The following is a 288,358-nucleotide window of genomic DNA, read 5'->3' as shown; positions in this document are numbered from 1 at the left end:
TTTTATTTTGTAATCGATAAGTTTTAGAAGTAACTTTAACCGGCAAACAGCGCGGACAGCTATGTTTGGGGTCCGATGTGCGTGACGTAAGCTGCCAGACGAATGAATGGACTCAATCAATTTGATTTAGATAGTTGTTTACATACACATTAAACTGTGCAGGAGGTTACAGTTATTAAAAATCACAAAAAACACACTACAAATTACATACTGTGAGTACAGAAATTATTTCAAGCAGCGGTGTTGTATGTAACTTTATTGCTAGCGGAACCATTAGCAGGAGGCTATCAGGTCCGTCCCTAATAACAGCCCCACTTCCGTTGTGTTGTGACTTTTTATTTGCATCTGCTGCACCAAGTTGTTGTATTTTTGTGCTGTTGTGGAATCTGTTTGCCTCCGCGCTGTGCTGAGTTTGTGCATCCATGCGCGGCGCCGAGTGTTTGTATTCATGCGCTGCAGCAAGTTTTTGTATTTGTGTTGTGAACTTTTGTTTATGTGTTTTTCACAAATGTCGTCATGGTTTTTTCTTTTTGCAAAGCGTTTTGAACCGTGAGACTTCTCGGCCACCGTAGAAATCTAATACTGGAGTGTTTATTCTGCAGCCTGTATGATCTATTTACTATCAACAACCAGCCCAGCCTCCAGATTAGCCCCTCCAGGCCTGAGTTCAGACAACTTAAGGTGATAGCAGAGACTTTCATTCAACATCTACCGTGGAAATGAAAAAACTGACAATCGTAGTTTGCATCAGTCAACTCAGCAAGACGTACTAAAACAGATTTTTCTGTGTCTCATCCACAGTGAACACGCTTGGCTGGAACATCCACACCTACGGCTGTGCATCTGCAAACGTGTGTGGACATCATCCTGACTGGGAAGACGATTCTATCTTTCGTAGATTTTATCTTGGTAAGGCTACATCTAACTGTTTGAACACCGCCCTGCGTGATTCAGCTCTGACCACCAGACTGAGTTTGTCTCTGTTCCTGCTCGCTCTCTTTACACTTTTCATCAGTTAAACCCAAGAACCACACTTCCTGGATGTGGATGCTGAACTTTACAGCATGCTAGGTCCATCACAGTTCTATGAGACCAATGCAATGTTTTTGTTTGTTTTAGAAAAATAGCTGAAGGCTTTAATGTGCATTTGTCTGTAAAAGTCAGCTGTCCTCAATCATTTTCCTTTATTGAATGTCTGCTATTTTAATTTTTCTCCAAATGTGCTTTTGATTTTATAACCCACCAGTTTTATTCTTACCTTCTTGTAAAACACTCTAAGTTTAATTTTGAAATGAGTGCTGAAAATAAAGATTTTTTTTGTTACTGTTGTTATTATTATTATAATTTACACATTAACAAAAGTATGAACAGAGTTAGCAGGGCCTCTTTAACAGCTTTTCTCCCTCATGTTGTCATAAATATGCTTTTATAGGTGATATACTATCAGGCAAATAAAGTTGTGAGGGAGTCATGATGTTTTATTTGTAGATGGGCCGCTTCTAAGAGCAGGTTTCCGTTTTCCTGTTTTGTTGTGCATTTAAATAACTTAAAAAGCCAAATTGTACAGTGGCCAGGAAGGGCAAACAGCCTCTAACAACCAATTGAAACAAAACGTCTGCAGAAAGAGGAATACTTTAACAAAGCGACAACCTCCAGTCCTGAAAAATGAAGCCAATGCGGAAGTGCAAAAAATTGCAATACAGTCTCATCAACACCTGTTTAAAAAGCTGTTGTTTACTCTAGAAATAAACTGTTTTACAGCCTGGTTCAGAAAACCAAATGTGTCTTAATGTCTTCATGTGCTCTCACTGTACAGGGGGTGAATTTTTGTACCACAATGGTTTAGATTATATTTAGGGAAAACCTCACTGTGCACTGATTGGTGTGTCTCATTTGATTAACAGATACATAGTGGCTGCCTCTATTTGTTGCTGCAACACAGACGACTGCAATAGTGGCACTTTAACCTGTGAGTATTTCTGCTGACAAAGTCTTAGTAAACAGGAAATTCTTTATTCCTTTGCTCCTAAATACACTCACAGGTTACAATCACAATCAAATGTGTGAACGGCAAACGCACTTCAAATACAGAAACGTTCCCAACGTCCCTAAAACGATCCTAATCCAGAAACTTTAAAAAGCTCCCGTCCTGTAGGGGGCTCTCTAGCAGGAACAGGGCGAGGAAGCAGCAGATGGATGGGAGAGAGCCAGTTAGAGAGTTAAAAAAATAAAATAAATACACGTTATTATACAATTAATACAGTTGTGCTGCAAATTATTTGGGAAATATTCATGCTACAACACATGAAACACTTAATAATATCTTTGAGGTGTATACAGATAAATATTCTCAGAAAGTCATGCTCAGGTATTGCGATAATTGCCACATGGATGAAGCTGTGGAATACAGGCAACAGCGTGTCTCCAGCCACTTTCACGAAGAACCTCATTCACAGTCACGACATACAGAATAGCTGTGTCAAATCCTATAGTAGCCACAAGGTGGTGGAGGTGATGGAGAAAGAGGAGATGGAGCTGATGGAGAAAGAGGAGATGGAGGTGGTGGAGTCAGAGGAGATGGAGGTGGTGGAGCCAGAGGAGATGGAGGTGGTGGAGCCAGAGGAGGTAGAGGTGATGGAGCCAGAGGAGATAGAGGTGGTGGTAGCCAGAGGAGATGGAGGTGATTGAGCCAGAGGAAATGGAGGTGGTGGAGCCAGAGGAGGTAGAGGAAGTGGAGCCAGAGGAGATGGAGGTGGTGGAGCCAGAGGAGATGGAGGTGGTGGAGCCAGAGGAGATGGAGGTAGTGGAGCCAGAGGAGATAGAGGTGGTGGAGCCAGAGGAGATGGAGGTGATTGAGCCAGAGGAAATGGAGGTGGTGGAGCCAGAGGAGATAGAGGTAATGGAGCCAGAGGAAATGGAGGTGGTGGAGCCAGAGGAGATGGAGGTGGTGGAGCCAGAGGAGATAGAGGTAATGGAGCCAGAGGAGATGGAGGTAGTGGAGCCAGAGGAGATGGAGGTAGTGGAGCCAGAGGAAATGGAGGTAGTGGAGCCAGAGGAGATGGAGGTAGTGGAGCCAGAGGAGATGGAGGTAGTGGAGCCAGAGGAGATAGAGGTAATGGTAGCCAGAGGAGATGGATGTGGTGGAGCCAGAGGAGATGGATGTGGTGGAGCCAGAGGAGACGGAGGTAGTGGATTGGAGGTGCAGGGACCATGTACAAATTACCATACTGGATGGGATAAATCATCCATTACTCTTATATTACACATTATAGTGACAATAAACTTTGTTCACACATTAATCATCTCCTCTAGTTTGTACTACAAGACCTATTTTGGAAATACAGTCTTTGCTGTAATTTGTATGTTTTTTTTTATACAAACTGGAGTTACTGAAGATTAAGTACAGAATTTTACATGACATAAGTAATTACATATGAATTTGTACATGTAGTTGTAAATGTACCTAATTACATATGTACATAATTTGGTTAGTAAGGAATGTGCGACATGACAAGTGAAATTTAAATACAAAGGACAAGACTGCATTATCATTTTATTTATAATTCATAAAATGAGAGCACGTTTTGAAAATAAAAAAGCATTTCTGTTATTGCCTTTAAATATGATAAAGAGCCATTTCTTTTTTAATAATAAGGGCAATTATGCAGTGCATTTCCACAGCCGGCCCTCCAGACTGGCAGTGGCGCATCCCTGGAGCCCCACTTCGCTCCGCTTTATGTGAGATACGCTGCAGGTCTATTTTCATCACCAGCCACAGCCAAACCACGTCAATACCTGTTGATCAGAAAGCTCCAGAAGAGGAAATGACAAGCATAGAATATCCAGTTCTTTCAAAATTCATGGAATCACAAATCATCACTATATCAACATCACATCTCATCCTGCAGTGAGCGCAAAGGGTCACTGAGAGGTCAGTGGATCACAGAGCTATAACAGCGCCACTGACAAGGAAAAGTTAACTTTGAGGACATTTAGCCAAATAATTTTACATAAAACCACAGATTCTTAAAGCAAACATGAACCTTTTAACTTCCTAATGTACTCACCCAATGATGTGAGCAAAATTATCATGTACTGATACCGGAAAGGAAGATAAATTAACCCCAAAAGGTAAAATAGTCTGCTGTTGGTATACTATTTCTGCGTGAACTTGCAGTTCTCCCGTGATCTCTGCCTGCTGATCAGACTCGCTTCCAGTGGGTGAGGTCACTCGCCTTCGGTCGGACCAAACCCGCAGCGCTTTGGTGTGTGGCGCAGTCGTCCTATGTGGAACTTGCGGGTTAGTTTGGTTTCTTTGTGTGGTTCCTTTAAGGTATTCTGCTCTGAAAATTCAACTATTTTACCTGTTAAGATTGTGCAAGGCTCATACAACAGAAAGTTGTTGTCATGATCCAGGTTCTGATTTGTTAGGTTATGAGTTTTTCTAGTGTATTTCCTGTGTTTAGTTTTGATCCCTCGTGTTTTCCTTGTTCTGTGATTTCCATGTTTTTAGTTTTACTTTGTATTTAGGTGTCCTAGTTTGTATATTTCTGGTGTTTAGTTAGTCTTAGGTGTTTCTTGTAGTCCTTGTGTTTCTGTGTATTTTGTGCTTCATGTTTAGGTTATTCCCTGTGTTTTATGTTGAGTTACTCCTTGTATTTCATGTCTAGTTTATTCCTTGTTTCATGTTAAGTTTTTGCTCCTTGTGTTTTATGTTTAGTTAATTCCCTGTTTCATGTTGAGTTTCCCTGTGCTTCTGGTTTAGTTATTCCATGTTTTAGATTTACTCCCTGTGTTTTATGTTCAGTTTTCCTCCCTGTGTTGTTGTTTCCCTCCTTGTGTTTGGTTCTTTGTATCCTCCTGTGTTTCCTTTGTTCAGCTTCTAGGGTTTAGTTTTGTCATTCAGTCCTCGTGTGCTTCTTGTGTTAGGTTCCATGTTTCCTGTTTTATTATGTATTTGCCTTCCCTTGTGTGTGATTCCAGTTTTGCTTCCTGCCTGAGTTTCCCTCCACTTTGATTATCTTCACCAGTTTCACCTGTGTCTCGTTATCCACACCTGTCTTCCGTTGTTAATCACTCCCTGTGCATTTAAGCTCTCTGTCTCCCTGTGTCTGTCAGTTCATTAGATGTCATTCCCCATGTTACTCCTCGTGCTTTCCTCGTGCTTCTGTGGATTTTTTTTTGTTTCATAGATTTTGATTCCAGTGTTTTAGTTTGTAGTAAGTTTGTTTGTTTCATTAAATCATTTCTTTGTTTTATCTGCATTTGGGTCCTCCGTTTTGAGTTTTTTTGCCTGAACCTGACAGTTGTCATTCTATTCACTTTATTCTGTGAAGAACTCACATTTAGTGTTGTTTCTGGTGGTATAAAGTCATTGTTACTGTGCCCCCTTGCAATTTGGGGATTTTTTTTTTTCTTTTTCTTTTTTTTTTTTTGGTAGGTAGATGATGCTGAGCTAATCATTTCAAAGTAGCTCACAAGCCAAAAAAGTTTGGGCAGCCCTGTTGTTTATTATACAGAGCCACTATAATTAATATGCAGTGTTTGCCAGTGTGCCCAGAGGCTGCTGCCATGTTGTTAATTAGCAACATTTATGCAGAGCGCATAAATGCAGAGTTATGTAGAGTTACCTGTTCTTGTTGGAGCATGAGGAGTACGGTGGGCCCCACCTTAATCTGCCTGCAGGTGGAGACTAATGCTTCTTTTGGTTCTCAGTTTCAGTATGGAAGGGGAAGTTATACCCATGAAACCAGGACTCTGTTCATGAACTCATCATGATGAAGCTGACTCTGTGTGCCGCTCTCATTTGGATGATCTTCAGCTCTGGTAATGTTACTCTTTCCTGTCAGAGTTTATCTATTTGAGGTAGATCGGAAATGGGGGAGAGACATGCGGTAAAAGGCCTCAGGCCGAATTCGAACCCGGGTCATCTGCATATATGGGGCGCGCCTTAACCACTCGGCAGCCTGCATCCCAAACTATTTTGAGCCTCAGAGGGGAAATTCTGGCATAGCAGCAACACAAGAGAAGATCACAATAAGAATGGAAACATGCAGTAACTTCAGCTCTGTGCATGAAAGTTTGTATGTCTGTCAGTCAGCAGTAGACTCAACTGTGAATGTTTAAGAAGGTGTTAACACTATATATGAGATATATGACTCAGACGAAACGTTTATCTTGTAGATGATTGTAGATGATTTTTTCATTTGAAGGAAAAAGGAGCACAGTGCAGGATTTTGACTTCTTAAGGTGCACAACAACAAAAAAAGACTGAAGAGCAACAAACATGTTTTGGCTCAGGAAGACATCACGTTGAAACACATTTGCTGTGTTCTTTCTTTCCATGTAAAGTAATTTAAAACCCTAAATGACATACCTCAGAGTCGACTCTTCAGGTTTATGTGTAGGATTCATTCTCACACATCTCTTTTTTCGTCCTGACTGCAGCTGAAGCTCTTCGGTGTCTACAATACAACTCTGTACACGGCACTATATCAAAACCATGCAACTCTTCTGAGCTGTGTGCAACAGTTGGTGCTAACGGTAAGACTGTGACAGAAAAGATAAAGTTGTCCTTAAGTCTTTTACTGAGTCAATTTGAGATCATATTTTGTTTTAATTGCTCTTTGTTTGTTTTTACCCTTTAAAATCTGTGTTCAGGTTTTTTCTGCTGGTTACAGATTTAATTACACAATGAGGATCTGTGTTCCACCATCAGTCTGTGCTGCACAGGATCAGATATTCTCAGCCAGTTATAAATAATTCATAGTGGCTGTATTCATTCATTGCTGCAACACAGACAACTGCAACAGTGACACTTTAGCCTGTGAGTATTTCTGCTGACAAGGTTTCAGTAAACAGGAAATTCTTTACTCCTTTGTTCCTGAATACACTTTAATCTACCCTTCAATGATGTTGACTGATAAAATGAACTTTTAGATACCATAGTACAACCCCCAATTCCACAAAAGTTGGGGCACTTTGTAAAATCTTTATAAAAATATAATACAGTAGTTTGCAAATTAGGGATATGAGGAATTGTTGATATTATTAGCATATTTCAGCACTGATGGATTTTATTCTATATAATTCAGTGTGTTTCCATGCTGTGCATGCATTCCATTGTTTTCCTTTGCATGATGAGGGCTGAGCCATCTCACATCTTTGGTATCTTTGCTCTGAGTTTTGTGCAAATCACTGTGGTGCTAACCCGACATGTCAGATGGATGTGTTTCACACATCCATCTGGAAAACTTTCCATAGAAGGCGTTTGGGAAAGGGCAGAGCCTTTAAAAAAAAACCTCTGAGGGTGATTGGGTGAACGCTCTGTCCGTCACATCTTTACGGGCCAATCAGAGCAACAAAACACAAGACATAGCTGCTACTGAGGAGTAAACTCCATAGAGAACTGCATAACGTGAACCATGGCGACTGTAGACATGTCAGTACACGACTTTAGTCGTTTTTGAAAAGAAAACAACTCACTGCTGGTCTTTGTTTTTCTTTATTGACAAAATCTCTTCAAGTTCTGATAAAACTGGTGCTTTATCGGCATCCACGCTAATGTCTTCTGCCATAATTGCATCTGCCTCTTGTTGCTGCTTGCTTACGTCACGACTCTGCCGCGCCTGAAAGTACCGGCCCTCTCAACGCTGATTGGTCCTGTCACTTTCTAACCGGGCCCAAATGGTTCAGATGGGAGCGTTGCAAGATGGATTCACCAGTGAGAAACAAGGAAACAGGCGTATCCACCTGCTTTGCGAGGTTAGGGATGCAGGGTGCTGTAGTGAAAGCAATGCAAAAGTTACTAATAGTGTTGGTTTAATGGGATGGGAAGAATGACGAGGTACAGAGTGAACAGCAGGTTGGCAGGGTAGAAGGGCATCAAACAAAATGCCCAAAACCAAACTCCGAACCTATGGAGACAGTTCAGTGCTGCAGCTCCCACCCTCTGGAACACTCTTCCTGCAGACGTTCGTAGCGCTCCATCTCTGGACATTTTCAAAAAAACGTCTCAAGCACCACCTGTTCACCACAGCCTACAGTCTTCACTAAACCACCCCTCACACTCATCCTACCCCTCACATAGTTTGTCCATGTATATATGTTCCTGTAAAGCGTCCTTGGGTTTCTTGAAAGGCGCTATATAAATTCAAGGTATTATTATTATTAAACAAAATAGGGCAGTGGTCAGATAAAACAGGCTCTTCATAAGTAAAAGAGCTGAAAATAAAACCCAAAGTAAAAACAAGATCCAGAGTGTGGCCGTGTTTATGAGTTCGCCTGCCACATGTTGAACAGGATTAAACAAATCTACTAGATTAAGAAATTCAATTGCAAATCTGTTTGAGGGATCATCAACATGGATATTAAAATCACCTGCTAGAATCACTTTGTCATAGCTCAGAACAATAAATGACATAAAATCAGAGAATTCAGGTAAAAAGTCAGCATTTAGGTGAGGGGGGCGATAAATAACTACACAGAAAAACGGCTCTGGGCAGCAAATGAAAAACAAGAGTCTCAAAAGAAGAGAGAGGTTTAAAACAAAAATAGTGACATTTAAAAGTGTTCTTGTAAATGACTGCTGGTCCTCCACCACGACCAGTGGTTCTTGGGGAGCTGAAGTCCTCAGCTGTCCCTCAGCTGAAGTCTGAGGGACAGATTTCTAGTAGCTGGGCCTGATCACCAGGTTTCAGTGATGAGTAAAAAGTCCAAGTGGGCAGTGGTGATAAAATATTCTAAAATTAAAAGTCTTGCTTGAAATTGATCTTATGTTAAAAAGTGCCAATTTAACATGGATATCAGGTGTGGAGGAGGTGATGGGAGGGGTGAGAGCGATTTGCCTGAGATTACTGAGGTTTGAGTAGGTGGGGGCTTTAGAGACTTTGTTTGATCCATCTGGGATTCTCAGAGGAATATGACAGTGTGTTTGGGGATCCAGTTTCTATTCCTGACCAGAGGGGGGAGCTAGAGTTCTGTATGGATGGGGCGGGGCAGACTTGCTGTGGTAGCTAGCTCTTTTTACTGGTTAACTTTTTTTCAGACTTTCAGTTAACTTTATGTTCCATTTTTTGTTTCAGTTCCTGATATTGAGCCAAATGGCCTGAACTGTTCCACCTGCTATCAAAACTTCTGCAATACGCTGAAGTGTGTTGGCACACAGGACCGCTGCTTCCATGGAACTGGTGAGCTCTTCTACAGAAACTCATTGTGCAATTTATGTTGACTAAACAGTAGTTCCCCAACTTTTCTATGCTGGGCTCTTCCTTAGCTGATGAGAATGTTTCAAAGCCCCCAACTTATGATTGTTATCTTGTTAAAGTTGCAGTCTTTTGTATTAATTTTCCACATAAGGCTCTCTGAGAGAGCAGTTTCCCTCCTCTGAGAATCTTCCACAGACTTTTTTCCTGCACGTGTTTTTGGCCAATCACAACACAGCATATTAGCATCAAACTCAGTGATAGACATCAAGAGAACTCCAGAAATATGTAGCTAAAATATCTCAATCGCCCCCTTGTGGCTGGCTGCAGTACAGGTGGTAGGGACTGATCTCATTGTTAAAGGCTTAACGTTCCACTGAATTTGGAAAGAAATATTTTTATAAGAATCTTTTAATTAGAACAAAATATAGATTTTATTTCAATTTACTTCAATGTCCCGCCCCCACAGCGTCAGTCAAAAAAAGCTGGCCCTTATGAAAATGGAGTTGATGACTCGGCACGAAATGGTGGTAACAGACAGGCTTTATTGTACATCAGCCATGTGAACAAGAAAACTAGCGTGCTGATTGGCTGGCAGACACAGAACATTACTGTTGGCAGATGCAGCAAGAGAGAAGGAAATGTTATGAGGGGAAAAGCTACTCAAACACTGAGTGACTGTATGATCTATTTACCATCAAAAACCAGCCCAGCCTCCAGATTAGCCACTCCAGGCCTGAGTTCAGACAACTTAAGGTGATAACAGAGACTTTCATTCAACATTTGTGTGGAAGTAACAAAACTGACAATCAGAGTTTGCTTCAGTCCACACAGCATGGTGTACTAAAAAAGATTTTTCTTTGTTCCATACACAGATACCTTTCAATTCCACGGCTGTGTGTCTGCAAACGTGTGCGAACAACGATATGAACGGCCAGACGGTTATTTGTTGTCGAATTTTCCTTTAGGTGTCGATGCATTAAAGTGTTGGAAAGCTTCCCTGCGTGATTCAGCTCTGACCACCAGACTGAGTTTGTTTCTGTTCCTGCTCGCTCTTTTTACACTTTTCATCAGTTAAACCCAAGAACCGCACTTCCTGGATGTGATGCTGAACTTTAAGGTTCATGTTATTGTCCATCACAGTTCTATAAGAGCAATGCAATGCTCTTGTTTGTTTTGTTCTCAAAATGTGCTTTTGGTTTAATAATCTGCCAGTTTTAAATTTTATATTCTCGTAAATCACTCTGTCACTGAAAATAAAGGCTTTTTGTTAGTTTTAAAATTATTATTATTATTATTTACACATTTACACAAGTATGAAAAGAGTAAGTGGTGCCTCTTTAACAGCTTTTCTCCCTCATGTCATAAATTCTGCTTTTATAGATGATATACCGTTAAGCAAATAAATCTCATGGTTAGGATGAAATGACAACTCAATTCAGGATGAGAGGTTATGAGGAAGTCATGATGAGTGGTTTCTTTTTGTTGTGGTTTTAAATAAACTAAAAAGCCCAAATGGTACCAGATGATGAGCTTTATAGGAAACGTGATGGGAACTTACAGAGCATTCAGAAATATTTCAGACCCCCATCACTTTTTCAGTTTTGTGAAAAAAAAAACAAAAAAACATTTTAATTCTCATTAATCTACATTCAATACCCAATCATTACAAAATCAAACAGAATTTAAGATTTTCCTTTTTGTTTTTCAAAATTTCAAAAGGAAACTTCACGTTTACGGAAGAATTAAGACCATTTACAACAACACTTTAAATGTAGTTAGGTGTCTTAATTTTCCTTGGAGCCCCCCCAACATTAACCTAAGAAAGGCTGAACCTCCCTACATCTACCTAAGAAAAGCTGAGCCCCCCCTACATGTACCTTAGAAAAGCAGAGCCCCCCCAAATGTACCTAAGAAAGGCTGAGCCCCCCCTACATGTACCTAAGAAAAGCTGAGCCCCCCTACATGTACCTAAGAAAAGCAGAGCCCCGCCAAATGTACCTAAGAAAGGCTGTTCCCCTACATGTACCTAAGAAAAGCTGAGCCCCCCTACATGTACCTTAGAAAAGCAGAGCCCCCCCAAATGTACCTAAGAAAGGCTGAGTTCCCCTACATGTACTTAAGAAAGGCTGAGCCCCCCCTACATGTACCTAAGAAAAGCTGAGCCCCCCTACATGTACCTAAGAAAAGCAGAGCCCCCCCAAATGTACCTAAGAAAGGCTGAGCCCCCCCTACATGTACCTAAGAAAAGCTGAGCCCCCCTACATGTACCTAAGAAAAGCAGAGCCCCCCCAAATGTACCTAAGAAAGGCTGAGCACCCCCCTACATGTACCTAAGAAAGGCGGAGCACCCCCCTACATGTATCTAAGAAAGGCTGAGCACCCCCCTGCATGTACCTAAGAAAGGCTGAGCACCCCCCTACATGTACCTTAGAAAGGCAGAGCCGCCCTACATGTATCGAGAAAGGCAGGGTCCCCCTCTGTGTCATTGGCTGCTATGGGCATAAAAGGAGAGAAACTCATGCTGTGGCCCCCATCCTCCCCTGACCTCAACCCTATTGAGAAGCTAAAGATGTTTTTGATTGAAATAGCTTTGATTTCAGTCAATCATACCTTCTAATGCTGAAAATTCAACAAATGACCATTTTCAGTTCTTTACACCTAAAAATGTTTTGAAACAATGTCGTGCATAATAATTTGGAACGGTGCATTTTGAGGTTTTTATGTTTGCACAAAAAAATAGTTATTATTGGGAGGTTTGTTCAATAAAATTTGATTTATGCTCTAGTTGATGAATTGAAAATTATACTGACTGTCATTTGCATCAATTATTTGGGAAAATCAGAGAAAAACACCATTTGCATAATAATTTGGAAGGCGGTGTACTTGTCAGATGAATGAGGCCTAAAGTAAATGTTCAGAGGTATTTCTGACTTGAAATAAGATGGACTGATGTCCGGATTTTTTTAAGTGTCTGACACATAAGGCACTTGAAAAGATTTCCAAGAAGGCAGAATCAGTCAGTGAGCCAACAATTGCTGTTTTAAGACAAATTACAACATTAACTAATCAGGAAAATGTCAAAATGAAAATGACATCCAATGCCCAGCATGAAGAAAATTCAGTAAGAAAATACTCAAAAACCCAAGTTCACCACCATGAGTAAAACAAACACAGGTTTGGTCGCTAAAGACCACCAAACATATCCTCAAAGGTCCCATTTCATTTCATGGGAAATGAAGATTTAAAGAAGAGCTTGGTTGCATTTAAGAAACGTAAGAGACTGTGGCATTTTGTGACTGTAATGCCGAGCCGGCCCAAGGCATAAGCGACATAAGCAGCTGCTTAGAGCCCCGTTGCAACCAGGGGGCCTCCAAGAGCCAGGCTGTGAAGGGGAATGAGGTGCTGAGAGTAGAAGTCAGGAAGAAACAGGGCTCCACTTACCTTACCAAGATTTAATAGTTCAAGTCGATGTTTTACATCGGGGGATTCATATAACGCTCTTTTAGGCTGTTTCTCAAGTCTGTTTATTAAAATGAATGTAATGTACTGTTCTTGAACGCACCACACAACAGTCAAACAGCGTCTCTGCACCTCAGCAGTGTTACAGGCATGCTAAACACCAGCTAGAGTCCCGTCAAACTCGTGGTTTTCTTAAGTTTCTGTTACACACACACAGTAACATAATTATAGAGTAATGACTGGAGTGATAGGAGTAGTTAATATGCTAAGCCACTAGGCGGCGCCAAGGTAATGTTTAGACCTGTGAGCTACAGTACATATATTGTCAATACTAGATAATACAAGTGAGTTGTAGAAGAAGAAAAAGATAATGGCTGTATGTGGTACTTACCTACTGCACAGAGACATTAAAATATAATGTTCAACAGACCCATGTATCTTTCATGTGTTAAAGAAAAACAACAATGATGGGACTTTATTGATCCGTGCCCTATTACTTTTGTGTTTTATGAGGAAAACCAAGCTTGAATCAAGTCAGAAGTCTATGTGTAATATCTGACTATAGGGGGGGATTTCATGTTAATACTGATCATTAACAGAGCTGTAAAGTAAATGATTATTATATAAAACAAGCTGACTGTTGTGTGTTTTTAAAGGGAGGGTGTGGGACATCAGCAGGTTTATTTCTGACAGAGGTGCAAAAAAGTAGTAGACTATTGTACTCAAGTAAAAGCAAAGTTAGTTTGGATAAAATATACTTTAGTAGAAGTAAAAGTAGTAATCTGTAAATCTACTCAAGTAAAAGTAAAGAGTAAGTAATTTAAAATTTACTCAAAGTACTGAGTAGCTATTTTTGATACCTGAGGTGGTTATACAGTAAAATATGATCTTTTCTTAATGTGAAATAATTTCAAGAGAATATGAATCTATAACCAGGTTGTTTATTATAAGGTGAGACTTAACCTAAAGTCAAATGCATCAGCTGTTTTAGGATGGAATGTGGAATCATTCTCTCTCTTGTCATGTGCTGTGAAAGTCAAACTTTTGTTCATTTCTTGTTAGCAGAAAGCTAGAATCGCCTCATTTTGATTTTGAGTGTTTTTTTTTTACTTGGTACCTAATGCTTTTTAAAATGTAGTGAAGTACAACACTTCCCTCAAAATGCACTTAAGTAAAAGTAAAAGTAGTGATTTTGAAAAGTACTCAAAAAAGTACAAGTAGCCTACACAAAAAGCTACTCAATTACAATTACTTGAGTAAATGTAGTTAGTTACTTTTAACCCCTGATTTCTGTGTGTTTTGTACATAAATGTAAGTTATTACCATTTACAAGTTAAAAAGATTAATCTTATTGTTTTAGTTTGGATGCATGACGACGAGGTTGGTCTCTAAAAGAATGACTGACAGATAAGAAAAAGAGGAAGAAGTCCATCTCCTTCACAAGTGTCCACTCCTGCAGACTTCAGGAATATCTGTGTGCATAAAGGTAAAACCCAGAACATCCCAGCAGAGACAGAGGAGTGAAGGACTTCCTGGTCTCCCAGAGACAATCACAGTCCTCTCCAGAACCACAACAGTCCAGCTCACACCTCAGTTTACTGCATGCATGCCAGTGGGCCCAGAGTGTGGATCTAATAGTCACTACCATTATCAATAGGGATGTCCATCAGCAGACTAAAAAGACACACTGGACAAATACATGAGTCTAGTTTAACATTTGAAGAACCAACTGAAATAAAACACTTCAGCTTTAACTAAAGTAATGTATGCAGCGTTATATGTTGAATTTCTCTCAATATCTATAATGTGGTTTGAAATGAAATGAAATGAACAAAATCTCAAGTTCTGTTACTCCTTTTTTTCTCCACTGGGGTTTAGATTAACTGTATATGTACAGGTTATTCAGCATTGACTGCATCAGTAAAAGTGATCGGCAGTTGGGGACCCCCAATCAAAGTCTGCTTAGGTCCCCAAGTAAGCTTGGGCCGGCCCTGCCTTAATGTGCATGGTGGGGTCTATTGCTCCCTCTACTAGAAACCCTCTCAACTGGTGCAGAAGAGGAAGGAACTGACAGCACTTTCAGTGCCAACTTGTGGAGTTGTGGGAATCTGTCATGGCTTTTGTCCCAGAAGACAAGTGCATTGTCAGTGTCAGAATCCTGGATGGCATCAAAGTATTTCCTTATCTGAGTTCTAATTCTTTGTGTTGCTAATGTATAATGGTCATGACATATTAACTGCCTTCTTGTATTTCTATATTGCTGCTGCTGTATCTTGGTCATTTTATGATAATGCAGTGCACTTTATATACACTATATTGCCAAAAGTATTCACTCACGCATCCAAATGACCTCACAAATGTGCTTCTGGAAGAATGGTCAAAAATTCCCATAAACAAACTCCTAAACCTTGTGAAAAGCCTTCCCAGAAGAGCTGAAGCTGTTATAGCTACAGAGGGTGGACCCACGTCAGATTAAACCCTATGGATTAAGAATGGGATGTCACTGAAGTTCATATGCGAGTCAAGGCAGGTGAGCAAATACTTTAGGAAATATAGTATATCTCATAGAATTGGGTCTATTTATGGTTTTATTTATCTAGTGTGTTCGGCCCTTTAAAATACATATGTGAAAATTACTTTTCTTACCTTTATACAATTTTACATAGTAGGACTAGTGATAGTTTAGTATTTAACAAGTTATTAAAAAAAAAAAAAACAACAATTAAAAGCTCATGAATTCCACTGTCAGACTAGTTATACCTTTTAAAGGCCTATCAAATATAAAATTGGATGCTTCTTTTCAAGATTCACAGGTATAAATATGGCAAATAATTTTCTCTGAGTGCTAAATGTGTGCTAACCTGTCAGTGTCTTCTTCAGTTCATCTCTGAACTTTTTCAGTGATGTTGCATTTTCTCTATTTGTAAGATCCAGATCCACCCAGCTAAGTGGTGAGAGTCCAACGCAGTGATGGTGGCTCCAGTTTTCCTCCGTATTCGTCTATAATAAACGTGCAGCGTTTGCTAGTGTGCCCAGAGACTATGAATGATTTCTGCACAGTTACCTGTTCTTGTTGGAGCATGATGAGTACGGTGGGCCCAACCTTAATCTGCCTGCAGGGGGAAACGTCTTCATCTGTTGAACCTCAGCTTCAGTATAAAAAGGGAAGCCAGGACTCTGTTCATGAACTCATCATGATGAAGCTGACTCTATGTGCCACTCTCGTCTGGATGATCTTCAGCTCTGGTAACGTTACTCTTTCCGGTCAGAGTTTATTTATTTGAGGTAGATAAAAAATGCATTTAATGAAAGCTGTCAGGATACGATGAGCTAAAACTCTTTTGAGCCTCAGAGGGGAAATTCTGGCATTGCAGCAACACAAGAGAAGATCACAATAAGAATGGAAACATGCAGTAACTTCAGCTCTGAGCATTGAAGTTTGTATGTCTGTCAGTCAGCAGTAGACTCAGCTGTGCATGTTTAAGAAGGTGTTAACACTATATATGAGATATATGACTCAGACAAAACGTTTATCTTGTAGATGATTGTAGATGATTTTTTCATTTGAAGGAAAAAGGAGCACAGTGCAGCATTTTGACTTCTTAAGGTGCACAATAACAAAAAAAAGACTGAATAGTCATCTCTCAGATCTGTGCTTTTGGGTTTTTATTACTTGGCATGGCAGCGTACCAACAACAACAAACATGTTTAGGCTGAGGAAGACAGCATGTTGAAACACATTTTCTTTGGTTTGTCTATGACCATGCAAAGTAATAAAAACCCCTAAAGACACACCTGAGAGTCGACTCTTCAGGTATTTATATGTGATTCATTCTCACACATCTCCTTTCCCTCCTGACTACAGCTGAAGCTCTTCAGTGTCTGAACTACGATCTAATACAGGACACTATATCATCACCATGCGACTCTTCTGCTGAGCTGTGTGCAACAGCTGGCGTTAACCGTAAGACTGTGACAGAAAAGAAACAGTTGTCCTTGAGTCTTTTACTGAGTCAATTTGAGATCATTAATTGCTCTTTGTTTGTTTTTACCCTTTAAAATCTGTTTTCAGTGTTACCTGGGGATGACAGATATAATGGAACCATGAGGATGTGTGTTCCACCATCAGTCTGCGCTGCACAGGATGAGATATTCTCAGTCAGTTATAAAGAATTGATACTGGCTGCATCTATTCGTTGCTGCAACACAGACAACTGCAACAGTGGTATTTTAACCTGTGAGTATTTCTGCTGACAAGGTTTTAATGAACAGGAATTTCTTTATTCCTTTGCTCCTGAATACACTCTAATCTACCCTTCAATGATGTTGACTGATAAAATGAACTTTTAGATGCTATAGTACAATCCCCAATTCAGGGGCAGAGCTAGACCTTGCCAACATTAGGGGCTAATGTTGGCAAGGCAAATAGCATAACAGAATTTAAAAACTGGCCTCATCTATAGGTACTATGTGATCTATTCCTTTCAGACTCGCTCTGTTTTCTGCCCTCTCTTCCTCTTCTAATCTTCTTTCATTCTCTCCCTTTCTCCCTCTGCTCCACTCTTTTACTCCTGGATGGAAGTTTGCTCCACTGAAAGCAGAAAATAGAAAAACAAGGAGTTTTAGATTCATGACCATGATATCACCGTTAAAAGATGAAGTTTTACATGTGTCTTAGTCACATCAACTCTTGGCTCCTCTGCTATCTTTTCTCCGACTGCCTCTCTTTCACTTCCTCTTCTCTACCTCCCAATTCTCCTCTGTGTTTTTTACATTTTCTTTCACTTCATGTTTTGTGATTCCTCAAATCTGAATGCAGCCTCAGCCTTTCTTAATATTTCTCCTCACCACACATTTCCTTCCCTTTTTTCCTGACATCTGTTGTTTCTCTCCCTCCTCTTCATCAGCACTCCTCTTCTGTAGAGTCTTCTTCTTCAGCTGCTTCTTACTCATCTTTTTTTTACAACTTTCCCTCACTTAGCACCTTTATTTATTTTTATCCTTCCATTAACTAAAAACTACTAAAAAGCATCCACACCCATAGGCACCAGCCGGGCATGTAGGATTTTCTTCAGACTTGTTTGGGGCATCTTCCTCCTGAAATCTTTGAGCTTTATAAGATTTATTTCCTATATTGTGGTGTGTTTTACACTTTTTTTTTCTTTTTTAACTAAAATGAAGTCGCTAAATTAAATCAATAAGGTCAGACTAAAGTCTAAGTCTAAAAGCCACATAATATTTTCTATGTATAAGATCCAAGATAAAGTAGAAACCAAATCCTGAGAGAGGTTCATGATTGCCAATATTTTAATGAGTGGATAAGGTTATTATTTTCTATCTAAAAAGAGTTGAAAAGATCATAAAATACTCCAGCCTATACTTCAGCAAAAACATGGTTTCTTTTAAATCATCTTTTATTCTACATGAATTGTGTCTGAACCATGTAAGTGTGTGCACAAGAGTTTGTTGAAAATGATAAAAGAGTTATCTCTTTTTCCAAAACGAGTGAGACTTTGTTCATATTTAACATCTCTGTTGTGCTGAGTGTGTGTGTGTGTGTGTGTGTGACAGACTGACCCAGGATCAGCAGCACCACTGAGCAGACCCACAGGATCAGATCACTGTTTATCAAACATGGTCAGAACTCAGAGGAAAACTTAAAGGAGTGTTGTCTGAAACATGGAGGATGCAGATTTATTTTCTCAGCTAAAGCTCAGTCATCCTGATTGATCAGGCGGACGTGTGTGTTTTAGCTTTAATCAGAGCAGAGAGTCCCTGACTCAAAACGACACAGACACAAGCAGACACACGACACTAACGAGCTGTGAGCTCAGGCTGAATGAACGTGCTGAATGTTGGCTGTCTACTAAATCAGACTTTAGAAACTTTACCTGTATTGTACTGAACACCCACTCTCCTCTTTGCACTTTCCTTCAACTCCACAGCCTCAGCGTCTACCAAAGATTCCATATTAACAACAAGAGCACTCACTTCATCCCTAATTCAAGCACAATTAATAACTTAATGGAGGAGCAAGTCTCTCTGAGACTAAATAGGTTCGGGGCGTTTATGAAAACATCCGGGGCTTAAGCCCATGTAGCCACCCCCTAACTCTGCTGCTGCCCCAAATCCATGAAAGTCGGGGCACTTCGTAAAATCTTTATTAAAAAATAGAATACAGTTATTTACAAATTAGGGATAAGGAATTGTCCAAGGAATTGTCCATGTCATTAACATAATTCTGCACTGATGGATTTAATTCTAAATGATTCAGTGTGTTTCCATGCTGTGCATGCATTCCATTGTTTTCCTTTGCAGAGATGATGAGGGCTGAGCCATCTCACATCCTTGGTATTTGTGCAAATCACTGTGGTGCCTCATGGAAACAAAACATAGAATAACGGCGGGGCCGATGCATCATCATCATGTGCTAAAGTGTCTAAAGTCATGAGCATTTACCCTCGATGCTGCAGACAACAGTGTTTAAATTCCTGCTGCAGAGTGGGTCTGGTGGACCTGCTGCTGTATAAGATTTTTTTTTTTTTTTTTTTTTTAATCAAGACGGCCAAAATAGTTTTGTTAAATTTCTTATCAGGGATTTTCTTCAACACATTTACGAGACATATAGGTAGTATTTTATGATATTTGCCCTTGGCCCCTTTTAAAACTGATTTGATGAATACTGAAATCACCCCAGACACTTGTGTCAGGCTCACACTCAATTGAACAGACATGGGAGGGACCCAAACCAGGGAAACAGCACACCAGAAGGGGTACACCACCACCCAGGACACCAACTCCTCCACCCGTGGCTCTCAGCTCTGAGAGGACAAAAATGAACAATTAGATCGGCCAAATTAACAGAATGCACAGAAACAATTGCCAAACAATTCCTCAAAGGTTAATTCAAATACCTTAATGCAAATAAGTAAATTCATAATTTCCCAAACAAATCAAGTAATTAATCAAAGAAAATACCAACCCCCAAAATTAACCCAAAATAAACCTCAAAAAGAAGATACAAATAAATCCAAGGTAGTCAACATCAGCTGCTCTCCTCTCATCCTCGTCTGCTTTTATGCTGCATTAGAGTGACACACACAAACGTGACGCTAACGCACACACCTACACTGAAACACACACTAACATGTTGGTAGTGTAGACTTCAGGCTTCTATCTGTTGAGGGCAAAAGTCTGAGAATACTGGAGGATAAACAGCAGAACTTTCTCCTCTTAAAGCTTCTCTCTGACCACGGAGGGTCAGCGCTGTGTGTGCACTCCAGCTCTGTGTCTCCGTGTCACCCGCGTGAGTCAGGGGTGTGCGCTATGGTAAAAAAGAAAATTGGTAAATATTCCCATAATAATATATGTTTATGGGAACAAATAAATGTTAAAATCTCTGCATTTGCATTGTTAAAAGAAACTACTTAAACGTTTAGCAAGTCTTTATTTGCAGGGAATAAATGTGCTGTTTATTGATAATTAACAGATATAAAAGACAACAGGAACACTAAAGTAGACATTCAACTTAATTTTACACATAAAGACCCTGACACACCTGTCTGAGGAGAATTAGAAATGTTCATGAAACCTGCTGCAGTTTTTTTTATTTTATTGTACAATAAACAGTTCATTAACAGTGTTTTATTGTTAGTAGAAACTTATTACCGTTAAAGACTTATATCTGACAAAACCCATTTAATCTCCAGTGACTCTGTCTCTATCAGTGAAGTCTGACTCATGTCTCTGTAGAGTTTCATATGTACACAGAGAAGAGCTTTATTAAGAGGAGAGACAGAGAGAGAGAGGACAAGATGTAGCTATGTTCATTTAAGTTTCCACAATAAATGTGGCTCACAAAAAAATAACAAAAAAAAAAAATCCCTCCGCCAGTCAGGCATTTCAGCAGGCATCCCAGATAGTTGCAGTCAGCCATATACTAGGTTTTTACCTAGTCTTGTTACCCCACTGTTTGTTACAGATGCTGACAGCTAAAAATAGCAAAGATAACTACCTTCCAATCCTCAAACAGCGTCGAGTGTGGATGAAAGTATGTCTGGATATTTTGCATAGGTGATTATTAAAGCCTACAACCTGTTGTATCATACTGTATTTGATACATACTTTTATGATACCTATATCACATCAATATGATCAATAAATTACTAAAAGAAACCTCTGAAGAAAATCTGAGGGCCAGTACTTTCAGGCACGGCGGAGTCGTGACGTAAACAAGCAGCAACAAGAGACCGGTGCAATTATGGCGGAAGAGCTTAGCGTGGATGCTGCTAAAGCGCCAGTTTTATCAGAACTTGACGACATTCCTTCATTAAAAGAAGAACAAAGAACAGCAGTGAGTTGTTTTCTTTTCAAAACAACAAAAGTCGAGTACTGACATGTCTACAGTCGCCATGGTTCACCTTATTCCTCGGTAGCTGTGCACGCGCACCTTGGTCGCAGTTGCATCACATGTTTTGTTGCTCTGATTGGCCCGTAAAGATGTGACGGACAGAACGTCCATCCAATCACACTCTGAGTTTTTTTCAAAGGCTCTGCCCTTTCCCAAACGCTTAGTATTGAAGGTTTTCCAGAAGTCATGTTACTGGTGCGACCATAGCAGTTGTTTTCTGAGTTTCAGTTTGGTTGAAAAGGATTTTCAGATCACGTTACTGTTTCTGAATTCTAAAGCTAGCTCTTTTCACTATCTAACATGTTTTCAGACTTTCAGTTAACTTAATGTCTCATTTTTTTTTTTTTTTATGTTTCAGATCCTGAGCTTAAACCAAACGGCCTGGAGTGTTCCACCTGCACTGATCAAACTGTCTGCAACACGACAGTGGAGTGTTTAGGCACTCAGGACAGCTGCTTCAGTGGAACAGGTGAGCTCTTATAGAGAAAGACGTCTTTGCAAATTACACCGCGTTCTAAATTATTATGCAAATTGGTTTTTAGTGTCATAAACATTCAATTTTTTGTTTTTTAATGGAACTCATGGATGGTGTTGTGTCTCAGGGCTCTCTGGATCACTGAAATCAATCTCAGACACCTGTGATCATTAGTTTTCCAGGTGAGCCCAATTAAAGGAAAACTACTTAAGAAGGATGTTCCACATTATTAAGCAGGCCACAGGTTTCAGCAATATGGGAAAGAAAAAGAATCTCTGCTGCTGAAAAGTGTCAAATAGTGCAATGCCTTGGACAAGGAATGAAAACATTAGATATTTCATGATATATTAGGCGTGATCATCATAGCACAGACAGGTTCGTGCAGATAAAAGCATAATGAGGAAGGTTTCTGACAGACAAATTCATCAGATTAAGAGAGCAGCTGCTAAAATGCCATTACAAAGCAGCAAACAGGTATTTGAAGCTGCTGGAGCCTCTGGAGTCCCACCTGGAGTCTTGTTTACTGATGAGTGCTGTGCAACCCTGGATGGTCCAGATGGAGGAGTAGTGGATGGTTGGTGGGTGGCCACCATGTCCCAACAGGGCTGCAGTGTCAGCAAGGAGGGGGCGGAGTCATGTTCTGGGCGAATCATGAGGAGAGAGCTGGTAGGCCCCTAGGGTCCCTGAAGGTGTGAAAATGACCTCGGCAAAGTATAAAGAGTTGCACTGACCACTTTCTGCCATGGAACAAAAAGAAGAGCCATGCCTTCTGTAGCAAAATGATTTTCATGCATGACAAGGCACCATCTCATGCTGCAAAGAATCCCTCTGTGTCATTGGCTGCTATGGGCACAAAAGGACAGAAACTCATGGTGTGGCCCCCATCCTCCCATGACCTTTAACCCTGTTGAGAACCTTTGGAGCATCCTCAAACTAAAGATCTATGAGGGAGGGAGGCAGTTCACATGAAAACAGCAGTTCTGGGAGGATATTCTGACATCTTGCAAAGAAATTCAAGCAGAAACTCTCCAAAAACTCATAAGTTCAATGGATGCAAGAATTGTGAAGGTGATATTAAAGTAGGGCTCCTATATTAACATGGAACTTGGCCTGTTAAGATGTTTTTGATTGAAATAGCTTTGATTTCAGTAAATATGACCTCCTAATGCTGCAAATTCACAAATGACCATTTTCAGTTCTTTAAACCTATAAAATCTTTTGAAACTCTACCGTCCTTAATAATGTGGAACAGTACATTTTAATAATTGTTATCATTATGAATTTTGTTCAAAAACCTTTGAATTATGCTCTAACAGCTGATGACTTCAAAAGTATTCTGTCATTTGCATTTATGCTTAGGAAAATAAGAGAAAAATATCATTTGCATAATAATTTGGAATGCAGTTTATGTTGATTAAACAGTGGTTCCCCAGCTTTTTCTGCTGGCCCCTCTTCTAGCAGATGAAAATATTTAATCCCCCCATCATGAACACATACTGTACGAAAATATTCAACAATAAACTCATTGTACACTGGGAAGATTGTGTTTTCAAAAGGCTCTGCCCTTTCCCAAACGCTATGTATTAGTGGGTTCCCAGATGGATGTGTGAAACAAATCCTTCTGGCATGCCAGGTTAAGACATTTTAGTGTTTTATGAATTAAAGTCAGGACACAATGCCTGAAAACAGGACTGTCCCGGGTAAAATGAGTTGCATGGTCCCCCTAGATGGTGATACAGGCTTTTATTGCAGGTTAGCCATGGGAACAAGAAAACTAGCGTACTGATTGGCTGATGGACACAGAACAATACTGTTGGGAGATCCAGAAAGAGAGAACATTTGTGTGGAAATAAGAAAACTGACAATCGTAGTTTGCATCAGTCAACACAGCAAGACGTACTAAAACAGATTTTTTTGTGTCTCATCCACAGTGAAGAGGTTTCGCCGGATCATCCAGATCCACGGCTGTGCATCTTCAAACCTGTGTGGAGATCATCCTGACTGGGAAGGCCATTTTTTCTTTGATCATTTTTATCTTGGTACCGGTGCATCTAACTGTTGGAACGCCACCCTGCGTGATTCAGCTCTGACCACCTGACTGAGTTTGTCTCTGTTTTAAAAGCTAGCTCTTTTCACTAGCTAACTTGTTTTCATACTTTCAGTTAACTTCATGTTCCATTCTTTTTTCTTTTGTTTCAGATCCTGATCTTGAACCAAATGTTGTTTACTCTACAAATAAACTGTTTTACAGCCTGGTTCAGAAAACCAAACGTGTCTCATTAGCTAATGTCTTCATGTGCTCTCACTGTACGGAGGTTGAATTTTTTTGTACCATAGGGTAGTGCATAGTGAGCAGAGGTCATCAACTTTCTGCAGAGTCAATCGCTACAGACCTCCAAACTTCATGTGGCCTTCAGATTAGCTCAAGAACAGTGGTAGAGAGCTTTATGGAATGGGTTTCCATGGCTGAGCATCTGCATCCAAGCCAGACATCACCAAGTGCAATGCAAAGTGTCGGATGCAGTGGTGTAAAGAACAACTGGACTCTACAGCAGAGAAGGAGTGTCCTCTGGAGTGACGAATCGCGCTTCTCCATCTGGCAATCTGATGGATGAGTCTGGGTTTGGCCGTTTCCAGGAGAATGGTACTTGTCTGACTGCATTGTGTCAAGTGTAAAGTTTGGTGGAGGGGGGGTTATGGTGTGGGCTTGTTTTCAGGAGCTGGGCTTGGCCCCTTAGTTCCAGTCAAAGGAACTCTGAATGCTTCAGCATACCAAGAGATTTTGGACAATTCCATGCTCCCAACTTTGTGGGAACAGTTTGGGGATGGCCCCTTCCTGTTCCAAAATGACTGTGCACCAGTGCACAAAGCAAGGTCCATAAAGACATGGATGAGAGAGTTTGGTGTGGATCAACTTGACTGGCCTGCACAGAGTCCTGACCTCAACCCCATAGAACACCTTTGGGATGAATTTAGAGCGGAGCCTGAGAGCCAGGCCTTCTGGTCCAACATCAGTGTGTGACCTCACAAATGTGCTTCTGGAAGAATGGTCAAAAATTCCCATAAACACACTCCTAAACCTTGTGGAAAGCCTTCCCAGAAGAGTTGAAGCTGTTATAGCTGCAAAGGGTGGACCCACGTCATATTAAACCCTATGGATTAAGAATGGGATGTCACTTAGGTTTATACACCAGTCAAGGCAGGTGAGTGAATACTTTTGGCAATATAGTGTATGTAATATACAGCATCGAGTATTATTTATGCACAGTTGCCTGTTCTTGTTAGAGCATGAGGAGTACAGTGGACCCCTCCTTAATCTGCCTGCAGGGGGAAACATCTTTTCATCTTTTGGAACAAAAAGAAGAACAGTGCTGTCCGGCACCATCTCATGCTGCAAAGAATCCCTCTGTGTCATTGGCTGCTATGGGCACAAAAGGACAGAAACTCATGGTGTGGCCCCCATCCTCCCATGACCTCAACCCTGTTGAGAACCTTTGGAGCATCCTCAAGCTAAAGATCTATGAGGGTGGGAGGCAGTTCACATCAAAACAGCAGCTCTGGGAGGATATTCTGACATCCTGCAAAGAAATTCAAGCAGAAACTCTCCAAAAACTCATAAGTTCAATGGATGCAAGAATAGTGAAGGAGATATCAAAGAAGGGCTCCTATGTTAACATGGAACTTGGCCTGTTAAGATGTTTTTGATTGAAATAGCTTTGATTTCAGTAAATATAACCTCCTAATGCTGCAAATTCAACAAATGACCATTTTCAGTTTTTTTCAACCTATAAAATCTTTTAAAACTCTAAAACTGTGCTTAATAATGTGGAACAGTGCACTTTGAGGTTTATATTTTTGAAAAAATAATTATCATCATGAATTTTGTTCAAAAACCTTTGAATTATGCTCTAACAGCTGATGACTTCAAAAATACTCTGTCATTTGCATTAATATTTAGGAAAATAGAAAAGTATCATTTGCATGACAATGTGGAATGCGGTGTATGTTGATTAAACAGTGGTTCCCCAGCTTTTTCTGCTGGCCCCTCTTCTAGCAGATGAAAAGCCAGACCTTCTCGTCCAACATCAGTGTGTGACCTCACAAATGCGCTTCTGGAAGAATGGTCAAAAATTCCCATAAACACACTCCTAAACCTTGTGGAAAGCCTTCTCAGAAGAGTTGAAGCTGTTATAGCTGCAAAGGGTGGACCCACGTCATATTAAACCCTATTGATTAAGAATGGGATGTCACTTAAGTTCATATGTGAGTCAAGGCAGGTGAGCGAATAAATAGACTAGGGTCTATTTATGGCTTTATTTATCAAGTGTGTTCAGCCTCAGCCTGTAAAATACATATGTGGAAATTTTTTTGTTTTGTTCATGTGCAAGGAATTGCTTATTCTTTCATTTCTTTATGCAGGCATTTGTTTATTGTCTCCATAGGTTACACATTGTATTACTTCTTTTGGTTTCTGTTTTATTGTCAACCTGTCTTACAGTCAACTTTAAAGCCACTCAGTCATTACAGAAATGTTAGACTACCTTCTTACCTTTTTACAATTTCTACATAGTAGGATTAGTGATAGTTTAGTATTTAAAAAGTTATATAAAAAAAAATTAAAAGCTCATGAATCCACTGTCAGACTAGTTATATGTTTTTAAGGCCTTTCAAATATAGAATTGGATGCATTTTCTAAGATTCACAGATATAAAAATGGCAAAATAAATTTCTCTGAATGCTAAATGTGTGCTAACCTATCAGTGTCTTCTTCAGTCCATCTCTGAACTTTTCCAGTGATGTTGCATTTTCTCAGTTCATAAGATCCAGATCCACCCAGCTAAGTGGTGAGAGTCCACCGCAGTGATGGTGGCTAGTCAACCTCCGGTTTTCCTTCATATTTGTCTATAATAAATGTGCAGTGTTTGCTAGTATGCCTATTGACTATGTAATATACAGCATCTATTATGATTTAAGCACAGTTACCTGTTGTTGTTGGAGCATGATGAGTAAAATGGGCCCCACCTTAATTTGCCTGCAGGGGGTAATGTCTTCATCTTTTGAATCTTAGCTTCAGTACAAAGGGTGAAGTTACGCCCGTGAAACCAGGACTCTGTTCCTGAACTCATCATGATGAAGCTGACTCTATGTGCCACTCTCGTCTGGATGATCTTCAGCTCTGGTAACGTTACTCTTTCCGGTCAGAGTTTATTTATTTGAGGTAGATAAAAAATGCATTTAATGAAAGCTGTCAGGATATGATGAGCTAAAACTCTTTTAAACCTCAGAGGCTAAATTCTGGCATCACAGCAACACAAGAGAAGATCACAATAAGAATGGAAATGTGCAGTAACTTCAGCTCTGAGCATGAAAGTTTGTATGTCTGTTAGCAGTAGACGCAACTGTGCAAAGCATCAATATATGCCTCACTTAGACTAAAGGTTTAACTTGTTTTATTTCTCGTTTTACCTGCAGCAGAGTGACAATCCTGCATACATTGTAGATTATTTTTTCATTTGAAGGAAAACAAAGGAGCACAGTGCAGCATTTTGACTTCTCAAGGTGCATAATAACAAAAAAAAGGCTGAAGAGTCATCTCTCAGATCTGTGCTTTTTGGTTTGTAATACTTGGCATGGCAGCGTACCAACAACACAACAAACATTTTCCAGCTGAGGAAGACAGCATGTTGAAACACATTTTCTTTGGTTTGTTCATGACCATGCAAAGAAATAAAAAACACTTAACCCTTTACCTACTTAGTCTAAAAATGTCGGTTTGGACACGTTTTGTTATTATGGCTGTAAAATAGTCAGGAAATGCCCTAAGTGTGAGAGCTTTGCTTTCTTTTCCCAGGAGTACTTGAACTTGACTTTTCAACATCTGGTTAATGATTATTGCACATTATATGGTATTGTCAGCAGTTTAAAAGAAGGAAAAACATAAAAACAGATTTGTTTTTCATGGCTTTTATGAGAAGATATTTTTGTGACTCCTCATGAAGTTTTGATTTAACATTTCAAATGTGAACCTATACATGTTTAGAACAATCACCAGTCATTTTTTGAGTCTAGGACTCTGGGTGTGCAAAACACAGTGCAAAAGTACATAGGCGACAATTAGTGCAAATAAAGGTGAAAAAAAGGCATTCTCAACATTCTCAGTAACATATTGTTATTGCACATGACAGACAGACAAATGCCACTATCTAACGCTATTTGTTGAAAACAAAACACCACTCTTGCTCGCTCTCCTTTTACTCTCTTCCTTCACTCTCCTTTCTCACTCGTCTTCTGCCAAAGCTGCCGTTTTCGCAGTGCCGTTCGACATTACCGTAATGTATATACCACACATCATAAATTGCCGGAAAGCACAGATTCTCAGCTCTCCGTCAGCGTTGGAATTTTATAGATTGAGTAATTTTTTTGAGGTGTTACAGTGTTGAGAATCCGTGTAGCAGTCTCGCGATACTTCTGGTGTTCTGCTATGAATGCCCACGTCATATGGTTGCAAGTACCATAATGAACCATCTATGTGCGCATATCCACAATTCTCAGCTTTCCAACACTGTTGGAATTTTTCTGATCGGACAAACTTTGACAGAGTTACGGTAATAATACTCTGCACATATGAAACACAGCACTGGCACTGGCTCAGTAGGTAAAGGGTTAAAGACATACCTGAGAGTCAACTCTTCAGATTTATTCGTACGATTTAGTCACACATATCCCTCCCTCCTGGCTGCAGCTGAAGCTCTTCAGTTGCAGCCAAGTTGTCCTCAAGTCTTTTACTGAGTCAGTTTGAGATCATTTTTTTTTGTTTGTTTTAATTGCTCTTTGTTTGTTTTTACCCTTTAAAATCTGTTGTCAGTTATACCTCAGGGTGACAGATATAATTACACCAGGAGGATGTGTGTTCCGCCATCAGTCTGCGCTGCACAGGATCAGATATTCTCAGTCATTTATGATAAAATACCTCTGGCTGCATCTATTCGTTGTTGCAACACAGACGACTGCAACAATGACACTTTAGCCTGTGAGTATTTCTGCTGACAAGGTTTTAGTAAACAGGAAATTCTTCATTCCTTTGTTCCTGAATACACTCTAATCTACTCTTCAATGATGTTGACTGATAAAATCAACTTTTAGATACCATAGTACAATCCCCAATATCACAAAAGTTGGGACACTTTGTAAAATCTTTATTAAAACAAATAATACAGTTATTTACAACTTAGGGATACGAGGAATTGTCAATGTTATCAGTGTAATTCTGTGCTGATGGATTTAATTCTAAATGATTCAGTGTGTTTCCATGCTGTGCATGCATTCCATTGTTTTCCTTTGCAGAGATGATGAGGGCTTAGCGATCTCACATCTTTGGTATATTTGCTCAGAGTTTTGTGCAAATCACTGTGGTGCATCATGGAAACAAAAGATAGAATAACGGCGGGGCCGATGCATCATCATCATGTGCTAAAATGTATAAAGTCATGAGCATTTACCCTCAATGCTGCAGACAACAGTGTTAAACTTCCTGCTGGAGAGTGGGTCTGGTGGACCTGCTGCTTTATTTGTTTTTGGTTTTTTTTTTATATCAAGGTGGCCAAAACAGTTATGTTAAATTTATTAACAGGGATTTTCTTTAACTCATTTACAAGCTATATAGGTATTACTTTATGATATTTGCCCTTGACCCCTTTTAAAACTGATTTAATGAATGCTTAAATCACCCCAGATGCTTGTGTCAGGCTCACACTCAATTGCACAAACGTGGAAGGGACCCAAACCAGGGAAACACAGCACACCAGGAGAGGTGGACACCACCACCCAGGACACAGACTCCTCCACCCGTGGCTCTCAGCTCTGAAAGGACAAAAACAAAAAATTAGATGGGCCAAATTAACAGAATTCACAAAACAATTGCCAAAACCCAAATTGGTTAAAGGTTAATTCAAATACCTTAATGCAAATAAGTAAATTCACAATTTCCCAAACAAATCGAGTAATAAATCAAAGAAACTACCAACCCCCAAAATAAACCTCAAAAAGAAGAAACAACAAATAAATCCAAAGTAGTCAGCGTCAGCTGCTCTCCTCTCATCCTCATCTGCTTTCATGCTGCATAAGAGTGACACACACAAACATGATGCTCACACACACACACCTACACTGAAACTCACTCTAACATGTTGGTAGTGTAGACTTCAGGCTTCTATCTGTTGAGGGCAAAAGTTTGTGAATACTGGAGGATAAACAGCAGAACTCTCTCCTCTTAAAGCTTCTCTCTGACCATGGAGGGTCAGCGCTGTGTGTGCACTCCAGCTGTGTGTGTCTGTGTCGCCCATGTGAGCCAGGGGTGTGCGCTATGTAAAAAAAGAAAAAAAAAAATTGGTAAATATTCCCTTAATACTATATGTTTATCGGGAAAAAAATAAATGCTAAAATCTCTGCTTTTGCATTGCTAGGAAATGCTACTTAAATGTTTAGCACGCCTTTATACATCTTAGGGAATATGATAGATGTGCTGTTTATAGATAATTAAGGGATATAAAAAACAATAAGAACACTAAAGTAGACATTCAGCTTAATGTTACACATAAAGGCCCTTACACACCTGCCTGAGGAGAATTAGAAATGTTCATGAAACCTGCTGCAGTTTTTATATTTATTTTAGATTAAACAGTTCATTAACAGTGTTTTATTGTTAGTAGAAACTTACTACCATTAAAGACATAAATCTGACAAAAAACATTTAATCTCCAGTGACTCTGTCTGTAGAGTTTCATATGTACACAGAGAAGAGCTTTATTAAGAGGAGAGACAAAGAGAGAGAGGACAGCATGCAGCTATGTACATTTAAGTTTCCACAATAAATGTGGCTCACAGAAATTAGCAATAATGACAAAATCCCTCTGCCAGTCAGGCATTTCAACAGATAGTTGTGGTCAGCCATATACTAGGTTTTTACCTAGTCTTGTTACCCCACTGTTTATTACAGATGCTAACGGCTAAAAGTAGAAAGGATAACTACCTTCAATCCTCAAACAGTGTCGAGTGTGGATAAAAACATGACTGGATATTTTGCATGTGTGATTATTAAAGCCTACAGCCTAATTTTGCCAGTGAAATCCTCAACTCCTCATAATCCTCTGGGCAATCCCGTCTCTCAGAGCCATCACTATGACAACCGTATTCTCTGGAGAAATTTGAAACAATATTCAACATTAAACTCATCGTACACTGGGAAGATTGGATAAAAAAGAAAGAGAGTGGCTCTCTCTTGCAGGGCTGTGGAAAACCTTCCTCGTTTCTTCTCTTTTTGCATATTTGTCACACTTCAGTGCTGAGATGGACACAAGTCATTTTCGAAGTCTAAGTCAAGTCTCAAGTCTTTGGTCATGAGTCCAAGTCAAATCTCAAGTCTTTGTTCCCAAGTCCAAGTCAAGTCTCATGTCTCCGATGGTTGTAATGAGCGTTCTATGATCTGCCTCTGACGTCCTGTCTGCTTAGACCACTGCATCGTTCTGAGGAATTTAAATCCTGTACTGTATCAGCAGCCAGAAAACGGGATACTGTGTATACATGGCACAGTATCCCGTTTTCTTTTGGAGTTCTTCAGGTAGCAAAACCAAGTTTCTCAAAACCAGGATACTGTAATATCCCAGTTTCTGCAGGCGTATACATGAACAAACAGAAACTGACATACTCAAAAAAACAAACAGAAAATGGGATACTCAAGTACATGTAAACACAGTCAATGTGGCTCTTGGGTAGAATAAGGTTGAGTACCACTGCCCTAGATGATGATAACAGACAGGCTGTTATTGCACATCAGCCATGGGCACAAGAAACTAGCAAACTGATTGGCTGACGGACACAGAACATTACTGTTGAGAGATGCAGAAAGAGAGAAGGAAATGTTGCGAGGGGAAACACTACTCAAACAATCAGTGCTGGTCCCCTGTAGCCTGTATGATCTATTTACCATCAAAAACCAGTCCAGCCTCCAGATTAGCCACTCCAGGCCTGAGTTCAGACAACTTAAGGTGACAGCAGAGACCTTCATTCAACATTTACCATGGAAATAAGAAAACTGACAATCGTAGTTTGCATCAGTCAACACAGCAAGACGTACTAAAACAGATTTTTCTGTGTCTCATCTAGAACTTTTCAGGTTTATCTGCAACACCCAGATCCATGGCTGTGCATCTGCAAACCTGTGTGGAGATCATTCTGACTGGAAAGACCTTAATGTCTTTGATCCTTTTGATCTCGGTACTGGTGCATCTAACTGTTGGAAAGCCGCCCTGCATGATTCATCTCTGACCACCAGACTGAGTTTGTCTCTGTTCCTGCTCGCTCTCTTTACACTTTTCATCAGTTAAACCCAAGAACCGCACTTCCTGGATGTGGATGCTGAACTTCACGGCATGCTAGGTCCATCACAGTTCTATGAGACCAATGCAATGTTTTTATTTGTTTTAGAAAAATAGCTGAAGGCTTTAATGTGCATTTGTCTGTAAAAGTCAGCTGTCCTCAATCATTTTCCTTTATTGAATGTTTGCTTTTTTCATTTTTCTCCAAATGTGCTTTTGATTTTATAACCCACCAGTTTTATTTTTACCTTCTTGTAAAACACTCTAAGTTTAATTTTGAAATGAGTGCTGAAAATGAAGATTTTTTGTTACTATTGTTATTATTATTGTTATTTACACATAAACATAAGTATGAACAGAGTTAGCAGTGTCTCTTTAACAGCTTTTCTCCCTCATGTTGTCATAAATATGCTTTTATAGGTGATATACTGTCAGGCAAATAAAGTTACGAGGGAGTCATGATGTTTCATTTGTAGATGGACAGCTTCGAAGAGCCGGTTTCCGTTTTCCTGTTTTGTTGTGCTTTTAAATAAATTTAAAAGTCAAAATGTACGGTGGCCAGGAAGGGCAAACAGCCTCTAACAGCCAGACGCATTCCCATTGAAACAAAATGTCTGCAGAAAGAGGAACACTTCAACCAAGCAGCAACCTCCGGTCCCAAAAAAATGAAGCCAATGTTGACGTGCAAAAAATTGCAATACAGGCTGCAGGAACACCTGAAGTTCCATCAACACCTGTTAAAAAGCTGTTGTTTACTCTAGAAATAAACTGTTTTATAGCCTGGTTCAGAAAACCAAATGTCTCATTTGCTAATGTCTTCATGTGCTCTCACTGTATGGGGGTTGAATTTTTTTGTACCACAAACGTTGAGATTACATTTAGGAAAAACCTCACTGTGCACTGATTGGTGTGTCTCATTTGATTGAAAGATACACTATATTACAAAAAGTATTCACTCACCCATCCAAATAATTGAAATCAGGTGTTCCAGTCACTTCCATGGCCACAGGTGGATAAAATCAAGCACCTAGGCATGCAGACTGTTTCTACAAACATTTGTGAAAGAATGGCTCGCTCTCAGGAGCTCAGTTCTGTGATTGGATACCACCTGTGCAACAAGTCCAGTGGTGAAATTTCCTCGCTCCTAGATAGTCCACGGTCAACTGTCAGTGCTATATGGTGGCTGGGAGGTGCAAAACAACATTATAAAATGAGAAACACTTTTACAATCCTTGAGACAAATTTACATTTTAGAAAGCATTTTTACATGTAAAACAAAATTACATTACCATAACACATTTACAAGTCCCGAAACAAATTTACATTTAAGAAAAACAAATTAACAAGACGCAAAACACTTTTAAAAATGCAGAAAAAAATTTACAATTGGCAAAACACTTTTACAAGTCCCAACACAAGTTTTCAAACATCAACCGTCAACTGGAAAGGGAATGTACCAGTTGAACCAGAAGTGATAACAGGGAGCGGCCAATACGAGTTGCTGTCATTGATGGCGTTCATGGTGACCCAAGGTGGACAGCGATCAAGTGATGTTTTGCCCGTTTTGTGGACAACATATGAGGCGCCTAAAGCGGTTTTGTTTTTGTTGTCAGTCTTTAGAGTTTTTAAGTGGCATGGATCAGAGGGAAGGACCAGATATGCTGCAGCAGTGCATAAGATATCTTAATGAGGGACACTCATACGCTGTAATCGTGGACATGATGTCATGTTTACACGGTGTTCACATCAGCTTGAGGTCTCTGAAAAGCAAACTGAATGAATCCGGGTTATTTCGCAAAAAGTGTTACTCTTCTACAACCGTCATAATTATGGCCATCCAACTGGAACTTCATGGACCTGGACATCTGTTTGGCTACCGCATGATGTGGCAGGTACTCAAACAAAAGTACAATCTGCGAGTGAAAAGGGATCATGTGATGAGTTTGCTCCGGGAGATCAATCCTCGAGGGTGCGAGAGGAGAGCACACAGAAGAACCTACCACTCCATGGGACCGATCTATATGTGGCACACAGATGGTTATGATAAACTTAAGACATTCGGTTTGGCTCTTTCAGGCTGTATTGATGGATTTTCACATAAAGTGCTGTGGCTTACATGTGGATCGACAAATAATGACCCAAGTGTGATTGCCCACTATTTTCTGTCATGTGTGGACAACTGGACCATGGCTGCAATTCAGTACACCTTACGCCACCACCACAGTGACTACTACGCTGGAGCGTCCAGGCACATGTATGGCTCATCCACAAACAACCAGAGGATTGAGTTCTGGTGGTCCATATTCAGACAGGGAAGGTAGGTGGCCTTCATTAAGTCATTTTATTATGTGTAACCTTTAAGTTCATTCATTCATTCAAACCTATGTGTATGCTGAAAATGATAACTTATTATCATTTTATCAATTTCTATAGGTGTCAGTTCTGCATGGAGCTGTTTGCAGACCTTAGAGGTGCTGGATACTTCAACAGCAGTCATGAGCATCAGTGTCTACTGAGATATTGCTTTGGTGATGTTATTCAGAAGGACCTGGATGAGTGTGTGAGATTGTAGAACAGACACAGTATTCGCCCCTCCAGAACAGCATCATGTCTAGGAAGAGTGCCCAATGAGCTCTACTGCTTACCACACAGGTAATACTTTGGTGATAGATTGATGTTTGTATTTGTTTTGCTTTTATCTTAAATTTAAATAAATGTAGTTCTGTCTTTTGTTTAACATAGGTTTGGCTCCAGAGACTGTGGATTTAAAGCTGAACTGGGTGCCTTTCCTGAGGCTCGCCTGACAAGAGCTCCATGTGGGGACGCAAACTGATCAAATCTCTTGAAATCCTTGTTTGTTTATTCTAAATCTAAAACTGTGATTCATAAACAGACCACAGTTTGAGAATCATGGATCTGAAACAAGTGACTGAGAAAAAAAAACATGCTCACATACTTATCATTATAAAAAACCTCTTTAACAAAAGCAACTGCACCTTTGGGTGCACTACTGACACTACAGTCATATGGATTATGTACAGCCAAATCCTGGACTCATTTCAATTCCAAGGTCCATTTGTGACTTAAACACACCGTATTAATCTTGGCGTGGTAATTTCAACAAGTTTGAACATGTATATTTGCCATTGAGAATAGAGAGTAATCCAGGAACTCTATTTGTGGCAGTGGTTCCAAACCAGAAGGGGGAAGTGATGTCAGTCAGTCCAGCTGCAAACACCAAAACATCCTCCACAGACACAGCAGCCTCACCTTCTGCAAAGAAAAAAAAGTTAAATGCTCAGATACACAATGGTAATGTGGTTTTCCAAGTAGTTACAAAAACATACAAACCTTCACAATCAAGAAGATAGTCTGCCCAGTAGGCTAAGGTTTGACTTTCTTTTAGTCTCCTGTAACTCCCTGAAGGGCTGAGGTCAGGTTTGAAGAGTCTCTCAAGCTCAAAGCTAGTGAGTCGCTTTTCAGAGTGGCACAGGTCAGGGGTCAGCAAAGAAGGGTGTTGCTGTAGTGCAGTTAGAAACTGAAGGGCTGAAAGACCATCTTTGACTCTCCAAAGTGAACACAAACACTGTTTGACTGTTGTGTGCCAACTACATTTAAATTATCTAAAGAAAACTGTTAGAGGTTCTCTTCCAGACAGTTACAATCCACCTAAACATTACCTTGAACACCTTTTTACCAACTTTTAGCAAATAAATATGACCTGTAATGGTGATATGACGATCAAATGACACTGAGAATCCATCATTCACCAGCAGCGGATTTGCGCGCTGGGGGAGCAGCTCCATATTTCGTTTTTTGGTGCGACACAGAGCAGTGCAACTGCATACGCAAGCTCAGCTACGAGCACAAGTATTGCGTGTTGGTAGTAAAAAATATTGTAGAGGTAGTAAAAAAGGTAGTAAATTCAACTCTAGGATTCCTGTGCAAACCCTGGAGGTGTTCAATAATATTCTTAGGTGAATATTAATCTAAAAGGTGTTAAGGTTTGTTTAAGATAAACATTTAGAGTTAAGGTAATTCACACTCTGAGAAAAATGGAAAACTTTACAAAGGCTAAAGGAACCTTACACTGATTTCATAAAAAGTTGATTTAGCAAAGCATCTCGTCTTGCACGAGAGCTGCTGTTATCCTGCCCAGAGTGCTATATGCTCTAAAATCTACGCACAGATGCCTTTGTCAAAGATATTAGTATTTCTTTTTAACTTAATTCAATCTGTACAATATATCTAACATGATACAGATGCACTTCTGAGTCACTTCGAGTCAGACAGTCAAGTATTGATAAGCTAAGACAGTTAGTACAACCTACCTGGACGATGTCTTCCTCTCAGTCCATGGTTAGAAGACTGGCGCTCTTTTGACTTGGAGCTTCTGTACTTCAGGAACTGCCTCTAAGATGGGCAAGGTTTTTCTGCTGAAATGAACAAAGCTTTGTTTCAAAATAGAAAGTTAGTAGCCACTAACCAATAATGCTATTCATGTTCAGTCACATACTTCATAGCGACTGCTATGCTACACTTACTTTGTTTAAGATTATCTGGCTGTTAAGATGTCCCCTGTGCATTTGGTCTTTCTGTTTGATCCATGCCATTTAAAAAGTCTAAAGATTGACCACACAAAAAAAACAAAACCACACTAAGCGGCTCATGTCTGGACTCTAGAGCAGGGGAGACGCGTTCTCTTGAGTGACCAATTGCACTTCTCCATCTGGCAATCTGATGGAACAGTCTGAGTTTGGCGGTTGCCAGGAGAACGGTACTTGTCTGACTGTATTGTGCCAAGTGTAAAGTTTGGTGGAGGGGGATTATGGTGTGGGCTTGTTTTTCAGGAGCTGGGCTTGGCCCCTTAGTTCCAGTCAAAGGAACTCTGAATGCTTCAGCATACCAAGAGATTTTGGACAATTCCATGCTCCCAACTTTGTGGGAACAGTTTGGGGATGACCCCTTCCTGTTCCAACATGACTGTGCACAAAGCAAGGTCCATAAAGACATGGATGAGAGAGTTTGGTGTGGATGAACTTGACTGGCCTGCACAGAGTCCTGACCTCAACCCAACAGAACACCTTTGGGATGAATTAGAGTGGAGACTGAGAGCCAGGCCTTCTGGTCCAACATCAGTGTGTGACCTCACAAATGCACGTCTGGAAGAATGGTCGAAAATTCCCATAAACACACTCCTAAACCTTGTGGAAAGCCTTCCCAGAAAAGTTGACGCTGTTATAGCTGCAAAGGGTGGACCCACAACATATTAAACACTATGGATTAAGGATGGGATGTCATTTAAGTTCATGTGCGAGTCAAGGCAGGTGAGCGAATTCTTTTGGCAATAAAGTGTATGTAATATACAGCATCTAGGATGATTTATGCACAGTTTCCTGTTCTTGTTAGAGCATGATAAGTACGGTGGGCCCCTCCTTAATGTGACTGCAGGGGGAAATGTCTTCATCTTTTGGGTCTCAGCTTCAGTATAAAAGGGGAAGTTCCTTCCGTGAAACCAGGACTCTGTTCATGAACTCATGATGAAGCTGACTCTGTGTGCTGCTCTCGTCTGGATGATCTTCAGCTCTGGTAACATTACTCTTTCCTGTCAGAGTTTATTTATTTGAGGTAGATAAAAAAAAAAAAAAGAATTTAATCAAAGCTGTCAGGATACGATGAGCTACAACTATTTTGAGAGGGGTGCATATGACCTAGTGGTTTAAGGCGTGCCCCATATACGCAGGCAGCCCAGGTTGGATTCTGACCTGTGGCCCTTTTTTCAGCATGTCTCTCCCCACTTTCATCTCTTCTTCTGACTCTATCCACTGTCCTCCTCTGTCAAATACAGGCACAAAGTACACCTTTAAAAAAGTAACTCTTTTAAGCCTCAGAGGGGAAATTATGGAATTGCAGCATTTCCATAAGAATAGAAACATGCAGTAACTTCAGCTCTGAGCATGAAAGTTTGTATGTCCGTCACTCAGCAGTAGACTCAGCTGTGCATGTTTAAGAAGGTGTTAAGACTATATATGAGATATATGCCTCACTTAGACTAAAGGTTTAACTCGTTTTATTTCTTGTTTTACCTGCAGCAGAGTGACAATCCTGCATACACTGTAGATTATTTTTTTTCCTTTGAAGGAAAAAAGAATGCAGCATTTTGACTTGTTAAGGTGCACAACAACAATAAAAAGAGTTACAAAACTGAAGAGTCATCTCTCAGATCTGTGCTTTTGGGTTTTTATGACTTGGCCTGGCAGGGTTCCAACAACAGCAAACATGTTTCAGCTGAGGAAGACAGCATGTTGAAACACATTTTCTTTGGTATGTCTATGCAAAGAAATTAAAAACCCTAAAAGAAATACCTGAGAGTCCACTCTTCAGGTATTTATTATGTATGATTCATTCTTACACATCTCTTTTTCCTTTTTCCCTCCTGACTGCAGCTGAAGCTCTTCAGTGTGTGGACTACATACTAGAAAACTCCACTGTATCATCACCATGCCGCTCTCCTGCTGAACAGTGTGCAACAGTTGCCATTAGCAGTAAGACTGTGACAGAAAAGAAAAAGTTGTCCTGAAGTCTTTTACTTAGTCAATTTGAGATCATATTTTGTTGTAATTGCTCTTTGTTTGTTTTTACCTTTTAAAATCTGTGTTCAGTTTTAGCTGGGGGTGACAGATTTAATCAGACCGTAAGGATGTGTGTGCCGCCATCATTCTGCGCTGCACAGGATCAGATATTTTCAGCCACTTATGATGTATTCACACGGGCTGCATCTATTCGTTGCTGCAACACAGACAACTGCAACAATGACACTTTAACCTGTGAGTATTTCTGCTGACAAGGTTTTAATAAACAGGAAATGCTTTATTCCTTTGTTCCTGAATTCACTCTAATCTACCCTTCAATGACGTTGACTGATAAAATCAACTTTTAGATACCATAGTACACTGATCATCAGCTGGCAGCCCAGGGACCATATCAGGCCCTCCAAAGCTTCCTGTCTGGCCCCCATAAGATTATTAAATTCAGAAAAGGAGGAAAAGAAGATGCTGTGGTTTTCAGAGTATCCCTTGGCTTTAAATGTCTGCAGCTGTTAAATCAATCCCACAAACAATTAATATTGAAATAACTTTAGAATGACTCAATTTGATCTGTTTTTACTAAAATTGACTGTCATAATTAGTGGATATTTAAAAAGAAAAGGGGGTTAAGGTTGGCAGGGGTGCAGCAAAAATGACCAGATTAAATGGTGAAAAGGTGTTAGAGCAGGGGTTCCCGAAGTTTTGATGCTGAGGGCCATTTTAGGAACCCAATATTGGACTGAGGACCGCCGAAGGAAAACAATTTGAAAAAAAAAAAACAGAAAAAACATCCCATTTATAACCATTTCGATGACCAGGTTGCATCTCTACAGTTTACATTTATTGGTCTGCATCCAGTAATGTGCAATAAACAAGTGGTCCAAGGTGATTTTTGAGTTTTTACATATTATGAAAGTGTAGATTCTAAGCTTTCTAATGGTGTATCACACACCTTAATCTGAGCATATTTTACAAAGATATGCTCATTTGAATGTTAACTTCTAGTTTCTGTTTGTTCTGAGGAAACCAGGCTCAAAGTTTCAGGACTTCTCCTACCTTCAGGCAGGCCAGGTAATGGGCGTGAACAATAGAGCCACATTTACATAAAGGCCACCCAAACCAAGCTTCTGAATCGGACTGGTGACGCTCATCAAAATATTCCTATAGGGAATCCGCCTTCATCAAACTTTCACTGTCGAGTGGTCCTGAAGTCATCCCAAGTCTGTTGATAATTTTTGCTGCTTCTTCATGTCTCTTCTACTTTCCTTCGCTGCAGGGTACATCTTGAGGCTTGTTGGTAAAGGTGATAACTAGAAACAGCTGTATACGTGCCGGGTGAGGGGTGGCATTTGAGCCATGCTGCATTTGTTATTGTCCATCTAAATGGGCGAAACTGGGAACAATGGCAGTCTGAGTGGCCAATTATCACCCCGCAGTTTCACTTTCCCCTCCCCTCAATCTCCCCGCAGAATCTACGAAAAGAGGGCATTTTTAAACACAAAATTAATGCTTTTAAATATCATGTGTTTTACTTTTTTCATCGAATGAGTAGTTTAAATGTTGGACTTGCATAAAAACTAGAAAAAAATGAAAAATGATCATTTTGAAGAAAACGACTTTGTATCCATTTTGCTGCCGGAAATGTTTCTGCGGGCCACCACTGGCTCATGGGCCGCACTTTGAGAACCTATGTGTTAGAGAATAGCAAAGTAGGTGATAAGTGGCAAAATGGGACAAAAATTGGCAGAAAAAGTGGTGAAAAGAGGTTAAAATGTGGCAAAAATTGGTAAAAGAGATAAAAGGGGGAAAGAGTATCAAAAATGGTTTACAAATTACAAAAAATAGTTTTAAAAAAGTAATGAAAAGGGTTTAAAAAGTGGCAAAAAATAGAAGAAAAGTGGCAAAATGGATAAAAGAGTGGCAAAAAAAAAGAAAAATGTGAAAAATGGTTTAAATGGGTTAAGAATGGCAAAAATGTGTTATAGAGGCAAAAAGTAGCAAAAATGTGTTAAAAGGGGCAAAAATTGGTTTTAAAGTTGCAAAAATTGTTGAAAAACATGTCATGAAAACAAGTTCAAAAGTGGCAAAAATGGAAGAAAAGTAGCAAAAATGGATAAAATTGGCACCAAGGGGACAAAACATGCAAGAAAATTGGTTTCAAAAGGGGTTAAAATCTTGCAAAATTGTGGTTAAAGAGGCAAAACGGCATCAAAAGTTTTAAAAATGAGTTAATACTAAATCACAATTGTGGAGGGCCCATTCTCTGGGATTTTCAGGGGTCTAGCCAGTTCTGTTGTCAGTTCTGTCTCCTTGTGGCCTGCTGCATTATAGATAATAGTGATAGATCTCACTGGTAATTCCTAAAAATGTCCTGCTTTTTAAAGAAAATACAAAGACTACTACAATAATACTTAAAAAGAACCCAAAATATTGATTTAATTTTCATGTATTTGAAAGTCCAGCCCCAGAGTTTCTGTCGGGACTAAATCTGGCCCCTGTGCAAATGTTCTTGATGACCCCTGCTGGAGTACAATCCCCAATTCCACAAAAGTTTGTACACTTGATAAAAACTTTATTAAATCTTTATTTAAAAAAAATAATACAGTAGTTTGCAAATTAAGGATACGAGGAACTGTCGATGTTATTAGCATAATTCTGTGCTGATGGATTTGATTCTAAATGATTCAGTGTGTTTCCATGCTGTGCATGGATTCCATTGTTTTCCTTTGCACAGATGATGAGGGCTGAGCCATCTCACATCCTTCAAGAGGGTCTGGCTGCAGCCCTCGAGCAAACCTTTTAACAGGAAAACCTCTTCACTGGGGCGTGACGTACATTGCCCACACCTACGCTGGGGCGAGCAGCATGTTAGCTGTTGTTAGCATGACCTAGCTGTTGTAAGAATGACTACACCGCTGTGCTTATGACACCTTAGCATAGCCACGTATGCGTCCCCTCCGCTTGGTCTACGCTATTAAAACCAGAGGCATTTAAATCCGACTGGTTAGATTTAGGCATTAAAACCCGACTGGATAGATATAAGGTCAGCCTGTCAGCAAGCGGATAGAGCTGAAATTTCGTTGTGGGTGCTACTTCTTGTTTATAAATCACTCAATGGTTTGGCATCCCAGTACATTTCTGACATGCTCACTCACCCAACCAGGTCACTCAGATCTTCATGTATGGGTCTCCTAAATGTGCCTAAAGTTAAATGCAAATCAGGTGAAGGTGCATTTAGCCACTATGGTGCTGTTCTGTGGAATAAGCTGCCAATTGACCTGAGGTCAGTAGACACTTTCAGTTCTTGTAAGAGTGGTCTGAAAACACTGCTTTTCTCTTATGCCTTTGACTGTTAGATAATGTACAATATATTAGCATTTTGCCTGCATACTCTAAGGAGTACACATGACTTGCACTGTACATATATGTGTGTGTTTGTGTGTATAGTGGGTGGGTGGGTGGGGGTGGGGAGTTTGCTTGAATTGCGGACTGCTTTCTGTTTGTTTTTAATCTTCTGTAAAGCACATTGAGTTTACAACTGTATGAAATGTGATATACAAATTAAGTTGAATTGAATTGAATTGAATTGAATTGAATTGCAGAGGTGGGGGCTTTAGAGACTTTGTTTGATCCTTCTGTGATTCTCAGAGGAATATGACAGAGTGTTTGGAGATACAATTTCTATTTCTGACCAGAGGGAGGAGCTAGAGTTCTGTATGGATGGGCCGGGGCAGACTTGCTGTGGTAGCTAGCTCTTTTTACTGGTTAACTTGTTTTCAGACTTTCAGTTAACTTTATGTCCCATTTTTTTTTTGTTTCAGTTCCTGATATTGAGCCAAATGGCCTGAGCTGTTTCACCTGCTATCAAAATTTCTGCAATACGCTGAAGTGTGTTGGCACACAGGACCGCTGCTTCCATGGAACTGGTGAGCTCTTCTACAGAAACTCATTGTGCAATTTATGTTGACTAAACAGTAGTTCCCCAACTTTTCTTTGCTGGGCTCTTCCTTGGCTGATGAGAATATTTTAAACCCCCCTCTACTTATGATTGTTATCTTATTAAGGTAGCACTTTTTTGCATTAATTTTCCACATAAGGCTCTTTGAGAGTGCATTTCCTCTCCTCTGAGAATCTTTCAGACTTGTTTCCTGCACGTGTTTTTGGCCAATCACAACACAGCATATTAGCATCAAACTCAGTGATAGACATCAAGAGAGCTCCAGAAATATGTAGCTAAAATACTCAATCGCCCCCTTGTGGCTGGCTGCAGTACAGGTGGTAAGGACTGATCTCATTGTTAAAGGCTTAATGTTCCATTGATTTTGGAAAGAAATACTTTTATAAGAATCTTTTAATTAGAACAAAATATAGATTTTATTTCAATTTACTTCAATGTCCCGCCCCCACAGCGTCAGTCAAAAAAAGCTGGCCCTTATGAAAATGGAGTTGATGACTCCGCACTAGATGGTGGTAACAGACAGGCTTTATTGCACATCAGCCATAGGAACAAGAAAACTAGCGTGCTGATTGGCTGGCAGACACCGAACATTACTGTTGGCAGATGCAGCAAGAGAGAAGGAAATGTTATGAGGGGAAACACTACTCAAACTCAAAAGTGACTGATGATCTATTTGCCATCAAACACCAGCCCAGCCTCCAGATAAGCCACTCCAGGCCTGAGTTCAGACAACTAAAGGTGATAGCAGAGACTTTTATTCAACATTTTTGTGGAAATAAGAAAACTGATTTCCTGAGTTTCAGTCCACATGGCATTGCGTAGCTACTAAAACAGATTTTTCTTTGTTCCATACACAGGTACCTTCCAATACCACGGCTGTGTGTCTGCAAACCTGTGTGAACATCGATATGAACGGCCAGACAGTAGTAGTACGTTGGCACTTTTTCCTTTCGGTATCGATGCATTAAACTGTTGGAACGCCACCCTGCGTGATTCAGCTCTGACCACCAGACTGAGTTTGTCTCTGTTCCTGCTCGCTCTCTTTACACTTTTCATCAGTTAAACCCAAAAAAAACGCACTTCCTGGATGTGGATGCTGAACTTTAAGGTTCATGTTATTGTCCATCACAGTTCTATGAGACCAATGCAATGTTTTTGTTTGTTTTAGAAAAATAGCTGAAGGCTTTAATGTGCATTTGCCTGTAAAAGTCAGCTGTCCTCAATCTTTTTCCTTTATTGAATGTTTGCTATTTGAATGTTTATTTTTAACTGCACTTTTGAAATTAGCGCTGAAAATAAAGGCTTTATGGTTATTTTATTATTGTTGTTGTTACTATTATTATTACTATTAGTAGTATCATTGTTTTTGTTGTTTTTATTATTATCATTGTTATCATTTTCAGGAGGATGACTATTATTATTATTCATTTGATTATTAGTGTTTTCATTATTATTATTGTTAAGTATTACTAATAGTTTTATTATTACTATTTTTATCACTTGTATTATTATTAGTTTTATTATTAGCATTGTCATTATTATTATTATTAGAAGCATTATTGTTAGAAGAAGTAGTAGTAATAGTAGTATTGTTATTTTTATTAGTTTCATTATTATAGGCATTATTGTTATTATTTGTTATTATTACTATTATTAGTAATAATTAATAATTAATTAATCAATATTATTATTATTTACACATTTACACAAGTATGAGTTAGCGGGGCCTTTTTAACAGCTTTTCTCCCTCATGTCATACATTTTTCTTTTATAGGTGGTATACTATTAAGAAGCTAGATCTTGTGGTCAGAATGAAATGACAACTCAATTCAGGGCGGCAGGTTATGAGGGAGTCACGATGAGTGGTTCCTTTGTTGCAGCCAGAGGTGTCAAGTAACTAAATACAAATACTTCATTACCTCACTTAAGTAGAAATTTTGGGTATCTATACTTTACTGGAGTAATTATCTTTCAGCCTACTTTTTACTTCTACTCCTTACAATTTCAAGTAATTATCTGTACTTTCTACTCCTTACATTTGAACAAAAGCCTTGTATTTGCAATCACCGATATGTGGGAATAGTTGGGTGTTAGCAAACCAAGGCAGTGTGCTTCAGCATGGCAAAAATGTAGATTATCCTAGGAATGCATTAAGTGAGAAAAGTGGCACAGAACTGTTTGTGTATAAGTTAATACTGCCCTCTAACAGCAGGTGGCAGGATGACAAAGGACTATATTCATATGTGGAAGCTATCGGGGCAGAACTTTTCATCGTGTAAAATTCACAAAAAAGGAGACATTATACAAGAGGTGCTACTAGACACTGAATGTGGGGGGTGCTACAGCAACACCATAAAGCAACCATTTAAATATGTAAAGTGGCAGACCCTGATCATAAATCTGAAATTTGAACCATATCATTTGTCTGAAATAACACATCAGTCTTTGAAACATAAAGAAATTATTAACATTCATCCTCCCGGCCCTAACCCTTAGGAGTCAATGACGGGTCAGTGTACTGTAACCAACTTAGTTTGTATTAAAGGGGACATATTATCATTATTTATCATTTTGGTTGCTAGCATGTCGACATGACTGAAACTATCTGGATGTGAACATAAAAAAGAAAAGTACTTAAGAAGCAAGGGCTATAGAAACAATGCGGCAGATTTGAATGCTGGTTGAAGTATTTGTATCATTACAAGATGGCAGCATAGTTTTAATTCTGGTTCTATTAAGAGAAGAGGGAGCTTTGAAACTTTTAACAAGGAGAAATACATAAAAAACTTAGTCTTGGTTTTAAAATGTGGGCCCAAGAGAGCTTTCTGTAGGTCCTGAGATGGTGGATATGCTCAAGAATTTGTAAACGCCTCAGTAATATGTGCTGATTTTTTGAAATATTGTAGGGGGCGCCACTAAGGCGAAAAAGCCACACCAACAACACAAAGAGAGATCATCTCAGATTCCTACTGAGCGTTTTTGTGCCAGGTTCCAGGGCTCTGCAAGTTTTCTAAGCCATGGATAATTCTACATCCTTTTTATGGCAAAGAAAAAACGTCATGACCACGCCCTTTTGAGTAATTTCAATGAAATTTTTGACTTTGATATGTCTGCTTTCTATACACTTAACATGAAGGTGTTTGGATGAATGCCTGAAGAGGAATTTTTAAAAATGTGAAGAATATGCTGCTTTTAAAACACAGAAACCAAACTGGCAGACTTCCTGTTTGTTATACGGCATGGGTCCAAGAGGCTTTTTTGTAGATCTTTCAATGATGTAGAAGCTATACAATTTTCAAAACCCTAGGTTAAACCTGCTGCAGGGGCTGAATTTCTGAAATATTGCAGAGGGCGCTAATAATTACATGGCAAATGAAAATTGTCATTGCCACATTGTTTTAGGTAAGGACTCTTGACCTTCAAATTTGAGTAAAGTCAACATTGTATGATGTGCCTGGTGTAATTTCAGCAGCATTTGGCCAATCTTGTAATAAATGGAAATTTTTTGTAGTGAGCACCAGCCACTTTCATCACATTTTGAAGCATTTAAATTTAAGGGGCCTCCATGGCCACACCTTTAAACTAATGAGAAAGTTGTGAGTAACTTTTGACCTAAGACATACCTTCTTGTTCTACACCAGAGATCAAGTTGTTTGGATGAACGCCATCGGATTGGTTGGTTCAAATATGACCCCTAAAATATGCCTCGTTTTACAAAAACAATCAAAATGGCTGACTTCTTGTTTGATTTACAACATGGGTCCAAGAGGCTTTTTTTTTTTAACGTTGGGGGGGTTGCCATTGAGCCAATAGGCCACGCCCACCAACAAAAGTGATATAGATCAACTCTGCCATTTAAATTAAAATTTTTGTGATTAAGTTTCATTGCTCTACATATACCATAAAGCCTGAAAATGTCTACTTCTTGTTGCATGGCGAACAAAAAATTGCCATGACCACGCCTTTTGATCTAGACTCTTGACCATCAAGTATGTGTAAGGTCAACTCCTTGGGTACAGCCTGAACAAATTTCAGCATGGTTTCACCAATCATGAAGGTATCGCAATTTAAAATTCAGGAGAAATGACTTTCTGTTACCAGAGGGTGGCGCTGCACAATTTTTCAGAATTTCAATTATGGATGTGTTGTGGCCTGGACTGCCATTGAACACAAGAATTTTTGAAGATTTGTCAATGTATACAAGAGGTATGACCGCTCAAAAATTTAGGCCGAGACTTTATTGTTTGCTGCCCCGCCGAGGCCACACCCTCAAAAAGTCACAAATTTTTCCACAGACATGAATCCACTTCCTGACACAAATTTGGAGTATATATCTTTAAGGACATGTCACAGTTGCTTCTGATATCAGCCTTGATACTCCCTGTCACCACTTTGGCAACCCAGATTTGGCTTCAGAATGAAAATGCATTTGTTTGTATTGTATTTGTTTTTGTCTGCTTTTCTGTCTTGAAAACTCAAGGTTTATGTTTCAAAACTTTTCAAGATTTTTAAGGCCTGCATCCAAATCAAAGACTGAAAAAACTTCAAGCTTCTCCCTCCTTAGCTCAACAAGTTGGAATTTCATCTCTAAATCTGGAGACTGTGGGTTTAAATCTTACAGAAGGGAGTTTTTAGGAGCTTGTGTACAAAGAAAAGTGATAACCATGGAAATGTTGCAAAGCTAGTTGTCTCTATGGGTCAGTGAGAAAGAAAAGTTACTGGGAAGCTCAAGGTTTAGGGTTCAAGCCTAGTCTGAACTTGGTAATCTCAACTTGAGCTCCAAAAGTAGAGAATATCAGTATATAGTTCAAAGATCGATAGATCAGTCCTAAACATAAGTTTGGGAATCCAAAGGAAAAAGTAATGTCATAACGAAGGTTGTGCACATGAGACAGACATAGAACTCAATGAAAAAGATTCACTCATGTAGATGTGCCACTCAAGATGTGAAAACGCTCTTCAGCAGCAAAGATTATCACTTATGGAGATGTGCAACTCATGTTTGAAAATGGTTGCCAGCAGCAAAGATTGTCGATAGTAAAGATGAGCTCCTCAAGATGTGAAGTCTGAGAGAAACTGCAGATAGATCTAGTCTGTGTGTTAGCTCAGTTGGGCAGGTAGCTGTCCTGCAATCATGAGGTTGTTAGTTCAAATCTAATCTTAGTTAAATCTTAAATCGCTGACTCAGGAGTAAAGAGGACTACCGTAGAGTTCAAAGGTTGTGGGTTTGATTCTTGGTGCATTTTTAAGTCCTGTCCCCAAAAGCAGAGATCAGATCCTCTGAGAAACATGAACAGGTGTGTGTCTCAGTGGATTAGTGGAAAAGCCAAGTGACTGAGAATCAGGAGTTCACAGGTTCAAATCTTACCATGGGTTCATCTATTTTTAAAAGTCTGAGTCCAAATGTAGACTTTAGAAGACCTGGACAGGAGTTGGCCTTTCAAATCCAACCATCTTTAAGTTTTCAAGATTTGAGTCCAAATAAAGAAGGAAAAGCCCCTCTGAGGCTCTGCTGCATGTCTGCCTCTGTAGCCTAAAGAGATAGTGGACTGACTCAGAGTCTGGAGGTTCCAGGTTCGATTCCCATCTTGGTCTCAGTGAATTTTAAAGCCACCTCCTGAACAAAGAAGATAAATGCGCCAGGAGAAGAGATGGTAGTGTGAAAGGTATGGCGGCAGTGGCACAGAGGACTGGACTAGACCAGTTCTGCAGGGGGATGCTGGGGTTCAAACCCCACTGTGGCCGGTACCTGGATCAAGGCATGCCTGATGGAGAAAGGGGGACGTGGTGCGGCGCCCCCCTGGGGAGCCATCAGAGATGTAAGTAGGGGGTTATGCAACAAAAATGCAGACACAGCTGGAGTTTTACAGGATGGAGTCTTTATTTACATGCATGGATGATCATTGAGTCCCTCATGGGGACTTCATCTCCTCCGCTGTAGAAACAGGAAATACTTACCACGCTCTCCTCCAGGGTCAGGGTACCAAAGTATCATTTATTTTGAAAGGGCATTTGAACGTACGGAGCTCAAGAAAACAGACAATTCCCTCGTTTTTCGATTCTGGACACAAATCAAAAAATGAGTGAAGTTGTCTGTTTTCTTGATTTCCGTACATTCAAATGCCCTTTCAAAATAAATGATACTTTGGTACCCTGACCCTCCAGGCCCTTCAGGTCCTCTCTGGCCTGCTCCCTCTGCTCATTCAGCAGCCTGCAAACAAAAACCACAGGAACTCACATTCAACATGCATAAATGTACGGATGAGTCCTTTACTCACACAAGTTTCTGCAGCTTGGCGTCCTTCTCCTGCTCTTCAGTCTTCAGTTTGTCGTAGTCTGACATCAGCCTCTCCTGCTCCAGCAGCAGACCCTGGTTCAGACTGAGAGGAGATGCTCGCTAAGCTCTGATTGTGCACCTTTTAACGGCAGAGTAACTGTCTGGAGAAATGTCAACAAACCACATCAATATGCAGTGCTTAACTAATGTATTAGACCACCCTAACCCTAACTAAAGTAAGGCTTATGCCACAGCTGCCCTAAATTAACAGCATTGGTAATTACCAAAATCATTTTTACCCACGCCGATGAAATCGGCGGGGGGTTATGTAAAGGGTTCCATATCTTTCTTTCTTTCTTTCTTTCTTTGTATGTGTACAAGATAGCCCGAGAATGGAAAGTTGGATCTTCACCAAACTTTCAGGGAATATTGGGATCGTCACAGGGAAGATTAGATTTTGGTGATGATCCGCGCACCCGTTCAGCTTTTGTTGGACGTCAAAATTTTGAACACCATAGTAATAAATGAAAGCATAAGTTCCTCGGTGGCGCTGCTTAGGCGTAGGTCTGCCGCCTCAGACAGCCATTCTAGTTTACCACTTTTTTTTGCCGCATTTTGCCCATTTAAGTCACTTTTTGCTAGTTTTTACCACATTTTTGCTGCTTTCTGACTATTTTTATCATCCATTACTCCTTTTTAATTTCACTTCTCACCCATTTTTGCTACTTGTCACCTAGTTTTTGCCATTTAATGGCTCATTTTTGCCTTTTCACCAATTCTGTTTCTGCTTTTTGGCCATTAAAGTCACTTTTCACTATTTTTAGCACATTTTTTGCTGCTTTCTGACCATTTTTGTTATCTGTAACTCCTTTGTTGACCCTTTTCACCCAGTTTTTTCCATTTTCTTTCAATTTTGAACCTTTTCATCAATTTTTTTCTGCTTTTTGACCATTTATGCCTCTTTTAATCCATTTTTTCCACTTTCACCACTTAAAATCTGGCTATCGCAAAGGTATTTTTCAACAATTTGGCTCTTTGGTTGAGCAGTTTTCAGTAACACTGGTCTAAATAATTAGTGTACTTATTTTACTGCAGACTTTGATTCAAATATCTCATGCCATGTGTTTCTTTTTAAGCCTGTGGTCTCTAGGGTCTTTAAAAATGTAGTTGGATTTAAAACAGTCAGACTTACTCTGTGAGCTCGTCCAGCATCCTCTGCTTGTCTTCCATCTTGTCTCTCAGTCGGCTCAGCTGTTTGTGGTGAGCCTCTCTGTGGTTCTCCAGCTACTCCTCCAGAGTTTTCTGTGCCACACAGACACAAAAAAAATCCAGCTATTTCACATTTCTGTAACAGAGATTCTCAGTGACATGTTTCCTTCTCACCTTTATGTCCCCGTCCCAATCATGTCTGCTGATGTTCTCCTTCTCCCTCTCCTCTCCTGACATCTCATCTTTCCTCTGATGAAAAACAAAGAGGAAAATTCCATCAGGTTAACCTGTTTTTACTCATGCTAAGATGTTTTAATGGTTAATATAAATGTGCGAACCGTGAGCCTGCAGCTTAGCGAGCTCCTCAGTCAGAGCGTCCTGGCTCTCCTCCAGCTGTCTCTTCTTCTGCTCCATGTTCTGCATGTAGTCCTTCAGAGACTTGATCTTGGCCTGGTGCTGCACAGACCACACAAAAATGTGCTGTTTGTTTGTGCTGCTCACTTCCTGCCAACATTTATATGTTCCCATTTTTTAAATATCTATCTGTTTTGTTGCTGACTGTCACTAGGAAGCAACCTGACTTCATCTGTCCACACAAACATTTGTGTGTCAGCCATGTTTGTCTGCTGACACCACCAGGAGGAAGGAAAGGTGTGCATGCATGGGTTTCATTGTCAGTCACACTGCCAACTACTGGGCTGGCATGCATACTACAGCAGTTTCAGGCACATTAGTGGATCTGATTGACATTGAAACACTAAACCTTGAAAAAAAAAAAAAAAGAGGGATAGTTTTTTGTGTAAAAATGGCTGCAGTGATAATTACCTGAGAGATGAGCAGCTGACATGAGGCCAGCTCCTTCTCATTGGCCTGGATCTTGCGGTGGGCGTCGGCCTGCGTGCTCTCCAGCTGTTTGCTGTGGTTTACTGGAGACTTCACCTCAGACTTCATCTTACTGATATAGAGCCGGGCCACAGCGAACTTCTCCTCCACCACTAAGCCGTTCCCCTTTGACTCTGGAGACTGAGAGAAGGAGGTTAAAGGTGAAATAGTGTGAAAGATGAGGAGACTGTATACTCTTCCTGTTTTTTTTTCCACCCCTCTTTGTAAGATGTCTTAAGATCACTTCAGTTATGAATTGGCACTATACACACTAGACTGATTGATCAACTGGTGTGTCTATTCTCACCAGGGCTGTCTGGATGTCGCTGGTGCAGATGATGGCTCCAATGTCTCTGAGGTTTCTCAGCAGCAGGTTGAGCACCTCTGCAGCTCTCTTCCTCTGCAGACCATTCAGCTCCTGCAGCTGACTCAGCTCACTCTGCATGGCCGACTACAACGCCTGTCCACAAAACAAGCATCAAACAATCTGCAGAATTCAGGATTCATGCTTTATCTTGACAGGGTTCCTTCTCACCATCTCGTGCTGCAGCTCCTCCGTCAGCTGCAGGTTGGCCTGGTCTCTCTCCTCCACTTCTTGGCTCTTCTGTTCACAGCCAGCTCCTCCAGCGCCTGCAGCTCTCTTCCTTTGTGGTTTGTAAATGAATATGCAAAAACTGCCATAAATTACACCATAAATATCATGAATTGCCCCATCACTGAGTAAATAAATAAAAAAGAAAAATAATGATGCCATCTAGTCAGAGACGTTCTGTTTAAATGTTGAACATGTTGAACCAATGTGTTTGTTTTTGCTTCTAAATTGATTTTTACATAATTTTTTTCATCTGTGGAATCATTCAAAAATGTTCATGTCATCCATTTTTGTTGGTGATGAATTTATTTTTACATGTAATATGTTAAAACTGACAATTTGATTATTAATCTGGCTTTTTAAATGATTTGGTACATTTTGACTGAGCTGCAAATAAAATTAAAAGGTTTTAAAACCATATCTTTGACTCTGGTGGGACTTCATCACGAAAACTGCTGGGGTAATCTTACACACTTTTGAGGATTTGAATTGTCCTTTTTCTTGTGGGATTATTGAGGACGCATTGTCAGGAAGGTTTTTTTTCTTGGGACCACACAAGACCCCCCGTAGGTGAGTCTGAGTTGACATGGCACAGTCCTGACCTCAACCCCATAGAACACCTTTGGGATGAATTAGATCTGTGAAGTTTCACAGATATAAAAAACACAAATAATTTTCTCTGAATGTGTGCTAACCTGTCAGTGTCTTCTTCAGTTCATCTCTGAACTTTTCAGTGATGTTGCATTTTCTCCATTTGTAAGATCCAGATCCAAACAGTGGATGGTGAGAGTCCACTGCAGTGATGGTGGCTAGTCAACCTCTGGTTTTCCTCCGTATTCATCTATAATAAATGATTAGTGTTTTCCAGTGTGTCTAGAGACGACACAATAAACAGCATCTAGCATGATTTCTGCACAGTTGCCTGTTCTTGTCAGAGCATGATGAGTACGATGGGCCCCACCTTAATCTGCCTGCAGGGGGAAACGTCTTCATCTTTTGGATCTCAGCTTCAGTATAAAAGGGGAAGTTCCTTCCGTGAAACCAGGACTCTGTTCATGAACTCATCATGATGAAGCTGACTCTGTGTGCCGCTCTGGTCTGGATGATCTTCAGCTCCGGTAACGTTACTCTTTCCTGTCAGCGTTTATTTATTTGAGGTAGATAAAAAATGCATTTAGCGAAGCTGTCAGGATACGATGAGCTAAAACACTTTTGAGAGGGGTGCATATGGTCTAGTGGTTTAAGGCGTGCCCCATATACGCAGGCGGCCCAAGTTCGATTCTGACCTGTGGCCCTTTTTTCCGCATGTCTCTCCCCACTCTTGTCTCCTTTCCTGACTCTATCCACTGTCCTCCTCTGTCAACTACAGACACAAAAAGCCCAAAAATGCACCTTTAAAAAAAATAACTCTTTCGAGCCTCAGAGGGGAAATTCTGGCATTGCAGCAACACAAGAGAAGATCACAATAAGAATGGAAACATGCAGTAACTTCAGCTCTGAGGATGAAAGTTTTTGTCTGTCAGTCAGCAGTAGACTCAACTGTGCATGTTTAAGAAGGTGTTAACACTATATATGAGATATATGCCTCACTTAGACTAAAGGTTTAACTTATTTTATTTTTTGTTTTACTTGCAGCAGAGTGAAAGTCTTGCATAAACTGTAGATTATTATTTAATTTGAAGGAAAACAGGAGCACAGTGCAGCATTTTGACATCTTAAGGTGCACAACAACAAAAAAAGACTGAATAGTCATCTCTCAGATCTGTGCTTTTGGGTTTTTATTTCTTGGCATGGCAGCGTACCAAAAACAACAAACATGTTTCGGCTGAGGAAGACAGCATGTTGAAACACATTTTCTTTGGTTTGTCTATGACCATTTAAAGTAATAAAAAAAACCCTAATAGACATACCTGAGAGTCGACTCTTCAGAATGTATTTGTATGATTCATTATCACACATTTCTTTTCCCTCCTGACCTCAGTTGGAGCTCTTAAGTGTGTGAACCAGGATTTCAGCAGCCTCCCTTTTTCAAAACCATGCGGCCTTCCTGCTGAGCTGTGTGCAACAGTTGCCATACACAGTAAGACTGTGACAGAAAAGTAAAAGTTGTCCTTGAGTCAGTTTGAGATCATATTTTGTTTTAATTGCTCTTTGTTTGGTTTTACCCTTTAAAATCTGTGTTCAGATACAGAAAATGATCGCAGATTAAAACAAACCATAAGGATGTGTGTTCCACCATCAGTCTGCGCTGCACAGGATGAGATACTCTCAGTCAGTTATGGCGCATTCACAGCTGCTACATCTATTCGTTGCTGCAACACAGATGACTGCAATAATGACACTTTAACCTGTGAGTATTTCTGCTGACAAGGTTTTAGTAAACAGGAAATTCTTCATTCCTTTGTTCCTGAATACACTTTAATCTATGCTTCAATGATGTTGACTGATAAAATCAATTTTTAGATACCATAGTACAATCCCTAATTCCATGAAAGTTGGGGCACTTTATAAAATCTTTATAAAAACATATAATACAATAATATATATATATATATATATATATATATATATATATATATATATATATATATATAATGTAATATATTTACAAATTAGAGATACGAGGAATTGTCGATGTTATGAGCATAATTCTGCACTGATGGATTTAATTCCAAATGATTCAGTGTGTTTCCATGCTGTGCATGCATTCCATTGTTTTCCTTTGCAGAGATGATGAGGGCTGAGCCATCTCACATCTTTGGTATCTTTGCTTGGAGTTTTTGCAGACAACAGTGTTAAACTTCCTGCTGCACAGTGGGTCTGATGGACCTGCTGCTTTATAAGATTTTTTTTTTTTTTTTTTTTAATCAAGGTGGCCAAAACAGTCATGTTAAATTTCTTAACAGGGATTTTCTTCAACTCATTTACAAGCTATATAGGTATTACTTTATGATATTTGCCTTTGACCCCTTTTAAACTGATTTTATGAATACTTAAATCACCCCAGACGCTTGTGTCAGGCTCACACTCAATTGCACTAACGTGGGAGGGACCCAAACCAGGGAAACAGCACACCAGGAGGGGGACACCACCACCCAGGACACCAACTCCTCCAACCGTGGCTCTCAGCTCTGAAAGGACAAAAACAAAAAATTAGTTTTATTTGGAAAGCATGAACAGCCTGAAAGAAGAAAGAGAGGGGTTATGAAACCAAACATTTATAAATATTACACACTGCAATTATATTTTACTAAATGCATTAGTGGATATGTTTTCTAACATCTTTTCCATGAACTCATTCCAGCATATAGACCTTTAACTAGTTACCAACTCATAAACTCACATATGACTTAGGCCATTGTTACTATCTGAAGCTGGTGCAACACCTGAAATGTTACTAGAGTAAACTCTGTTATAAGTAAGAACATAACGTTCAAACCAGACCACACTGGTGCAACCATAGCAGGTGTTTTCTGAGTTTCTGTTTGGTTGAAAAGGATTTTTAGATCATGTTACTCTTTCTGGATTTCAAAAGCTAGCTCTTTTCACTAGCTAACATGTTTTCAGACTTTCAGTTAACTTCATGTCCAATTCTTTTTTTTTTTTTGTTTCAGATCCTGATCTTAAACTAAACGGCCTGAACTGTTCCACCTGTGCTGATCAAACTGTCTGCAACACAACAGTGGAGTGTTACGGCAATCAGGACCACTGCTTCAAAAGAACAGGTGAGCTCTCATAGAGAAAGACATCTGTGCAAATTATGTTGATTAAACAGTGGTTCCCCAACTTCTTCTGCTGGCCCCTCTTCTAACAGATTAAATTTAAGCCCCCCATGATAAACACATACTGTACAACAATATTCAACATTAAACTCATTGTACACTGGGAAGACTGGATTAAAAGAAAGAGAGTGGCTCTCTCTTGCAGGGCTGCTAAAACCTTCCTGGTTTTTTCTCTTTTTGCATATTTGTCACACTTCAGTGCTGAGATGCACACAAGTCATTTTTGCAAGTCCAAGTCAAGTCACAAGTCTTTGGTCATGAGTCCAAGTCAAATCTGAAGTCTTAGGTCACGAGTCCAAGTCAAATCTGAAGTCTTTGGTCATGAGTCCAGGTAAGTCTCAAGTCTCCGATGGTTGTAATAAGGGTTCTATGATCTGCCTCTGACGTCCTGTCTGCTTAGACCACTGCATCGTTCTATCTGAGGAATTTAGATCCTCTACTGTATTATCTCCATCAGCAGGGTGGGGTAAATCCTCTACTGTATTATCTCCATCAGTAGGGTGGGGTAAATCCTCTACTGTATTATATTCCATCAGTAGGGTGGAGTATTGTCTGTGGTCAGCTTGCTGTGGTGTGCGCATGTCAGCCACTGTGACTAATGGCTACTAGCCACTCAGTGTTTCAGCTAGCCACAGTTCTGTTGTTAGGAATATATTTGCTGTATATCATTTGTACATCTGCTGTAAGATCCCTCATCAGCATGATCAGTATCAGCTCTCCTCTCAATAAAGCTCCTCTCTGTCTACATATGAAACACTACAGACACATGAGTCAGACTTCACTGATAGAGACAGACACTGACACACTGGAGATTAAATGTTCTTGTTATTTGTCAGATATATTTCTTTAATGGTAGTCATTTTATAATAACACAGCAACACCAACTGTTAATGAATGGTTTATTCTGAAATAAAATAAAAACTCAGTGAGCATTTCTAATTCTCACTCAGATCTTCAACAGAGGATGCTGAATATTTCTCCCTCCATTCTCCTTAAGAATCTTCTGTCATCATTTATGGTGTCAATTTCTTTATATGGGCAAAATCAAACTAAATTTGACTTTATTCAGCTGAAATCTGCTGGACTCCTTAGTTACTGATTTATCTGTAACAGCCTCTTATCCATCTGTCTCTGTTTTTCACTGCCTGCATGAGCCGTATTTAAAGTTTTAATGTTCCTATCATCTTTTATGTCCATTCATTATCAATAAGCAGCAATGCAGAGATTCTAACATTCATCAAAAGAAGACTTGTTTATTATTTCTGTCTGATGCGTGCTAGACACAGGAACATGCGTGAAAGAGAGCAGAGGAAGTCCACTGATAGCGCGTCTCTTCAGTAAGTTCGTTCATTGAGGTGTGCTGTCTTGTGTTCAAATTGAAGCTTCTAATGCCCTCGTTTTAACAGATTTGTTCAGTCCCTTCCTGTCAGTGCTCTCCCATACTCGTATTTGATGATGATTTTTGAGATGAGCATCATCATCAATGAGCCAAACACACACAGATCACATTGTTAAATAATGAACAATTGCATAAAACTTGCCAAAAAGTGGGTGTTTTATTTGATCTTAAATGTACTATTAACAAATACTGTCAAAAGGGCAGAAACAGAAAAATGAAAGCAACAAACTGGCAGAGCAGAACGATTTTTGAGGGAGAGCTGCAGGTGTGAGGCAGGGCAGTCGGCACATTCTGATATTTTAAAAAGACTTTAGTCCAGGTGGAACTTACATAAATAAGAAAACTGCTTATTATCATTGAAATATACTTTCTTTTGACACTATACAGACATTTTCATGTAGCCTATTTCATCCCATTAACAACACAATAATCCATCAATTCACTGTTTCATTTCAACTGTGGATAGATTGATTATCAAATTTTGGAATGTGGCTCTCGCAGAAGTATTTTTAAGACAAAGTGGCTCTTGGGTAGAATAAGGTTGAGTACCACTGCCCTAGATGGTGGTAACAGGCTGTTATTGCAAATCAGCCATAGGAACAAGAAACTAGCAAACTGATTGGCTGACGGACACAGAACATTACTGTTGAGAGATGCAGAAAGAGAGAAGGAAATGTTGCAAGGGAAACACTACTCAAACATTCAGTGCTGGTCCCCTGTAGCCTGTATGATCTATTTACCATCAAAAACCAGTTCAGCCTCCAGATTAGCCACTCCAGGCCTGAGTTCAGACAACTTAAGGTGACAGCAGAGACCTTCATTCAACATTTACCATGGAAATAAGAAAACTGACAATCGTAGTTTGCATCAGTCAACACAGCAAGACGTGCTAAAACAGATTTTTCTGTGTCTCATCCACAGTGACTGAGCGTGGCCAGATCATCCAGATCCACGGCTGTGCATCTGCAAACGTGTGTGGACATCATCCTGACTGGGAAAGAAAGTTTTTTTTTCAAATTTTTTATCTAGGTAACGCTTCATCGAACTGCTGGAAAGCCGCCCTGCGTGATTCAGCTCTGACCACCAGACTGAGTTTGTCTCTGTTCCTGCTCGCTCTCTTCACACTTTTCATCAGTTAAACCCAAGAACCACACTTCCTGAATGTGGATGCTGAGCTTCACAGCATGCTAGGTCCATCACAGTTCTATGAGACCAATGCAATGTTTTTGTTTGTTTTAGAAAAATAGCTGAAGGCTTTAATGTGCATTTGTCTGTAAAGGTCAGCTGTCCTCAGTCATTTTCCTTTATTGAATGTTTGCTGTTTTCATTTTTCTCCAAATGTGCTTTTGATTTTATAACCCACCAGTTTTATTTTTACCTTCTTGTAAATCACTCTAAGTTTAATTTTGAAATGAGTGCTGAAAATAAAGACTTTTTTGTTACTATTGTTATTGTTATTGTTATTTACACATTAACAAAAGTATGAACAGAGTTAGCAGGGCCTCTTTAACAGCTTTTCTCCCTTATGTTGTCATAAATATGCTTTTATTGGTGATATACTATCAGGCACATAAAGTTATGAGGGAGTCATGATGTTTCATTTGTAGATTGGCTGCTTCTAAGAGCCGGTTTCCTTTGTCCTTTGTGTTGTGCTTTTAAATAAATTAAAAAACCAAACTGTACGGTGGCCAGGAAGGGCAAACAGCCTCTAACAGCCAGATTCCAATTGAAATGTCTGCATAAAGAGGAACACTTCAACCAAGCGGCAACTTGAACCTGAACCTGAAAAATGAAGCCAATGTGGAAGTGCAAAAAATTGCAATACAGGCTGCAGGAACACCAGAAGTCCCAACTGATCACTTGTTAAAAAGACATTGTTTACTCTAGAATTAAACTGTTTTACAGCCTGGTTCAAAAAATCAAACATGTCTCATTAGCTAATGTCTTCATGTGCTCTCACTGTATGGGGGATGAATGTTTTTGTATCACAATCATTCTGATTATATTTAGGAAAAACCTCACTGTGCACTGATTGGTGTGTCTCATTTGATTGACAGATACACTATATTGCCAAAAGTATTCACTCATCCATTCAAATAATGTAAATCAGGTGTTCCAATCACTTCCATGGCCACAGGTGTGTAAAATCAAGCACCTAGGCATGCAGACTGTTTCTACAAACATTTGTGAAAGAATGGCTCGCTCGCTAGAGAGCTTCATGGAATGGGTTACCATGGCCGAGCAGCTGCGTCCAAGCCATACATCACCAAGTCCAATGCAAAGCGTGGGATGCAGTGGTGTAAAGCACGCCGCCACTGGACTCTAGAGCACGGGAGACACGTTCTCTGGAGTGACCAGTCGTGCATCTCCAACTGGCAATCTGATGGACGAGTCTGGGTTTGGCAGTTGCCAGGAGAACGGGCTTGGCCCCTTAGTTCCAGTGAAAGGAACTCTCAATGCTTCAGCATACCAAGAGATTTTGGACAATTCCATGCTCCCAACTTTGTGGGAACAGTTTGGGGATGGACCCTTCCTGTTCCAACATGACTGTGCACCAGTGCACAAAGCAAGATCCACAAAGACATGGATGAGAGAGTTTGGTGTGGATCAACTTGACTGGACTGCACAGAGTCCTGACCTCAACCCCACAGAACACCTTTGGGGTGAATTAGAGCGGAGACTGAGAGCCAGGCCTTCTGGTCCAACATCAGTGTGTGACCTCACAAATGTTCTTCTGGAAGAATGGTCAAAATTCCCATAAACACACTCCTAAACCTTGTGGAAAGCCTTCCCAGAAGAGTTGAAGCTGTTATAGCTGAAAAGGGTGGATCCACGTCATATTAAACCCTATGATTAAGAATAGGATGTCACTTAAGTTCATATGCGAGTCAAGGCAGGTTAGTGAACACTTTGGGCAATATAGTGTATCTCAAAAAATAAGTTCTATTCATGGTTTTATTCATCTAGTTTGTTCGGCGTTAGCCTGTAAAATACATGTGTGAAAATGTTAGACTACTTTCTTACCTTCTAAACCAACTTCAGGTTTTTCTCTGTATTCGTCTATAATAAATGTGCAGTGTTTGCTAGTGCTACAGCATCTGGCATGATTTCTGCAGGTACCTGTTCTTGTTGGAACATGATGAGTACGGTGGGCCCCTCCTTAATCTGCCCGCAGGGAGAAATTTCTTCATCTTTTGAATCTCAGCTTCAGTATAAAAGGGGAAGTTACGCCCGTGAAGCCAGGACTCTGTTCATGAACTCATCATGATGAAGCTGACTCTGTGTGCCGCTCTGGTCTGGATGATCTTCAGCTCTGGTAACGTTACTCTTTCCTCTCAGAGTTTATTTATTTCAGGTAGATAAAAAACACATTTAAACAAAGCTATCAGGATACGATGAGCTAAAACTCTTTTGAGTCTCAGAGGGGAAATTCTGGCATTGCAGCAACACAAGAGAAGGTCACAATAAGAATGGAAACATGCAGTAAGTTCAGCTCTGAGCATGAAAGTTTGTATGTCTGTCAGTCAGCAGTAGACTCAACTGTGCATGTTTAAGAAGGTGTTAACACTTTATATGAGATATATGCCTCACTTAGACTAAAAGGTTTAACTCGTTTTATTTCTTGTTTGACCTGCAGTAGAGTGACAGTCCTGCATACATTTTTAATTATTTATTCATTTGAAGGAAAAAGGAGCACAGTGCAGCATTTTGACTTCTTCAGTTGCACAATAACAAAAAAGACTGAATAGTCATCTCTCAGATCTGTGCTTTCCGGGGTTTTATTACTTGGCATGGCAGCGTACCAACAACAACAAACATGTTTCAGCTGAGGAAGACAGCATGTTGAAACACATTTTCTTTGGTTTGTCTATGACCATGCTGTAGTAAATAAGATGGCTGATAATAAATTAATATTATCAAGTAAACCTTGTAATGAATAGGGCACCACTGCTTGCGCGGATTGGTTATTAATTAACCAATAAAATATTGTAATTATTAATTAATCAAAACTTTTAATTAATCAACCAGAACATTAACTGTAAATCAATCTAATTTCTAAAGTAGGAAATCCTCATAACATTGACTCATTCTCAGCTTAATCGAAGGAATTCCTGTGCAACGACTGTATTTTTGAAGATTTATTATAAAATCACAAAATAACAGACATAAATCACAGGTTATATGAATAGATCATGTAAATGAATAAACAGACATGACTAAATATGGTGAAGAGAAAGGATGCTATCTTAGTTGGTGAGGGTGGATTATTTTAATAATCCTAACAGAAAAATTTAACTGACGGTGTAGAATTTGGAGTGTGAATTTGGAAGAAAAATAGCCTGTCCGGAAGGGCCTGGTGGAAGGAGCCTGGCAAGTTCTGAACACCCGAAGCTACCGCGTGCCAACTCTGGTCTGACCTGGATGGGTTCAGCTGGGCTGCTGCGGTGCCGATGGGTCGCTCAGACTGTAGGGACGGCTGTACAGACTCTAATCCACAGACTCTGGGAAGGATTGTCTCTCGTTCCAAAGAAAACAGCTCTTGATTGTTCAATTAAAAAATTAGATAAAGTCAAACGCATCAAGACTACGTGACTGCTGGCTCACAGTGAAGTCGATCGGGTGATAAAAGAAAAACAAAAACTCTGCGTTACAAAAAGTTAGCGCAAAGCGACAAAAAGGTTAGGAAAAATCTTGTACTGGATAAGAAAATTCTAAGTCTGATTGTTTATCAGACTTGGCACAACGCTTGGATCAAGAATGGGCCTAAGAGGCCCAAGGAGACTCAGCAGAACTCTCCTCAGTGGGGCATCTTGGACTGGCCAGACCTGACCGCTTTCTGGTCTGCTCGGCACTCTTCTGGACACTGAACTGTCCAGACCAGACTCTCTCTTGGACTGCTCTCCACATGCTGTATGGCTTCTCTTCTAAGAAAGAAAGAGGAGGGGTCATTATCCTAGATGAATCCACCATCACCAAGTTCGTAACTTAATGAAATAATGCATAACATAAATGGTTATAAGATTCTAGGATAACATAAAAAAAACTATCACACAGTAAACATGAGAAACGTGGTTAATTGGTTAGAAACACAATTAAACACACAGAATATCTCATTTCAACTGTATTAGGTGACTGCATTTAGAGTTCGATGGAACTTGACCACTAGGTGGCAATGTTGATCCATGGAAGATTTTTGACTTAGAAATCAGAGATTATAGATTAAAGTCAATAAACGATAATTCAGTAAGGGAGAATGCCAGAAATGAAAGAAAAACATCATTAGATCGCTTGTGAAGAGATTCACAATAATATCACGGTTTCCAGTTACCAAACATGAATTTTAAGACAGTTTCGAAGCTTTTTGACTATTGCAGTTTCCTGTGTGTCAGAGGAATTTTAATGGTGTGGAAGGGTCAGCCAGAGTCTCTGCAGGAAGATAGTTTTATGGTCTGAGAGGCTGGAAGGGTCATTTGTGTCCCACATTGGCATAATCCAAAGCCAAACATTGGTCTGAAGTGAGTTATCTAAAACTAAACAATTGTAGAATCCCAACCACTTAGAGAAGTCCGTTAATGTTAGTTTTAGTCTGTCTTTTCTCCAGAATGTCAGTTTAGGAGTCTTACTGCCTCGGAAACTCCAAAGCCAGGGAGAAGGAATAAACATAGGTAGATTAAGAAAGGAGAAAGGATCTCTCCCCCCTCATAGCCAGGTTTTGACCCCACTTTGGTTGTCTTTCTCTCCAAAGCGGGTGTGATATTAGCAGCCTTAGATTGTGATCATTGTTCTGGGTAGACTCTTACTACAATGCTAATAAAAAACCCTAGAAGACATACAGTGCTTAACAAATTTATTAGACCACCACTAGGTGGTGGTGGCTAAGGTTTATGCCACAGGTGCCCTAAATTAACAGCATTGGTAAAAATTGGTAAAACCAAAATCATTTTTTATCTTTCTGCTATGGTTAATACACCAAGAGTCTGCATTAAAGCACTTCATGATGCTGGATGGTCTTTAGACAAATATGACAGGTGGTCTAATACATTTCTTAAGCACTGTAGCTGAGAGTCGACTCTTCAGGTTTATTCGTACGATTCATTCACAAATATCTCTTTTCCCTCCTGACTGCAGCTGAAGCTCTTCAGTGTCAGCACAAGGAAGCAATAGGTGACACTACATCAAAACCATGCAACTCTTCTGCTGAGCTGTGTGCAACAATTGTCTTTCAAGGTAAGACTGTGACAGAAAAGTAAAAGTTGTCCTTAAGACTTTTACTGAGTCAGTTTGAGATTAGATTTTGTTTAATTGCTCTTTGTTTGTTTTTACCCTTTAAAATCTGTGTTCAGTTTCAGAAGGCAGTCGCACATACGATAGCATCGTAAGGATGTGTGTTCCACCATCATTCTGCGCTGCACAGGATCAGATATTCTCATTCAGTCATGCGGGTTACATAGTGGCTGGATCTTTTCGTTGCTGCAACACAGACGACTGCAACAGTGGCAATTTAACCTGTGAGTATTTCTGCTGACAAGGTTTTAGTAAACAGGAACTTCGTCATTCCTTTGTTCCTGAATACACTCTAATCTACCCTTCAATGATGTTGACTGATAAAATCAACTTTTAGATACCATAGTACAATCCCCAATTCCACAAAAGTTGGGACACTTTATAAAATTTTATGACAAAATAGAATACAGTTATTTACGAATTAGGGATACGAGGAATTGTCGATGTTATTAGCGTAATTCTGCGCTGATGGATTTAATTCCAAATGATTCAGTGTTTCCATGCTGTGCATGCATTCCATTGTTTTCCTTTGCAGAGATGATGAGGGCTGAGCCATTTCACATCTTTGGTATCTTTGCTTGGAGTTTTGTGCAAATCACTGGGGTGCTAAAATGTGGTGTGTTAAAATGTATAAAGTCATGAGCATTTACCCTCGATGCTGCAGACAACAGCGTTAAACTTCCTGCTGCAGAGTGGGTCTGGTGGACCTGCTGCTTTATAAGGTGATTTTTTTTTTTTTTAATCAAGACGGCCAAAACAGGTATGTTAAATTAACAAGCAATATAGATAGTACTTTATGATATTCTCCCTTGACCCCTTTTAAAACTGATTTGATAAATACTTAAATCACCCCAGACGCTTGTGTCAGGCTCACACTCAATTGGACGGACGTGGAAGGGACCCAAACCAGGGAAACAGCACACCAGGAGGGGGACACCACCACCCAGGACACCAACTCCTCCACCCGTGGCTCTCAGCTCTGAAAGGACAAAAACTAAAAATTAGACCAATTAGGCCAAATTAACAGAATGCACAGAAACAATTGCAAGAACCCAAAAATCCTCAAAGGGGGATAAGAATAACTAAATAAGGAGAAATGAACAAAATAGTATTAATTAAGGAGAATAACTAATCCCTCGAGTGATGCAGAAAACAACAACAAAACCAAAGTAAATCAAAATATTCCCAAAAAAGACATGAAGGTTAATTCAAAAAAATATAGGCTACCTTCATGCAAATAACTAAATTCACAATTTCCCAAACAAATCGAGAAATTACTCAAAGAAACTACCAACCCCCAAAATGAATCTGAAATAAACCTCAAAAAGAAGAAACAACAAATAAATCCAAAGTAGTCGGTGTCAGCTGCTCTCCTCTCATCTTCATCTGCTTTCATGCTGCATAAGAGTGACACACACAAACGTGACACTCACACACTTACACACACCTACACTGAAACACACACTAACATGTTGGTAGTGTAGACTTCAGGCTTCTATCTGTTTAGGGCAAAAGTTTGAGAATACTGGAGGATAAACAGCAGAACTTTCTCCTCTTAAAGCTCCTCTCTGACCACAGAGGACCAGCACATCAGCGCTGTGTGTGTGTGTGTTGCCCGTGTAAGTCAGGGGTGTGCGCTGTGGTAAAAAAATAATTGGTAAATATTCCCTTAATACTATATGATTGTGGGGAACAAATAAATGTTAAAATATCTGCATTTGCATTGTTAAGAGAACACTGCTTAAATGTTTAGCATGTCTTTATTTGCAGGGAATATAATAAATGTGCTGTTTATAGATAATTAAGGGATATAAAAAAAACAACAGGAACACTAAAGTAGACATTCAACTTAATGTTACACACATAAAGGCCCTTACACACTTGTCTGAGGAGAATTAGAAATGTTCATGAAACCTGCTGCAGTTTTAATCTAATTTCAGAATAAACAGTTCATTAACAGTGTTTTATTGTTAGTAGAAACTTAGATAGAAGACTTCTATCTGACAATAAAACATTTAATCTCCAGTGACTCTGTCTCTATCAGTAAAGTCTGACTCATGTCTCTGTAGAGTTTCATATGTACACAGAGAGGAACTTTATTAAAGGGAGAGACAGAGAGAGAGAGGACAGCATGCAGCTATGTACATTTAAGTTTCCACAATAAATTTGGCTCACAGAAAATAACAATAATGACAAAATCCCTCTGCCAGTCAGGCATTTCAACAGGTTTCCCAGATAGTTGTGGTCTGCCATATACTAGGTTTATATTAGGTTTTTATATAGTCTTGTTACCCCACTGTTTGTTACAGATGCTGATGGCTAAAAAAAGAAAGGATAACTACCTTCTAGTCCTCAAACAGTGTCGAGTGTGGATAAAAACATGACTGGATATTTTGCATGTGTGATTATTAAAGCCTACAGCCTAATTTTGCCAGTGAAATCCTCAACTCCTCATAATTCTCTGGGTTATCCCATCTCTCAGAGCCATCGCTATGACAACCGTATTCTATGGAGAAATTTACACCTGTAAGGAGGCAGGTGTAAGATTTAAGTTGTAACTTAGGCCATTGTTACTATCTGAAGCTGGTGCAACACCTGAAATGTTACTAGAGTAAACTCTGTTACAAGTAAGAACATACGTTCAAACCAGACCACACTGGTGCAACCATAGCAGGTGTTTTCTGAGTTTCAGTTTGGTTGAAAAGGATTTTTAGATCACATTACTGTTTATGAATTTCAAAAGCTAGCTCTTTTCACTATCTAACATGTTTTCAGACTTTCAGTTAACTTCATGTCCCATTCTTTTTTCTTTTGTTTCAGATCCTGATCTTAAACCAAACGGCCTGAACTGTTCCACCTGCACTGATCAAACTGTCTGCAACAACACAGTGGAGTGTTACGGCAATCAGGACCACTGCTTCAAAAGAACAGGTGAGCTCTTATAGAAAAAGATGTCTGTGCAAATTATGTTGATCAAACAGCAGCTCCCAAACTTCTTCTGCTGGCCCCTCTTCTAACAGATGAACACATTTAAGCCCCCCATGATAAACACATAGTGTACAACAATATTCAACATAAAACTCATCGTACACTGGGAAGATTGGATAAAAAAGAAGGAGAGTGGCTCTCTCTTGCAGGGCTGTGAAAAACCTTCCTGTTTTTTTTCTCTGAGATGCACACAAGTCATTTTTGCAAGTCCAAGTCAAGTCACAAGTCTTTGGTCATGAGTCTAGGTAAGTCTCAAGTCTCCGATGGGTGTAATGAGCGTTCTATGACTGCCTCTGACGTCAGTCTGCTTAGACTACTGCATCGTTCTATCTGAGGAATTTAAATCCTCTACTGTGTTATCTCCATCAGTAGGGTGGGGTAAATCCTCTACTGTATTATCTCCATCAGTAGGGTGGGGTAAATCCTCTACTGTATTATCTCCATCAGTAGGGTGGGGTAAATCCTCTACTGTATTATCTCCATCAGTAGGGTGGGGTAAATCCTCTACTGTATTATCTCCATCAGTAGGGTGGGGTAAATCCTCTACTGTGTTATCTCCATCAGTAGGGTGGGGTAAATCCTCTACTGTGTTATCTCCATCAGTAGGGTGGGGTAAATCCTCTACTGTGTTATCTCCATCAGTAGGGTGGGGTAAATCCTCTACTGTGTTATCTCCATCAGTAGGGTGGGGTAAATCCTCTACTGTATTATCTCCATCAGTAGGGTGGGGTAAATCCTCTACTGTGTTATCTCCATCAGTAGGGTGGGGTAAATCCTCTACTGTGTTATCTCCATCAGTAGGGTGGAGTATTGTCTGTGGTCAGCTTGCTGTGGTGTGTGCATGTGTACACTTACATATGAACAGGGCTTGACTTTCACTTTTTTCACACAAGCCACTGTGACTAATGGCTACTAGCCACTCAGTGTTTCAGCTAGCCACAGTTCTGTTGTTAGGAATATATTTGCTATATATCATATGTACCTCTGCTGTAAGATCCCTCATCAGCATGATCAGTATCAGCTCTCCTCTCAATAAAGCTCCTCTCTGTCTACATATGAAACACTACAGACACATGAGTCAGACTTCACTGATAGAGACAGACACTGACACACTGGGGATTAAATGTTCTTGTTATTTGTCAGATATATTTCTTTAATGGTAGTAAATTAATCATAACACAAAAACACTAACTGTTAATGAATGGTTTATTCTGAAATAAAATAAAAACTCAGTGAGCATTTCTAATTCTCACTCAGATCTTCAACAGAGGATGCTGAATATTTCTCCCTCCATTCTCCTTAAGAATCTTCTGTCATCATTTATGGTGTCAATTTCTTTATATGGGCAAAATCAAACTAAATTTGACTTTATTCAGCTGAAATCTGCTGGACTCCTTAGTTACTGATTTATCTGTAACAGCCTCTTATCCATCTGTCTCTGTTTTTCACTGCCTGCATGAGCCGTATTTAAAGTTTTAATGTTCCTATCACCTTTTATGTCCATTCATTATCAATAAGCAGCAATGCAGAGATTCTAACATTCATCAAAAGAAGACTTGTTTATTATTTCTGTCTGATGCGTGCTAGACACAGGAACATGCGTGAAAGAGAGCAGAGGAAGTCCACTGATAGCGTCTCTTCAGTAAGTTCGTTCAGGTGTGCTGTCTTGTGTTCAAATTGAAGCTTCTAATGCCCTCGTTTTAACAGATTTGTTCAGTCCCTTCCTGTCAGTGCTCTCCCATACTCGTATTTGATGATGATTTTTGAGATGAGCATCATCATCAATGAGCCAAACACACACAGATCACATTGTTAAATAATGAACAATTGCATAAAACTTGCCAAAAAGTGGGTGTTTGATTTGATATTAAACTTACTATTAATAAATACTGTCAAAAGGGCAGAAACAGAAAAATGAAAGCAACAAACTGGCAGAACAGAACGATTTTTGAGGGAGAGCTGCAGGTGTGAGGCAGGGCAGTCGGCACATTCTGATATTTTAAAAAGACTTTAGTCCAGGTGGAACTTACATAAATAAGAAAACTGCTTATTATCAGTGAAATATATTTTCTTTTGACACTATACAGACATTTTCATGTAGCCTATTTCATCCCATTAACAACACAATAATCCATCAATTCACTGTTTCATTTCAACTGTGGATAGATTGATTATCAAATTTTTGAATGTGGCTCTCGCAGAAGTATTTTTAAGACAAAGTGGCTCTTGGGTAGAATAAGGTTGAGTACCACTGCCCTAGATGGTGGTAACAGGCTGTTATTGCACATCAGCCATGGGAACAAGAAACTAGCAAACTGATTGGCTGATGGACACATAACATTACTGTTGAGAAATGCAGAAAGAGAGAAGGAAATGTTGCGAGGGGAAACACTACTCAAACATTCAGTGCTCATCCCCTGTAGCCTGTATGATCTATTTACCATCAAAAACCAGTTCAGCCTCCAGATTAGCCACTCCAGGCCTGAGTTCAGACAACTTAAGGTGACAGCAGAGACCTTCATTCAACATTTACCATGGAAATAAGAAAACTGACAATCGTAGTTTGCATCAGTCAACACAGCAAGACGTACTAAAACAGATTTTTCTGTGTCTCATCCACAGAGACTGAGCGTGGCCAGATCATCCAGATTCCGGGCTGTGCATCTGCAAACGTGTGTGGACATCATCCTGACTGGGAAAGCATATTTTTCTATCAGGAGTTTTATCTAGTTAATGCTACATCTAACTGTTGGAAAGCCGCCCTGCGTGATCAGCTCTGACCACCAGACTGAGTTTGTCTCTGTTCCTGCTCGCTCTCTTCACACTTTTCATCAGTTAAACCCAAGAACCACACTTCCTGAATGTGGATGCTGAGCTTCACAGCATGCTAGGTCCATCACAGTTCTATGAGACCAATGCAATGTTTTTGTTTGTTTTAGAAAAATAGCTGAAGGCTTTAATGTGCATTTGTCTGTAAAAGTCAGCTTTCCTCAATCATTTTCCTTTATTGAATATTTGCTGTTTTCATTTTTCTCCAAATGTGCTTTTGATTTTATAACCCACCAGTTTTATTTTTACCTTCTTGTAAATCACTCTAAGTTTAATTTTGAAATGAGTGCTGAAAATAAAGACTTTTTGTTACTATTGTTATTGTTATTGTTATTTACACATTAACAAAAGTATGAACAGAGTTAGCAGGGCCTCTTTAACAGCTTTTCTCCCTCATGTTGTCATAAATATGCTTTTATAGGTGATATACTGTCAGGCACATAAAGTTATGAGGGAGTCATGTTGTTTCCTCTCTAGATTGGCCGCTTCCAAGAGCCGGTTTCCTTTTTCCTTTTTCTTTGTGCTTTTAAATAAATTAAAAAACCAAAATGTACGGTGGCCAGGAGGGGCAAACGGCCTCTAACAGCCAGATTCCAATTGAAACGTTTGCAGAAAGAGGAACACTTCAACCAAGCGGCAACTTGAACCTGAACCTGAAAAATGAAGCCAATGTGGAAGTGCAAAAAAATTGCAATACAGGCTGCAGGAACACCAGAAGTCCCAACTGATCACTTGTTAAAAAGACGTTGTTTACTCTAGAATTAAACTGTTTTACAGCCTGTTTCAAAAAACCAAACATGTCTCATTAGCTAATGTCTTCATGTGCTCTCACTGTATGGGGGCATGAATTAACCCCCCATACAGCTTTCCCAGATGGAAAGCTTCAATAGGAAACGTTTGAGAAAAGGCAGAGGATTTTAAAAAAAAACTGGGAGTGTGATTGGATGAACGTTCTGTCTGTCACATCTCTATGGGCCAAACAGAGCAACAAAACATTTGACATAGCAGCTATCTAGCGGCTGGCGCTGGTACCAAGGATTAATGCGAAACATGGCGACTATAGACATGTTAGTACTTGACTTTTGTCGTTTTTGAAAAGAAAACAACTCACTGCTGATCTTTTTTCTTCTTTTCATGAAGACATGTGTGACCTATCCTATTTTGGTCTGTTGCTGGTGTGATACAGTGGACAGGAGGCAGGATGAATGAAGCACTTGGTCTGGTTTATTCTCTCTGTAAACATGGGACAGCACACACAACCACAGTGTGAAGAATTAACAGCAAGTCGCTCAGACGTCTGTTCCCGCTCAGACCACAGCATAAGATCGTTTGCTACTGACACAGTAATCGTATAGTGGTATAATTTTTCAGTTAAAGGTAAATGTTACATAAATAAAATCCACAAAAGCTAACAAAAATGTCTCTTACAAAATAAAATACCTTGCATATTTTATAAGAGTGGGATGTATTCAAAATAAATACAAAATTGTTAAAGTAACAATATTTTCACAGTATCTTGTATCACATTACCAGTTTCCAGACCTAAAAGCTCAATGTTCACAGGCCAGAGCTCATTTTAGCATTGTAGAACCAAAATTAAACCAATAGCACCATCTAGCGGTGAAAATATGCCACAGCAAACATGTTCCAGAAACACATTAAATTCTGTCATTTTAAGCAGCAAATACAGTAAAACACAGCTTAAACTGAACATACCTGTAAACATGGGACAGCACACACAACCACAGTGTGAAGAATTAACAGCAAGTCGCTCAGACGTCTGTTCCCGCTCAGACTACAAAGGAAAGTTCCATATTAAAAGACGTAGAGCCAGCAGCGGCTAGCTAACATTATTAGCTCTTACAAACTGAACCAAAAGTCACTAGCAGAGCAATAAAACTACAGTTTATTCCAGCGTTCTGTTAGATATTCATGTAAACAACAATACTGATGGATTTTATGCTTTATATCCTCAGAATTTACATGTAAAGCAGAATTTACATCTGAGCCAACAGAGAAGCAACTTACCCACAGCATAAGATCGTTTGCTACTGAGGGATAGCTAAAGTGCACCACATTTAGCGCAGGGCAAACTTCCGCTGTGGATTTTCAAAATAAAATTCAAAACTGTAAAACCATAGTTGGAGTCCCAGTTTAACAGGAATTTAACAATACTTACAAGTAAACTTTTTTTTTGTTTGTTTACACTGTTACACATGTCAAGTTCTGATAAAACTGGTGCTTTAGTAGCATCCACACTAATCTCTTCCTCCATAACTGCACCAGCCTCTTGCTGCTGCTTGTTTGTGTAACAACACTGCTGAAAGTACTGCCCCTCGTCGCTGATTGGTCCTGTCACTGGCTAACCGGGCCCAAATGGTTCAGACAGGTGCTTAACAAGATGGATTCGCCAGTGAAAAACAAGGAAACGTGCGTATCCATCTGCTTTGCAGGGTTAGGGGTGAATGTTTTTGGACCACAATCATGTTGATTATATTTAGGAAAAACCTCACTGTGCACTGATTGGTGTGTCTCATTTGATTGACAGATACACTATATTGCCAAAAGTATTCACTCACCCATTCAAATAATGTAAATCAGGTGTTCCAATCACTTCCATGGCCACAGGTGTGTAAAATCAAGCACCTAGGCATGCAGACTGTTTCTACAAACATTTGTGAAAGACTCTCTGTCAGAGTTTATTTATTTGAGGTAGACAAAAAATGCATTTAATCAAAGCTGTCAGGATAAAAGCTAAAACTCTTTTGAGTGGGGTACATATGGTCTAGTGGTTTAAGGCGTGCCCCATATACGCAGGGAGCCCAGGTTCGATTCTGACCTGTGGCCCTTTTTTTCCACATGTCTCTCCCCACTCTCATCTCTGCTTCTGACTCTATCCACTGTCCTCCTCTGTCAAGTACAGGCACAAAAAGCCCAAAAATGCACCTTTAAAAAAATGACTCTTTTGAGTCTCAGAAGGGAAATTCTGGCATTGCAGCAACACGAGAAGATCACAATAAGAATGGAAACATGCAGTAACTTCAGCTCTGAGCATGAAAGTTTTTGTCTGTCAGTCAGCAGTAGACTCAACTGTGCATGTTTAAGAAGGTGTTAACACTATATATGAGACATATGCCTCACTTAGACTAAAGGTTTAACTTATTTTATTTCTTGTTTTGCCTGCAGCATAGTGACAATTCTGCATACACTGTAGATTATTTTTTCATTTGAAGAAAAAAGGAATGCATCATTTTGACTTCTTAAGGTGCACAACAACAACAACAAAAAAAGGACTTACAACACTGAAGAGTCAGCTCTCAGATCTGTGCTTTTGGGTTTTTATTACTTGGCATGGCAGCGTTCCAACAACAACAAACATGTTTCGGCTGAGGAAGACAGCATGTTGAAACACATTTTCAAATGCAACGCAATTAAAAACCCTAAAACACATACCTGAGAGTCGGCTCTTCAGGTATTTATATGTATGATTCATTCTTACACATCTCTTTTCCCCTCCTGACTGCAGCTGAAGCTCTTCGGTGTCTGCACTACGAACAAATAGGCGACACTATATCAAAACCTTGCAACTCTTCTGCTGAGCTGTGCGCAACCGTTGTCGTTAACGGTAAGACTGTGACAAAAAAGAAAAAGTTGTCCTTGAGTCAGTTTGAGATCATATTTTGTTTAATTGCTCTTTGTTTGCTTTTACCTTTTAAAATCTGCTTTCAGCTTTATATGAGGCTCACAGATTTAATCACACCAAGAGGATCTGTGTTCCGCCATCAGTCTGCGCTGCACAGGATCAGATACTCTCAGTCAGTAAGGAAAATTACAATGTGGCTGCATCTATTCGTTGCTGCAACACAGACAACTGCAACAGTGACACTTTAACCTGTGAGTATTTCTGCTGACAAGGTTTTAGTAAACAGGAAATTCGTCATTCCTTTGTTCCTGAATACACTTTAATCTACCCTTCAATGATGTTGACTGATAAAATCAACTTTTAGATACCATAGTACAATCCCCAATTCCATGAAAGTTGTGACACTTTATAAAATCTTTTTAAAGAAAATACAGAACAGTTATTTACAAATTAGGGATACAAGGAATTGTCAATATTATTAGCATATTTCAGGACTGATGGATTTAATTCTAAATGATTCAGTGTGTTTCCATGCTGTGCATGCATTCCATAGTTTTCCTTTGCAGAGATGATGAGGGCTGAGCCATCTCACATCTTTGGTATCTTTGCTTGGAGTTTTGTGCAAATCACTGTGGTGCATCACGGAAACAAAACATAGAATAACAGCGGGGCCGATGCATCATCATCATGTGCTAAAATGTATAAAGTCATGAGCATTTACCCTCGATGCTGCAGACAACAGTGTTAAACTTCCTGCTGCAGAGTGGGTCTGGTGGACCTGCTGCTTTGTAAGATTTTTTTTTCTTTGTTTAATCAAGATGGCCAAAACAGTTATGTTAAATTTCTTAACAGGAATTGTCTTCAACACATTTACAAGACATATAGGTAGTACTTTATGATATTTGCCCTTGGCCCCTTTTAAAACTGATTTGATGAATACTGAAATCACCCCAGACGCTTGTGTCAGGCTCACACTCAATTGCACCAATGTGGAAGGGAACCAAACCAGGGAAACAGCAGGAGGGGGACACCACCACCCAGGACACCAACTCCTCCACCCGTGGCTCTCAGCTCTGAAAGGACAAAAACTAAAAATTAGACGGGCCAAACTAACAGAATGCACAGAAACAATTGCCAAAAGCCAAATTCCTCAAAGGGGGATAAGAAAAAGTAAAATAAGCAGAAATGAACAAAATAATTTTAATTAAGGAGAATAACTAATCCCTCAACTAATACAGAAAACAACAAAACCAAAGTAAATCAAAATATTCCCAGAATAAAGATTAAGGTTAATTCAAAGAAGTATAGGCTACCTTCATGCAAATAACTAAATTCACAATTTCCCAAACAATCGAGAAATTACTCAAAGAAACTACCAAACCCCCAAAATGAATCTGAAATAAACCTCAAAAAGAAGAAACAACAAATAAATCAAAAGTCAGTGTCAGCTGCTCTCCTCTCATCCTTGTCTGCATAAGAGTGAGACACACAAACGTTACGCTCACACACACACCTACACTGAAACACACGCTATCATGTTGGTAGTGTAGACTTCAGGCTTCTATCTGTTGAGGCCAAAAGTTTGAGAATACTGGAGGATAAACAGCAGAACTTTCTCCTCTTAAAGCTCCTCTCTGACCAAGTAGGATCAATGCATCAGTGCTGTGTGTGTCACGGCCTACAAAAGGCTGAGAAAAAGAAAAAGAAATGAGGATACTCGGACACGATGTCTCCATTCAGTCAGCTTCTGCCAGAATTTAATTAAAGATAACAATTATTTAAATAGTTACAAATTTTCTAAATAAAATTACACTTAACCATTTTTAACCTTACATGAATTTAACAGTTGTTTTTATGACCCTTTAACAATGAAAACAAATCTCTATGTCACTACAACTGTTTTTAATCACTATTGGTCAATTTTTAGCTGACTGCATTTTTAAAATAAAATTCAACCTGTCACATGTGTCTCTATGTCGCCCGCATGAGCCAGGGGTGTGTGCTATGGTAAAAAAAATTGGTAACTATTCCCTTAATACTATATAGAAACAAATAAATGTTAAATCTCTGCATTTGCGTTGTTAAGAGAACGCCTCTTAAACATTTAGCACATCTTGATTTAATTTGTTATATTAACAGATCTAAAAAAAAAAACATTAGGAGCACTAAAGTAGACATTCAGCCTAATTTTACACATAAGGACCCTTACACACCTGTCTGAGGAGAATTAGAAATGTTCATAAAACCTGCTGCAGTTTTTATATTTATTTTAGAATAAACAGTTCATTAACAGTGTTTTATTGTTAGTATAAACTTAAATAAATCTGACAAAAAACAACATTTAATCTCCAGTGACTCTGTCTGTCTCTATCGGTAAAGTCTGACTCATGTCTGTAGAGTTTCATATGTACACAGAGAAGAGCTTTATTAAGAGGAGAGACAAAGAGAGAGAGGACAGGATGTAGCTATGTACATTTAAGTTTCCATTATAAATATGTCTCACAAAAAATAACAATAATGACAAAATCCCTCTGCCAGTCAGGCATTTCAACAGGCATCCCAGATAGTTGCAGTCAGCCATATACTAGGTTTTTACCTAGTCTTGTTACCCCACTGACTGTTACAGATGCTAACAGCTAAAAATAGCGAAGATAACTACCTTCCAATCCTCAAACAGTGTCGAGTATGGATGAAAATACGACTGGATATTTTGCATAGGTGATTATTAAAGCCTACAGCCTGTTGTATCATATTTGATACATACTTTAATGATACCTCTGTCTAATCAATATGATCAATAAATTACTAAAAAAAAAACAACTTCCAAATAAAATCTGATGATAAAAATGCCCTCAAGTTGATTATCAGTCACCATAAACACCTAATGTATCAAATGAGATAAAAGAAATATATAAGTTAAAGAGGTAGTGAACACTTTAACATTTTTTTCATGTGTACACTGAGGTATCTGACTGAACTATAATAAAACATCACTGTTGGTGTTATAGCTGAAATTTGCACCAAACTGATAAAAATCTGCATTTTACGTCTTTTAATTAGCTCAAACGGACATCTGCCTTGAAAAATCTTTTCTGAAATGGTGGGGCTTATGTGACGTAGAATCCTACCATCGGTAGGTTTCTACGTCACAAACTCTATATAAAATGTAGAGCGTTAGCGCCTCTAACTGACTTTCCCATTCAGAGACCACTCCCATCCTCTCCTGCCTGCACCTGCACTGCTTCGGCTCCGAGAGCTCTGGCTTTAGTAACGCCGCTGCTGGAGCCAATGGACCAAACAGGTAGTGCTCAGAACTACCACAGTCCGCCACCACACTATAGTCCACTTCAGGGGACTCTGAAGGGAAAAATCCCTCCACCTCAAAGGTCCCTATGGAGCAGTAGGGCTGTGGGACTTTGTCCGTGTCTCTCTCTGACAAGGGGACAACACTGTCTCTCCCGCCTCATCCGGAAAACCCCATCCTTTTCCCCTCCCTCCTCTCAGTACCAAACTGCTCACTTTCTGTGTATTTTTTTGAATTACGGAGGTGGGCGGAGTTAGCCCTGAGCCGGGGGTTCACTTACACTTTAACTTTTATGGAAATGTAACCTTGCAAAGCAGATGGATACACCCATTACCATGTTTCTCACTGGCAAATCCATCTTGCAAAGCTCCCGTCTAAACTGTTAGGGCCCAGTTAGAAAGTGACAGGACCAATCAGCAACAAGGGGCAGTGCTTTCAGGCATGACGGAGTCGTGACGTAAGCTAGCAGCGACAAGAGGCCGGTGCAATTATGGCGGAGGAGCTTAGCGTGGATGCTGCTAAAGCGCAAGTTTTATCAGAACTTGACGACATTTCTTTGTTAAAAGAAGAACAAATAACAGCAGTGAGTTGTTTTCTTTTCAAAAGCAACAAAAGTCGTGTACTGACATGTCTATAGTCGCCATTGTTCGCGTTATTCCTCGGTAGCTGCGCACGCGCACCTTGGTGGCAGCTACATCATGTATTTTGTTGCTCTGATTGGCCCGTAAAGATGTGACAGACAGAACATTCATCCAGTCACACTCTGAGTTTTTTTCAAAGGCTCTGCCCATTCCCAGACGCTATGTATTGAAGGTTTTCCAGATGTCATGTTACTGGTGCGACCATAGCAGGTGTTTTCTGAGTTTCAGTTTGGTTGAAAAGGATTTTTAGATCACGTTACTGTTTCTGAATTCTAAAGCTAGCTCTTTTCACTAGCTAACATGTTTTCAGACTTTCAGTTCACTTCATGTCCGATTCTATTTTCTTTTGTTTCAGATCCTGATCTTAAACCAAACAGCCTGAACTGTTCCACCTGCGCTGATCAAACTGCCTGCAACACAGCAATGGAGTGTTCCAGCACTCAGGACCACTGCTTCAATGGAACAGGTGAGCTCTGAAGCCAGTACACACCGCTCCACTCATTTTAATGAGGAAAGGGCGGCAGACAGGAAGAGGTTTTTACTGCGGCGGTAGGACCTAGAAGCGGTTTTGTTTTTTTTTTTGGTGGGGGGATGTGATGGACTTGTGGGTGGGCTCTGCTGTGACGTTCACTAAAGCACCTCTATGTCTTTGATGCCTCGTACCGCGGCGGCAGCAGCAACTTTAAAAAAGGCTCAGCATTTTGGGGGGCTCCTCTGGTAGGGAGGTGGTTTTCAGGGTAGTTATCGCGCGGCGGTGTGTAACTGGCTTAACAGAGAAAGACGTCTGTGCAAATTACACCGTGTTCCAAATTATTATGCAAATTGGGTTTTAGTGTCATGAACATTCAAGTTTTTTTTGTTTTTCAATTAAACTCATGGATGGTGTTGTGTCTCAGGGCTCTCTGGATCACTGAAATCAATCTCAGACACCTGTGATCATTAGTTTGCCAGGTGAGCCCAGTTAAAGGAAAACTACTTAAAAAGGACGTTCCACATTATTAAGCAGGTCACAGGTTTCAGCAATATGGGAGAGAAAAAGGATCTCTGCTGCTGAAAAGCATCAAATAGTGCAATGCCTTGGACAAGGTATGAAAACATTAGCTATTTCAGGAAAACGTTGGTGTGATCATTGTACTGTGAGGAAATGTGTGGCTGATCCAGAGCACAGATAGCTTCATACAGATAAAGGCATAATGAGGAAGGTTTCTGAAGACAAATTCATCAGATTAAGAGAGCAGCTGCAAAACAGCAAACAGGTATTTGAAGCTGCTGGTGACTCTGGAGTCCCACCAACCTCAAGGTGTAAGATCCTCCAGAGGCTTGCAGTTGTGCATAAACCTACTATTCAGCACCCCCTAACCAATGCTCACAAGCAGAAATGGTTGCAGTGGGCCCAGAAATACATGAAGACTCATTTTCAAACAGTCTTGTTTACTGATGAGTGCCGTGCAACTAGGCCTGGGTTCAAAAGATCGATTCTCCGATTTAGATCGATTCTTTTTTTTTAAAATCTGATATCGATCCTTAAAATCCAAAGATTGATCTTTTAATATATGCCTTTTCTCTCTCCGGCTCCTCGCGCTGCCACTCTCAGACTTGCGTCACTCATGCAGCCTGAAAGTTGTCCAGCACTCGCTTTTAAAAGCGTTTAGACTGATACAAGGTTTAAATCTCACGCCCAATCATCTATTTTTGGATATCTGGGCACATTATTAATACAAGCAGAATATCTCTACCTAAAACGTAAACTTGTGCTGGTGCAACGGAGCTCTACAGGTGGAGGGTGCTTAAGCCGCTGCTGCTACAGCCTGGGCAGACATACACACACAATAGTGATCGTCTGCGATGTTATGTTTAAGAGGAGCAAACCCTGACTCTTTTTTGAACTCCGTATATGCCACTCCGTACAGTGTGCTTAATTTAATGACCTCCTACTCCTCTGTTTCACACGCAAATCATGCACGGCCCCGCCTTTACAGCAATGACGGAGCGCTCAGTTATTTAGAGAGATATGAGTAAGAAACTCGCATCTCATGTAGATTTTCTATCAAGTCAGCATAATATAACATTCACAACAACATACAATGTACATAGTATGACAGATAACATGATGCATGTTCCTTTTTATAAGTGCTGTGGATCTTTTAATCAAAGGGCATAGGTGTGTGTCTGTAGTACACACCTCACAGACAGCAGAAGACAGATAAACATTAAAGCACCACACTGTATGCACTATATCTGAAAATGTGACTATTACTACTACTACCACATTATAAGCTTAAGTGTAATTATATATCATGGACTTAATCAGATTTAGTTAAAAATAATGAATCAAGTTTCCTTTTTTATTTTTTTAACAACAACAGTTTCAACTTGGACATGCAATAAGTGACTTATCTCTGTAAACACAAACATGATGGAGCCTGGCTGCTCTGCACCACTGAAGGAACCTCCAAACTTGACTGCATTTTGGATTTAAACACGACAAAGACAGAGGCAAACTGGACAAAAAAAGACCATATCCAGGATGTGCCACATGGAGGTAAAATAGTGATGTAAATACTACTAGTTTAGGGTCAATTTTTGATGCAAATCCTGAAATTTTTAAGAATGTGCCTAGTTGGTACATTCTTTGTACTATTTCCAGTTTAAGTTCTCTGAGAATCCCTTAAATGTACAAGCAACATAGGATGTTTTACTAAAATATCTCTATATGAATTGATATTGAATCGAATCCAATCAATTCAGGAAATCAGTGGCAATACCTAGCCCTATGTGCAACCCTGGATGGTCCAGATGGATGGAGTAGTGGATGGTTGGTGGATAACCACCATGTCCCAACAAGTCTGCGACATCAGTAAGGAGGGGGCGGAGTCAAGTTCTGGGCCAGAATTATGAGGAGAGAGCTGGTAGGCCCCTTGAAGGTCCCTGAAGGTGTGATAATGACCTCGGCAAAGCATATAGAGTTTCTGACTGACCACTTTCTTACATGATTCAAAAAGAAGAACTGTGCCTTCTGTAGCAAAATTATCTTCATACATAACAATTCACCATCTCATGCTGCAAAGAATCCCTCTGTGTCATTGGCTGCTATGGGCATAAAAGGAGAGAAACTCATGGAGTGGCCCCCATCCTCCCCTGACCTCAACCCTACTGAGAACCTTTGGAGCATCCTCAAGCTAAAGATCTATGAGGGTGGGGGGCAGTTCACATCAAAACAGCAGCTCTGGGAGGATATTCTGACATCTTGCAAAGAAATTCAAGCAGAAACTCTCCAAAAACTCACAAGTTCAATGGATACGAGAATAGTGAAGGTGATATCAAAGAAGGGCATCTTTGATAACATGGAACTTGGCCTGTTAAGATGTTTTTGAATTAAATAGCTTTGATTTCAGTAAATATGACCTCCTAATGCTGCAAATTCAACAAATTACCATTTTCAGTTCTTTACAACCTATAAAATGTCTTAAAACTCTGTTGTGCTTAATAATGTGGAACAGTGCATTTTGAGGTTTTTATTTTTTAAAAATGCGGCACGGCGGCGCAGGAGTTAGCTCTGTTGCCTCACAGCAAGAAGGTTGCTAGTTCGCTTCCCGGCCAGGGCCTTTCTGTGTGGAGTTTGCATGTTCTCCCTGGGCACACGTGGGTTCTCTCTGGGCACTCCGGCTTCCTCCCACCACCAAAAACATGCTCATTAGGTTAATTGGTGACTCTAAATTGCCCGTAGGTGTGAATGTGAGTGTGCCTGCTTGTCTGTCTCTATATGTCAGCTCTGTAATTGACTGGCGACCAGTCCAGGGTGTACCCTGCCTCTCGCCCGATAGGCTCCAGCCCCCCCACAACCCAGAATGGAATCAGCAGTATAGAAAATGGATGGATGGAAATTTTTTTTAAATAATGGTTATCATTATGAAGTTTGTTCAAAAACATTTGAATTATGCTCTAACGGCTGATGACTTGAATATATTCTGTTATTTGCATTAATATTTCAGAAAATCAGAGAAAAATATAATTTGCAAAATAATGTGGAGCACGGTGTGTGTTCATTAAACAGTGGTTCCCCAGCTTTTTCTGCTGACCCCTCTTCTAGCACCTTGGTTCCCAACCTGGGGTCCGGGACCCCCCAGGGGGGGCGCCAGAGATCTTAGGGGGGGCACGAGGCTTTGTCTGCTCTGAGGCTGCCAAAAATAGGTTTCCAAATATTGACTAAAACCATGATAAAGCAGTTATAAAGAAGTTCATACAAAGGTCTTTTGTTAAGAAAAGTATGCATGGACCTTTTTTAGGGTTTTATCAGTGGAACAATTAAAATCTATGTTGATTTTTGGCAGCAATGTGTCACTTTTTCTTCTCTCTTGGGTCCTAGGGGGGGCTCCGCTTTTCTGATTTTCCTGAGGAGCGTGTGTGTGTGTGTGTGTGTGTGTGTGTGTGTGTGTGGGGTGTCCCAAGGAAAAATGGTTGGGAAACACTGTTCTAGCAGATGAAAATATTTAAGCCCCCCATCATGAACACATACTGTACAACAATATTCATCAAAAAACTCATTTTACACTGGGAAGATGGGATAAAAAGAAGGAGAGTGGCTCTGTCTTGCAGGGCTGTGAAAACCCTTCCTGTCTACAGTCGCCGTAATTCTAATGGAGTTTACTCCTTCGGTAGGGGGGCAGCTCGCTGGTGACTACGTCACGTGTTTGTCGCTCTGATTGGCCCGTAAAGATGTGACAGACAGAACGTTCATCCAATCACTGTCCGAGTTTTTTTTTTTTTTTTTTCAAAGGCTCTGCCCTTTCCCAAACGCTATGTATTAGTAATTTCCCAAGGACATTTTCCCATAAGACATTTTAGCATTTTATTAATTATAGTCAGGACACAATGCCTGAAAACAGGACTGTCCCAGGTAAAATGAGTTGTGTGGTCCCCCTAGATGGTGATAACAGACAGGCTTTTACTGCACGTCAACCATGGGAACAAGAAAACTAGTGTACTGATTGGCTGACGGACACAGAACATTACTGCTGGGAGATGCAGAAAGAGAGAACATTTGTGTGGAAATAAGAAAACTGGCAATCGTAGTTTGCATCAATCAACAGAGCAAGACGTACTAAAACAGATTTTTCTGTGTCTCATCCACAGTGACGAGGTCTGGACGGATGTTCCAGATCCACGGCTGTGCATCTGCAAACCTGTGTGAAGATCATTCTGACTGGGAAGGCTATTTTTTCTTTGATCATTTTCATCTCGGTACCGGTGCATCTAACTGTTGGAAAGCCGCCCTGCGTGATTCAGCTCTGACCACCAGACTGAGTTTGTTTCTGTTCCTGCTCGCTCTCTTTACACTTTTCATCAGTTAAACCCAAGAACCGCACTTCCTGGATGTGGATGCTGAGCTCCACGGCAAGCTGTAGAAAGCAGGGACCCCAGGTTTGGAAAGGTGCAGAGAACACAGCACTAGGATTTGGTACCAGATTTAGGCAAGAGAATAAATGCTTGGACTAAAAGTAAAGACTAAAATGTGAGGACTTTTTATGGACTAAAACTAGACTAAAATGTTTTGGAGTTTTCATCGACTAAAACTAAAAAGGGTAGAAATGACTAAAATGTGACTAAAACTAAAATGCATTTCATTGAAAGATTAAAAATAAGACTAAAACTAAAAATAGCTGCCAAAATTAACACTGGACAAGAGGAGAGCAGCTGTTGCTGCAAGTTGGATTGAACTGAATTGAGTTAACTTTCTGTAAGTGGCAGATGTCATTCAGCACCATGGACAGCGCCACAGTAAACAAGACAGTAAAAATCAACAATCTCCTCCTTTAAAACACAAATACTCAGTCCTACACCATACCTGACATTCATTACACGCCAAAACATTTAAATCATCATCAAATTCATTTATCCTCTGAATAATAAAGTGACATGACTGCTCCAGTATGTGCTGCAACATGAAAAGGAAAAGAGTGTCACATTTTTCTGGGGACCATCAATTTGAGTCAAAATAAAAGATGGTCATGTGACCTGGTGGACTTCTGAAGATTTTTTTCTCACAAAAAGTTAAAATAGTAAGTTTTTTGTTATTGACATTAAATCAAACATCCAGTAGAGAGTTTATTTTTTTAATCTCTTTTATTTCAACAACAGTTTTTCAAAGAAAAAAGTATCTGTATAATCCCAAAATCTTTATCAGGTCAGACCAGGAAAATTCACACACTCAAACTGGAATCAGAACACCTCTGGTTGTATTACTACAGAAGTTGTTTAAAAACAAGGTTCTCAGATATTTAGCCTCTTTATTTTTCTCCTAAAGTAAACAAGATTGATGCATTGAACATGTATGCCTGCAGAACCCCCTAGACAGGTCAGAGTCTCCCCGAACCATAATCTCCTAAACCCTGTGGAAAACAGTGCGCACACAGACACATGTACATTAAAGCCTTCAGCTATTTTTGCTAAACCATCACACTGAAGGTTTGATTCCATTATCCTGAGAGACAAATGCCATGTTTTACAGCTCGGCAGTCACCTCCAGGCAGGGGCATAGCTAGGGGATCAGGGCCCCTATTACACAGGGCTCCCCTTAGCCGGCTAGCGCAGCAACAAGTGCTTAACAACTTTATTAGACCACCCTAACCCTAACCAAAGTAAGGTTTATGCCATAGCTGCCCTAGATTAACAGCATTGGTAATTACCAAAATCATTTTTTATGTTTCTGCAGTGGTTAATACACCAATATGTAGAAGCTCTTTAACCCAAATGATATTTTTAATGCTAACATAGAATTATTATTGTTATCCATGAATTTTTTAAATTTACTGATTTACAAAAAAACTTAAAAAATAAACAAGCTCAATAATATTTCTTGATTAATATGTCAAATTATAGTTATTTACTTGCATTGCTGAACAGAAAAATGAGTTTTAGTGGTTGAATGTTATGCTTGATTCATTTTTGACTTCTCAGAGAAGCCCAGGGAGCCGGCTCAAATTTGGGTGAATTCAGTTTCAAATTCCTCATTCCTGTTCAAAATGGTAAAACGTGGAGAGCTGACTGAAAATGAAAGAGTCTGCATTAAAGCACTTTACGATGCTGGATGGTCTCTGAGACAAATATGACAGGTGGTCTAATACATTGGTTAAGCACTGTACATGCATTTTGATGTATTTCTTAACCAAACTTTCCCAACTTATGAGCTTTTATTTTTACTTTGGCTAAATTAAATGTACTTGCATTATTTTGTAGTGCTGGACCAAATTATTTGGACATTTTTAAGAGAGGGCCCCCAGAACTGTATTTTACTCTATTTGATACAAATTTCAGTCTGTTGACACTAATTATTAAGAAAAATTAAATAAAAACACACTTTTTATTATAGGCATATGGAAGCCCATTTCTGCCACTTAAAAAAGAAAAATGTGGAAGTAAGAAAATTTAAAAAAAATCCTTAGACATAATTATAAGATTAAAATGTAAAATTATGAGATAAAAATCATTATTAAAAGATTCAGAGTCAAAATTATGAGATAAATAGTTATTTAGTCCATTATAACTTTTTATGTCATTATTATTACTTGTTTCCTCTAATTATGACTTTTTAATCTCATAAGCGTGACTTTTGAACTCATAATTCTGACTTTTTATCTCAAAATTCTGTTTTTTTTTTAACCTCATAATAATGACCTTTTTTATCTTATAATTCTGACCTTTTATCTCATAATTATGACTTAGAATTTTTTTTTTACAATTGCTGTACTTTCACATTTATTTTTCTTTTTTTATTTGACCCAAGTGGGTTTCCATACAGGCATCTCAAGGACTCCTCCCTACTTTGAGCCAAGGTTATCAATACCCTTTTCCCCCCCTGTGCTACGCCCATGCCTCCAGGAAGTGCTGCTCCTGGTTTTAATTGACAGAAAAAGCAAAGAGAGTGAGCAGGAACAGAAACAGACTCAGTCTGGTGGTCGGAGCTGAATTATGCGGGCCGGCCCTCCAACACTTAGATGCACCGGTACCTAAATCAAAAGAACCCAAAAAAATTCTCAGTTGCCCACGCAGAATTATTTTTACACAGGTTTGCAGATGCACAGCCGTGGCGTGAGGAGGTCTTGCCACCAACAGTCACTGTGAATGAAACAAAGAAAAATCAATTTTAGGAGGCTGCAGTTTATCGTAGAGCCAGGGTGTGAAATGTTGAGTAAACCGTGGGGGGGGCATTTTCTAAAAACGGCTACTGGCCTTTAACCTATAGGCAGGCTTACACTGTGAGCCTTCAAGCCTTTTCTCATCTGATGATATCTGACTCTGAGATGCGTAGTTTGTAAGGACACAACGGCCAACCTCGGCTTAATAAGCTACTCATGATGTGGATGAATTTCTGACTTAAACACAAGCAGAGCAGTCAGCCTTTCAGCCTGCCTGGGGCTTTGACTCAATCTAAGTGCTGCTTTGGCTAGTCTCAGTTTGTCTAGATCCCATGCACTGCAGCTCTTCATCTTAGAACGGCTTAAACAACCGTTTAAAAGTCTTTTTTAACTTTTGACTTTCTTTTCTAAGTCCACAGTGAGTCAAAGGTCCAGGCTGCGATGTTAAATGAGGTCAGAAAAGTTGCTGTAAACTAGCTGCAAAAACTCTACGGCTACCTAAGCTAAGCTAACTCAATGCTTAACACAATACTTCCGCCAAGCCCTTCACAGTAAAAGTATGCGGCTGTTATTTTTCTGAAACACTTTTATTTTGAACGCCTTCACCAGGAAACGCGCTTGGGTCATTCGCAGCTTAACACACCTCATCAGGATTGAGAGGAAATGTGAAACTTGGAGTTAGACAGAAGTAAACCTAGAGAGACAACATTTTTTTCTGTGTTCCTATGTTTAGACATTAATTGAGTATGCCAGCAAAGGCTTGTTTTAAGGGGAAAAGGGGGTTTATAATAGGGCTGAACGATTAGGGAACATAATCTAATTGCGATTTTTTTTTTCCCCATTATTGCAATTGCAATTTAATATGCGATTACTTTCTCATCTCATGTATTTTCCAACCAAAACAAGCAATAATTAATTCTATACTATAAACAACACAATGTTAGATTAAACTAGGGCTTAACAATTTTGAAAAATATCAAATTGTGATGATTTTGACTCATTTTGCCAATTGTATATCAACTGTTGTATTAAAGGGAGTGATAATTTTAATATGGTTCTCATATTTGACAAAAAATAATAGAAAAATGTAGAAAAATAGGGTTTTTCAGTACACTGTTCTAAAAATATGCCAGTAGAATAATTGCATGATATGTAATGCATTATGTCTCTGCTTCAAAAAAAGTTTTAAACTGTTTTTTGTCACAAATTTCAGGTCAAAGAAATATTGCACCTTTCGCAGTTTTAAAATTGCAGCAGGCCATATTGCAATTTAATCTAATTTGTGATTAATTGCCCAGCCCTAGTTTATAACACTTGAATATGGATTGAAAAGCATTATCTCTTTTTAATTTTGTTATACCTTGGTATAATACTGTTACCATCAAAGGTAAGAAAAACACTGTGATATGATTTTTAGGCTATTTTGCCCAGGCCTACCTGAAGCATGCCATGCTGCCACCATTGTGTTGATAGATGCAAACCTAGCAGCACATTTCTTCATTTCCATGACTAATTTACAGTAGAAGTCTGCAGCCCAGCCACTAGGACCTTCTGTGTGCACTCTCACCTGATCCACTGAAGCAGTGGTCCTCTGTGTCCACACACTCTGTTGTGTTGCAGACATTTTGGCCAGTGCAGGTCACACACTTCAGACCGTTTAGTTTAAGAGCAGGATCTGAAACACAAGAAAAAGGAGTGGGACATGGAGTTAAACAAAAGTCTGGAAAGAAAGGGGTTAACATAGAGGATAGCTAATATAAGGACTTCAAAATCTTTTCATCTTAAATTTAACTGACAACAGCACAAAGACTAGATAAACTCATAAAGTCTATTTTATCTTTTTAAATACATATAGAAACAGAATTTGATGTCAACATCATATCCCACAAATGGGAAAGGATTAAGAAAAGGCCAAGAAAGTTGTGAAATACTCATAAAACACTGGAACATTCCACAGGTACATAGGTTGATTGGTAACAGGTGATAGTACCATGACTGGGATTTAGGAGCACTCACAATCTATGACGGAGTGAGGTTCTCCACTTTGTGATATTCCAACATGAACAATTCTTTAATGTGCAACTGCAAGGAAGTAAGAGATATCACCATCTACAGTCAAAAGATTCACAAAATCTGGAGAAATCTCTGCACCTAATGAGGAAGGTAAACAACCAACTGAATGCCTGTGACCTCTGACCCCTTAGGCAGCCCTGTATTAAAAACTGTCATCATTCTGTGATGGATATAACAACGTGGGCTCAGGAACACTTCAGAAACCCACTGCCAGTTAACACAGTACATCACTGCATCTACAAATGTAAGCTAAGACTCTACCATACAAAGCCAAAGCAATCCAGAAGCCCCGCCCACTTCTCTGGGCCTGAGCTCCTCTGAGATGGACTGGCCTAAAGTGGAAATGTGTGCTGTGGTCTGACGAGTCCACGTTTTAAGTTGTTTTTGGAAAGAACGGCTATAAAGAGGATTGTTATTAATGCAAAGTTCAAAAGCGTCTGTGATGGTATGGTGGTGTATTAGTGCCCATGGCATGGGTCACCTGCACATCTTTGAATGCAGCATTAATACTGAAAGGTGCATACAAGATTGGAGCAACATATGCTTCCATCCAGACAACGTCTTTTTCAGGAACGTCCATGCTTATTTCAGCAAGGAAATGCCAAGGCACAAAATCTATATTCTGATTTCATTAACATTTTACAAAGTGTCCCAACTTTTGTGGAATTAGAAATTATGCTGTTACATAAAGCAGCTTTAATATCATCAACTAAAACTATGATTAAAATGTTTGTCAACAGCCTTTTTTTCCATGACAAAAACAAGACTAAGAGTAACAAAAATAGATCTGTAATGACTAAAACTGACAAAAACTAAGTTTAGTTTTCGTCAAGATGACTGAAACTAGACTAAAATGTAATGCCGTTTTTGTTGGACATTCAAAATCCGTGATATTTCTCCATTGTGGGTAAATCTGTCATTTTGCAATCTGTCACTAAGCTGTAGAAAGCAGGGACCCCAGGTCTGGCAGAGTGCAGAGAACACACTACCATGATTTGGTACCAGATTTAGGCAAGAAAATAAATGCTTGGACTAAAAGTAAAGACTAAAATATGAGGACTTTTTATGGACTAAAACCAGACTCAAATGTTTTTGAGTTTTCTTCAACTAAAACTAAAAAGGGTAGAAATGACTAAAATGTAACAAACTAAAATACATTTCATTTAAAGACTAAAACTAAGACTAAAATTAAAAATAGCTGCCAAAATTAACGCTGACGTAAAGGCCCCTTATCAATCAACATTACTGAAGGTTAGATTTGAGTGTATTTAGGAAAAAGAGAATGTAGATTTTCATGTTTACTAAAGCCTTAGTAGCAGAAATACTCACGGGCTGGAGTGTCATTGTTGCAGTTGTCTGTGTTGCAGCAACGAACCGCTGTGGCTCTCCTCATCTCACCAAGACTGACTGAGAACATCTGAGCTCCCTTACTGCACATAGACATCGGCACACAGGCCATCATGGTCATCTTTACTGTAAGAACGCTGTCTGAAACCAAAACTTGGTTTTAAAAGGTAAAACATACATAGGACAATTAAAACCAAGATAGTATTTAGAAGTGACTCGGTGAATAGATCAAGGATGCATTTGTCTGATTTCTTTATAGGCTGACCAGTATTGGCAAGGGTTGCACACTGTTCCTCAGAAGACTTGCATGGCTGTGATGAAAATAGAGCTCCAAAGCCATGCAGACATTTGAGAGCTCCAACTGTAACTGATAAAGGAAGAAGAAATGTATGTGAGTGAAAAACACTTATCAAACTAAAGAGTCTACACTAAGGGGGAATGAGTAATAATATCAATCAATCAATGGACCAATCATTGTTTGTATAGCACCAATTCAACTAAAGTTATCTAAAGAAACTTTACAAGGAGGGAAGGTCTAAGCTGTACTCTCTGATGTGGCCTATTATAATAGACCAGTCTTAATCATTAATATTATAATAAAGAGTATAGGCTATTATAACAGACAAGTCTTAATCATTAATATTATAATAAAGAGTATAGGCTATTATAATAGACCAGTCTTAATCATTAATGTTATAATAAAGAGTATAGGCTATTATAATAGACCAGTCTTAATCATTAATATTAAACTAAAAACTATAGCCTATTGTAATGGACCAGTGTTAATTTATCATAGCAGTGAAGTCGTATCACTCTTGGATACGAGGAAACTGCCCTTGTCTCCTGATCCTCCTCTCTTTCTTCCAAGTGGGGAGGGCCAACCAAACCTGGGGGTGGGGCTAACTCCCCAAATGACATCATGAGGGGAAAATCTGATAACAGCTTGTTTCTGCACACATTTTCTGAAATGTGAATGGGGGGGGTGTCTTTGTGGGATTGTGGACAGGCCAGAGGCATGTTTTTTTTTTTTTACTAGAAGAGCCTGAAAAAGTGATTTTTGCATAATATGTGACTTTTAAGAAGACCACATGTAATATTGGTCATATTATTATTTGTAGTTTTAATTTTAATGAGGTTATGATCATTAGCACATCTTTTATTGCATCTTTATTTGTTGAAATAAATGGTCTGGGTCGAGGGACAGACAAGGTCTCTGTCTATTAGAATCATTACGATGAGAGAGGCGGGGACACTGGTCTAAGGAAAGCGCAGAGGAGTGTGTAAGACTGCAGCTCTACTTGCTGGTCAAGAATGGAAACAGTGCTGCAGTTAACATCACTTCTAGTGACCCTTTCATAAACGTTCTCTTTTTTAAATGAGTTTTTAAAATTTTGAAGCATTTTGTTAAAGGATTGAATGAAACGCTTCATTGACCCATACTGTACTTTCATTGAGCTTATGCAACAGGCAGATAAGACATGGTAGATACTGTATTTTTTCTTTTTCAAACCTGGGGGTAATAGTGTGGGAAGATCTGGGAAAGGTTTGGCATCATTATAAAATTGGATATCACCCAATTCTGACAGTCAGTTATTTCCTTTAGGGTTTTTATTGCTTGGCATTGCTGCACACTGTACACAACAAACACGTTTCAACACGCTGCCTTCATCAGAGAAAAGATATACGTTATAGTTAATTCTATATAATTATAACCCTAACAGGCATATCTGAGTGTTTACTTTGAGTTTTGTAATACTGTTTTTGCAGTTACACACCTAAAGAGGTCAGATTGTAGGCGTGTGCGCCATTTTTGCCTTCGTATGAAAGAAAAAGAACATGAAGTGTACCGTCTTAGGCAGTATGCACAATTCAGTCTTATTTATCACGATAATGAGACAAACTTTCATGCAGACAGACAGTCAGACAGACAGACAGACAGACAGACAGACAGACAGACAGACAGACAGACAGACAGATAGATAGATAGATAGATAGATAGATAGATAGATAGATAGATAGACAGATCGATAGACAGATAGATAGATAGATAGTCCCCAGGGAAATTCTAGGTATCCAGTAGCAGCTTAGTTATACTTAAATTGAAAACTTTAAAGTTATACTATAGCCAAAAGGTAAACAGAAAAATAAGAAACAGAAAATTTAAAAGCCTTTGCAGAAGAACACAAATTAATCTTTATAGAATTTAAAGCAAAGTGCAGCAGTAACTAATTCTCATCTTTAGAGCTCTGATTAAATTCATCTTTGCTGCTGCAAAAATAGCTCAACCTTAAAGAAAGAGGGTAACGTTACCAGAGCTGAGGATCATCCCAACAAGGGCAAGAGCCAGCTTCATCATGAACAGACTTCTTGGTTCAAAGGAGGAACGTCCCCTTTTATACTGAAGCTGAGACTCTCAGGAGGAACAGGACTCCCCTGTAGGTGTGTCTAAGAGTAAAGCTGCCATCTCAGATGACGTTTATAATCTCAGCCTGGTTAGGAAACAAGAAAATTATTATGAGGAGAGACGAGACTTTAACTTATTTTTAGTTCCTTTTAGCAAGAATTAGATTATTGTTACATTCAGATTTTAACATGAAAAATAAAAAGAGGCTGACTAATGGCCGGCTCAGACAACACGCTTTTTTTGGTCATTCACGACAGCAGCATGTCAGACTTTGCGACCAATATCTTGTTCTGTCTGGGCCGACAGCCTGGTCACACTACAAGAGTGATCCCAACCGCTCACCATATGCTGACGTCTCCACGACTGAGTGCAAGTTCACAGGTTATCGGGGGGCGGGTCTAAGAGTGTCAATCACTCTACAACAGAAGCACTCTTACAGACATCAATACAGACATCAATAATTATTAAACAGCAGGGATGCGAACCCCGGTTTCCTGAGTGATAGACATCCAAATTAGCACTGAGCTAAGACGACACCTGAAGTGGCTGGAAAAATCGATAAAGCACATATGTGTACGAAACAATACAACCTCTACTACTGCACTGACAAATAAACCTGTTTAATCAACAGTTAGATTTAATAAAGCATCAATGATTCAGTCAAACTGATGCAAAAACGATAGTCCGCTGGTTTCCTTGGAGTGACTGAGCTATCACTCAAAAACTCGCTGGCCAATAGGGACATGCCCCATAAAAGCCCACCCACGCATGAAATTTGTGTCAGAACTGAGATCAAAAACTCAAGAAACACAAACAAAGGATCAGGCAGCGCAAACGCAAAACTGAGAAGCGAGAGCAAAAGTCTGACCACTGAGAGAGAAAAACAGGAACTGTAAACAAAAAGATAGATGTTCAAAATTCAAAGATTAATAATTTGGTTGCTATTTCAAATTTGTCCTTTTGATATCAAGATTTTTTTGCTTGGATCACATTTTTTTGTTCTCAAATGCTAATTTTTGTTTGATACTGAAAAAGTTTTGTTTGAATCTTTTTGACACAAATCTCATTCCATACATAACGCGAACCATGGTGACTGTAGACATGTCAGTACTCGACTTTAGTCATTTTGAAAAGAAAACAACTCTGCTGTTCCTTGTTCTTCTTTCAATGAAGAAATGTCCTCAAGTTCTGACAAAACTGGCGCTTTAGCAGCATCCACGCAAAGCTTTTCTGCCAGAAATGCACTGGCCTCTTGCTGCTTCTTGCTTACATCACGACTGCCCGAAAGTTCTGCCCCTTGTCACTGATTGGTCCTGTCCCTTTTCTAACCGGGCCCAAACGGTTCAGGTGGGAGCTTTGCAAGATGGATTTGCCAGTGAGAAACATGGAAACGAGTGTATCCATCTGCTTTGCAAGGTTAATTAGGGTCACAAGTTTCAAAACTTGTTAATTTACAAGGAAAGCATATACATTTTTGACTTTAAAAGTTGTAACTGTAAGTGAAACAAACATATATTATTGAGTCAAAAAAATTCTAAGGGCGAAATTCTATGGGTGACACATTTTTTTTTTTTTTTAAATATGAAGGAAAATAGTAACTTTTGCCAAATTTGAGGCCTCAATCTATAAAAATGTGACTATCAACTCAAAAAAATGATGATAAAAATGATAAATGTCCTCAAAACGGACATAGTAGGATCCGAGGGGTAACCAAACAGCTGATGTCACTCAGGCTTGGTCCGATATTTTCTAAAGTCTGTGGTTGAAACAGATGACAGAAATAAAGACAATTTCTCCTGAAGAATCAAAACAGTTTATTCAATTATTCACCAGAAGAATGTTCAGTAATCCTCTTCCACAGTTTTGCAACTATTCAGTTACTTGCTAAGTGTTATTATAACATGTTACACGAGTCCACAAGCTGTTAACTATTTCAGGATAAAAACACCACAGCAGACACAAAATGCTTTTGTTAGACTGCAGACAAACAATAATAAAAGACATGGCACACCATTAGAATCTCTCCTGTTCTCTCCTGATTAGAATAGTCCAACAAAAGTAGTCCTGCTGTATCAGAAAGAGTCCACACAATCTAATGCAGTCAAATATTTAGTCCAAAAACAGGAAGGAGGGAAGGTGTTGGGTATCGGCCACTACTGAATAATGATCTGATACAAGTGTGAACTTTCTGGACTGACTGTGCAGACTAGCAAATTATCTTAGACCTATACTTGACTCAGAACATGGCTCAACAAATAGAATCATAATGTACAGCATCTCTGTGACTCTAAATGTGTTCTTCTGCTGATTATTGAGTTTTACTGTTAAACATTAAAACAAACATATACAATACAATGGTAAGCATTTAAGTAAGCATTGGACCTAGCAGTAATACATGATTGTAATTGAATTAAAATGGAAAGACGTTCAATATCAGGTTTATTTGGTGTGGAATTAATCATTAAAGTCCCAGGCTCGCTGAAAATGCTGCCGCAAGGGTTTCAAAGGCATCAATAGTGTCAGTGAGAGGGGACAGTGGCTAGCTTCAAGAGGAAAAACAAGTAAGAGGCAATGATTTATGGTTCAAAAGTTAACTTTTGATGAACTGTGTCACTTTTCCCGTGCGACAGCACTGGTCTTGAAGGCATTTTAACGATCACATTCAGAGAAAAACTATCACGCAGCCACCATGACAGCCAACGTTAGCTCATGCAGTGTTTTCTAGCGGCAAAGAAGAATTGTTTTCCAGTTTATAGTGCTAACAGTTAGCGTGGCTAGATGAAGCATAATATAAAGCTAAACCAAATGGTATTGGATTGGTGCATAAACTCGTGTACTTACTGATACCTTCATTTTAAGCAGTATCGGACATATTTTTGATGTTGGTATCGGAATTTCGACTAATCTATCAAAAATCCAAGCAATGTTTTTTTATCATCCAATTGGCAATTGTTCCAAATAATCCACCGCATTTGCCTATATTGTCTTTACAGTGTCATGAAAAAGTATTTGCCCTCTTTCTGATTCCTGATGTTTTTGCATATTTTACACACTTGAATGTTTCGGATCATTAAACCAACTTTTTCATTTCATAAAAACAACCCAAGTAAACACAAAATGCAGTTTCTGAATGACTGTTTAATTTTCTAAGGGAGAAATTCCAAACCTATCTGGCCCTGTGTGAAAAAGTAATTGCCCCCTGACGCTAATAACTGGTTGTGCCACCTTTGGCAGCAATAACTGAAATCAAGCGTTTGCAATAACTGGTAATGAGCACTGTACAGCACTGTATTCACAGACAATTACTAGCAATGTTACATAGATTTTCAGTCAGCTGATCTTCATTCAGTTAGCTGATCTTCTTCAGTCAGCTCATCTTCACTCAGTCAGCTGATTTTCAGTCAGTCAGCTGTTTTTCTCTGACTGATAAATCACACAGAGACACCGAGGAACCAAGAGCCCAGACTGCAAATCCAAACCCAGGATAGAGGGGTTCAGTGAATGTGGTCTTGAAGGTGTGGAGGTGGATCAGTGTGTCAGAGGAGACTCTGTAGAAGGACAGAGAGCCAGCAGAATGATCCATATATACTGCTACTCTACCAGAGGCTGGGGAGGAGGAGGAGGAGGAGATGAGGATAGTTCTTCTGTTATTGTGATGGACAGAGTAGCATTCCTCAGAGTAGTACAGACTCCAGGACTGATCGTTCCATCCAAACACGCATTCATTGATGTCTCCTCTCCTGCTGATTCCTCTGTAACTCACTGATACATCAACTCTTCCTTTCCACTCGACCTCCCAGTAACAGCGACCAGTCAGACCAGCCTGACACAGCAGCTGAGGACGCTCAAATCTGTCTGGATGATCAGGATATGGCAGAACCTCTTGGACGCATGTGACCGTCCTGTTGTTGTCAGACAGTTCGAGTCTTCTGTTCATTGTGTTTGTGTCCACTTCCAGCTCACAGGCGTCTGATGGAGAGAGCGAGAAAGAACTGGCGGTTATCATCTGATCATTCATAAACAACTTTACTGATGGTTTCTGAGAGTTAATCAAGCTTATATTTACTATTCAGCAGTAAATCATGTTTATCATTTAGTTTAGGGTTGGCCCCGCGCATGTCTGGTTGTGTTGCATAGGTTTGTGGGCTATGTTTGTGTGTACTACATTTCATCAGTGGGCTTTATGTGTATAAAATGTTGAAATAATCAATAAAAATTAAAGTTACAAAAAAAGGGCCAATAACAGTAATCTGATTTTTGACCACAAAATAACCCATCAATTAAATAATTAATTTGATTTGTTTAAAGAACACTGGTAACCAGTAGCTTTGTAAACTTTATGAAAAAAATTTGCTTAACATTTCATGGTCTTTAATTTTTTTAACTATGTTATTGATCTGAAAGATCAGCGCCATCTAGGAATGATCAATAAGGCAGCTGTCTTTGATCTCTAATGTCTGAACTTTAAATTTATGTATTGTCCTGTCACTGTTTGAAACTTTAACAGTCCAGATGATTAAAATGAATAACATTTAATATTTAGTTGTAAATCATTTGTTTGCATTAATTTTATTTTGTGTTATTCTTGAATTGCTGGTATATTTATTTAATTTTTAGTTTTAGTTTTCCATCTACTTATTTTTTTTTAATATTTTTGCAATGTTTATATTACTGATAATGTTCTAAAAGTCAATAAAAAGTGAATGGAAAAAAAACAAACCTTTTTTCCCTCAAACAGTTGGGACCGGCTACTCAAAGACGTTATGCACAAACTTTTTAATGCATCCAGCACTTTGGAGTGCACATTTGGACTGAAATTGTTTGTGTTGCTTAATTTTCAACTTCATTATATTTTTTATGATTTGTGAATAATTATTCTTATATCTATTCTTTTTTACAGTATGCATGATGTGGCTCAGGAGCTGCTTTGCTGTTATTTTGATTGACAGTGACAACAACATGATTTCAATCAGTTCATCTTTTACTGTCTTCATCAGCAGAATGAAAAACAACCCTAACATTTTATTCAGACAGACTGACTCAAAACACACAGGTATTGTGGATGTATAAATAAAAACATAAATAAACTCACACTTCCTCGGACCAGGTTTCAGTCTGTGCCGTCCACCGTGGTCCAACCTGGAGAGGAGACCAAATCAGAATCTACTTCACACATCTTCATTGAAATCCAGCATCACTGAAGAACCACAGTCCATCAGTGGAAACAGAGAGAGCGTCTGTCTGTACCTCAGTGTCTCCAGTCTGCAAAGTGGATCCTCCAGTCGAGCAGACAGAATCTGCCTTCCTCCTTCTCCTGGATGATTGTAGCTCAGGTCCAGCTCTCTCAGGTGGGAAGAAGCAGTTAGAGCTGAGGCCAGAGATGCACAACCTTCCTCTGAGATAAGACAGCCCGACAGACTACACAAAAACACTCAATTCAGCCAAGAAAACTCCCGTCATACATTTTTAACCATTTAACCACTTGGCAGAGAAGGCTCTGCTCTAAAGATGCTCCCTGGCTTAGACAAGCAGCATGCTTTGACTTTCTAGGAGCACATAGCCAGAAACCCCCATATAGACAAGACACATTTATGACAACGCGTATTAATTACAATTAAATTATTTCAAAAGCAATCAACCTATAGTAGCATGAATCTGAATATGATGCAAGCTTTATGCTATAAAGGAGGATGCTGAGGGGGAGGAGGTTAAGCTTTGCCAGCAGCAGCAGCAGCATGACGAAACGATTACGGCATACATACATGTAAAACCAAAACAACTATGGCAGACAGAGATGGGTTGTGCTGCAGAAACTCCTGAGCTTATTAAGGCTTTTACAGCAAAATCTGATTCTTCTTTACCACCACCTAAAAAAGCAGACACCAGATGTTCTTAAATCCACCATGGAGAACAACCAGAAGGGAAACCAGGGGAAAGTTTGGGGCAGTATTCTGTAATCGTTGTCTCTCTTTTGGTGCATTTCTGTGGCGGTGTTACAGCGCCACTTACAGGCCTGGCATATATACTACAGCGTTTTCCATCGTTTTCAGTGGTTCCATGCTTACACAGACATTTTTTACACAGATTTTTTTCTCAGATTTTCCTGAATAGTTGAGTCAGTGGCTGTATGATTTTCAGTCATCAACTGTAAGAGTATAATTCAGATTTTATTGAACAAACCTCCCAGTGATGATTTTTTTTGTTCAAAACTAAAAAAAACTCAAATGCACTGTTCCAATTTACTATGCAAAACAGAGTTTCAAAACATTTTTTAGGTTGTAAAGAAGTGAGAATGGTCATTTGTTGAATTTGCAGCATTAGGAGGTCATATTTACTGAAATCAAAGCTATTTCAATCCAAAAACATCTTAACAGGCCAAGTTCCATGTTAACATAGGAGCCTTTCTTTGATATCGCCTACACTATTCTTGCATCCATTGAACTTGTGAGCATAATGTTTGTCAACCTTTATTATCTCGGCTATTACAGATAAGTTCATGAAGCTAAGCTCCAGAAGTTAACGTTAGTTTAACTAGAGCCCTTTAGACAACAGCTAACAATGATGTACGATCACCAAAGAACAAAAACCAGAACAAAAAATGACAACGAACTCCCAATAAACAACGTGACACAATGAACAACATAGCTAGGAGTTAACGTTAGGCTAACTTAAGCTAACGTTAGAGATGTTAAAGATAACTTTATATTTCTTTCCAGCAAAGTGACAATATGCTGCCTCAAATACAATGTTGGCTTACCTTAGAACAGATGTAGATATCCGTGTTAATTTCATTCACGTTGAGTTGATGTTGTGATCTACTGCACAATTATATCCAAAGAAGACACTTTTCTCGGTTTAGATGTGGCTTAGGAAAGGGTAAAAAATACACTCCGTCATCCAGCCTCTCAGGATACCTTGTGTTGGAGTCGCATGTTAAAATCTCAAAAAAAAAAAACCTCATAAAACCAGACGACAACTGACTTTCTCCCATTCATTTCAATGGATGTCCAGGCAGCCGATGTCCGAGTGTATGGAACGGCTATACGAACTGTGACTGGCTCATCGCGTTTGAGGGCGGGACTTAGCCATAGGTCAATTGGCATGCATGAAGATCATTTTGCTACAGAAAGCACAGTTCTTCTTTTTGTACCATGGAAGAAAGTGGTCAGTCAGAAACTCTATACACTTCACCGAGGTCATTTTCACACCTTCAGGGACCCTCAAGGGACCTACCAGCTCTCTCCCCATGATTCTACAGATAGAAGCCTTCAGTCTACATTACCAACACATCAATGCGAGTGTGTATCAGTATACATATGTGTGCCATGCAGCACCAAAGCCCTTGGCGCTGCGTAAAAACACACAAATAGATTAAGAGACCAGCCTTTTCAGTAATTTTGGAGGGAAATGTGAGCCTTCATGTGCCAAATGGTCTCTCTATAACAAGCCTAAATTATAACGGCTAACAGACAAGCACGGTCAGAGTGAAGCATTAGTTGTGACACTGATAAATTCAACCCGCCATTGTGGCTAGTTAGCGTCACGCTGCTACCCACCACAGCCGAAATCCACCTGCATTTGGCTAGTTGGCGGGTATAAACGTCAAGCCCTGTTTGTCATACATGTTTGTCATACATTCACGTGTACCAGCATGTTGATTTTTACGTTGAAAGGTAGGGGGGTCTAAAAATATTTTCTGCCAATATTTTCTGGCAGGAAATGTTTGGGAACCACTGTGCTTAGGGAATGTTTCAACCAGCTGCTCACTAACCTGAGAGATTCTAGTATGCAGTCTGAACTCTTAAGTCCATCAGACAAAAGCTTCACTCCTGAATCCTGCAGGTCGTTGTTACTTAGGTCGAGCTCTCTGAGACTGGAGGACTGGGAGCTGAGGGCTGAGGACAGAGCTTCACAGCTTCTCTTTGAGAGGTTACAGCCACTCAACCTGAAAAGAACATTAGGTTAGTCAATAGAGATGTAAAGGTACTGTAAATACAGCAGTATCACTGTGATAGAAGCACTTCGGTGCCATCGTGGACATGACGATTTCAAATGGTAGGTAGTCAGGGCAAAAAGTGTAGTTTTTTAATGGTACAGAGCAAAGGGAAGAGGGAACGGCAGTTACCATCAGACCTTGTGTACCAAGGATATATGCTTACATCCCTAGTTTAAAGACTTAGTAAAGTTTTGAAATCCTGACCTTAGCATTTCCAATGTAGAAAGTCCATCAGAGAATCGTCTAATCCCCGAATCCTGCAGGTTGTTGTTACTTAGGTCCAGCTCTCTTAGCCTGGAGGAGCTGAGGACTGAAGACAGAGCTTCACAGCCTCTCTCTGAGAGGTTACAGCCACTCAACCTAAAAAGGGACCTCCAATCAGTCAAATACAAGTCAAACACATTGTCTTTGATAACACTGCTACTAGCTGCTTCTTTACTTTAGAGTTTGAAGTGCAAAGTTTGTGCTCTCTGCTCCAGCAACCAAAAGCTTCACTCCTGAATCCTCCAGGTGATTGTTACTCAGGTCCAGCTCTTTCAGACTAGATGACTGGGAGCTGAGGACTGTGGACAGAGCTTTACAGCTTTTCCCAGTGAGATTACAGCCGCTCAACCTAAAGAACAAATACAGGATATCAATGAAAGCTAAATAAAGCAAAGAAAATGTCTTATGAAGATGAACTACATCGAACCATCATTATTGTGTCTACACCCACAGAGCTTCGTTGGAGGCTTTGACCACTGGCAGCAGCCTCAGGAGAGCCTCCTCTGAAGCAGAGTACTCCCTCAGGTCAAACACGTCCAGATCTTTTTCTGATGACAGTAAGATGAAGGCCAGAGCTGACCACTGAGCAGGAGACAGTTTCTCTGTGGAGAGACGTCCTGAACACAGGGACTGTTGGATCTCGCCCACTAAAGAACAATCATTCAGTTCATTCAGACAGTGAAACAGATTGATGCTTTTCTCTGCAGACAGATCCTCATTGATCTTCTTTTTGATGTACTGGACTGTGTTTTGACTGGTTTGTGAGTTACTTCCTGTTTGTGTCAGCAGACCTCTGATTTGTTTCTGATTGGTTTCCAGAGAAAGACCAAGGAGGAAGCGAAGGAACAAGTCCAGGTGTCCGTTTGGACTGTGTAAGGTCTGGTCTATGGCTCTCTCATAGAGCTGTGTCTTTGTAGACCTACTGGAGGTTGATGTACTCTCATAGAGCTGTGTCTTCATAGACTCATCAGAGGTTGATGTACTCTCATGGAGCTGTGTCTTTGTAGACTCACTGGAGGTTGATGCACTCTCATGGAGCTGTGTTTTTGTAGACTCATCGGAGGTTGATGTACTCTCATGGAGCTGTGTCTTCATAGACTCATCAGAGGTTGATGTACTCTCATGGAGCTGTGTCTTCGTAGACTCACTGGAGGTTGATGTACTCTCATAGAGCTGTGTCTTCATAGACTCATCAGAGGTTGATGTACTCTCATGGAGCTGTGTCTTTGTAGACTCATCGGAGGTCAACGTTTCTTCTGCCATTAGATTAACTCCAGAGTTGAAGAAAGTCTGATGGACATGAAGAGCAGCCAGAAACTCCTGAACACTCAGGTGGATGAAGCAGAACACCTTGTCCTGGTACAGTCCTGTCTCCTCTCTGAAGACCTGTGTGAACACTCCTGAGTACACCGAGGCTGCTCTGATATCGATGCCACACTCCATCAGGTCTGGTTCATAGAAGATCAGGTTTCCTTTCTGCAGTTGCTCAAAAGCCAGCTTGCCCAGAGACTCAATCATCTTCCTGCTTTCTGAACTCCACCATGGATCTGTCTCAGCTCCTCCATCATACTTGATGCTTTTCATTTTAGACTGAACCACCAGGAAGTAGATGTACATCTTAGTCAGGGTCTTGGGCAGTTCTGCTTCCTCTCTGATCTTCAGCACATACTCCAGAACTGTAGCAGTGATCCAGCAGAAGACCGGGATGTGGCACATGATGTGGACGCTTCTGGTTCTCTTGATGTGGGAGATGATTCTGCCAATCTCTTTCTTCTTTCTGAATCTCTTCCTGAAGTACTCCTCCTTCTGAGGGTCAGTGAAACCTCTGACCTCTGTCACCATGTCAACACACCCAGGAGGGATCTGATTGGCTGCTGCAGGTCGTGTGGTTATCCAAAGGTGAGCAGATGGAAGCAGGTTCCCCCTGATGAGGTTTGTCAGCAGCACATCCACTGAGGTGGACTTTCTGACATCAGTTAGGATTTTAGTTTTGTTGAAGTCCAGAGGAAGTCGACACTCATCCAGACCATCAAAGATGAACACGACCTGGAACTCTTCAAACCTGCAGAGTCCTGAATCTTTGGTTTCAGGAAAAAAGTAATGAACGAGCTCTAACAAGCTGAATTTTTTCTCTTTCAGCACATTCAGCTCTCTGAAAGTAAATGGAAATGTGAACTGGATGTCCTGGTTGACTTTGCCTTCAGCCCAGTCCAGAGTAAACTTCTGGGTTAAGACTGTTTTCCCAATGCCAGCCACGCCCTTCGTCATCACTGTTCTGATTGGTTCATCTTTTCCAGGTGGAGCTTTGAAGATGTCTTCCTGTCTGATTGTTGTTTCTGGTCTATGTGGTTTCCTGGACGTTGTTTCGATCTGTCTGACCTCGTGTTCATAGTTGACCTCTCCAGTCCCTCCCTCTGTGATGTGGACCTCTGTGTAGATCTGATTCAGATGGGCTCGGTATCCTGCTTCAGCGATCCCCTCAAACACCCACTGGTACTTCTTCTTTAGGTTAGACTTTAGTTTCTCTCGGCACACTGGAGCAGCAGTCCCTGAATAAATAAACAAAGAAGGGCTGAAATAAATTGAGAGATTCTGATACACATGTTTGTGACATTAAACTATCTGAAATTGGTGTTGCTAACTTCTTTTCAGTGTTCCATCATGTTAAATCTTTGAAGCTGTGAGAGGGGTCTGGCTGCAGAGCTCCACTGTCAGGCCTCCTCCACTGTCAGGCCCAGTGACGTGACGTCTAATTTACGTGTTTGGGAACATTGGCTGACTTCGAATAAAACACCCTGTCATATCCTGCTTAATCCCTGTAAGTAATACATAATCACTGTGCCAGTTTGTACATTATTGAAATTGTTTAAATGAATTACTTAATGACTTTATCTGTTTGCAAGTCCTTATTGGTGCAGTGGGAAGTGACATACATTACCCAAGCAGGAACCAGAATGGTTCAGCAAGTGGCAATTTTTCACAACAGCAGAATTCTTTAAATAAAATTCAAAAACTTACTGAGGGGGATGGAATTAGAATTCGACACACCACAAACTAAGGAATTCCCAAGAAGGTTAGAGTAAGGATTAGGGGTGTAAAGGTATGGGCCGATTCGGTACGGGCCTCTCGGTACGGTACAGACAAGTACCGAACGAATACATGTGGATCAAAGCTCACATACAGACAGAAAACCAGAGCAAAACTCATTGCCACACTGTACTGGAACATCATTTTTATTATACCACTGGTGCGCTGGCTCTGTGAATCAAATTAATCTTACCTTAAACTCTCAGCGTCGGAGGAGGAGGGGGATAAGACTCCTTCATGTCTGCAAAAGCCTCATAGGTAAAGTTACCCTCAGAATTCATACGGTTCTAACCTCCTTATCCGCCTAGATAGGCTGTGAAAAGTTCTTCCAAACTTTGTAGCAGGTCCTATTGATAAAAAAAGTAACCTAGTGCTGAAGTCCACGTTGAAATCGGCAGGAAAGATGCTAATTTGCATACTTAACATGCTAACGCAAGGTTGTATGATGATGCATCAAGTGGAGAAGGCCCCACAGTGGAGGAAGCCCCACAGTGGAGGAAGCCTCATGCTGAAGTAGGCCCCACAGTGGAGGAAGCCCCAAATCAGAGGAATTTCCACAAGGGTGAGGGCCCCAAAGTGGAGGAAGCCTCATGCTGAAGTAGGCCTCACAGTGGAGGAAGCCCCACAGTGGAGGACGTCTGCAATGGAGAAAGCCCCACAGTGAAGAAGGCTGTACATTGAAAGAGCCCCACAGTGGAGGAAGCGCCACAGTGGAAAATGCCTCATGCTGAAGTAGGCCTGACAGTGGAGAAAGCTGTACAGTGAAGAAGGCCCCACAGTTGAGGAAGCCCCACAGTGGAGGAATATCCACAATGGAGAGGGCCCCACAGTGGAGGAAGCCTCAAGCTGAAGTAGGCCTGACAGTGGAGAAAGCCCCACAATGGAGGAAGCCCCACAGTTGAGGAAGCCCCACAGTGGAGAAAGCCTCATACTCAAGTAGGCCTGACAGTGGAGAAAGACCCACAAGGGAGAAAGCCCTACAGTGGAGAAGGCTCCAGAGTGGAGGAAGCGCCACAGTGGAGGAGGCCTCATGCTGAAGTAGGCCTGACAGTGGAGAAAGCCCCACAATGGAGGAAGCCCCACAGTGGAGGAGGCCTCATGCTGAAGTAGGGCTGACAGTGGAGAAAGCCCCACAATGGAGGAGGCCCCACAGTGGAGAAGGCTCCAGAATGGAGGAAGGGCCACAGTGGAGGAAGCCTCATGCTGAATAGGCCCCACAGTGGAGAAGACATGAAATTTGATAAGACCTGGCAATGGAAAAATGTGGAGTAAGCCCCACAGTGGAGAAGGCCTGACAATGGATGAGCCCAAACAGCGGACAAAACCTGACGATGGATGAGGTCTGGCATTGGAGGAGACCAGAGAGTGGAGGTCTGCAGCCAGGCTCTCTAAAGTAAATGCTCTTACTGCTCTGCAGACAGTCAGCTAGCTCCTCCTGCTTCATTCTCCTCAGGAAATGGAGCGTGATTTTCAGAAATGCCTCAGTGCAGCCTCCCCGCTGCTCCTTATCTTCAGTTTCACTCTCAAAGCATTGTGGGGAATCTGGACTCAGAACCCTCTGGAGTCCCTTCAGTTCGTTCTTCACAAAGGTAATGATATTTTCCTCCAGCAGCTGGAACAGAACAATATTGATTATGTTCAATGGAGCAGTAGATCTGTTGTTCTTGTGATTTTAAGTTAGTCAGTTAACACACCATAAATGTGGAGTCCAGGTCTGTCTGATTCTTCTGGGGTGACTGATCACTGTGAAGCTCTGAGCTCTGCAGCTGAAGTCTGAGAGGAAACATGAGTTTTAAGAACAGGTTATAAGCAGCTTACTAAGTGTTCTGTCATAATAACAAATGAAAATGCCTTTAATTAGTTGGTTTGTTGGCTGGACAGAGATGGCATAAAGATGCAACTGAAACCATTTCATAATTATTATTATTATCATTATTATTATTATTATTATTATCATCTTTTTATTATAATCATCACATTTTTTAATCATCGTCATTATTATTAATATCATTACAATTATTGTTATTATTATTATATCATTATTATTATTATTATTATTATTATCATTATTATTATTATTATCATTACTGTTATTATAATCATTATAATTATCATTATGATGATGATGATGATGATTATTATTTTTATTAATAATCATTATTATTATTGTTGTTGTTATTATTGTTATTATTAATGTTGTTATTGTTATCGTTATTGTTATTATTATTATTGTCATTATTATCATTTAAATTATTATTATCATCATTGTTAATTATAACTATTATGATTATCATTATTATTATTATTACTGTTATTATAAACATTATAATTATAGTTCTTCCTGGACTTTTAAGTCCGCATGTATCTGTACTCATAGTATTTGTCATAAAAACCAGGCCTGGTCAAATTTTTTATATGTTATTTGACCCAGATATCGTAGAAATAAACAGTTAAAGACTGAAGGATTAGGCTACTAAGGGGTGTAGCAGTAGTAGACAACTTGACCTCTGTTGATGAGGATTTATCTTTGTCATTGACTGTTTCTGGATTATGGGGTTTCATGTTTAAATACACACTGATATGGTCGGCATGTTGAGATTGATCACTGAATTCTGGACTGGTGACTGTTGTACAGGTGAACACTGCAATGTCAACATTTAAACAACAGACTGATAAGTCCATCAGCTCACCATAAAGCTTTGGGCCAAGATTTTAGTCTTAAATCAACAGCCAGATCATCAGATTTGATTCAGACTCTTACCTTCCATCAGCAGGTTTACCACCTTTAAAGTTAATATCAATATCTTTGGACCGGTCACTCTTCATGGACAACAAGCTGGGTCCAAGAGAGTCTGGTCTCTGCTTCTCCATCCTGTTAAAAACAAACAGCTGATTAAATACAGCTAAAGAGAAAGACTCATTTAATCAGACTGTAACAGGCAAAACTAGTAGATGGAAAATCAGAAATAAGGAGGAAGAGCTGAAGAGGAACTCAGAAAATTCTGAGGGGTTTTAAAGCTACTTCCTTTGCTGTTTTAAAGACTTTTATGATGAAAAGAAAAGGTTTTTACCCCCCTGCCTTCACTGTAATGATACCCAAACTCTGTCTCAGGTTCCTGCTTTATGAAGTTGGCAGAGGTCAAATATGAACTACATTATTAAAACATAATCCCATCCACACGCAGCATTTCAGAACATCTTTGTCCACAATGCATGTAAAAACACACCACTGTAAAGATCACACCATGGCAGCACTAGTCCAGCCTTCCCTGTGATGGTGAACCAGTTTACTCTCAGACAGAAATACTGTCTCTGACGTGAACATTCTCCCACCATTCCTCTGTAACGACCATTTTATTTTACAGATGTCCCATCAACCTGAACCAGGTCTGACCAAAACTATCAACACCAGCAGCGTTTGTATATTTGGAGTGATCAACGCACTGTAAAAATTATTATGCATATACTGTTTTCTTAGATTCTAAGTCTAAATCATTGGCAGTCAGTACGATTTTTCTTCCTCAACAGTTATAGTCTAATATGGATTTTGTTTGCCAAAATTACCATTGAAAGCAATCAAATTTTTAGCAAAATAAATTAAAATGCAGTGTTCCAAATCATTCTGAAAACAGAGTTTCAAAACACTAAATCGTTTTTAAAGGATTGGAGACAGAAATCTCGTATTTTTTGGATTGGAGGTAATTTTTCTTAATCAGAGCTATTTCAATCAACAACATCTCCACAGATCTAGTTCATATTAACAAAGGAGCCCTTCTCTGATATGACCTTAACAACTCGCTCATCCATTGAACTTGTAAGTCCATGTAGAGTTTCTGCCTGTATTTCCTTTGACGATGCCAGAATTGCCTCCCTGAGCTTCTTTTTCAGGATGCTCCACAGGTTCTCAATAGGGTTGAGGTCAGGAGATTATTGTGGCCACACCATGATTTTATCTCTGATGTTGCAGCTTTGTTAGGACATGGTGGACTTCCACCAACCATCCAGAACTCCATCCATTTAGAGCACAAAAGCAAAAAGATAGTTGAAACCTCTTTGAATTAATGTAAAAATAGTGAATTCTGAAATCTACTTAATTTAAGACCTTATTGGTTTACATTTTAGACTTTTTAATACTTTATAAAGCCTTCATTCTGGCTAAGATGTCATCGACTGCTTCTGGGTTAGGAGATTTATGTTTCGATACACACTGATATGGTCGTCATGTTGGGATTAATCACTGAATTCTGGACAGGTGACTGTTGTACAGGTGAACACTGCAATGTCAACATTTAAACAACAGACTGATAAGTCCATCAGCTCACCATAAAGCTTTGGGCCAAGATTTTAGTCTTAAATCAACAGCCAGATCATCAGATTTGATTCAGACTCTTACCTTCCATCAGCAGGTTTACCACCTTTAAAGTTAATATCAATATCTTTGGACCGGTCACTCTTCATGGACAACAAGCTGGGTCCAAGAGAGTCTGGTCTCTGCTTCTCCATCCTGTTAAAAACAAACAGCTGATTAAATACAGCTAAAGAGAAAGACTCATTTAATCAGACTGTAACAGGCCAAACTAGTAGATGGAAAATCAGAAATAAGGAGGAAGAGCTGAAGAGGAACTCAGAAAATTCTGAGGGGTTTTAAAGCTACTTCCTTTGCTGTTTTAAAGACTTTTATGATGAAAAGAAAAGGTTTTTACCCCCCTGCCTTCACTGTAATGATACCCAAACTCTGTCTCAGGTTCCTGCTTTATGAAGTTGGCAGAGGTCAAATATGAACTACATTATTAAAACATAATCCCATCCACACGCAGCATTTTACGAACATCTTTGTCCACAATGCATGTAAAAACACACCACTGTAAAGATCACACCATGGCAGCACTAGTCCAGCCTTCCCTGTGATGGTGAACCAGTTTACTCTCAGACAGAAATACTGTCTCTGACGTGAACATTCTCCCACCATTCCTCTGTAACGACCATTTTATTTTACAGATGTCCCATCAACCTGAACCAGGTCTGACCAAAACTATCAACACCAGCAGCGTTTGTATATTTGGAGTGATCAACGCACTGTAAAAATTATTATGCATATACTGTTTTCTTAGATTCTAAGTCTAAATCATTGGCAGTCAGTACGATTTTTCTTCCTCAACAGTTATAGTCTAATATGGATTTTGTTTGCCAAAATTACCATTGAAAGCAATCAAATTTTTAGCAAAATAAATTAAAATGCAGTGTTCCAAATCATTCTGAAAACAGAGTTTCAAAACACTAAATCGTTTTTAAAGGATTGGAGACAGAAATCTCGTATTTTTTGGATTGGAGGTAATTTTTCTTAATCAGAGCTATTTCAATCAACAACATCTCCACAGATCTAGTTCATATTAACAAAGGAGCCCTTCTCTGATATGACCTTAACAACTCGCTCATCCATTGAACTTGTAAGTCCATGTAGAGTTTCTGCCTGTATTTCCTTTGACGATGCCAGAATTGCCTCCCTGAGCTTCTTTTTCAGGATGCTCCACAGGTTCTCAATAGGGTTGAGGTCAGGAGATTATTGTGGCCACACCATGATTTTATCTCTGATGTTGCAGCTTTGTTAGGACATGGTGGACTTCCACCAACCATCCAGAACTCCATCCATTTAGAGCACAAAAGCAAAAAGATAGTTGAAACCTCTTTGAATTAATGTAAAAATAGTGAATTCTGAAATCTACTTAATTTAAGACCTTATTGGTTTACATTTTAGACTTTTTAATACTTTATAAAGCCTTCATTCTGGCTAAGATGTCATCGACTGCTTCTGGGTTAGGAGATTTATGTTTCGATACACACTGATATGGTCGTCATGTTGGGATTAATCACTGAATTCTGGACAGGTGACTGTTGTACAGGTGAACACTGCGATGTCACCATTTAAACAACAGACTGATAAGTCCATCAGCTCACCATGAAGCTTTGGGCCAAGATTTAAGTCTTTAATCAACAGCCAGATCATTAAATTTGATTTAGACTCTTACCTTCCATCAGCAGGACGAACATCTTTAAAGTTAATATCGATATCTTTGGACCGGTCACTCTTCATGGACACACAGCTGGGTCCAGGAGATTCTGGTCTTTGCTTCTCCATCCTGTTAAAAAACAAACAGCTGATTAGCATAGCATTAATGAACATAGGAGCCCTTCTCTGATAACAACTTTACAACTCTCTTATCCAATGAACTTGTAAGTCCATGTATAGTTTCTGCCTGTATTTATTTTGATGATGCCTGAATTGCCTCTCTGAGCTTCCATTTAAGGATGCTCCACAGGTTCCCAGTCGTGTTGGGGTCAGGGGATGATGGAGGCCAACACCTGATTTTTTTTCTGCCAGCCAAGACCTCAGTGGAATTTTTTGAAGCATGGATGGTAAGTTGTCTTGCATGGAAATGATTTTACTCAAGAAGGCATGGATCTTCTTTCTATACCATGGCAGGAAATGGGCCGTTAGGAACTCCACATATTTGCTGACATCTTTTTCACACCTTCAGGCACCTTAAAGGGGCCTACCATCTCCCCCTATGATTCCAGCCTAAAACATCACTCCACCGCCTCCTTGCTAACATTGCAGCTTGGTTAGGACATGGTGGCCATCCACCAACCATCCAGAACTCCATCCATTTAGAGCACAAAAGCAGAAAAAAATAGCTGAAACCAAGACTTTATCAGTTTACATTTCAGACTTTTTAATACTTTATAAAGCCTTCATTCTGGCTAAGATGTCATCAACTACTTCTGGTGATGGGGATTCATGTTTCGATACACAATGATATGGTTGTCAAGTTGGGAATAACCACTGAATTCTGAACAGGTGACTGTTGTACAGGTGAACACTGTGATGTCAATGTTTCAACAACAGACTGATAAGTCCATCAGCTGTGGGCCAAGATTTTAGTCTTAAATCAACAGCCACATCATTAAATCTGACTCAGACTTACCTTCCATCAGCAGGTTTACCATCTTTAAAGTTAATATCGATATCTTTGGACCGGTCACTCTTCATTGACAACAAGCTGGGCCCAGGAGAGTCTGGTCTCTGCTTCTCCATCCTGTTAAAAACAAACAGCTGATTAATGACAGCATAAAGAGAAAGACTCATTTAATCAGACTGTAACAGGCCAAACTGTTTAAAGCCTTTAAGTATAATAGACCAGCATTAATCATTAACACTAGAGCCCTGTAAGGGACACTTCTCTTAATCCCGATCCTGCTGGATTTCTCCTGCTGGACCCCTGCAACTAGGGATGTAACGATATGAAAATTTCATATAATGGTTATTGTGACCAAAATTATCACGGTTATAATTATCACGGTATTGTTGAAATGTGCTCAAAAGGTTCAAAAAGTACTTATACACACACTGAAATTATTTAACCATTTTTTGCAATAAAATAAAATAACACACAAAATGTACTTTGTTGGCAGAACATCAAAATATTAACATCAAACATACAAATGTGCATTAAAGATGACACCTTATGGCCATAAGAGGTAGCTGCACTTTGGGCAAATTGTAGATAAGATCCAAGAATACTTTTCTTTACATTCAGTGCTAAAGACTAGATCTAGTCTTACAGATCTAAGAAAAACTTGTACAGAAAGAATACTTTCACTGTTTCATGTACCTTTGTGTACAATCTCTCTGTCTCGCTCACTCTCTCGCTCTTTCGCGCTCTCTCTCGCTCTCTCGCCAAGTTTTCAAACTGCGCACGCACACCAGAGCCTCAGAGAGCACTGCTCCTTCTTCTTCTATGGTGTTTAACAGCACCTGGCATCCATGAAGTTGCATCCTCCTTCATTGTGCACAGATTCTGACAATCCATGTTTAATAATTTATTCAGAATAACAGACAGTCCATTTAATTGAAGGAATGGCAATATCGATGTGTTCATTCAGGGGGGAAACTTTTTCTTGGCGGCACTTAAGTGTCTGGAAACTACCACAAGTGTCACATCCTTGTCCTCACATGATGGTGTCACACATGCTAAAAAAGCAGCAGAGAGGCTCAGACTGGTTAAACTCCCTTAGTAATAGCACTGTCAAAGTAATATTTATCAACTTTATTTACATGTAATTTATCAATATTTCTTTTTTAGTCATACAGAGGTGGAACTGTTTCCTGATCAGTGGAAAGTCTGTGCATCATAAAAACTTCTACCAGCTCTCACAGACAGTGGGCTAATCTTTACTTTATTTACGCTGTGCTGTTGCCAACCTCGCCTTAAGATGATCAATGCAATTGCATCAAAATGGTGCTTCATCCCTAAATGACTGCATCACTGCATGTTTGGAGCGCACATTTTATTTTGGAGCTTTAACAAAGCGTCACACCATTTGGCTGGATGGAGACAGACTCATATTTAAACATGTTTACACAGCACTGCCAACCACAACCGACAATTAACAGCAAACAAAAAGTAATTCATAACACCTAGTGTGACACATCTCCTGTGTAATTTAATATGAACAGAAACCAGGATAAACTGACAGGATCTTTTATGGACTTTTAATCATTTTCAGTAACTTTAACCTGAAATAGAGAATAAAATAAACATGAGGTCTATCATTTGTTCCAATCATGGAGTTTATATTTCTAATTTCCAAACAGCCTGTATATTTAAACTATAGATATTCATAATAGTCTTCAGTGTGTTATTTCATAAACACCACTGTTCCAGCTATCTGCTGTATCTGATTATACTAACAACAAAACCTTCTATCAGCTGATCTCAGTCTCTCCTACTGTTGTTTGCCCTATGAGTGTGTCAAAGCTAGAGGGGAGGGGGCAACACTAGTGATCAATCCCGGATCAATAACCTCCACAGAAAATAACCATCAGCGTTTTTTTCCTGAGCTGTGATGCTGGGATAAAGTTTCTATGTGGCAAAGCTGCATATCCATCACATTAGAAACAGTGATCTCACAGACAACCAGTCTGACCCAATCAATCCACTTTATTTATATAGCTCATTTTACAAAACATTACGTTTACCCAAGTGCTGCACAGTGACTAAAACAAGTAAAAAACGTAAAACCGCAGCCAAAATAAAAACATCATAAAATACACAAAAACTTCACAGTAGGGCAAATAAAAAAAAAAACGATAAAAGACACAGAGGAGATCACACAACTCTCATGCTGAGTTAAAAGCCAAGGAATAAAAATACGTTTTAAGACGTGATTTAAAAGTAGGTAGGTCTGAAAAGGAGAAAAAAGACTAAGAAACGAGTTTAATAAACTAAAATAAGCTCCTGCACACCGTCTGGTGTTTTGCTGATATTTCTGAAAAATGCGCGTAGGTCTTACCAACCTCCATTAGATCGGATGAGTTCAGAGAAAAAGTCTAATCGAAAGTGAAGCTCCAAAAGACGACGAGGCCCCACACACAGAGAGAGACCGGTGTTTACTGTGTGCGTTTAAGGTCCAACAGACCCGAGTATAAACTGTAGCGATAACACGTTAAAGGAGCTCTAATGCTTTAATTTTTTACACAGAGGCCTAGCTATGATGACAAAGCAGACTTTTCCTGGTCCGATAACACCACCAGGCTGAAAGAAAGTCTCTGTTTTCTCGTTTTATTTCTTCTTCGCTGATTCTTTAAAAGTAAAAACACTCTTTTCTTCTCCTCGCTGTCTCTAACGGTTTTGAAAACGATGAAAAGCGTCACTTACCCAAACTTCTACTCAGAGAGAAATAGCTACGTCAAAAACAAAAGCATGAAAACGAAAGTAAAACCAGCAGCCTGTGAGAAGGAGACGGCTGCGCACCGCGGAGAGGCGGAGTCGGATCATCCAAGCCGGCCCCAAAGATCCAGCCACGTCCACATGACATCCTTGAGCACTACGTGATCTCCTCCCATCTCCTCTTGCTGTTAGAAGACAGGCTACGTCTCACTTTAGGACCGTCCCAAAGACTCTTAAGTCGTTTTAAGACCGGAGCCATAAGACAGAGAGGACTGAGATTTGAAGACCGATGAGACATGAGAGCAGGCTTCCCGGAGCGCTTTTTACTTAAAGACACGCCCCCTTATTGGATACCACTCTCTGATTGGACGCTGCTACACGGTGGACGTCAGTGAAACTTTAAAGCACCAGCAGAGCTAAATAATGGAGGAGAAACGGAGTTTATAACAGACGATAAACGGACTCAGCGGACTCTCAAGAAAATACAACCATCAGCAGTTTTAAAAGGCTCGTTAGCTGATGGGCTGGGATTTTAAAAGTCTAAGCATTTATAGTGAAATAGTGAGAATATATTTAATAAAATCAGTAATAAAGAGTGAATGAGTTTTGAGTTTAATGTTTGATTTGTTTTCTGATTCAAACATCAAACATGTCAGATGCTCTTAAAATTAACAGATTCAGATATTAATCTTCCTTTTCCCACCAAACACTGACATCATTTAGACGTTTTTTTCTACATCCGGTCCGTCATGACCTTAATTTAGTCACAAGATAGTTGTAGAAAATTGAGCCATGTTTTGTCCGTCTGATTTAGTCCAAACTGAGCCCAATAATAGTCTTTTAAAATATGACCATATTACAGCGATGCCTTTATAGAGATGTCGTTTCAACGACCTGAAAATTACTTTTTTTCACCTTTTACTTTTCTATTAAATCTAGACGTTGTTTAGACACGGAGGAGACATTTTTTTAACGTCTTTTCAACTAATATTTGCTGGGTGGGTTAGAAGTCATGTTTTCTCTGTTTATTAGATTATGAAGAGAATTAAAGTCAGACAGCAGCAGTCTGTCTGTCAGGAAGAAACACGTTTAAAATCATCACAGGGTCAAAGAAGTTTCTATCAGTCTGATCATTAGTGAGTATCAGGTTTGATTATTAGCCTTCACACTGAATAATAATGCTTTGATTTTAAACGGTTTTCTATCTGACAGACAGACAGACTGTAATTCTCCTCATAATCTCATAAACAGAAATAACTACTACATAGACTACCAACCCACCCAGCAAAACATAGTTGAAAAACATTAAAAATGTCTCCACTATGTCTAAATAATGTCTACATTTAATAGAAAAGTATGGAGCCCCTTAAGGGACATAGAAGGAAAAAAAAAAATAAGGGAGAAAAAAATTTTAAGGGACGTGAAAAAAAGATTGGGAGGAAAAAACTTAAAACAGTTTGTGAGATCTCACAAACTGTTCGAAACAAAAAAAAATCCCTTTTTTTCATATCCCTTAAAAATATTTTTTTTTCAATCACAGCAGGGGCCAGATTCTGGATTCAGGACTAACCTGAGGGCCTAACAGGGTCACCTTAGCAACCATAAACTGTGTGGCGATTAATGCAGTTAAAGGGAAGTCAACATAGAAAGTCAGAGACATTTGAAGGTTTAAAAATCTTTAATGCTGTTTATCAGGCTCTAAACAAAGACACAGAGTCAAATCAGACTGTATGACACCAACGCTCAGTTGTAGTCTTGCAGGTTACCCAAAAACTCACTTATGTCTCCACACATGCGGTTCCTGTTCCTGTCTCTAATCCTCTGCAGAGTTCTGATGCTGTTCTCCCGATAGTAAGACGCTAACGGTATCTCTGCTGCTCTCATGTGATATTCAATCGATTTGTAGCTCTCCTTTCGAATAAAATGGACGTGCTTTGCATAGTAGTTGTAGAGCATCTGTTCCCCTTCTGGATCAAGATCACTCTCCAGCAGCTCCTGGAATATCTGGTCTGCTTCGTCTTGTTTGTTCAACTCTCCGTACATGTTTGCTAGATGTATTTTCCTTTTTAGAGAAGAGTACGGATAAAGAGAAATCACCTCCCTGCTGAGAGCGACTGCTCTGTCAACCATGCTGCGCTCTAACGAGTTGTCCCTGTCTGAAAAGATCCTCATCTTGTAGCAGATTGCTGCACACCTCTTCAGGTAACGCTCATCTGGATGTCTTTCCAGTAACTCCTCTGCCAAGTCTATGGCCTCATCCATGGAGACGAACATCCTGTAGAGTCTCAGTAATGGTTTGATTCCACTGTAGCTGCTGACTGGCTTTCTTAAAACTCTCCTGGCGAGCTCACGAGCCTCATCTTCTATCTTCTTTCCTTTTTTAGCATGTGCTTCAAGGTACAGAGCAGAGAGGTATAAGTTGTGTGGATCATGCTCCTTTGCTATTTTCATTTTCTCCAGAATGTCAGCCCCCAGTTCTTTACTGCTGTTTTTAAAGGCATTAACTAACGCTAATACGTGGCTGGTGTGCCACTCCACCATGCCTGGCTGCATCCTGAGAGCTCTCTGGAAGAAATCTGCAGCCTTCAACATCTCATCAGCACTAACGTTCATCAGAGTCCAGGCTTTCTCAGCGTAGATCTCTGGGTGCAGCTCCTCCGGGGATGGAGATGGGTAATTTCTCATCAGGGCATTAACTTTTGAAAGGAAAGCTAGGCTCTCTGCTTCTTCTCCTTTGTGGTAGTGCAGCCAAGCCAAGTTCCCATGGTTCACCACCAGCCAGGCACCCTCATCTGAGACCGTGTTTCTCATCTGGCGGAAAGCCTCTGCAGCTCTGCTGAAGAACCGCTGGGCATCACTGGCGAACCCCAGCTGGAAGTGGACGTACCCCTGCAGGTTGTAAATATGGCCCAGCCAGCTGTAGCCCTCCTCTGTGCCAATGTCCTGCAGCTTGTCCCTGAGACTGAAGAGTTTGGGCCCACTGAGGTTCACATCCCAGGTGAAATGGCACTGTAGGGCCTCCAGTTTGACCAGCAGGGTCGACTGACTCGCAGCAGCACTGATAAGAACAAAAAGTTGGAAATGAAGCATGACATTTAACGTGAAGCATTTGGTTGGATAAGCTATGCATGAGTTCAAACAGTCTAGTTAAGATAAGCCTGAATTTCTTAGGTTGGCATTAAAATTTAAAGCAGCTTATAGACAGACAGGTAGGGTAAACAGGGTTTTCATTTCCTGCTTTAAAACACTTGTATTGGCAGGTCTTCTCTTTTCTAACTTTAATTTTAATGGCCCCATCAATTCAATAAAAATATAATGTCACTGGTTAATCAGTATTCCTGGCTACCATTGCACCATAAAGACAAAAGAACACTCCAAGAAACTCAGAGACAAGGTTATTGAAAAGTCTAAGTCAGGGGATAAAAACAAAAACATTCCCAAGGCTCTGAGTATCCCCAGAGTTCAGTTAAATCCATCATGAAGAAATGAAGAAATGAAATTATGCAGACACTTTACATTACAAATTTTCTATTTCACTGACATTACTTTGTTGAAATCTCTTTTCTCTTCGACATCTTCTGTATTTTGTTATAAAACCAAATTCTATTGACCATGATTGATTTATAAAATCAATAAAAGACTGAAACATCCAAGGGGGTGAATACTTTTTTATCAGCGCTGTATGTCATTGATTTGGCTCTCTACAGTGGCTTGGTGTCCCTTCACACTGTTTTGCAGTAAAGCTGCTGGTGATAAGAATGAATGGGAGTGAATGAGCTACAAACTGAGAGGCCCTTTTAACAGCTTTTCTCCCTCATTTGGTCATAAATTGCTTTTTAAGGACATGCTCATAGGGTTGGACTACATAGCAAAGAAATCTCATGGGTCAGACTGAAATGACAACTCAGTTCAGGTCCACAGGCTGACGGGTCGATTCAAAGAGCTGGCTCCCTTTTCAGAGACGGTTTCCTATTAATGTGTGATTTTTAACATGCTCATCAGACGTAGGAGAAATGTATTTGTAATAGTGTGTTCATGCATGGGTGTAGCCAAATGGCCCCATAGCTTCGTAAAAAATTCAGCCCTTCCGGTGGGTTTACTTGGCATGCATAAACATAGACAGGGGTATTCTGTTCATCATGTCTACAGCTGTGGAAAAAAAGGTTGGGAACCATTGTTCTAAGCGGACCAAATTTGGTTTTGTTCCCTCAAAATAGACAATATTTTATACTGTATTTGCCCTCTTAAGTGTCCTTTTTAAAATGACTATGCTTCACAGAAGCATAGTCATTTTAAAAAGTCTAATCTGAAGCAGTATGTCTAACGTTTTCACTACAAATGTGGCAATTTTTTGAATGATGCCGCCCAACCAAAGGGGCCCTTTCTATCATTTTTGCCCCTGCCCCTCAAACATCCTGAATGCACCATGTAGAAATCATACGCTCAGTTTCGATTAGCATCTCTCAGCTTTTTCCTTCAACATGGTGGTCCATTTAAAAGCGACTCCTGTCTCACTAATCCCTGCTGCATCAATGATGATAACACGCTGCTGCTGGCAAAGCCTTACCTCCTCCACCCCAGCCTCCTCCTTTATAGTCTGAATGTATGGGGGTTTCTAGCAATGCCCTCCCTGAAAGTCAAAGCTGTTTTACTAACACAGGGAGAATCTTTTGAGCAGAGACTTCTACAGGAAGTAAATCCTTTTCACAATAAATAATTAAATGTATGACGAGTGTTACTGAAAATAACCTTATAGAAATAATCAATCAGAATCCCAATGGTCTGTATTAATTTAGTAGATTGTAAAAAGGCATGCTTTTTTATTAACAATTATAAAATTGCACACTGGAGCTTTATAATAAGAACTTTGGAACAAGTCAAATCTCATCACAGCAGCAACGACAACCACAGCTGAATGTTTTTAAGACAATCTGATAAACCATGTTTACTAATCTCCATACCTTTACATTGTCTTTTGTCACCGCATAGAAACAAACATGTCTGTCAGACCAGCTGGGAAAAATTAATTCTTTTTTAGTCAATGTTTAAACTTGAAAAATAAACTAAGACCAGTGTTACAGTTCAAAAGGTCGCTGTGTAAAGTGGTGACTCTGAGCAGAGTGATTCTGTGGCTGAATGTTATCTAAAGAATATAACAAAGTCAGATACTCACCACATCGTCCGGCTGTGGTTTGGGGCTGTGTGAATATCAGCCTCGTGTTTCTGATCTTTAAAAGCACGGCTCTACCTGCCTCAACATAAAGTCAGTAATCTTTAACCTCTCCAGGTGTTGTAAATGATGTCATGAGGAGTGATAAGTCTGGACTCTATGGACTTTATTTTCCCACTGAGAGCCACGTGTCTGTCATCCTGAAAACACTTTAATAATAATCACAAAAGCTTCCAAGTTATCAACTTAAAAAACACCATTAATTCAGATTTAGTCTAGTTTTAGTCAATAATTATGTAAAAACTTTTCAGTCCACTTTCAGTCGCAACATTTAGTCTTTAAATTCAAAAAGCTGAATAGTCAAATAAATGTAAACAGAAAAAACTCATATTAATGCACTATCAGTACGCTGTATGGACAAAAGTATTTTGTCACACCTGTTAATTATTGAACCCAGGTGTTTCAGTCAGGTCCACAGGTGTAGGTGAGCTCAATAACCCGCAGTGTCATACTGTGATGATGCCACCTTTGCAATAAGACGGTTGGTGAAATTTCATCCCTGTTGGATATTCCACAGTCAGCTGTCAGTGGTATAATTAGAAAGCGGAAGAGTTTAGGAAAAACAGAAACTCAGCCATGAAGCGGGAGACAAAGACTGTGCAGTAGGAGCTTCATGAACGGGTTTCCATGGCTGAGCAGCTGCATGCCAGCCTCACATCACCAATCCAATCCAATCCACTTTATTTATAAAGCACATTTTACAAAACATCACGTTTACCAAAGTGCTGCACAGTGACTAAAACGAATAAAAACATAACAAATAAAAACATAAAACTACTACTAGTAGTAGTTTTATGTCAATGCCAGGCATCGGATGGAGCGGTGCATTGTTCCAACTGTAGTGGAACTACAACTAGTAGTAGTACTAGTAGTATTTATTAGGAAGCAGTGTTGGGTCTATTTAATATCACTGTGAGAACATAAAGAAACAACCAGCTGCTGCCCAGCATCGATAGGTAACTACAGTACATCTAAAAGGACAAAATACCATATGATTAAAAACTTTAAACAACTATTTTTGGATGGAAATCACATCCTGATGAATGCATGGAAGCTGACAGCCACAGATAACACTCTTAAAGGCAGCATGGAGATGAGCATGTGTCAGTATCTGCAGTTAAAGCTCCTTCATATCTTCACTGTTAAATATCATGACTTCTCCTAAGGTTCAGAAGCTGCTGTGCCACGCTGTACTCTATCTGAGCAGCTGTCACTGATAAATGTACAGCCATGTGTTCACTCTGATTATCTCTACATGTCTGACTGATAAACTCCTCTACGTCTCAGAGGTTTCAGAGAAAACACTCGTGTTCTTGTTCTTGCAGCATCGCTGCCTGCTGGGATGTAAAGAATGACTGCACAGATCTGAATCACTGCATACTTGTTTCACAGCAGTTTCATTCTTCAAGGCCTGGGAAGGATTCATTCATCATGCTCTTCCAGTCGGTCCAAAAGTCTAAGTCTAAAGTCCACAGGGAGTCTCTGCTGACAAAGCTACACTTTAAAATGGGACTCAGCTTTATTTTGATTGATCCACATTAAAGCTGAATGTTTGATCATTTCTTCAAACCAGATTCTAAGAAACATAAACAAACAAACATGAAATAAATGAGACTCTGAAAGTGAGAGTGGTGCACGTGTGTCTGATGTTTAAGGCACTCTGAGATTTAAAACACCAGCTCTACGGGGCTCAGGTATGTTATCATTACATTCTCATATAAACCTTTATTTACTGTTTATTTACTGTAGTCTGGTGAAATGAGACAGAGGTCCAGTTTCATTAAAACGGGAGAATAAACATTTTTAATGTTTCTGATTAATCTGTGCTGACTCTGAGTGCTTTTTTGTGTTTGCATTAACGAAGACTCAATCTATCTGCACATTTACGTCTAACAAAGATTTTAAATTCCTGAGTTTATCTTTGTATCTCTTTCCCAGCAACAGCCAGAACTGGAGGAGTTTTCCTGTTTTCAGGTCGTCTGTCCATGCCGTCATCCCTCCCTCCAGGCCATTCTTGTGAACTCAATCACTCAAAGTGGATTCTCTGGACCAAAAATCACCCAGTATCTGTGTTTTTATTTGGTTTAACCCTTTCATGGGCCAAAGAACCATATATGGTAACTTTGGTCAACTTCCTCTGTTCCCCCTCCCCTCAGACTCTCGAGGTGTTTCTCTAAAGCCCAGGAAGGATCCTCGAATGGTTGTTTTTGAAGGATACTACATCGTCGACTGCTGTCGGAGGACTGTTCCAGTGTTGACGATCCTTGAAATTTTTCCAAGGCCTGAGTCCTTCAAACAGAGAATTTCCAAGGATGCACATGTGTATGTATTTGCAGGAATTACCCACAATCCAATGCGCATTGTTTTCCTTCTCTACATTAAAAAAGAAAAGGTTTAGTATCAGGAGAAAGCCAGGTCCTAGCACACTTTTAAATGTCCTGTTTCCACTGTAAATATGTTGTCATCATTATTTCATATCATCAAAGTAAAGCTGGATGGTTACAGTAGTGTCACATAATGATTACATTGTACAACTATTATACTAAATAATCAATATGATTATATATATTATGATAGTATGATGATGTGATAACTTATTAGACGCTGGGTAAAACTTGTGAAAGTTGTTAGTACCCCTCCTATTACGATTTCTGCCGGCGCTGCCTATATATGGGCGCAACACTTCCTATGACGTAATGACACACACTCACTAGCATGTTCCAAACGTGTGTTCAAGAGTTACCGGGGAGACTCTGGCCTTACCTCCAAGGGTCCTGACTTGGGAGGATCCTTCCCATAGAGGAAGGACCTGGACTTAGAAAACCAGCCTTTGTGATTCAGTAGAACCAGAAAGGTTTTTCTCAGCCAGTCAGGAGATTAGTCAACGTCACAGAGAGTGACATCACACCATCCGAACTGGAAAAATGCAGTTTAACATCTCTGTTGGTCTCAAACAAACAGCAGAAAAATGTGTACATCAAAATACATGGATATCTAATCTGTCGACCATCCTAATGTTATCTCCTTGAAAAATAACTCATGTAGAATAATATTCTATTGCAGTGGTACTCAACATGTGGCTCTTCATGTCTTAATTTTAAATATTCCCCTAGAACACATTTAGAAGGGGAAACTTTTTGCTATTTTCACCCCTTTTGCCACTTTCCACCCATTTAAGCTATCTTTTGCCATTAAGCAGCCCTTTTATCCTTTTTTTTCCATTTTCACTTTTTTTGCCACTTTTTGCCCATTTAATCTAACTTTGCCATTATATATACCTTGTTTCTATTTTTTGCCCATTTTTGCAACTACTTTTTGCCACTTTTATCTCATTTTTGCCCTTTTTGGTTTTATTAAACCATTTTTTGCCACTTTTCATCCAAATAAGCTACCCTTTGCCATTCAATACCACTTGTTTCCTTTTTTTTTTACCAAATTTTTGCCTCTTCTTTTTGCCCTTTTTCACCATTGTTTTGCCACATTTTGCTCATTCAAGCTACCTTTTGCCATTACATACCACTTGTTTCCTATTTTTTTGCCCATTTTGCCAATCTTGACTGCTTGTTGCCCATTTTAATCACTTTTCACCCATTTTTTTTGCCACTTTTCGACCATTTTTTACCACCTGTAACCCATTTTTTAAAACTTATTTCTATTGCTACTTCAAGCCATTTTTTGTCACTTTTCACCACTTAGATTGTGGCTCTTGCAAAGGTATTTTTTAACAATTTGGCTCTTTGGTTGAGTAACTCTGCTCTATAGTGTAGTTAAGGGTGATCCAGGGTTAAATTTGACTAATTTCTTTAAGTATTCAAGTCATAATTAGCTAAATAAATAAATAGGTGTGATCTTTAATCAGTTTTGAACACTTTTATACACTTCATATGGTGATGTTTTCAGTCAGCCTCCTTTCTGCTTAAATTCATTCCAATATTTAATATTTGTGACATTTTTGGGCTTTCTGGTAAAATCATAAAGTAAAATAAATGGTTTAAAAAGTGAAATAAATGGGATTTTTGTCAGTTTTACAACAGTATAACAGTGTCATTCAACTTTAATGGTATAAATGTTTTTTTTAATGTGAGCCTCATCACTGCTAGAACTAATAATAGTTACTATTACTACAGCATTCTGAAGTTAGTCATGTCTTTCCTCTAAAAGAGGTCAGAATCTACAGACCTCACCACGTCTGTAAAATAAAGATTTTCTATGGAAATATCTTTCTAATGTGTCCATAAGAACTCATTAGACTCTATATTTGTTTGTTTTACATTATGAACATCTTATTACGCACACACTATTGATTTCTTTTCCACAAAGTGCAAGCTACTGTTCCTGGTAACTTGTTGACATTGATTTTTGCCATAATGAAAAATAAAAAAAAAACATAATCAAATAGTCAGCTGTACATACAGAAGCTTTGATCTGAAGTTCTTTGACCCAGATTTCTTAACGATATATCTGCTTTATTATTTTATTGTTATTATTTTAAGAAGTCTGTATTTTTTTCCTAAGGGTTCATCAACATGTTGTCATTTTTTATTTAAAATAGTTTAAAAATGTAAAAAGACGAGAGTAATCCCAGAGACTGAAGTTCCTCATGAACAGATTTATTACTGAATCAACAGTTCACTGTCACAACAAAGCTGCACTTTAAAAATATGAAATGAAATAAAAAATAAAAACACTACACAGAAAAATGGCTTCAGTTTCAGTGAAGCAGAGCATGCTGGGAAAAAAAAAACAGTTATATTACAAATGCAGCTGTAGAAACTTTGAGAAGTGAACGACTCGTCAGAAACATACGAGAAAGAGATGAAGACCTCAGACTCCTCCTCTTCCCTCCCCCCAACCCCCCCTTCCTCCTCTACTTGTGACCCTTGCTTGTCTTGAAGGACACCTGCAGGACTTTGTCCCCCAGGCGGTACCCGTTCAGGCTGTGGATCGCCATGGCGGCCTCCTCGTAGTTCGTCATGGTAACGAAGCCGAAGCCTTTGCACTTATTGGTGGTGAAATCTCGGATGACTTTGACGTTGATGACGGCGCCAAACGGCCCAAACATCTGCCACAGGATGCCCTCGTCTGTGTCCTGACCCAGGTTATAGATGAAGATGCACCAACCGGTGGAGCCGTTCCCCGAGGCTCCGCCCCCTCCACTCATGTGATCTACGCTCATTGGGGAAAACCTGGGATGAAATAGGAACTACAGTTACTGAATATCCAATCAGAAAGCAGCTTTCAGTTACAGGACCTTAAATGCAGCACACTGGAGGAAACAGGAAGTATTCATTCACAGATACAAATAAAAAATAAATACGTGGAGGGTTTGTTTTAATCTTCTGATTGGACGATGGCGCCAGGTGAGCGTACCTGAACCTCTGGGCCTGATGATGGACAGGGCCTCCGTAGCGCCGAGATGTGTTGTGATACATGTGCGGCATCATCTGGTTGTTCCTGGCCTGATTGGGGTTGGCAGCAAACTTGACCGTGATTGGCTCAGAGCCTCCAGGGGGGGTGTGGCCATTCAAGTGTTTGACCGCATCTTCAGCCTCCGCCCTTTTATCGAAGCGGATGAAAGCCACACCCCGGGACAGACCTGTGCAGCCAATGAGAATACAGATGAGTCAAGTGAAGGGTTGTGATTGGTCGAGACTCTGTGGTTGTTAAAACTATGAATTTTATGTTTATTTGGGTATTTGGACCACCATTTTAGCGACACATCTTCAGTGATTACCGGACTCAGAGTTAGGGTAAGGGTTGTTGAACCTGACTGCCAAATAACAACCCAAACATCATTTCAGCGGCTGGTTTACATTCTACCAGCTTCACTCGTCACTTGATTTGAACTAACTAGTCATTTTACTCTTTTTTAACTAAAACCGTCAACATTTCCATAACAGAAGTGATTCAAAAATGGTGTCAAGTAAACAACCGGATGTTAGTACGGTACTTAAACAACTACTTAACACAAGTATTGTAATGTATTAAAGAGGCTATTGAGCACTGATATGAATGTGGTGTACTTTAGGATTTTGGCTTAATCTTAGGAGTGCTCTGGAAAAAAATACGTTAAAATGAAACAAAGAAAGTTGTTTTTTGAGATGCTACCTGGTTTGGTATCCCTACACCAGTGACCATCAACTAGTGGCCCAAGGGCCACATCAGGCCCCCTACATCTTCCCAAGTGGCCCCCAGAACATTATCATAATCAGAAATATGCAGAGGATAAATATGTTGTGGTGTAGCTGCTTTGTAAATACCCTACAGCAGGAGTGTCAAACTCAATCCAGCAGGGTCCAGATTCTGGATTCAGGTCTAATCTGAGGGCCTAACTGGGTCATCTTTTTAACCATAAACTGTCAACCTGTCACCAGTAATAAAATATGAACAAAAAACTTAGCACTGATGATAAACGATTTAGAGATTTAAAACATTAAAAAGGTAAGTTTAAAGGCTCATAATCTGAGAAAAGTAAATTTATTAGTTCAAAAAGGTCAAAGCATGAAATTAAAATTAAAAATAATGTTTTTTAAGGCAAATATACTAGAAAGAGGTCAAAATCATGAGTTTAAAAGATCAAAATATAAAATGAAACTTGTAATCATAAAATCAAAAGTCAAAATATGATTCAAAATTTTTAATTGTGAATCTAAAAGGTCAAAATATGAGGTTATGAAGTCAAAGTTTGGAGTTGAAAAAAGGTCAAAATATCACTTAAAAATTTGAATTATGACTCTTAAAGCTGAAAATATTATATGAGAAGTCAAAGTTATGAGTTGAAATACTCAAAGTATGAAATTAAAGGTCAAAATCCTAAGTTTGAGTCCTAATTGTGAGATGCTAATTTGAAAATGTTAAATTAAAACACAAATTAATTTATTTTCCCAGATTCCTGACTTCTTGTCTAAATATTTTTCCTCCTTACTTTTTCAGATTTTGTGATATCTTAAATCGTCATGGATAAGTTCACATTTTTATACTTGAGGAAATCTGCAGACAGACTGATGGGCCAGTTAGAACAGAAATATGAGATCATCTTGGGGGCCGGATTAAACTGTTCCACAGGCCAGATTTGGCCCCCGAGCCTTGAGTTTGACACCTGTGGTCTACATCATTAAACCATTCTGAATGGAGGAATTTCGGTCCACCTTTATGTATAATCTGAGCACTTCTTCGTAAATCTGTGTCTACATCTAACATCAAGAATTACCACTTAGTATCCAAACACCCAAAATGGACATTAATGTAAAGCATAACCCATAAATACATAAACAAATAGAAACGGAGAAGAACCTGAGGCCTGGTCGACCAGCACTCTAGAGTTGATGATGTGTCCGTAGCGAGCAAACATGTCCTCCAGATCCTGCTGGCTCATACTCCTTGGCAGCCCGCTGATGTACAGGTTAGCATCTTTGATCGAGTCTGAACTTGGCCTTGCAAACGACACCTGCAGGAGGAGACAGGAAGTGCTCAGTCCGCTGCCATGACAACCAGAAAATATTCTAACAAATTAAAACAATAGTGAATCAAATAAAAGTTACAGAGTTCTTAAATAAAATCCAGACATTAGAAATATCTCTAAATATTAAAATGTTAAAAAAAAAAAAAAAAAAGTTTTCCATATTTCTCAAAATAAAACAAACAAAAAAAAAGAAAAAAATAAAAGTCTCCAAACATGTTGAGGGCATTACAGACTTCTAAAAATAAAAGTTAATAAAAATAAAAAGGTGTCACATCGTCACACTGAACTGAAGAAATTCACAGATTCAATGTAGACATGTGTCAGTGCTTAAAAACAGGCTGAGAATAATTTACGCAGTCAAAACAACAAACATGACGGCAGAGGTTTCAAAATACCTTCATCCATCAGACAGTACGCAGGAGAGAGCGCCCTCTACTGTCCAGGGAATATAACACATCTATCAGTTGAGACAGGAAAATCAAAGAGCACCTTTGGCACATTACCTTGATAGTTTTAGACTGTAGCCTCAGGCCATTGAGGGTACTGATAGCCCTCTCTGCATCATTAGGGTTAACAAAGTTAACAAAGCCGTAACCTAAACTGTGGCCTAGAGAAACACAAAGGAAAACAACAAAATAAAATAACAAAACTGTCTGTGTTACAGGAGCCACACATTCTGATTCACATTCTGATACAGACAGTAGAACATCAAAATCATCACGGTGTTTGAAAAGAGACCAAACATGTTCTGAACAAACCAAGAAAACCAGCGATTGTGTCTGAGGTACTGGGCCTTCAGGACAACTAAGTCGGTACAGATATGCTTATAATACCTAGAGCCCATTTCTAGTTGCACTGATGTAGTGCCCCCTCTGTGTGATTATGCTGACAGTCAGGTCTGATCCATGCTTTTGTCATTATATTTTACTGGGAAAACAACATTTCTTCAAGTTTTCTCATTTGTTTTGGCATCCATGACGGTCTTAACCTGTCTATGGAGCTCCAGGTGTGGACTCAGATGTATATTTGTCCTGCATTTATTCATATCAGTACAACTAAAATGGTTTGATATGAATAAGTGGTACTTTACACCACTACCTCATTTAGAAATAAATCTGCAGAGATTAAAACAAACATGCTTGACTGCCGTTTTCTCAGTCTGTTCAGAACAAAAACTTCTTTGGACAATAAAAAACTTTACAAACATTTTAAAATCCTGAAAAAAATGAACATGTGAAAACAAACATCCTCTGTAAAAATGTAAAAAATCATTTTAAATATTAAAACAGTATTAGTTACCAGGTATCATGATGCAACAGTTCAAAAGAAAAAAACAAAGTTTTACAGTGTACAGAAATACATAAACTTCTGTAAATATAATACGATGCATTTTAGGAAAAAAAAGGTAGAAGAACTGATCATTGATCTGTACAGCCAAACTCTGATCAAACAAACGACCAATCAGAAGCCTGTGAAACAGTCAGACTGTCGTCAGTAAACCTGGTGTGAAAAATAATAAAAAATTACAACAAACAGTGAAAAAAATATACATTTTCAAAGCACAGAGTCATCCTTTAAAGAAAAACACATCTGTTAAAAAATAAAGTACACCAAAAAAAGGATTACTGTAAAAAAAACCCTTTCAAAAGGTTTTAAATATTAAAGAAAAAAAAAAGAAAATACTTCCAAAAAGTACAAAAATACACCGTGACTTACGCAAACTTTAAAGCAATAAAAATATATGATCAATTAAAAGCTTTTCACTGATCATTTGGATTAGAGGTATGCTTTGGACAATCTCAAAACGTGAAAAAATAGAATGTATCTGTGATCTGCTAAAGCTGTTTATCGTAAAATCAGCCCTTTAACTTCTAGTTCTTTGTTCCCTCTCCCCCTCCCTTCTGCTTCCCAATCCTGCTGTAATTTATGCTTCAAAAGAAAGTGAAACCAAAGACTTAGGGCCAATCCCATTTCTACACCTTCCTCCTGTGTCATCAGAGGTGACAATTAAGCTTCGACCAGCTCATTCATACTCTGGATCTCTGTGTTGATCTTCCCCACATATTTATACAGTTAATAACCCTGGTTTACGTGTTTACATGCCAAAAATACATCCCAGTGGCCAAAGATTGAATATATGAGAAAACAACTTTTTGCTTTCTATAATCATTATGCCAAAAATATTTTTACATTTGTGCACCTTCGTTGTACCGTTTCACAAGTGAATGCAGTGCATAAAGAGAAAGTCATCATACCCCTCGGTTTCAAGTGTGGTCCTGAAAAATCTTAACTTCTAGGGCCATGGAGCCCTTAGCCCCAAGATAATTGGTATACCCCTTCACCTGATGTGAACGTGTAAAACCAAAAGGAGGGACTAAGATAAGGGCTTAGGGGTAGAAATGGGATTCACCTTTAGACCGTAAGAAGATTTCTAACTGTGTTGTGTTTGGTTTTCTAAACCATCAGTGTGCAAAAAAATATTTTATGGCACACTCTGCAAAATTCTTATGAATGTTTTTTGATGAGCTCTAAACAGCGGTCCTCCGGTCTGCCAGGAATCAAACAGGGAAGAGAGATGTACCATACCCGTGGCTACTGCTGTTTTAACTTTTACAGTTGACACTGTTTTGCTTTCTGTTGTTTTCCCAAGTTATTTAGAAGCCTTTCCACCTGGCAGGTCTACTGCCAGATGTCAAGGTCTACTTGGTCCTATCAATTATCATTACAAAATGTCTTAAACAGTATAATCATTGATTTCCGTGCATTTCTTTGGCCTACATTAATGCTGCTGCAGCATCTCAGCCTGTATCTCACTCATCTCCTTCATTGTGAGCAGCAGGCACGTACCAGTGTGACGTAGCCTACATCACCACTCATCACAGCCTAATTCACCGCTGTAAATTCATGTATTCCTGAAGCTTTTTTAAAAATAAAATCAAGATTATGTTAAAATAACACACCGTCACTGCTTTACTGCATCACCACATGACTCAAAAAACCATCAAATTCTTGTTTCTATCTGTATTTTTACTTTGGCAGTCTAAACAAGGCTGAAGTAAATGCGGTATTAAATTGCATATGAACAGGCTGTTTGTTTAAAGCTTTAGCTTTATGAATTCTATTTGAAGTCCACATGCTTTAAAATAAAAATGCAGATATTGGCTTAATAAAACAGATTAAAAAATAAATGTGTGGAACTTAAATATATTCTAAGGGAAGACCTCTAGATCTCCTTACCTGACAGTTCCACCTATAAAACTTTAAAATAAAATTATAGAAAAAGTGTTAAAATATATAATGCATTGGTCAGTGGGTTAGTGCAGAAAAAAACTGACTTGTTGACACAGTATTTGTGCATTTTGAAAAATTAAATAGAGAAAAAGGTTGCTCTTTTCTTGTCATTTACTTAAAAACTTGTCCTAAAAATTGAAGGAAAATTGTGATAAAATTTAGATTAAAAAGTTATAATTTTTTCCATATTGCCCACCTCTAATCTGAATTATTTCCATGCTTAATATCACTGCATATAAATTTACGCTGCGTTATTCTATGCCAACCTTTCAGACGAAAGAAGAGAGACAAATTGAGTGTAATAAAAAAGAAATAAAGGACAGAAAAAATAAAAAAAATTAAAAAAACACTTTTGTGGCTATTTTTAATGCTGTTGATAAAGGGAGATTACAAAAGACTGTTTAAAAAAGCACAGAGAGAAATGAATCAATGGCAAAGTTTTAAACTGACAATAGGAGGAAATATAGGGGGACATTTTATGTTGACAAGGAATTTAAAAAGTCTATGGGTGATAAAATGTTCGCCAGATACAAGCATGTTAACATGCTGCTGTGTGGTATAAGTGATGTATAATGTCAGAGTGGCAGTCATCTGCTCATCCAACTCATTTTTAAAGACAATAGATTAAAACTTAAATAAAAAACACAGAGGTCCAAAAGAGATTTGGTTCTTCTGTGTAGGTTAAATAATGAAGTGAAAGTAGTCTGCATTACTGCAGTGTTTGCACTAATAAACACGGTTTAAGTTTTAATATTGCAGTTTAAACCAGCAGAACTGCAGTATAATTACAGTACATTTACTTGCACAGTACTGCAGTATAATGCAGGATGTACTGATTACTACTACAGTTTGTGTCATGTGCCAAAAGTACATCTTTAACATGTGAGCCTCGTCCATGATGAGCAAACCGACACATCATTTGACAGTATGAATATAACTACTGCAGTATGAAACTGCCATATTGTACTTGATAGGTCTGTAGTTAACATGTAGGACATATATAGTATATGTTTTGCAAATGTAGAATAATTCCAATAATACTGCATAACTATCAAAGCAGTGCCATAATATTACAGTACTTAAATTTGCCTCTGGATTAATCAAGTATCTATCGATACATGTACCTGCTCCTGTGTCTCAAGACTCTCGTAGTACAAATGTAAGAAAACGTAATTTTACTGAATTATAAATTGAATATTACTGCAGTGCAAGTACCTGCCACCTTGTCCCGGATGAGCTTGGCCGATGCGACTTCGCCCACACTACTAAACAGACTCCGCAGCTCGTCCTGGCTCATGCTCTGAGGCAGGTAGTTCACAATCAGGTTTGTCTTGGAGTCATCCTCCATCATCTGATCGGCATACCCGTTATCGTACATCTCCTGAAACACATATGATGTCATCAGAACATTCCCTCGATGTGTACAACCAGTATGACAGGATGATTATTTCAACCAATCAGAGAGCAGCCTCACCTTTCCAGCTCCTCCTTTAACAGCATGAGGCCCGACGTCACCCTGAGAGCTCTGAACCTCACACACCTGGAGCACAAACACAAAATGTAGAAGTTAAAGTCACAACAGCAGGTAAACACTCACACACAGTTGTTAATGATGTATTTAACCTGTCTCAGGTGTGAACCATCATCAACAGTGATTTCCCAAACAATATGGAATCTGTGGGTGTTTTCACTGTGAAAATAACTCATATTTGGTCAAGTCCAAGTCAAACTGGTAAAATTTGGGATTGACTAAATCAGGTCACAGCTACGGTGTATGGATGATACCTAAAGAACCAGCTTTATCATTTCTGTTGTAAAATCAATTGTGTTTTACAGACTTCAGCACATTACAGCCAAACATTAAAATGCTTGTGTTTTTGTTAGCGCTGCTGACATTAAACATTTGAGTACAAACAAGTAGAAAGAAGGGAGGCTCTGTACTGGGATATATGAGGTAGACCTATGTGTTACTGGAACTGTATGGTGTCATTGTAACATTACAAACATAAGGTTATTCTGGTAAACATTTCTGTAAAGATTTACCTTGAACTGAAGATTTCTAATGCCTGAAAACAGGGAGGCACACTGTTGGATTTTTGCCTATGTTAATATTTCCAAACTCACTGCAGCTGACACCAGTAGATATAAAGACACTCTTTTTTTTATTGTTAAAAAATCACCGTCTCCTGCGCAAACAGAGGCTGAGTCAAGCAGAGCTTAGTGAGGGAAGCTGACGGTCTAGTAGTTGTTTTATGTTTTGGGATTCTTTCAAAATATTCCAAGTCTCCTTGAGTCTTAGCACTGATCTGAAAGAACTGAAAAATCCTCTATCTAAATCCTGGAAGGGCCACTCCTGTGTGGTCTGTCCAGTCTCTTTCTTTGTGATGGGAAATCCATCTCTTTTTAAAGCTCTAGATCATTTTTCTCAGCTCAGTAGAGCTGGCTGTTCGGGTCCCAAATGGCTCTTCATTTGGTACCAGTCTGGCTTTTAAAATGTAGATTAAATAACAACAAAGGATGGAGGAAAGAAAACTGGAGCTAGCTATACTGGCTGACATTTAAGAGCCGTTTAGTAGAGCAGGCTCGTTCATGAACGGCTCATCATTACTCTGTCTCTCACCCACAAGGTTTATCCTGTTGATAGTACATCACTGTTTACATTAAAAGCATGTTTGTGACTAAATGAGAATTTTTTTTTACATGTTAAAGGAGGCTCAGCTAGCCTCATAGCTCAGTAATAGACTCCTCTCAACCCTGGCCTCCCTTCATCTGACTAGATCAAACTAGGAGGTCTGTAGGACTGAGTATTAGTGATACTGATGACCTACCATGTAAATCAAACTGGTAAAATCAGTTCTGTAAAGTCTGGAGACTGCTCTCTAGCATGTAGAAATGTTTCGATGATAACTGCAGTGTACAGGTCCATTTAGAGCTGTAAAGTACGAACTTTCCTCTATCCTCATTCATTCCTTAAGGCTCACCCCCAACAGAAATTCAGGATCATGTGACTGAAAACAACCTATTGGTAACAGCTTAAATGAATTTATAAAGACCTATAAATTGGATGTCCACAAAGTCCAACTTCTTGTATCTTTAGGAGTAAACTGTAGGAAATTCAACCTTTACTACGGATTTAAAACCTTGACTAATCATAATCCGACACCGACTAGTTTAAAGTCAGTTACCACGGTAATCTAGTCAGGTTAAACGAGCTATGTAAATAACACTAAACAGAGCATTTTAACCTCTGTTGTCTCTGATGGGTAAACGCCTCTATTCATCCATTAGTTTCTATTGATCTGACAGGAAACTGATTCTGATCTCACCTTCAGATACCTGATGTGTCCTCGTCTCAATGCCATGAAGAGTCACTGCGTCTGAAAATAACCCAGATTTAAAACAGATATTGAAAAACGCAGATTAACACATTGTATTAATATTGGTACATTTATACTTAAATTAACAAATACATATCAATGTTATTTTCATTTTAAATAAATAAATAAACACTTAGATAATTACCAGACAGCAGAGACTCGGTCTGATTCTCTATTGTAAATGTTATTATTATTATTATTATTATTATTATTAATGTCCTGTTTGTGTTCATTGTGGCATAATGGTTAAACAAAACTACACTGTGAACGTCCTCTATGCGTAGTTTCTTCATATAACATTAATCAAAGTTCAGGTAACAGTTGAACATCGTCATTCAGGTAAATAAAGGTAACAGCTGAAAACCTTTATTTTAGGTAAATATAAAGAACCATTCAGAGCGGCACACAAGCTAACAACGAGCTAACGTTAGCCACATGTTAGCGTAGCGGCTACATAAAAACTGACGGTGGCTAACGGCGGGAGCTAACGCCGCACATATGCGTCACGTTCCTACCTGTAACGGTGTCGGGCAGGTGATGGTGGGTCCGTGTGCTCTGTTTTATTACTGTAGAGATGAGTTTGAATCCTTTACGTTAGCTAACAGAAATCTAAACAATTTAGATCAGAATGCCTGCTCCTCTCTGCTCTCTTCACAAAGGCAACAAACTCACGCTGAGCGAAATATCGCGAGATATTTTTCTTCTTCCTTCAGAAGAGTTGCTACTTCAGCCTAAAGCTGCATTACCGCCCCCTACTGCTGTTAAAGTAATGTTACTTACCTTATGAGGAGATTATAGCACAGGTGTTTGAATCTACTCAGGTAAAACAAGAACAACTATTAATTTTAAGTCACTTTAAAAAACTGAGTAGTTGTTTTTTATACATCAAGGTGACTGTGCAATATTAAACCTGTTTGAATTTACTCAAGTAAAAGTGAATAATAAATTTAAAGTCACTTTAAAGTACTGAGTAGGCCTTTTTGACACTGACAGGGGGTCCTAACATGATCTTCCAGACTGCTGTGCAAAAATGAAGATATGGATCTCCTAACAGGTTGTTTAGCTAGAGGTACACTTTGATGAATGGATGTAATGAATCATATTACTGATTTTACATATTACTGTAATATTACATATTACATTTACTGTATGCTGCTGTCCATCTGAGGAATCAAAGCCAAACCAATGACCAGTTTCATGTAGTTGGCAGAAAACAATGACCTCCTCGTGTTGTCTTTAAGTTTTGATGTTTTCACTCAGTAGTGGCTGTTTTTTTTTTTAGATGTACAATACATCCCCCAAATATATTCAAATAATGATCCTGTGAATGATTTAAAGAAGTGCAGGTAAAAAAAAAAGGCTACTCAGGTAGATCAATAAATGTAATAACTGTAGTTATTCTATCCATGCCAATTTTAATACTCACAAAAATGCCTGATAGGACTACATTTCCTGTAATAAACTCATTAATCTTCACTTATGAAAGACAAAAACGGTATTTTCCTAAATGTTTAGTAATATTTTAAACCTAATTTGAAGACTTTATGTAGTCTTTGCTTTTACTTATCCAAATATTAAACATTTATACTGTTAAACTTCACTAGCAGCCCCTAACCCTGGGACTGTGTGCAGTGGGAACATGCGTTATAACAACAACTATAGGACAACTTTGGTCAGTTTCAAAGAGGCTATTTTTGTATGGTTATAGTTGTGGCGTACCATGAGATGTTGGCAAGTGTGCTTTAGGCAAAGAAATGTTGAAACACTGCTCTAAGATAAGATAAGAGGAAACTTTTCTGATCCCCCATAGGAGGAAATGTGGTTAGAACAACAACTCAACAGGGACACGTAATCAAAAATATATAACAAAAATTAAGAAATAAAAATGTGCAAACTATACTTAAATACAATAAAGCAAAAATTTGTGAAAATTAATAATATAAAAGATAAGATAGACAAGATAAATTTCATTTCTCCAACGGTGTGCTGTGGGAATTTGACGAACGTATGATACAACTGCACAACCTGAGTTATTGTGATTTTTTTTTTTTTTTTTTTTTACAAATGTTAGTTTTTATCGTTAAGATCTTAAATCTTGACCCCAGGTGTGTCATGTGAAAATAAACATTTTAAAATCACTGTCTAAGCAGTAGGAGAGGGGCCTCACTTTGCCCTTTGCTCAGGTTTTCTAACACTCAATAGAGCATCAGTTTCTGTGATGATTACCGGAAGGTGTTCGCCGTAGCCGTTGATGACGTCGCTGTATACGTGACGTCACGACGTGATTCGGTGTAAACAAAGCGGAGCAGCAGCCGGGAGACTGATGGAGTTAACCCGGGTGAAACCTGAGCTAAACTGACGCATTAGTCCCTCTGTCCGGATAAGGAGCCCAATGTAATGGAGCGACGCTTCAAATAAACCGGAAATATGTCGATGGAAGATCCGTTCTTCGTGGTTAAAGGGTGAGAACGGTTTACTCTGAGCTAATGCTAATACGGGCTAATGCTAACGGGTTAGTGCTAACTGAGCTAATGCTAGCCTGCTAGGAGCCATCGGTGTATCCTGATTAATCAGAGGTTGATAGCAGGGTGCTAGCTGCTCGCTAAGCTAACTAGTAACATCATATTTCTATCAGTGATGCTGTTAAGCATGTTAGTATGTTCTGTGCGCTATTAACAGTAAAAAACAACATTACAGATAGTTAAAATTTGACCCAGTAACTCGGTCTCGTCCACCACAAGATTAAAAGAAAATACAGATAAATGTGTGAGATAATATAAGTAAGTTTTGTTTTAATTATAATTATTTGTATCACAATTTGAAAAACCAAGACGTTACAAAACCCTTTAACAACAAGAACAGGCATAAATAAAACAAAACATCAAACACCAAGAGAGAAAAAGTCCAGACATTAAGATAACCCATGATAAATTCACCTGCTCTGTGTCCCTGAGAGTGGCATCGTACTAACATCCAAGACTCTTGACAGGCTTCTCCTACATAGTTGGTATGGGTTCCTTGCCAGTGTAAAAACACTCTTCTGGCAGCTTTTCCTTGACAGTTAGATGCTCCTTGTTTTATTAGTCTTTTTTTTTCCCCATTTGAGCACACTCAATTTTCTCCTGCAGCTTCTTCGACAGTTGCCTACCTCATGTCTTGCTTGTCATCAGTGTGGTAATACCCATGTACACTCTGAGGGGTGTCAGACCAGGTTTGAGCTTCTGTCCTCCAACCACCCATCGAAAAGCCAGAAAGCGTGGGTGATGATTTCCATGGCCGTCGGGATGGCTAGTGAGGAGTTGCTGCATCCTGCTATGGTGTAATTATCAGCAGACAGGCATAGCTGTACATCCTTAAAGCAGGATTTGACAAGGGCAGTGATAGCTCTGGGGATGTGGAAAGAGTCAAATTCTGTCCAAAGGAGACAGTGACTTTCCGAACCAAAGGCATTGGTTAGGTCAAAGAACACATTTCCGCAAAAATATCTAAAAATCTCTAAGCAAAAATCCCCCAAAATTCAAATCAGATTCCTAAAATGTCAAAATAAAGTTCTGAAATTTCTGCAAAAATATCTAAAAATCTCTAAGCAAAAATCCCCCAAAATTCAAATCAGATTCCTAAAATGTCAAAATAAAGTTCTGAAATTTCTGCAAAAATATCTAAAAATCTCTAAGCAAAAATCCCCCAAAATTCAAATCAATCTAACAAAAATGTCTCATTGTTAGTATTTGCATTATGTGAAGAGCAAAACAGCTTTGCTTAAAAAATCTATTAAACTGGTATTTCAAAACACATTTAAGGTCAAAGAAATATTGTGATTTGAAAATTGCAGTAGGTCACATAGCGATTTAATCTACATTTCGATTAATTGCCCAGCCCTTTAACACAATTGAAAACACGATGCTCCTCGCTGAAGTCCTCTAAACAGGTTTTCCCATTTTCTCTTCTCTATCTTCTGAAATGTTAAGTCATTATGAATCAAACTTCGACTGGTTATACCTCTAATTTGCTCTGGTCTTATCTGGCAGCATGTAGCTGTGAGTGAGCGTTATATTACTGTGAGATATTTCACCAGCCACTTTTGGCTGATTACCGATTATTTTTAATGGGCTATAATAAGCCAATTAAATTTGCAGGCCGATCAATCGGTTGGGCCCTAGTGATTTCTCCATGTGAAGTCGTCAAAAATATTCACAGCTGTTTTATGTTTTCTGAGACAGGAGAGAATTTCTCCTAATCATCTTTAAGTCAGCTGCTTGTATTCTTTGAAAGCTCAGGATGACACATACTGAAGGTTTTTAAGAATAAAGATGTATTGTTAATATGACTCCTTGTCTGGCCCTGCATGTGTTGTTCATACTTTGCTTCTCAAATAAACATAAAGTAATTAAATATCAAATAATTTCCCAGATCAGCCAAAAGAGTTTGTTCAGTGTTTTGTGTCACAGAAAAATAATCCCAGTATCGTCTGCATAGAGTGATACAATTCATCATAAATCTACCAGACTGTGAATTTAGAGTGTTATGATTTGTAATAAAAAGACAGAGAGAGAGTTTGAACTTCAGACATGAAGTATAATGTGTATTTCTGTTAACAGTGAAGTCCTGAAGGCAGTGAATGCAGCACAGAGCCTCCATCATAGATGGGGTGAATTGTTGCAGGAAGGAGGCGGAGCCTCAAAGGAAGAACTGGACTGGACCACCAATGAGCTGAGGAACAGCTTGAGGTCCATTGAGTGGGACCTGGAGGACCTGGACGAGACCATCAATATCCTTTAATCAATCAAGCATTTATGTTTAAGCTCATTTATGTTTAAATCAATGTTTTCCTTAACTGTCAGTGAAAGCATCGTGGAGTCCAACCCTAAAAAGTTTAATCTGGACGCTCCTGAGCTGATGAAGAGGAAGGCCTTCATCAGCAGCACCAGAGCCACGGTCAAGGTGAGCCACATCTGTCCTATGATACTTTAGTATCCATTACAAACTGTTGATCAGTTTTTATATTGTGTTATATCAATTAATTATTATATGTTTAATTTCTTATTTTAACTTATTTAATGTCTTTTAATATTAATAACCGTATGAAACTTTAAATAATAATTGGCACAATGTAAACTTTGAATTATATATATTTTATCATCATGTCTATATTATTTTTATATTTACATGCAGGGAGAAAACTTGTGTTGTTGTGTTTGTCTTAACTATAATAATAATAATCCTTTAATTTAGTGGTAACATTAAATTAAAGGGGTTTTTGGATCCTTTCATTTAAAGTGTCCTGATTGGCTGAGCCCTGCTGAACTTGGTGATCTAATTGGATGTTTGTCTCATAGGAAATGAAAGAGCAGATGTCAAGTCCAGCTGCTGCCTCTGAAAGGAAGAACAAACAGGTAAGGCACACCTGAAGATCTCTCTTTTAATCAAACACACCTGGAAAACACATAAGATGTAAGAAAATCATTACAATACGAGGTTTAATTAAGGCCTTAAAGGTAATTCAGGGTTAATTTTTGATCCTTGAATGTAACAACAGGGTTAATTTAGGCCCTTTAAAGGTTATTAAAGGTTCAGTTTAGCTCCTGAGAGGTTATTCAAGGTTTGATTTAGGTTCTTTAAGAAAATAAAATGCTTTATTTAGGTCCTCAAAGGTAATTAAAGGTTGAGTTAAGATACTGAAATGTTATGTAAGGTTAAATTTAGAACCTATCAGGTAATAAAATGTTCGATTAAGGTCCTTAAAGTTTATTATGGGTATATAGGAGGCTGGATAGCTCAGTGGGTTAGACTGTCTTAATGTCTCATCTATGTAACGTTCAGGCTCTGCTTGGAGAACGTGGCGCTCAGGGTCCAATCTGGCAGCCGGGTCCTGATAAATTCAGCCGACTGGACAAACAGCTGCAGAATGCCAACTCTCAGTTTATTGAGGAGCAGCAGGTGCAGCAACAGGTAGAGAAACACCTGATCTTACAGCAGCCAATCACAGAGCTTCAAGTTTTTATTCACATTTCAATGACAAAAATGTTTTTACTGTGATATTGTTTATGTTTTATCAGCCAATAGCAGACCTCTGAGTTTTTCATATACATTTATTTTAGTGTTTAAAACTAACACATGAAGACATAAATGTTAATTGTGTTGTTTGTAATCATTTATATGATTTTTGTTTTGTGTCAGCTGATTGCAGAGCAGCAGGATGAGCAGCTGGAGCTCGTGTCGGGAACAATCGGAGTCCTAAAGAACATGTCAGAGAGGATTGGCATGGAGTTAGATGAACAATCCGTGTAAGACTTTAAACAGTTACTACATTATTAAGATAAGAAGATTATGATAATAAACACTAAAAATCTTAACATAATTATTTATAGTAGTAGTCTTGTTATTAATCTTTTTTCTATACTTGGGGTTATGTTGCAGTTCTCAGGTCATATGGGATATACAATCCCTCCTATCAGTCTTACCTGGGGGTTCTCCTCCCAGATGGGCATACCTGAAAGACCCCCACAGGGGAGAGACCATTTAGCATCCTGATCAGATGCCAGAGCCACCTCAACTCGCTCCTTTAAATGAGAATAAGCAGCAGCCCTGGTCAGTCTCTACAGCTGAGCCCTGACATCCTGCAGAGGAAATAATTTCAGCTGTTCCTGTCTGTGATCTCATTCTGCCCAAAGCTAATGACCACAGATGAGGATTGGAGAGTTGGAACAAAGATCAACGATCAATCTAAGCATCTTTAGGCTCTGTTCCCTCTTCACCATGACGGTCCGGTGCAATGCTCACATTACTGCAATCCATCTGTCCATCTCGTGGTCAGTCTTACCCTCACTATTATAAGACCGTGGACACTTAAGGCAGAGACTCAATCCAAACTCATATGGATCAATGCTGGGCCTTGAGATCCTAAAATCAGAAAGTCCATGAGACCAGCACTTACTGGGAATGTGTCTGACTTTGTGCAAAACACATGGGCATGTCTCTGATTTTGGTCATACAGAGACCCGATGGTTCATAGTAACAGCTATAGGATGCTGTAGTCCTGCTGTACACAGAGACACAACCATAGGTCTTCACCAGGTCCGCAAAGACATGTAGACTGGATGTGTAAATTATACTTCTACGCCCCCCAGAAGCCCTGCATAGGTAAAGAGCAGGTCTACTGGGCCTCGCCCATGACGGAGTCAACTTTCTCCTGGTTTGTCCAAGGTTTCTACAACCGTCCTAGCACCCTGGAATAAACTTTCCTCTGAGAGGCTGAGGAGTGTGATACCCATATAGCTGGAGCACATCTACCAGCTCCTGTTCTAACAACAGAAACCACAGGTGTGTCTCTTACAGGTGAGCCTTCAGATTCTGCCTTCTCATCAGAGGATGTGTTGTTTGGGTTAAGAACAAAAGGTTCCTTCCACCATCCAACAACCTCCCCAGTCCAGGTCAGCAGTTCTTTACTGCTGCTGAGAACAGACGGAGCCAGCTGCTACTTTCCCCCTCTGAGTCGTTGGCAGTTTGCCAGAATATCCTTGGGGTTGACCAAAGTCCTTCTCCATAGTCTTCCTGAACACTTCCATTCCTGGGTTTTTGCCCACAAAACAACTAAAGCTGCAGCCATTCAGGAGACCCCAAGCTCAAGCCAAGCTCAAAAAGCCTCCTTCTTCAGCCTGATGGCTTGCTGCACCAATGGGTTCTTACTATATTGCTATTACAGCAGTCACAGATGATCATCTAGCTGCAACCTCTAGCACTACTCTACCATTCAGGCTTCATGTCTCAAACCCCCCATAGATTGCAGAGGAGTTTCAAGAAGTCTAAAAGAAGACCTTCTGGTCAGGCACCCCTGCCCCATGGAGCCCACATGGTCCAAACTTGGGTTTTTGTGGTTTTGTTGCAGGATGTTGGATGACTTCACTCATGAGGTGGATAACACTCAGACCAAACTGGACAATGTCATGAAGAAGCTGGCTAAAGTGTCTCACATGACCAGCGGTAATTATCCCAGAACAAACAATGTCATTCTCAAAACTTGAGTCAAACTTTTAATCAAGCTGTGATTTATTTAAATATCATTTTTACAATAGTGACTCTGACCGTGTCATTCTTATGGTCCTTATTGTAAAAAACAAAACAAAAAAGACAGGATTATTAAATAAATCAAAGTTTGATTAAAACCTGTCCACAGTTATAGTAGCAATGAGATTTATTTTTTGGTAGAAATAGCTTATTATTGATGTCAGTGATAATATTGATGATTAATATAGTAGTAGTTGATTATAGATCATTATAATTAATTACTGATTGTTATAGTGAACTATTGATTGTTGTAGATATTTCTTAATCTCTTTATCTCCACAGATCGGCGACAGTGGTGTGCTATCGGAGTCTTACTCGCTATCCTCTTTGTGGTCATCCTCCTTTTCTTCATTCTCTGATCCATCTTCGTACACTCGTCAGCACACTTGTCGTCTTACTGCTGTGTCTACTGGACTCTACTGGACTTTGAACTATATTAGTCTCTACTGGACTCTGCTGAACTCAACTAGACTCTGCTGGACTATACTGGACACAGCTGGACTGTAATGAAGCTCTATCAGACTCTGGTGGTATCCATTAGACCCCACTGGACTACACTGGTCTCTCTTGGACTCTACTAAACTCTTCTAGACTCTACTGAACTCTTCTGAAGTATGCTGGACTCTGCTTGACTCCTAGCTCTACTTGACTCTGCTACTCTCTTCTGGGCCCTGCTGGTATGTACTAGACTCTACAGGACTTCACTGAGATTAAGTGGACTCTTCTGGACCCTTCTGAGCATGTGAGTCTCCATTAGACACTACAGGTTTCTTTTGGTCTCTAATGAAGTCTCCTGGTCTGTACTCAGCTCTTTTGGACTTTACTGCTCTCCTTTGGACTCTACTGGAGCCTAATTAACTTAATCTACTCTGCTAAACCCTTCTATTGGACTCTAAACCTTACTGGATTCTACTGGTCTACTCTTTTAGACTTTACTTGACTCTAACACACTCCTGGACACTGCTGAACCCTACTGGTATCTACTGGTCTCTGCTGGACTGTAACAAACTTTACTAGACTCCACTTGGCTCCACTGGACTCAGCTCAGTGTTTCCTGGAATCTGTAGGTATCTGCCAGACTCCTGGACTCTGCTGCTCCTTAACTGGACTTTACTGGTCTCTGTTAAACCCTTCAAGTCAGTAATTGACTCTACTGGTCTCTGTCGGTCTCTAGTAAACTATATAGACTCTACTGGACTCTCTTCTCTCTATTGGCCTTTACTGAAATTTCCTCTAGTCTACTGGACTTTACTGGTTTCTTTTAGATTCAACTGATCTCTCCTTGACTGTCCTCGACTATGCTGAACTATACTCTTCCACACAAATGAGCTTTATTCTTTATTCTTTGAGCAGAGGTCAAAGGTCAAACTGGTGAAAAAAAATCCTTTTTCTAATTTTGGAAAACAGTTACCTTTGTTTTATATGCTTTATTTAAAGAACTGAAAAAAACATTAAAACTCCAAACAAACTCCAGTAAAATCATCATGAAAACTCCAGTTTTATCACAATTAAAACTCCAGTTTTATCACCATTAAAACTCCAGTAAAATCACAATGAAAACTTCAGTAAAATCACCATTCAAACTCTGGTAAAATCACCATTAAAATTCCAGTAAAACTCCAGTAAACTCACCATTAAAACTCCAACTAATCTTCAGTAAAATCACCATTCAAACTGCAGTTAAACTCCAGTAAAATCACCATTGAAATTCCAGTAAAATCACCATTAAAACTCCAGTAAAATCACTATTAAAACTCAAGTTAAACTCCAGTAGAATCCCCATTAAAACTGCAGTTAAACTCCAGTAAAACACCATTCAAACTCCAGTAAAATCACAACTAAAACTCCAGTTAAACTTCAGTAAAATTACCATTCAAACTGCAGTTAAACTCCAGTAAAATAATAATTAAAACTCCAGTTAAACTTGAGCTTGGTGCTCATTTTAACCTCTTCACTTTTATCAATTTTAAAGTCTTAATTCCACTTCAAATCATTGAACTGTTAGCCTCTTTATGGTGAACTTTAATGAAACATCATTTATCTAATCTAAACAGTTTAATCTGGATCAACTAGCACAACCAGTTTATCCCGGTTTAAAAGGTTAAAGCAGTTCATCCAGTTTAACCAGTGTGAGCTGGTTTAACATTAATATAACAGCCGATTTAACCTTTTACTTAAAATGAGCTGAAACACTAGTTTAAAATAATGTATGACACTAAAACTCCTGTTTACAGTTTTTTTGTTTGTTTATTTGATTGTTTGTTTGTTTGGACATGAAAAGACTGAATTCTTATTTTGTTGTTTTATTTTTTATGTTTCCTCACAGTTTAAGACTTCCGTACCATATTGTTATTTTATGGATTGATGGACTTTGCTTTGTTGACTATATGATAGTTTAAACCAGAGACTTCCTCTGGCTGCTTCACAATAAAAGCCTTTCCCACCTAACCCTGGAAGGCTTTTAATTTGAAGCTTTAGCAGCAAATGCAGTATTGGAAGAGAAAGGAGGCTTCACACTGGCTTGGGTTAAAATGAAGGGGACAGATGTGCTGGAGACGAATAAGTCAATCATTTCATCCCAAAATCAGCGGTACGCACAACGGTTATTTCCTGTTTGTGTTTAACAAAATTAAACCACAGTGTCTAGAGGGCTTATGAAAATTCAAATCATAAAAATACAACAATAAGCAAGGAACATTGTAAATGTTGAAAAGTAACACCTTTTCTGCTAATATTTCTCCAACATAGTTTTAGTTTTTTGTTTTAGGTTTCAGTGTATTTAATATTAATCAATGTTTCATTTAACGAAACAATCACGGAGCCCTAGAATGATAATAATAGTCATAATAATGAGCTTAAGAAAATAATAATAATAATAATAATAATAATGATAATAAATTAATCCATGTTTCATGTAACAGAACAATCATGAAGCCCCAAAATGCTAATAATAGTCATAATAATGAGCTTAAGCAAAGAATAATAATAATAATAATAATTAATCCATGTTTCATTTAACAGAACAATCATGGAGCCCTTAAATGCTAATAATAGTCATAATGATGACATTAAACTAATATTCATAATAATAATTATAAAAATAATAATATTTAAAATAATTATGATAACCACTAAGTATTTTGTTGAGTTGTCCTGAATTAAACACCAGAACATATTAATGACTGAATCAAGGCTGAATGAAGAGTTAAAACTTAGTTACTGATGGATAAATGATGAAAATTTTGTTTCTTTTTGTTTCTGAGTGAAGTTTTAATGTCTGCAGCTAAAATGTATTTCAGCAAACTGAAAATAAAGACTGACTGTAAACACTGATGTTTTCTGTCTTCATTCTTACACCACCAGTCACTACAAGGCTTGTTTTTTGAAAAATCCGGTGTGCCTAAAAGATTCTTAGGACGTGACTTAAAATAATTGAAGCTTTATTGTAAAATGATAGTTGCATTAACTTGACCAACTAATTCTGAAATATTTGATTACATTTAGAGTGGATGGCCTACTGAAGGGAATTTAACAGTTTCTTTTTAACAATCAAGTCTTTTATTTTGAAAATCCAGTATACTTTAAAACGTTCAGATACGTTAACTTTATTTTTATCCTGACAGAGACTTTACTAGACTATTTAATCTACAAAAGAAACCATAAAAAGTTAGCATTTAAAGTTTTGGGTAATTTATTTTGAACTTGCACAAATAACCTCAAATGATTCAGACTTTTAGTTTGAAAATCCAGTCAACTTGAAAAAATGTATGAAATTAAGAGAATAGAGGACACTTTAAATGACTGAGGCTTTTATTTTGAAATCCATCCAAGAGACTTCAAGAAATTTACCTTTTATGGTTGAGGCTTTTACTTTGAAAAAGTCTCTTAAGACATTAGCTTTTATTGGTTTAATTCAGAGTATGCAGTCTACTAAAGAGAATGTAAAAAGTCTGAAATAACAGGCATTTATTTTTAAAATTCTCATAAGAAACTCTAAGGAACTTCTTTTCAGATGATTAAGGCTTTCATCTTGAAAATCCATAAACATAAATGCAATAATGAGGAACTTGATTTCAAATGATTAAAACCTGTGTTTTGAAAATATAGTCAATGTAAGAAAATCCTAAGAAAAAAGAACAAAGATTTGGATATACAAACTTTAAAATTATTGAGGAATTTATGAAGATTTATTTGTCGTTTTATTTAAAACATTTAAGACAAATATTTTCAAATTTCATTTTATCCAAGAGATACCGAATAAATTACTTTTAAATGACTGGGTCTTTTAATTTGAAAGTCCAGTCTACAGAAGGCATTAATGTTATCAGAATAAATAGGCATTTAGTTTGCAAACATTATCAAGTTAAAAGATTCAAAAGAATTTCACTAATTTACAGTTTATTTCAAAATCCAGTTGACTTATAAAGACAGTTAAAAGATTACTTTCTATTCATGGTTTTTTAGAAATCCAGTTTACTTACAATTTTCTGTGGAAATTACTGTAAAATAACTGAAGTTCTGTTGAAAATGAGTGTACAGGTTGATTAAACATAGTTGATATTGAAGACAGAAGAATAATGATTCATACATGAATAGTTCAAGGTTTTTAGTGACATATTAATGCAAAAATGGAGTTTCTCAGTTATTAACATTAGAAGGGGGTGAATTTAATCTGTTGTCCCCACCTCATTTCAGGGAAACATTGGATCCTGCTTATGGTTAGCCGCATGGCCATGATAATGATTTTAAATCTAGAAAGTCAAAGCACACTATGTACCAGGGCTTTCTCACGCCCGTTTAATGCCCGTTTCAGACTGGGAGCTTGAGGCGCGCGTCTTGAAGGCCATAAGCTTAAATGTGCCTGTTTGATAAAGTTGTTCTCTAAAGATCTACTATTAAAAACTTTCTGTCTCCACACTGGTAGAATATGTCACAGGAAAGATAAACACCATATGAGTGCTTTTCTGGTTTGTGCTTTTCAAAGTAAAAGCCCGGTTTAGTATTTCTGTAGAGAAACTCCGCTTGCTTGTACAGAATGCTTTTATTTTGAATAGTTCCCGACAAACTTCCTCAATACGCTAAATCAATAAGCATGTAGGGGGGTTTATTCAGGTAAAACTCGTGAGGAAGTACAGGGCTTTGAGAGCTGACAGGAGCTGACACGCGCGACACACACAAGCAGCAAAACACGCTCCCAGTCTGAAATGGGCGTCAGAGGAGCAGGCAGATTTATGTGCTAAAACATGGGGGTAGATGAATGAGAAAGACAGACAGACATGGCAGATTGTTATCAGCTGCTTACTTGTGCAGGTAGGCACATGAATGATTTACCAGTAAAACTCACGTTTACATTCTTTATTTTATCCAGAAAATATAAACAAACATGAAAATACATGTTACCTGTAAAGCAAAATACTGCAGAAATGACTTCAAATACAATTCCAAAACAATGGGTACTGCATAAAATATGAGGATTCTCATCAGGCAGTCAGCAACTTTAGACAGAACACTGATTCTGAAGGTGTTTACTTTTATCTACAGTCATAGTAAAAGGTGTATTCAATAGTGTAACAGTCATAGTACCGTAAAAAGTGTAGTCATTAGAGTAACAGTCACAGTAACAGGTGTAGTCATTAGAGTAACAGTCATAGTAACAGGTGTAGTCATTAGAGTAACAGTCATAGTAACAGGTGTATTCATTAGAGTAACAGTCACAGTAACAGGTGTAGTCATTAGAGTAACAGTCATAGTAACAGGTGTAGTCATTAGAGTAACAGTCATAGTAACAGGTGTATTCATTAGAGTAACAGTCATAGTAACAGGTGTAGTCATTAGAGTAACAGTCATAGTAACAGGTGTAGTCATTAGAGTAACAGTCATAGCAACAGGTGTAATTATTAAAATAAGTCATAGTAACAGGTGTAGTCTTAAGAGTAACAGTCATAGTAACAGGTGTAGTCATTAGAGTAACAGTCATAGTAACAGGTGTAGTCATTAGAGTAACAGTCATAGTAACAGGTGTAGTCATTAGAGTAACAGTCATAGTAACAGGTGTAATTATTAAAATAAGTCATAGTAACAGGTGTAGTCTTTAGAGTAACAGTCATAGTAACAGGTGTAGTCATCAGAGTAACAGTCATAGTAACAGGTGTAATTATTAAAATAAGTCATAGTAACAGGTGTAGTCTTTAGAGTAACAGTCATAGTAACAGGTGTAGTCTTTAGAGTAACAGTCATAGTAACAAGTGTAGTCATTAGTGTTACTGCCAAAGTTATATTGGTAATAGCTGTAGTTTGAGATAATGTTCTTAAGGTTTTTGTAGAATCAGTCAATCTGGTCCAGACAGCTTTCACTGTGGAGACAGCCTCTGGTGTCGTAGGACACGGATGTTGGTGGTCGTGGTCTGAGTCAGTAGGCTCGTCACTTGATCCAAAGTAAGGCAGGCAACCGTCTCTCCATTTACCTCAACAATCTCATCTCCAACCTCAAGCAGACCGCCGTACAACTTCTGAGTGCTCGAGTCCGCCATGTCCTCCACGTACACACCTGAAGAACAACAAGTTGTTAGCCCAGAACTAATGCTATGACCATAGAGTTCTTACGCCATGACTATAGAGTACAATTACTATAACCATAAAGTACTAATACCACAAGAAAAATAAACTATGAGGCTTTAGTATACATCATATTTTTAGTATCTGCAGTAGTATCTGTAATATCCACGTTAGTATGCATTAGTACCTGTAGTATCCGCATTAGTATCTGCAGTAGAATCAATAGTATCTGCAGTAGTATCAGTGGTATCAGATATAGTATCTGCAGTAGTATCAATAGTATCTGCAGTAGCATCAATAATGTCTGCAGTAGTATCAGTAGTATCAGTAATAGTATCTGCAGTAGTATCAGTAGTATCTGCAGTAGTATCGGTAGTAGTATTTGCAGTAGTATCTGCAGTAGTATTAGTAGTAGTGTCAGTAGTAGTATCTGCAGTAGTATCTGCTGTAGTATCAGTGGTATCTGCAGTAGTATCAGTAGTATTAGTAGTAGAATCAGTAGTAGTATCTGCAGTAGTACCTGCAGTAGTATTAGTAGTAGTATCAGTAGTAGTATCTGCAGTAGTATCAGTGGTGTCTGCAGTAGTATCAGTAGTAATATCTGCAGTAGTATCAGTAGTATCAGTAGAAGTATCTGCAGTAGTATCAGTAGTAGTATCTGCAGTAGTATTAGTAGTAGTGTCAGTAGTAGTATCAGCAGTAGTATCTGCAGTAGTATCAGTAGCAGTATCTGCAGTAGTATTAGTAGTAGTATTAGTAGTAGTATGTGCAGCAGTATCTGCAGTAGGATCAGTAGTATCTGCAGTAGTATTAGTATTAGTATCAGCAGTAGTATCAGTGGTATCTGCAGTAGTATTAGTAGTAGTATTAGTAGTAGTATTAGTAGTAGTATTAGTAGTAGTATGTGCAGCAGTATCTGCAGTAGGATCAGTAGTATCTGCAGTAGTATTAGTATTAGTATCAGCAGTAGTATCAGTGGTATCTGCAGTAGTATTAGCAGTAGTATTAGTAGTAGTATTAGTAGTAGTATCAGTAGTAGTATCTGCAGTAGTATTAGTAGTAGTTTCAGTAGTAATATGTGCAGCAGTATCTGCAGTAGGATCAGTGGTATCTGCAGTAGTATTAGTATTAATATCAGCAGTAGTATCAGTGGTATCTGCAGTAGTATTAGTAGTAGTATTAGTAGTAGTATCAGTAGTAGTATCTGCAGTAGTATTAGTAGTAGTTTCAGTAGTAGTATGTGCAGCAGTATCTGCAGTAGGATCAGTGGTATCTGAAGTAGTATCAGTAGTAGTATCTGCAGTAGTATTAGTAGTAGTATTAGTAGTAGTATCAGTAGTAGTATCTGCAGTAGTATTAGTATTAGTATCAGCAGTAGTATCAGTGGTATCTGCAGTAGTATCAGTAGTATCTACAGTAGTATCTGCTGTGGTATCTGCAGTAGTATGTTAAAGTACCAGAGTTGGGTCGTCCTTTCCCTCGGCTGATGATGAAGCCAAACGTTCGGTTCTTCAGTCGACTGATTTCTAAAAGGAACGTTCCATCTGAACAAATCTGAATAACCCGACCAACAGAACGAGCTGAGGACGGACGACCAACATCATCGATGCTTACACGCCTCTGAACACACCTGAGACAGGGAGAGAGAGAGAGGGGCGAGATTACCATAATAATCAGAATTAATCAACTATAGATTCCCAAATGGCTAACTTTTGTTATATGATGCCATGACATATCTTTGGTTTTAGCATTTATGCCGACAAAGATTGATAAATTGAAAAGTGAAATGAGAATAATCTGTCATCAGGTGTTTAACACTAGAGAGACCATGGCAATCTTTCTGAATGTGTGGAATATATATAACTTTGCTGAATTAATAGGTATAAATATTTCTACCCAGAGAGACCATGACAGGTAAATACAGGTGTGTTAGTCAGGTAGATACAGGTGTTACACTCATATATGTACAGGTGTGTTAGGTAAATACAGGTGTGTTACTCGGGTAAATACAAGTGTTTTAGTCCATTAAATACAGTTGTATTAGTCAGGTAAATAAAGGTGTTAGTCAGGTTAATACAGGTGTGTTAGTGAGGGGAATACAGGTGTTTCAGTCAGGTAAATACTGGTGTGTAAGTCAGGTCAATTCAGGTGTATTAGTCAGGTAAATAAGGCTTTGTTTGATCAGGTAAATTAACACTGGTATTGATGTTAATTTCATGTTTTTACTGATCAGCAGCAGGTCTGTAGTCAGCTGATCGATCCTTCTTCTTCTTCTGCTCTGATCTCAGACTTTGAACCGATGAAGACTTTCTCAGTGACATGAAGGACGCCCCCTGCAGGACCAGCAAAAAACAGCATGAGTTGTCAGAGCCAGTAAGAGCTCAGGTTTGTACTGCTACAGACTCAAGCTGACAGTGTTCACACAGACACAAAAGTCCAGAATTTATCACAGTAAAGCTGCATGTGGGAACACAGACTGAGAGACTTTTTTTACTCTTATGTTACCCTGAATTTTTCTTTAAGCCTCTTATTAAAAATCTAGGAAATGTCACCACCATTAAGTAAAAGAACATTTATAGATCTCTTTGTGTCTTTCTGACTATAAATGAAATAAAATAACAGATCTTCTCACCACACTGAGTGACGGAACAGACGGGGTTTTCTTCAGCAGACTAGATGACTTCCTGGGACATGAGGGGGCGGGATCAGGTGCTGAGTCTGGGACAGGTGCAGAAGGGCTGGGTCTTGAGCAGAGTCGGTCAAGGCTGGCAGACCGAGTCCTGCCCAGTTTAACATTGGCAAAAAGACGACGCAGAGACAGACGATCAGGCTCATGTCTGCTCATAGAGCTGCAGAGAACAGACCATTATTAGATAGTTAATATAGTCAGTTTTGTTTTTGGCTGAATCTGAACTTCCACTAGGGGGCGTAACACGGACTCACTGTTCAGGAGGGGAGGAATCATCATTGTGAAGCTCTGTTTTTAATGGCTGTCCCAGCTGTACATCACTGCTGCTGCTGCTGCCTGGGGTTGGCAGGGCTTGGCTCTCAGCTGTAGGGCAAAATAAAGGAAGTCAGTGCATGTTTATAAATAACTGTGATGTGCTGATGACAACACATCTGGTTTTGTAGTGCTGTTGAGAGGTACATGGTGTACCTGGCATGTTAAGGTGTACCATGAGAATTTATACAATCATATGTGCTTACTACAACTACACAACGAAGGGATGCCAATTAGAAAAGTTTGGGAACCACGGCATCAGCCTCTTTTCAGGTTTTCCTAACAAAAATTTGCATTTGTAAAATATACAGTCGTTAATAATTTAAAAGAGTTATTTAATGTATAGAAGGAATCCTGGGATTGTCATGATGAGTAGATAGAAGCACATTAGTATAGTTTTTGGTTTCAGACACGGCCACTCTCTCACCTGAGTTGCTTTTGAATGATGAAGAGAAGCTCTTCACCTCCTTGCTTTTGTCCTCTACACAGACTGCCTTCTCTTTAAGCTCCGCCCCCTCCCTGGGCTCTCTGAGGGTCCTAGCAGGTGAAGGTGTGCTCTTGAACTGGTTCAGGTTTTTTGTTGTCTTGGTGCTGTTGATCCTGATGATCTGGGATGTCTTGGCTGATGTCACTGGAGGAGGAGCAGAAGGAGGAGGAACAGGAGGTGTGGGTTGATGGCATGAGTAGGCAGGTGGTGGAGACACTGAGGGCTGAGTAGGCGTGGTTAACTGTTTCGGTTCGTAGGGGTAGGGGTTGATTGGCAGGTCTTTCTTAGGTTTAGTCTGAGGTATAGTCACATGGTTTCCGTTAACCCCCACCTGATTGGTCATCTGGTTCTTAGCTAGGAGTCCTGATTTGGCCCCACCCTTGCTCTTGTCATCATAGGTGACAGAGCCAATGTAGGTCTCTCTGATTGGCTCAGTTCGTAGACTTAGGGAGGGCCTGTACAGACCCTGCACCCCAGCAACAGGTGGGTATCGACGGACATTCAGGTTGGCTCCGCCTCCTAAAACTGTCCAGTTGGAGTCACATTGACCCGACTGTGGCATCCATCCTCTCTGCTTTCCTTCCCCAGCACACTCCGCATCCTGTGGCCCTGCCCCCTGTGCCCTTGTTCCCTGTGGCCCCGCCCCCTGTGGCACCGTCCCTGTGTTGCCATTGGCAAACTGGCTGAGCTCTGGTTTTGAGACAAGGACACCTGTTCCTCGCTGCCCCACCCGTCTGGTCTGCTGCAGTCGTTCCAGATAACGAGACTCCGCCTCTGTCTCTGTCTCATCCTCAAAGCGCAGACGGCGAGGCAGAGTCGCCACAGGGGGGCGCCGCCTCCTAGAAGTCCCAACAGCTGATTCAACGCTTGAGGAGTCACTCAGGTGAGCTGATAAAGATGATGGTCCCTCTGACCTCCTTTGGTTAACAGGATGAAGCCTGACCCCCGACCTGCTGAGAGACATCCATTCATTTCACTGAGCATTGCACAATATATATATTTTTTTGAACCTGTGCAGGAAAATCAGACCTGGTAAAACTGGACTGTAACTCCTCCTACAATTACCAGAAGTCTAAAACAAACAAACAAAAAAAAAACAAACTTAGTCTCTAAATACAAGCTAACAAAGCAGGCCTGGCGTATAAGCTAAAAAGGTCAATAAGAAACAGGCTCAGCTAATAAATAAATCAACAGACAAAATCACAGCCATAAATAAACAAAATAAACTAACCCATTAACAAAAAAGCAGGCTTACAAATGAATAAATAATTAACTTAAGAAGTAAATAAAACTAAGTCAAGTAACAAACTTACAAACTCTCAAAGTAACTTACTAATAATAAACTAACTAGCTATTTATCTTGGTAACTAGTAAGCTTGATTGCAGACTAAGTAGTTCACTTCATAGATCCCTAACTAGCAAATTAACTAACTAGTTCACAAACGAAATAACAAACTAGCGAAGTAGTTTAATAACTAATTAACTAACTAACTGGTAAGCTTGCTTACAAACTAACTTACTACTTTACTAACTCACTCACTCACTAACTAACATACTGCTAAGCCTACTTACTGTGAGTAAACTTACAATCTAAACTACTGCTTTTTAACTAACAAACAAACTAGCTAACTAACTAGCTAACTAACAAACAAGTAAGCTACCAACTTATTACCTTACTAACTAACTAACTAACTAACTAACTAGCTAACTCACTCACTCACTCACTCGTTCACTAACTAACTGGTAAGCTAACTTATAATCTAAATCCCCACTTTTTTAACTGACAAGCAAACTAGCTAACTTACAAATGAGTAAGCTTACTCACCAGCTAACTAATTAATTTACTAGCCAACTAACTAACTGGAAAGCTTACAAAGAAACTCATTTAATATAATATTTATATTTCCTAACTAACTTACTTCTTTACAAACTAACTAGCTAAATAACTAACTAACCGACTAAATAGCAAGAAAGCTCACTGAAAAAGTAAAATTATCTCTTAACTAACTAACTAACTAACTAACTAACTAACTAACTAACTGGTTAGCTGTCATACTGACTAACTTAATTCTTTACTAACTAACTTATGTATCAACTAACTAACTTATTAACTAACTAACTAAGTAACTGACAAGCTAGCAAGCTAACTCACTAACTAAATAACCAACTGATAAGCTTACTGACAAAATAACTTATTACTTAACTAATTAGCTAAATAACTAACCAACTAACTAGCTAGGGAGCTTACTGACAAACTAAATTATTTCTTAATTTACTAACTAGCTAGCTAACTAACTTACTAACTTGTTAGCTTTCTAACAGACTAACTTAATTCTTTACTAACATACTTATCAACTAACAAACTAAATCACTAACTAAATAACTAACTACCTAGCTAACTAACTAACGAACTAGCTGACTCACTAAGCTTCAAACAAAGACAAAACATTTATCAAGAAACTAACATTCATTTACTAACTTGCTAGCTCACTAATTCACATACAAACAAACAAGCAAACAGAAATTCTCTAACTAACCAACCAACCAACAAACTTAAACTACACAACCGAATTATTTACTGACCCTACCTATCCAACAAATTGTCAAACTGACTTCATAACTAGGATGCTAAAAAACCTGCCATCTACCTGACTAGGTAGGGACAGAAGAGAAACCATAATATCCAGAGCTCTTCTTTATCAGTGACGCGTGCTTTGTGAGAATATTCCTATGTAAAGTGTGTGATTTAACAACTTGGACTCTTAGGAATGCATGTGAAAACAAACACAGATCTGTCAGTGCTAAACACATGATATGGAAAATGAAAAGTATTTTGTTGACTGTCACAGCCCACATTGATCAAAGTAAACATCCATTTAATTTCTTGTTTTTATTTTAAAAAATACAGTATTTGTTTCCTACTCTGAAGACAGCTCTGACAGGCCTTTACATGAACAGCCATGGTTCATCTTGTCTCATTAGTAGATTTGGTGAACCGTGGCTCTCTGCAGGGAGCACATTTTAACAGAGCAGGCTGATCTGATTGGTCCAGATTGTTCTACTGGAAGAGTGGAGCTGCTTGATTACTAATCCCAGAGAGAGCTGATGATGCTGAAAACTGTTATATATCAAAGCTCTTTTTGGTTTATGATTAATTTGGTTAGTAACACCCCTAATAGTACAAACCAATATAGTGTTTATATATAGAATATTTTAAAGGTGTAGTTTCTAAGTTTTTCTCTGTATAGGTGTAGTTTATATGTTTGTTTAGGTGTAGGCTATGCCTTTGTATTTGTTCAGGTGTAGTTTATATGTTGGTTTAGATGAAGCCTATACGTTTGTATCTGTATGGGTGTAGTTTATGTGTTTGTTTAGGTATAGCCTATACATTTGTATCTGTACAGGTTTAGTTTATGTGTTTGTTTAGGTATAGCCTATACATTTGTATCTGTACAGGTTTAGTTTATGTGTTTGTTTAGGTGTTATCTATATGTTCATTTCTGTACAGGTGTAGATTATATGTTTGTTTAGGTGTAGTCTATATGTTCATTTCTGTACAGGTGTAGTTTATATGTTTGTTTAGATGTAGTCTGTATGTTAATCTCTGTACAGGTGTAGCTAATATGTTGGTGTAGGTGTAGTCTCTATGTTCATTTCTGTACAGGTGTAGTTTATATGTTTGTTTAGATGTAGTCTGTATGTTAATCTCTGTACAGGTGTAGCTAATATGTTGGTGTAGGTGTAGTCTCTATGTTCATTTCTGTACAGGTGTAGTTTATATGTTGGTTTAGGTGTAGTTTTTATGTTTTATTTCCGTACAGGTGTAGTTTATATGTTGGTTTAGGTGTAGTCTATATGTTCATTTCTGTACAGGTGTAGTTTATATGTTGGTTTAGGTGTAGTCTATATGTTAATCTCTGTACAGGTGTAGTTTATATGTTGTTTAGATGAAGCTTATACTTCTATCTCTGTACAGGTGTAGTTTATATATTGGTTTAGGTGTAGTCTATGTGTTCATCTCTGTATAGGTGTTGTTTATATGTTGGTTTTTGGGTGTAGTCTATGTGTTCATCTCTGTGTAGGTGTAGTTTATATGTTGGTTTAGGTGTAGTCTTTGTGTTCATCTCTGTATAGGTGTTGTTTATATGTTGGTTTAGGTGTAGTCTATGTGTTCATCTCTGTATAGGTGTTGTTTATATGTTGGGTTAGGTGTAGTCTATGTGTTCATCTCTGTATAGGTGTAGTTTATATGTTGGTTTAGGTGTAGTCTATGTTAATTTCTGTACAGGTGTAGTTTGTATGTTTGTTTAGGTGTAGTCTATATGTTTATCTCTCTATGGATGTAGTTTATATGTTTTTTTAAATGAATCTTATATTTCTATCTCTGTACAGGTGTAGATTATATGTTTGTGTAGGTGTAGTCTATATGTTTATCTCTCTATGGATGTAGTTTATATGTTTTTTTTTAGATGAATCTTATATTTCTATCTCTGTACAGGTGTAGATTATATGTTTGTGTAGGTGTAGTCTATATGTCTGTCTCTGTGTAGGTGTAGTAGGCTACTCACTGTGTCTCAGTGTCGGGGGCCAGCAGTCTGTGGTCGGCTCTCAGAGGGCCGCAGCGACGCTTCATACGACCTACGTCCTTACACTTCTGCTGCCGCGGCAACCAAGCTCACACAATGAGACTGAATACACACTATGAAAAACACACTTACACAGGTGGGGGAGGGGGGAGGATGACATCAGCAGCTCTGATTGGACAGTGTGACAGTGGAAGGAGGATTAAATTGAGCTGCTCTTCAGGACTAATTAGCCTGACGAGACACACACTGTTTACATCAGCACACACACTGAGCAGGTAGCTATTGAGTTGTTGACTTTTTTAGTGATGTTTGTTGTGTTTTTATTTGTATCAGTGTGCACACTTTATATTAAGCATTAATTAATAGAGAATAAGACGCTAATAAGATTTTCAAGATAATTATTAATATAAGTGAGTCTTTATAAATGTTAATCAAAAAATAATGAATAGATTTGTTCTTGCTTTTGAGACACTTATGACAAATTAAAAACTTGTTAACAGTTTTTACCTGGAATAAACATTAATAGGATGTTTATTAAGATTATTAAGACCTATCAGGATTGACTATAGAACATTAACATATTAATTTTTGACTTGTTTGATACTTGAAGGCACTGATTAGGAATTCAATTACCAATAAAGATAGTTTATAAAAAAATAAAAAGATATTAATAGAGATTAATAAGTACAGAGAAGAATAAGGAATTGAATTTTTTTAATCCAACTTTTCTTTTCAAATTCGGATATATCAGAATCAGCTTTATTGGCCAAGTATTCTTACGCAACAAGGAATATGACTCTGGTTAGCTTTGCTCTCAGTGTACAGGAACTACAAACATAAATAAACTGGCAAAAGTATTAACAATAATATTTATATATGTAGAATTTCTTGTTGGTATTATTCATACTAGTATAGATAAGTCCCTAAGTATTGATAGTATGGTTGCAGACGGGGACAGGGTGCAAGGATGCTGACTAGACATGAAAATAATAAAAAAATATCCGAGGATGTGGCAGATTTATATGCGTAAGATAATTTAAGATAGTTCATCAGTGCAATGTACATAAGATGTGAGTCTTTTACCTTAGAGTCTTCTTACAGTACTGACTTAGAGTTAATAGATTAATTTCTATCATTTGACTACTACACAGGGATAAATGTTGAATTCAGTGTATATCAGGGGATTACTTGTTAATGTTTACTTATGGATAAAAATAAATCACCTTCATTTTGTTCCCTCGGTGTTCCTCACTGAGACATGAGGCTGACAGAAGAAGACTCAGCTGAGCGCACACAGACACTCTCTGTTCACTTCATTAGGTACACCTGTTTAACTGCTCATTAATGCAGGAAGCTCATCAGCCAATCACAGGACCGTAACCAGTTATAAAATATTTGTTTTATTATCGTGTGTATGTGCGTTTAATTAATGACCTACACTCCCGTCCAGTAGGCGGCGATAAAGCACCAACACGTTTATCCGCCAACCGTCATAGAACAACGAAGAAGAGGAAGCAGCAGCCGGAGGAGAAGAAGAAGAAGTAAAGCAGCAGGAGCAGCATCACCCTCGTGTGCAGTGTTTTTGTTGTTTGGAGCCATCATGGCGGCTCCTCTAGAAGTGATCGTTAGCAGTGACTCCGGCTCTCAGCTCTGGAACTGTACCGTGTTTGATCTGCACAGCGGCTCCAGCCTGCTCTCTTACCGGGGAGGGAACAGCTCTGCCCGGACACTCACCGTCCTCAGCGGGGGGTACCTGATGTCTGCTCAGCTGGGGAAGAACTTCATCAACCTGTGGGAGGTCCAGAGGAAGGTAGGGGGACACCTGAGAACAGCAGGGAGCATCTCTACAGGTCAACAGTACAGTTAAATATCAGTAAAAGGCGGGAAAACGTCAGAGACAGACGCAGACCAAACCGGTTAGAGAGTCCCTCAGTTTACACTTCAACCTGTGGGAGGTCCAGGGGAAGGTAGGGGGGCACCCGGGTATGGAGGGGACACCTGGGTACAGCAGGGACGTGGACCAGGTCACTAATACTGTAACATACTGGCAAATGGCGGGAAAAACTCAAAGGCAGACTCAGAATAAACCTCCTACATCTAGTCAAGCAGCATGGTTTGGCTTTCCAGAGAGTGCTTAGCTAAAAACCTCCATATGGATACATTTATGACGATGAGGATTGAAACAATGAAATTATTCAGAAGCAATGAATCCAGAGTAGCAGAATCTGAGTAGGAGGGAGCAACAAGCTTTATGCTATACAGGAGGAGGCTGGGGTGGAGGAGGTGAAGCTTTGCTAGCAGCAGCCTGATGCATCACTATTTATGCAAGCACTACATCATCTTTAAATGGACCGCTGTGTTAAGAGAAAGAGCTGTGATTGGCTGTGGGAGCCGGAAGACAGTAATTGGTGTCTTCTGGCTATCAGGCAGTCGGCTATGGAGCTATTATTGTTGCAAAAGTATTTGCAAATGCGTACAAAGGTCTGCAAATGCATGCACAAATCCACAAATGTGTGTACAGATCTGCAAATGCGTGTAAAGATTTGCAAATGTGTGCAAAGTTTTGCAAATTTGTACAAAGATCCACAAATATCCACAAATGCATGCACTAATTTGCAAATATATAGACGAATTTGTATTTGTGGGCTTAGTTCATTTTGGTTCAGAATCTGCTTCTCAATTGGCTGTCATCAACATGTGACTTTTGCAACACTTGTACCACGCATGATTTGTACTCAGATCCGTAAGCGTGTACTTAGATTTGTCGGCGTTAAGGCTGTTGCCCTCAGCGCAGGCTCACAGGCAAGGCTGCCTTTCTCATCACAAAGGCATCACAGGAGGCAGCAGTTAAGACTTAGCAATGGCTCTATATAACGTCAGTGTGGAAGGAGAAATGTAATCGTATTATACTGTTATTGTTATATTCATATTTTCATCCCCATTATGACGCTGTATGAGCCGGGGGATGTTAGCAATAAGATCGATAGAGTGGTCTGTAACATTTATATTTATATAAATAATGGAGGAAGGGAGAGATTGTTGGTTATACACGGAGCTCAATGGCCCCAACCAATGTTGATATTTAAATCACATTACTTTGGTAGCGGATTTTTCTGGTACTTGAGGGGATTGCAGACAGGCCAGTGGTACGTTTTTTTTTTTTTAGAAAAGCCTGTAAAAGTGATTTTTGTGTAATATGTCCCCTTTTAGAAGCAAAGAAACATTTTGAATGTTATTATAAATTTATTTTACATTGTTTAAATTAATCTGAAATGCAGAGGAAACGTGAGTCATGTTAACCTGTTGTCTTTAGTTGATAAGAGGTAAAAAGTAGCTGGCTATAACTAAGTGAGTAATCAGCTGTTTTACTGACAGCTGGCTTTTATAGAACACTGGGACAAGTCATGGAACCAACCACAAACCAAAGATGGATAGATGTATTGATTTCTTTTTATTTGCAGCACTGGAGGCTGTTAACACCAGATAAACAGTTTATATATCCACTGCAGGGATGTATTTCACTTCCATCTGGGCGGCTGCCACAGAGTGTGTTGGAAAGGACAGATCTATGATGATTGGACAAGAGTTCTGTCAGATTTATTATGGACCTATCAGTGGAGCCAGCTGGTGAGTGAAACTCCCTCCAAAGCCAGTTGGGAAAAAAAACAAAATGTCATTTCCACCAATAACAGCTTTAGTTTAGGCTCTTTGCTCTTCTAATAAAGAAATGTTGAATAAAGATATTTACTTTACAGTTTTTCCACCAGCAGACTTTTATTATCTTAAATGAAACACCTGATGTTCAGGTATGTTATGATGCTGTTTTAGTGTAAAGTCATTTGGATGATGTTGACCAGCGTATGACACCCTCTCTTTTTCTCTCCGTGATTTTGATTCAGTATAGGAAGAACCCGCTTACTGATGATCTGATGGATAATTTGTTGTGTTTAAAGTAGAACAGGGGTGTCAAACTCAAGGCCAGGGGGCCAAATCCGGCCCGTGGTACAGTTATGTCTGGCCTGCAAGATCATATCATATTTTTATTCTAAAACCAGTGTGAGGTCAGCAGATTTCCTTCAGTATAAAATGTAAACTTAACTTTGATGACTTAAAAAGTCATAAAATTAGAAACAGAAAGACTAAAAACAATTAGATAAAAAGTCAGGAATGTGGGAAAATAAATTTTGTTTTCATTTCATATTTTCAAGTTTGCATCTCATAATTAAACTTAGGAGTTTGACTTTTTATTTCATTTTTGACCTCTTCAATTCATAATTCTGATTTTTCATTTCTAATTTGAACTTTTAGATTTAAAAATTTAATTTGAAGTGATTTTGATATTCTAAACCAGGGGCGTCAAACTCAATCACAGCAGGGGCCGGATTCTGGATTCAGGACTAACCTGAGGGCCTACCGGGGTCACCTTTTTAACCATAAACTGTCAACCTTGTTTCACCGGTAATAAAATATGAACAAAGAAACAGTACTGAAAATAAACGATTTTGACATTTAAAACGTCAAAAAGATAAATGTAAAAGCTCACAATCTGAGAAAAGTAAATTTATTAGTTTAAAAAATCAAGAAATTGAAAAATAATGATTTTTAATGGCAAATATATAAGAAAGAAAGTCAAAATCATGAGTTTAAAAGGTCAAAATATGAAATAACATTGTAATCATGAAATAAAAAGTCAAATATTCAAAATTTGTAATTGTGAGTGTAAAAGGTCAAACTGGGATTATAAAGTTAAAGTTTGGAGTCAAAAATATGAGATAAAATACAAAGTAATTGGTTAAAAAGGTCAAAATATCACTTAAAATTAGAATTATGAATCTTAAAGCTCAAAATATTATATGAGAAGTCAAAATTATGAGTTGAAATGCTCAAAGTATGACATTAAAAGTCAGAATCCTAAGTTTGAGTCCTAATTGTGAGATGCTAAATTGAAAATGTGAAATTAAAACACAAATTAATTTCTTTTCCCACATTCCTGACCTCTTGTCTAAATATTTTTCCTCCTTACTTTTTCAGATTTTGTGACTAAACAAGGAGATCTTAAATCATCAAGGATAAGTTGACATTTTTATACTTGAGGAAATCTGCAGACCTCAGACTGATGGGACAGTTAGAACAGAAATATGAGATCATGTTACGGGCCGGATTTGTGCCCTGGGCCTTGAGTTTGACACCTGTGTTCTTAACTAATCGAATTTTATCTTACATTTGACTTTACTTTGGTTTTTAATCCCATAATTTGACCTTTTAGACTCACAATTTGAAAACTTAACTCATATCTTGGCCTTTAAAACGCAGGTTTTCAAATGTTCCTCATATTTGCCTTTTAAAAACATTTGGACTTTTTATTTCATATTTGAATGTTTGGACTAAAATTTTTATTTGAAGTCATATTTTGATATTTTAAACTCATCAAATTTGATTTTCCATCTGACTCCTGCCTTTGGTTTTTAATCCCATAGTTTGACCTTTTAGACTCATGATTTCAACTTTCTTCCGTATTTGCTTTTCGAAAACATTCAGACATTTTATTTCATATTTGGACATTTGATTAAAATTTTTATTTGAAGTCATATTTTGATATTTTAAATTCATCAAATTCTATCTCACATTTGACCTTTTCAACTCCTCACTTTGATTTTTAATCCCAATTTTTGACCTTTTAGACTCACAATTTCATACTTTAACTCAGATTTTGACCTTTAAAACTCATGATTTTAAATTTTCTCATATTGAGCTTTGAAAAAAATCATGATTTCAACTTTCTTTAATATATTTGCCTTTTAAAAACCTTAGTTTGACTTTTAAACTCGTGTTTTGACCTTCTGAACTAATAAATTTGACTTTTTCTTTTTGACTTAAAAATCTCAGAATCATTTATTGTCATGGCTAAGTTTTATTTTCCCCCCAAAATTCATCAGTGGTGAGTATGAGGTTGACACTTTATGGTTAGTGTTGACCCTGTTAGAATCTCATGTTAGACCTAAATTTAGAATCTGGCCCCTGCTGTGAGTGAGTTTGACACCCCTGGAGTAGAAGGAGGAAGGATAGATAATCGATGGGTGATCTAGCTTGGGTTTAATTACAGAAAAAGCAGCGTACACTGTGATGTGTCTGAACAGAGGAGACGGTTCACAAAGGATCAGAGCGGGCCTGAACTTTCAGCACCGTCCTGTCTTTTCTGTGTTTGATTCTGGGATTTGTCAGTCTCAGCAGGACAGTTTTTTATAGCTCTAAATCCAGACAGGGAGTCTCTGCAGGAGCAGGCCGATCAATGAAGTAAATACTGTCATCTTTTAGGGGTTGTTTGACTTTTACCGGTGTAAAAGTTGAGTCCCCATCTTTCTCTTGTTCAAGCTTCTGTTCTGCTGTTGGACAAAGTATCATCATGTACCTGTCAGAGTGTTATTTTAACAAGCAGGGAGAAGCTAGACTCTTTGGTTGGGGCGAATCCTCCTCAGGTTTCATGACGTTTGTGAGCGTTCACATCACTTTGGTGGTCTCTCATCTTTGACCATAAAAACACAACTTCCTGTTTGTCCTCAGGATCAGCTGGTGCATAAGATCGTGTGTCCAGGTGTGATCACTAGTCTGACCGCCTCACCTAACGGACTCTTCCTTGCTGCAGCCGTCACTGAGGCCATCTACCTGTGGGAGGTGAGTGAGCTGAATGTGCAGTAAATTAACCTTTGAACAACTAAAGAAAACAGGCTGAATTTATCCCCCGTCCTCTGATTGGTCCAGGTATCTACAGGTAAGCTGCTCTCAGTCCTCAGCCGTCATTATCAGGATGTCACCTGCCTGAAGTTTACAGATGACAGCAGCCATTTTGTTTCTGGAGGGAAAGACAACCTGGCCCTGGTGTGGAGTCTGAGCAGGTAAGACACACCTGAACACACCTGTACAGGTTCAGGCTGCTGTGATTCAGATGTGACACCTTTTCCACCTCTAAACACCACCTCCCATGGTCTGAATTAGAGATGTGGCTTGGACCAGCAGTAAGAGAATTGAGACTAACTTGGACCTGTAATAGGAGACTGACTTTAACCTGTAGTAAGGGGCTTGACTTGGTCCTCTAATAAGGGACTAGAAACTGACTTGGACCAGTAGTAAGAGAATTGAGACTAACTTGGACCTGTAATAAGAGACTGACTTTAACCTGTAGTAAGAGGCTTGACTTGGTCCTCTAATAAGGGACTAGAAACTGACTTGGACCAGTAGTAAGAGAATTGAGACTAACTTGGACCTGTAATAAGGGACTGACTTTGACCTGTAGTAAGAGACTTGACTTGGACCTCTAATAAGAGACTAGAAACTGACTTGGACCAGTAGTAAGAGGTTTGAGACTTGACTTGGACCTGTAATAAGAGACTTGACATTGACTTGGACCTGTTGTAGGGGACTTGAGACTTGACATGGACCTGTAAAAAGAGACTTGAGAATGACTTGGACCAATAGTAAGAGACTTGAGACTAACTTTTAATAACTTTAATAACTCTCTTACTACTTTGACCTGTAGTAAGAGACATTAGACTTGACTTGGTCCTCTAATAAGAGACTTGAAACTGACTTGGACCTTTAGAAAGAGATTTGAGACTGGCTTGGACCTGTAGTCAGAGACTTGTGACTGACTTGGACCTGTTGTAGGAGACTTGAGACTTGACTTAGACCTATAATAAGAGGCTTGAGACTGACTTAGACCTGTAGTAAGAGACTGACTTGGGCCTGTAGTAGGAGACTTGAGACTGGCTTGGATCTGTAGTAGGAGACTTGTGATGGACTTGGACCTATTGTAGGAGAGTTTAGACTTGACTTAGACCTGTAATAAGAGACTTGAGACTGACTTAGACCTGTAGTAATAGACTTAAGAATGACTTGGGCCTGTAAAAAGAGACTTGAGACTTGACTTGGACCTGTAGTGAGAGACTTATCTCTGCTTTAAATCCAACATGGTGGACCCTGACAGCTCTGCTCCACTGAGGGAACCTCCATCCTTCATAGAGGTCTGTCTGTAGTTTGGGTTTAAAACTATGTAGATGAAGGATCATAGATGAGCTACATGGGGGCAAATGTAAAATAATGATAGTTTGTGATCAATTTTTAATGCAGATTTTAATGTTGTTAAACAGTGTGCTTGGTTGGAAGGGTCTTTGCAGAATTTCCAACTTTATTTCTCAGAGAATGTGTTTCATGTAGGTGCAGAATAGGGATGTATGTTTATAGTATCCCAGTGTCTTCATATTCATATAGGCTACAACAACCCTAGTTCCAAAAAATGACAGTTAAACCTGGATCATGGAGATTAATTTCACAGTAAACAGACTCAGGATTAACAGACTCATAGTTTGAACTCAACCTGCTTTATAAATCGGCCTCTAGTATTAAACTCCCCCCCGTGTTGTAAACAAACGTTGCTGTTGTTGCTGCAGACCTTGAGGTCTCAATCCTCCTCTCTGTGATCTCTGATGTCTTTAATTAATTCTTATAAATGAACTTGAACCTGAATGCCCATTTATCCTTTATTTTTCCTGTCAGTTCATCCTTCTAAATGAACCCTGATGTTGGTTTATCTTTTTTTTTCCTCCTGAATAATCTTAGTCTCAGTGACTCCTTCTGCTCCTGCTGACTAACAGGTTAGTCTGCAGTCTGCTGAACTTCACTCATCATCATCCACAACCTTGATATTGATCCTAATATTGATCATTAACCTCCGTCTCTGTTGTTGTGACCTTTCTTTATAAAGGTTCTAGATCAGATCATTGTGTTTACAGAAATCGAGTTAATATTGATCAGACACTTTACTGAATGTGTAATCAGATTTAATACGGATTTATAAACAGCCTCTAGAGGGCGCTGCAGACATTATGCATGAACTGCTGAGTCAGATTTTTATAAATTGGTTCACCAGGTTCCCCTTTGTAACATCAGATGTAAATGTTTCTGCAGCAGCCCTAGTGGCTACAAGCCTAGGTAAAGACTGTGCTTCTTTATTAAACATTTTAGTAAAATCCAAACAAAAAACTGTAATAAAGTCAAAGAATGAAGAGGTTTTATTCCAAACGTCCACTGGGGGGAGCTCTAACACCAGCTGAGGCCACACACTCACTGACTGCTGCCTGTTGCCATGGAAACACACCCAAAGACAGACTCAGCTGGGTCCGATCCCACCTGTCAGACCAGAACTAGAAACATCTGATCAGCTGATTGATTAGCCAATCGATGGATCAGCTGATTGATCCAGAATCAGAACCAGGTGCTGCTGCCAGGTGGGGCAGAGGAGGAAGCTGATTGGCCGATCCTGACTGAAATGGTGTCGTCAGTTTTTGTGTTTGGTGTGACGACAAGGGGCAGCAAAAAATGATGGGAAGCCTGATCTGAATCTTAAAAATGTTTTTTTTTCTTAGTCAGAAGATTTTGAATGAAACTGTTTATGTGATTAAAAACATGAAATGTAATTAAAAACATAAAAACAAAGATTATTTTTTTTTACTAAGTTAACCGTTAATAACTGTTAGTAATGCATAGAATAATAAAGATTAATTCTTCATAAAAAAGATAACTGTTAACTATGAATTATAACTTATTTAATAACTAAGAATAATTAATGTGAGGAAATAACCATCACAACTACTGCTACAATTAATTTGGACATTGTAAATGATATTATCATTTGTAAAAAACTCACTTCAGGCAGGAGAATTCATTTGGATTTAAACTCACACACTTGAGACTTGCCTTGCACCTGTAATAAAAGACTAAAAACTGACTTGGGACTATAATTCAAGACTTGAGACTGACTTAGACCAGTAAAAAGAGATTTGAGACTCACTTGGACCAGTAGTAAGAGACTTGAGACTGACATGGACCTGTAGTAAGTGACGTGAGGCTGACTTGGACAAATAATAAAAGACTTGAGACTTGACTTGGACCTGTAGTAAGAGACCTGAGGCTGACTTGGACCTATGATAAGAGACTTGAGACTGACTTGGAACAGTAATTAAAGACTTGAGACTGACTGGGACCTGAAGTAAGAGACTTCAGACTGGCATTGACCTATAGTAGAAGACTTGAGACTGACTTGGACCTGAATAAGAGACTTGAGACTGGCCTGGACCTGTAATAAGAGACTTGAGACTGACTTAGACTGATACTATAAGACTTGAGACTTGACTTGGGCCTTTAGGGAGAGACATGAGACTTGACTTGGACCTGTGATAAGAGACTTGAGACTGGCTTGGACCTGTAGTAGGAGACTTGAGACCGACTTGTAGCAAGAGACTTGAGACTGGTCTGGGCCTGTAGTAGGAGACTAGTGACTTACTTGTAGTAAGAGACTTGAGACTTGACTTGGACCTGTAATAAAAGACTTGAGACCCACTTGTACTAAGAGACTTGAGACTGACTCGTAGTAAGAGACTTGTGACTGACTTGGAGAAGAGGTAAGAGGTTGAGACTAACTTAGACCTGCAACAAAGAGACTTGGAACTGACTTGGACCAGTAACAAAGAGACTTTTGACTGACTTGGACCTGTAGTAAGAGACTTGGGACTAACTTAGACCTGTAATAAGAGACTTGGAACTGAGTTGGACCTTTAGTGAGAGACTTGAGACTAACTTAGACATGTAGTGAGAGACTTGAGACTAACTTGGACCTGTGAAAAGTGACTTGAGACTGACTTAGACCTATGATAAGAGACTTGAGACTGACGGACCTGTTGTAGGAGACTTGAGACTGACTTGAACCTGTAGTCAGAGACTTGAGACTAACTCAGACCTGTAAAACGAGACTTGAGACTGACTTGGACCTGTAGTAAGAGACTTGAGACTGACATGGACCTGTAAAAAGAGACTTTGGACTGACTTGGACCTGTAGTAGGAGACTTGAGACTAACTTAGACCTGTAAAAAGAGACTTGGGACTGACTTGGACTTTTAATAAGAGACTTGAGACTAACTTAGGCATGTAAAAAGAGACTTGAGACTGACTTGGACTTTTAATAAGAGACTTGAGACTGACTTGGGCCTGTAATAAGAGACTTGAGACTGACTTGGACCTGTAATAAGAGACTTGAGACTGACTTGGACCTGTAGTGAGAGACTTATCTCTGCTTTAAATCCAACATGGTGGACCCTGACAGCTCTGCTCCACTGAGGGAACCTCCATCCTTCATAGAGGTCTGTCTGTAGTTTGGGTTTAAAACTATGTAGATGGAGGATCATAGATGAGCTACATGGGGGCAAATGTAAAATAATGATAGTTTGTGATCAATTTTTAATGCAGATTTTAATTTTGTTAAACAGAGTGCTTGGTTGGAAGGGTCTTGGCTGAATTTTCAACTTTATTTCTCAGAGAATGTGTTTTATATTGGTGCAGAATTGTTTTTTTAACTAAAACATCTCTGCATGAATCAGTGCCAGCTTTCTAGCAGATACCTGAAGATTTAGAGCTAGAACTGACTGGTTTATGGAACTGTTCATGATTCCTCCCACCTTAACTCAAGCCCCAGTTCCAGCTGAACAATGACAGCGTGTTGGAGGCAGCATCATGCTTCAGGGCTGTTTTTGAGACCTGAATCTCTGCATCTTGAGCCCTGGAGGGGGACTTTTACGGCTTTTCTCTCTGGTGATTTGAAATTCACCAATGAAATCCAAACAATGGTTTACTGCTCAGTAAATCCGCCACAAAGAGTGCAGTTTAAATGAGCAGCATCCTCAATTCAGAGCAAGTAAGCAGAGCTGCTCTCTACTCCTCAGATTGTCTTATTGTTTAGATTGAGAGTCTGCTGGTGTCAGAGTTTTCATCACTGTGAGATTGAGATGGAGTGAATTATGAACCGTTCCAAATACCAGTCAGTACTGGCACCAAACCCTCAGGTGTCTATTAGAAAGATGGAGATGAATTTCTCAGTTCCAGCATGACACTGAGCCAAAGCATACGTCCATATCTACAGGAGAGAGGCTTCACCAGAGGAAGGGGGGAGTCACGCTGTGGCATGGTTCGAAACAGCTTGGCCTTGTGTGAAAGCACCCTAAGACCACAAAATCTGGACCCCTTAAAACAGGGGTGTCAAACTCAGTCACAGCAGGTGCTGGATTCTGAATTTAGGTCCAACCTGAGGGCCTAACAGAGTCAACATTTAACCAGAAACGGTCAACATAATTTTCACCACTAATGAAATATGGAAAAAAAAGAACTGATGATAGTTGATTTTGACATTAAAAAAGTCAAAATTATACATTTAAAGTCTCAAAATCTGAGATAAAAAGACAAACCTATTAGTAAAAAGTGTCAAAGCATGAAATTGGAATTCAAAATTAAGTTTAAAATGCAAAAATATGAAATAGAAATTTTAAATCACAAGAATTATAGGTGAAAATATGAGATAAAATTAAAAAACACAAGTGTTAAACATCAAAATGCTAAATAAAAATTAAAAAGGTAAAAATAAGATATAGAAGTAAAAAAATCAGTTTAAAATGTCAAAAATAAAAACCAAAATTCTGAGTTTAAAGGTGAACTTATGAGGTAAAAAGATGAAACCATGAGTTAAAAAAAAATAAATAAAAAATTGATAAAAGCCTAAACAATACATTTTAAAGGTCAAAATCTGAGATAAAGTTTTAAAACATGAGTATAAAATTAAAAATGTGAGATAAAATTCAAATCATGGGTTTTAAATTTTTAACTGAGTTTTTAAAGGCCAAAATGTGGGATAAAATTCAAAATCATGAGTTGAAAAGGTCACTTAAAATTTTTAAATGTTATTCTGAAAGGTCAAAAGATTAAATTAAAATTCAAAATGAAGTTTTTTAAAGGCAAAAATGTTAAATAGAAATTAAGAGATAAGATTAAAAAACAAATTTTAAACATCAAAAAACTAAAAATTTGAGATCATGAGTTTAAAAGGAAAAAAGAGATAAAAGCCTAAACAATACATTTTAAAAGTCAAAATATGAGATACACTTTTTAATCATGGGTTTAAAATTAAAAAAAAAATGGGAAAAAATTCAAATCATGGGTTTTAAATTTTTAACTGAGTTTTTTAAAGGCAAAATATGGGATTAAAAGTCTAGGTTAGGAGTTCAAAAGGCCAAAATGTAGAATAAAATTCAAAATCATGAGTTGAAAAGGTCACTTAAAATTTTAAATGTTATTCTGAACAGTTAAAATATGAAATTAAAAGCCAAAATCATAAGTTAAAGTTCTAATTTTGAGATGCAAAAGTGAAAATTTGACTTGAAAACAAAAACTAATTTTATTTTCCCACCCTTTTGGCTTTTTAACTCATCATTTTTCTCTTTCCTTTTTCAAATTTAGATGATTTCACAAGGATATTTCAAACCAACAAGGTAAAATTTACATTTTTATACAGGAGGAAATCTGCAGACCTTATGCGGGTGGACCAGTTATAATAAGTATATGATTTGATCTCGCGGGCCGGGTATAACTGTACCACGGGCAGGATTTGGCCCCCGGGCCTTGAGTTTGACACCCCTGCCTTAAAATAAAGGGACTAATCTAATAACACTGGGATATGATAGCACTGTAAAACCAGCGACCTTCTAAGGAGTCACAGCTACAAGAAACTCTTCTTTAATAACCACATAAGTTTAAAGGAGCGATCAGAGAGAACTCCAGCATTTATGGATTGCTGATTTATCTAGTGTCGTCTATATGTAGTCAGACTCCTGTCAGACCCGGTCTCTGGTCTCTCTCCTTCACTAACAGTGAGCTGATGGATGTCTGTCTCTGGATTTCCTGCTGTCTCCCTCTGCTCTGATGCAGACAGCTCCAGTTTCCTCTCATCCTCGCCCCTCCTCTGCTTCATTTAGAGAAAATCCCAACACCTTCCAGATCGAATCCCTCTGCTGTCATTTCAAAGCGGCGACATCCTCGTTCTCTTTAACGAGTCCTGAAGCCAGAAGATCCTGTCGCTCCTCTCTAAAGAAGAGCCTTTAAACTCCAGGCTTCTGTGTGGATCAGCGACCACACCAGATCTATTAGACGAGACTGTAGAAAGAAAGACTTGGCTGACTGCAGAGCTCCATCATATTAACACAGATCTTAGATAACTGTGGCAGCAGCCAGAACACAAGACTATCAGAGGATCTCTTCCTGTTGTGGCTGTGCTAAATCCCCTCAGGAGTCCACCTTTATGAGTTTTCTGCCTATCTCACTTCCACGCCGTAATCAGATCATTTCTGCCTCAAACACTAAGATATAGTTAATATTAGCAGCTTAAAGCCAGTGTTTTCTCGAGGGTTGTCTGTTAGGAGTGGTACTTTAACAAAAGGAAGGCTGATTTGTTAATATTTTTAAAAATTTCCTCATTTGGTTCAGTTAGTCCATGGGAGCTGGAGTCTATCCTGGCTGTTGTTGGGCAAGAGGCAGGGGTACACTCTGGACTGGTCACCAGCCAATCACAGCGCTGACACACAGGGGATTTATAGATTAGGGCTGAACAATTCAGGAAAATAATCGAATTGTGATTTTTTTAACATGCAAGTTTTTCTTACTATTTCTTCATCTTGTGTGTTTTCCAACAAACACAAGCAATAAATCACTCTCTGCTATAACCAACACAACATTAGCTTAAAGGTCACATATTTTACCCTTTTAAGACAAGTTTATATTGTTCTCAGAGGTCCCCAAAACATGCCTGTGAAGTTTGTTGCTGAAAAAACACTCCAGTATTGGATGTTTGCATGTCTAAAAACCCCTCTGTTTCAGCCCTGCTCAGAACGAGCTGTCTGACTCCACCCCTCTCAGGAAATGGGTGTGGCTTAATGGAGGTGGCTGAGAGGAGGGTGGAACTTTCCTTCAAGCGGGGAGGGCCAACCAAACCTGGGGGCGGGGCTTACTCCCCACATGACATCATGAGGGGAAAATCTGAATGGTGGAGGGGGGGGATTGTGACCTTTAAACTAGGGCTGAACAATTTAGAAAAAATATGTAATTGTGATGATTTTGACTCGTATTGTTTTTAGGGGAGTGATAATTTTTGTCATTTTCACATTTAATAAAAAAGTATAAAAATAAGGAAAACAGGATTTATGTAGACTATTCTAATGTGTAATGGACAACATTTCTGCTGCAAAAAATAGTTTTAAACTGAAATTTTGACCCTAGATGGGGAGCAAGAGGTGATTTCTGCAAAGAGAAGCTCCACCAGAGGGCCAGTTTTGTACTGCTAACAACTGTGTGGAAATACAACATCTAAAGCTGCGTGTGTGTCCCAGGAATAGTGACACATCCAGGCAGCTGATACAGCAGCAGGTGTGGATTAGAAGTCTCCATCTAAAGCCTGGATGAGCGCTGTCACATGCCACTCACGTATGGTCTGTTTCCATAGAGTAGTCTGGGTTGGCTCACTACAGTTTGCCATGGTTTAGCACATTAGAGTCACCAGTTAACCTAATGAGCATGCTTTTGGACAGTGGGAGGAAACTGGAGTACCCAGAGAGAACCCACACATACAGACAGAGAACATGTAACCTCCACACAGAAAGACCCGCCTGATCGGGATTTAAACCAGGATCGGTGTCGAAGACATATAGATGGATCCTGTGAACACTCGACACAGTGCAGGCCAGCAGGGGGCAGGAGAGGGGGGCCAATCATGCTTTAGCACAGGGCAGGGCTGCTGACCCAGTGTGGGTGTATCTTTAGCGGGCCTCCCCTGTTAGAAAGTCCAGATCCAGCCCTCCACACTAAAGGAATGTTGTGTAACTTTGATAGGAGAGAGCAGGTAATGAGAAGAAGGGGGACTCTGGTTTAACTGAGGTGAAAGTCAGAAGCCTTCTCAAAGATGTATGATCGTCTCTCCTTCATCCATGAGAAAAGTTCCCTGAAACAGCACTGTTCACCGCTCTAACTCTAATTAAAGTCAAACTAGATCGCCCATCCATGATATCCTCCCTCTCTATACACATAAGCCAATAATAATCCATCCAGATCATTGAAAAGTAGACAGAATCAAAATCAGTGCTGTGAAAAATGGATGTACACCACCTTCTGAGCAGTGTCATTAAAACCTTAAAAGTCAGCGTGTGAATAAAAGCTGTCTCTATTGTAAATGTTTCAGAGAAATCTCTTTTAAAGAAGGCGATAGAATATGGGATAAGAAAAGGAGACAGTCGTAACTTCTTTATGTGAAAGGCTCAGACTAAATTCATCCCCTGGCGCTGCCTCAGAGATGAGGCCATGTGTCAGTCAGTGTGATGGTGTCAGAGATGAAAACTCACCCTAGGTTGGAGCTAGAGATGATCAAATGCTTTGTTCAAACCTCAGTATCAGCCGCCATCTCCTGCATCCAACTTCTGAATCAGGTTAGAGTTTTTACTGGACAGGAGAGGTGCCAGATCTGATTTTTTTTCATGGTCAAACATGAGTGGCAGATAAAGATGTGATGGAGAATAGTCGTTATTGGCCCTGACCAATAACAATCTGGCTTAGATTGTTCCCAGCTCTTACTAAAAGCATCCTCCTGTCACTTAAACTCACATTAGTCAAACCCTGACTAGGAAACCTGCATTGTATCCACAAACGCCAAAGACTACTTTCTAAAGTTCCCTTTCTCAGTGAAGTTTTGGAGGAAGCCATCCTCTGACAGATGAAGCCTACCTGCAGGCAAAAATCATTATCACAATTAATTTGATAGATACTGGGAGCCTGATTGTGAACCCCTGTGGTGTGAATCGGAAATGATCACATCAGTTTGTCATGTGCCTTTAGGGGGAGCTAAAACCACACAGCAAAGTCTGAAAGTTAGTTTGCATTGTTCTAGGTCTGAGTCCTCCAAACCAGAGTTATCCTGAACTGTAAAACCTGACAAGTTTAAAGAAAAGTGGAAACAGATTACATAAACATGCTGGAGTAATAGTACCTGAAAGAAAGCAGTGAAGTCACTGTTCTTGCACTTTTTCTCCTGCGTTCTCCTGTCTTGTACTTAATGTCAGATTTCATGTCTGCTGCCCCGTAAAGCTTCATGCTGATTGGCTTGTTCCTGGTCAGGGAATGACCAGACCAGCCAGCACCCTTTCAGGAGAACAAGGCTGAAGCTGCAGGTGGGGTTTAATTGAAGTAGCTGTTGATTAGGACTGTAAATCCCCAGTTTCATCCTGATACAACATCGATGTTTTGGACAACGATAGAATGTTTTCTGATATCACAAAATCTGCCACGATACAATTTCGATTCAATTTGATATAGGGGCTGATGATATCGATGTAAGATGTTTTTGTTTTTTTTTTAACTTATTTTTTATTTATTTTTCAATCAACAACAGTACAATCTAGACATTTCCTTCTCTTCCAGCTGTATAGTATTTGTACCCAACACATTAATCTATTCAGTATGGGGTAAACAAAAACAATTTTTTTTGAAGAAATAGTCAAAAAAATAAATAAATTAAAAAAAAAAATATATATATATATATATGTGTGTATATATATATATATATATATATATATATATATATATATATATATATATATATAGAGTCAAGTCCCTTTTAGTCATAAAAGAAACCCCTAATCACATATCACAATCTAGAAAGCCCAGGTGCAAGGTGCAGTATTGAACTTAAAATAACATGGCACAATGACTGTCAGGCAGAATAGTACATGACTCATTCAGTGGATCGGTATAAAGAGGCAACATCTTTACTGTAAAAGTAAAGCCATAACAGATTTCCAACATTAGGTAAAAATGACTTTTTGGAGTCTTATTAGGTAAGTGATTTGCACTATTTGATAAATATCCCACACTTTTTGTATCCATATATTATAAGCGGGTGGGTCTGGTTTCATCCATCTTATGGTTAAGCACTTCAGGGCTGCCATAAGATAAAAGATGATTTTATGGAGAATTTCACACAGTTGCAGAAAAAAACAGTTTCAGTAGTGAAATTACTGACAGGTCTCTCCATCGTCCATTTTCTATACCGCTTATCCCGTGTGGGGTCGCGGGTGGGGCTGCAGCCTCTCCCAAATATCACTGGGCGAGAAGATCAAGTCAAAATTTCAAGGTACACCAAATCCATATCTATACAACAATGACAATTTAAAAAAAGTCACAGCAAATCAAGCGTATAGCATTAGTTCAGGCTGGCCACGGAGTCGAGCACTGCTATATAATTGAGATGAGCTGATCTCATGCAAGCCCTCATCAGCTGACAGCCAGCTCATTTGCTTTTAAACGTGCTATTGGCTAGTCACATTCATGCTGCCATATTTAAACGGCTCTAACCTGGCTGTGCCTTGCTGCTCCTTCGGCAAACCCTCCTCCACCCCAGCTCCTCCTTCCTAAAACAACCACATATGAACAACAGGGCAAATTTACAACTGCCAATAAAGAAAACTATGGATGACAGAGAATCATGCGTGTTTCTTGACAACTTAACTTATTGCAATAGTTGCAGTAAATACGTATGGTTATACAAATTGATACACCAAGACTTGGCTTGTGCTTTGCCACACCATTTGAGAAGCATCACTCTACAAGCATATTGGGCTCATTCTAGTGTGAGATGAACAGCTGCAAAGATGCAATAAAATGCAAAGCATCAACATTGCTATGGTGTAATACAGCACAGATTCAAAGTAGAAGTATCAACCACGCCGAACTCCTCATCCAACCCTGCTCATTTCTCATCTGGGATGTCCCAAGTCTTGCTCCTTGGCCCTTTCCTATTTTCTATTTTTATGCTTCTATTAGGTAAAATTATAAGGAGCCTCATCATCCCATTTCATGCAGCTTTACTTTTAGAAGCCTGGCCTTCTGCTGTGGCAAAATATCAGGATGATATCAAGTGAGGGTTGAATAAAAATGAAAACAGCTGCATGAAATCAGATTATAGTCAAACAAACACCATTAACCAGTCTCTAAATTCACATAAAGCCACAGGTTTATCTTCAACACATTTGACATTAACCTGAAATCTTACAAACTAATCAGCACAGATGTCGAGCTTTTTTCCCTTTAAAATCAGCAGTGCACAAAGACCAAGGAAAAGTCAAGCATATGAGGATATCATCAACTGGATGTGATTATTCCAACTATATTTTAGTATCAGAATCCTCCATCACTGATTATAACTCAGAGATCAGCAGACAGACTGCTGACAGACAGAAAAAGAACATCTCAAACCCCATACCAGCATCTCTGCTCTGACTCCATTCATTACTGAATTCCTTATAAATGCCTTCTGTTTGTGTTTAAAGCCCTTCATGGCCCGGCTCCAAGCTTTAAAACAGACCTCATATCCTCTGTCAGGGGGTTCTCTTACAAAACACCAAAAAATTGGGGAAAAACACAGGCGTAGGCGGAAAAATGTAGGGATGGTGCAATATTATTTCAGCTGGCCTCCCAAGGTGCAGTGGAAAAATTCCTAGAAAATACGTTTAAAAGTGCAAAGACAGGAAAAACTGTTTACACTATTTACAACAAAACATGCCACAGAAGCAGAGATGCACTGAGACTCAAAATCCAAAGGGGTTAGCTGTGCAAATCATAAATATCATCTGTGACCTGCTCTGTACCAGAACAAAACAAAGACTGGGCAGCCTAGTTTTAAAAAAGCATCTAAACCAGTGTTACCCAACCCTGCTCAAACAAAGAGCCAAATTGTTGAAAAATACATTTGCAAGAGCCACAATCTTAAGTGGCGAAAAGTGGCAATGAAAATAAGTTAAATTTGGCAAAAGTGGTCGAAAAACAGCAAACACTGAGAGAAAAGTGGCAAAAATGGGTGGGAAGTGACCAAATAATGAGTTAAAAGTGGCAAAATGTTGCAAAAAATGAGTGAAAAGTGACTAAAATGGGCACAAGTCAGAAAAAAGGTGGGAAAAATGGGCATAAAGTGGCATTTAATTGCACACAGCAGCTTAAATGGGCGAGAAGTGGCAAAAACGTTGTGTTTTGTAAATTGTACTTTGTCTCTCTTTGTATTGCATCTGTAACTTTGTGTTTTTTGCTGCTGCCTTTCTTGGCCAGGTCTCCCTTGAAAAAGAGGTTTTTAATCTCAGTGGGACCAACCTGATTAAATAAAGGTTAAATAAAATTAATTTTAAAAAAGGGAAAAAAGCAGGATAAAAGTGTCAAAAAGGCAGAAAAGTGACTAAAAGAGGTCGCCAAAATGGGCTTAAAGTGGCAAAAATAGGTGGGAAATGACCAAAAAAATAGTTAAAAGTGGTGAATAAGGTTCCTAAAGTGGCAAAACATGGAGAAAAATGAATGAAAGGTGACTAAAATGGGCAAAAATCAGAAAAAGGTGGGAAAGATGGGCATGAAAGAGTGGCATAATGGGAAATCAGTGGCATTTAATTGCAAAAGACAGCCTAAATGGGTGATGAGTGTCAAAAAAGGCGACAAAAGGGGCAAAAAATTGCAAAAAGCTTGATAAAAGTGTCAAAAAATAGGCTAAAAGCAGTGAAAAAGGAATTAAAGTAGCAAAAAAATGCAAATAAGGGCAACGGAAATATGCAGACAAAAATAGAGGTTGACAAAGCCTACTGAGTAAGTGTGGGAAACAAACATAAAAGAGCCACAAATCATCACAAATGAGCCACACGTTGAGTATCACTGATCTAAACCCTCAGACCACTTTTTAAAATCTAAATCTATGAGCACAAAGCATTATATTCCACAGTTAATCTCTAAAATGTTCACAGCAACTGCTCTCTACAGGTTTAAACCGTCTACCAGGACAACTGAATGTCTTTTTAATTTTCCACCAGTGCCATCTGTCATCACCACAGAGCTCAACAGTTATCCCCAGTTTTCCCTGGACCATTAACTCAGCAGCTGAAATTAGCAGCTCCACCAATCAGAGACATTGCTGAGACACTTGGGGATTATGGGTAATCTTTAATAAAATGCCTTTCATAAAACAAGGTTGATAACATACGCTGTCTATAAAAGTATTCACCTGTCTCAAACAGGCTTGCAAATCTTTGCTAAACTGCTCAAGCTCTGCCACATTGCACAGGAATCAGGTGAGAACAGTCCTTTTCAAGTCCAGCTACAAATTCTCTATTGAATTGAGGTCTGGGCTTTGACTTAGGCACTCCAGACTGCAGACCTAATAAGACTGTCCTCCAGGATTTTCCTGTATTTTGCGGCATTCATTTTAGCCTCTACCTTTACAAGCCTTCCAGGGCTGGCTGTTAAGAATCATCCCCACAGCATGATGCTGCCATCACCGTGGTTCACAGTGGGGATGGCGTGTTTGTGGTGATGCCAGTGTCTGACGTCATGTCTGATGGCCAAAAAGCTCCATTTCTGTCTCTTTCTTTCTCTTGACCATGGAGTCTCCCACATGTCTTTTGGTGAACTCTAGTCCAGATTGAATCTGAGTTTTCTTCAACAGTGTCGTTCTCTTTGCCACTCTCCCATAAAGCTCTGACTGGTGAAGAACCCGGCCAACAGTTGTTGTCTGCAGAGTCTCTCCATCTCAGCTGCTGAAGCTTGGAACTCCTTCAGAGTAGTCATTGGTGTCTTGGTGGCCTCTCTCACTAGTCTCCTTCTTGCACGCTCACTCAGTTTGTCAGGACGGTCTGATCTAGGCAGATTTACACGTTATTGTTGTCTTATTTAGTTAAAGCCTTTGTCTGTATCTGCGTTTCAGTGTGATCCAGATGGATTTAAACCACACCCCTGAACCACGGCATGTCCTGTCTCGCCACTCTCTTCCAATCACAGACCTGCACTGTGGCCTGATGGGAGCTCAGGCCAGGATCGCCACCGCCTCCCTAGATCAAACCGTCAAGGTAGGACTGAGTCAAAACACATTTACAGGTAGAACAGGTAGACTTCATGAAAAATGTACAGAAACTAACTCTGGCCCCCATGAGTAAAACTTCCACCTGCTGGTTATCCAGGTGTATGATGACTGGACAGTGAGATTATATAAGGTCAAGACAACAAATTAGGGTGATTTGAATTTGACCTCCAGATATAACTGGTTTGATTTTTAGTCAGAGTGGACATTTGGGCAAAACTTTAAGAGTGTTCTAGAAAGATTGCATCCAAAGAATAGGATAAACATAAAGCCCAGTTATAATCAGTTCATTCATGAGTCAGAGTGGACATTTGTGCAGAGTCTGAAGAAAGTTCTGGGAGGCATTTTTTTAGGTCGTGTTTACAAGTAACGAACAAACACAGGTCCAATGACTTTGGACTAGGACTTACATAAATCTTGTATCAGAGTGGACATCTGTGCAGTATTTGTTAAAAAAAAACCCTCAGAATCCTTGATATACTGGGTTTATAAAAATGACCCAGATTGATGTACAGTATTCCCAAACACATGATACCACCATCCCTCTGCTATGGCTGTGAGACATGATAAAATCATGACCTGTAAAACTGTTAGATTTGTCTCATCAGTCAGACCAAACAAAAACCAGCGTGTCCTTCTCTGATAGGGTGTAGATAAATAAATAAACCTATCTGATGATAAACCACACAGTGTTCACCCTGAAGCTTTAATCCTGTTTTAGTTTCTCTTCCTGTTGAAATCTGTTCATCATTTATTTATTTATTTATTTACTATTTAATCCAAAGTGACTTTAGAAACTGAACCAGAGGAATCAGAAGACCAACAAACTGGTATAAATCTCCAGGAGCTGATTTTAGAAACGGATAACTCCAGAGTTTAAAGATCTGTAACCAGGCAGAGGCTATATTTAGACTGAAATGACTATGGCGATAAAGATAAAGACCATGGTGACAGAAATTAAACTATTAACGTAGAAACAAGACTGCAGCAATAAAAATTACACTATGGCAATGCAATTTAGACTATGGCAATAGATAAATGAGACTATGTTGATAGAAATGAGACTATGGCGACAAAGATTAGACTATGGAGATAGAAATGAGACTACAGTCATAGAAAAAAGACTATGTCAATAGAAAATAGACTGTGGTGACTAAGATCAGACTGTGACTGTAGAAATGAGACTATGGCAATAGAAATAAAACTATGGCGACAAAGATTAGACTATGGCGATAGAAATGAGACTACAGTCATAGAAAAAAAGACTATGTCAATAGAAAATAGACTGTGGTGACTAAGATCAGACTGTGACTGTAGAAATGAGACTATGGCAATAGAAATAAAACTATGGCGACAAAGATTAGACTATGGCGATAGAAATGAGACTACAGTCATAGAAAAAAGACTATGTCAATAGAAAATAGACTGTGGTGACTAAGATCAGACTGTGACTGTAGAAATGAGACTATGGCAATAGAAATAAAACTATGGCGACAAAGATTAGACTATGGCGATAGAAATAAAACTATGGTGACAAAAATTGGACCCTCATTTCCATAGTGGGCCTTGGGTCCCCCAGGGGGGCTCTGATTCATGAAAGAGGAGCGAGACAAGGCAAGGTAAAGCAACACCAGCTGATGACTTCAGCACTATAGAAGAGGATAAGTAGAGTGTTATCTTCCATGATTCAATGATACAGTTGCCGTTCAAGCCCAAGACTTTGTCTGCATTTTGGATTGGAGTGAAAAAGGAGAACCCACTACTGGGCAGGAGAGCTCTGGCCACACTTCTCCCTTTTGTAACGTCCTACCAGTGTGAGAGAGGTTTTTCTGCTGTTGTCTCAGTCAAGACAAAATACAGATCAGAACTGGACATTAGAAATGAACTGAGAGTAGCACTCTGATAACTGCACTGAGAATATTTGTAGCACAAAATATACCCACAGTAGTCACTGGAATGACTGCAGGGCTGGAGGTTTAAATCTTTAAAAAGTTTTATTTTAGGGAGTTTTTCATCTTCACAGAATCAAATTTTTGAAAATTTTGTTTAGCAGTGGTTGTTATTTCTACAAAACTTTGATGTTTTTATGTTGAAGTAAATTCTTTTAAAAACAGAATTTTCAAGCACAATATCAAAACTGCAGTGTGTTTTGTTTTACATTTACATGTTGATGTAAACAAAAGTCCTCCAGTAAAGCGGGGTACACACATAAAGATAATCGGGCTGTTTTTCCCCTTTCTGACCAAGGACGGCAAACGCCCAATTATCTTATGACTTATAAGATTATCCTGTAAGATTATCCTATAAGATTATCTTGTGGTCTGAGGTGTGTTTGTCCCGATAATCGACTCTGAAAACGATCTGGGCTGACAATCGTAAATATTAAACTTGTTCAATATTTCCAACCAAAAATCTTCATGTGTGTGGGGAAAGCCGATGACTCCCGAGTCATGACTCCGTGAATTGTGACGTGGAATGGAATGTAGCCAATCAAGAAGCAAGCTGACTGAGGAACAAGGAAGCAGGCGTAAATAAAAACAAGCATGGTTGACCTGCTGAAGCATCATAAAGTTCGGTGGACTTCTTCTTTTTATTTCAAGATTTATTCATTAAAAATAGTCCCAAGAACATCATCATTCCCTCTTCTTGTATGTCCTCTTCCGTGTTTTCTGGTTGTTGCTATGTTTCTTCTAATTTGTTTTTGTTAGATCGCAGGTGATCAAGCAAGATTTCTGGCTTGGAGGACGAGATTTTAGATCAGTGGTGGGACAGAATCATGATGTGTGTGGTGTGCTGTGTGTACACACAGTACGATCAAAACTGTTCAATGCCTGATTTTTTATCTTTATGTGTGGGGACTCTAACAGATAAAAAATCTCTTAGGATTTAGAAAATCCTTATGTGTGTGTTAGGAGCACAGCCTCGCCCATAAAATACACCAGATAGTCTCCGGTCCATCAGGACTGTGCTGCAGTTGGACTGGAGCTCTGATGGAGCAGAGATGTAGTGCAACGGAAGCTGGTGGAAGCACTCTCATTGACTCAAACTAAAACCTATCTGCTCCGTTACTGTGCTGGAGCTGAGACAGACTGAACACGTATCCGGTGTATTTTAGGAGTGAGTCTCTCTCAGGTCCAGCCTGCTCCTGCAGAGACAAAGAGCCAATCAACTCACAGAAAACACCTGTGTCAGTCAGCAATGGCTCTGCTCCCCTGAGTCTCTCCCACCCATCTCTCCCCAGCAGCTGAGCTGAACCACACCCCACGACCACAGAAGAGTAAAAGTGATTGGTTGATTTCTGCCTTCATGGTAAGATCAGACGTATAAGCCCAATAGTAGCCAGATAAAAGGGACAGACTGTCACACCTAGCCACGTACTTATCACTAAGCTAGTATTTATTTCTAGGTCAAGGACAGTAGTGGAGTTAACCATCCTCATAGAGCTGTAACTATAGTTTAACTTTCCCTGTAAACCAGTATAAATATATCAGACTGATGACAGTAGTGGAGTTAACCATCCTCTTCCTGTAACCAGAGCTTCCCTGGTAATGTTCTGACTGAGGCGTTTTGTGAATGAGGGTGGATTTGATGTTTTTTCCGTCTCAAAGTGAAACTGTGGATTAAAAATGAGAGAGGACGTGGAGATAAAACTTGTCTTTGTGTTTTCACGGTGTTACTGAACAGGAAGTGAATTAATGTGGGTGCTGATAAATCCTCCCAGAGGCTCTGAGTGTTCGCCGCTCGTCTCTGGTGTCTGTCTTCTGATTGGCTGGTCGCCCTGTGGGGACAGGCGCTGTCGTCTCGTTAAAAAAAAAAAAAAAACTTTATTAAAGTGAGAGTTTGGGATTCTATAAATAGAAACAGTTCAGGCTCAGGTCTCTGCAGCTTCTCACAGTCCTCTTTGTTTCACTTCTGAATTATAAATGGGGTCTTTAAATGGACTTGAGTGGTACATGTGTTTTCACTCTACTGTAACTTTTAAAAAAAAGATTTAACAATGTGAAAATATTTTTGGATACAATTTAAAATATTAACATGTAAAATCAAAAAAATGAACAGAAAGAATAAAGTTTTTTTTTCATCTAAATGTTCAGTACTTTAACACTTAAGTACTACAACATCCATTATTTCTATGTTTGATAGTAGAGAAGATACATGAACATGAAGGCAGATTTGGGTAAAACATTTCAAAATAAACCTGCTGTGTTACATTTTCTAAAATTGTCTCTGACTTATTTAATTGTGGAAGTTTTTATAAGAATAGTGGTGAATTCTTTTCCTGTTCTTGTGATTCCATTATTGGGAATTGTCTCATCTTTGTCTTCTCGGTCCAGTTTTGTTTTTTAGTATTTTGTCTTGTTTCATCTTGTTCTTATGGATCCGTCATCGTCTCATGACTTCCTGAACCTACAACGCCTCATCTTATCTTGTTTGTTTTTGTTCGTGTGAATCCAGTTTTGGGTCTTGCCTGGTCTCATTCAATTTCCCAATCCAAGTATCATTTATAATCTGGTCTCATCTCGTCCCATCCTATTCCCATATCTCAAATATTTATCATGTCATGTCTCTTTAGTTCAGTATGAGTTCTAGTCTTAACCTGTTCTTTTGAATCCATCATTGGTGATCTTCTTGTCACATCTTGTTTCACCCCTTCTCAGGCTTGCATATCCCATGACTGTCCTTGCCTCATCTCAACTCTTACTGACTTTTTTCATGTTGTTCTTTTCTCCTCACATCTTTTCTCTTCTTCCTGTTTTTTTTATCTTCTATTTCATCACATCTCATCTCTCGAACCCAGTGTATCTCATAATTTCTATCGTCTTGTGTCATTCCATCTCGTCTCATTCTCATAAATTCAACATCATTTATCATCTCATGTCCCCCCCCCCCCCCCGTCTGGTCTCATGTGGGTCCAGTATCAGCTCCCAACTCGCCTTGTCTGGCTCCTGTCTAATCTTGTCTCATTATACCAGGATGACATTAGAGTTAAACTGGTATGCGGGTGAGGTTAAACTGGAATGATGTTGAGATTAAACTGGGATGACGTTGAGGTTAAACTGGGATGGCACTGATGTTAAACTGGGATGATGTTGAGGTTAAACTGGGATGACGTTGAGGTTATACTGGGATGACATTAAGGGTAAACTGGGATGATGTTGAACTGGGATGATGTTGAGGCTAATGTGGGATGACGTTAAGGGTTAAACTGGGATGATGTTGAGACTAAACTGGGATGACGTTGAGGTTAAACTGGGATGATGTTGAGACTAAACTGGGATGACGTTGAGACTAAACTGGGATGACGTTGAGGTTAAACTGGGATGGCGTTGATGTTAAACTGGGATGACGTTGAGGTTAAACTGGGATGACGTTGAGACTAAACTGGGATGACGTTGAGGTTAAACTGGGATGGCGTTGATGTTAAACTGGGATGACGTTGAGGTTAAACTGGGATGATGTTGAGACTAAACTGGGATGATGTTGAGGTTAAACTGGGATGATGTTGAGCTTAAACTAGGATGACATTAAGGGTAAACTGGTATGACGTTGAGGTTAAACTGGGATGACGTTGAAGCTAAACTGGGATGACGTTGAGGTTAAACTGGGATGTTTCTGGGTGAAACCAAACATGACCAACTTCATCCTGCCTCAGGTGATTGATGAGCTCATTATAAAGCTTTCTCCTGGAAACACTGATAACCTGACTGTTGTCATGGTAACTAGAGAGGACAGGTGAGGAGGTCGTTTCCTGGAGAAGTTAGACTGACAGAGGGTTTAATGATGAGGGAACACAGAGAGGAGGATTAAACATGAGAGACAGACACAGAGGATATTGTGCTTTATCATTTGAAGTGCTATTGAGTTAAAATGATGACAAAGACCAAGTCTTTTCCATATAATAATATTATACTCTACTGATCTGAAGGTAACTAGATAAATACTGTTATTGTTTATGTCACATGACCAGGAGGGTCTCTCTCTGGGCCACATGATGAGCAGATTGAAGACTCCGCCCCTTGGTGTTCTCCTCTGATCTCCGGCTGGTGTTTGTGTCTGTCTGTCCAGGTGTGGGAGCTGTCCTCAGGTGAACTGCTCCTCTCCATCCTCTTTGATGTGGAGATCATGTCCGTGACCTTTGACCCCTCTGAGTACTTCCTCTTCTGTGGAGGCAGCGACGGCAACATTTTCCAGGTGTCTCTGAGCAGCCAGGTGAGAGTCTCAGACACGGACTGAATCCTAAACTCCACTCTAACGCTACAGGTAGGAGTGAGTGCTCAGTAAGAGCTGAGTGCTCAGTCCACTGTGGATCCATCAGGTGTGTGAGTCCATTTATAAGCACACAGTCCTGGGGAATTAACCAGAGTTCATTATAAACTTGGTGACTTGATAGTCCAGCTCTACACTAAATTTAAACAGTCGGAAATATTAAAGGGCTATTCAGTAGAATTAACGCAGTCAAAATAAACATGGTTGTATGAGGAAGAGGATCAGTTAAAGTCTCCAGGTAATCACTCCTGTGGTTAGTTTAAAGCATGTTTGAAGAGTTGCTTTTATAGGACAGAAATAACAAACAAGAAATTTGCCTTTTTAAAACAATATTCCATTATTTTTAGGTTTTTATCACTATTTTCATGAGCTGTAGTCATCAAGATTAAAATAGAAAAACCCTTTGAAATATTTCACTTTGAGTGATGAATCTAGAATAGCTAAACTTTATGAATTACAACCCCAGTTCCAAAAAAGTTGGGTCGCTGTGTAAAAAGTTAATAAAAATAGAAGCCAAATATTGTCAAATGTCATAAACCCACATTTAATCCACAGTAGAACAAGAACAACATATCAGCTGTCGAAACTGAGATATTTTAGTTTCATAAAAATAATTACCTCATTTTGAATTTGATGGCAGCAACACATCTCAAAAAAGTCAGGACAGGGCCATGTGTCCTATTGTGTAGCATATCCTCTTGTTTTAACACTGAGGGGAACCGGTTGCTGGAGTCTTGGGAGAGGAATGTTGTCCCATTCTTGTTTGATGTAGGATTCTAGCTGCTAAACAGTCCTGGGTCTTCTTTGCTGGATTTGTCCTTTTCTGATGCTCCAAAAGTTTTCTATTGGTGAACGGTCTGGACTGCAGGCAGACCAGTTCAGGACCCCGACTCTTCTTCTGTTAAGCCATGCTGTTGTGATGGATGTGGTATGTGGTTTACCATGGTCTTGCTGAAATAGTCAAGACCTTCCCTGACAGAGACGTTGTCTGGATGGGAGCATGTGTTGCTCTAAAAGCTCTCTCTACTTTTCAGCATTGATAGTTCCTTTCCAGATGTTAGAGCTGCCCACGCCATAGGCACTAATGCAACCCCATACCATCAGAGTTGCAGGCTTTAGAACTGAGCCAGGAGAACAAGCTGGATGCTCCCCCTCCTCTTTAGTCCACAGGACACGGCGACTGTGGTTTCCTCTGACCACAGAACAGTCTTCCATGTTTCCTCAGTCCATGTTAAATGAGCTTTGGTCCCGAGAAGACGGTGGTGTTTCTGGATCCTGTTCATATATGGCTTCTTCTCTCCATGATCCAGCTTTAACTGTCATTTGTGGATGGCACGGCCAACTGTGTTGACAGACAATGATTTCTTGAATGTTCCTGAGCCCATGCAGAGATTTCAGTACAGAATCATGTCTGTTCTTAATGCAGTGGGCCCTGGGGCCCCTTCAGCCTTGTCCCTTGCTCACAGAGATTTCTCCAGATTTTCTGAATCTTTTGATGATATTATGGACTGTAGATGGAGGGATATTCATTCACTATTTTACGTTGAGGAACATTTTTGTTCCACAATTTTGAGACTGTTGAACCTCTGCCCGTCTTTACTTCTGAGAGACTCTGCCTCTCTAAAGTGCTTCTTTTATACCCAGTTATGCTACTAACCTGTTGCCAATTAACCTAATTATTGTCAAAATGCCTCTTCAGCTGTTTTTCATTAGTACCACTTACTTTTCCAGCCTTTTGTTGCCCTGTCCCAACTTTTTTGAGATGTATTGCTGCCATCGAATTCAAAATGAGCTAATATTTTTCACTGAGTGGTAAAATGTCTTAGTTTTAAAATCTGATATCTTCTTGTTCTACTGTGAATAAAATATTGGTTTATGAGATTTGACAGTCTTTGACAGGTGCTTTTACATTTTACAGCAACCCACCTTTTTTGGAATTGGGGTTGTAGATTGCACAAAAGAATTGACTTTTTCATGATATTCAAATGTTTTTAAATGTGCATGTATATCACCATGTCCTCTTAAACATGTTTCTGACTCAACGGGTTAAACATCTGTAAAAGAGTCACTTTAGCCTGTGGCTAATTCGCCTCCATTCATTCTCAATGCCAGCTGTTTCACTACACTTAGCATGCATGCATACCTAGCCAAGAGAGGAACGTAAGTAAGTAAATTATCCACAGAGTCATGGGAATGATGTATGGGCTGGTATTTGCATAAGAAGCGGGTAAGTGAGTTCCATTTCTATATTGGGTTGCCACTAAAGATGTGTTGTTAATGCATAGTGTGGATGCATGCTCTCAAAGAGAGCCAGCTTTGGTAATGAAAGGTATTAACGACCTCTGTGTTAATCTGTGATCACAAAGAGTTCAGATCTTTTTCTGTCATCAACTGTTTAATGCGGCATGATGCCAGTTTAATAGAAGGTGTGAGTGAAAGTGTAATAATGTTCTTACTTTAAGAGGTTATTAGTGATTCTTAATGAGCTCATTAATCAGGGATGGTCATGTCCTCTGATGTTGAAACAGGCAGAGTTGGTGTTAAAGGGAAGTCCACTATTGAGGGGACATTTACATCAGATCGTCTGACTCTAAAAGGATCATAAATATGACATTTTCTAAGGTGTGATGATGTGGATGAATCCTGGAGAGCCGTGTTTGATTCATTCATCTCCATCCTCTCTGTTTTTTCTCCTCGCTGCCTCGACACTGTGTCGCTCCTTTTCAAAGAGGATTTACATTTTAAAGCTTCACTGAGTTAATCCTGCAAACAAACCACAGAGCACAAACAACACCCCGTCCTCCCCCAGCCGTCCCCCGTCCTCACCCCTCCTCTCCCTGAGCACAGGCATCAGTCTCCATGAAGATGTTGGATGTGTGCACTTTGAACTGAAGCTGCTGCAGCTCCTCACACTGAGAGTAAATTAGACTTACAGTAAAGTATAATTTGTTACTCGTTAGCTCCTGTTGTAAAGTGTAATACAGTAAAAAAAGGTTTAGAATAGTAGAGTACAGTCAGTCTACCCCAGGGCTGGGCCTAAATTCACATCACGGTATGTTTTTTTGCTTATTAGTGTAACTGGGTTTTATTGCAGTATTACAGAATAAAATAAAAAAATGCATTTATGTGCATATTCAGGTTTTCAAACTGGTGCTGCACAATTAATCTAATCAAAATCATTATGCAGTATTTTTTTTAGTACTTGAAAGGTTTTTTAAAATGTCTGCAGGAAGGTCTCTAAGTTTACACTAAAGCCACTATAGCGCTTTGTCAAAGTTTCTTTATTCTCAACAAACTTTTATTTTTTGGAAAATATAAAGTTATTTTGAAAATAGTGCAGTAAAAACTTCAGTTTCTTATCTCAATCTCAAATCACAATATTGTCCAGGATAATTACAAGGGGGGCATCGATTGCTGTGGAGGAATGTTGTCCCACTCTTCTTTGCAGAATTGGAGGGTTTTCCAGCATGAACTGCCCATTTAAAGTCACACCACAGCATCTCAATTGGATTTAGGTCCAGACTTTGACTGGGCCACTCCAAAACCTTCTTTTTGTGTTTTTTGAGCCATTCAGAGGTGGACTTGCTGGTGTGTTTCAGGTCGTTGAGAGTGCTGGAGCTTGAGGTCATGAACTGATGGCCGGACATCGGCCTTCAGAATTTTCTGGTAGACAGCAGAATTCATGGTTCCATCAATCACAGCAAGTGGTCCAGGTCCTGAAGCAGCAAAGCAGCACCAGACCATCACCCTGCCACCAACATGTTTGACTGTTGGCATGATGTTCTTTTTATCAAATGTGTTGTTTTTACTCCAGATGTAACGGGCCGCACACCTTCCAAAAAGTTCAACTTTTGTCTCGCCAGTCCACAGAATATTTCTCCAAAAGTCTTGGGGATCATCAAAATGTTTTTAGTCAAATGTGAGACGAGTCTTTGTGTTCATTTGTTGTCAGCAGTGGTTTTGGCCTTGGAACTCTCCCATGATGCCACTTTTGCCCAGCGTCTTTCTGATGGTTGAGTCATGAACTCTGACCTTAACTGAGGCCAGTGAGACCTGCAGGTCTTTGGATGTGGTTCTGGGTTCTCTTGTGACCTCCTGGATGAGTCGTCGTTGCAGTCTTGGAGTCATTTTGGTTGGCCGACCACTCCTGGGAAGGTTCACCACTGTTCCCAGTTTTCTCCATTTGTGGGTAATGGCTCTGACTGTGGTTCGCTGGAGTCCCAAAGCCTTGGATATGGCTTTGTAACCTTTTCCAGACTGATAGATTTCAATCACTTTGTTTCTCATTTTTTCTGGAATTTCTTTGGATGGTGGCATGGTGCGTTTCTTTTTGAGATCTTGTAGCCGACTTCACTTTTTCTGACAGCTTCTATTTAAGTGATTTCTTCATTCAACTAATCTGGCAGTAATCAGGCCTGGGTATGGTCAGTGAAACTTTACGCAGCTTTCCAAGAGCTGTGGTTAATCACAGTTAACTCATGATTTAACAAGGGGGGCAGTTAGATTTTCACATAGGGCCACATATGTTTGGATTTTTCCCCCCTTAATAAATGAAATCATCATTTAGAAACTGCATTTTCTATTTACTTGGGTTGTCTTTGCGAGATATTATAATTGGTTTGATGATCCGAAACATTGGAGTGTGATAAATATGCAAAAAAATCAGGAATCAGAAAGGGGGAAATACTTTTTCACTGAACTGTATGTGCATGTAGGGTCTTAGGAGATTAAAGATAATCGGGGGCCTCAAGTTCAAAACATGCCCTGTCTCTCCTGTTGAGGTGTGGAAGGTTCAGTCTTTCCTAAACTCTGACGACCCTCTGGAGTCTAATCTTTTCTGCTATAGTCTTATTTGCCCCACAAACTTTATGTTTTCATGAGGCCTGTTTCCGATGCCGTGCTCAGCTCTGATCCCAGACATACGGGCATAAGTTTGCTGCACACACAAGTGGTAATGGCTCCTCATTACTCTCCTCTTATTGCCCATGTAGGATCTGTTTCCTGGTTTCCATATACATCCACGCTCTCCTGCTGTTTCACCGTCTCTCCCCCTTCCAGCCAGGGTACTATAATGTATAATCTAATGAATCAACTGCTAATATTCTTATTGTAAATAATAAAACCTCGGCATGTGACTACAAAGATGGAGGAAATATAAGTCAGGGTTGATGATTAGCAGATGAAGCATGATAAAGATTCTGAACATCCTGTTCACAGTGGTAATGAGCGAGGACGAAGCAGGGAGATAAAAGGTTTTAAGCTACAGCTGATTGATTGTGCTTATTTGTTGTATAATTCATAATTCCCTCAGGATTAAAGGAGAATAAAGCTGCTGTCGAACCTCTCTGTTCCTCCCTCTTTGTTAATGTAACTCATGAATAATTAGATCATAGAGACAGAGTTTTAATGGCTGTTTATGTAAGCTGTATCTGTCAGAATGGGAACTTTACACATAAATTTAATTTACAGAATAATTAGATAATATAATACATTTCTTTGTTTCACTTAGGTTAACAGATATAAAACAATCTAAGTGTGAAATATGGAATCAGAATAGTTTTATTGCAAAGTACATTTTCACATTCAAGGAATTCAACCCGGTGTTTAGAGGAAAAATTAAACATGGAAGTAGGAAAATAAGGCACCAATAAAAACACAGAGACTAGAAAGTTAAATAAATTATTATAAAAAAAAGAGTCATCACTTACATCACTTAAGTATGAACAAAGGTGTTAAAAAGGAGAAACTCTACAGATGTGCAGTTTTGCTGCTGATTAGGTTATAGTGTGATTTTTTTCAATAAGCATATTAGACACAGTGTGTAGGTCAAATGATAATGAATCCGTATTTTAGGTTTCTGATACGACAGGTCACTGTGTTATGAACCCTAGAGAAAAATTTCAGTCAGATAAAAAATCTCGAAGTTTATAAGTTAAACTTCAGAATCATGAAAAATGAGGCAATCTGCTCCAGGATGGTGTGGGTGTGTCTGCTAAATGAGTTGAAGCCACGCCCACTCAGGAGAAATATGATCCTCTTAGATTTAAAAAAAAAAGCTACAACCTGATTTGAGGAAAGCACTCCAGCATTGCAGAGACAAAGTCCGTTTTCTGGCTCGAATCTCTGTTATGATTCTTTAAATGATCCTTAGACCACTGTGGCTGCTAGATTTGGTAAATTTACCTTACAATGAAAAGAAAAACAGCATTTAACTGACTGTTAACTTTCAATAGAGGCAGTCATCAGCTGACATCAGGTGACATCAGCTAACAACAGACTGGACTGAGATGAACTGCTCTGTGATTTTATATCATTGGAGCGTTAGGAGGACAGGGTTTTTCCCCACTGTGGACCAGTTACATCCCAGTCCACATGCACCATATTGCCAAAAGTACCCACTCACCCATCCAAATAATTGAAATCAGGTGTTCCAATCACTTCCATGTCCACAGGTGTATAAAATCAAGCACCTAGGCATGCAGACTGTTTCTACAAACATTTTTAAAAGAATGGCTTGCTCTCAGAGCTCAGTGAATTCCAGCGTGGTACTGTGATAGGATGCCACCTGTGCAACAAGTCCATTTCCTCACTCCGAAATATTCCACAGTCAACTGTCAGTGGTATTATTACAAAGTGGAAGCAACTGGGAACGACAGCAACTCAGCCGCCGAGTGGTAGGACACGTAAAATGATGGAGTGGGGTCAGCGGATGCTGAGGCGCATAGTGCGCAGATGTCATCAACGTTCTGCAGTCAACGGCTACAGACCTCCAAACTTCATGTGGCCTTCAGATTAGCTCAAGAACAGTGGTAGAGAGCCTCATGGATGGGTTTCCATGGCTGAGCAGCTGAGCATTCATGAGCAGCTGAGCACTCCTAAACCTTGTGGAAAGCCTTCCCAGAAGAGTTGAAGCTGTTATAGCTGCAAAGGGTGGACCCACATCATATTAAACCCTATGGATTAAGAATGGGATGTCACTTAAGTTCATATGCCAGTCAAGGCAGGTGAGCAAATACTTTTGGCAATATAGTGTATTTGCCCAGAAAGGAAGGCAGTGGAATACTTTCTAACAGTCTAAATCCAAAATTCAGTCACACATAGATTAATATTGCAGTGCAAATGCACATAACCGGTAGCCAAAGCGGGCATTAGGAAATAGTAAAGGGTGTAAAATAAAATGTTGTCAAATGTTTTCAATAGTGCGTACATTTGTGCCAACGTTGTCTGGCCCATTTTTACAAAAAGAAAAAGAAAAAAAAAAAAACTTGCTAAATTCAGGGAGAAAACTATACCCATCTGTTATGCTGTATAGCCTAGCTTCCTGGCCAGTACAGTAGCGAGTCCTTCTTAAAGGGGCCATGCTCACTGGAGGCTAATGCCACTACTACTGCTAGGTGTCTCACACGACCCAACTTCAAAAATGCTGAAATATCCCTTTAAGCTAGAGGAGCAGTTTTAAAGAAGTGAACAGAGAGACTATAGAATCATTTATCTGTGGTCTTATTCTCAGACATGAGTTCAGTTCATGATTAAATATATCATCTATTTACATTTTTTAATACTGACATAAACCTCTGTTACTTTATAGAGAAAAATCAATACCTAGATACAAATGTTCATCTATAGCATCTATGTACAGGTGTACCTGAAAAAGTGGTTGAGTGTCTTATATCACAGTAAGGTTATAGAAGGTTGTTGTTTTAGAGCACATCAAACTAAGCTAGAGTTGTATGGGAGGGAAATCTGTTCTCAGTTTCTAACTTTTTAATGTGACCAGAGCTGCTAGAATTCTTCTTTTAGGTTTTATTTTAAGGCTTTTCTGTCTTTATTGTAGAGAGGACGGTGGATAGAGTTGGAAACTGGAGACAGAGTGAGAAAGAGTGGGGTATGACGTGGGAAAGGAGCCACAGGCCGGATTTAAACCTAGTCTGCACGCTTCAAGGATTTGAGCCTCTGTACTGGGGGGGTACAGACTAAACCAGCAACCTCCTGGAGCCCCGCTGATTTACTTCTTCATCCACAAACACGTCTGCTCTGTCCTTGATCAAACAGGTCACGCAGAAAAATGAAAGCATATCAGACAAATCTGTTCTACATCAGAAAAGCTTCAACTCAAACCCGATCACGTGTAAACTAGTACCCCTGACTGGTTCTGGATTATTGATGTTTTTTGTGATTAAGACAGCCTGGCCTTGTCCACATGCAGGAACAGATTCAGAGAATTTTCTGACTGTTTTGGCCTTCTTTAACAAATAAACAGAATTTTCACTGAAAACAAACTTGGACTTAATGAGAAATCTTCTCAGATTGATCCAAATTAGGATTTACTGCTGGTACAGCAGACCAGAGTCTTCCTGTTTCAACTGTTTATGTCAGTAAAGTTTGACTTGTTTGAATTGTTTGTGTTTCAGAGTCTCAGTCGGGAAAAGTCGTTCACATCAGACAACGATGGGAACCAGGTCTTTAAAGGACACAGGTGAGACCCACACAGGTGTTAACTCTGCAGGTAGATCAGTGACAGACAGGAAGAAGGTTTTTAAATGTTTAATTACAAAATAAAAGTTCATGTTTTATCATTAATTATTAGTACAAACAACAATCTTAAATCTTTGTGTCCTTCAGGAATTTGGTCACATGTCTGTCGGTGTCCATGGACGGGACTCTCCTCCTGTCAGGGTCACATGATGAGACCATTCGACTTTGGGACATTCAGAGCAAACAGAGTATCCGCTGCCTGGCCCACAAAGGTAAGCCCCGCCCCCGACTGACATCATCAGTCGTACAAAATCCAACCAAGCTGTCCTTATCAGACGTCCTTCTTAGCTCTCTGTGCAGGGTTTTTCCTGGCTCATGTTGAGACAGAGGCAGTACCATTCTGATCATGCGTACCCTGATCTTTCTAGGGGGGTCCGGGGTCATGCTTCCCCGGGAGAAAATTTTGTACGTTTTAAAGGTTATTACATCAATTTAGTACTTTGTGAGTGGAATTAAGAGGCTAAATCTATGTTTTTCTTTTTATAATTTTGTGCTTTAATTTTGAACGGTATCCAGGTCTGAACTGATGAAGGTTTTAATGATACCAGTGTTGTGCCTAAAAAGCTGTTCTTTCTTCAATGGATGTTTAATTTTATGTCCGTAACAACTGACTCATTGTCCACTTTAAGAGGTCATGTGACCTGCATAATCATCTCTGATTTTAACTGAAACTAATTTCCACCAGAAAATTGTCTGTCACACCCTTTATTTCATTTTACCCTTATTCCCTTATCTATGCTTGGATTTTGTTTAAGTTCATTATTATATTATTTATTAACTATCTATTATAATAAATTATCGCTAATAATATGTGAATAATGTAAGTAATATGTAGTGTGATTTCTGGGTTAGGTTCACAAGGATAACATTCTTTTTATTTCTCTTTGCTTATATGTTTGATAAATAAAATGAGAATGTCACTACAGCTGCAGCTACTGCCTGGAGGAAATATGAAATACACTTTATTGCCAAAAGTATTCGCTCACCTGCCTTGACTCGCATATGAACTTAAGTGACATCCCATTCTTAATCCATAGGGTGTAATATGACCTCGGTCCACCCTTTGCAGCTATAACAGCTGTAATTCATCCCAAAAGTGTTCTAACGGGTTGAGGTCAGGACTCTGTGCAGGCCAGTCAAGTCCACACCAGACTCTCTCATCCATGTCTTTATGGACGTTGCTTTGTGCACTGGTGCACAGTCATGTGGAACAGGAAGGGGCCATCCCCAAACTGTTCCCACAAAGTTGGGGGCATGGAATTGTCCAAAATCTCTTGGTATGCTGAATCATTCAGAGTTCTTTTCACTGGAACTAAGGGGCTGCTATGGCCATCAAAGGAAGGAAACTCATGGTGTGGCCCCCATCATCCCCTGACCTCAACCCTGTTGAGAACCTTTGGAGCATCCTCAAGCTAAAGATCTATGAGGGTGGGAGGCAGTTCACATCAAAACAGCAGCTCTGGGAGGATATTCTGACATCTTGCAAAGAAATTCAAGCAGAAACTCTCCAAAAACTCACAAGTTCAATGGATGCAAGAATTGTGAAGGTGATATCAAAGAAGGGCTCCTATGTTAACATGGAACTAGGCCTGTTAAGATGTTTTTGATTGAAATAGCTTTGATTTCAGTAAATATGACCTCCTAATGCTGCAAATTCAACACATGACCATTTTCAATTTTTTACAACTCTGATTTTGATTTTGAAACTCTGTTTTGCATAATCATTTGGAACAGAGCAGTTTGAGTTTTTATTTTTTAAATAGTTATCATTGGGAAGTTTGTTCAGTAAAATTAGAATTATTTTCTAACAGTGATGACTTCAAAATTATACTGACTGTCATTTGCATCAATTATTTGGGAAAATCAGAAAAAAACATCATTTGCATAATAATTTTGAACATGGTGTTATCATCAGTCTGACAGTTCCATGTTGCTAGTGTGTCCTTGGTGTATTTTAAACATGTTTTAAACGTGTTTTCAACATGTGCAGAGCTGTCTGCTGTTGGTTTGTGTCTCAGTGGAGGATTTCTCGTCTCGTTGGTAATAATCGCTCTGACAGGAACATGAAGAGGAGACTGACACTCTGTAATTAACTGAATCCTCTCTGAGTTCAAAAGAACGTCAGCAGAAAATAATCCTCCGTTGGCCGGACACACGGACTGATGTCACGCTCCGTCACGCTAGCTGACTTCCTGCCGTCTGATGTTGAAAAGAGGAAGAAGAGAAGGAGGAAAACATCTTCAAATGATCCGTCTCATCAGAACAGATTAAAATCTTTATTTTAACATCAATCTGATCAAATTAGGATGAAAGGATTCATCCAGAGGAATCAAACGATCACATGATGATTCATCAATCACAGTCATCGATCCACGCTCTCATAAATCTGATGATAAAAGTGCCTGACACTGCTGTAGGATGGATTTCACATTATAAACAAGTATTTTTATCATGTCTGATAGTGTCACGATTCAGATCCTCTTTAATTAGTGAGCAGAACAGGCTTCAAAATCACAGCATTCATTATTTTTCTAATCAGAACTAAAACTGCCTAAGTTTGAAGTTCTAGGTTTTAAATAAACGCCATCCTTTATAAGAGACAGACAAGTGTTTGGAGGTTTTATTGTCTGAATTTAATTCGAAACCTTCAGTGCTGATCACATCAGTTCAACTAATCAATGTTCATAAACTGATATAAAATATGAGGTTTAGTCAGAGTTCATCATGATGAGCAGAAAATAAAATACACAGCTCTGCAGAGACGACTGTTTGTGTCTCCGCCGGTCTCGACGTGTCCAATCAGTCCGACTTTGATACAAAACATCCGACTGACAGCAGAACAGATCGGCTTCAGGCTCCAGAGTGAGACCCTGTCTCACCACAGAGGCTCTATGTTTACATATGCAGATAGTTCAGCTACAGCTATGGATCCATAAGGATGTTTACATGCACAGCTACATTAAGCTACAGTTATAGATCCATTGGGATGTTTACATGGACAGATAAGTTCAGCTACAGTTATAGATCCATAAGGATGTTTACATGCACAGCTATGTTCAACTACAATTATAGATCCATGAGGATGTTTAAATGCACAGATACATTCAGCTACAGTTATAAATCCTCAAGTCCACATAAACACAGTCATGGACTGCTGTCTTCATTCTAGTTTACAGTTATAGATCCATGAGGATGTTTACATGCACAGATAAGTTCAGCTTCGGTTATAGATCCATGAGGATGTTTACATGCACAGCTATGTTCAACTACAGTTATAGATCCATGAGGATGTTTCCATGCACGGATAAGTTCAGCTTCAGTTATAGATCCATGAAGATGTTTACATGCACAGCTATGTTCAACTACAGTTATAGATCCATGAGGATATTTAAATGCACAGATACGTTCAGCTACAGTTATAAATCCTCATGTCCACATAAACACAGTCATGGACTGCTGTCTTCATTCTAGTTTACACGTACCAGGGGAAGATCTAGTCATTGTTCATCAATGACTTGACATGGTCATGTGGTGTCTCTAATTTCCACAGCTAAAGTACTTAAGATGCAGTCAAGAGATTTCACATAAGTCACAGAACATACATACATTTAAAATAAGTGGATGAGGGGCAGGTTAACACCGTGGTTTTTATGCCTCCTTTCAGGCGATATCCAGGACCGAATATGTCTTTGTTTGTCCAGCTCAATCCTGTGAAGACGATATCTTAAAATCACTGAAAGGGATTTTCTTTAAACTTTTGACCAATGCCCATAGTGACTAAAGGATGAATTGGTTGGAAGCTGAAGGTCAAAGGTCAGGATCATTAGGCCTGATGCCCTTACCTTGGTTTTGAATGTGATATCCCAAGAACAGTTGGAGCAATTTCCCTCTAGCTTAACGAATGTCGACTCTGACTCGGAGATGAACTGGTTTGATTATGGAGGTCAAAGATCACTGAACTTATCTGTGCATGTAAACATCCTAATGGATCTATTTTAGGGGCCAATAGTCTTCTTTCCATATTATGAAGTGAAGTTTGAGTACTGAAATCTGGTCAGTGTAGCACCAGTGATACATCTGATAACTTCCTGGCTGAATCAAAAAAGATTTAAGTCCTACAAAGTTGCCACCTCAGTGCTCCATCCTGCCAATTCAAATGAAACGCCTAACCTACCTGATGGAATTATCGTGATTTATGTGCACTCATTTGATTCCAGCAGAGCACGAATGTGTTTTTATTTCAGAGGTGTCTCTGCTTTGCTTGTGAGCCCTTTTTTTTGCTTTATTTACTTTCTGATTTGTCTCAGAGGCTGCACCATAAAATGCTTTTTGGCTGAGTCTTTTACTAAAGAAGTCACAACTCTTTCCTTCTCTTATTCCGTGTTCTATCGGCGTCTTTTAAAGATATTTCTCTGATTTATTTAGGCTTTTAAAGTCATTGACCATTATCTTGTTTCTCTCTCTTGAAAATACAAATTTAGCACCACTACTGATAAAATTCTAAATGATTCCCAGCTTTAGTTGCAGTGACCTTGAACCATACAGGAGCTTTTCAGGAGATTTACCTTCTTTAATGTAAACTCAAACAAGCCATGTCTGGACTCTAACTATTGACCTCACAGAGGCATTTATCTGCTATGGCAGTTATGCTTTAAAGTTTTTAATACTTCTGAACATTAAAAACATATTTTAACATTTCAAACTCTAGCAGATGCAAAAGTAGAAAAGTATAAAAACATAACTGAGGTAATTCCTGAGAGCAGACTGGGTGTTTCCTCACTGTCTGCTCTCTGCAGTGTGTTGGCAGGACTCTCTCGGTCTGATTTGTGTCGCCATGTTGGATCACATTCAAACCATTAGTGTAATTCCTGCAGTTGGAGCCAGGCGGCCAATCAATATTTGTAATTGAGTGCAAGATAATTCTCCAGTTTCTACGAGCACAACAAGCAGGAAATCTACTTTACTTTTCAGAACAAACCTGCGTCCTCCATCAGCGTCAGATTTAAGTGCCAGAGGAAGAGTTTCAGGGTGAAGATTTATCGGTGATTTACAGCAGAGTCTCCCATAAAGTGAGGAAACCTTTTAACAGTGATTTTCGAACTGACCTGAACATAAAGACGTAAATCTCTTAGAGACTCATCACTACAATTTAAGGTAGAGTCTGAGTATCATCACAATTTAAGGTGGAGTCTGAACATCATCACAGGTGGAGTCTGAATGTTCATTTGCACTTAACAGTGAGGGGTCTAATATCCCTGAGAACCAAAAACACTGCTCTATGGAAAAGAATGTTAATGTCAATAAAGACTAGATTCTAAAGATGGATTTACAATAAAAGGCATTTATCCATATTTACTTAAGCCATGAAAAAAAAAAACGACTGAAACCAACCTCACAACCAACTAAGCCCAACCCTAAAACCAACTAAGCCGAACTCTAAAACCAACTAAGCCCAACCTTTAAACCAACTAAGCCCAACCCTTTAACCAACTAACCCCATCCCTAAAACCAACTAAGCCCAAATCTTAAACCAACTAAGCCCAACCCTTTAGCCAACTAACCCCATCCCTTAAACCAACTAAGCCCAACCCTTAAACCAACTAAGCCCAACCTTAAAACAACTAGCCCAACCCTTAAACCAACTAAGCCCAAATCTTAAACCAACTAAGCCCAACCTTTAAGCCAACTAAGCCCATTTCTAAAACCAACTAAGCCCAACCTTAAAACTAGGTAAGCCCAACCCTTTAACCAACTAACTCCATCCCTAAAACCAGTGAACCCCAACCTTTTAAACCAACTAAGCCCAACCTTAAAACCAAGTAAGCCCAACCCTTTAACCAACTAACTCCATCCCTAAAACCAACTAAGCCCAACCTTTAAACCAATGAAGCCCAACCTTGAAACAACTAGCCCATTCCTAAAACTAACTAAGCCCAACTTTAAAACCAACTGAGCCAAACCTTAAAACCAGGTAAGCCCAACTTTAAAACCAACTAAGCCCAACCTTAAAACCAACTAAGCCCAACCTTAAAACCAACTAAGCCCAACCCTAAAACCAACTATGCCCAACCTTAAAACCAACTAAACCCAACCTTAAAACCAACTATGCCCAACCCTAAAACCAACTAAGCCCAACCTTAAAACCAACTAAGCCCAACCTTAAAACCAACTATGCCCAACCTTAAAACCAACTAAGCCCAACCTTAAAACCAACTATGCCCAACCTTAAAACTAGGTAAGCCCAACCTTAAAACCAACTAAGCCCAACCCTAAAACCAACTAAGCCCAACCCTAAAACCAACTAAGCCCAACCTTAAAACCAGCTAAGCCCAACCTTAAAACCAACTAAGCCCAACCTTAAAACCAGCTAAGCCCAACCTTAAAACCAGCTAAGCCCAACCTTAAAACCAGCTAAGCCCAACCCTAAAACCAGCTAAGCCCAACCTTAAAACCAGCTAAGCCCAACCCTTTAACCAACTAAGCCCAAGCTTAAAACCAACTATGCCCAACCTTAAAACCAAGTAAGCCCAACCTTAAAATAACTAAAACAACCCTAAAACCAATTAACCACTACCCTTAAACCCACTAACCGTAACCAGAGGGTGTCAGCCGTAATGTTTCTCATCATTCTAAATGGAAATATAATCAGTTTATCAAAGTTAGACATTGTTGAGTTCTAATAGGTATTATATTTGTGATACAGATAAGTGTTCATTACTGACTTTCCTGGATGCTTCATATTTTGTCAAGATTTCAAGAAAATCTCAAATTTCACCTCACTTCACTAGACCCATATAAATGTCAGTGGTTTCAGAGATATTCAAATGGCCAGTGTAAAACCAGTTTTGTCTCAGTAACAGGAAACATCTCCAGCTGTTTGTGACATCACAGAGAGATGTCCTCATTTTTCACCCTGTCCTGTGAATAATTTATGGCGTGTCGTCATGGTGACCTGAGCTTAGTTTCATTGACCCGTTCTGATGTTAATGGAGGGGGTGTGCCATCTTCAGTCTGTTTGTCTCTTCACATTTACATTAGACTCTGTCAGCGTCTTCTTCATAGACTGTTAATGAGGCATGGGGTCAAAGTCTGTCTCAAAGACATGCCAGCAGGACCAACAGCAGCTGACAGATTCACCCTGAGCTCCAGGAAACTCGCTTAAAATGTCTGAGAATGTGTCCTGAAACACAGACAACGTGAACTCTTGGATTACAGTCATAAACATCTCAGCTTCTCCTGTTTCTGGAGATCCGTGAAGTGTCCTGAGATCCTCTAAAGTATCCTGAGATCCCCTGATGTGTCCTGAAGGATCTTGAAGTGTCTCTAGATTCCCTGATGTGATTTTTTTGAGGTGTCCATAGGTCGCTTTAAATTTCTTAATATCGCTTATAGTCTCCCAAGGTCTCTTGAAGTTTATTCAAGTACCTCTATGTCCACTGAGGTGTCCTAGTGTCTTTTAAAGGTTCCTTAGGTTTTTTTGAAGTGTCCTGAGGTCTACTGAAGCGTCTTTAGATTCTGAGGTGTCTTAAATTGTCCTGAGATATCTTGAAGTGTCCCGAGTTGTCCTGAAGTGTCCTGAGGTGTCCTTTAGTGTCCTGAGATGTCCTAAAGTAACGTGAGGTGTCTTGGAAGTTGTCCTGAACTCTCCTTAACGTGTCATGAGGTGTCTTAAAGTGACTTGATGTGTCTTGAAGTGTCTCGAAGTGTCTTGACTTTTCCTAAGGTGGCAAAGATGTTTTGAAGTGTCCCGAGGTGTCTTGAAGTGGCGTGAGTTGTCCTAAAGTGTCCTGAGCTTTCCTGAAGTGTCCTGATGTGCCTTGAAGTGACTTGAGCCTTCCTAAGGTGGCCGAGGTGTCATGAAGTGTCCTTAGGGGTCCTGGAAGTATACTGGGTTGCCTATAAGTGTCTTGAGTAGTCTCGACGTGTCTTGAGTTGTCTTGGAGTGTACTGAGGTGTCTTGAAGTATCCTGAGGAACGTTAAAGTGACTTGACATGTCTTCAAGTGTTGTGAAGTGTCCTGAGCTTGCCTAAGGTGGCCTAAAGTGTCTTGATGTGTCCTGAGATGTCTTGAAGTTTCCTGAGATGTCTTGATGTGCCCTGAGATGTCTTGAAGTTTCCTAGGATGTCTTGAAATGTCGAGGTGTCTTGAAGTGACTTCATGTGTCTTGAAATGTCCTGAGGTGTCTTGAAATGTCAAGGTGTCTTAAAGTGTCCAGAAGTGTCTCGAAGTGTCTTGAGCTTGCCTGCGGTGTCTTGAAATGTCGAGGTGTCTTGAAGTGTCCTGAGGTGTCTTGAGCTTGCCAAAGGTGGCTTGAGGTGTCTTGAAGTGTCCCAAGGTGTCCTGAAGTCTGTTTTAGTGTCCTATGGCACTCTGGTGTGGGGAGGTTGTGAGGTCTTGATTGTCATTCACAGTGATGCACACAAGGTAAAAAATGATCGATTTTCTGGGCTGGCAGATCCTGAAACCCTTGGACTGCCAGATTGGGCTCTAATGGTGCTTTAAACGTGGATTCTGACCTTGACATCAGTGTGAGAACATTTCCTTTTCCACTGGAGGATTGTGGATCTCTGTGGAGAAGTGTAAAAGCCTCCTGAAGCTTTTTTTTTCTCTCTCTGTGTCTGTCTTTCTCCGTTTCTCTCCTTCTTCATCTCTCTATCACCCGTGAGGTCACCTAGCGGTCGTTTTTTTTTTCTTTTCCCCCTTGTTTTCATTTTTTCACCTTGCTCTCCGTCTCTCAGGTGTCTCCATGTTTTATTCAAGTGATTTTTTTCCGTGAAATAAAAACAGATTTTCAGAGTTGGTGTCAGAGCTCAGAGTTAAATATTCAGCTCACGTCAGATTTCAGTGTATGAAGAGTTTCAGATGCCTGCTGCTCAGGCAGAAATAAACCTGCAGCACAAATATTAGAGCTGTATTTATTATTATTAACAAGGATGAATGATATTTCTACAATATTAAGGCTCAAGAGTTTCCCTCCAAATGTTTGTTCCTGTCACCTGAAAATTAGTCGACAGCAGGTTTGAAGAATAAGTCTGACAATTGAAAGTGTTATTCAAGTGAAATCAGAGCTAGAGACGACTGTTAGTTCACCTCGTGCCTGATCAGAATACTAAAGCGTCTGTTTCATCCACCTGGGAGCTCACCTGTTCATCTAAAACACAGGCTGTCATGTGAGTTGATCAGCTGATTAGTAGACACTGTCATCATATTTAGTGACAGAGTGATGCCTCGTTTCCTTACCGAGGATCTTGGTCTGCTGCACACCTGCTCAGAGACAGAGACAAGTAAATATTCAACAGGTGTAAACAAAAATGATACAGGGACAAACTCAGACTGATGATCTGAGTTCTTTTCAGCACTGATTTACACAAACAACAAAATAGACTCTGTATAATTCTGTTAGTTTTATAATAATTCTGTAGTTTACAATAATTCTGTAGTTTTTAGCTATCCACCGTCTGAAGTTAAACACCGCGTTCCAAATTACAATGCAAATGACACTATTCACTGATTTTCCTAAAGAGTCCATGCAAATGTCATCAACTGTTACAGCATGATTCTAATTCGATTAAACAAACCTCCCAATAATAACTTTTTTTTTAGATAAAAAACACAAGATGTACTGTTCCACATTATTATGCACAACAAAGTTTCCAAACATTTTATAGGTTAAAAGAACTGAAAATGGTCATTTGTTGAATTTGCAGCATTAGGAGGTCATATTTACTGAAATCAAAGCTAATTCAATCAAAAACATCTTAACAGGCCAAGTTCCATGTTAACATAGGAGCCCTTCTTTGATATCACCTTCACTATTCATGCATCCATTGAACTTGTGAGTTTTTGGAGAGTTTCTGCTTGAATTTCTTTGCAAGATGTCAGAATATCCTCCCAGAGCTGCTGTTTTGATGTGAACTGCCTCCCACCCTCATAGATCTTTATCTTGAGGATGCTCCAAAGGTTCTCAGTAGGGTTGAGGTCAGAGGAGGATGGGGGCCACACCACGAGTTTCTCTCCCTTTATGCCCACAGCAGCCAATGCCACAGAGATATTCTTTGCAGTATGAGATGGTGCATTCTCATGCATGGAGATAATTTTGCTCTGGATAGTACGGTTCTTCTTTTTTTTTTTACCATGGAAGAAAGTGGTCTGTCAGAAACTCTATATACTTTGCCGAGGTCATTTTCACACCTTTAGGGACCCTAAAGGGGCCTACCAGCTTTCTCCCCGTGATTCCGGCCCAAAACATGACTCTGCCCCCTGCTTTCTTATGTCCCAGCCTTGTTCGGACATGATGGCCATCCACCAACCATCCACTACTCCTCCATCTGGACCATACAGGGTTGCACCGCACTCATTACTAAACAAGACTGTTTGAGAATGAGTCTTCATGTATTTCTGGGCCCAATGCAGCAGTTTCTGCTTGTGAGCATTGGTTAGGGGGTGCTGAATAGTAGATTTATGCACAACTGCAAGCCTCTGGAGGATCCTACACCTTGAGGTTGCTGGGACTCCAGAGGCACCAGCAGCTTCAAATACCTGTTTGCTGCTTTGTAATGGCATTTTAGCATCTGCTCTCTTAATCTGATGAATTTGTCTGGCAGAAACCTTCCTCATTATGCCTTTATCTGCAGGAACCCGTCTGTGCTCTGAATCCACCACAAATTTATTCACAGTACGATGATCACGCTTAAATTTTCCTGAAATAGCTAGTGTTTTCATACCTTGTCCAAGGCATTGCACTATTTGACACTTTTCAGCAGCAGAGATCCTTTTTCTTTACCATATTGCTGAAACCTGTGGCCTGCTTAATAATGTGGAACGTCCTTCTTAAGTAGTTTTCCTTTAATTGGGCTCACCTGGCAAACTAATGATCACAGGCATCTGAGATTGATTTCAGTGATCCAGAGAGCCCTGAGACACAATACCATCCATGAGTTTCACTGAAAAACAAAAAATTAAATGTTTATGACACTAAAATCCAATTTGCATAATAATTTGGAACGTGGTGTAGGTTTTGTAGTATTCCATAGTTTATAGTTTTTCCTGTAGCTTGTAGTTTTCCATAGTTTGAACTGTTAGAGTTTGTAGTTTTCTGTAGTTTCCGTCAGACCTCCTTTATTATCAAACTTTGATGGTCAGAGTTGTGCTCCATCTTCGGCCAGTCCTCTCGAGTCGTTGCTGAACTGCTCAGCTGAATACTAACTCCAGCATCTCTGAATGAAGATGAGTAGCTTGGTCTGAAGATGAAGAGTGAAAAGCTGCAGCATCATGAATGTTTGATTGTAAAGAAGTAACAGAAGACAGCCGAGCTCTGATGGACATCTTGTTAATGTTTGAAGACCCTCAAATAAAAAACACTGAAGAGGAAACTTTGTTCAATCCTTTAAACTTAAAAAAAGAACACCCGCTTTTTGTTTCTACCCACTAAAATGAGTGTTTCAGACCTGAGGTGGTCTCATTATGATCAGCAGTCTTCTGTACTCTTGGTGAGGTTCAGCACAGAAACATTGAGGTGAAAGGTAAATCAGTTTTATTTTATTTATTTATCTGGAATTAAATCATTTTCATGTTTATTCAGAATTGTTTTTCCAATCTTGATTATCCATGAAAGTGTTTCCCTTCAGACTTTCCCTGAACAGGTGACAGAGGTTCAGCTGTTCCTTAATACAAATATCCAACCAGTCAAATGTGTCTGCTACCAAAATATTCAAGTATGTTCAATAAATCCCTTCTCTTCCCCATCCATGATGAGGTTCTGTTTGAACCTAAGACCATCATCTCAACCATGTTTGCTTGAATAAAAGTGTTGGTTCCTGCCATGTAATTGGCTGATTAGATGTCTGCATTAATGAGCGGAGAGATGGAGTTAGAGAGAGGAAGTGTCTTGATCTCGGGGGAAATTCAAGCATCCACTGGCTGCTTGGTGCTGTACAGTGGAATTAAAGTGATGGGTTAATCTGCATTACAGCATAAGATCACTGTGACATCATGGTATGTGAAGTAAGTGACCTTTGACCAGGAACATCTAAGCAGTTCACTCCAAGTCCAAGACTCAGTCCCAGAGCACCCCTGAGTTCTTCTTCTATGTTTTGCACGTTCACCTCCAGGGAGTGCTGTGTCCCAGTGCTGGTTTTAATGGAGGGAAAGGGTGACCTGCACTGTCTGATTGGCTAGATACAAGGAATAACCAATCAGCTCTAAAGAAACAGAGACAGTCCATGACTTCCTGTTTTCCTGCTGCTTGCTCTGGTGTTTCTAATGCTAATAGGGCTAATGCTAAAGTATTTCTTATGTTTTATTTCATTTCTTATCACTTTAGGGTCACTATTGTTATTTGATTACTTCATAAAAATAAATAGCCTATCACCACTCTTTGGTGACTGGTCATGAACTATCAATATTGCATATGCATACTGCATATGGGAGTGGCCGCACTTCCATAGTGAGTTCAACCAGACCTCAGGAGCAGCCTCTTCTGTTGTGGACGGGTCAGCCAGGAAGACACCTGGAGAGATGGGGCATGAGCCTGGAACAGGCCAGTACATGGCCAAGATTGAAGCTGCAAAGTGCTGAACAAGCATCTGCTCCTAGACATGACCCGTCCCGTTATACGTAGATCCAGGTAGTCGGAGATGCCTTAAAGCCAGCTTTATACCTGTGTCTGTGGATGGTGAGAACATGGAAGCTGTGGATCAGATCACCTACCTTGGCAGCGCGATCCACCTGCTGACTTCGAGGCTAAGATCAGCCGCAGACTTGAACTAGAGAAAGGTCTGATGGGTTTGCTGGGAAAGGCAATGTGGCACTCATGGTACTTGAGCATGAGTGTTACCTGGTGTTACTACTACCTTTGTGTGTGTCCTGGGCGCTGGCTGATGGCCAGGCAGGCTGGCTGGACTCCTCTGTGACAACTTCCCTTTGGTACATTTTTGGGTTTTTTGATTGCAAGACCATGTGTCTAATGCTGACATGCTAATGAGGGTGAGGATAAGAAGGGTCTGCTGTGGACATGGGCGCGCCTGGAGCAGGCCGGATGATGGCCATCCGTGAGCAGGGGCCGAAAAATATCGTTTTAATGCTGCTGATTACTGCCTGGGAAGTTTTTCATAAACTGAATCACAAGGGAAACTTTGTTAAAAGAGTCATGTTCTTTAGGTGACAGTATGAAAGGTGCTGCTGATGAAAACTGCCAAAGCAATAGATTAAAGACTCAGAGTATAATTGATATTCCCTTATCATTAATCAATATTTCTGCCTTTTCATACTTTTCAAACTATGAATTATTAAGATATCTGGGTCATTAAATATATATTAATCATTAAATATTGATCAGTCATCAAATAGTGCGTACATACAGCTGCTAATGAACTCCCTCACAGTCTCCATGGTAACAGAAACACGAACATTCCTCTGGTCTGCTGCAGGTCCAGTAACGAACGCCATCATCATGCCGGCCCCGGCAAACATGTTCCTACCTGACAGTCGGCCAGCCCTCCCTCTGCCTCGCTTCGGCCGACACCTGCACGCCGCCGACGGTGACGGAGGGGAAGCGGGGGAGGTGTGCGTGCGGATCGGACTCTACACGCAGGTGAGACTACGATCCAGAGGATACCTTTATGTCTAATTGGCTTCTATTTGAAATGTTCTTCCTTTGTTTCAGGAGGAGGAGGAGTCTTACCTGCAGAAAGCTGATAGGCTGAATTGTTTGATAAACGCTGTGACAGACAAGGTAAAGTGGGCGGGGCTTGATAAAGGTGTATCTGAGGTTTGTGAGATTCTCGTGGAGGTTATCCTGAATATTATGGGATATAATAAAGCTCTATAAAAACTCTTATTAGAACAGGATGAGTGTGATTCCAAAGGAGAAGGAGTCTCTTTGGTTGTTTACATATTTATTGTTGTCTCAGTTATCAGGGTTCCTGCAGATCCTTAAAAAACCATATTTTTTCGCAAGAGAGGTCTTTATTGTAGATGGCACTTTGGCTAAGACATGTCTTTTTCCAATCTTTTTTATCTAGCTAAATGTATTTGATTTTAATTATTCTCTTTTTTTGCATATTTGGCATATTATGAAAGTATTCAGATCCCTTTACTCTTGAATTTTATCTTGCACCCTGATGTGACAGTTGAAAAAATTATTTTTTATTGTCATGAATCTACATCAGTACCCCATCATAACGAGTGAAAACAGAAATTTAGACATTTTTGTAACATTCATTAAAACAAAAACAGAAATATCACATTGACACAATTATTGAGACCCTTTCCGACAACACTTTAAATTTAGCTCAGGTTCTGCCATTTCTCTGATCTCTGCTGAGATGCTTCTACACCTTGATTGAAGTCCACCTGTGCTAAATTAAATTTATTTGGAAAGGCCCACGCTTCTCTATAGAAGGCCCTGTGAGAGGAGAAACCAGATTTTCTGGTCTGATTTTCTTGGCCTCAGTTCAGAACATTATGTCTAGAGAAACCAGACACCCTCTCATCACCTGCCCAATACAATCCCAACAGTGAAGCTTGGTAGTGGCAGCATCATGCTGTGGCTGTTTCTCACCAGCAGGAACTGGGAGACTGGCTAGGGTACAGAGGTATCCTCAATGAAAAACTGTTCCACGGTGCTCAGGACCTCAGACTGGGATGAAAGTTCACCTTCTGACATAACAATGACCCCAAGACCACAGCCAAGACCACAGAGGAGTGCTTTAGGGACGACTCTTATTGTCCTAGAGGGTCCCAGCCAGATTGACCTGAAGGCTGTCCAGCATCTCTAGAGAGACCTGAAAATGGCGGTCCATGATGGTCCCAATCTAGCCTGACTGAGCTTGAGAGGATTTACAAGGAGAATGGCAGAAAATCCCCCAATCTAGGTGTACAAAGCCTGTTGGTTCATATTCTAAAAGACTCAAGGCTGCAGTTACTGGAGCTTTAACTCAGAACTAGGAAAGGGTTTGAATGCTTATGCCAATGTGATATTTCAGTTTTTATTTTTAATAAATTAAAAAAAAGTTTAAAATTCTGTTTTCTCTTTGTCATGATGGGGTACTGATGCAGATTAATGAGAATAAATTTGAATGTAAACGACTGTAGCATCAGGCTGAAACATAAAACTGAAAACAGTGACAGGGGTCTGACTACTTACTGGATGAGCTGTATGAGTCAGCCCCACCCTCACCAACTATATACACATGGACCATGATAATCAGAATAAATGCCTGATCTGAATACAAATGCTACATATAAACACTTCATTTTGAATAAAATTCAAAACAAAGAAGGAAAGACAGGAGTTAGATCTGAATGTTCCTGTCTGATTGTCTTTTCATCGTCATCAGCAAAGATCAAACTGATCTGAGCTCTGACAGCTGCGTGCCCCTTTTTCTTCTTCTCTTTCTGTGATCAATAAATAAACAATAATTCATGCTTCTCATCAAACAGAGAGAATTTTCCTGAATAGAAGTTAAATAACAGTCTTCTGAGGATTGAAAATGAATGCAATCATATTTTTAGATCAGGCAAAGAGAACTGTAGCTTTATAGAGCCAGTTAACAGATTAGTACTGGTCGGTCAGGAAAGACTGTCTATCATAGGCTTAATGTTTCCAGCATTTTATTTAGAAAGTCTAGAACTTATTTGTCTATAAGGAAGGGAAAGGGTTAAACTGTTGATAGAAATTGGCTGCAGACAAAGTTGTAACCCCGGTGCGGCACCTGGTCCGTCCTGATTTCACTCAACAGTGTGAGAACTCATCAGACTCCATCATGAGCACATAAATCTTGAGTTTTGGTTGTGTGTCATGAATGTCTCAGTCCCTCAGTGAATGCTGAGATTAGACCACCTCTGTAAGAAGCAGTCAGTCCAAGAAGAGGCAGAGATAAAACCTACCCCCCCCCCAATGAAAATTTATCATGGTGGGGGGGTGGTGCTCCTGGCAAATCTGTGAACCGCTTTGACATTAGCACGGCGCTTGGAGGCGGGGCTGGCTGGCTGGCTTGGGCCGTGCTGTAGAGCAGGACCATTCTGGCAATGGAACGGTGAATCAGCACGGCTTGGTTTGGCTCAGCGTGGCCAAAAGTCCTACTGGAAAAGCCCCATATGTGAGATTTATAAAGGGAGTAGCATTCAGGTTAGTTTAATAAAGTAGTTTAATAAAAATTCAGAGTGAACCACTTCAAAACCTGCACAGCCCAACCTTATGTTAACAGACCACCCCTGATAAAACAATGCAATTCTCCTTTTAAATGATGAAACTGTGTACAATCAGCTTATCACATCTGATTAATGTGTTATGATAAAGGTAAGCATACTTTATAGTTATACAACTAAACTTGCCAAAGTCATCAAATGTCTCTGATGATTTATAAACCGTTAAATCAAGGGCTTTTCAAAGCGAAGGAAAGTGAGCCTCCTTATTCTGTGGGCTCCCACCACCATAAAAAATTGAAATTTTGTTCAGCATGTATTTTTAAACATCCATCTCTCAGAGACAATCAGTTTTTAGTTTCAGTGATGAACTTATTGCCAATACGGCCTGATTTTTATGTGCTACCCTCTTACTTTCTTCTTATTCTCATTATTATTATTACTATTATTATTTAGTGAGAACTATGAGTTTGCATCTATGCTGTTGATGCAGGATTGCATACCAACAGATGTTCCTCTACCTTCAGCCTTGCCCGGTACTTGATTTTGATAATTCTTGGTGCAAAAAAACTGTACTCCCACAAGCTGTCTTAGTGTTTATGGTGCTAAAATTCTCAGTTACCTTCAGTGACCAAACTTCCTTTTACTTCTTGTCAAAAAATTCCCCTGGTTTGGTCACTAGACTTCGTGCTTTTGTCTCAATATGACCACAGGGCTTAACCCCTTAAGCCCTAGTGGGACAAAATTTGGTCCTCCTAGCTTGATCCGAAGACAACCTTGCTCTCTGTGCAGTCTTGTTTTGCATAAAAATAGTCATGTTACACATCAAATTAAACAGAAAAGGCTCAGATACACGTCCAAACAAACCCATTTTACCTTTACCACAAACACCTCTAAAAGGACTAAAATCAATGACCAAATATCAAAGTAGCTGTAGCGCTACATAGCCAGACACATGTTTGTGCCTGGTACTACAGTCACAAACATGGTCTCATTTGAAAGCCCAGCCTCTACTGAAAATTCCAGTCATATTTGTGCAGTTTCCTTTTGTTTAAACAGCTTCTTTTAGTTTTCTGCACTTGATTTTTTGTTGTTTTTTGAGCCATTGAAAATAAATCTGCTCTTCTTGGTGTCAAACTTTAGTTACTTCGTAGGACTCTCTTTGAAAGGGAAATAAATGGAGGCTTGTTCGATTTGGCAGCAGAAAAAAGAATTCCATGATGGTGTGACCAACTTTAATGGCATTTTAGTAAGAAAAATAAAAGTTTTAATACCTGAGAATTTTCAAATGGCAGAGATAGTGCCAAATTGGGCCAAATTGGGCCGAAATGGCACAAGAAGGGATTTCGCCTGGATATTTTTTGCTAAAATCTCTCTTATTTTGTCATGATAACCCTCTAGTGGCATAAAAAATGAAACAAGTAGTGTCAAAGGCTACGTTCACATTGTAGGCCTTAATGCTCAATTCTGATCTTTTCTCAGATCTGATTTTTTTTGTTTGCCTGTTCACACTGCGGTCAATTTCCAAAAGGTCAGATACGTATCTGATTTAGAACCACATTCAAAAGTGGCCTGGTTCTGATTCGAAAAGGTCAGATTCAATGTGATTTGTTCACACTATCAGAGAAAAATCAGATACGAGTCTCATGTGAGCAAAAACATCAGATTCAGGTCACTTTCAACTGCAGTGTGAACGTAGCCATAATGTGGCCTACTGGATATTTTTGAACTTCAACTGTATAATAACTATGGGATACATATGCTAAAATTGCAAACAAAATAGGAGAAAATGAAAACTTTCATTTATAATGTGTGTGCTTAGTTTACCCAGTAATATATATACACATATTTACACTTCTGAACAAATTTCACAAGTGCCCTTTTCATTATTGTACCCTGATCATTCAAACAGACTTTGTAGTTACAGAGTTATACTCATTTAAAGATGGGCTGGTAATTTTGAGCAGTAGCCTAATAAAAGAGGCTAGGGCTTAACAGGGCTTAAGCAGCCTTATGCTGTCGTTAGCGTGTACATCTTTGCTAACTGAACACTGTGGCCATTGAGCATCATTAGGACCAATCAAGGAAAGTCCTAACTTTAATAGTCAACTCTACATTAACTATAATTCTGTCCAGTTTTTCCCATGCACAGCAGAAGTTAGCAAAGCGAATCACCTTTTTATGCTTTATGGTTCCGCGTCTCCCTGAAGTCCTGTGGCGCCCCCCAGGGGAGGCCCGCCTCACACTTTAAAAACCACTTCGTTAAATGAACCAGAAACTTCAGTCCTGGTCTGGTGGACCCAGAAATCTTCCTGTTTGCAGCATAAAAAGTGGGATAAATTTTACTCACTTCAGGTCTTTAAAGGTCTTAAATTTGATTCTTTAAAGTTTGTAGGAACCCTGATTTATGCAGTAGGACAAAGTTTAAAATTTTTGCCAGTTTGAGATTTGTTTTTGTTTTGAGAATTCATTATAACAATAATAATAATAATTAATAATAATAATACATGTTAATTAAAATAATGAATAGTAATTTATAATTGCAATAATAATTGTAATAATAATTATGTTGTGTTTTCCAGTCGGTGTTTGGAGACGGAGAGAACTCAAAGGTTCGTGTCGCTGAGCTTGAAGAGGAAGTTCAAACTCTGAAGAAAGTGAACAAAGATCTGTACGACTTCAGCAGTCAGCTGCTCACAAAGCCCACATAGACACACGCATATAAAACACACACAGAATACACACAACAGACACTAACAATACACACATCAGGGTTGGAAATTTACTTTTTCACCTAACTGATCCAAAAATCTACCAGCCATTCACATCTTTTTTACCAGGCCTTTCATTTTGACGAACAGCATCATTTACTGAGGTCTAATATGAAAATCAAGAATTATTATTATAGGAAAGTATTCTCAAGATCTTGTTTCTCAGACAAGATCTGTAAGTTAAGGGGGTGTTGGGGCACTAGTGACTCAAACTGTCACTCAGTTTAAACTGTGTTTTCCAGTTTGTCCTCTGCCTGTCCACGCAAAATTTTGTGTGACAAACATGCAAAATTCCTGCAATTTCACACCAGAATTCAGGCCTTGTTTGACTCTGAAAACAGAACAGTTGCTGCACTACCAATATGACACTGAGTATAACCATCCCAGCACACAGCTGACTGTACAGGAGAGAGGGGGCGGGTCTCTTTGGTCAGTTAGTGATTAAGTCTGCTCAGTTCTGGTCCTAGAACTGTTAGAAGCAAGCCAGAGAACTGACTTTATTTATGTTGTTACTTTTATTTGCCCGCCTCAGTGGCTGGTAGGGTGGGCAAATGTACCTGACACTGCTCAAAAATACCCACATTTGGCTGTAATCAACCCTGGTACACATACAGAAGGCACAACAGACACACAATGAACTCACTTTTTTTTTTTTAAAAAGCACAATAACACCCACATAAATGATCACACTTTGCCACACTAGATAGATACAAACATTTTCAAACACATAAACCCAAACAATGTCATGTGACTTTTGTCGTTTCAAATAAAACATTGTTTTTTTGTACGACTCTGCTGTGTGATGATGTCTGAAGTTATGTCCCAGTGAACTAAAGCCAAACTACAGCTGAACTACAGCCAAGCTGCATCCGAAGTACAACTGAAATTTAGCTGAACTACAGGCAATTTAAGGCAAAACTTCAGCCAAACTACAGCTGAGCCACAGTCAAATTACAGCTGAGCTACAGCCAAACTACAATTGAATTTCATCTTAACTACAGCTAAAAACCAGCTGAATTACAGCCAAACTACAGCTGAATTCCATCTGATTTACATCTGAACTACAGCCAAACTACAAATGAGATTCACCCAAACTACAGCTGAACTACTTCAAAGTACAGCTTAACTACAGCTGAATTACATCTGAACTACAGCTGAGCCACAGCTAAACTACAGCCAAACTAACTACAGCTAAACTACAGCCAAACTACAGCTAAACTACAGCCAAACTAACTACAGCTAAACTACAGCCAAACTACAGCTAAACTACAGCCAAACTAACTACAGCTAAACTACAGCCAAACTACAGTGTTGTGATCATTTCTGGTCTTCTATGAATTCCTCCGTTCATGTTTCCATCCCTGCCTGAGCCCAGAGGCGTGTTCATGTGCGTATCCAGGTCAACAAGCATGTAATTAATACAGCAGGAGTCCAAGCTTTGAAACCAGCAGAGGCAGAGAGCTGACCACAGTCCAAACACTCACAATGACCACTTCCTGTTTTCAGTCCATCATTTTAGTGGGAAGAGGAGAGATGGTGTTTATGTAAGCTGGAGACTGTAAGCTCCATGTATAAGGGCAAGAGCAGACAAACATGAGGACAGTCAGAATGTCTCTGTGACAATGAATGTAAACCTTTACTAAGATAATCCAGTCTGACTCTATGACTGTAAACTTTTACTAAGATAATCCAGTCTGACTCTATGAATGTAAACCTTTACTAAGATAATCCAGTCTGACTCTATGACTGTAAACCTTTACTAAGATAATCCAGTCTGACTCTATGAATGTAAACCTTTACTAAGATAATCCAGTCTGACTCTATGAATGTAAACCTTTACTGAGATAATCCAGTCTGACTCTATGACTGTAAACCTTTACTGAGATAATCCAGTCTGACTCTATGACTGTAAACCTTTACTAAGATAATCCAGTCTGACTCTATGAATGTAAACCTTTACTAAGATAATCCAGTCTGACTCTATGACTGTAAACTTTTACTAAGATAATCCAGTCTGACTCTATGAATGTAAACCTTTACTAAGATAATCCAGTCTGACTCTATGACTGTAAACCTTTACTGAGATAATCCAGTCTGACTCTATGACTGTAAACCTTTACTGAGACAATCCAGTCTGACTCTATGAATGTAAACCTTTACTAAGATAATCCAGTCTGACTCTATGACTGTAAACCTTTACTGAGACAATCCAGTCTGACTCTATGAATGTAAACCTTTACTAAGATAATCCAGTCTGACTCTATGACTGTAAACCTTTACTAAAATAATCCAGTCTGACTCTATGACTGTAAACCTTTACTAAGATAATCCAGTCTGACTCTATGACTGTAAACCTTTACTAAAATAATCCAGTCTGACTCTATGAATGTAAACCTTTACTAAAATAATCCAGTCTGACTCTATGAATGTAAACCTTTAGTAAGATAATCCAGTCTGACTCTATGAATGTAAACCTTTAGTAAGATAATCCAGTCTGACTCTATGACTGTAAACCTTTAGTAAGATAATCCAGTCTGACTCTATGAATGTAAACCTTTACTAAGATAATCCAGTCTGACTCTATGAATGTAAACCTTTAGTGAGATAATCCAGTCTGACTCTATGACTGTAAACCTTTAGTGAGATAATCCAGTCTGACTCTATGACTGTAAACCTTTACTAAAATAATCCAGTCTGACTCTATGACTGTAAACCTTTACTAAAATAATCCAGTCTGACTCTATGAATGTAAACCTTTACTAAAATAATCCAGTCTGACTCTATGAATGTAAACCTTTAGTGAGATAATCCAGTCTGACTCTATGAATGTAAACCTTTACTAAAATAATCCAGTCTGACTCTATGAATGTAAACCTTTACTAAGATAATCCAGTCTGACTCTATGAATGTAAACCTTTACTAAAATAATCCAGTCTGACTCTATGAATGTAAACCTTTAGTGAGATAATCCAGTCTGACTCTATGACTGTAAACCTTTACTAAAATAATCCAGTCTGACTCTATGAATGTAAACCTTTACTAAAATAATCCAGTCTGACTCTATGAATGTAAACCTTTAGTGAGATAATCCAGTCTGACTCTATGACTGTAAACCTTTACTGAGATAATCCAGTCTGACTCTATGACTGTAAACCTTTACTAAGATAATCCAGTCTGACACTATGAATGTAAACCTTTAGTGAGATAATCCAGTCTGACTCTATGAATGTAAACATTTACTAAAATAATCCAGTCTGACTCTATGACTGTAAACCTTTACTGAGATAATCCAGTCTGACTCTATGAATGTAAACCTTTACTAAAATAATCCAGTCTGACTCTATGAATGTAAACCTTTAGTGAGATAATCCAGTCTGACTCTATGACTGTAAACCTTTACTAAAATAATCCAGTCTGACTCTGACCTCCAGCGTGGGTGTGAACCTTGACCCCTACAGCCCCATTGTTTCTGCTGGAAACTCGGCTGCACCCTCCAGCTTGGACCGGCCCGTTCAGGCTGCTCCTGCATCGTCCGGCCTGGAGTTTCCTGTCTACTACTTCGTGGCTCCCCCCAGCTCCAGTTTCCATGCTCCAGTCTGACACTATGAATGTAAACCTTTACTAAAATAATCCAGTCTGACTCTATGACTGTAAATCTTTACTAAGATCATCCAGTCTGACTCTATGAATGTAAACCTTTACTAAGATAATCCAGTCTGACTCTATGACTGTAAACCTTTAGTGAGATAATCCAGTCTGACTCTATGACTGTAAACCTTTACTGAGATAATCCAGTCTGACTCTATGACTGTAAACCTTTAGTGAGATAATCCAGTCTGACTCTATGACTGTAAACCTTTACTAAGATAATCCAGTCTGACTCTATGACTGTAAACCTTTACTAAGATAATCCAGTCTGACTCTATGACTGTAAACCTTTACTGAGATAATCCAGTCTGACTCTATGAATGTAAACCTTTAGTGAGATAATCCAGTCTGACTCTATGAATGTAAACCTTTACTAAAATAATCCAGTCTGACTCTATGAATGTAAACCTTTACTAAAATAATCCAGTCTGACTCTATGAATGTAAACCTTTACTAAAATAATCCAGTCTGACTCTATGAATGTAAACCTTTACTAAAATAATCCAGTCTGACTCTATGAATGTAAACCTTTACTAAAATAATCCAGTCTGACTCTATGAATGTAAACCTTTACTAAAATAATCCAGTCTGACTCTATGAATGTAAACCTTTACTAAAATAATCCAGTCTGACTCTATGAATGTAAACCTTTTGTGAGATAATCCAGTCTGACTCTATGAATGTAAACCTTTACTAAAATAATCCAGTCTGACTCTATGAATGTAAACCTTTAGTGAGATAATCCAGTCTGACTCTATGAATGTAAACCTTTAGTGAGATAATCCAGTCTGACTCTATGACTGTAAACCTTTACTAAAATAATCCAGTCTGACTCTATGAATGTAAACCTTTAGTGAGATAATCCAGTCTGACTCTATGAATGTAAACCTTTACTAAAATAATCCAGTCTGACTCTATGAATGTAAACCTTTACTAAAATAATCCAGTCTGACTCTATGACTGTAAACCTTTAGTGAGATAATCCAGTCTGACTCTATGAATGTAAACCTTTACTGAGATAATCCAGTCTGACTCTATGAATGTAAACCTTTAGTGAGATAATCCAGTCTGACTCTATGAATGTAAACCTTTAGTGAGATAATCCAGTCTGAGTCTCGGCCTTCACCATGAACAAAACTGACAAAATAAGGAGACATCTATGTGACCCTACAACTTAACTACAGGTAAATTACTAATTGTTAAAGCTTAACTACAACTAAGCTAAAGTTTAACTACAGCTAAACTACAGCTGACTAAAGGTTGATGGCAGATGTCACTCAAAAACTCCAGAAGGGGGGCAGGAAGGGGTTTCAGCACTATTAAAAATGTGAAAGTTTTGTGCTTATCAAGGCTGCCAACCTTCCAGATTGTGAAAATCCAGGGGCATTATTTGTTTGCTTCCCTCACAGGATTTATTTAGTTAATATCATATCACAGTTTTAAATGCAAGAATGTTTCTGATAAAACAAGGAGATAACCGGTTTAAAGGGCAGCCCTCGCCTCTTCACTCCTCAGGACTCGTCTTTAGCTGACCTACAGAGAAAAGTGATTGCGATTGGAGGAGAGACTCTCCATCAGTGCACCAGTATCAGTTTAAACTAGGGCTGCAAACAGCTCTTATGGGACAAGTTAAAGTCATTTAACATCTGAAAAGCCTCATGGAGATGAAGCTGAAGGACTTCCTGTTGGGATTGGGAATGGATCCAAGAGGTTTTTTAGTAGGTGGAGTCATGATGGATGTGCAGGTGAAAGATCATGACATCCTTGTGTTGTTTATCTTATTATTATGCGGTTCTGTAGTTTGTCTTTGTCTCATATCCAGAGCACAGGCTGTAATAACGGTGAGAGTGTTTTATTTAAACGTGACCAGAGATCGGTGGCTCTGTAATTCAGCCTGACTCCACTTTAATCATCAGAGTGACTCGGTCCATTTAGCTGGAAATAAACTGAAACCTCACGGCCTCTCTGTGATTCTGAACTTTTGGATTAAAATCTTTTTTATTTATGCTCATTCAGCTCTAGTTATTATTTATTTCACGGGTGTCAAACTCAAGGCCTGGGGGCCAAATACGGCCTGTGGTGCAGTTTCACCCGGCCCGCAAGATCATATCTAAATTAGATCTGGCCTGCTGCTATGAGGTCTGCAGATTTCCTCCAGTATAAAAATGTAAATTTAACCTCGAAGATTCAAAAAGAATCCTTGTTGAATTGTAAAAATCTGAAAAAGTAGAGAGTAGAAATAATTAGATAAAAAGTCAGGAGTGAGGGAAAGATATTGATTTAAGTTTTCATTTCATATTTTCATTTTGCATCCTAAGAAGCTAACTGAAACTTAGGATTTTGACTTTTTATTTCATATTTTGATATTTTAAATTCATAATTTTGACCTTTTCTCTCATATAACCTTTTAGATTCACAATTTTTCATTTTAAATCAAACCTTGATCGTTTAAACTCCTAACTTTGACTTTTAATCCCATCATTTTACTTTTTAAACTCCTGATCGAGAATTTTAACTCATATTTTGGCGTTTTAAAGTCACAATTTTGAATTTCATCTTCTATTTTGATTTTTCAAACACTTGATTTTGTGTTTTATCTCATATCTTGACCTTTAAACTCATGATTTTATTTCTCGGTCTCATATATTTGCCCTTTAAAAACCTAATTGTGACGTTTAATCTTGTATTTTGACCTTTAAGACGTATAAAGTTGACTTTTTTTTATCTCAGATTTATTGATGCAGTGATATTTAATCATTTTGAATTTATTTCAGAAATCTTAAAATTCTTTATCATCACTGTTTAATTTCCCCCAGAATTCATTAGCTGTGATTGAGTTCGACAGCCCTGATTTGTTTATTTTCTGAGGGTTGAATAATGTGTGTCAGTGGGCAGCTCGCTGACAGGTGTTCACACTGACTCTAAAAATAATCAGCCAGTCTAATCCAATTCTACAGTCTGAGTAAAAAACACATCAGCAGCGGATTAAAGTCAGATTAAATTTCAAATATAGTTCAACAGGTCAAACCAGAGAAACAGACAGGAGTCATGGTTTTAGCGCGGCTGTCGGCGTCTCTGTTCAACACTTTCTATTCAAACTTTATTCAAACATTCTGAGGACAAACAGAGGAGCGTTGCCTCACTCTGTCTTCATGTCCTTCTTGGATCTGATGTTGATTTCTGGAGGCATTGATGTTAAAGATGGAAGTTGTCTTTAATAAAGGATGCTAATGTTGATGTTTTTGGCTGTTGCTGTGATTCAGGATGCTGCTGTTTTTATTTGTTGTTTTAGTTTTATTGTTGTATTTCGTTGTTCATGTAGAGGGTGATCAGGATGTTCTCGGTGTTGTTGGTTTTTGTTGCTGATGTTGATGTCAGTGCGGTTGTTGTTCTGGTTGTTGATGGTGTTTAGTGAGCGGGTGTCAGCTGAAGTGTCACAGCTTCCTTGTGAGAGACTCTGAACCTTTAAATGTCACTGGACTGATTTTACACTCTGCCCAAAGCTCTGACTGCAGGCTGCTGATGACAGAGAGGAGAGGAGAGGAAGAAGAGGCAGAGGAAGAGGGGGAGGAGAGGAGAGGAGAGGAGAGGAGAAGAGAGGAAGAAGGAGAAGAAGACGAGAGGGAGAGGGGAGGAAGAGGCGGAGGAGAGGAAAAAGAGGCAGAGGAGGAGAGGAGAGGAGAGGAAGAAGGAGAAGAAGACGACAAGAGGGAGAGGAGAGGAAGAAGAGGCAGAGGAAGAGGGGGAGGAGATGAGAGGGAGAAGAGAGGAAGAGGCGGAGGAGAGGAAAAAGAGGCAGAGGAGGAGAGGAGAGGAGAGGAAGAAGGAGAAGAAGACGACAAGAGGGAGAGGAGAGGAAGAAGAGGCAGAGGAAGAGGCGGAGGAGAGGAAGAAGGAAAAGAAGACGAGAGGACAGGAAGAGGGAGAGGAGAGGAAGAAGGAGAAGGAAACGAGGGAGAGGAGAGGAAGAAGGAGAAGAGAGGAGAGTAGGAAGAAGAGGAAGAAGGAAAGGAGAGGAAGAAGGAGAGGAGGAGTGATTTATCAGTGTACCTGTGAAGGTGAGAATAATTATCAGTCAGATGTTAGACAAGATTCTGGTCAGATCTCTCTTGAACATGAAGTCCGCATCGTTAAACACTTCTGTGTTGTCCCAAATCATCAAGTTTCTCCTACATTTCAGATGTCTTTCCAACTTTATGCTTCCTGTTCACCGGCGCTCATGCTGCTGTTTACTGTCGTTGCCTTGCATCTGTTTTTGTTTTACTTCCTCCTTTGGTCAGCCTGCTTCCTGATTGGCTATTCCTCCTTATTGCATCACAGTTCTGCTCATGTCTGCTCAGCTGTCCTCAGTGTTCACCACAAACATCAGGATTTGTTATCGTAGACATTGAACATGGTTAATATTTATGATCTTAGGTTGAAGCGCCTCCTACAGGTCAGTGAGGGAAAAAGTCACTGATGTCACACCATAGGGTAATCTGGAGGGGTCAGAGGTCTTGGCTGTGGTCTTGGGGTCATCGCCATGGTGAGAGGTGAACCTTTGGCTCAGTCTTAGGTCCTGAGCACTGAGGAACAGGTTCCAGTCTCCCTGTCCCTGCTGAGAAGCATCCCCACAGCATGATGCTGCCACCACCATGCTTCACTGTTGGTGCAGTGACAAAAAAAATCAACATCAAGGTAATTTCTTCCACCCAGGCTGCTGAGCACTGAAAATGCCAGACTGCATTGGCTTTGTGTTTGAAATGAGCAGGTCAGGTCAGGTGTGGGAGCAGATGCCGGGTCAGGACTTTGTCAGCCTTGATCCTGTACTGCTCTGGCCCCCTGACAGCTATCCTTCAGGCCTGCTCTAGGACGATGTCCCCTCTCTCCAGGTATCCTCCCGAGAAGGCGTCTCTACTCACTGTGGTCTATCGTAGACCCTTTTAGGTGTAAAGCCCGACTTAGGCTGCTGGTGTTGGACCCACAGACCATAGATCTGCCATCTAGAAGCAGATGGCCTCATCTAAAGAACCGGGCACTCCTGAAAACCCTGCAGCCTGATCAGCCTCCAGCGTCCCCCTATAAGTACATGGTCAGCCTCCTTCTTCATGACGCCATCGTTGGAATATCAAGTCCAGCGTCACGAATCAGGTGAGCACTGCCAGCACTAAAAACACTGGATGTGGTGGGCACAGAACCCTGCAGAACACCCAAAGGATTTTCCTCTGTGGGTTTTTCAAACCCTGCAGCTCGCCTCAAAGGCACCACATTTAATTCATTCTTTGATTAAATTTTATGCTGTGATCATTTATTCCTGTTCACATCTGTAAACAACAAACCTTTGCATCATTGATAGTCTCATTAATCCATTCATTCATTCATCCATCCACACATCTGAGTCAATCTCAGCAGAACTCTGCAGCATAAACAGAAAAACACTGATCTAAGCTTTTGGCTACTTTGACGTCTTCTCCAGCCTGTAGCTCCCTCTCTCTCTGTGCTCATGTTCTAGGGTTCAAACAGATCATTTTAGTTAATGTTGATTTTGTGTTCCACTTGTTCTGAAGGAGATTTGATTTATAAAAGTGTGTGAGAGAGAGAGAGGGAGCGTGCGCGTCTGTGTTATGTAACACTGGCCCAGCTCTCTCTGCTCTGATGTTTCTCAGGATGACGAATCAAAACCTCACGGAGGAAAGACGAGCCGGATTCTCCCACAAATCCTCTGCAGCAAAAAAAAAAGCTGCTCCTGTGTACTTCTACTGCACATATGCAACTCCTATACAGCTCCTGTGTGCAAGCCCTGAATCCAGAAAAGTTGGGGCATTGATTAAAAGGTTTATAAAAACAGAAAACGATTTCAACCTATATTCAGTTGGATACAGCTCAAAGGCATGGCATTACTTATTAGACTGATAACTGTTTTGTTTTTTTAAAAAATATGCACACTCTGAATGTGATGCTTGCAAAACAATCCAAAAATATTAGGACAGGATCATGTTTACCACTGAGTTACATCACCTTTTCATCTCACAGCTCTGGCTGACATGAACTGTTGAAGTATGGAAAGTGGGGGGCCGTGATTTCTGTTTCAGTTCTCATAGCTTGTGCTTTATAACGCTCTGTGAGAGAGATGGTTCTGGACTGCATACAGGCCAGCTTAGACCCCGCCCTCTTTCTGTGAAGCCATGCTGTTGTAACTCATGCAGAATGTGTCCTTGCATTGTCTCGCTGAAATTAGCATGGACGTCCCTGAAAGAGATAGAAACACATGCGCTTCTCCTTAGTAATGGCGCCGTCACAGATGTGCATGTGACCATGTGACCCATGCCATGAGCACTAATACACCCGCACACCATCACAGCTGCTGGCTTTTCTACTTTGATTACAATCAAGATAGAATTCTCCTCTTCAGCTCAGACGTCCTGGGTCAGTGTACTTTCTGGCAGATCCATCTCCTGGTTGGAACCAAACTCAAAAATCAGGATAAACTTTTACTTTCCTGTTTTTTCCATTTTTGACAGAAATTAAAAAAAAAAAAAAAAAACAGAAAAACGAGTGATTTTCTCTTTTTTATTTTGGTCACAAAAATGGCAAAACAAATAATTTATTTTAAAAGCGGTCCAGTTTTAGTTTTTTTTTTCAACTCCATCCATCCATCAATCAATCCATCCATCCATCTTCCTCCGCTTATCTGAGATTGGGTCGCGGGGGCAGCAGCCTAAGCAGGGAAGCCCAGACTTCCCTCTCCCCCACCACTTCGTCCAGCTCTTCCTGGGGGATCCCGAGGCGTTCCCAGGCCAGCCGAGCCACATAGTCTCTCCGGCGTGTCCTGGGTCGTCCCCGGGGTCTCCTCCCAGTGGAACCTGCCTGGAACACCTCACCAGGGAGGCGTCCAGGAGGCATCCAGACCAGATGCCCAAGCCACCTCATCTGGCTCCTCTCAAAGCGGAGGCACAGTGACTCTACTCCGAGTCGCTCCCGGATGGCCGTGCTTCTCACCCTATCTCTGAGGGAGAGCCCAGACACCCTGCGGAGGAAACTCATTTCAGCTGCCTGTATCCGTGATCTCGTTCTTTCGGCACAACCCACAGGTCGTGACCATAGGTGAGGGTAGGAACGTAGATCGACCGGTAAATCGAGACCTTCGCATTTTGACTCAGCTCTTTCTTCACCATGACAGACCGATGCAGAGACCGCATCACTGCTGACGCCACACCGATCTGCCTGTCGATCTCCCGCTCCATTCTTCCCTCACTCGTGAACAAGACCCCGAGATACTTGAACTCCTCCACTTGGGGCAGGATCACATTCCCAACCTGGAGAGGGAATTCCACCCTTTTCCGACTCAATTGACTCAGTTCCATTTATCTGTTTTTTGTTGTAATGAAATACTTGAGGAAAAGAAAATCACGTGATATGATAAGACTATGGAATCATTTTATTAATATGCCTGATAATAGGATCCATAAGAAAATTTTTCTTTGGAAGAGAGTTAAGAATTCTTCATGGGCTGCAGAGCTTCATGCTATTTTTGGTGAAGCTGAGTTACAATATGTATATAGAAATAATTTACCATGCAGCGTTAAAACAATTAGAGAGAAGCTACTATCTAGATTTGAATATAAATGGTTAAACGATGACTTGAAAAAACCTAAACTGAGAACATATATTCAAATCAAGCATGATTATGGTACTGAATTTTATGTTAAAGCTGACTTAACAAGAAGTCAGAGATCTTTGGTTGCCCAGCTAAGAACAGAAATCCTCCCTCTGGCTCTCGAAGTTGGCGGGTTTAAAAACATCCCTGAGGAGCAGAGACTGTGTGAACTCTGTGATTTAGGAGGAGTTGAGAATGAATCCCGTTTTCTTTTGTACTGTCCTTTCTATGATGATTTAAGATTACCTTTGATGACTGAAATGTCTGTAAAAAATCCTGAAATATTCTGGAGCAATGATGATGACAGGATGGCATGGTTGTTTACTTTTAATATTTATAAGTTGGCCTCTTTCATTGCAAACGCCTGGAAGAACGGCAGGATGGTTGGTTTAACTAGTCTACTATATTATTGATCGTCTACTTTTGGTTTCTGGTCTTTCTGTAAAGATAATGGTGTCTTGTAAGCCCATTTGGGCTGGGCATATTGTTTATGCATGACACAATAATAAAATTTAATCAATCAATCAATCAATCAATCAATCAATCAATCACATGACCCATTGGGAAAGGTCAACATTTCAAAATAAATCAAAAATCAAAAAGAATATCAGCAGTAAAAGTACTAGTGATTCAATGGACTACATTGATATTAGGCAGAAAATAAATTAATATAAATAAATAAGCCTTTGAGGTATTTATCCATGTACACAGCAGGAGTCATATTTTTAATCTATTGTTTTATTGTTAGGTGGAAATGTTTATTTATGAGAGTGTGTGCCCAATGAAGAGATGAATGAATGAATAATCAGAACCAAAAACAAAGAACAAACAAAGAATTGCTCTAATAGTTAAATGTTGGCTTGGATGGCTTAAATTTCAACATGAGGACTTTTATTTTGAAATGTTCCCCTTTCCCAATGGGTCACATGATTTCATTTTCCTCAAGTATTCAAGAAAAACGGCTCATTGTTCACTTTTCTGTTTTAAAAACTAAACCAAATAATGAAACTAAAAAAGCACTTGGAGAGCGCAGACCTCCGCCACTAGCCCTATCTCCCAATAGTACAGAATCCCTTTTAAAAAATTCTGGATCCAGACGGTGATCCAGATCACTCCCAAAATCTAGTCAGTTCTTCCTTATGCCATTTCTGACATTTCCTAAAAATTTCATTAAAATCCGTCCATAACTTTTTTAGTTGTGTTGCTAACAAACTAACTAACTAACAAACCGTGTCGATCATATAACCTCCTTGGCGGAGGAAACAATGTCCCAACTTTTTTAGAACTGGCTTAATAAAGTATCTCCTTCTGCAGCTTGTTACATGCTGGTGACATTATCTCAATGGCACATAGCCCACTCTACATCCTCTACAGCCTTGGTTCCCAACCTGGGGTCTAGGACCCCCCAGGGGAGTGGCAAAGATCTTGGGGGGGGGGCTTTGTCTCTTTGAGGCTACCAAAATTAGATTTGCAAATATTGATTAAAACCATGATGAAGCAGTTATTAAGTAGTTTTTACAAAGGTCTTTTGATAAGAAAAGCATGCAAAGGTCTTTTTATGGTTTCATCAGTGAAACAATGAAAATCTGTGTTGCTTTTTGATGGCAGTGTGTCACTTTTTCTTCTCTCTTGGGTCCTGGGGGGGCTCCAGGGAAAATGAGAAACACTGCTCTACAGTGAGGACTCTGCAGTCATTCTACAGTGGAGTCTACAGCCCATAATATCCCACTAACATTTAAACTGATGAGATAACCTTTGCAGCTCCTTAGTGTCATCATCTGACAGTGAACACTGCAGAGGAAAACAGCATTAAAAACAGCTGTTTGCATGAAAACAATACAGATCATTTCATCATCATGTTGCTCTATTCTCCCAGACATCCACCATAGCAGGGATATTTCTACCAAGTAAACACTATACTCCCTGACATTTCACTGTTAAATTAGCACACACACAGACAGCTGAAGGTTTACCTTCTGCAGTGTGAGCCTGCAGAGAAGAGAAACAGAAACAGAGCAGATGCTTCAGGGAGTTTCTCTCCTTCTTTTTTTAGTAGTGACAAAAGGTAAAGGGAAAGGCCAACTTTATTTCCAGTAACATATTTCTCTTATGGAAAACTAACAGTACAACAGCTAACCTGAGTTTTATAACTAATGCATTACATTACTAGTTACAACAAAAAGTAATCAGAGTACTCTGATGCCACTTTATTAGGTACATCACTTTGCAGGTTGGACGTGATTTTGGCATCAGAGCAGCCTCACATCTTTATGGCTTTGATTCAAGAAGATGCTGCAAACATTCCTCAGAGGCTTTGGTTTGTACTCATTTGGTATTATCACATAAAGTACAGCATCTATTAAAGTATTCACCCCCTAGGTGGTTTAGCCTTTTAATGATTTTATGAATCAAACATGGTCAGTATAATTTGGATTTTTTGACACAAGATAAACACAGTAAACTCTTAAATGAGAGAGAGTGAAAAGAGATTTCTACAAAATAACGTCAGTGAAATAAAAGTCTGTAATGTAAACAAGTGACTGCATATTCACCCCCATCTAGTCAGTATTTAGTAGATTAACTTTTGTCTGCAGTCACAGCTGAGTGTGTGTGGATAGGTCTCAGTCAGGCTCAAACATCTAGACTCTGCTATTTTACTCCATTCTTCTTTGCCAAACTGCTCAAGCTGTCAGGGTACACGGGGATCGAGCCCTTTTCAAGTCCAGCCATAAATTCTTGATTGGATTGAGGTCTGAGCTTTGACTCGGCCACTCCAGAACAGTCCCCTTGTTGTCTTTAAAACAGCTTTCTCTGTATGCTTCGGCTCGTTGTCTCACTGGAAAATAAATCTTCTCCCATGCCGTAGTTCTCTCTCAGACTGAATAAGATTGTCCTCTAGGATTTTCCTATATTCTGCTGCATTCATTTTCCCCTCTACCTTTACAAGCCTTCCAGGGCCGGCTGCTGAGAAGCATCCCCACAGCATGATGCTGCCACCACTGTGCTCCACAGTGGGGATGGTGTGTTTGGCGTCTTGTCTGACGGTCAAAAAGCTCCATTTTGGTCTCATCAGACCAAAGATCTTTCTTCCTCTTGACCATGGAGTCTCCCACATGCCTTTAGGTGAACTCTAGTCCAGATTGAATCTGAGTTTTCTTCAACAGTGTCTTTCTCTTTGCCACTCTCCCATAAAGCTCTGACTGGTGAAGAAGGTGTGTGGCATGATGTAAAGGTAGCCAGGAATATGGATTAACCAGTGACTGGACCTTTCAGACAGAGGTGTCTTTATACTACAATCACTGAGACACATTCACTGCACTCAGGTGAACCCCATTTCATTGATTGTGAGACTACTACCACCAACTGTCTAGACCTCTGTTGAATTAGGTCAGTTACTTTAAAGGCTTTGTGACATGGTGCATGATCCTGCTGGAAGTATCCATCAGATGACAGGTACACCGTGGTCATAAAGGCATGGATGTGCTCAGCAACAATACTAAGGTAGGCTGTGACATTTACACAATGCACAGTTGGTACTAAGAGGCCAAGAAAATCTCCCCTATATTGAAACCTCTGGTAGCAACCTTAACAACTGATACGGGACAGTGTGATCCATGCTTCCATGTACGGTACTATGTGGATGTTTTAGGCATGTAGAGCACTAACGGTTCTTCACAGGTCCTGATGTTCCACACCCCCGGGCTGAAGAGAGAAGGGAGGGCAGCCAGAGTCAGTGTTGACACATTTGACATGTACATGTGTCGCTCAGCAGCCAAGGTCGAGCTGAACAGCATTTCTTTTGTCTGGGCCTGGTAATGTGCCCAGCAACCACCAACAGTTTTCAGGTGCTTAGAACATACACAAGACAATCAGGGGGTTGTGGCAACCCTCCTACCTGCCATAACAGTACTCTAGGCTATGTTTAAGCGCCACATCTACCCATAACTCCGCCCTAAAGCTGTGGCTTTGTTCTGTTTTCATCAGATTATTTCCCACGCCTTTGGTAATGTACAAAGACATCCAGAGCATGACCTGGGTTGTGTCAATCCTCCTTTCCTGCCCTATGGGGGCCTCAGGTGGGTGTACTCGCCATTAGACGCCGTAAATTTTGGCCCAAATATGCCTAAAACTTCTGCACAGTACCGTATATTCTGACTCTATCTGAAGGTTGCAGCAGAAAACAGACTCATCAGACCAGGAAACATTTATCTCTATTGAACTGTAGCCTCAGTTTGCTGTTTTTAGCTGACAGGAGTGACATTGCTGTGGTCTTCTTCTGCTGCTGTAGCCCATCTGCTTCAAGGTTTGACATGTTTTGTTCAGAGCGCTTCTGCATATATCAGATCAACCAGTCTGCTTATTCTCCTCTGACCTCTGACATCAACAAGGCATTCTGGTCCTGCTGCTCTCTGGATATTTCCTCTCTGTCTCTCTATTCTCTGTAAACCCTAGAGATGGTTTTACCAGCTGAATGGCTGTAAAATATTCAAACCAGGCGGTCTGTAACCACGGCACGTTCAAAGTGATTTGAACCACCTTTCTTCCCCATTCTGCTTGATTTGGTTTCAGCACATTGTCCTGACCACGTCCACATGCCTAAATGTCTTAGCTGCTGACATGTGATTGGCTGATTATCTGCATGAAGGAGCAGTTGAGCATCCATCCATTATCTACAATGCTTATCCCATTTGGGGTGTGAGGGGGTCTGATCCCTGCTGTCATGAGGCGAGAGGCGGATGCACCCTGGGCAGGTTGTTAGTCAATCAGTGGGCTGATTTAAAGAGACAAACATGCAGCCATGCTCACACTCAGTAAGGCACCAGTTAACCTAATGAGCCTGTCTTTGGACTGGGAGAGGAAGCCTTAGATCTGAGCATACACAAGGAGAACATAAACTGGAACAGCCCAAACCAGGAACCTTCATGCTGTGAGGCCACAGCGCTGACCTCTGCAGCTGGGATTAATCTCAGAATTTATATAGTTAATAATAAAGAAGTTAATTTCCCCCCTTTTTGGACATATTTTAAATTACTTTACAATTTTTTGCATGATCTTAAACTAAGGCATGGTGCAATTTCAAAATGATTAAAACATGAATTTTGAGTTGCATGACTCACTTTAATGTCAGGAGATCTTAGGCGTGATGGTGGGCTGTTTGTCATGAGGAGCCACAATCTAAGTGGTGAAAATGGCACTGAGAGAAAAAGTGGCAAAATGGGAGAAAAATGGCATAAAAGGGCAGAAAGTGGTAAAAATGGGTGGAAAGTGACCAAAAAATGAGTTAATGGTGGCAAAAATGGTCTCAAAGAGGTGAAAACATGTCAAAAAAAGGGTGAAAAGTGACTAAACCGGGCAAAAATCAGAAAAAAGGTGGGGAAAATGGGCAGAAAGTGGCATTTAATTGCAAAAGCCAGCTTAAATAGACAAGAAATGGCAAAAAAGGGGGCAGAAAGTGACAATAATGGGTGGGAAGTGACCAAAAAATGAGGAAACGGTGGCAAGAATGGTACAAAAGTGGCAAAAAATGAGCAAAAAGTAACTTAAGTGGGCAAAAAGCATCAAAGAGTGGCAAAATGGGAAATAAGTGGCATTTGACTGCACAAGACAGCGTAAACGGGCATTGATTATCACTGCTTTAGTCACTTTTGACTTAATGTCACTAATTACTAAGAAAAAATAAATCAAAATACACTTTTCATTGCAGGCTTCCCTTGGGCCCCTCCCTACTGCAGCCCGGGTAATCGGTACCCTTTACCCCCCTGTGCTGCGCCCATGCCCAAGGCTGTTCTTTAATTGTATCTGATGTGTATACAGTTTTAAAGACTGTCAGTCTTTGACTTTCCCTAAAAGTTTGTTTTAGAGCGTCTGGTGTCAAAAAAGAATTCTTTGCCTAAACCCAAATTTTGTTAATGGACATTTATATCTAGAACCACCATGCAGGTCAAATTTACCCCATAAGAAAGCTTTGATTTTCCCATTGTTTGATTTCACACCAGCCATAAATAGATGGCGCAATGGAAATACCATCTCTCTACTGCAGCAATGCCTAATCAGAAGTTGATAGATCAACATTCAACATGGAGACAACAGGGGAAAAAGTTGTTAAATGTCAAAAAATAATCTCATTGCTTTTAATGAAGAAGAATCCGGTGATGAGGAATCAATCAGTTAATTAGCAGTCAGTCCAAAGATGATTTTTTAGGTGACAGATCATCTTCCAACAGTGATCTAGTTTTCTATCTGTGGTTAATAAGCTGTTCAATGTTAGTGTTTAATTAACAGTCCTTGATCAGTGCTATTTATGAAAATCAAGGCACTTGAATGACGGGTACATTTGACCCGCTGGCTGTTTAAGGTGTACAGAGATCCACGGCGGTTCTAGTGTTAATGTTTCAGCATACAAAGACATTCTAATCTAACCATGCTTTGTTCAGCTCACGCCAGCGTCTCCCTGCAGCCACAGTGATGTAAAATACCTCCACCACTGCTCCTTAACTTCTCATTTACCTTTAAAAACTCACAGACAGCTTAGTGCACAGTCAGAAATCATCATGGACTCAAACATTTACCTTTCTACTGCTCCCTTATTTTTTTTAAATCCACAACAAGGTCTTTTTTCCACGGTTGAGTTGAAGCCATAATCCAGGGCTGTCAAACTCAATCCTGCAGGGGCCAAAATCTGGATTTAGGTTTAACCTGAGGGCCTAACAAGGTCAAGATTTAACCAAAACTGTCAACCGTGTTTTCACAGGTCATGAATTTTGGGGAAATTAAACAGTGATGATAAAGGATTTTACGATTTCTAAAAAAAAAAAAAAAAAAAAAAAAAAAAAAGTAAAAATGATTAAATATCACAGCATCAATAAATCTGAGATTAAAAGTCAACTTTATAAGTCTGAAAAGTCAAAATACAAGATTAAAAGTCAAATTAAGGTTTTTTAAGGGAACATATATGAGACAGAGAAATAAAATCATGAGTTTAAAGGTCAAGATATGAGATAAAATACAAAATCAAGTGCTTAAAAAGTCAAAATAGATAAAATTCAAAATTGTGACTCTTAAAGGATCACCATCTGGATCCAGGAGTTTTTTAAAGGATTCTGTACTATTGGGAGATAGGGCTAATGGCGGAGGTCTGCGCTGTTACCACTTTACACCAGGAGATGGCGGACGTGAGTAACTTCAACCCCAGCAGCATTTTGGGTGTGTTTCTATTCAAAGCTTTGTAGTTTATAGAGTTTGAAAGATGCACGCCTGGTTGAGGAGATGAGTCTGAGCGTAACAGAGAGAAAGACAGCGAATTGTAGTGAGAATACTCACAATGCTGGGAGGAATAGAGGAATATTCACCCTCTGCCATGACTTCCAGTCGTCCGGTGAGACCATGGGTGAGACTGTCAGTGCATCTGTTGGCACCGGCAGGCAATGCTTCCACCATGACAGTCCACCCGTAGCGAAGCCAATGCTTTACTTTACCGAGTTTCCACCCCACCGGGAGGGAGTGATCGGCAAATTAGATTTTGGGACTGATCTGGATCAGGATTCTTTGCTATTGGGAGATAGGGCCAATGGTGGAGGTCTGCGCTCTCTGGATGCTTTTCTACTTAAAGTGGGGGTATTATGCCTTTTTTTCAAGGCTTTACACATCTCTCTGATACTAACGTAGTAGCTTCACATGGTTTACAGCTCAAAAAACTCCTCATGTTTCTCACACTGGCGTCCTGAAAAACCCTTATTTTAACCTCCATCTGAAATGCTTCATTTTCGCTGCTGTCTCTTTAACACCTTCCCGTTCCACGGACCTGCTTTCCTCCGATTGGCCGATTTTCCGGAGGCTGGCCAGCAGCAGGACTCAATGTTTTGTGCCAGTCCCCTCCAATGTGGCTATGTTGCTATGCTAGAAGTTGTAAACTTTGAACGAATCGGTCCGACTGAGTAAAATATGGCGAATTTTGATATACGTCCGTACGTGTTAGACCCGGAGTCTGATCCTGATAGTTTTGGGAGAGAGGGAGAAGAAAACCAGCAGCAGCGAAGGACAGAGCAGGACGTATCTGTTTGGTAAGTGTTTAATTACTGTGTTACTAAATGGCTAAAAGGCCTTGTGACGAACCAGTCAGGAGAGCCTTTTGCGATGCCTTCATCAGTTCGCTCCATCGAAATCTCGTCTCAGGAAGATCTCGGAGAGATTCCCAACAAACCGTTTTCATCAGTTTACACTCTAATTCCAAGATTTCTGCCGCATACGTTTATCTTGCGGTTTGAAAATTTGTATACGTGAAGTATGGACGCCCAACACTGTGACTTTATATTTATGTTTTAAAAATCAGAAAAGTATACCCCCTCTTTTGTGGGCCAGGTAAAACTGCGCCTCGAGTTTGACACCCGTGCCATAATCTTTAATCTGTCTATAAAAGCAGCTCTGTATAAACGTCTCTTACACAAGACAGAAAAAAAACAAAATAAAACAAAAGCAGTTTTGAATGCTAAATAGTGGAATCCCCAAATGTGATAAAAATAAATGCAGAGGCTGAGACGAAGCCTCAGTCCTTGTACTCATAAAAACTGCAGATCCCGTTGGTATAATCCTACATCCTGATGTTAGCCTCCCAGTTTTTAAGGAGGAAGTCAAGGTTGGAGCCATGTCTGCTGTTTGAACATAAATGAGGATGACTAAAGTGGAGCACACTGTGAACTATGACCTGCTTTACTTCAGGAAATAGAAACCAGCTGTCAGAATCATCTAAGAAAAGTAAAGGTGTGATTAAGTATTGATGTCTGTTCTCTGTATCAGCGAGGACCCAAATATTAGTCCTTGGTGTGGAGAACAGTCAGTGCATCCATAATCATTATCTCTCCCTCGTTCTCCTCCGTTAGTCTAAACTTTTCTCTCTCCTCCTCTCTGAGGCACACCTCCTCCTCTCCTCCACCTGTTCTTCCTTCATCCATTTCTTCTCCTCTCTTCCAACTTCTCCTTTTCTCTACTTTGACCTTCACACCTCTTTAATCTTCTTTGTCACACCTCCTCTTCTCTGTCTCTCCGGTTTGACCTTCATCTTTTCCTCTCTCTTCTTCAGCACCTCCTCTCCTGTTTCACCTCCTTCCTCCTCTCTCTCTGAGATGAAACTGAGACCCCCCCTCCCCTCCTCAGCTCCTCTTGTTTTCATCTCCTCTCTCTCCTCTTCACTCTGCCTCTCTCTCCTCCTCCTCCTCCCCCTCTCCCTGGGTCTCCTCTGCTCCTCCTGTGTTTTAGGACCCTCCTCCCGTCCTGTCGTCTCCCCTCCTCCCCCGTCAGTCTCCCCCTCAGCAGCAGGAGGAGCAGCATCCTGTCGGTGTTTCGGCGGAGCAGCAGGAGACGCGGAGGAGCGGCAGAGCGATGCAGAGAGCGCGGCAGGATGTCTTTCACCTCCTCCTCCTCCTCCTCCTGCTCCTCCTGCTCCTGCTCCCGGACTCTCCCGCTCTTCCTCCTGTTGCACCTCCTCCTCGCGCCGCCGTGCCTCTTCCACCCGCAGCCCTGTCACCTCCTGGCGCAGATCGGACACTCGGTGCGCGTCGGTGCGCTCCTGCCGGCGCAGCGCGCGGCTCGTGTGCGGGTCGAGTCGGCGCTGAGCCGCGCGGCGGAAGCCCTGAAGAGTGAGCGCGAGCGGGACCCAGACAGGTACCCGGGATCCGTGCTGCCCTACAACCTGAGCCTGGAGCTCGTGACCCGGCAGCCCGTCGCCGCGGACCCGCAGTCCGTGCTGCGCGCGGTGTGCGAGGGCGTGGTGGTGCGCGGAGTGTCCGCCGTCCTCGCCTTCCCGCAGAGCCGCGCGGAGCTGCTACAGGTGGACCTGCTGGCGTCACACCTGAACATCCCGATCCTCAGCGTCAGCGAGCACGAGGAGCCGCTTCGAACACAGGTGAGACACACACCTGGAGCCCGGGGAGGCGCGTGCGCTCCCAGTGTGAGTGTGACCTTGACCTGTTTGATGTCTGCAGGTGTCTGAGCTTTGATCAGAGGCTTCTCAGGGAGCATGCGCAGCTGACTTTGCTTGTTTGTTTATAAACTCATGTCTGTCTTGTTGGCTGAACTCTGACTCAAACTCTCAGGTTCCAAACACCAGTCCGTAGAAAGTCCTGGACCTGGGCTGAGTGACGTCACTCATGGTCACTGAAGGGGGCTTTTGAAGCCAATCTGCAGCACACATTATAAAACCCACTTCCTGTCAGGATAAGAGCAGAGAGGTGGAGCTGAGGCGAGTCTGATGATCAGCTCCAGCAGGCCGGCGGTTTCATCAGCCTCTGATTCATCCTTCATGAGACCAGAACAGACCCGTTATCCTCGCTAGTCCTCGCCTTCATGGTGCTTTACCTGAACTGCTGGGGTGACTAACGGTACCTTCTGTCAGACTGGGATGTTTTATTGTAACAGGATGATAATCCTGATTATTAGAGCTATAGAAATGTCTTCTGTTACACCTCCAGTGGGATAAAGCCTTAAATCTCATGCTCTGTTTGTCATTTTTACTTACTTTACTTATTGTTATTATTATAGCTGATTTTGCTGCCTTATGGAAATATGGAGGATGATTATATGATAGTTTTGTTTTTCCCTTTGGGAAATTTGTCTTTGACTCCAAATACTCCACACATCAACCTGCCAGATAATTAAACATTGATAAATCAGAACAACAGCAAAAACAAACCAATCAATAAGAGCTGCATCCACATAACCCACAGATACACTATATTGCCAAAAGTATTCACTCACCCATCCAAATAATGTAAATCAGGTGTTCCAATCACTTCCATGGCCACAGGTGTATAAAATCAAGCACCTAGGCATGCAGACTGTTTCTGCAAACATCTGTGAAAGAATGGCTCGCTCTCAGGAGCTCAGTGAATTCCAGCGTGGTGCTGTGATAGGATGCCACCTGTGCAACAACTCTAGTTGTGGAATTTTCTGGCTCCTAAATATTCCACAGTCAACTGTCAGTGGTATTATAACAAAGTGGAAGCAATTGGGAATGACAGAAACTCAGCCACCAAGTGGAAGGACACCTAAAAATACGTAGCAGGGTCAGCGGATGCTGAGGCTCATAGTGCGCAGAGGTCGCCAACTTTCTGCAGAGTCAATCACTACAGACCTCCAAACTTCATGTGGCCTCCAGATTAGCTCAAGAACAGTGGTAGAGAGCTTCATGGAATGGGTTTCCATGGCTGAGCAGCTGCATCCAAGCCATACATCGCCAAGTGCAATGCAAAGCGTTGGATGCAGTGGTGTAAAGCACGCCGCCACTGGACTCTAGAGCAGTGGAGACGCGTTCTCTGGAGTTACAAATCACGTCTCCATCTGGCAATCTGATGGACGAGTCTGGGTTTGGCCGTTGCCAGGAGAACGGTACTTTTCTGACTGCATTGTGCCAAGTGTAAAGTTTGGTGGAGAGGGGATTATGGTGTGGGCTTGTTTTTCTGGAGCTGGGCTTGGCCCCTTAGTTCCAGTGACAGGAACTCTGAATGCTTCAGCATACCAAGAGATTTTGGACAATTCCATGCTCCCAACTTTGTGGGAACAGTTTGGGGATGGCCCCTTCCTGATCCAACATAACTGTGCACCAGTGCACAAAGCAAGGTCCGTAAAGACATGGATGAGAGAGTCTGGTGTGGATCAACTTGACTGGCCTGCACAGAGTCCTGACCTCAACCCCATAGAACACCTTTGGGATGAATTAGAGCGGAAACTGAGAGGCAGGCCTTCTTATCCAACATCAGTGTGTGACCTCACAGATACACTTCTGGAAGAATGGACGAAAATGCCCATAAACACACTCCTAAACCTTGTGGAAAGCCTTCCCAGAAGAGTTGAAGCTGTTATGGCTGCAAAGAGTGGACTGACGTCATATTAAACCCTATGGATTTTTAGCTGAAGTTCATATGCGAGTCAAGGCAGGTGATCAAATACTTTTGGAAATATAGTGTATTTCACAGACCTGTGTTCCCCCCCTTTTGCAGCTCTAACAGCCTTCATTCTTCTTGCAAGGCTTTCACACTATTCTGGAGAGTTTCTGTGGGAACGTGTGCCCATTCCTTCTGTGGAGCATTTATGAGGTCAGGCACTGATGTTGGACCAGAAGCCCTGGCTCACAATCTCTGTTCCAGTTCTTCTCAAAGGTGCTGGATGGGGTTAAGGTCAGGACTCTGTGTGGGCCAGTCAAGTTCTTCCACACTGAACTCATCAAACCATGTCTTCATGGACCTTTGGAAGCATAGCATTGTCCAGAATGTCTCGGCCTGCTGAAGCATTAGTATTGGCCTTCACTGAAGATAAGGGGTCTAGCCCTAACCCTGAAACACAACCCCATACCATTATCACTCCTCCACCAAACTTTACAGCAAGGCAGGGAACGTTCAAACCCAGACTCATCCATCTGACCGCCTGATTGGTCACTCCAAAGGTTCCACTGCTCCACAGTCCAATGTTGGTGTTCTTTACTCCACTCACTCTGATGCTTGGCCTTAAGTTAGGTAGCTGTGTAGTTGTAGTTTTGTGTAGTTAAGTAGTTGTATGTTTGTTGTGTAGTAGTTGTGTAGCTTGGTAATTTTTAGTTGTGCAGTTACTGGGCAGTTTTGTAGTTTTTGTTTAGCTGTGTAGTTGTTGTGTAGTTGTAGGTCTCTGTTGTCCTCTAGTAATTGTGTAGCAGATGTGTATTTTTTGTTGTTGTTTTTTTTGTAATTGTGTATTCAAAGTTTTGTGTAGTTAAGTAATTGTGTATTTGTTGTGTAGTATTTGTAGAATTGTTGTTTTGTGTAGTTGTAGTTATTGTGTGGTAGTTGTGGATTTGTAGATTTTTGTACATGTGTAGTTGCAGTTTTGCGTAGTTTAGTAGTTGTGAATTTGTTGTGTTTTAGTTGTATATTTGTAGTTTTTTGTATTTGTGAAGTAATTGTGTTACAGTTGTGTTGTTGTATTTTTGGTAGCTGTGTACTTGAAGTTTGTGTAGTTGGGTAATAAGTGTTTAGTTGTGCCGTTATTGTGTAGTTATGTAGTTTTTAAGTTGTGTAGTAATGTTTTAATAGTTGTGTATATGTAGTTTTATGTAGTTTTGTAGTTGTGTTTTTTAAAGTAGTTGTTTTGTGCAGATGTGTAGTAGTTGTATAGTAGCTGTAGTTTTAGTTTTGTGTAGCTGTGTGATATTCCAGTAGTTGTGTGTATGCAGTTTGGTGTGTTATGTAATTGTTGTGTGGTTGTAGTTTTGTTGTTGTTGTGTAGCAGATGTGTAGTAGTCATGTATTAGCTGTAGTTGTAGTTTAGTTGATGTTTTGGGTAGTTGTGTAGTAATTGTATAGTAGTTGTGTAGTTTTGTGTAGTTGTGTACTTGTTGTCTAGTTGTAGTTTTTTTAGTTGTTTTGTGCAGATGTGTAGTAGCTGTGTATTTACAGTTGTGTGAAGTTGTTGTGTAGTTGTGTAGTAATTGTATAGTGTTGTGTATATGTAGTTCTGTGTTGTTGTGTACTTGTTGTATAGTTGTAGTTTTTTAGTTGTTATTTTGTGCAGATGTGTTGTAGTTGTGTAGTTACAGTTGTGTGAAGTTGTTGTGTAGTTGTGTAGTAATTGTATAGTAGTTGTGTAGTTTTGTGTAGTTGTGTACTTGTTGTGTAGTTGTAGTTTTTTAGTTGTTGATTTGTGCAGATGTGTAGTAGATGTGTAGTTACAGTTGTGTGAAGTTGTTGTGTAGTTGTGTAGTAATTGTATAGTAGTTGTGTATATGTAGTTCCGTGTAGTTGTGTAGTTGTTGTGTAGTTTTGTATTTGTTGTTTAATTGTTGTTTTGGGTAGTTTTGTAGTAATTGTATAGTAGTTGTGCATATGTAATTCTGTGTAGTTGTAGATTTGTGTTTTTGTTGTGTATTTACTGTGAAGAAATGTGCGATGATGTAGTTTCAATTAAACTCTGAATGAGACATCAGAATCTCGTTAAGAGTCCCTCGTTAGGAGCTTAACGAGCTGATAATTAGCTGCTGACACTCAGACTGATAAACAGACAACACACACACTAACACACTAACACACCCACCTACTCACACACACATACACACCCACTCAAACACAGACACACACACAAAGTGTGCTGTGAGGTGCCTTCAGGCTCTCGGTGAGAATCAGAAAACAGAATTATTTTTATTTTCAGAATGAAAAGTCGGTTGCCAAGGAGATGGTGACATCACACACTGAGAGAAAAAAACACAGAACACCTTAAGATATCTCACCTGGATCAGGTCATCCTTCTTCTGAAAGTGGCCCTAACCATTGAGTGAATGATTGACTATTTGGTTGATTGACTGATTGATCTATTGATTGATCAGCTGTACTCCTTGTATTATTGATCAGCTTGTATTAACCTAGTACCATGAGGTCTCTGTAGTCCTCTGTGTCCCATCCTGGTCCAGCAGACCTCCTCCCCTGTTTGCTTGGGTTTTCTGCGTTGTTCTCAGACATCGTTCACAGGTTGTGTCTGATTCCTCTGATGTTACGGAGGTGAATAGAGGCTGTCGTTGAAATGTATTTCATGTCAGACTTGAAGGACATATCTTGATCAAATAGAAGTCCCAGAAGTCTAAGTCTGGCTCTGGATGCCAGGATGATGCCATCTAGTTCAGTTCTATCACTAGAAAAAGGCTCTGAGCTGTTTGGGGCCAAGCACAATAACTTCAGTCTGTCTGAGGTGAGGATTCTGCATACTGACTCTGTTTTTGTCCCCTGAAAATGCTGCACATTTAAAGGTGCAGGTATGTAGAATTTTAGCTCTGAATTGTTTATATTAATTAAAACATGACTGTTTTAGTTGAAGTCTTTCATCACCTCAAATGTCTGCTTGAGTTTTAAAGCCTGAGAATTTCTTCTTTCTCGTAATGAGATGTCTTGTTATGGTAGCTGTCATGATGGAGCCACCGTGACAGACACGACTTTAAAAATTGTCATGAAAAAGGTGGACTGCTAAATAATGAAGCAGGAACTGCTGCAGTCTCTTCCTCCTCATAATTCTGCTCAACACTACAGTTACAAATCTTTATTCTAATAGAGAAGACTTTCTCATATATTCTCCTTTCTGCTCTTTCATAAAAAAACACAGCAAAATTGTGAAAATCAGACCAAAACAGCTCCTCACCGCCGAGAACAAGGCCACAGTAAGGAGCATCTCCTCCACCACATCTGCTGCCACAAGCCTATTTGTCCCAGCTTCTGTGGTTTTTACTGTTGATTAAAATGGAGCTCTGTTTTTTTGGTAGGTGTCAACATCATTCAGTAATCTTCAGCCTCACTTGAACTCTAGGTGTCTCTAGCTTCTAGCTTTGTGTTGCTGCCTGTGCAGGTGGAGAGTTTTTACACTTCACCGTCACATCCTTGTCCAAAGTAGTGTTCTTATCTCCATGCATTTAAAAATGTCTTTATTTGAACAGCTCTGGAGCTAACATGTCAGTTGCGTGACACTCACTGTGCTCCTCCAGACCTTAGATGAGGATTTTGACCAGGGCTAAACAATTTGAGAAAATAAAGTATTTGCTATTTTCTTCTCCCGACATTGTGACTGCAATTTAATGTGGAATTAATTGTAATTTCTTCATCTTCTGGCCCACTTGGGGAGGTGGTTTTGGGCGCAATTCAAGAGGACTCTGGCTCGGTTCAGATGAGATGTGAATGCATCCAAGTCCAGATACAGGACAGAGCGCCGTATCAGCTTTATGATGTCATCGAATTCAGTCAATAAACGGTCTGTTGTGACTCACCTTACAGATGAACACAAGTTGGAGTCAGTAAGAGGAGGTGCAAAGGCAATAAAAGTCTCCTGTCACCTCAAAAACGGCTGTATCTGCACAACACAAGCCCATTTATTCCTCTGAGCTGCACGCAGGTTTGCAGATACGAAGAGCAAAGTTGCCGGCATCTTAAAAAGTGATTTTAAATAATCCATGGCTGCAGGATTGACTTTTTTGCTGGGTCAAAACAAAAAACAATCTTCACTCAGGTCATGACCCGAGCGGTTGCCATGGTAGCTTCTACCATGTTGTAAACCAACAACGTGCATACCGCCACCTGCTGTTTCAAACTGAGTACTGAGTACACAAGTGGGCCCAGGCATGGATAGATGTTGCTAGTGTGAAAGCAAGCCAGTGGGGAGAGGGGGGAGGGGGAGGGGGAGGAATCACGCTGCGCCACAGTCGAAACAACTGGGCCTAATGTGAAAGCGCCCTAAGAGCCTCCCATTGGATAATTACTGCATGGATGATTCTGTTTGAGCTGCACCCTAACTGATGCAGTGAGCAGCTTTTCATTTCTTAAACAACCATGTCAGACACATCCTGTGGTCATGGAAAAGATGTTCATCTGTTTCAGAAGGGTCAAATTTTGGCATGCATCAAAGAAAACCTCTAAGGAGATTGCTGAATCTACTAAAACTGCTTTAAGAACTGTCCAATGTATTATTAAAAACTGGAAGGATTGTGGAAGGATTGAGGAAGAAATCCTGAATGAATGAATTAAACATCCGATGAAATCAAATCTTAAAAATCAACAGTAGAACTCACAGCTATGTTTAATAGTGAAAATAGCCCGCAATTTCAGCATAGAACATGTGGCAACTGCACCGCGCTGCGATGAAGTGCAGTGGCTTTGGTCCGACCGTTTTGTAGACCAAAAAAGGAAAAATCGGAAAAACCTGTTTTTTTCTTTTAGGTCACAAAAATGGAAAAACAAATAACATTTTAAAAAGGGGTCCAATTTTTGTTTTTCAATTCTGTTTTTTTTTTCTCTTCATTATATTAAATACTTGAGGAAAAGGAAATCATGTGACCCATTGGGAAAGGTGAGCTTTTCAAAATAAAAGCCTCTCCATGTCAAAACAAAAGCCATGTTATTACCTTTTTTTTTAACCTTTTATTCTTAATATATATATAAAACCATTCTCATACTGTAAAACACAATGGATGGCTCTTGTTTTAAAATGGAGGCTTTTACTTTGAAATGCTCACCTTTCCCAGTGGTCACATGACTTCCTTTTCCTCAAAAATTCCATTAAATGAAGAAAACAAAATAATGGAATTGAAACAAACAAAAATTGGACCATGTTTTTTAAAATGTTGTTGTTCGTTTTTATGTTTTTGTGACCAAAACAAAAAATTGGAAAAATGACTCTTATTCTGTTTTTCCCATTTTTGGTCAAAAACTGAAAAAAAAAAAGGATTAACGTGAGTTTCTCCCATTTTTTGAGTCTTCAACCAGGAAATGGATCTGCCAGAAAATACACTGACCCTAATCAGCAGGCAGAGATCACACAGGAATAGTGTCTCAACAGTAGTTTTGCCTTTTGGGGTTCATTTATCACCCATTCTGGTATCAGTCCATGATATTATTGCTTCCTCCACTGGGTGAGTACATTAGGAAGTTAAAATGTTAATGTCTGCTTAAAGGATCTGTGGTTTTATGTAGATATTTTGGCTAAATGCCCTCAAAAGTTAACTTTTCCTCGTCAGTGGCACCGTTGTAGCTCTGTGACCCACTGACCTCTTGCTGCAGGTTGAGACATAATGTTGATATCATGCTGATTTATGATCAAGAGTCCGTGCATCGTGTTGTATTTTAAAAGAACCGGGTATTTTACACTTGTGACATCCTGTTTGGAGCTTTCTGATTGACGGTAATTGACCCAGTTTGGCAGCGGCCGGTGAAGTGGCGCTCCAGAGACACGCCGCTACCCGCTATTTTTTGTCTACTTATATATCCTTATGTGATGAACTCGGCTCTAGTAATATGGCGGCGATGCATGAAGAAACAACGAAGAAGACGTTCAGTTCAAGTGACTTCCAGCATTAGAAGACGAGATATGGCGGCGCACGTCTGACTTCCGGTGAAGTGTAGGTCCTCTGATACGTCCAGGTCCCTCTCAAATATTAGCTTAAACTAGGGATTAATGACTTTAAAAAAGAATATCTAACTGTGATGATATTGACTCATCCTGCAAATTTGATATAAACTGCTGCATTGAAGGGAGTGGTCATTTTTATGCCATTCTCCTTTTTTTAAAGAAAAAACCTACAAAAACAAGAAAAGCAGGATTTTATGTGAACTATTCTAGGAAGTTGGATGTTTGAATGTATAAAGCATAACATCTCTGCAGCAAAACAATAATTAAAGTATTTTTTAAAATATTTTGGATTTGAAAATTGCAGCAGGACATATTGTGAATTAATCAAATTTTTGATAAACTGCCCAGCCCTACTTTTAATCCACATCTGCTGCTGTTTCTCTGAGAGTTTAAAAACTTTCTACCAGACTGTGCCTCTATTTTAGGGACTCAAGATTGTTTTGTACCCCAGTATGACTGGCTGGCAGAGACTCAGACAGAACAGACCCGTCTAAAAGCTCTTCTCCATGCAGAAATGGCGTCCATCCCTCCATCTGTAGTTCTCCACTGTCACGTGGCGTCATCTTACAACAATCTAGAGCTGGTTTGTAGATGTTGCAGCAGAGATATGGTGTTACAGCCTCACTCCCTCTCTCTTGTGTGCCCACCTAACCTCTTCTTTAGAGGGTCCCTGTGGTTAGAGTTCATCCCCCAGGCCTGATTCAGTTCACCTGTGGAGAAGTCTGATCAGTGAGCAGCAGCAGAGAACCAGTCAGCCAATCAGAGGGCAGCACCTGCAGAGTCTCCTTCACAAGCCTGACCAGTCCAGCTTCGGCTGTATCACCTCTGTCCCTCTCATCTCTGTCCTTACTCAGGACCTTATTTCTGGTCCTTTGATTTTGATTGGCTCCTCACTTTGACTTCTTTTGTAATAGATAACTTTAATTTAACAACACCATCTGGTTTTTATGTTATCTTCCCTTTCCCTAACGAGCTGGGGCGTCACATATGGGTAATGGAAGTCAGATTTTAATAGGCTATAGGCCAACAAATATTTATTCAAAGCAGCATATCCGGTTGGATAAAACCCTGCTACATCGATGTCTAAATAAACTTTTCCCATGGAAACTTCTGCCTGACAAACACTCCTGTCCCCTCCATCAGCTGTTCACGTCAGCAGGATGGACGGTGTTATGTTCACTAATGCATGAGAAAATCAAGGACATAGAGGCTAAATCTGTCTGTGGAAATGTTTTCAGGAGACGTCTTCGTTATAAGACCGAGCTAGCAAAGCATTTTGTGTTTATATGTGCTGTGAAATTGTGCTGCCACGCTACGACGGTGATGACAAAGAGGAATTGGCAGTGTTATAATGGTGCCTGCAGAAGTGGGTATATTTGTCATTTATCATTTATTCTCCAGTTTTCTTAACCAGCCGGGGTTTAAATGTCTTCATTCAGACTTCTCTGAGCACACCTGAGAGCAGGCCTGCTTCAGCGGTTAGTTTCAAGGCTTGATGTAAAACTGTGGCGACAGAAGCTGTTAGGAAAGCAGCAGAGCTCTGGTCACATGGCTGGATATCCCAGAGGACTGTCAACTTTGACCTTTTTTCACTTCAAAAAAAAAAAAAAAAACTTTGTGAACATTTTATTTAATTGTGTTTATTTTAATTTACATTTTCATGTTTAGAGTGAAGGGTTTTCTCTCTTTTTATTTGACAACCATTCTCTATTCTCAAAACTCTGAACTCAACCTTTGCATAAAAAAACTGAATGCAAAGTAATCACAATACCAAATACAAAACAAAATTTATACTTTTTACACATTTTTAAAAAACGTTTTGAAAACCTTTACATGTATAACTTTTTTTTGCACTTTTTAAATTTTTTTTTATTTTTAACTTTTTGGGCATTTTATTTTATTGCATTTATTTTACATTTTTTACACCACCACAACACAAACAGCCCAATAACCTCCTGGACTGTTTTTTTTTTTTTCCTTAAATTTTTTTTTTTTTTTTTTTTTAACATTTTTCCCTTTTTACTCTGTTTACATTTTTTACTTTTTTTTTTTAAACGTTTTTCTCACTTTTTCTACTTTTTCATATTTTTCAAATTTTTTTCATATTTTTTACACATTGTTTTTGGGTTTTTATGGTACATTTTTCCAATTTTTTCACTTGTTCACAATTTTTAACTTTAAATTTTTTAAAACATTTTTTTTAAGTATTTCTTAAACTTTTTTTTCTCTATTTTACAGTGGCGTATTGTATTCACTTGAAAATAAAAAAAATAAATATTTTTGACTTTCCTGTTTTTACGAGATATTATCTCGTAAAAACAGGAATTTATTCATTTTGGATTTTCCTATTTTTACGAGATACTCCCTCCTCTGTTACCATCAAGCATAAAGAGAACAGGTCAGGCGAACAGTTAGCTGACACAATTTGGTGTGAAACATGTAACTGTTACCTAAAACACATTAAAAAGCCTACCTTACCTGTATTGACCCCACACCTCTAAGTACTGGCTGATAAATGCAGCAACCAGTGATGCAGGAGAGCGTCAGGGGGAATCCTGTTTTTATGAGATAATATCCCATAAAAACAGGAAATTTGAAAATAAATAAATTCCTGTTTTTACGAGAAAGTATCTCATAAAAACAGGAAAATCAAATATAAATTTTTAAAAAATCCTGTTTTTATGGGATCGTTATGTTGTAAAAACAGGAGGATTTTTTTTATTTTCAAGTGAATGCAATACACCACCGTACTATTTATATTGGACAACCATTTTTACTTCTTAAAACTCTGAACTCAACTTGACATAAAAAGCTGAATATAGCGTTATCACAATACCAGAATTTAAAATGTTGTTACCGCTAGTCAAAAGAAAACAATATTGAGAACTGTTTTAATACCACCACGACCAAAATAACCTCCTGGGCAGTTTTGTTGTTAATTTTTTGTTTTGTTTTGTTTTGTTTTTTCACTTTTTTCTTTTGTTACATTTTTTTACATATTTTTTGTGTTTCGATTTGTTTTGAAAACTTTTTCCACTTTTTTATTTTTTCACAATTTTTTACTTTATTACATTTTTTAAACTTTTTTAAAAACTTTTTTTTTTAACACTTCTTAAACTTTTTGTTGTTGTTGTTGTTGTTGTTTTAACATTTTTCATGTTTGGAGTGTCTGATTTTCTCTATCTTTATTGGACAACCATTCTCTATTTTTAAAACTTTAAACTCAACTTGACATAAAAAATCATACCAAAATGTGACATTCTGTTTATAGTTAAACCAAAGTAGGTTTATAGGAGACGACATCATGTAGCAGCAGAAAACACTGAAGATGTTGATGTGAACTTGACTGGCCTGCACAGCGGCCTGACCTCAGACTCATCAGCACCTTTGGGCTGAACTGGAACCTGAGCTCATAAATGCTCTACAGGATGAATGGACAAAAATCGCCACAGAAACACTCAAATCTCCTGAAAAGCTTTCCAAGAAGAGTGGAGGATGTTACAGCTGTAAAAGGGGGCTAACTCCAGATTAAAGTACATGGATTTAAATACAATGACATTACAGCCCCTCTTGGTGGAATGGGCAGGTGGCCGAATACTTTTGTCCATGTCGTAAAGCTGTGATTACTCTCAACTACAGCAGTGATAAGTAGAGATAAACCACTCTTATGCAGGAATCCCCCATCCTGATGTTGTCATGGTGATAGCAGAGATAAACAGCGACTAGCGGCACTGTTCTCCTTATACAGACAGATTTATTGTGCAGTAATGATGTCACCTTTCCTATTGGCACTGATGTGAGGTGGTAAGCTCTCAGCACATTTCTGAGTGGTCATGGTGTCCTCTAGTTTCACGGTGAATCTGTGGGCTGAACTGGACTGAACATGAAAGGAATCGATCTAAGCTCAGACCCTTGTGGAACTCCATGACTAATTGAGATTGACCGGATAAAAACAGGATTTAAACCAACCTCAAGCAGCTATATGTAAATGTATATGTATATATAGAAAGTAGAATTCAGGAGGAGAATCTGACACCTTTTCTGTCACCATGGCAACCAGCCAGGTAAGAAGAGCCCTCTTCAGAGAGAGAGAGAGAGAGAGAGAGTTGCTCTGCATCAGTGTCGCTGTGTTTGTGCATGTGTGAGTGTGATGGAGTTTTAACATCGCAGACACAAACAGTGACTTCCTGCTCAAGTCTCTTTGATCATGTTCCATCTCCACGGTGACAGCAGCCATATCTGTGTGCTGATTGGTCGTCTCTCTGATGGACAGGAAACAGGAAGGGGAGATGACCCCGTTTGTCCTGATCTGGATCGGGAAAACATGAAGGTTAAAAAAAAAAAGCAGGCAGATCAAAGAGAATACAGCTCACAGTGTTGGGCCTGCAGCTTCATTAAACATGCTTTTATTTTGGTGAACTGAAGGAGTCGGCGTGTGACTGATGGAGGAGAGAGAGAGAGGGAGAGCGGCGGCGGGGTTCAGTCTGCAGACGTTCAGAGTCACAAAGCTCTCTGTGTGTCGATTAGCAGCTCCCAGCATGCACCACACAAGGCTACATCTGAAAAATGACCCAGGCATGAAGTGTAAACACTGCCAGTTTGCATTTCAAAGTAAAAGCCTGATCTGTTTTTCCCTCTTTTCTGATAAGGCTGCCAATGTTTGCACGCAATGCCTCTGCTCTGAATCTGCTGCCAGGAAAGTTTTTAGTGAATGAAGTCACTTTGTAAAGTTCAGTCTTTGTGTCGCTGCTCAACTTTAGGAATATGCTTCGTCTTTAATAATGACGGTTGTAGGTTTACTCTGCAGCACTGTTGATGATTCCTTTACCACTACATGACATCATTTACGTCTATTTTTCTATAAACTCAGTCCACAAAAGTTGGGTCGCTGTGTGAAATGTAAATAAAAACAGAAGTCATGATTGTCAAATCTCATAAACCCATATTTGATTCACGACAGAACAAAAACAATTTGATTGTGCAACACACCCAAAAAAGTTGGGACAGGGCAACAACAGGCTGGGGAAGTAATGAAAAATAGCTGGAGGAGCATTTTGACACAATTGTGAGAACTGTTAACAGGTCAGAAGCATGACTGGGTATAAAAGGAGCATTTCAGAGAGGCAGAGTCTCTCAGAACTAAAGGTGGGCAGAGGTTCACCAATCTGTGAAACAATGTTTTGTCATTTTTGTTGTTTTTTTAACCCCTATTTTTTTTATTATTATTATTTTTTTTTAACAGTTTTCATGTTTGGAGAGCCTGGTTTTTTCTCTTTTTGTTGGACAACCTTTTTTTTATTCTCAAAACTTTAAACTCAACTTGACATAAAAAAAGCTGAATATAGAGGTATCAGAATACCAGAATTTAAAATGTTGTTACCACTAGTCAAAACAAAACAAAACAAAAACAAAATAAATAAAAAAAGATATTGAAAACTGTTTTAATATCTCCACAACCAAAATAACCTCCTGGGCAGTTTTGTAGTTTGTTTGTTTTTTTTCTTGTTTCATTGTTTTTTTTTGTTTTGTTTTTACTTTTTTCACTTCATGTTTGGAGTGCCTGGTTTCCTGACAGTTTCAGAAAAATGTTCCTCGAAGCAAAATAGTGAAGACTTTGATTATCCCACAAACTATAGACCAAAATATCATCAAAAGATTCAGAGAATCTGGAGAAATCTCTGAGAGCAAGGGACAAGGCTGAAGAGGCCCTCAGGGGCCACTGCATAAAAAAACAGACGTGATTCTGTACTGAAATCACTGCATGGGCTCAGGAACATTCCAGAAATCATCGTCTGTCAACACAGTTGGCCGTGCCATCCACCAATGACAGCTAAAGCTGGATCATGGAGAGAAGAAGCCATATGTGAACAGGATCCAGAAACAGCGCCGTCTTCTCTGGACCAAAGCTCATTTAACATGGACTGAGGAAACATGGAAAACTGTTCTGTGGTCAGAGGAAACCACAGACACCGTGTCCTGTGGACTAAAGAGGAGAGGGAGCATCCAGCTTGTTCTCCTGGCTCAGGTCTAAAGCCTGCATCTCTGATGGTATGGGGTTGCATTAGTGCCTATGGCGTGGGCAGCTCTAACATCTGGAAAGGAACTATCAATGCTGAACAGTAGAGAGAGCTTTTAGAGCAACATATGCTCCCATCAAGACAACACCTCTGTCGGCAAGACGATGCTAAACCACATACCACATCCATCACAACAGCATGGCTTCACGGGAGAAGAGTCCAAGTCCTAAACATTTGGAGAAAATCCAACAAAGAAGACCCAGGACCTGTTGAGCAGAGACAAGAATGGGACAACATTCCTCTCCCTCCAGCTGGTCTCCTCACTTCCCAGACGTTTACAGACTGTCGTTAAAAGAAGAGGGGATACACAGTGGTAAACATGGCCCTGTCCCTATTTTTTTGAGATGTGTTGCTACCATCATGTTGAAAATGAGCAAATATTTTCATGAAGCGATAAAATGTCTGTTGAACATCTGATATGTTGTTTGTGTTCTGTTGTGAATGAGTTATGGGTTTATGGGATATGGCAATGATTGACTTCTGTTTTTATTTACATTTTACACAGCGACCCAACTTTTTTGGAACTAGGATTGTATTTTGATTGTGTAGCTGCTGTTAGAAATGTTTCAAAGATGATTCAGCAGACTCCTCCTGGGTAATCTAAAGAGGAAACAGCTCTGTGTCTTCATCAGAGTCTAATGAAGATGAAGGACGTGTCAAAGCGTTCATCTTTTACACCTTTTTAAATTTCAACAAGTGCTGTCTCTGCTCCCGTCTGTTCTTCGATTTCCCCGTGAGACCCAGTCCACTTAATTATCTCTAAAACGTCTCTGGTCCTTCTCTGAGAGCCCTGACCTCCTCCTTTGTAGAAGCTGAAGTGTTCCAGACTCCTGTGCTGTTCGTAATGATTCTCATTTACCCACAGATCCTGATTTATTTCTGACTCACTGATTCTCAGCCTCTTCATCATCAGGCTTTCTTAGAGGCTCATTGGCTGCCTATCAGCTGATTGGCTGTTGATCAGCTGATTGAAGTTTGTGTGTTGATGTTTTCTGTATGAGCAGAGAGTGAAGCAGCTGTTCTCCCAGCAGGCTTTGCTCTCAGTGAGTCAGAGCGTTGGTTCATAAACAAACATCAGAGTGAGAGCTCCTCCTCTGACTGCTGCTAGCTTCATGCTAACAGCTGTTAGCAGCGATGCCGTCTCATTTAAAGACATCAGCTATCTAATCCACTACATTAACTACAGTCATGAATATGTTTATAATAATACTCCATCAGTAACAGCCCTGCTGCACCAGAAACAGTCCCACAACCTAAATTTAGTTCTCCATAGTCCTCTGTGTTGCCAACCTTGATCCTCTTTGGAGTCTCCAGTTTGAAACTCCTGGATTTTTCCCCATCAAAACAGCTGATAAATCCTCACTTCCTGTCCGGTTGTCATCATCTTTGAACCTGGACTAGCTAAGGCTCCAAGTTTTGGTCCAGCCCAGTTTTCCGTTTCCACTACAGTCATCTACAGGCCTCTGTTTCACTACACAAATTCAGGCAGAAAAAATACTGTTGTTTTGTTGTGGTACTCAGTACTGGTAGCTGCAGAGAGTCTGACAGTTTGAGGCGAAACTCCAGAGCGTTACCTTTCTACAGACACCCTGTTTGAGCTTGGACTCCACGTGGTTCAAACACAGCCTTCAGTTTAGTTTGGGCATTCCTGGGTAGGAGTTTCTGACTCTTTTTACCCAGAATTCTAAGGGGTTAATGGGATAAGAAATAAACTGGCAAAGCACCAAGTCAGCTTCTTTTATAAAAATGCTAATGATAAAATAAAATAAAGTAAAATTAAGAAGTCATGGATCTAAAAAATGATTTAGATCACTTCCAAAATGTGTTCATGTGGGATTAATATTACCTGGGTACCTCTGGTAATGTGTGATACTCAGAGAGGAAATCTTTAACCCTGAAGGTACTGATCATTTTTGTGATTTATACTTTTAAAGTTTCAGAGTAGATCGATATTCTCTGGTTAACTCTGGTTCACAGTTTCTATGGCTCTGTTGTTTTATTTTTAGACCATGTGATAGAATCACGATACAGTACACCTGAGTTAATTTTGCTCAAATTGAATAAAATTCTACTCTAAAAAATCGAACATTCGGTCCCAGTAAACTTGCTCTGCTTGTAGAGTACTATTTTCAGAGTTGTTTTTATGCAGTTTTAGTTTACTCTAAACGATGATTATGTCCTCCATAGTGGTGTAAAGATAATCCAATATGGATCGGTTAACCGATCTTGATGCCCGAGTACATCAGTCCACGGAGCCCTGGATCGGTAAAAATGCGGCACGAACTGGTCTTTGGACCGGTTTTAACATTAGAGATTGGTTCATGAGGGTCTCCTGTTTGTTCTCATAGCCCGTTCTGCCATGCTCTGGCTCAGCGTCTTTAGTCTCGCGCGACCCACGGTGACCTTTTACCTATAAACAGGAGTTTCGTTCGCCGTAGGTGCTCACTAGGTAGCTGGATTTGTTTCACAGGTCGTTGCCTAAATGTCTTTCAGTTACAGTTCTGCACCTCAGGAAAAAGTCATGTGGGCTTTATATGAAGGAAGGATAACTTTTGAAATGTCTGCCCATCTGTACACTTTGGAGAAAAGCGATTAAGAACTTCGGCAGCACATAAATCTCTACCTGTTGAGAAGGCAAAGATGAAGTTGAGCTAAGATGTTAATGCTAAACACAGCACAAACAGCCCCGAACAGAAACACTTTCCTGAGTTAAAACTCTTCAGTTATCACCGTAACAACAGCCCCTTTATTCACGGGGTTTACAACCGTAACATGTTGTTGGGAGTGAGTGATTTGGTGACTTAATCAATTAATTTGAACCCACTGATATGATATTAAACAGAGAGGAGATCAGCTGTCAAGATCAATCAAGACCGGTCAGATACACAGAGAAAAGAAATGATGATGTTTTTGCGACATGTAGACTGAATACTCACATTAAGAGGAATTATGAAAGGACAAAAATGTATAGAAAGCTGTTTTAGTTTGACTGTTTTCAATATTATTTGAACCCCTTGTTCTCCTGTACTAGCAGACACACACAGCTCTGTCTATCCAAATCTCCTTGTGACTTTAAATTCATTTTAATTTGTGCTTCTTTGGAAAAATTGATATTACGTTTGTACTGTTACTGGGATTATAATAATAATAAATAATAAACAAAATGTCTTTTAATAGCATTGTTACTGCCATTTTCTAACCTACTGCTATTCAATCTGAGTGCTTGTTTATTTGACAACAACAGTAGTGGAAACGATGGTGAGTGTACTGGCTGGTGGTTGGCAGAAGCACTGGTAGTGAGACAGAGACACTGCAAGAAAAAAAAATGGAGTTAGACAAGTAAAAACACTCTCCAGGTGTGTAGATCTTGATTGCTGAGGATGAGCTTCAGCTGGGACAGCTAACGAGCTGCAGCCGTGGCGGTCCATGAGTGACAGCAGCTGAAATGAAACTGAGGTGGGTGTGGTTAAAGTTTTTCTCCAGCAGAATTTCATAAGTTTTCACTCCAACTCTGGCAGTGGCGGCTAATAAATACACTAAGAAAAGAGTAGATTTTACTGGTAAAATATTTCTTACACAGGACTCCCACAATTTTCCTGTGCAGGAGGAGAGAAGTAATGGAGTTTAGAAAGACAAGAAAGATGTTAGGGAGCAGAAGTAAAAACAGAAGATTTGTAGAAGAGCAGATATTTAATGGTTTTTGTCCACCTAAATGGAAACTTCCCCAGTTTGAAATCTGGTCACTTACAGTCAGGAGAAGTGCAAACACATCTTCTTTGCAAAGAAGGCTTTCAGTGCTGCTATTTGATCTTTATTTCGTAAAGAACTGTGATGCAGTTTCGATCAAACTGACAGTTTACAGCAACTACGTATGAGTTAACGTTACAAATAAACCCCGCCCACAGGTACCGCCTCGTTCTCCTGGTATGATGCTGATTGATGGAGTCACACTGATGACCACTCAGCAGTCACAGAGTGTCAGAGAAATGCCTTACCTCTGTGCACATTGCACTCACTGCTCCATTCACTGTAACTTTAATTCTGCAAGAAAGCTCTGAGTGGTGAAATGCCTCACTTCATTTTCTTATTTGCACTAGTTTATCTAAAACTACCCTAAATGATCTCATCTACCTCATAACTCTGCCCACATCCTTACATATTCTAAACCCTGATCATGTGTAGTCAGTATTTTTGCACCCATCTTGCAGCCATGCTATCACTGCACACGGGCGTGTATGTACTAGAAATAATACCTAATAAGAAAATCTGTATACCTAAATTTTAGTTTTTATTAGTGCTGTCAATAGATTTAAAAAAAATCAATCCAGCTAATCACATCACTGTGCTGTGATTAATCATGATTAATCATGATTAATCATGATTAATCATGAATCATGCAGCCCCTTGTCGTCTGCAATGTCAGTGGTCTGCAGTCTCTGGCAACGCATTAGCGATCGCATTAGCTAGCGTAGACATTGTCGTTGGCTTGATCCCGTGTTGTTGTTAGCATCTTTGCTAACATCAGTGGTATTAGCTATCACTGCTTGATCCCATGTTGTTGTTAGCATCTTTGCTAACATTAGTGATATTAGCTATCATGGCTTGATCCCGTGTTGTTGTTAGCATCTTTGCTAACATAAGTGATATTAGCTATCATGGCTTGATCCCGTGTTGTTGTTAGCATCTTTGCTAACATTAGTGATATTAGCTATCATGGCTTGATCCCATGTTGTTGTTAGCATCTTTGCTAACATAAGTGATATTAGCTATCACTGCTTGATCCCTTGTTGTTGTTAGCATCTTTGCTAACATTAGCTATCGTGGCTTGATCCTGTGTTGTTGTTAGCATCTTTGCTAACATTAGTGATATTAGCTATCATGGCTTGATCCCATGTTGTTGTTAGCATCTTTGCTAACATAAGTGATATTAGCTATCACTGCTTGATCCCGTGTTGTTGTTAGCATCTTTGCTAACATTAGCTATCGTGGCTTGATCCTGTGTTGTTGTTAGCATCTTTGCCAACATAAGCTATCATTGCTTGATCCCATGTTGTTGCTAGCTTCTTTGCTAACATTAGCGACATGAGCTATCATGGCTTGATCCTATGTTGTTGTTAGCATCTTTGCTAACATTAGCTATCATGGCTTGATCCCGTGTTGTTGTTAGCATCTTTGCTAACATAAGCTATCATTGCTTGATCCCATGTTGTTGCTAGCTTCTTTGCTAACATTAGCGACATGAGCTATCATGGCTTGATCCTATGTTGTTGTTAGCATCTTTGCTAACATTAGTGATATTAGCTATCACAATTGATCACATGTTGTTGTTAGCATCTTTGCTAACATTAGCAACATGAGCTTTCATGGCTTGACCCCGTGTGGTTGTTAGCATGTTTGCTAACATTAGCAAAGATGCGTTTTGCCCAGAGTTGGTACTTCAGACTTGTGCTTCAGTGTAAAGACAGTTCATCACCGCAGCATGTACACACAACTTTAGTCTCATCCAGACTTCCATTAGGCAGCTTTTTAAATCTTAATTTGCCATGAAGCAGACCTGGGTCTGTCTCCTCAATGCTGGCTGCATTTGACCTGCCTTTAACCTTTAACCTTTTCACCCCAGGGACGTAAACATCCATGCAGGAGGGCTACGCGAGGAAGTTGTGGTCAACCTTAGTCATATGATTAAACTGCATTATCTTTTTTAAAGCATGCTCTCCAGATTAATCATGAGCGTTAACGCTGTTATATCAACAGGCCGAGTTTTTACACTTTTTCAGTTTTACTCATTTTCATATTTGATGTTTAGTTCCTGTATATTGACTGCAAAGTTAACTTGAGTTAAATATCTTGTTGCACGATCATACTTGTTTATAAAACTGATCATCACTAGCTGAGCGGTCGTTATGGCTACTGTAAACTACTGTAGTTTTGGAGGCTGTAAGTATTGCTCTGCTAATACACTGAATGTTGTCAGGTCAACTTTTAAATTTTCAGTCCTATCTGTCTCCGTAAAACCCTCTGAGTGATGACTGACAGCAGAGTGGATATCAGGTTAATGAATGAACTGAAAAACACAAAGCTAATGCTTTCCTGAGTGTCTGTCAGTGCTGTTTGACCTTCTCAGGTTCTGCCTCTTTACCTTCGCAGCTATAAGTCACACCACGTTTTTGAGCTCCCACCAGCACAGACATAAATCAGCACCTGTATACACAGGTGTGTGTGTGTGTGTGTGTTTGCATTTTAGAGTTTCATCTCACTAAAAGCTCGTTACAGCTGGCTCTCATCCATTCAGCCAATCAGACGGCTCGCAGCCAGCTAGACCAATCAGATGGCTAACGGCCAGCTAGAGCCAGGACACCTCAACAGTCCAGCTCAGACCCTCGTATACTGGATAGAAGGAGGGGCGGGGGATTACCCTAAAGGAGGTCAGGAGCTGGTTTCATTTTCTGTAAACTGTTTAAAGAAGAGCTATAGTTATAGTGTGTTTATGAGTGTCACTTTAATAATCAGCTGTTTCAGACCAATGTGGTGTCTGAATATAATGATAGCATATAAAGAGGGTGGAGCTGGACTGGTGGCAGAAAGAAGTTCTGGATCATGGATGCCTTCTCAATTTATCTAAATAGTTTGTCAGTTATCCAAACCATAACCTCATATAGCAGACGAATTGTCCTAATTCATCTCTGTCATCAGATCCATCATTCAAAACTCTAGTCTGAGTGTTGTCAGAGTGACTCCATGACTGTTGAGCGGTCATCAGTGTAACTATGTGTCTGCTGAGAGGTCATGAACTAATACAACTATCCTTTGTTAGATGCACCTTACAGATCCCTCTCATTAGGTAATGCCACAAGGACCATTCAGCAGTCACAGAGTCACTCTGTGACTGTTGACACACTTTCATCTTCCCTTATTAATACCTAGGTGTATTATTGTAGGGCACAGGTGTCAAACTCAAGGCCTGAAGGCCAAATCCAGCGCACAAGATCATATCATATTTGTATTCTAACTGGCCCACCAGTATGAAGTGTGCAGATTTCCTCCAGTATAAAAATGTAAACTTCAGCTTAATTATTTAAAATATCCTTGTTAAGCCATTAAAATCTGAATAATTTGTATTTTATTTCATACTTTCAATTTTGTATCTCAAGATTATGACTTAACTTATGATTTGACTTTTCATTTCATACTTTGACCTTTTCAACTCAGAATTTGGACTTTATTTGTCACATTTTTATCTTTTAGATTCCCAATTTTAAATTTTAAGTCATATTTTGACCGTTTCAACTCCTTACTTTGGCTTTTTAATCCCATATTTTGACATTTAAAAACATGATTTCCTTTTTTTCTGATATTTTGACATTTTAAATGACTAATTTGTACTTTTTATATCATATTTTGATCTTTTACTCTCCCAATTTTAAATTTAAGTCATATTTTTAACTTTTTAAGTCATCATTTTGAATTCTAGCTCATATTTTGGCATTTTCAACTCCAAATTTTTCACATTTTAATCCCATGTTTTCAACTATTAGACTCACAATTTAAAATTTTAAGTCAGATCTTGACTTTTAAACTCATGTTTTCAAATTTGATCTTATATTTTGACCTTTCAAACTTATCATTTTAACTTTCTCCTCATATATTTGCTCTTTAAAAACATTATTTTTCTATTTTTTATATCATGTTCTGATCTTTTGAACTAATAAATTTGAATTTTTATCTCAGATTTGTGCCGTTAAACTTATCATTTTTACTTTTTTGAATTTCCAAATGATTTATCACCAGTGCTGTTTTTTCATATTTTATTACTGGTGAAAATGAGGTTGACAGTTGTGGTTAAATGTTGACCCTGTCAGGCCCTCAGGTTAGACCTGAATCCAGAATCCGGCCCCTGCTGTGACTGAGTTTGACGCCCCTGTTGTACGGGGATAACGCTGTTGTCTTACAGTCAGAAGGTTCCTGGACAGACAGGGCGTCTCTGTGTGGAGCTTTCATGTTCTCCCTGCGTGTTTTCTCTACAGGTACTCCTCCTTTCTCCCACAGATAAACACATGCTTGCAGGTGACTTTAGACCAGGGCTGTCAAACTCAATCACAGCAGGGGCTGAAATCTGAATTTAGGTTTAACCTGAGAGCCTAACAGGGTCGAGATTTAACCGAAAACTGTCAACCATGTTTTCACAGGTAATGAATTATAGGGGAAATTAAACAGTGAGGATAAATGATTTTAAGATTTCTAAAAAAAAGAAAAAAAAAACCCATCAAAATAATTAAATATCACAGGAAGTTACTGTGTCCATGTCAAATAAATACTAAATAAATAAATAAATGAGTTTAAATGCCCATAATCTGAGATAAAAGTTATAAGTCCTAAAGGTGAAAATACAAAAGTAAAAGTCAAAATAAGGTGTTTAAAAGGCAAATATATGAGATAGAGAGCTAAAATCATGAGCTGGAAGGTCAAAATAGAAGATAAAATTCAAAATTGTGACTCTTAAAGGTCAAAATATGAGATAAAATTCTAGATCGGGAGTTTAAAAAGTGAAAATATGGGATTAAAAGTCAAAGTTAGGAGTTTAAAAGGTCACAATATGAGAGAAAGGTCAAAATTATGAATTTTAAAGGTCAAAATATGAAATAAAAGTCAAAACCCTATGTTTCAGTCCTAATCTTGGGATGCAAAATGAAAATATGAAATGAAAACACAAATTAATTTCTTTCCCTCATTCCTGACTTTTTATCTAATTATTTCTACTCTCTACTTTTTCATATTTTTATAATTTAACAAGGATTTTTTTTTTTTTTTATCTTCGATGTTAATTTACATCTCTATATTGGAGGAAATATGCAGACCTCATCTGGTGAGCCAGTTCTAATTAAGATATAATCTTACGGGCCGGGTAAAACTGCACTGTGGGCCGCATTTGGCCCCCGGGCCTTGAGTTTGACACCTGTGCTATAGACTGACAGTAGGTGTGAGAGTGAGCGTGCCTTGTCTCTCTTTGTCCTGCCTCTTCCCCAATGACAGCTGAGATTGGCTCCCACCTCCAGTGACCTCAGCTGAAATGAGCGGTGTAGATAATGAATGCATGATTGGTTGCTGCTACTGTTCACTTTGTTGATAAGTTGCAAGACTTGCATTCATTTTTATCAGGAAGGAATAGCTTCTTCTTCTTGTGAGTGTGACAGATTAGAGTGGTGGGACAGCTCTGAGCATGTCTAAATGGTTTTATCCTGGTTCAGTGTTTGGCACACATATGCACACGTCATAGTCAGATGGCTCCATGTAGCATCCATGTAAACGGAACCCCAATGATTTTAATCAGATTAAAGAAATATTGCACATGTAAACATAGCTTTTGTGGATGGCAGATACGTTATCGGGTGCTGCAGGCCGGAAAATGACCTTTCTGAGCTGCAGGACCGTCACTGCTGAGACGCTGCATTTGTCCTCAGCTCTGTTAGCTGACACATTAGGAAGCTGGAGTAAACAGCACATTTTTATGCTGGATTTCTAATCAGAAATGTGCCTGTTTGTTTAGTCTAGCTATGCTAGGACCTGATATGTTCTTATCACAGTCTAAGTGAACACTGATGAACTTTAGGAGCTTCTCAAAGACATGGGAGCACAGATGAGATACACGATTTATGAGTAGAGCTCAAGGTGACCCTCTTCTCCTGGTGTTTTCTTTTTCTTCTACTTCTCTATGATTCATGTGTGTTTAAGATTCAAACAGAAGATTTTAACTCACGCTCTGCCTCACTCAGGGATCGCCACATATCCCATGATGCCCCGGGACACGTCGGCGCCTTTAGGGAGGATGGGGGGAAGGCGTTCAGCTGAGTAGAACAAAGTAAAGGAACAGAGTCAGCTGATTTTAGCGTTCTGTCCTCAGGAAAGTTGAAGTGCTTCACTCTGCAGAACAGTAACCACACCGATCCTCCGCCTTAGTTCAGTTTGATGCAGATTTTCTTTAATTCTGTTGGTTTTGTCAGCAGCAGGTGTGGGTGTATGTTGGGATATTTGCAGAGGGTCTGTTTGACCTGCTGTGTGGTCAAAAAGAGCAAATAGACCTTTCAGAATCACCCGTCATCAAACGTGCGTGTGACTCTCACGGTTGGATTATTGTGTTCAGTGAGCGGCTGTAGTTTCCCCCGTCGCCGTCTGCAAAAGTGACATCACAGCACCCCTTAATGACAGCCGTCAACAACCGTCTACCTGCTGTTCTCAACTAAAATCCCAATATTAGGAATGTTCCTGACAGTGTGGCTCTGACTCCTCGTTCTTCACTTCTGTTTGTCACTGATGTTGCTGAACACATAAATACGATGCCGCCTGGTGTCCTTCTTTATGGATAGATAGAAAACAAACTACCTGTGGCCATCAGGAAAGGATAGATTTGTCTGGTTTTTGCCATTCGGTAGCTTGGCAATGAGATTGGTTTCCTCCTCTTTCGTCTTCTTGAAAACCAAACAGACATCTAACCCTTTACTACAAAATCTACTGTGAGCACTCCTGTGATATCACAGATTCATCCTTAAGACAGCAAGGGTTAAAATGTATTTTGCTTGGTCACCTGTCTGATCCTTTTGTTTTTGTCTTCCTCTATCCTCCTCCCTGTTTCTCTCTTCTTCCACCTCTGTCTCTTTACCTCCTTCTCTCCTCTTCCTCTCATCCTACCCCCCATCCTTTTCTCCTCCTTCTCCTTCCTCCAACTCCTCCTCTCCTCCTCCTGTCTCCTCCTATGCTCCTCCTTCTCTCCCCCTCTCTTCCTCCTCTCCCTCTCTCCTTATTCCTCTCCTCTCCTCCTCCTCTCTTTCCCCTCTCCTCCTTCTCTCTTCTCCTCCTTCTCCCCTCTTCCTCTCCTCCTCTCCTCCTTCTCTCTTCCTCCTCTCCTCCTCCTCTCTGCTCCTCCCTCTCCTGTCTCCTTCTCTCCTCTTCCTCTCCTCCTCTCCTCCTTTTCTCTTCTCCTCCCTCTCCTATCTCCTCCTCTCCTTCTCTCCTCTTCCTCTCCTCCTTCTCTCTCTCCTCTCCTCCTTCTGTCTCCTCCCCTCCTCCTCCTTCTCTCCTCACCTCTTCCTTTCACCCTCTCCTCCTTCTCTCTTCCTCCTGTCTTCCTTCTCTCCTCCTTCCCCTCTCTTTCTCTTCTCCTCTCCTCCTTCTGTCTCCTCCTCTCCTCCTTCTCTCTTCTTCCCCTTCTCCTATCTCTTCCTCTCCTCCTCCTCCCCTCTTCCTCTTCTTCTCCTCCTCTCCTGCTCCTCTTCTCCTCCTCTGCTTCTCCTGTCCCTTCTTGTCCTTCTCTTCTCTTACCTCTCCCCCTTTCCCTCCTCCTCTTCTCCTCCTCCCTCTTTCTCCCCCTTCTTCCTCCCTCTTTCTCTCCTCTTCTCCTCCTCCTTCTGTGTTCTCCTCCTCTGTAGAACCGGTTCCACCTCCAGATGCTGACCGGTGTTCCAGAGTCCAGTCTTTCTGACGTTCTGCTGACCGTTCTGCGTCGGTCCGGTTGGAGGGAGGGGACTGCGGTTCTGTGTAGGGGGTGGGAGGAGTCTGGAGGTCTCCTGCAACTCCTGAATGATCAGAGCACTGGTGGTGCACCGTGGGATGTAGGAGGCGGGGCTACTTGGCGCCTGCGTGCCGTCTTGAACCTGACGCAGTCCTCACATGACGACACTCAGATCCATGACTTCCTTTCCCGACACTTTGTACAGAACCAGTCCATGCCTGCGTCCGTGCTGCTGTTTGGAGCTGACCCTCAGTGTGCTGCAGCGGTTCTCCGCAGCGCTCATGATTTGGGACTGACGTTACCCATGATGCACTGGGTTCTAGGCCAGCCGCTCAGCCCTGACGCCCTGCATGCCATTGGACTCCCACTGGGTCTGCTGGCCTACGGCGAGGTGCAGAGGAAACCCCTGGACTACTACGTCAGAGATGCTCTGCAGCTCCTCACCAGGGCCATCGCTACGGCAACCATGGTGAGACCTGACCTGGCGCTGATCCAGAACATGGTGAACTGCTATGACACACCCAAACACCCGATACCATCATCAGGACAGTACCTGTCCAGGTAAGACCCAGCATGCATCATTAAAGTAAAACTAAACCCTCAGAGCGTTTCTTCAGCTGAGTGCTGTTGTATGAAGGCGTGTCCCAGGTTTTTTGATTCTTCATCTCTGACTCTCAACATCTGAACACAAAGGTTTACATGTAAGAACTGTGCATAATGACTGCCCTCTACAGGTTAAAACCTGATAAAAATATAACTGTAGTTTGTGGTCTGCTGCTCCAAATCCAAGCTGCTGTTGAACCAGATGCTGAGATTCCTAAAATCGGTGTAATATAATCCACAAAGGGCCCGGCAGATGGCAGAATCTGTTTTGTCATCTGCTGGGACCCCATTACCAGGACCTGTGTTCTAGGCATTCAGCTGCAGGAAATGCTCTGAGATCGTCTTTAATATCAAAATCACAGTGGTTTAAAGGACTCAACTTCCCAGGGTCAGAGGCTTTAACAGGCAGGTACAGCGTGAGTCGTCAGCATAGAAGTGTAAAAAAACACCAGATCTTTGGATTAGGGACCCCTGGGGGAGAATGCATAGAGAAAATACGGCACATCTACCCTGGAATTAAAAAAACAACTTAAGATCATCACGAAAGGATGCTTTCTCTTTTGTGATGTCACCATCATTCAGTCTATGCTGCTTTAATTATCAGCCAGAACTATCAGAAAAAGATTCAGCACAAACTACCTGAGGGTGAAACTGAAATGTGCGCTCCTGTATGACACTTTATTTGTTAGTTCAACACAGAAACACAAGAAGAGACTTGTTATTCAAAGTTAAACACCTTTTAAACCATAAATCATGGCCACCTTTTTGTTTTTAACTCTTAAATTCCTCTGTTGTGCCGTTCTAATGACGCTATCCACACCTTCATAGCCTTTATACAACATTTCCTAGTGAGCCTGGAGCTTGGCTGACTTTCTGAGGTCTTTAAAGATTAAATCCATTCCAGTGACTCCGATATTGGATGATTTTTTCCATTCATAATCCATTTTTGATCAGTTCTGCAGCTAGCAGGTTATTGTCTGTTTGTATCCCAGAATGCATTGTGACAACCAATGGTAGGCTGTTCCGTGGGCACATCATGCTTTGCATATGTGCAAACAGTGCACATGCACAGACTTATAACCTGGAGAAAAGAGCCTGAATGACTTAAAGACAAAGAGACAGAGAGCCCGTGATGCATCCCTCTGAATCTCTGCAGATAGGAACTGCTATAAATAATAACCCAAAGTCCCGAAAGCACAAGGATTTTTTTGTAAAAATGTCAATATTTTGAAGACTTTTTTTTTCACAGAATGATTATTTTTTTTAATTTGTTCTCAAAGAGATTAAAGACCAAGTTTGTGTAATGAAAAACTCTTAGTCACTAATGTTTACTTTGCTTAACACATAAAAATCTTTGAGTTTTAATTTCCTTTGAGTTTTTTTATTTTGTTTTCATAGTCCCATATCCTCTTTAACGTTCCAGTGACATTACTACAGCACACATGCTCTTAAAGCCCAGATGGCCTTAAACAAAGGATGTTTAGAGCTTGACTGTGGACCACAGGATTGATGTTTTATAAGCTTTTTAAGCCAAAAGTCCAGACGAGACACAATAGTTAGAAACAGCCGAGGGCCCAGAGGGTTGACAGAAGCAAAAAGGGTGGAAAGTGGCAAAACCAGCAGAATTAATGGTGAAAAGGGGTTGCAAGTGGCAAAAAGTTGTGAAAAGGAGGTAACAGAAGGTAACGGAAGAACGTGGCAAAAATGAGCTAAAAGACTCCTAACCCCAACCCTACAGATTGGGTAGGAAAAAGCAGCAAAAAGGGGGTTTGAAGTGGCAAAAATGGACAGAAAAAAAGTTTCTAAAAGGGGGTTAAAATGGCTCAAATAAATAATCTCAACAGCAGAACCTAAAAATGTTTTGACACACTTTCCAGCTCCAAAATGAACTATTAGGATGCTAGCATCGATGCTACTGATCCAACACAGAAACACAGACACCATCAATAAATCACAGCTGGGGAGGGCCCATACCTGGTTTGTCAGGGGCCCATACCTGGTTTGTCAGGGGCCCATACCTGGTTTGTCAGGGGCCCATGCTCTGGGTTTATCAGGGGCCCATACCTGGTTTGTCAGGGGCCCATACCTGGTTTGTCAGGGGCCCATGCTCTGGGTTTATCAGGGGCCTGTACCTGGTTTATCAGGGGCCCATGATCTGGGTTTATCAGGGGCCCATGATCTGGGTTTATCAGGGGCCCATACCTGGTTTGTCAGGGGCCCATACCTGGTTTGTCAGGGGCCCATGCTCTGGGTTTATCAGGGGCCTGTACCTGGTTTATCAGGGGCCCATGATCTGGGTTTATCAGGGGCCCATGATCTGGGTTTATCAGGGGCCCATACCTGGTTTGTCAGGGGCCCATGATCTGGGTTTATCAGGGCCCATTCCTGGTTTGTCAGGGGCCCATGATCTGGGTTTATCAGGGCCCATTCCTGGTTTGTCAGGGGCCCATTCTCTGGGTTTATCAGGGGTCCATACCTGGTTTGTCAGGGGCCCATGCTCTGGGTTTATCAGGGCCCATTCCTGGTTTGTCAGGGGCCCATTCTCTGGGTTTATCAGGGTCCATACCTGGTTTGTCAGGGGCCCATTCTCTGGGTTTATCAGGGTCCATACCTGGTTTGTCAGGGGCCCATTCTCTGGGTTTATCAGGGGTCCATACCTGGGTTTATCAGGGGTCCATACCTGGTTTATCAGGGCCCATTCCTGGTTTGTCAGGGGCCTATGCTCTGGGTTTATCAGGGGCCCATGCTCTGGGTTTATCAGGGGCCTGTACCTGGTTTGTCAGGGGCCCATGCTCTGGGTTTATCAGGGGCCTGTACCTGGTTTGTCAGGGGCCCATGCTCTGGGTTTATCAGGGGCCTGTACCTGGTTTGTCAGGGGCCCATGCTCTGGGTTTATCAGGGGCCTGTACCTGGTTTGTCAGGGGCCCATGCTCTGGGTTTATTAGGGGCCTGTACCTGGTTTGTCAGGGGCCCATGCTCTGGGTTTATCAGGGGCCTGTACCTGGTTTGTCAGGGGCCCATGCTCTGGGTTTATTAGGGGCCCATTCTCTGGGTTTATCAGGGGCCGATCCTCTGGGTTTGTTGAGGGCCCATTCTTTTGATTTGTCAGGGGCCAGTTCTCCAGTTTTGCAGGGGCCCATGCTCTGGGATTGTCAGGAGCCCTCTGTGGGCAGGCCTGGTCAGGGAAAAGAACTAAAAATCCAGAATCTTAACAGAATATTATACTTGTGAAATCTAGCTGTTGGCTGATTTTTTTTTTTTTTTTTTTTAATACTACAGAGGATTTAAAGCAGGAAATGAACTCACAGAACGAGTGCCAACTAAAAAGTGGGCGGTCATGGTTGAGTAATGATTTTACAGGCTTATTTATTATTTTCTTTTAAAGTACGGATATATTCTGAATTTGATGCCAGCAACACATCCAAAAAAGTGTTTGGAATGCTCAGAAAACACCTGGAACATTCCACAGGTAAGCGGGTTAATTGGTTACAGGTAAATATACCATGACTGGGTATAAAGGAGCTCTCCTGAAAGGATCAGCCATGCACCACCAACAATGGTGTAAGGCTCTTTACTTTGTGAGAGGATACAAATATTCCAACAGTTTATGAATGATTTTCTCAACGTGCTACAAGGAATTTAACCATTTGAACATCCATAGCTCATTATATCATAAACAGATTCAGAGAATATTGAGAAATGTCTTTACCTAAGGGGCAAGGCTGAAAACCAGCACTGAATGCTCATGACCTTCGACCCCTCAGACAGCACTGCATTAAAAATCATCACCATTCTGTGATGGATTAACAACATGGGCTCTGGAACACTCAGGAAAATCATTGTTAGTCAACACAGAATGTCACTGCATCTACAAATGTGAGTTAAGATACTACAATGTCAAGACAAAGCCATATATCAACGTCTTGAAGCCCCGCCCACTTCCCTGGACCTGATCTTGTTTGAGAAGGACTGACCTAAAGTTGGATGGTGTGCTGTGGTCTGATGAGTCCACATTTCAGACTGTTTTTGTAAATAATGGCTGTTAATTCCTTCAGGCTGAAGAGGAAAATTACCAGTTTTCACACAAAGTTCAAAAGCATTTGTGATGGTGTGTGAGAATATTGGTGTCCATAGCATGGGTCACATGCACATCTGAGGTATAATGTATATACAGCGCTTAACAAATTTATTAGACCACCACCAAAAGAAAGGTTTATGCCACTGCTGCCCTAAATTAACAGCATTGGTAATTACCAAAATCCTTTTTTATGTTTCTGCAATGGTTAATACACCAATATGTAGAAGCTCTTTAACCCAAATGATATTTTTAATGCTAAAATATCATTGTTATTATTATCCATGAATTTTCAAATGTACTGATTTACAAAAAGACTTAAAAAAATAGTAAAGCACATTAATATTTCTTGATTAATATGTCAAATTATAGTTATTTACTGTCATTCCTGAACAGAAAAATTAGTTTTAGTGGTTGAAAGTTATGCTTGATTCATTTCTGACTTCTCAGAGAAGCCCAGTGAGCCGGCTCAAATTTGGGTGAATTCAGTTTGAAATCCCTCATTCCTGTTCAAAATGGTAAAACGTGGAGAGCTGACTGAAAAGGAAAAAGTCCGCATTAAAGCACTTCATGATGCTGGATGGTCTCTGAGACAAATATGACAGGTGGTCTAATAAATTTGTTAAGCACTGTATATCATATATTGTTCAGTGAGACAATACCAAAACACATCCTGCATGGGTTACAACAGCATGGCTTCACAGTGAAAGCTGGCGGGGCCTTGACTGGTCTGTATGCAGTCCAGACCTTCCCTTTTTTTAAGTATGGCTCAATATGAAGTGAAAAAATGACAAAACAGACAGAGGCTGATGGAGTGTTAGAAGAAAAAGCGTTCTAAAACAGTGGTAAACATGTTCCTGTCCCAACTTTTTTGGAGCATGTTGCAGGCATCAAAATGAGTGTTTATATCTAAAAATAGCTCGTGAGTTTTAACATTAACCATCTTGTCTTTCTGCTGATTTGCAAATCACTGTATTCTGTTCGTAGACATTTTACACGACATCCAAACTTTTGAGCACCGACCTATGGTCAGCCATGACCCTGCTGTATCTGTAGGCCTAATATTTCTGTAGGAAGAGTCACTATTTTTTTTACTCAAAAACTCAAACTCAAAAAAAATTTCCCCGGAGTAGAAATGTTGGTATTTTGGTGGAATCGGGCAAGTCCATCTTGCAGGGGCCCCAAACATGAGATAGGGGACTGAGTAAGAGCTATGTGCATGAAAATTGGTTCACTTATGTATTATGATTAGACAAAAAAAAGTCTCTTGGGGCCATAATCTTAAATGTACATGAAGTGCACTACAAGCAGCTTAAGTTCAAATTTTGGCGTTTTTGGGAGATTCCCAAGTTCCATATTTCATCAAACTAGTCCTAGGGATTTCATCCAGCTGACTCCAGGTTTTTTAAATTCATGATGGACAACCTGGAGATCTAAAGTTGTAAGAACTGCAAGTTTTCACCACAGGGCGGGGCCTTGACCGGAGCACAAACTTAAACGACTTTTTTGTACATTTTTTTGCAATGAAAATACACCAAAAATGACGTATACTTTTTAATGCTTGTGTCAATCATCACCAAACTTCACAGGGATGATCACACGTTGATCCTGAACACATTCATACAACAATGTCAACAATGTCATTCCCCTTCTGGAATTTGAACATTTACACCTCTGATTTTTTTAAATGTTTCAATCTAAGTTTTCAGCCCCTGCGCACTACTCAGCCCAGGTTTATGATTTCCACTGTGCATATGGGTCATCATCAGACCTACAAAAAAGTCTCTTGGACCCATGCCAATATCCCAACAGGAAGTCCAGTATCTTCACCTCAATTTCAAAATAAGGCATTTCTGATGGTGCCAAATGACCTTAACCTACTGTTACTTTAGTATACAATATTCTGTGATCTTCTGCTTTTTCTTGCAAGACAACAGTAAAATATTGTGTTGTTAAATGTAAAGATTTGGAGTTCAAATTATCTTTAACCTGGCCTAATACACATGTATGTATGTTTTCATCTTAAAAAATAGCATGGAGGCTTATTTCTCTGTAGTCCTGGTCTGAGGACCCATCTCTTTGATTCTTTGTCTCTGTTGAGGTTTTATTCTGACGTGTGCATCTTTGATATTTTCTCATTAATCTGAGATGAAACATTTCTATCTCCAGGATGTGATTACACAAACAACGATTGTCGGGGTGCATTAGTAGCTGGAGGAGGTGATCAGCTGGTGAAAAAAAACTGATTGAATGTTGTGATCAGAGAGTGAAGCTGCAGATTTTAATCAGACAAACTGAAATATTTAAAATATTTACACCTTTCTGCAGCAGCTGTTTGCATCTTAATCACCTCCACTCCTTCAGATGCGACTTTGATTCCTCCATCCTCACCTCTCAGGAGGGAGGAGTCACACACATTCATTTATATTCATGAATACAGCCTGTGTGTTTTTCTATCTGTGTGAATAAAAACATGATGAAGGTTTAACTTTTATTCATGAAGAGATTTATTACACAGCCTCCAGCTCTCTCTCTCTCTCTCTCTGACAATTACTGAGGAGTGCTGAGGTTCACAAACTCAAACTCTGCTGGAATAAAGACCAGTGGAAGTAAACAGCATCAATGGAAGAGAGAAGAGTCAGCTGAAGCGTACAGTATGTATGAGTTTGAAGGCTACAGCCTGATAGGAAACCATATTATGTAGGCTGCTAAGGAACCAAATTATATACTCTGTTAAGAAACCAGATTATAAAGACTGCTAAGAAACCAGAATAAGTAGCCAGCGTAGAGCGTTCAGACCAAAGAGAGAGGGAGAGGGACAGCCCGGTCTATGGGGGAACTTTGCCAGGAGAACAAACTGGATGCTCCCTCTCCTCTTTAATCCACAGGACACGGCGTCCATGGTTTCATCTGACCACAGAACAGTTTTCCATGTTCCCTAAGTCCATGTTAAATGAGCTTTGGTCCAGAGAAGACGGTGGTGTTTCTGGATCCTGTTCTCATATGGCTTCTTCTCTCCATGATCATTGATCACTGACTTCCTTTTTTTTTTACATTTTACAAAGTAACCCAACTTTTTTGGAACTGGGGTTGTAGATTGTTTCGTTAAGCCAGTTGTGATGGAGCTGTCTAGGATGTGCATTTCTACTGAACAGTTCATTTTCAGATGTAGATTTATGTGAAGTAGATTATCAGAACTAAAGTTTTAACCAGGAAATGAATGAATGTTAGCATTAGCTTCAATCTATTGGTTGCTCTGTAACTCTATAAATGGGATTCTTGATCTCAGTGAGGCTTTCCTGGTTGATGAAAGGAACCAATTATATTTACATTCTATTCAAATCCATGTACTTTGATATGGCCCCCCCTTTTGCAGCTTCACCAGCCTCAACTCTTCTTGGAAGGCTTTCCACAAAAATCTGGAGTGTTTCTGTGGGGATTTAAGCCCATTCATTCTGTAGAGCATTTATGAAGTCCACATTCCAGTGTCAGTGATTTACTCCACTCCACCATTATAACCATTATACCCATTATAACCATTATAACTATTGCAATTATTATAACAATTATACCCATTTTAACCATTATACCCATTATACCCATTATAACCATTATAATCATAAAAACTATTCTAACCATTATAACCATTTAAACAAGTCTAACCATTATAACTATTATAACCATTATACCAATAATAACCATTATAACTATTATACCCATTCTAACTATTATAATCCTTAAAAACCATCATACCCATTATAACTATTATAACCATTATACCCATGATAACCATTACAACCATTATAACCACTATTACCATTATACCCATAATAACCATTATAACCATTATTCCCATCATACCATTCTATTATAATCATTAAAAACCATCATAGCCATTATAACAATTATAACTTTTATAACCATTCTACCCATTATAACCCTTATAACCATTATAATCATCATACCCATTCTACCTATTATAACCATTATTACCATTATACCCATTATAACCATTATAACCATTATACCCATTATACCCATTATAACCATTATAACCATTTTAACCATTATACCCATTATAACTATTATACCCATATAACCATTATAACCATTATACCCATTATAACCATTATAACCATTATACCCATTATAACTATTATAACCATTATAATGATTATACCCATTATACCCTTTATACCCATTACACCCATTATAACCATTATACCAGTTAAACTTGGACATATCTGAGCATCCATGTTGAGCGTTACGTCACAGTTACATGACCGCTGTGAGAGAAAATGAACTATTCTGGCTGTGGGAGGAAACTGCAGCTGTGTCACTGTTTGTGTGTGTTTTTTTTTCATATGCTCAAGTGTCTCTTCTCTCTATTCTAGTGTGTATTTGTGTGTATCTGTGTGTGATTGTGTGACAGTCTGGCAGCAGGTTTGAGCGGGATAAAAGGTTTAACTGCTGCGTCGAGTTCACTGACAGGAAAAGATCAAACACGTTCTGAGTAAATGAAATCACATTGAGAGTGAGAGATGAAATCCTCGGAGGACAGATTATCTGCTGCAGAAGAAGAAAAGAGGAGCGTGAAGAAGAACAGAAAGTTGAGGGTGTTAATAAGAAATCAGATCACACAGAGACACCTGAGCTCAGCCGATCCTCTCCGACGCTACACCAGGAAAGTCAATGAGCAGAAAGAGGTCAGGAGGACGGCCGCTCTACCGACCATCAAACACGCTCACATTTAGCCCGACAGGTCGGCGTGTTGGAATCAGAGACGCTAATCGTGAGAATCATTCCAATGCTTATTCTGGACGTTTAACATCCAGTTTGATGTCTGAATGAAACACGTGTCAGGATGAAGGTCATCCCCCATCAGCTTGCCACGCTTCACTTCCTGTCCGTGACTCCTCATTAATGAGGGCGGGCAAATGTCACTTCCTGTTCACCAGAGAGACCACGCCTCTATTAGAGTGAAAAGAAGCCCCAGGAACAGTGGCAGACTCAGGATGGGGCACCTGCTGTGTGGTTGATAAATATCGTGAAGCATTTACAGGAAATAGTCGGGAATCCTGGTTCAGATTTAAAGATTTCCTGATGATTCAATCCAGACGAGGAATTATGAACCAATTAACTGTTGTTTGAACAAAGATGCACAGGAGAGGACGTCAAGACGCTAAGAGCATTTTCTCCACTGTTGGACATGTGGAGAGGAGAGCCTGTCCACTGGAGGACGACCAGGAGGCCGCCACGTTTTGGGCCGGACTGGAAGTGTGACGTCACCTCGCCGCTCCTCTGCAGTAACCGCTGTTTCAGACTGGCAGCCAGTGTTAGGGCTTCATCTCAGAGACGCTGCACGTCTAACGCATGGAGAATTTCAACCTGTTAAGCCCAAGCCTCTTTTATTAGGCTACTGCTCAAATTTCCAGGCCATTTTTAAATGAGTATAACTCTGTAGCTACAAGGTCTATTTGAATGATCAAGGTACCATTATGGAGAGGACACTAGTGGAATTTGTTCAGAAATGTAAATATATGTATATATGTTACTGGATCACAGAGAATCAAGTTGGCAAAGGAAAAATTTCATTTTCGTCTAATGTTTTTTGTTGCAATTTTAGCATATATATCCAATTGAAATAATACAGTTGAAGTTCAAAAATCTCCAGAAGGCCAAAGCACCACATTGTCACATTACCTCTTTCAAATTTCATGCCACTAGAGGGTTATTAGGACAAAATAAGAGAGATTTTAGTAAAAAAAAATGTCCAGGCATAATCCCCTCTTGTGCCATTTGGACACAATTTGGCACAATATCTGCCATTTGAAAAATCTCAGGTATCAAACTTATTTTTACTCATATGCCCTTATAGGTGGTCTCTGCACCTGGTGAGTTGAAAAGCTTAAATGTACTCAAAATGCTGACATCTACTGAGTTTTCTTGTTCTTGTTCTATTTAGGTGAGTTTGTCTGATCATGTCGGGTTTCTTTTTAAGATGACACTTAAACTTTTGTCAATTTAGAGGTCAGTGATGAGGTAATTTGTCCAATTTTTGTTCATTGCAAAGGAATTCAAGAGGGAGTTTTGTGTTTATTTTTTTTTTTAAGAGGGCACCGATGAGGGCTCTTTACCAAATTCTGTCTTTTTGGAGGTCACTAAGGAGGGCAATTGGACACATTTCATCTAAATGAGTGTCAGACTCTTTCCATCAAACTGGACCCCTTGTCAGTCCCTTTCTGACCCCTGACGGTCCCTGGACCCCACTTTGAGGACCCCTAAAATAAACCTTAGAATAAACATTGGATAAACCTCAGCTTGGAGCCTTATGATATAAAAAAAATACTTACATTCCAAATAGAGACATGACTCACCAGGTTTACTTCTTCATGGATATTTTTTCATGCAGTCATATTTCTTAGAGTTTAGTTACACTAGCTCTGCAGGGTTAGGCTCTGTGCTGCAGGTGTCTATGGATCATATATGATGGTTCTCTTCATGTAGTCATAGAGAGTTCAGTTACACTAGCTCTGCAGGGTCAGGCTCTGTGCTGCAGGTGTCTATGGATCATATATGATGGTTCTCTTCATGTAGTCATAGAGAGTTCAGTTACACTAGCTCTGCAGGGTCAGGCTCTGTGCTGCAGGTGTCTATGGATCATATATGATGGTTCTCTTCATGTAGTCATAGAGAGTTCAGTTACACTAGCTCTGCAGGGTCAGGCTCTGTGCTGCAGGTGTCTATGGATCATATATGATGGTTCTCTTCATGTAGTCATAGAGAGTTCAGTTACACTAGCTCTGCAGGGTCAGGCTCTGTGCTGCAGGTGTCTATGGATCATATATGATGGTTCTCTTCATGTAGTCATAGAGAGTTCAGTTACACCAGCTCTGCAGGGTCAGGCTCTGTGCTGCAGCTGCTGCAGGTGTCTGGATGACTATTCTCTCATGATACAGTTTTCCTCCTCTCCTTGTGTTGTTGATTTCAAAGATGCAGTGAGATTTCTGGCAGGTTTTGCTGCCATGGCTCTCCTGTTCGTCCCTGTTATTGTAGCAGCATGCTGTGTTGGGTCAGCTCACCTCTGCGGACTGCTGAAAACTCCTGACAGCAGACACACAGTTTTGGTGGAGTCATCAGTGACCGGCTTAAACCACGTCTTTGTTGATTCCACTTCCTTGATGTAGCTGCAAAGCTGTTTCTTTTCAGTTTATCCATATTTTTAATCCACATTTAAGTGTGAACCGAGTTAAAACACCCAAAAACTATCTCAGCAGGATTTTGGCTTTGATGCTGTAGGTATCACCGATGAACCAGAGGGCTGTGATTGGCCGACAGGTGTCACCTGACTGATGTCATCAGTTCATGATGGGATTCTTGCTGTGTCAGATGATCTGATCCAGGATCAGTAAAGATCAGTCTAGTGGAACAGAGAAGTAACCTCAAAATACAGGGCGTCCTGATCCAGACAAACCAATCCAGCTGAAAATACGGGACGTCCTAGCTAATGCGGGACTGTTGACAACCCTATAGGTAGCTAGGTGTTGACATGGAGCATTGCTGAAAGGGCTCAGTAATTTTGCATTCACACCAGACACAAATGTCAACACACCAATCTGAGCATGGACTACAGGGAGTTTACTCGCCTCTTTTTTGTAATTCGTGCAAATAACTCTCATGTACCTGGATGTGTGCGAGTGTGCAAGCACCATGAGAGGGGAGCTCTTTAACCACTTTTCAACTCTTATTTTTGCCGAGTTTTGCCGCTATAAATACTTTTGTTCCACTCAAGGCCCATGTTTTCCACTCTTTAGTTGCTTTTCACCCTCTTTTCCAAGCCATTTTTTACCACTGTAAGACAAGTTTTACAACTTTAAGCCAAATTTTGCCACCTTCAACCTTTTTTTGCCTCTTAAAGCCTAGTTTTTCCACTCTTTAACTGCTTTTCACCCTTTTTACTGTCGGATTTTGCAACTTTTCTACAAATTCTGCCACTATTAAAGCATTTTTGCCACTTTTAGTCTTTTTTTTCTATTCTTTAACTGCTTTTCACTCTTTTTACTTCCCAGTTATGCAAATTTAGGACAAATTTGCCACTCTTAAAGCATTTTTTTTCTGCTTTTAGTCCATTGTTTTCCTTTCTTAAAGTACTTTTCACCCTTTTTGGTCAAGTTTTGACACTTTTAGCCAAATTTTGCCACTGTCAATTTATTAATGCCTCTTAACCTATTTTTTTTCCACTCTTTAACTGCTTTTCACCCTTTTTTTCTACCCAGATTTTCCATTTTAGGACAAATTCTGCTTGTTCACTTGTAGTCCATTTTTTCCCACTCTTTACCTGCTTTTCATTTCTTTTTTCGGCCGATTATTGCCACTAAGACAAGTTTTGCCACTTTTAGTCAAATTTTGCCACCGTCATTTTTTGCCTCTGAAAGTCTAGTTTTTCCACTCTTTAACTGCATGTTACCCTTTTCATTGCCCGACTTTTGACACTTTTCTACAAATTCTGCCACTTTTAAAGCATTTTTTTCCAGTTGTAGTCTGTTTATTCTTCCTTTTAACTACTTTTCACCCCTTTTTCGGCCAATTTTTGCCACTGCAAGACAAATTTTTGCCACTTTCAACTCATTTTTGCCTCTGAAACCTAGTTTTTCCACTCTTTGACTGCTTTTACCCCTTTTTTGGCCAGTTTTTGGTACAGTAAGACAAGTTTTGCTACTTTTAACCCATCATTGCCTTTCAATGCCTATTTCTTCCACTCTCTGACAGTTTTTCACCCATTTTTCTACATATTTCATGCCCTTTAAGACTAACCCTCCTACTCATAGCCAATTTGCCATTCTTGCCCCTGTTCTACCACTTTTCACCTTCTTGTGCCAATTTTTCCCACTTTCAACACATTTTTGCCCCTTTTCATCATTTTTTCCTTCAAAGTTATTTAAATTCCTTCTACTTTACTCTATGGTATGCTGATGTTTGTGTAAATCTTGCCTTGGATATGAAGTCTGACATTACTTAACAAATAATGTGGTTCAATATTCTTATTTGCATAGTTATCATCATCAATAATCATTTTAAGAAACTGATTTACCTTTTGAAAAACAAGAGTATTGATGAATAAATAAAATTCCTTGTTTGTTTGTTGGAAACCAGTGGTTATAATTCGGGTTAGAAATAAATATGGTTATCAGAGATTAACTTTACAGTAGATCATGATTTTGCTGGTCTCCATGGGCACCCCATTTGGCTGGGCCCCAGAGAGCTCTCCCCTTTGTCCCCCCTTACTGTCAGCCTTAACCTTCTGCTCTACTTTCCTTCTCATTAGAATTTTGCTCCTAATAGCCGTTAAGTTGTTCCATTTTTCTATTTTAAAGGTTTAAATCACTTAAGACCCTGTCTCTCTAATTTCTCATACTTCATTTTAGATGAAAGATTTTCATCCAGTGGGGGCGGGCCGCCATCATTTTAACAGGCTACCTGGATCGGCTGTTCTCATTAATCACCTAGTCACGCATCACTTCCTGTCAGAGATGAATTAACCAAGCTGAAACGCTGAGAGGAGCTCAGGCGTTTACCTCAGATCTGTCAGGGACAAACACGTTCCTCTGTGCTGATGTGATTCTGTGTTTTTGCTCCTGCAGGTTCCTGTCCAACACCTCTTTCCTGGGTCTGACCGGTCCGGTCCGGGTTCAGCTGAACCACTCACAGGTGGTGACCTCGCAGCGTTTCCATATATGGAGTCTGCGGCGGGACGCGCTGGGTCAGCCCACCTGGGTGACGGTGGGCAGCTGGGAGGGGGGCGAGCTTCAGGTGGAGGACCAGGGAGTCTGGCAGGGACCCAAACCCTCTCACAAGACAGAAGGGGGGAGCGGGAGGACTAGGGGTCGCTGGAGGCCGGGGATGCCGGTGGCGGGCAGCCGGGTCCGCGTGGTGACTCTGGTGGAACACCCTTTCGTGTTCACGCGGGACGTGGACGATGAAGGTAGCTGCCCCGCCGGTCAGTTCTGCCTGGACGCTGGGACCAACAGCTCAGAGATGCTGCATCGGTTCTTTAAGGAGGTGGCAGGTGGGAACAGCAGCTTCCTGCCTGCAGAATACACAAAGTGTTGCTACGGATACTGCATCGACCTGTTGGAGAAGCTGGCCGAGGATCTCGGCTTTGAGTTCGACCTCTACATCGTCGGAGACGGGAAGTACGGCGCGTGGAAGGGGGGCCGCTGGACCGGGCTAGTGGGGGATCTTCTGAATGGACTGGCAGACATGGCCGTCACTTCCTTCAGTATCAACTCAGCACGGAGCCGCGTCATCGACTTCACCTCGCCCTTCTTCTCCACCAGCCTGGGGATCCTGGTCCGCAGTAAGGACACTGCGGCCCCCATCGGAGCCTTCATGTGGCCCCTGCACTGGTCCATGTGGGTGGGCATCTTCCTGGCACTGCACATCACGGCCCTCTTCCTCACGCTCTACGAGTGGAAGAGTCCGTATGGCATGACGCCTCACGGACGCAACAGGGTCCGGGTGTTCTCGTACTCCTCGGCCTTGAATCTTTGCTACGCCATCCTCTTCGGACGCACCGTCTCCTCCAAGACCCCCAAGTGCTGGACCGGGCGCTTCCTGATGAACCTGTGGGCCATCTTCTGCCTGCTGGTGCTGTCCAGCTACACCGCCAACCTGGCCGCTGTCATGGTGGGAGAGAAGACATTTGAGGAAGTTTCAGGGATCCACGATGCCAAGGTGAGAGTCTTGGAAAAGTCTTTGAAAGTTTTGATCCCACACAGGTCTGTCCTCCAGACTCCCAGTAGAGAAGAAGGTGTTTACACAAAAACTGAGACAGATTGACTGAGAGATGTCAGCTTAGAGTGAGTCAATTAAAATATGTACCAAAGGAGCAGAAAGGATGGAAAACAACTGATCAATAAATCTGATCAATCATGACACAACGACAATATCATCAGTCAGATTATCTCAGAGTAACACAGAGGCCAGTCATCCTTGTTTTAAACTGTTTTATTACAGACAGAAGTCAACATGAGGATCTAATGACCGTAAAAACATGACTTCAGACTCTTCACTTCCTGTTTCCTGCAGTGAAATAATTACGGCTTAAATGTATTTGTGGATCACCTTTCTCATCCTGATTAAACTTTAATTCAGCGGCCGAATGAACCATGAAACACGTCAGTAAGAGCTTAAACAGCAGGGGCTGCTGGGAGCTCAAGGTGGGGGTGGGGGTGGGGGCTAATTTAATCTGTTTGATTAACTTTTTAATGAGCAGAGACTCAGACAGCAGCTCCACTCTGTGTCATAGACAACACTGCTACGCTAATGCTAATTCACATTATCTCAGTATTTACAATAATCCTGTGAACTTTAGCAACACTTTTTCTGAACTTTACCTGGACTTTACCTGGACTTATATCTGAACTTTACCTGGACTTTACCTGGACCTTACCTGGACCTTACCTGGACTAATACCTGAGCTTTACCTGGACTTTACCTGGACTTATATCTGAATTTTAAGTGGACTTTACCTGGACTTATACCTGGACTTATACCTGGACTTTACTGGGACTTGTACCTGAACTTATACCTGAACTTTGTCTGGACTTTCCCTAAACTTTACTTGCACTTTACCATAACTTTTCCTAAACTTTACCTGGACTTTATCTGAACTCTACCTGAAATTTCTTTGAAATTTACCTGAACTTTACCTGGACTTTACCTTAATATTTACCTGTACTATACCTGAACATTACCTCAACTTTACCTAAACCTAATTGAACTTTAACTAAATTTTACATGAACTCTACCTGAACTTAACCTGAACTTATACATAACTTAACCTACACTTCACCTGAAATTTACCTGAATCTTTCCCTGGACTCTACCTTGACTTTACCTGGAATGTACCTGAACTTCACCTGGACTTAACCTGAACTATACTTGAATTTACCTGGACTTCATGAAAAGCTGTACATTTGTGGTGATGTGGTCCTAAAATAGTAGTAGTGAGTAGTGAAGAAGAAAAGGAGATGTAGAAGAAGAAAAACTGAACAGAGACTGAAAATGGAAATCCTTCTCCTTCTGCTGGTCTTTTTTTTAACATAAGGGAGCTAAACTCAACTGGGCCAGGACTTGCCTCAACTCAACCTGGACTAACCTCAACTCAACCTGGACTAACCTCAACTCAGCCTGGACTAACCTCAAACCAATCTGGACTAACCACAACTTAACCCCAATTCAACCTAGACCAACCTCAACTCAACCTGGACTAACCTCAACTCAACCTGCACTAACCTCAACCCAACCTGGACTAACCTCAACTCAACCTGCACTAACCTCAACTCAACCTGGACTAACCTAAACTCAACCTGGACCAACCTCAACTTTACGTGGACTAACCTCAACTCAGCCTGGACCAACCTCAGCTCAACCTGGACCAACCCTAAACTTAGCCTGGACTAACCTCAACTCAACCTGGACTAACCTCAACTCAACCTGGATTAACCATAACTCAACTGGATTAACCTCAACTCAACCTGGACTATCCTCAACTCAACCTTGACCAACCTCAGCTCAACCTGGACCAACCCTAAAGTTAGCCTGGACTAAACTCAACCTGGACTAACCATAGCTCAAACTGGATTACACTCAACTCAACCTGGACTAACCTCAACTCAACCTGGACTAACCATAACTCAAACTGGATTACACTCCACTCAACCTGGACTAACCTCAACTCAACCTGGACTAACCTAAACTCAAACTAGATTAACCTCAACTCAACCTGGACTAACCTCAACTCAACCTGGACCAACCTCAACTCAACACAGACCAACCTCAACTCAACCTGGACTAACCTAAACTCAAGTCAGCCTGGATTAGTCTCAACTCAACTTGGACTAACCTCAACTCAGTTTGGACTAACCTCAACTCAACCTGGACTAACCTCAACTCAACCTGGACTAACCTCAACTCAATTTGGACTAACCTCAACTCAACCTGGACTAACCTCAACTCAACCTGGACTAACCTCAACTCAACCTGGATTAACCTCAACTCAACCTGGACCAACCTCACCTTAACCTGGACTAACCTCAACTCAACCTGGACTAACCTCAGCTCAGCCTGGACTAACCTCATTTTAAACTGGACTAACTGTAACTCAATTTGGACATATTCCTGACTCAAGCTGGACCAAACTCAACTCAGCCTGGACTTTACTTGAACTTTACCTGGACATGACCTTATGTTCACCAGGTTTTTACCTGAGATAAGCTTGAACTTTACTTGGTCTTTCCTGAACTTAACAAGGAGTGTACCCACCTTTTGTTTTTACCAATATTCCCTTAGACTTATCCGGTACTTTTTCAGCGGTTTTCCTGGATTTTAAGGAATTTAACCTGACATGAACCTGAGCTTCACCTGAAGTTTCCTAGGACATTCCCTGAGCTTACCTGGACTTTTCTTGACTATTACCTGGAAGTCAACTGACATTAAGGATAAGGACTTAACCATGTCATCACCTGAAGTTTCCCTTGACTTTACCAAGTCTCTACCTGAAATTACCTGAACTGTTCCTGGACTTTAACTTTAGAAAACTTGACATCTTTTATATTTCTTTGCTGAGCATAAATACTATCTCTGTTAATCTTTCCTTTTTCCTCTTCTTCTTCCCCTTCGTGTTCTTCTTCGTTGGTGTCTCAGCTCCATCACCCCTCCTGGGGTTTCAGATTTGGGACGGTGAGGGAGAGCAGCGCAGAGGATTACATGAAGAAGAGTTTTCCTGAGATGCACGAATACATGAGACGCTTCAATGAACCGACCACACCTGAAGGCGTCGCCACTCTCAAGTAAGAGACAGAAACCACACCCACACAGAGGTTAACTTCTGATTGGCTGCTAAAACGCCTGCACAGGTAAACAGGAAATGAAATTATAAAGAGGGTTCAGCAGCCTCTTAGTGCTGAATTAAACAGTTTTCTCCAATCTTAGTTTCTGTGATGAGTTTAACTTCACCCATAATCAATTAACCCAGCGTTCATGGCACACTGACACGTTACAGCACTGTAAGGATGGGGTGAACCTAACATCAATGTTACAGTAATGAAGTGCTGACAATGGAAATACACATCTGGATTTCTGATCCCACACTTGGAAAAACCCTGTCCTCTCAGCAGGTGACGGCAGCTCTGTGCCTCAGTTTAGTTAGAATAAGACTAGAATCTTAAATACTGTGATTTTAAAGTTTATTTTAGTGCAGAAAGATGTACAGCAGCTCTTCAGCTTTAGGGTTAGTGGGCTACTTTTCCTCCCAGCATGAAACAGATGTAATCTTTGGCGTCCTTCTTGATGCTGATTGTATCTGTAGTAGAGGAAATGCCAATCTGGTCTTTGTAAGGTTTTATACTCACGTCTACAGCTGCTGCAAATGTCAGGACATGATATCAGTACATTTTTTCATGTTTCCTATCTTCCCTCGAATAAATATTAGTATTAAGCATAGGGAGCTATTTCTAACAATGTTACAGATACTACAGAGAGAAGCCAAAGTTCAAAATCTGAGACGCTGTTGTGGATGCTTCCGGCTCAAAAAACCAGCAGCTGTGGACCCAGGTCCGGTCCTTATTGATCTACCTCTGATAAACAGACCTGTCTTTACGCCTTGAAGTTACTCAGACGACATCAACAAGCAAACAGCTTTCCCTCTGCTTATTAAAGGAGACACCAATTCTTCAAACTGTCAGCCTGCTCTGGGAATAACCAGGAGAAGATGGGATATCTGTGGCCTCAAGCTCACGGAATAAATTGGCATAAACCTCCTGGGTATTCTGCTGAAGCACCTACGGACGGCGCCGAGTCTGGGTCCTCTCTGTTTCTGGATTCTGCTTTGTTGAAATGTAGAATTGAAACTGTAATGAGTAATTCACTGTCACTGTCCTCAAATGCATCATGCATACATCTTTACTCTTTAGGGGCAAGAAAAACAGACCGAAAAATTACAACATTTAAATGTTAAAGAGGAGTCAGGTGATGAGATGCTGTAGTACACAGGTGTCTGAAAGTTCATCACCAGGTGTGTAGATCTTGAGGATTATGTGCAGCTGGGACAGCTGGGACAGCTAACGAGCTGCAGCCGTGATCGTCCATGAGTGATGGCAGCTGAGTTAAAACTTAAGTTTTACTCCTGCAGAATTTACTTTGTGTTTTCACTCCAACTCTGGCAATGGCTTCTAATCAAAACACTCAAAAAAGAGTAAATCTTTCTATTTTTGAGGAAAATATTTTTTACTCTGGAAAAATGGCTCCCCAGATTTTCCTGTGTGAGGTCAGGAACAGCATTAATTTTGGCAGCTATTTTCAAATTTTAGTCTTAGTTGTAGTCTTTAAATGAAATGTCTTAGTTTTAGTCACATTTCAGTCATTTCTATCCTTTTGTAACCTGACACACCAGATGTATTTGTTTCACACATCCATCTGGGAAAGTTTTAATAGGATACGTTTGGGAAAAGGCAGAGGATTTTAAAAAAATTTCGGATTGTGATTGGATGAACGTTCTGTCAGTCACATCTCTACAGGCCAATAAGAGCAACAAAACATGTGACGTAGCTGCTATCAAGCTGCGCGTGCGCAGCTACAGAAGAATAACACAAAACATGGTGACTATAGACATGTTAGTACTCGACTTTTGTCGTTTTTGAAAAGAAACTCACTGCTGCTCTTTGTTCTTTTAACGAAGAAATGTCATGAGGTTGTGATAAAACTGGTGCTTTAGCAGCATCCACGCTAATCTCTTCTGCCATAATTTCACCAGCCTCTTGCTGCTCCTTGTTTACGTCACGACTCTGCCGCACCTGAAAGTACTGCCCCTTGACGCCGATTGGTCCTGTGACTTTCTAACCGGGCCCAAACTGCTCAGATGGGAGCTTTGCAAGATAGATTCACTATTGAAAAACAAGGAAACAGGCATATCCATCTGCTTTGCAAGGTTAATCCTTTTTAGTTTTGGTCTAGTTTTAGTCCATTAAAACTCACATTTTCGTCTTAACTTTTAGTCCGAGCATTTATTTTCTTGCCTTAATCTGGTACCAAATCATGGTAGTGTGTTCTCTGCACTCTGCCAAAGCTGGGGTCCCTGCTTTCTACAGCTGAGAGGCAGAATAGATACAGATGTATTGTTTTTTGACAGATTTACCCACAGTGGAGAAATATCACAGATTTTGAACGTCCAACGGAAACTACATTACATTTTAGTCTAGTTTTACTTTCTCTAAACTTATTTTTTGTCAGTTTTAGTCATCACAGATCTATTTTTGTTAGTCATAGTCTAGTTTTTGTCATGGAAAGAAGGCTGTCAACGAACATTTTTAGTCATAGTTTTAGTCAACAAAACCAACACTGGTCAGGAAGAGATTTACTGCAGAGAGGTGATGTGAAAGTACCAGAGTGTTTGTGACTCTGTCAACTATTCAGATAAAAAATCTTGAGCTTGTTTTTAAAAGTGAAAGTAGAGTGGCAAAAATAGCTTAAATTCGTGACTAAGAAACGTGGAAGATATGGACTAACGAGGCGAAAACAAGATAATGCCATTTCGTTTAGAAAAAGTTTTCTGTAAAGACGGGATCATTTCAGGAAATATCTGCGTAACCACGGAAGCACTGAAAATGCTGAAAACACAGTAGTGCATATGCCATGTCTGTACGTTGCGCTGTAACGCTGCCACAGAAATGCATTAAAAAAGAGAAGAAGAACACAGAAAAAAACATATGGTGTGTGCGTTTTGCGGTGGTGGTAAAGGAGCATCAGATTTTGCTGTAAAAGCCATAATAAGCTCAGTCGCTTCTGCAGCATGAACACAACCCTGTAGTCCGCCATGTTTGTAGTCGTCCACACGGAGACGAAACGGTAGTCGTTTACAGATTTATGCACTCTGGGACCCGTTTTCGAAAAGTATCATTTACAGTCACCCAAAACGTTGCTTCCGTGTGGATGAAACACCGATATGACAGAAAACTTTTGCGTATACTCCTGAATTCATCTCTGTGTGGACGAGGCCTAAAAGCCTCTGTCTGAAGCAGGATTGGGTGTCTGACTGCCTGGGGGCCACATATGGCCCTCCATCTCACTCACTGTGGCCCCAAAACACCAACAAACCAAAAATATGACAAAAACTGCCATGAAAGCATTTCTCTTAAAATCGTTTTTTACTGGTTTATTTTTAGTTCTATGAGAGAAATTAGACCGAATCAGCTCTAACTGTTTCTGTTAAACTTTTTTATCTAATCATCACTGAATGCACTAGTAAAAAAATAAATATGACAGTAAATTATATCAAAACATCTAATTTACTGTGTTGAAAAAGTAGTGTGAAGTTGATTTAATTGTGTTTATTTCATTAGATTAATTATTTTTATTTGCTCTTGGGTTGAAAAACATAAATACTGAAAATATAAATGGTCATGAAAGCAGCATACTCTTCCTTTGACTGAATTATCCAAGAGTACCTGGATGCATCTGAGGACCTCCACTTCACACTGGAAGTCGTAAAATCGCCACCATATCTCGTCTTCTAATACTGGAAGTCACTTGAACTGAACGTCTTCTACGTTGTTTTGTCCGTGTGTTGCTGCCATATTAATTTATTAAAATTATTATTATTACCTAGAGGAAGGGTGTCCAAACTATGGTCCAGAGGCCAAATGCAGCCTACAGTCCTATTTTGATTGTCCCACAGCAAATTATAAAAGATAAAACGTGAAATAGCTCATACCAACATAACATAACATACCAAAGCAATAACAATATCTTTAATTAGATTGACACCGTGATTTCTATATGGAAGCCTCCACAGATTGGCTTCAAGAGCTGTTTGAGTCCACCTATTGTAAGCAGACGGCTGACGTCACACAGGCTTTGTCCAATTCTTTCTACAGTCTATGTCAGTGTTACTCAACCCTGCTCAACCAAAGAGCCAAATAATAACTTTGCAAAGTCACAATCTAAGTGGTGAAATTAAGGGAAAATGAGTTAAAGTGGCAATAAAAAATAAGCTGAAGTGGCACAAATGTGGCAAAAAAAAAAAGGATATAAAGGGGCAAAATATGCAAAAAAAATTGCAAAAACGGTAAAAGAAATGGCAAAAATGGGGAGAAATGTGGCAAAATGGATGACAATGTAATGAGTTATAGATGGAAAAAATGGTCAAAAAGCTGTAAAAACGTAGCATAAAAATAGTGACCTTAATGGGCAAAAGTAGCAAGAGCGGAAAAACAGGAGAAAAGTGGCATTCAGTGGCAAAGACAGCTTAAATAGGCGAGACGTGGCAAAAAAATGGCCAAAAAAAGGGAAAAATTGCAAGTAGCAAAAAGCAGGATAAAAGACGAAAAAACTGGTAATAAAGGGCCAAAAATAGGATGGCAAAAAAAGTAGTAAAATGAGCTTAAAAAGCAAAAAAATAGACTAAAAGTGGCAATTAAAGAGAAAGGGGGCAAAATTCCAAATAAGGGCAATGGAAATATACAGACAAAAATAAAGGTTGACACTTAAAGCTAGCTGAACAACAATCTAAACTTAAAAAAAAAAGTAAGGAAATTTGTGTTTGGTACATTATTTCTTTGCTGTAACAATGCTGGTAATAAATCTTATACCCTTGGAAAGCCTGTTTATTTCCCTTTTAAATGATGCCACATTTGTAAGGATCATGCATTTGTGGGATGAGCAGCAGAGCTGAGTATGTGGGTTGTGCCCATGAAAAATGTGCCAAATCTTCTCTGCAAATGCCAAACAGCTGATTCTACTGTTGCTATTGACTCTTGTTTTGAGCTTCTGGTACCCCCAGGTGCTGGCAGCACCTGTGAGCATGGGCCCTGCTACAGTGGTCGGTAGATGTCTGCTTCAAGAATCGGCATGCCATGTTTGACCTATCTGGATAGGGTCTGCCAGTTGGGCAACTTCAAGTTGCGGCATTGTTTGGAGTGATTTCTAGTACCATCTCCAAACCGAAGACCAGGTTCCATATAACAGGGAATGTCAGAGACAGGCCGCGAGGTGGGCGTCCCAAGAAGACAACACCCCAAGAACTGTTTTCTCACCCTGTCAGCAAGAACTCTATCCTCCAAGATGACAACACTCACCCTCACAGAGCGGGGTTTATCAGAGACTACCTCCAGAATTTGGGAGTGGAGAGGATGGAATGTCCTGCCAGCAGTCCCGACCTTAACCCCACTGAACACTTGTGCGTGCTTGGGCGTGCTGTTCATGCCAGAGTGACCAACACAACCACGTTGGCTGACTTGTGACAAATGCTGGTTGAAGAAAGGGATGCCATCCCACAGCAGTGTGTGACCAGGCCTTTGACCAGCATGAGTAGGAGGAGCCAGGCTGTTGTGGCTGTGTATGGTTCTTCCACATGCTACTGAGGCTCCTGTTTGTTAAATGAATAAATTGTTAAATCGTCAGTATGTCTTGTTTCTTCAAACTTCAATAATCCAATCCACCAAACACCAAACAAAAGTCAATGGCAGAATCAGCTGTTTGGCATTGGCAGAGAAGATTTGACACATTTGTCATGGGCACAACCCACATACTCAGCTCTGCTGCTCATCCCATAAATGCATGATCTTTACAAATGTGGCATCTTTAAAAGGGTAATAAACAGGCTTTCCAACGGTATAAGATTTATTACCAAGAAGCATTGTTATAATAAAGAAATAATGTACCAAACACAAATTTCCTTACTTTTTGTTTTAAGTTTATTAATGTAGCTTGCAATGGATAATTTCTGAGGTCAAAGTTGACCTTTTTAAGGTTTTCTGGGCGAAAAATATTTCATTTGAAGACTTCGAAGAGCCACAAATCATCACATGTGGCTCCAGAGCCACATGCTGAGTATCACTGGTCTATGGTAAAACCTCTGCTGTATTGCTTGTGTGTGTGCAGGTGTGCTGCTTCTCTATGCCTTTGTGCCAGTGTGGCACAGTGGATCTTTTTTTAAGATTTATTTTTGGGCATTTTTGTGCCTTTATTATATAGAGGAGGACAGTGGATAGAGTCGGAAACAGGGTCAAGAGTGGGGGAGAGACATGCGGTAAAGGGCCTCGGGCCGGATTCAAACCCGGGCCGCCTGCGTACATGGGGAGCGCCTTTAACCACTAGGCCACCTGCTCCCCGGCACAGTGGATCTTTGATTGTGTGCCATGTTCTATGTTTCCTGACAAACTTCCCAATACAGAGGAGCAGCATTTGACCCCTATCTGACCTTGGAGCATCATCAGGATTACATGACTGCAGAAGAGCTCTTTCATTGAGTCCAGGACTCATTTTAACAGGTTTTGCCATCCTTTTCTGCCTGTTTGTTTCTTTAGTTTCTGTTGTTAATCTAGACGTTGCCTTTGATCGACGTCTCGGTTTCTGCAACAGAAATAAAAAGCAGGAAACATGACGGCTAGCAGATGAACATCCAGATGTCTTCAAGTGTCTAAACTGTCTGAGGCTTTTCTCTCTGGTGTGATGAGTTGTCTAGGAAGCTGTCTAGAGGGTTGTTCTCTAAGTTGCTGTAGTTTCTCTTCCGTCAAAGTTGCAGTGGTTGCCAAAGTAAAGTGTTGCTCTGTGTTGAAGGACAGATCCTCCTCAGCTTGACGCCTTCATCATGGACAAAGCGCTGCTCGACTATGAAGTCTCCATCGACGCAGACTGCAAACTGGCGACTGTGGGGAAACCGTTTGCCATCGAGGGTGAGACAAACAGACAAATAAATAAATAAATGTCTGTGGAGATCCTCAGAAGGATAGAAAATCCATCCTGTTTCCTCCGCTTACTTCCTGTCATCATTTTTCAGAATGTTTCATCAGATTTCATCAGAGAGAAACTCACAGCCACACTATAAATATTAGAGATCAGTGTATGAGTTTGTTACTGATATTCATTATTGACCATTCATCGTTTATTATTGATTCTGGTCTCCAGGTTACGGGATAGGCCTGCCTCAGAACTCCCCTCTGACCTCCAACCTGTCCGAGTTCATCAGCAGGTACAAATCTGACGGCTTCATGGACGTTCTTCACGACAAGTGGTACAAAGTGGTGCCGTGTGGGAACCGAGGGTTCGCCATGACCGAGGTCAGTGTTTACAAACAAAAACATGTTTATGTTTATGTAAACAACACGCCTGGAGAGACAAGTCACAGCAGGATCATAATACTTTAATGGGAGGGTTATATAATGGTCCTGGGAGCCTGGATCAGAGTGGAGCTGCTGCCCCCTGCTGGTCTGTTAAAGTTACACCAAGATATTGTAGTTCATTTAAATATCACAGCTTCACAGAATCATTAAATGTCCCTCAATAGTCAGATAGGTTTTATTTTTATTTCACAACAGATGCTAAATGTTCCTGTTTACTTCCTCTCCTTCATCACCTCTCCTTCACCTCCTTCCTCTTCCTCTACCTCTCTCAGACTCTCCAGATGGGGATCGGTCATTTTTCAGGTCTCTTCGTGTTGCTGTGTGCTGGAGTGGGCGGAGCTTTATTGACCCTGGCCTGTGAGCACGCTTTCTACAAACTCGTCCTCCCCCACATCCGCCGCCGTCAGAACCTGAAGTACTGGCTGCACACCTCACAGGTAAGAAAGTGGAGGTTCTCCCGGTTTAATAGGTTGATCTCTGATTAAAGGCTCATAAGGACTTATAGAACAGGATGTAGAGGGTTCTGATGACATGTTGATGAAGAGTTTTAGATATTTAAACAGGCTTTAAAGGGTTCTGATGTGGCATACATGAAACATTTGGGTATAAAAGGCTCGAATACAGGGGTGTCCAAACCATGGCTTGGGGGCAAAATGCGGCCTGCAGCAAATTCTATGACAGAAGTGAAAAAGGGTCTACATTAGAACATGAACCTCGTGCTTGACTGTTTTCTTATTGAATGTCGAGTATAGTTTTTTGTGACCTTGGGGGCTCGTCCGGGACGGTAGCACAAAACTGCACTTTTTCAACAATAAGAAAACACACACAAAATATAGTTTTTGAAGACAGTATGGATTTATTTGGATTAGTGTTTAGTGTGTATTTTAGCTTCAGCAATAGGTAGTGCTACCATGCTAATTCTGTAAACAAACATTTTGACAGGATAATTAATTGATGTGCTTTATTTTGGGACTTAACCTGAGACAGCACTGTAAATTCTCTGGTACATGGAGCGTCATTCTCATTCTGACAGATCCACTGCAGTCCAGGGTGATAGCCAGGGCCAACCAGGGCTCAACTGAAATCTGACAGGACTTCTTAAAATCCTTGGAATGGCTCTCTATTTATTTAAGCATATCCAATCACTAAGCAGATCTGTACCTAAATTACACAGGATTTTCTTACTTCAGCAATATAAAGGTGAGGTATTTGAAAGTGGTCCCACCATCTTTATAACTTTCATTATGTTACCCTCAGTGGAAAAAGTTTAGACACCCTTACACTAATAGGTAAAGATCTGAAACTGTTCTAATGAGGTGCAGGTGCTGAACAGGTTCTGAAGGTTTTTGGTATGAAAGGAGCAATCTTTGAAATGTTCTCTCTCCACTCTGATCAGCTGTTTATGTTTAACAGAAAATCCACCGGGCTCTGAACATGACGTATGAAGACGTGAAGAAGCGATCTGAGAAAGAAAAAAGGTCTGTTTATATCTGACGTCATTTCAGATCTTAAATATTTAAACACTGATAGAAATTCAGATCTGGAGCCGCAGTGTTTCAGTCTGTACAGAATTCTGTTGGGGTCCAGAGAGTGAGCATCTTCCCCTTCTCTGACTTCCAGTTTCTGGTAAATCAGCTGATTTTAACCTGAGTCTCTGTTTCTATTCAGCTGTAACCTGCAGAAAGCCCCGCCCCCCTCAGGCCTGCCGGCTCCTCCGGCCCCCGGAGCTTCGGCCCGCTGGAACAATGAAACAAGTAAAGAGGAGGCGGCTGCTGCTGCGAAGGACGCCAGAGACTTTAAACGGGTCCAGTTCAACCTGGAGACCCTGAACACCCGCCGCCTGCTGGCTCGCATCGCCAACTCTGACGCCAAGGGAGGTGGGGCCAAAGGTGAGGGGGATGGCCCGGTGAAACCACCAGCAGTCCCTAACAGTCGAGTTTGTCAAAACGGAGGACCGGCAGCTTCATTTACTAGTCTGGTCCTGTCTCTACCCTCGTCCTCTAACACCTCAGCCCGCCCCAACACCTCAGCCCCTCCCTCTGGAGTCTCAGCCCCTCCCTCTGCTACAAAGACAGCTCCTCCTCAGGTAGTGGCCCCTCCTACCAGCGTGGCCCCGCCCCAGCCAGGTGAGCTTCAGGAGCTCCAGGAGCAGATTGAGGAGATGAGGGAGAAGCTGAGGACAGCTCTGGCCAGGAGAGCCGAGATCCAGACCACCCTGACTAAACCTGTCGCCACGGAGACAAACAGTCCTGCTACTGTTACCACGACGACAACAGCAACAACAACATCAACGGCAACAGCAACAACTACTACAGCCCCTCCCAGAACCTCACCCACTGCTGCCCAGGTAACACTGCCCGCCAACACCAAGTGTGTGACCACCATGACGGACCCGCCCCACAAAGTCTTGTCCAAAGTCCGGCCCCTTCAGAGCAGACTGGCCAATCAGAGGAGGTGATCCTCTCTGGTCTCTGTCCCACTCCACACAGTGATGGTTTCAGACTGTTAAGAGGGTAAAATACATTCATTAAAAATAATCAATCAAAATGATTGATTAGTGTTCAAATCTGATGGAAGAGGAAACTGATCTGTGACCACAGGGGGCAGCAGAGAGTAGAGCTGTTAAGTATCTGACCACAGGGGGCAGCAGAGAGAAGAGCTGTTAAATATCTGACCACAGGGTGGAGCAGAGAGTAGAGCTGTTAAATATCTGACCACAGGGAGCAGCAGAGAGTAGAGCTGTTAAATATCTGACCACAGGGAGCAGCAGAGAGTAGAGCTGTTAAATATTTGACCACAGGGAGCAGCAGAGAGTAGAGCTGTTTTTATGAGCACAGGGTGCAGAACAATGTAGAATATTTATGGATGTTAAAGGATGTAAGAACAGATCGAATAATCAGCTCACTGATCAGTTTCCTCCTCAGACTGTGAAAATGACGGTCTTGGGTTTTGGGACACTCTGTAGAAACTGGACTTCTTCTAAGACTGAAAACTACAGGAGCCTCAGAGAACAAAAAATTCCTGCACAGACCAAACACAGGGGCCCGAGATTGACAAACAGAAAGATGTCAGACTGAATCTCTGGAGCAATAAAATATAAAGTTTGATGTTTGTTGTCTCATTCAGGTTTATATAGTAAAAAAAAAAAAACAGTTAGACCTCCACACGGTGAAGGTCAAACATGAACTCTATCTGTGAAGTTTGAAATATTTAAGACTTCTTTGTGTTATTTATCACATCAAAATGAAACATGAGCCCTTCTCTTTATTTCTTATGACCACATTCATCTGTTACGTGGTGATTTTTAATGAGAGGATCATTGATAATTAGTTACTATTTTAGTAACACTCAACAATAACTGCACACTGTTAAACATTTATAATAGTAAATACTTAACTCCACATCTATAAACCATTATTAAGGGATATATGCCATTCATAAACAGAGCTATAACTGTGTTTAGATTATGTGTCCATCAATGGTGCTTTAGTGTAAAGCCAACAACCTTGGTTTCAGAGTGCTTCTTACTTGATTCTGATGATTTCCACCTTTCATTTAGGAAAAATATGAACAAACTGCCACGCTGGAGAAAGAAGTTTATCTTTTACGATGACATCGTATTGCTGGTTTGACTCTCTGTCCCTTATCCAGGCACAATTGCATTCACATCTCAATCGAACCATGCCAGAGTCCACTTGAATTGCGCCTGAGACCCCCTTCCCAAGTGCCCACAGGTGCAGGCATTCACGCTGACCAAAACAAACCAGCTTTGGGCTCCAGTGTACTTGGATCCTGGACTGGGCCCCTGAGCCGAAGGGATCTTGAAGTAGGACCACTGGTCCTCCACATCATAAGGAGCCAGCCGAGGTGGTTCAGGCGTCTGATCAGAATGCCTCATGGTTACCTCCCCCTAATGGTCATCCAGGCATGTCTAACTAGGAGGAGAACCAGGGCAGACCAAGGAGGCAAAATATATCCCATCTGGCCTGGGAGTGCCTTGGAATCCCTCAGGAAGAGCCGGAAAACGTTGTTGTGGAGAGGAATGTCTTGGTTGGCTTAGTTTGCCTGCTAGCACCATTACCTGACCCTGGATTAGAGGAAGATGATGCAAGAATGGATGGATTGATGATGCATGGATGGATGGATAGATGGATAGATGGATGGATGCATTGATGGATGGATGGATGCATAGATGATATATGGATGGATGCATGGATGGATAGATGGATTGATGGATTGATGGATGGATGGATGATGCAAGGATGGATGATGCATAGATGGTGCATGGATGGATCGATGGATGGAAAAAGAGATGGAAGGATGGATGAATGGATGGATGGATGATGCATGATAGATGATGGATGATGCATGGATGGAAGGATGAATGGATCAATGGATGATGATGCACGGATGGATGGATGAATGGATGGATGATGCATGGATGGATGGATAGATGGATGGATGGATGGATGGATGGATTGAAGGATGGATGGATCATGCATGAATGGATGGATGGATGGATGCATGGATGGATGGATGAATGGATGATGCATGGGTGGATGGATGGATCAATGGATGGATCAATGGATGGATCAATGGATGGATGATGCATGGATGATAAATGAATGGAGGGTAATGGATGGATGCATGGATGGATGGATGATGCATGGATGGATGGATGATAGATGGATGATAGATGGATGCATGGATGGATGGATGGATGGATGGATGCATGGATGGATTGATGATGCATGGATGGATGGATGGATGGATGGATGCATGGATGCATGGATGGATGGATGGATGGATGGATGATGGATTGAAATTACAGATTTATATATTCATCTGTGATAAACCATCTGTAGCAACACTGATCAGTCGTTCGTTCAATGATGAGTTAAGAATTTACCACGTTTAATAAGGTGCAGTTGTAAAAGCTTTTTATCATGACCCAGTAAAACTGATGTTTTTTTGTTTTGTTTTTTTTTAATGCTGGAGATATACCTGCTGTTTCTCTCTGTAGAACCTGAGCTTTATCATGAACTCCTATGTCAATATTCTTGTGTATACATGACAGGTGTTACTGTAGGTGACCTCCATGAGGAAACCTGAGAGAGCTGAGCTCATATAGAAGTTCGTTAAACCTACAAACATGGAGGCAGTGAGGAGATCACTATGATGTTGATTAGAGACCAGAACTATCATCAACATCAGATCTGATGACTGAAGGTCAGAATACACCGCCTGAACTTGTTTCAATATTTTACTCCATGCATGGATGGAACAGTCCTGGTGTTTTAGTTTAATTTGTGACCGTGCTAACTGGTGACGGGCTGGCGAAAATAGAAACAAAGCCTTGCAAACGTCTCTTTATTTAGTTTTCCCTTATAATGTCAAAACCTCATCAGATAGTTCAAGAAAAAACAAAGTAATTCAAACGGCCATGGATGTTTCCAGCTGAAAGTCACCAGTTAACATGGTCACTCATTAAACTGATACACCACTCTCATTCTCATGAGTTTAAACCTGGACTTTCCTGTTAGTCTGACAGACATGTTGGTCTCTGTGCAGGGACAATAGCTCATCAGAAAGATAAGGAGAACTGTAGACTTGGTTTGTCAGGTTGTCTTTAAAACCATCGTTGTCTCTGCTGCTGTGTTTAATATCACACCACCTCCACCCTCACACAGACTCTAAGAGAAAAGTTTACTGCATGTCATGTTAATCTCTGAGGAAGTGCACAGCTGACATGGGGACACATGACGGTCATCATGTGACTGCATTAGTTAACAGCAGGTATATCTCTGGGCTTTAAATCTTCTCAGATTGTTTTCAGGGTTTTATTTTCACACCAACGCCTCTTTAATAAACACAGACACTCAGTCTAAGGTTTGAGGTATTTAAAGTCTGACTCTTTCAGAGTAAATCGGGTGTTTGAAAGTCTGAAGGTATTTCAGTTCAAATGTCGTCTGTAGCTCTCATGAGCAGACGTAGAGAGAAAAGATTTCTAATGTTCTGAGTGAATCAGTGTTTTTATTCTCAAGAAGACTTTTAATCTTAAAATCTGTCACTTCCTGTTCAGTGTTTTTTTTTTAATTCCAGACAAACACTGCTAATGATGCCAAGTTCATTATGCTACTTCAGCTAACAGGCCTACTGTTGGCACCCCCTTCTGTTTGTTCTGATTCTGCTGAACTTTTTTAAACATTTTCTCTACAGGAAGGATTCAGACTGATCTTAGTTGTTTAGACCTTCCATCAATGTTCGTTTTAGGCATTCAGATATCAGGTTACGTTCTCATTAATAAATTTTTTGAAAAACTTCAGTGACAGTCTGCAGTCATAACTCATTTTCCCGCCTTTTCTGAAGATAACAGCCCATACTCTCTCAGGCTTATCTGTCCATGGTGGCCTAGCTCATCATTACGTATTCCAGCATGCCATGTGCACTGAAACTGCTGGCAGTAAGAATGAATGGAGGCCAACTGACCACAAGCTAAGAGGCTAGTGGTGCCGCTTTAACAGCTTTTCTCCTTCATATCATAAACATTCTTTTTAAGGAAATACAGATATGTTGTTTAGCTAACAAGCCATTTAGAGTACTGTTAATTTTAAAGTGATGACTCAGTTTAAGAAGAGAGGTCAGTGGGACATGGGATCAGCTCTTTACTCCTGCAGGATGTCCAGAGGAATCATGGGAGTTTGCTCACCCAGCCTACAGGTGTATTGTGGACTTGGAAGAAGGTTACGATGGATGGATCATGGTCATGTGGGGGCAGTGTGTACAGTAACCAGTGGTTCCTTAAAATAATGAATCATGGCAAGGTGCTTGGCTCCA

The 288,358-nt window shown here is 39.9% G+C and overlaps 11 protein-coding genes and 3 long non-coding RNA genes across 23 annotated transcripts; 8 read left to right on the top strand and 6 right to left on the bottom strand.

The window, feature by feature from the left end:
- Nucleotides 1-6,729: 6,729 nt before the first annotated feature.
- Nucleotides 6,730-10,249, top strand: LOC121511762. Its single transcript, XR_005992067.1, has 3 exons — nucleotides 6,730-6,826; nucleotides 9,084-9,188; nucleotides 10,079-10,249. It is a non-coding gene; the product is annotated as an uncharacterized LOC121511762 (long non-coding RNA).
- A 5,557-nt stretch (nucleotides 10,250-15,806) lies between these two features.
- Nucleotides 15,807-23,805, top strand: LOC121512692 (phospholipase A2 inhibitor and Ly6/PLAUR domain-containing protein-like). Of its 2 annotated transcripts, XM_041792083.1 has the most exons (6): nucleotides 15,807-15,911; nucleotides 16,531-16,629; nucleotides 16,738-16,902; nucleotides 21,434-21,544; nucleotides 23,482-23,652; nucleotides 23,750-23,805. In XM_041792083.1, exons 1-5 carry the CDS (start codon nucleotides 15,860-15,862, stop codon nucleotides 23,646-23,648), a joined length of 594 nt encoding a protein of 197 aa, XP_041648017.1. In that variant the 5' UTR covers nucleotides 15,807-15,859; the 3' UTR covers nucleotides 23,649-23,652; nucleotides 23,750-23,805. The 2 variants fall into 2 exon arrangements, with proteins under 2 accessions (XP_041648017.1, XP_041648016.1); XM_041792082.1 differs by having other exon boundaries at nucleotides 23,482-23,799.
- Nucleotides 23,806-37,452: 13,647 nt separating this feature from the next.
- On the top strand, nucleotides 37,453-43,786 carry LOC121512769. Of its 2 annotated transcripts, XM_041792207.1 has the most exons (6): nucleotides 37,453-37,512; nucleotides 38,370-38,468; nucleotides 38,586-38,750; nucleotides 42,332-42,436; nucleotides 43,159-43,206; nucleotides 43,326-43,786. In XM_041792207.1, exons 1-5 carry the CDS (start codon nucleotides 37,461-37,463, stop codon nucleotides 43,188-43,190), a joined length of 453 nt encoding a protein of 150 aa, XP_041648141.1. In that variant the 5' UTR covers nucleotides 37,453-37,460; the 3' UTR covers nucleotides 43,191-43,206; nucleotides 43,326-43,786. The 2 variants fall into 2 exon arrangements, with proteins under 2 accessions (XP_041648141.1, XP_041648140.1); XM_041792206.1 differs by lacking the exon at nucleotides 43,159-43,206.
- An 8,682-nt stretch (nucleotides 43,787-52,468) lies between these two features.
- On the top strand, nucleotides 52,469-57,966 carry LOC121512682. Its single transcript, XM_041792073.1, has 5 exons — nucleotides 52,469-52,546; nucleotides 53,410-53,508; nucleotides 53,614-53,778; nucleotides 55,043-55,153; nucleotides 57,531-57,966. The coding sequence occupies exons 1-5, from the start codon at nucleotides 52,495-52,497 to the stop codon at nucleotides 57,746-57,748; spliced, it is 645 nt and encodes a 214-aa protein (XP_041648007.1). The 5' UTR covers nucleotides 52,469-52,494; the 3' UTR covers nucleotides 57,749-57,966.
- A 2,815-nt stretch (nucleotides 57,967-60,781) lies between these two features.
- On the bottom strand, nucleotides 60,782-70,000 carry LOC121512577. Its single transcript, XR_005992123.1, has 3 exons — nucleotides 69,823-70,000; nucleotides 63,769-63,873; nucleotides 60,782-61,534 (listed from the first exon to the last, which is right to left on the bottom strand). It is a non-coding gene; the product is annotated as an uncharacterized LOC121512577 (long non-coding RNA).
- Nucleotides 70,001-84,311: 14,311 nt separating this feature from the next.
- LOC121512385 lies at nucleotides 84,312-87,868 on the bottom strand. The gene is made up of 3 exons (XR_005992107.1): nucleotides 87,837-87,868; nucleotides 86,002-86,109; nucleotides 84,312-84,414 (listed from the first exon to the last, which is right to left on the bottom strand). It is a non-coding gene; the product is annotated as an uncharacterized LOC121512385 (long non-coding RNA).
- Nucleotides 87,869-92,055: 4,187 nt separating this feature from the next.
- LOC121512384 (NLR family CARD domain-containing protein 3-like) lies at nucleotides 92,056-111,593 on the bottom strand. 7 transcript variants are annotated; one of them, XM_041791628.1, is made up of 14 exons: nucleotides 111,418-111,593; nucleotides 108,589-108,699; nucleotides 107,632-107,742; nucleotides 105,999-106,109; nucleotides 104,367-104,477; nucleotides 103,300-103,378; nucleotides 103,013-103,217; nucleotides 98,970-101,067; nucleotides 98,694-98,867; nucleotides 98,459-98,614; nucleotides 98,030-98,203; nucleotides 95,506-95,676; nucleotides 95,351-95,397; nucleotides 92,056-94,227 (listed from the first exon to the last, which is right to left on the bottom strand). In XM_041791628.1, exons 2-14 carry the CDS (start codon nucleotides 108,696-108,698, stop codon nucleotides 93,656-93,658), a joined length of 4,119 nt encoding a protein of 1,372 aa, XP_041647562.1. In that variant the 5' UTR covers nucleotide 108,699; nucleotides 111,418-111,593; the 3' UTR covers nucleotides 92,056-93,655. The 7 variants fall into 7 exon arrangements, with proteins under 7 accessions (XP_041647562.1, XP_041647560.1, XP_041647561.1 ...); XM_041791626.1 differs by lacking the exon at nucleotides 111,418-111,593 and adding an exon at nucleotides 111,322-111,409; XM_041791627.1 differs by lacking the exon at nucleotides 111,418-111,593 and adding an exon at nucleotides 109,276-111,396.
- A 1,483-nt stretch (nucleotides 111,594-113,076) lies between these two features.
- LOC121512194 (interferon-induced protein with tetratricopeptide repeats 2-like) lies at nucleotides 113,077-114,423 on the bottom strand. The gene has a single exon (XM_041791348.1). The coding sequence runs from the start codon at nucleotides 114,421-114,423 to the stop codon at nucleotides 113,077-113,079; it is 1,347 nt and encodes a 448-aa protein (XP_041647282.1).
- A 6,729-nt stretch (nucleotides 114,424-121,152) lies between these two features.
- LOC121512403 (ELAV-like protein 1) lies at nucleotides 121,153-131,370 on the bottom strand. Of its 2 annotated transcripts, XM_041791660.1 has the most exons (8): nucleotides 131,209-131,370; nucleotides 130,643-130,693; nucleotides 128,791-128,856; nucleotides 128,532-128,697; nucleotides 124,529-124,632; nucleotides 123,857-124,010; nucleotides 121,934-122,159; nucleotides 121,153-121,749 (listed from the first exon to the last, which is right to left on the bottom strand). In XM_041791660.1, exons 2-8 carry the CDS (start codon nucleotides 130,676-130,678, stop codon nucleotides 121,431-121,433), a joined length of 1,071 nt encoding a protein of 356 aa, XP_041647594.1. In that variant the 5' UTR covers nucleotides 130,679-130,693; nucleotides 131,209-131,370; the 3' UTR covers nucleotides 121,153-121,430. The 2 variants fall into 2 exon arrangements, with proteins under 2 accessions (XP_041647594.1, XP_041647595.1); XM_041791661.1 differs by lacking the exons at nucleotides 124,529-124,632; nucleotides 128,791-128,856; nucleotides 130,643-130,693; nucleotides 131,209-131,370 and having other exon boundaries at nucleotides 128,532-128,668.
- Nucleotides 131,371-132,976: 1,606 nt separating this feature from the next.
- stx6 (syntaxin 6) lies at nucleotides 132,977-142,090 on the top strand. The gene is made up of 8 exons (XM_041791523.1): nucleotides 132,977-133,155; nucleotides 135,292-135,461; nucleotides 135,540-135,634; nucleotides 136,030-136,086; nucleotides 136,514-136,642; nucleotides 136,871-136,977; nucleotides 138,579-138,673; nucleotides 139,040-142,090. The coding sequence occupies exons 1-8, from the start codon at nucleotides 133,121-133,123 to the stop codon at nucleotides 139,114-139,116; spliced, it is 765 nt and encodes a 254-aa protein (XP_041647457.1). The 5' UTR covers nucleotides 132,977-133,120; the 3' UTR covers nucleotides 139,117-142,090.
- A 2,859-nt stretch (nucleotides 142,091-144,949) lies between these two features.
- On the bottom strand, nucleotides 144,950-149,764 carry LOC121512193. The gene is made up of 6 exons (XM_041791347.1): nucleotides 148,741-149,764; nucleotides 148,256-148,364; nucleotides 147,945-148,161; nucleotides 147,539-147,645; nucleotides 146,770-146,942; nucleotides 144,950-145,304 (listed from the first exon to the last, which is right to left on the bottom strand). The coding sequence occupies exons 1-6, from the start codon at nucleotides 149,762-149,764 to the stop codon at nucleotides 145,108-145,110; spliced, it is 1,827 nt and encodes a 608-aa protein (XP_041647281.1). The 3' UTR covers nucleotides 144,950-145,107.
- Nucleotides 149,765-154,894: 5,130 nt separating this feature from the next.
- Nucleotides 154,895-209,692, top strand: wdr18 (WD repeat domain 18). The gene is made up of 10 exons (XM_041790419.1): nucleotides 154,895-155,196; nucleotides 159,948-160,058; nucleotides 160,146-160,279; nucleotides 175,030-175,171; nucleotides 181,249-181,392; nucleotides 189,861-189,925; nucleotides 190,072-190,196; nucleotides 203,413-203,576; nucleotides 203,649-203,717; nucleotides 208,714-209,692. Exons 1-10 carry the CDS (start codon nucleotides 154,987-154,989, stop codon nucleotides 208,840-208,842), a joined length of 1,293 nt encoding a protein of 430 aa, XP_041646353.1. The 5' UTR covers nucleotides 154,895-154,986; the 3' UTR covers nucleotides 208,843-209,692.
- Nucleotides 209,693-229,529: 19,837 nt separating this feature from the next.
- LOC121512507 (glutamate receptor ionotropic, NMDA 3B-like) lies at nucleotides 229,530-230,378 on the top strand. The gene is made up of 2 exons (XM_041791807.1): nucleotides 229,530-230,084; nucleotides 230,275-230,378. Exons 1-2 carry the CDS (start codon nucleotides 229,581-229,583, stop codon nucleotides 230,293-230,295), a joined length of 525 nt encoding a protein of 174 aa, XP_041647741.1. The 5' UTR covers nucleotides 229,530-229,580; the 3' UTR covers nucleotides 230,296-230,378.
- Nucleotides 230,379-242,133: 11,755 nt separating this feature from the next.
- On the top strand, nucleotides 242,134-284,556 carry LOC121512190 (glutamate receptor ionotropic, NMDA 3B-like). The gene is made up of 9 exons (XM_041791345.1): nucleotides 242,134-242,148; nucleotides 255,582-256,225; nucleotides 269,984-271,076; nucleotides 274,050-274,195; nucleotides 280,959-281,074; nucleotides 281,307-281,458; nucleotides 281,794-281,958; nucleotides 282,935-282,999; nucleotides 283,190-284,556. Exons 1-9 carry the CDS (start codon nucleotides 242,134-242,136, stop codon nucleotides 283,977-283,979), a joined length of 3,186 nt encoding a protein of 1,061 aa, XP_041647279.1. The 3' UTR covers nucleotides 283,980-284,556.
- The last annotated feature ends 3,802 nt before the right edge of the window (nucleotides 284,557-288,358 follow it).

This window comes from Cheilinus undulatus, linkage group 7 (assembly GCF_018320785.1).
Source record: "Cheilinus undulatus linkage group 7, ASM1832078v1, whole genome shotgun sequence".
NCBI classification, from domain to species: domain Eukaryota; kingdom Metazoa; phylum Chordata; class Actinopteri; order Labriformes; family Labridae; genus Cheilinus; species Cheilinus undulatus.
This window is presented reverse-complemented; position numbering and strand designations above follow the sequence as displayed.

What these genes read in the sequence shown, in the direction of transcription:
- LOC121512190 (XM_041791345.1), top strand. An exon ending in TCAGGACAGTACCTGTCCAG is followed by an intron (nt 256,226 to 269,983) that starts GTAAGACCCAGC and finishes TTGCTCCTGCAG; the next exon opens with GTTCCTGTCCAACACCTCTT. An exon ending in GAAGGCGTCGCCACTCTCAA is followed by an intron (nt 274,196 to 280,958) that starts GTAAGAGACAGA and finishes TCTGTGTTGAAG; the next exon opens with GACAGATCCTCCTCAGCTTG.
- LOC121512384 (XM_041791625.1), bottom strand. Translation starts at nt 108,749, where the DNA reads ATGAGTCTTTCTCTTTATGCTGTCATTAATCAGCTGTTTGTTTTTAAC. An exon ending in GTTCGTCCTGCTGATGGAAG is followed by an intron (nt 106,110 to 107,631) that starts GTAAGAGTCTAA and finishes TGTTTTTAACAG; the next exon opens with GATGGAGAAGCAGAGACCAG. An exon ending in TGCAGACTGGAGACACTGAG is followed by an intron (nt 95,398 to 95,505) that starts GTACAGACAGAC and finishes TCTCCTCTCCAG; the next exon opens with GTTGGACCACGGTGGACGGC.
- LOC121512193 (XM_041791347.1), bottom strand. Translation starts at nt 149,764, where the DNA reads ATGTCTCTCAGCAGGTCGGGGGTCAGGCTTCATCCTGTTAACCAAAGG. An exon ending in ATCATTCAAAAGCAACTCAG is followed by an intron (nt 148,365 to 148,740) that starts GTGAGAGAGTGG and finishes TTTGCCCTACAG; the next exon opens with CTGAGAGCCAAGCCCTGCCA. An exon ending in CTGTTCCGTCACTCAGTGTG is followed by an intron (nt 147,646 to 147,944) that starts GTGAGAAGATCT and finishes CTGGTCCTGCAG; the next exon opens with GGGGCGTCCTTCATGTCACT.
- LOC121512403 (XM_041791660.1), bottom strand. Translation starts at nt 130,678, where the DNA reads ATGGCATTGAGACGAGGACACATCAGGTATCTGAAG. An exon ending in TTAAAGGAGGAGCTGGAAAG is followed by an intron (nt 128,698 to 128,790) that starts GTGAGGCTGCTC and finishes TATGTGTTTCAG; the next exon opens with GAGATGTACGATAACGGGTA. An exon ending in GCTGGTCGACCAGGCCTCAG is followed by an intron (nt 122,160 to 123,856) that starts GTTCTTCTCCGT and finishes TTGGCTGCACAG; the next exon opens with GTCTGTCCCGGGGTGTGGCT.
- stx6 (XM_041791523.1), top strand. Translation starts at nt 133,121, where the DNA reads ATGTCGATGGAAGATCCGTTCTTCGTGGTTAAAGG. An exon ending in CTGAAAGGAAGAACAAACAG is followed by an intron (nt 136,087 to 136,513) that starts GTAAGGCACACC and finishes TGTAACGTTCAG; the next exon opens with GCTCTGCTTGGAGAACGTGG. An exon ending in AGCAGCAGGTGCAGCAACAG is followed by an intron (nt 136,643 to 136,870) that starts GTAGAGAAACAC and finishes GTTTTGTGTCAG; the next exon opens with CTGATTGCAGAGCAGCAGGA.
- LOC121512769 (XM_041792206.1), top strand. Translation starts at nt 37,461, where the DNA reads ATGATGAAGCTGACTCTGTGTGCTGCTCTCGTCTGGATGATCTTCAGC. An exon ending in TGCAACAGTTGCCATTAGCA is followed by an intron (nt 38,469 to 38,585) that starts GTAAGACTGTGA and finishes ATCTGTGTTCAG; the next exon opens with TTTTAGCTGGGGGTGACAGA. An exon ending in CAACAATGACACTTTAACCT is followed by an intron (nt 38,751 to 42,331) that starts GTGAGTATTTCT and finishes TTTTTGTTTCAG; the next exon opens with TTCCTGATATTGAGCCAAAT.
- wdr18 (XM_041790419.1), top strand. Translation starts at nt 154,987, where the DNA reads ATGGCGGCTCCTCTAGAAGTGATCGTTAGCAGTGACTCCGGCTCTCAG. An exon ending in AGGTGTCTCTGAGCAGCCAG is followed by an intron (nt 181,393 to 189,860) that starts GTGAGAGTCTCA and finishes TTTGTGTTTCAG; the next exon opens with AGTCTCAGTCGGGAAAAGTC. An exon ending in CAGGTCTTTAAAGGACACAG is followed by an intron (nt 189,926 to 190,071) that starts GTGAGACCCACA and finishes TGTGTCCTTCAG; the next exon opens with GAATTTGGTCACATGTCTGT.
- LOC121512692 (XM_041792083.1), top strand. Translation starts at nt 15,860, where the DNA reads ATGATGAAGCTGACTCTATGTGCCACTCTCGTCTGGATGATCTTCAGC. An exon ending in CAACAGTGGTATTTTAACCT is followed by an intron (nt 16,903 to 21,433) that starts GTGAGTATTTCT and finishes TTTATGTTTCAG; the next exon opens with ATCCTGAGCTTAAACCAAAC. An exon ending in CAGCTGCTTCAGTGGAACAG is followed by an intron (nt 21,545 to 23,481) that starts GTGAGCTCTTAT and finishes TCTCATCCACAG; the next exon opens with TGAAGAGGTTTCGCCGGATC.
- LOC121512507 (XM_041791807.1), top strand. Translation starts at nt 229,581, where the DNA reads ATGTCTTTCACCTCCTCCTCCTCCTCCTCCTGCTCCTCCTGCTCCTGC. An exon ending in AGGAGCCGCTTCGAACACAG is followed by an intron (nt 230,085 to 230,274) that starts GTGAGACACACA and finishes TCAAACTCTCAG; the next exon opens with GTTCCAAACACCAGTCCGTA.
- LOC121512682 (XM_041792073.1), top strand. Translation starts at nt 52,495, where the DNA reads ATGATGAAGCTGACTCTGTGTGCCGCTCTGGTCTGGATGATCTTCAGC. An exon ending in CTGGATGATCTTCAGCTCCG is followed by an intron (nt 52,547 to 53,409) that starts GTAACGTTACTC and finishes TCCTGACCTCAG; the next exon opens with TTGGAGCTCTTAAGTGTGTG. An exon ending in CAATAATGACACTTTAACCT is followed by an intron (nt 53,779 to 55,042) that starts GTGAGTATTTCT and finishes TTTTTGTTTCAG; the next exon opens with ATCCTGATCTTAAACTAAAC.
- LOC121512194 (XM_041791348.1), bottom strand. Translation starts at nt 114,423, where the DNA reads ATGCTTCATTTCCAACTTTTTGTTCTTATCAGTGCTGCTGCGAGTCAG.